General features: G+C 38.3%; 3 protein-coding genes and 1 long non-coding RNA gene across 10 annotated transcripts in view; 2 read left to right on the forward strand and 2 right to left on the reverse strand.

The window, feature by feature from the left end:
* Window positions 1–1,412: 1,412 nt before the first annotated feature.
* On the reverse strand, window positions 1,413–189,715 carry FAM168A (family with sequence similarity 168 member A). Of its 5 annotated transcripts, none has more exons than XM_074304028.1 (9): window positions 189,512–189,715; window positions 120,030–120,117; window positions 53,223–53,303; window positions 50,376–50,402; window positions 37,708–37,833; window positions 15,601–15,743; window positions 14,272–14,446; window positions 12,216–12,347; window positions 1,413–10,200 (listed from the first exon to the last, which is right to left on the reverse strand). In XM_074304028.1, the coding sequence occupies exons 2-8, from the start codon at window positions 120,097–120,099 to the stop codon at window positions 12,235–12,237; spliced, it is 735 nt and encodes a 244-aa protein (XP_074160129.1). In that variant the 5' UTR covers window positions 120,100–120,117; window positions 189,512–189,715; the 3' UTR covers window positions 1,413–10,200; window positions 12,216–12,234. The 5 variants fall into 5 exon arrangements, with proteins under 5 accessions (XP_074160129.1, XP_074160126.1, XP_074160127.1 ...); XM_074304025.1 differs by having other exon boundaries at window positions 37,777–37,833; window positions 189,512–189,704; XM_074304026.1 differs by lacking the exon at window positions 50,376–50,402 and having other exon boundaries at window positions 37,777–37,833; window positions 189,512–189,704.
* LOC141563229 (uncharacterized) lies at window positions 74,571–111,689 on the forward strand. Its single transcript, XR_012488374.1, has 5 exons — window positions 74,571–74,640; window positions 105,742–105,893; window positions 108,537–108,690; window positions 108,791–108,976; window positions 111,508–111,689. It is a non-coding gene; the product is annotated as an uncharacterized LOC141563229 (long non-coding RNA).
* Window positions 189,716–213,786: 24,071 nt separating the features above from the next.
* On the forward strand, window positions 213,787–249,984 carry PLEKHB1 (pleckstrin homology domain containing B1). Of its 2 annotated transcripts, none has more exons than XM_074304030.1 (7): window positions 213,787–213,849; window positions 230,690–230,860; window positions 231,885–232,037; window positions 233,342–233,444; window positions 238,521–238,560; window positions 246,498–246,600; window positions 247,331–249,984. In XM_074304030.1, the coding sequence occupies exons 2-7, from the start codon at window positions 230,824–230,826 to the stop codon at window positions 247,471–247,473; spliced, it is 579 nt and encodes a 192-aa protein (XP_074160131.1). In that variant the 5' UTR covers window positions 213,787–213,849; window positions 230,690–230,823; the 3' UTR covers window positions 247,474–249,984. The 2 variants fall into 2 exon arrangements, with proteins under 2 accessions (XP_074160131.1, XP_074160130.1); XM_074304029.1 differs by lacking the exon at window positions 213,787–213,849 and adding an exon at window positions 215,229–215,317.
* Window positions 249,985–276,670: 26,686 nt separating this feature from the next.
* Window positions 276,671–288,358, reverse strand: part of RAB6A (RAB6A, member RAS oncogene family) — a 79,075-nt gene continuing 67,387 nt past the window's right edge. For both annotated transcript variants that reach the window (XM_074304031.1, XM_074304032.1), the window contains exons 7-8: window positions 280,172–280,238; window positions 276,671–278,856 (exon numbers count right to left, since the gene is read on the reverse strand). In XM_074304031.1, the coding sequence (XP_074160132.1) occupies window positions 278,792–278,856; window positions 280,172–280,238 (132 nt within the window). In that variant the 3' untranslated portion in view covers window positions 276,671–278,791. The remainder of the gene's footprint in view (window positions 278,857–280,171; window positions 280,239–288,358) is intronic.

Consider the following 288,358-nt stretch of genomic DNA (forward strand, 5'->3'; position numbering starts at 1 on the left):
GGCTGTATGGCTATTTCCTGTTTCATCCAGTAAAATTTTGACATTTCTAAAATGTCATCACCAGAGGTTCAAACACTAGTCACCAGAGCAAGATTGTTTTGTTTTTTTACCTGCCACCATTCATGAAATTATCTATGGAGTTAAGAGATCTGCACTGGGGAAGGGAGGACTGATACTGAGGAAATCAGAACTTCTTAGCTAATGCACAAATATAGACATTGCTCTGCTAGTGCTGGAGTTCCATAAGGGGAGAAACAGGGACTTAAGAGAGTTTTAGCCAACGTTTGAGGAATTGAATTGAATTGAATTATATAACTGGGATGAGTAGGTAGGGTGAAGACAGGGAAATGTGCATGGTACTCATCACTCCCAAGATGTGGCACAAGCCAAATGCAGGAAAACTGTGGGTGGCAAAGCAATCCGTTGATTGGTAGAAGAACCAGTTCCTTCTTCTGTGCCCTTTGATAACCATTGTCTGCAGCCTGGAAGGGAGAGGGTTTAAGAGCAGGACAGGGAAAAGGGAAAAAAAAGGGGGGGGGAGTCTTTCTATCATTTGGATTTGTCTTCAAGAAGAGCTTTTGGATTCTAGATGTGGTTTAATTTCCAAGCCATGTGGCATTAAAGCATGGTGAACCTGGGATGAGACAAGGGTTGCTTTAGCTTTGAGATCATGGGAATCATTTCTCCGTATGAGTTACAGGTTCCTTCTCTGTAAAAGGATACTTGCCTATGAGCTGATAGGCTTTTAATGAAGTCACTTTGGCAGTGTAGAAATGACAGTACTACTCTTTCCCTGCTAATAAGCTTCTGAAAACCACTTTTCTTGGTACTTGTTTGGGGAAAAGAAGGTGGCATGTGTCAGTTGTGTGTGTATGACCGAGATCATGTGTAATGGGTGGTATGGCTCGAATGGCACAGACTGATAGTGTTAAGGACCACTAGGACTACAGAGTTAAGGAAGGGAGCAGTACGGGGCAAGGTAGCTCATTCAGTACCATTCTTTCTCTACAATCTCCATTGGTCACCCACTTCCCACACTTGTACTTATTGAAACCCACCCTCCTTTCCACGAGACCCATCAAGAAAATTGCTAAACCTGGCCACCTGGACCAATTTTTTTGGGAAACATTTTAATAGTTATTGAATGTTCTACATCTTACAGTGAGTATCATACAGTTACAAATTCTTGGCTTAAATCTGTCTGGGAGATCACTATCTGATCTTCAAAACCAAAGAAAACTGAATAACAGAAATTGAAACCCAAAAAACCAAGTCAGATTTACATTTCATACACACAAGCTGGGGCTGCAGGGCTGCCATATCCTTAAAAATTCCAGGCTGTGTTTCTAAAATACATCGAAGTCCTTGGATCAAGCATGGAAGACATTGGTCAAAAGTTTGTTTTTAATATATTTTTCTTCTTTGTATATGAGTCCCAATAAAATTTTAAAATTAGGATCCAACCTGTAGATTAAAATTAATTTAAAAAATACAAAATCATAAACCCACCCACCCCCAAAAGATTAAATATTATAGGAATGCATATTCCCTGGTATGAGCTACTGGATACTGATGAGGTCAGGAGATACAAAGGGTGTCAATGAGAAGCCATGGTTGTTAAATCCATCCTGTTCTTTTCTCAAGCCATGTGAACACTTTGTACTGGAATAAGGGCCAAGCAAGATAGAGGACTCCAGATGCCAAAGGGGCAGGAATTATTGGATCACCATGTTCAGTAGAGGAAAATATTCAAGCCAGACAGGTATGCATGATTGTAGCAACCTGAGATGGACACTTTCACTTGAACACCTAATGATGGATGATATTATCCCTTCCTTTTGGGAACACTAGGTTATAGTATTCAACTTCTCCAAACACAAGCTAAAGACACTGTTGGGAAGAACACAAGGGCCTCACCAATGTTAGCAGAGCTCCCAGGCCCGGTATTCATTATGGTCTAGAAGACTGGTACTTGCACGTGATAGACACCGCCACAATGGTTATTTTATGACCTGTACCACTTTTTTTTGCCTACCTCCCCTGTTCCCAGCCCAAACACTGGATTCATTTGCTCTCTATATTCATCTGCTTTCATCCTATAGTGGAACTCTAAAGTTACTTGGACCCAATAGCACATAGCAGAGAAAACACTTGAGAGAAACTGGGGAAGGACTACAAGAATCTAGAGTGTAAGGTTGTGGACTCAAGGAGTATCAACCTACCAAAAGAAAAATAATTTAAAGAAGCAGTAAGACAGAATGGAAAGAATCAGGAGATTTAACTTCTAGCCTGCTACTTACGTAATAGTTTTGAGCAAGTCACTGGCTCTTGGATCCAGTCCTACTTTATAAAATGGAGTTAATAAGACTTGACTACTTCTTAAGAAAATGCTTTATTAGCTGTGGCCAGAGAACTAGGAGCTGCTGATATTTCAAGAGTTTGAGGAATAAGAACTTAACAGATAAAGCAGATAAATAGGTCACTATTTCACCAGGCAGTTGGACCTACAACATTTGGATGTGTGATGGGAGTATGATGGGAGAACTCTAACCTGCCCCTATTATGTTTTTTTAAATGAGATTCCACCTTTCTGGGGATGGTGCTTGGAGTCCCTCTGCTGACCTACTCTTAGAATGCCTCCATTCCCCACTGGGAGTACTTCCCCAGGTGAAGAGGCCCAGCTTTGGCAACTCTCCTCAGAGGCAAAACAAAGCTCCAGGATGCCCCAGACCCTGGGATCTTAAAGGCCCTCTTTTCTGCAGAAGTCTTTGTATTAGAGAAGCTTCAGAGCTTTCACGGGTTCATAAGAACATAGGATTTAAGAGTCAAAAAGGACCTTAGTTGTCAGTCTAAGCAAACTTCTTGATTTACAGAAGAAACAAATTACTGTTTGGAAGGGAAAAGATTTTTCCCAAGGTCGTAAAGTCTGTGATCTCTGGTTCTAGCTATATCATGATTTATAAAGTAGAATGAAAAATAAATCTCTACACTGGGAAGTTGAAGGCTTAGGCTCAAAACTGATTCCAACCTATAGGTTGTTCCTTTCCACTGTAAAATGGGATGAGATGGTTGTCATATATGTATGTGTATATATATATATATATATATATATATATATATATATACATATATATATCACAATCTCTAAGGTCCTTTCTAGCTCTTAAAAAAAATCCTAGGAGTCTAATTATACACAAAATGTTTGAATAGATCAACAAAGCTGTAAATACTAGGATGGCCAAACACACTTTATTTTCTAACATGGCTCTGACTACTCTCCAGGTCATTTTATTTGGCCAGCTGAAAGCCTTTGGCATTTCTCGAAGCAGTGATCTCTGCATCCATACCCGTCCAGACTCTGTCCTAAAGAGGATCAACAGCTGGAAGGAACCTTAAATCAGCCACTTCAACACCCTGTATTTACAACTGAAGCAACTAAACAAAACACAGGGAAGGAAATGACTTTCCTAAGCTCACAAAGCTAGGGCTGGGATTACAACGCCCTGATCTGTGGAGTCTTGAATTCAAATTGACCAAATCTCCCTACCATCCTCCTCCAACCTTCTGGGAAATGCTGGCAAACTAAGGCTAGGCCTCGGCTGAGTTTCAGTTTAAAGACTGTGCATGGAAAAGAAAGTTTATGAGGTTATGTCTGGTCATAAAATGCAAGGAAAGACTTGGCTACACATGGTTCCTTTTCTGGGGTCCCATTTCCATGGTGATATTTGGTTCAAGGGCTCCATGACAGTCTGGGCTGGAGAGCAAAATTATTAACATATCCTCTGATGATCATCAAACTAATGCAATCAATTTTATTCTAGGCTTTCAGCATCACCTCCCTTACCTGAAGGACTATAGGTCCTTGAAGAGAAAGACCATTCATGTCTTAGCTAAACTTCTAGGTCCTCCATAACCTACCCTGGACTCCTGCTTATGGTAAGCGTTCAGTAAATGTCATGTTTGTCATGTATGATCTACTTATTACATGTCAAGGAGCAGATCAGGTATGGGGAGATCAATCTATTGATAATATTGCCATCTCTAGAATGCTTTGAGGTTTACAAAGTGCTTTCCTCACAACAACTCTGTGAGGCAGGTAGTATAAGTATTATTATCCCTGTATTACAGACATGGAAAATCAAAGGTCCAGAGAGAGGACCTGACTTGCCCATAATCACACAGTAGGATGCAAAGTCAGGTCTTCTGACTCCAAATCTAGTATTTCTCCACTACAGCAGGAGCACCAGACTATACAGGTAGGGAAATTAGCATAGGACCAGAAAAATCATTTAGTCCAACCTTCTTGTTTCACAGAGGAAGAAACCGAAGCATGCAGTTACTTGGCCCAAGTCACAGAGCTGGGATTCAAAACCAAACCTCCTCCTGTTAAATCCAGTGCTCTTGCTAAACTCAAACTCCAGTCTGCTACCTGCTGCCATTTCCTCTGTCTGCACCCTACAGCATGGCTGTGCCAGGCCCTTTAACTCACTTGTTTTTATGTTCTGTGTTTGATCCCCAAAGCAGGATCATGGCCACCAACGACATCTGCTATCTGAAAAGAGTCTCAATAGAGCGAGGAGGAATTCTGAAGTTGGAATTCCCAAGCCGAAATCAATTTCCAATCTGTCCCTGGAAAGAAATCTCATCCACGATGTCTCCATCAAGAGGTCTTCTAGCCTCTGCTGGAAGAATGGGCTTTCATGGCCCATTTGGCTGATTTTTTTTTTACTTTTGCCACACTAAAAACTGTCCCCTATAAAAGTAGGTGGGAATGAGGGGATCTTGAAGGCCCCTCTCAGCTCTGCCACTGTCCTTTCAAAGGTCCCTTCCAGCTATGCCTTCTATACTCTAAATGCTAAATATTTAACCATCTGGCTTCCATTGTGGGGCCAAACCACAAGGCAACCATTTCCTTTCTGGGTAGGGGGGAGAGAGGAGATCACAGTGGAGAAAATGAGATGAATGTCAAACCGTGAGCTCCCTACAAGAGGTCACCCTCTGCTTATCTCCTACTTCCCGGTGTCTGAATTGCTTGTGTATTAGTTTTTTCCCTATAGAACTGCAAATTTCATGAGCAGAGAGGCTGTCTTATTTCAGGATCACCAGCATCTAGCATAGGGCCTTGTAGGCCCTGGGTTCTTTACCTGCAGGGGATGCAACCAGCTTCTGTTAAACCTTCCTGCTCACTACTGCTCTGGCTTGTACTGCTGCACATACCTAATGTGGGTCAGGGAAAGGAGTTCTGTACCAATATTGGAAGACCTGGCTTTTAGTTCCAGATCAGATACAGAGTGATAGATACTGGGTGAATGTGGACTGGTGACTTCCCTCTCTGAGCCTCAAGATTGACATCCCTGAAGTTTCTCTCTCCTATTTAAACGTTCTTTGTTCTTAAGTTTTTTTAAATGCCTTTCTGGCTTAGACATTCTCTATTTTTCTTAACTGCCTTCTTTCACATTCTAGGCTTGAAGGTCCCTTCCAGCTCTGACATGCAACAACTCTATTTAAGATCCTCTGCAGCTAGCTTGACATGTTCCTGTTGTCCTTTCTCTGTCCTCTAATCAAAAGGCTTGCTTCTTGAGAAATCAGAGTATTTAGTAGGTTCTTAACCTGAAGTCCATTAACTTGTTTTTTAAGAAAAAATATTTTGATAACCGTATCCCAATATGATTGGATAATACCATGTATTTTATTTTATGCATTTAAAAACATGACCCTGAGCAAGGTCAGACTGCTCAAGGGGTCCACAACACAAATAAGATTGGGAACCATGGACCAGAAGATTGGTTTTTAAGACCTCCTTCAACTTGTAAATCTTGAATTCTAGTCAAGTTCTTCATCCTATACATTTGCCTGACAGGGTGTATAAGTTTCTTAGAGGATGTGTTTTCCGGAGATAGTGGTGGTGGTAATACATATGAAGCATTTTGATTCCTGACCTGGGAGGTAAGAGATCTGGGTTTCCAATGGTAGTTCTATCACTTACTAGCTGTGTGATGTTGAGTAAATTGATTCCTCTCTCTTGGTCTCAGTTTCCACATCTACAAAATGGGGATCATAATACTTGCACTATCTATTGTAAGGATCAAATGATCTAACATATAAAATACTAAGTAAGCATTAATACCCTACAGAAGCATGACCTACCATTATTGTTACCTCTAAACTTAAGAAGAAGATGGCCAAGCAGAGGCCCTCAAAGACATTATCTTTACCAGTGCTAGTCTCTTACCAGTGGGAGCGATCTCCCAACCCAACTTCTCCAATTCTACTAACATAGACATCAAAGTACCTACCCAGACATACTTGCACTCCTTCTTTCTCATGCTCTCCCCCCTTCCTCTCCCACTCCCCATCTCCATTCCTTTTCCTTTCTCTTGCACACTCGCTCTCCTCTCTTGCACTCACTCTTTCTCCTCCCTCTCTCTCCCCCCTCCTTCCTCTCCCTCTTCCTCCAACTCTGTCAGTAGCCAAGATCTTAATGCAAAGGTGCCAACAACTGGAACAATAAGAAATCAGTTCTTCTTGGCCAACCTTGGACTATCTTTCCTGTGGCTGTGACATCCTTGAACTCCCTTAGTGATTTCTCTGTCCTTAATCAGGCCCAGGGTTTCAGGGTCCAATGGCAAAGCTATTTCGGCTAGAGGATAAAATAGTATTTGCTAGATCCTTTTGGTATTGGTGATGAGAAGTATTCAAATCCTGACAGATAAACAAACCTAGGTTATCTCATCTTAAGCATTCTCCATCATAATCACTCTGCCAGACAACTTGGGGGCCTCTAAGTCAACACAATTTTTAGAGCTACAAGGGCAACTAGCTTTCTTTCTCCTATCAATGCTGTATGTGAAATTTCTGAAATCTCTTCATCTTCTCACTTCCCCACTCTTTGCCCACTTTGGGGAAACTCTAGAGATTGCAGCACCAGTCCTGGCTGTGACAAATTAGCTGTGTGACTTTGGACAAGTCCTTTCTCTGCTTTTGGCCTCTTCTGTGAAATGGGGATTATCACTCTTTTCTGCTTTCTTTTAGAGTCTTAGGAGGGTAAAATGAAGTAATGGAGAGAAAACACTTTGAAAATCGTGTATTAGGCTAAACATGGGAGGCATCATTTTTGATGTGTGATATCTACAAAATAGAAGAACTGGAGGAAGCCCCTCATTGTGTTGGGTGGAACCACTATGGAAAATTTACAGACACAGTTAAGAATTGTAAGGATGGATAAGAAGGCATAGAAGGGGTTATCAGCATTGATGAGATCTTAGGTCCATACAAGAATTATTTAAGGAGAGGTTAAAGATCACAAATCAGACTTATAAAACCAAAAATTGAGTGGGCATCTTGGTAAAACTACTTAGATTAACACTGTGAAAATTATTTCTTTAAAAAACAAATTGAGGCATAGCCCAAATACCAACCAGGGGGTGTGTGTGTGTGTGTGTGTGTGTGTGTGTGTGTGTGTGTGTGTGTGTGTGTGTGTTTCGTTTATGAAATTTCTTTTTTTATTTGTATTTTTAAAACCACTTTTGATACATGACCTTTCACCCCCCCCCCAAATAGCAAGAGTGAGGGGACACAAATGGACAGCCTGAATGAGCATTGTGTGAAGACACCAGAAGTATGAAAAGGACCAAAGAAAGCTTCCAGTGTGGCAGATGAGTCCTCTGTGGACATTAGAGAAGGATAGATGAGAACCTCATTAGATGGAAAAGTCTAGAAGGGTTATACTCTATATGCCATGGAAATCACTGCCACCGAAGGACCGACCAAACAATGACTAAAAATCAAGACTGGCTTTTTCTCCATCAGGTTTTGGGATGACCTTCCTTGTGAGGAGGCTCTAAGGAGAAGGGGTCCCCAGTGCCCTTCCAGCTTTGAATCTGTTCTGGTTTTGATGCCCTCCTTGAAGGGTCTGAAAACAAATCTGAGTTGGTTTAATTTTCTAAGGAAAGCCATTGTTTGAAGTATGGAATAAGATGTGCACTCCTAAAAATAAGACCTCTTGTCCATCTTTTCATTCGGTTGTTTTCTTCCCACAACAATGACCACCAAAATCCCCTCAAGTAGTAGGTGCATCAGACATTAAGTCTGTGGAACTGCTACTGAAGATTTACTGAAACCCCGTTTTAAGCAGTAAAAGCTCCTTCCAATTCAATTCCATCCAAAGGCCCAGGGCAGCACCAAGATTCCCTCCCCTGGCACCCCACATAACCCAGGAAGGGCAGTGGATGGACTGACCTTTTCCCAAGCTTTGGCCAACAGTGGAGCAGGAACCTGAGGGGTTTTCCAGGTCCTGGGATGGGTCTGGACCTCAGTCATCTCAGTGTGTCTCCCCTGCTTTGAGTACAACCCGACCAGCCTGAAGGGGCGTTTGGTCCCCCAGCACCCACAGGGTGCCGAGGTGCCACAATTCTCTAGCCCGCAGGGAGCTCTGCTCCATTCCTTCCCTTGGCCTTCAAGATGTAAGACACCATGTCCCTTCAGTGCTATTTCCAAAAGAAGCTTCCTCCTCTGCTGCGTCCTCCTCCCTCTGGTTGAGTGCCTTTATTGCTTTGTGCCCACCTGCTCCCCCGCCCTCAGGCCGGCTGCTCCTTCTCCAGGCGGCCTCACGCGCCATGTGACCTGGGAGAAGAGCAACTCCCCTCTCTGGGTCTTGGTTTCCTCATCTATAAAAGGAAGGGGATGAACAAAATGGCCCCTTCCAGCTCCATGAGTTTATGAAATGTTTATTGCTATTGCTCCATGATCCCGATTTCACCCTCTTTTCCCTACTGCCCCCACAGTTCTTTCCCTTGAAGCACCTCAAATGTTACTCAATAACTTCTTCAATGAACAAAATAGTGTTAGCAGCATCTGGGACCTGGTGCTGGGCAGCAAGGACTTGCGGTGCTCTGGCCCACTCTGCTTTGCAGAGCCTGCCCCGACACGTCAGATATGTGTCCAGACAACAAGAGGCAGGGGTACGCTCTCCATCACCTACTTGGAGAACTGATCCCACGCCCCACCAGCTCTTGCTCCTCCTCGCCCAGGGGGTCATCTCAGGGTGGTAGAGTGGTAGATTTCCTGGGCTCTCTTTGGGTGCTTGGGCCTGTCAACTTCATCTACCCCCCAGGAGACAGCTGGCCTTGGAAAGCAGACATCCTGATGCATGACTTGGGATCCCTGTGTTTCTTTTCTATCCATCTGTCCCACCTGGGACTATTGCAAGCATCAATTGCCCTCAGAGGAACTGTCTGGTTACGATACAGTGCAATCAGAAGGTCCGCCATCCAGACGGTCCAGTACTTGGGAGGTCTGGTACCCTTGAGGCCTGGTAATCAGAAGATCCAGCACCCCAAAAGCCTGACAGTCCCTCAAGTTCTGGCACAAAATACCTTAGAAGGTCTAGCACTGAGATGTCTTACAACAAAGTTGCAAAGCCTATGCTAGCTTCCAGGTGTAGCCCTTCCTTTTTCCCATCCCTTGGCCTCTGAGACCATTCCCTTCCCCTCCCCCCACCCACCCTCCCCACCCTGCTATTAAAAAAGCAGTCTGACCTTTCAGGAGGAACAGACCCAAAGCCTTCCTAAGTCCTAAAACTAACAAGTCCCATTGCTAACATTCCCACAAGTTTTGGATTCCTATCGATGGGCCGGCTTTGGATGATGGATTATGATTGGTCATGACAGCTCTCTGGAAGACGCGAGTTCCATTTGTGTCGTGGCATGGAAGAGTCAACGACTGATATCACTCCCCCCACTCCTCAAGAGAAACAGAGAAGGAAGTCAAACCAGAACGGAGACCCCGCGCCGTGCCGCGCGTTCTCGCTACAACAAACAAACGAACAAGCCCAGTCACTGGCAGAACAACTCAAAACAAAACACCAGTGGGGGCGCGCCGCCCCGAACTGAACGCTGGGGTCTAGAAATGAGAAGACTAAAGACACTGTGACCACTGGCCAGGCTCAGAGTGAGGGTCGTCATTTGGGGGGGATGGTGGGGAGTGGGCTGGCAGAAAGGGGCCAAGGGAAGAGGGAAAAGGTCAGAAAATGCAGCTTTTTCCCCAAAAAAAAGAAAAACCCCAAACACTAAAGGATGCATAAAGTGACCCTGGCACTTTTCAGTGGTGGTTGTTCTTGCAGACGGGCATGGCGCTGGTCTGGAATCATGCCAGCACCGGGTGTAAGACTTGAGTTGTTGCATACCGTGTCTGACTCCCAATCTGTGGAGACAAGAGAGAAGCAAAGGGGAATATCAGGGAGCAGGGTCATCCAGAGCAGGGGAGCTGACCCTCGAGGTTACTGGGCACAGCAGGGCCGGAATCAGAGAGTTGGCGAGGGGGGGCTGGGCAGGGACTCAGAGAATTCCAGAATGTCAGTATAGACAGGAGTTTGGACTCTCTAATTCAGCCCTTCTTAGTGAATCCAAAATTCTTCATGTTATAGACTAGGAAACTGAGAAGAATCAGCTTCTCCAAAATTATGTAAATAGCCAGTAATGGAGGCAGGATTTGAAACCAGGCCCTCTGACTCCCAAACACCCCCAAACTTCAGAAGACCTTTGGATAGCTAAGCTAAAATCCTGGCTGATTCCATGTCCCATCTGATGACTTTGGGCAGTCCAATTTCCAACTCTCTAAGTGAGAAGAATTGATGAAGTGAGAGGCAGGTGCTGTGGGCTTGAGGTTTTTTCCTGACCTGTGTGACCTTGACTTCCCCCTGTCTGGACCTTCATTTCTTCCTCTCTGCAATGAGGTCCCATCCTTCCACCTGTCTGCCACAGCTCTCTGGATCACAGACTAGGCCCTGGGGTCCAGAACTTTTCAGCTCTAGCACTTCAGTCCATGGCCTGGCTGCCAGGAGATGTTGCATCCATCACAGGGCCCTCTGCATTCTGTGGATCTCAGCCAGCTCCATTTTCCATGGGCACCCACTTCTTGCACCTGCTCCTCTATTGACCATATGCCCTTTTCCTCCGTCCCTTTCCTTCTCTTGCCAGGACCACACCTGAATCACTATTGCTCTTCAGGTAGTGTTAATCCACTCCCCCCACTCCTCCTCTCAGTAACCCTGTCACTCCCCAGACCATAACACGCCTCCCAGACCATTATTACCCTGATGTTCTATCTTCCCCTAGTAAGATCCAGAGCAATGCCTTTTCTTTCTGCATCCCTAGAGCTTGACACAGTACTTGGCAAAGAGTAAGCCCTCAATACATGCTTTTTCACTCATTCATTCTCCATCTCAACAGCTGTGGACAAAGCATTTGACTGTAAAGCACTATAGAAATTTGAGCTGTGATCACACTTTTAGTTACTACTAAAAACCTTATGTGTTTAGTACAACATTGGTGTTATATGACCCTGTTGTACTTCCTCCCCTGCTTGCCCTGCCCCTTTCAGGTATTTCAGGGAAATACCAGACTTCCCAGTCCTGAAACCTCTAATGGACCTTTAAGGGTAAATCTGGAAAAATCACTCAACTACATGGGCCACACAAGTTTAGCAGAAATCAAAGGGAAGCAGATATCAGTCCAACAAAAAGAATTACTGAATGGGTAAGAGTAGTTTTATAATGAAATCGGCTCCCTCTAGATTAAGGGAGTTCTCCATCCCTGAAAGTATCCAAGTAGAAGCTAGACTACCATTTACCAGACAGGGCACTGTCTGGATTAGATGGATTAGATGGGCAATGAGGTTCCAAGGATTTATGAGGCTTCAGCTATAAAACACAGAGGAAGCCAACTTCCCCTTATGTCTTAATTCCCATTCATCCCTGGGAAAGGCTAAGAGTCAGAAAACATGGATTCCAATCCCAATTCTGCCACTAAAATGATGAGTGGCCCTTTAGTCCCTTCACTGGACCTCCATTTCCTCCTTGTAAAATAAAAGGCTTGAACTAGATTAGCCTTAAGTTCTTTTCAAAACCTGCCATTCCATTTTTTAGGAACTCTAACATATAATAGACACTTAATAACTTATTTGTTGAATTGACCTAAATACCCTCAGTAGCTTTAACATTTTTTGTTTTAACTAATACTGAAATTCTATGGTCCTCTTAGAGGGCTCTGGAGGAAATTACCTAAAGTTTAGGACAAAATCTCTATGTTCACTCATTCTTCTACCTCTTCATCCCCTAAAAGGAGAGAATTGGCAAGAGTCAAGCAATGAGCACCCAGGCTGCAGATATAGGATCCCCCCAAATGTCACCTGGCCCTACTGAGGGTATTTCCACTCACGTGAATTGGCTGCTGAAGTTTACCAGTGTGGAGGTACATAGCTGTAAGTGGGGGTCCCTTGGGCCCGGTACGTTGGCACGGAGACGGGGTGAGCTCCAATTGCAGTATGTTGTGGTGTAGTTAACAGGGTACCTAGTAAAACAAAGAAAGGAAAACATCATTCATTGTAGCGTCCTGTCTTTGACCTTTCTTAACTGGGTAAATATGGGCAAATCACTTCACCTTTCTAAATCTCAGTTAACACATCTGTCAAATGAAGATAATAATACTAGTACTGCATAGAACCCAGGAAAGAAAGTGCTTTGCTCACAAATATCTACGACAAGACTCTGTGCATGACACTGAGACACTAAGGCATCAATGAAGAATCCCTGCCTTCAGAGGACTGGGTCACACAAGACACAAAATGTTCAGTATAATAAAATAATCTGAGGAGGGAGAGAATTTTGGGAAGGGGTAGAAGAAGGAAGAGTATTATGGAGCAAATGGCTCCTGAGCAGAACAGTATAGGAAAGGATGCTAGAAAGACGAGGAAATGAGGGAGGGCATTCCAACTATAGAGGAGAACCTCTGAGAACGTCAGGAGGTGGGAGATGGAAGACAAAGTTTTGAGAAGAGGTTGTAGCCGAGTTTGACTGATATATACAGGAGTGAAGAGTTAGGGCAATCTGAAGTAAACAAGGATGGGTTGTAGACAGGCTGTGGAGAGTTCTGAATGCCAGGGTGAGGAGTATATATTTTATCCCAGAGGTTACAGAAAACCACAAAGGTTTCTGGACAGGAGAATGACAGGATCAGGTCGTTACCTTCAGGAGATTATTTTTGGCAGCTGAGGTTTGATTAGAAAGGAGACTGGAGGCAGGGAGACCAATGAAGAGCCTATTACAGTATGCCAGATGAGAGCCGATAAAGGCTTGAACTGGGCTGACAGTTGTAGGACTAGAGAAAAAGTGGCAGGTGCTAAAAGTGTTGTGAAGGTAGACTCAGCAAGATTCGGGTACTAGACATGGGGGAGAGGGCCAGTGAAAGGAAGAAGTGTCAAGGATGACGCCAAAACTGGGAGACCAGGAGGAGCATAATGGCCTCAACAGAAATAGCCAAGTTTCTGGGGCAAGTAAAAGTTCTATTTTGTCTTTATTAATGGGAAAAACAAAAGTCGACATTACACAGTTATAATTCCATTCTGGCTATGTTGGTTTTACGTTATCAATAGGACAACCAGATGGAAAAGTCCAGCAGGCAATTGGAGATATTGCTGAGAATCCAGGAGTTAGATCAGTATTGATACATAGAACATGGGAGTCATCTCTGAAGAATAAAGTGAATTCATAGAAATGGATCAGATAACAGAGAGAAAAAGATAAAAGAAAGAGGGAAAGAATAAGGACCAGTTCTTGGAAGTCATTAATACTTAGGAAATAAAAGAACCAATTAAGGAGTCCATAAGGAACTGAGATAGAAGAGGCAAACAGGTAAGAGGAGAAAAAGGAGCAAGTAGCACCACACAGGTCAAGGAAGGAAATTAGGTGAAGAAAGATTGGTCAATACTGTTGAAAGCTAAGTCAAAAAGGAAAAGGACTGAGAAAAGGTCATTAACTTGTAATTAAGAAATCAAAGAGAACAGTTTCATTACCCAGTGAATGGCTAGTAAGGGAGCTCAGACAATTCAACTCAACAAGCATGGGATATAAAGATAAAAAGGGAATAGTCCCTCCCCTCAAATCTTGGTTCTAGCAATTGCTGTCTTTGAGATCTAGGGCAAGTACTTTCCCTTTACAATGGATCCTGGTTTAATTAACTCTAAAATGAGGAACTTACCCTAGGTGACCTCTAAGGTCCCTTCTAATTCTAAATCTTTTGACTTAGGATGTAACCTCTCTCTGGGGGAATGTAAATTTAAAATGGCCAAATGGGCAAGGTTAAAACTTAATCCAATGGAAAAATTCTAATGATAAAACTGCATCCACTTGGGCTGACTAATAATATTTTTATCATCAGAAGGAACCTTGCACATCCCTCTCTCTCACTAGCTTAGAACAACAAAAACAACACTCACCTGCTGACATGGCCATGGTGGTTCCAGCAACCATGCCCATTGCTACCCCATTGGTCCTGGGAGCGGCCACAGGTGCTGGGTAGATGGCTGATGGAATGCTGTTGGGTTGGACAACGGTGGTGTGGTGGATAACGTGGGGCTGGGCGGCATACACAGGCTGTGTGTAATAAGCTCCCTGAGGAAATAACAAATCCACATATAATAAGTTTCTTCGGGTGTCAATCTTGAAGAGAGAAAGCCTATGAAGACCACAGCTGTAAAACATGCCAGGTGGATGGTAGATAAAGCACTAGACCTAGAGTGGAGAAAACTAGACTTCAAATCCAACCTCAGACACTATCTATGCAATTCTGTTTGCCTCAGTTTCCTCATCTATAAAATAGGTGTGCTAAAAGCATCTCTCAGGATTGTGAGGATAAAATAAGATCATTTTGGTAGAGCACCCTGCAAACCTAAAGTGCGATATAAATTCTAGCTGCTATTCCTGTTCAGGAAATCTGGAATCCAGTCCTGGCTCTGGGACTTTTCACCTTGTGACACTGGGAAACTCACTTTCCTTCTCTGGCTTCCATCTCCTCTATAAATGAAGGAGTTGAACTAAGAGCTCTTTAGAGCCTCTTCACATTCTAAGTCTTAAGTTCTGACATATTCTGTTAGAGGGTCTCTTTTACTTCTGACTTTCTTATTCAAGTATTCTATTTGCTAGGGTCTTTTCCACTTCTTAAATTCCAAGTTCTAAGATCCTTTTCAATTAACCTTCTATAATCTGAGAGTCCTTCCAATTTTAACATTTTGTCTCTAAACTACACTCAATGTTCCAAGGTCTCTCCTCCAACTTGATATTCTCTTCTAAGATCTTTCTGGTATCTGAGGATATCCCTCCTTCCTATTCTAAGAGTCTAATTCTCTCCCTCCCCTTATCAGTCTCTCTCTCCCTCTCCCCCTCCTTCTCCCCCTCCTTCTCTCTCTCCTCTCTCTCTCTCTCTCTCTCTCTCTCTCTCTCTCTCTCTCTCTCTCTCTCTCTCTCTCTCTCTCTCCCCCCTCATTCTGTCTGTCTCTGTCTCTGTCTCTCTTCCTCTCTGTCTCTCTTTCTCACTCTCTCACACACACACAATGATCTATATATTTAACTTTCCCTTAAGAACTTATTTTTTTTTAAAAAGAACTTATATTTAAGAGTGCAGAGCAGGGAAAGTGATTCTTAATCTAAGGGAAGAACACTAATGAGGAGATATTTCTGAGAAGAAATGGGTCTTCACAGACCATTCACAAACCCCCACTATGGAGCTGTCTACTTGAAAGAATAATCAGCACCTGAATCTCCCGTACCTGGGCATACAGGTTCTGCTGGGGATAGGCACTTCGAATAGGGTACATAGCCGTTTGGTAAGGGTTAGGTGATGGAGAGTAGGGAGGTGGTGCATTGTTACTCTGGGTGGGTGGGACCTTGTAGGGTGTTCCTGCTGTGTATCCTGTATGGGAACAACAACAAAAAAAATTTTCACATTAGTGGACAAATAGCATTCTACCTCTTAACAGCAGCTGAACCAAGGGCATGCATGGAAACAGCAGTCGAAGCAGTTGAAGCCATGCTAGAAACAGATAAGGAGATGATACAAAGGAAAAATTCCTGGAATAGAAGGTAAGAGACCTGTTTTGAGTCCCAGTTGTGCCACAAGAGGTGTGTTCCCTCTCACCTTATGAAGTACAATGGAAAGAGCACTAGCTCTAAAGGCAGAAGCCCTGGGTTGTCTCTGACCCTCACGTGACATCTCAGGCAAGTCACAATGTTCCTGGGACTCAGTTTCTGCATCTGCAGAACTGGGGGGGAGGGGTTTGGATCGGATGGCAGTTGAGGTGCTTTCCAGTTCTATGATCACTAAAAAGCCACAGCCCTTCTCTGAGCTTCAATGTTCTCATATATAAAATAGGGATAATAACCCCAACTAATGAGACAGAACTTGGTGTAGCGGGGACAGACCCAGGATTCTTCAGAAGGGCTTGGGGATGATGCTGGTATGTAACAGTCTGGCCTTCAAAGAGGAGGGGCAGAATAAACCCATGTTACACAGAACAGCAAAGGAGAACATATGGATTGAGATTGAGTAAAGTAAGCAGAACCAGGTAAATAATATTAAAAATTACAACAATGTAAATAAAAGCACAAGAAAAAGTTTTTTTCAAATTTACAAAATTATAATAGCCAAGCATGACTCCAAAGATGAAACATACAATGGTTCCCTCTCATTTCTTTGTAGAGAAAGGAGATCATGGCCATGGCACACCACATTTATAACATAGGACTTTTAAAATATATCGCTTAATTCTGTTGAACTGTTTCCATTTTTAAAACCAAGGCATTGCCCTCTGTAAGGCGTGTTAGTGAGAAATGTAATGGGAAATGTAAGTGACATAAAGACATTGATAAAACATTTTAAAAATACTTAGAAAAACTTGAGAGTTTAAATCCCCTCTTCCCTCCCCACCAACACCTATCAGCTATGCGGAGCAGGCTGTAAAGGGGTAAAGGGGGGTTTCCTCCTCCATCAAGTTTCCTGTACTAATGAAATCACTGGCACTGGCTAAAAAAGACCACCTTAGTGCTCCCCGTGAGGCTGGGACCGGTTCTCTGCACACAGGGAGTGTTCAAAACACAGTTGCTGACTGGATGAATGAATGAGGACCAGGTGAGAAAGTGCCCTTGTGAAAGCGCTTTGAAAGAAGATCATTATTAAGGAGTAGTTGCTCCGCACCAGATTTCTGGGTCATTAAAGGTCATGAATTATAAATGCTCCGTTCTGTTACAGCTCAGAAATAAGAGAGAGGGCACAGAGACCCTGGGTGGAGAATCTGGAAATACGAGTTAAGTCCTGCCTTTGTAGATGGTCCCCCCGCCCCCCACAAGTGACCTGGAGAATGCTCCGTCTCAGCCTCTTTACAAGTTCTGAGTTTCTCACATGCCTTTTCTTTTGTAAACAGCGTCCCCTGGTGTGGGGTTTCTCCTAGGGTGAGCGAGACCCAATAGCAAGAGCCCAAGGTTGGGCAGAAGTTTGAAGCCTGGCTCTGCTGATTGGTGGAACACTTTGCACAGGACACTGCTGCTTTCTGGACCAGACTAACTGGGTACCCAAGGTCCCTTCTAGCTCCGAAGGGATCGGTAAGTGAGGCGTGAGAAGACAGACAAATCTACATGAATGAAAGCAACCCCGAAGCGGTCCATCCTTTCTTCATCTCTCTCTCACTCATGTCATTTCTGTCCTTTCTCTTCCTCTGCTCTCTCATCTCCTTCCTGCTCTGCTTTCTTTTCTTTTCTTTTCTCCTTCTTCCTTGATTTTCTCTGGACTTCCTTCATTTTTTTTCTCCTGTTCTCTCCTTTTCCCTCTCTAGCCAGGCTCCTCCTTATGCTTAACTCCTTGCCCATGTTATGAGAATTTAAAAATTTTCTTTTATTCAATTTTATTATGCCATCTTCCTGGAACATGTGGCTAACTGAAGCCTGTTTCTTGTTAATATCAATCTCACCTGTTACTTTTCCTTTCTCTGACCTCTTTTGTTACTGGCACCAACATTTACTTTCTCTTAGGTTTTTAACCTTGGTATAGTCTTTGAATTTTACTTCTATTTCACTTCCTCAAAGTCCAGAGAAAATCAAGGAAGATGAAAAGAAGAAAGCAAGAAGAGGAAAAATAGGTGAGGATGAAAAGAGTGAAAGAGGGAAGAAAGCAGAGCAGGAAGGAGATGGCACCCTTAGTGCCTTGCAAAGCAAAATTTAAACTCCTTTGCCAGGGGATGAAGGACTTGCACATTTGGTGCTGTTCTACTCTTCCACTCTTAGCCCCACTACCTTTCCCTACATAAGTCCTGTTCTTGAGTCTTCACATTTCTTCCTCTACTGTACTCTGTGTTCCTCACTTCTCAACCCCAAAGATGCCCCTTGCCCTTGTCCTTTCCTTTGATAAGCCAGATGCCTGTAAACCCATTTTAAGAAGGACACCCCCTCTCTCCAGCCAGTCACATTCACCCCTTCATTCTTTTCCAAGGTCAGCTGCTGAGTTGCTAAACTTCTCTACCATGCCCTCATGCCATCTTCCTTTCCAGCTTTTTTAAAGCTATTGTTCTTCATCAAGATCCTTGAGGAGAGAATCTTTATATCTTCCTAGGAGGCTGCTTGGCATCTGGGAGTCAGGAAAATCCAGGTTCAAGTCTTGCCTTTGACATAAATTGATACATGTGACCTTGAGAAAGTCATTTAATTATTCACAGTCAATTCTCTAAGACTATAAATTGCAAGACAGTTTTTGCTCTTCTTTGGAGGAGAGCATTTCCTTAAAATAGCAGTTTCTTATATAGAAGAAATCATAAATCCCTACCCCAAAATTCCCTTATCAAATAATATTACATATAATGGTTATTTGTGTTATGGTTTATATGTCTACCAGATCTTAAATTCCTTGAGAATAGAGACCAAATATTATCTAAATTGCAGGTAAGGGTGGGAATCTATTGAGGGGGTCATCAAGTAAAAACATCTCACTGGTTTTTATATATGCCCCTTAGGATGTGACTGAGTTCCTATAAGAGGGATTTCTAGGGTTCTTTATTCTTCTTTTTTGACTAATTCATGTATCCCAACTAAATAAGTCAGGATTACTCTTACATTTACACATATGTCTACCCTAGCTCCTAACAATGTTCAGTGCACAGCAGATGTTGAATAAAACCAGCTTCCTGTCCCAGCAATGGAAGCAACTGCTCTGACCATGTGTATTTTTAGCCTTGTGCTAAAAGGCATGCAAGACCAGAGGCACCCCTTTTCAGGGTCTGAGAGGGAGAAAAGGGAAAGAGAAAAGGAAAATTGTACTAAAAAAAATACTGACAAAGAGGAGCTTGGGCCTCCAGCTACTCCAAATAAATACTCCTTCCTTCTTCTTTTCCTTCTCCCTAGCAGCAACTATTATGGCTACATACATATGACATGAAAGCAAGTGTTTGCTTGGCCTAAGACTGTATGTTAAGTCCCTAATTACCTTTTCTGCACTTTCTCCTCAGATAACAATTTTGAGATGATAATTCATAGCCTTCTAAAGTCAGAATTCACTGAGAATCTGAGCTACCCAAGAGAAGGTGCTTCCTGCAGCTATGTCCAACTTGAAAGAGATGATCATTGCCAGAGATATGGGCTTTCAATGAATGCTTGGATAGTAAAGATGGAGGCAAAAATACAATCTACTCAGTGGTCCCATGTTTCATGTTTTTTTGGTACTAAGTTTTCAAGAGAAGTTTTTTTTTTTTAACTGCTTTTGGACTCCTGTGAATTCTTTGTCATGTTTACTATTTCATGTTTTAACTATGTTAGTATTCACCTACCAATATTTTGCATTTTAAGAATTTTTTGTATTAGTAAATTTCTAGTGATATATGTGCCATGACCTCTGTTAAAGGGACAAGTGAAAAGCATGGGACCCACCAGAAGGAAAAGGATCTCGTTCAGCTCCCCCATCTTTTACATTATGATGTTAAGCATCTCTGACCATAAGATCCCATGATTCTGTGATGTTAATATTTTAGTACTTGGTGATTCCAAGATTCTGTTACTCTATAGTTTGGAAGTTCTAACATTTTTGAGAGACTAAGCTTTTAGGTCTTCTCTTGTGTCAAGAATTCCATCCAGAATGGAGCAGGTCCTCCCCATAAGGAGGTCTATAAAATTCTTTCTGTGGATAAGGACAAATGGTGGTGGTGGTAGGGAGAGTGCAGCACAAGAATAGCCAAGGGAAAAAACAAAAGGCACCAAGGTATTGCACATATATTTTGTTTCCACATCTAACAATAACTTTTCTGATAATGTTCCCTTTTTTTCTTATTCTGAAATGAGCAAGGATCTGAACATAAATTAAAAAAAAAATCCTGCCATATAAAAGAACAACATCTGGGAATCTGAAAACAGAATCTGAACATCAGGAGGAGAAATCTTAAAGATGATACATCCAAATATTTCATCTTCTATGAAAGGAAACTGAGCTCCAGGAAGGGAATTGCTTAAGTTCATGAAGAAAATGGAATCTAAACAAACATTCCCAATTCCCAATCCAAGACTCTTTAAAGATCTCAGAGTTGGAAGATTCCTCAGAGGCCATCTATTCCAAATTCAAATAAACATCTTCTATATAACTTACTAGTAGTGGATGATAAGAAAATGAAGGTGATGATTATAGACTTTTTCAGCAACAAAGGGCATCAGGGTTAAATGATGTTTGTGCTTTGTTTCAAATAGGGACATACTATTAGAATTAAAGGAATTAGCAAAGATAGAGAAAAGAAAGATGCTAGTGTCTAGCACTTCCAAATCCATGCTTCTAAGCATACAAAGTTAATCTTCCCAAAGTATATCATCTCTGCCCCCAATCAATCAATTATTATTATTATTAATTATTATTTATTAATATTAATAGCTTTATCTTCTCTATACAAACTATCTACTCTAGACAACTGTATTTTGTCCTCCCCTAACCTTTGCTAGTACCATTCCTGCCACTCAGGATACTCACTTCTCCTCTGATCCAAATCTTACTTCTCAACCTCTAACTTGAGTATCACTTCCTTTATGAAGCTATTCAGGATTTCAATCTTTACATTTCTAAAGCAAGATGGCTGAGCATTTAGCCCTTATTTACTGTTTCTGGTTACCTATTCTTACAAATCTTACCTTCCTCTTCCTCAACTGTATGTTTCTTGAAGTTAGGAATGTATCTTATACTTTAAGAGTGCCTTGGCCCAAATACTACTCTCTTAAGTGGCCATAATTGACACCAGAAAACTATTTGATTATTGTTTTACAAAATAGTTGAATTATGGGATTATGGAAATGATTTCTGCTCTATGTCTCATAAGATTGGGGAAAAGAAATTAAAGAATGCAGTTGGAGGAGGAGTTACCCTTAAAGGAAGGACGCCACATCCTTAGAAGCCAAGGAAAAAAGAATAAAACAGTGGAGTGTGTATAATTATAAAGTGAAACTGAAAAGGATTAAACAAAACAACTTGGTAAGATCAAGCAAGAGCTTCTCTCTTCAAGAAGAGGCCTCAATGATCATTAACTGGGTATGCCCTTTTTAAAATAAACCACTAGGGTATTTTCCAGTTCTCAAATCTGATGTTTCTGTGTTCATGCAGTCTTTGTTCAAGACTAAACTAACTACCTTCAGAAGCAATCCATTCCACTTCTGGAGAAGTCTAATTGTTAGATTGAGCCAAAATCTCTTTCTTGTCATCTTTATATTACTGCTCTCAATTCTGCATTCTGGGACAAGGAAAATCAATCTAATTCCTTTTCTACAAGGCCCCCCCAAATATGTGAAGACAGATTTTCAAGGCCTATTATCATTTTAGTTGCTGTGAAGAGAGCTGATCAGGGAAGAAGAGAGAAGGACTTCATTTGTTCTAGACAATATTTCTTGATCAACATAGACACCAGTGGTACGGTAGTAAATGTCATTTTGAGGAAGAGGACCTGAATTAAAATCTTGGCTATAATGCATAATTAATTACCTAAAGCACTATATAGTCACCAAATTTCCCTGTTCTTTTTTTTTTTTTTTTTAATTGTAAAAGGAGAGTGTTGGAAAAGAAGGCCTGTGAAGACCCTTCCAACTCTATATCTATGATCCATATTAGTATTTTAGTTGCTATGTTTTTCATACTTTTATTACATATAAATGAGGCTACCTTGAGCCCCAGTGATCTTTTCAAAATGAAAATGGCATTATTTAACAATAACTCCTCCATCTTGTACTTGTGAAACTAATTTTTTGAACTTCTATGGGAATTTATATTTAAGATCATGAAATTACATCTTCTTAGATAGATTCAGTATAAATAGTCTAGCCTGTCAAGATCTTTTTGGTTCTTGAATCTTTCATTCACTGTATGACTATCCTTTTTACCTTTGTGTCTTTGCAAATCTGATGCCATCTACTTATTATCCAAGTCATCAATCAAAATATTAAGAAGCAATATACCAAACACAGATCCCCAGAGCTCTTTACTCTACTACTTTACCTACTGAAGATTACCTTTTCTAATTCCTCATTGACTTAACTGTTATTTGTTGTGTAGTTGTAGGCTTTCTGTTTTGTGCACAATGTCAAGACAGATTTTTCAAATGCTTTCATAAATTCTAGGTAAATAGTGTTTGGTAAATAGTAGAAAAGAAAAAGAATAGAAAAAATTTCTGTATTGATACTTACACCAAATCAATGAAATAATTGGTCTATTATTAATCCTCCTCTTCCCATTCTTAATAAACTTCATATATTAGTACAGAATTTTAAGATCTAAAAAGCATTTTGTATACATGATCTCATTTTTAAGAGCACAACTTCAAGGGCCAAATATGAGAAGCATTATTATTAGCACCATTTTATAAAAGAGGGACTTCAGGTTCAAAAATTTTAATGACTTGAAGATACTAGAAACTGTGAGAAGTCATGTACTAATAATGCCTTGTGGAAAAAAGAAAAGAAAAAGATGAGATTAGTTTAGCGTGACCAGTTCTTGATTGAGCTTTTATATGCCCTTTTGATCACATCTTCCTTTTCTAGATATTTAATAACCATTTCTTTAATAACACATTCTAGCATATTATCAGGAATAGTAAAACTCACTGGCATATTGATAACAGAATCCATCTATTTTCTTTTTTTATTTTATTTTATTTTTTTTTGGAAACTGGGATATTTGTTCTTCTCCAATCACATGTCACCTCTTCCATCTTATACATCTTTTTAAAGATCACTGAGAATGGCTCAGCAATAACATCAGCCAGTTCTTTTAGCACCCAGGGATAAAAATTCACTTGGGCCTGTTGAGCTGAACTCATCAAAGGCAGCTGTGTATTCATTTCCTATCTTCTTGTTTATCTTGGGCTTCAATTCCCCATTGATTATTTTTGATTCTTTCTTGCCAATCCAAAACTCAAAACAGAAGCAAGAAAAGAATTGAGCATCTCTACTTATTCATCATCTTTTACTATCATCATTTCAATTAACAATCAATCAATAAGCATTGATTAATTCAGTCACAGTGCTAAGTGCTGGGAATATCAGTACAGAGAATGAAACAATCCTTTAAAAAATACACAGTAGATGGTGCAATGGATGGAGCACCAGAACTGACGTTAGAAGGACCTGAGTTCAAATCTGGCCTCAGACACAACACTTCCTGGTTTTGTGACCCTGGGCAAGTCTCTTAATCCCAATTGCCTCAGCAAAAAAAAGAAAAGAAAATACACACACACACACACACACATACATATACATATATATATACACACATGTATATATATATATATATATGTATATATATATATATATGAAAAGTAGCTGAATAAGGTCATTTGAGGAGTAAGGGCACTAGTAGTTGGGGATATCAAAAAAAGACCATAAGAGACAGCATTTCTAGATGAAGAGTGAGTTTTATCTAAAAGAAAGAAGATTCTATGAAGCTGATATTGTGTTAAGTTGAGGAAGGAATGCACTCTAAGTATAGGAAACAACTGGAACAAAGCTATGTAATCAGAAGATGGAACATCATAAGACAGGAACAGAAAGGCAGTCAGTTTGACTAGTATGTAGAGTACAAAAAGGGAAGTAATGTCCAATAAGGCTAAAAAAAATAGGTCAAATTGCTAAAGATCTTCAAAGCTAAACAGAAGAGTTTATGTTTAAACCTAGAGGCAAGATAAGGGGGTTGGTTGAAAAGAGGAGTCACAGTCAGATCTGGGCTTTAAAAAATGACTGGCAGCTGTATTTAGGATGGATTGGAGTGGAGAAAGCCTTATTTCAGGGAGACCAATTGGGGGCTGTTGCAATAATCATGACAACCAATAATGAGAGCTTGGAATTTGCAGATCTGGAAGGACAGTGGTGCTTTTGGTGGAAATAGAGAAGTCTGGGAAATTGTAGGGTTTGGAAGGAAAGAAAAATACTTTAGTTTTGAAAATGATGACATTGAGATATCTCCAGGGTATCCAGTTTGAAATATACAAAAAGCAATTAATGATGCAGGATAGAAGCTCAAGGGGGAATAGGACTAGATATATATTATCTATCTGTTTAGCTCTCCCTCTATTTATCCATCTATCTATAAATCCTCAACATAGAGATAATAGTTAAATATATGGGTGCTGAATTTATTTGAGAGATAGAATAGTATAGTGGGCTTGGGGTCAGGACGATCTGAATTTGGATCCTGCTTCAGACACCTCTTAGCTTTTAGGCTGTGGTCAAGTAACTTAATTTCTCTGAGCTTCCATTTCCTCATCTATAAAATAGGAACAATACTAGCGCATAATTTGCAAGGTTACTATGACATTCAAATGCAGTAATTTTATATAAAGTGCACTTACAGGGACAGCTAGACAGCACAGTGGATAGAGCATTGGCTCTGAAGTCAGGAAGACATGAGTTCAAATCTAACCTCACACACCCAACGTTTACTAGCTGTGTGACCCAGAGTAAGTCATTTAACCCCAATTGCCTCAGCCAAAAAAAAAAGTATTGATAATTCTTAAAGTCCTATATGTCAACTATTACAATTCCATTAATGTCAATATTTATTTTTTCTATCATATTGCTAGCATTCTCATTGGTCACTTATTCTTAGAAAACTATGATCAAAATGTCTATTTGTTTTTGATTACTTACTTTTGCTTCCCTCTACTATACATTTTTTTCTCAATAAGCCTTTAAGTTCTCTGTACATTCACATTAGTCTCTTCAGAAAACTCTCTCTACTCTTTTTTCACCAAAAACTTCATCCTGTGCTGTTTACTCTAGAACTTTTTTTAATCTATGGGATGCAACCCATCCTTCCTTGGAAATCTGATCCTGAAAAATCTAGAGTTTATGTTAGACTTTGCCTAGCCTCCATCTCTGGTACAAATTCCAAAATGGGACAGTAATTTCCTTCAAGGTTCCTGGCATTTTAACTTTAACAACCAATTGATGAGAATCTCACTTTGAGATTGAGAATAAGGTCCATATTTTGGGTGACACTTAAATTTGGTTTATTCTGATTCAAGTTTTTTAAGGCAATAGGCACTGGTTAACCATAAAATTAAATTAAAATACTTAATAACTGAGTTTAAAAATGTAATAAGAATAAAAAGGATATTTATGATCACTATCAGAAACTGAAGGGCCCAATTAGCAGAAGCACCCAAGAAAATATTTCTAACAACCTTCTCCATTCCCAGATCAATCCTTTTATAATTTAAAGTACCAAGTGGGACTGAGCTAAGGATCTGAGGGTAGAATATGGGCTGTGGTCACACCTGCAATAACCCTAGCAGCCCCCAAGTTCTCACTTAAGAGTCCAGAATAGTAATTCTCTTTCCTTCCTGGAAGCAAGGCATTTTCATTAAGACAAGACAAAGAATTATTTGCTGCTCTACTTTTAGCCTAGAGTATTCTAGAAAATGACCAGATTAATTATTCCAGCATGGCTCTGGTCCAGACTTTGATCTCTTGGCCATAGTCCTCGTTTATTATCCTCTATCTAGGTAGTTTGTGGTATGCTACAATGTCACTTCTGTTTGGTCCTCCATTGAATTTCACTCAAATCCTCTCCAACATGTTTCTCCTTCTTTGGTTCCTGGATTCCTGTACAACATTGCTCACATTCATCCCCTTTCTACTTACAAAGATCCTTGTTCAGGCCTGGATTCCTGAGCTAACCCAATTGGCCTCTCTGGACCTTCCAATGTGTCCTCTATACAGCTACCCAATATAGATTCCTAAAGCACAGAAAAACCATGGGACAAATTACAATGGTTCCCTTCTGATTCTAGGATCAAACATGAAATAAACTACATAATGTCTTTGACAATCTGGCCCTAGCTTCTCTTTTCAGAATGATTATACACTATTCCCCTCACCCTCTCCAGCCAGAATGGCCCCATGAATACACAATTCCCTTATACATTATAGCCTATCTCTTGCTTCAATCAATTCATCAATAAAGTTAACCTCTGAGAATACAATAAGAGACAAAATAGAGTCCCTCAAAATCTAATGGAGAATATGTACAAATAAGTTATGTAGTGGAGAAAGAGGAAATAATTAAGAAGGGGATTGGGAAAGGCTTTCTGTAGAAGATAGGCTTTTAATTGAGACTTAAAGGTGGCCAGGGAAGCCATTAGGCAGAGATATGGAGGGAGAGTATTCCAGGCATGAGGAGCTTGAGGACAGCCACAGAATCCAAAACTAGGAAATGGAATATCTTATTTGTTAAAAAGCAAAAATGATCCTGGACACTCAAAGAGTATGTAGGGAGTAAGATACAAGAAGGCTAGAAAGGAAGGAGAAGGCCAGATTATGAAGCTGAACAAAGTCTTTTGTATTTAATTCTGAGGAACCAGGGAGCCACTGAAGTTTATTACTAAGAGGGTGACTTGGTCAGATGTGTTTTAGGAAAATCACTTTGGTGAATGAATGGAGGATAGATGGAAGTAAGGAAAAGTTTGAGACAGGCACACCCATCAGCAGGTGGTTGTAATAGTCCACAGAAGTCGATGAGGGTCTGACCCAGAGTCAGAGGACAGAAAGAGGGCATACTTAAGTGATATAGCAAAGATAAAATAGATGGGCCTTGGAAACAGATTGAATATAGTAGAGACAAGTGGTGGAATCCATGACAATTAAGTTTTGAGCCTAAGAGATTGGGAGGTTGGTGTTGCTCTCTGTAGTAAGAAGAAAGACGGAGGTGGGGGAAAGTAGAAACAATTTAGGAGGAAACGATTTTGGACATATTGAGTTTAAGAGGTCTACTGGGCATACAGTTTGAGATGTTTGAAAGGCAGTGGGAGATGTCTACTGCAGATCAGTAGAAAAGTTGGGGTAGAAAAGGTAGACTTGAGAATCATCAACATAAAAATGGGATTGAAATCCATGGGAGCTGCTAAACATCAAGTGAAAGAGTATAGAAGGAGAAGATGGCTCAAGACAGAACCCTGGGGGGACAATTATAGTAAGAAGGAGGATTCAGATGAGCATCCAGCAAAGGAAACTGAGAAGGAGCACTCTGGTAGGAGGAGAACCACGAGAGATTGATGCCTTGAAAATCTGGAGAGAAAAGAATATTTATGAGAAGATCATTCAATAGGTGTCTAAGACTACAGGGATCTTAGATGGACTTTTCTGTGTCTCTACTTCCCTCCCTTGATTCTAGTTTTGGCTATGGTAGGACATGTAGAATGCTTCTTCCTTCTTCCCCAAGATAGTTAAAAAAAGTTATTCCTCACCTTCTCCCTTAATCTTTTCTTCCTTAGGTTGAATAACACTCTCAACTGCAATTCTACTTTCTACGTTACAACTTCCCTTTATGATAGCTGCATCATAGACAATTCTCTCCCTCTCCTTAAGTCCCCTGGATTGGATTTACAAACTTCAGGCAGACATATTCTAACTGGCCCTGGCTAGTTCCATGCTGAGCCTAGTCGTTTCTATTTTTTGACTCTTCTGAGTTTGTAATCTTGACATTATCCTCAACTTCTCCTCTTGTGATTCCACAGATCTAAATCTTGCCATTTCTACCTCCACAACATCTCTCACAACTGACCCCTTCTCTCCACTCGCACTGCTACCCACATAGTTCAGTTTCCTAGAATTTTGCAATTGCTTCCTAACTGTTCTCCCTGTCTCAGTCTCTCTCCCTTGTCCAGGCCAGGGGGGTGTGAGATGTTTTTAGAGGACCAAACCTCTGATGTGAAGGACTACTCTGCCCTTTTCTAGGCTGCTCTTTGGTGTTCACCTTCACCCAACTCTCCCCTGGGGATCCATGTCTGCCATGTGCAGCAGCCACACCCTCATAAAGCCATCTTAGCTGGGCTAAACCAGATGGAGGATAACCAACAGACCTCAAACTCATTAGTGAGTGAGGGGGTCTACCCCAAGCATGTGAAATTCTCCCTCAGGGGAAGGGGTGGGGAGACAATGTGTTACAATAGCCAGGAAGAGGCTAAGCAGGTCTGGTGGCGCACTGAGAGCTTCAAGATGCCATCTGTGGCATCCAGGGTCCTCAGCAATCCTTCTGACTTTGATGACTCGGAAAGAGAGAGTGAGGCTGACAACTTTGTCTGATGCTGTCTTGTCTAAATTCAATTAATGCACAAAACAGGACATCATCCATCTACGGACAGCTCCGGCCCATCCGCAGAAATGCTGCCAAAGTAAGTTACCATACACTAGAGCCAATTATGTAAGTGTACTGAATAAAATCCAGACAATTCCTATTGACAACACAATCGAATATAAACTTCTCTAGTTTTTAAAGTCCTTCACATATTAGATGCATTCTGTCTTTTCCTCCTACATTTATCAATCCAGCCAAATTGGCTCTCTTTCTGCTCCTCACATATAACTCCATCTTCCATTTCTGTGTCTTTACTCTGGTCATATCACATAAATAGAACACCCTCTTTCTTACTTGCACCAAAGATCTTCTCTATTCCTTCAGACCCAGCTCAAATATTATCTTTCACATGATTCTCCCCAACTCTCAATTCCCTTCCTTTTAAATTACCTTGTATTTAATTACTTATAAAAAATTTTTGTATATACCTTATGTGTCCTTGTTTCCCCCATTAGAATGTAAAATCTCTCCAGGAGGAATTATATCTGTGTACCCCCGTGCCTAGGACAGTGCCTGGACTTCAGTAGGAACCTAATAAATATTTGATAAATTTAAGAGATGAAATTAGCAGAAATAATATTTAATAGCTATAAGTTCTCATTTCTGCTATATCTTTCCTATATGCTAATTCAAGATCTGCATGAAATGCTCATCACTCACTCCTGTTTGGAAAGGTGATCTATGGTTTGGTCTCAGCTCAGGATTTTTTTTTCTTTATTCTCACTCATCTGCTTTCTGTGATCTATCCTCCCTCCTTGAGTTGATAAGTTTCTGTATTTTTAAAAACTCTATTTAATTAATGCCATAACAAGTGTTGCAAAACCTGTCTGGCCAACAATGTATCTTCAGAAGTCTTATAAATAACCAGCCTCAAACACTGAAGAAAAATTCTGCTAAGAGTCTTACATTTACATAGCTTTAAAAAAATTCATGTAAATATGAATTGTAATCCTAACAAACTAGCAGCCTCCTTTGCTGGCACTGGCCCAACTAAATAAAAAAACTTTTTTTTTAGAAAATACAATGTACACATAAGTTGTTCAGGAAACAAAAGCCTAAATATATGTGTGTAGACATATATGAAGAATATGAAAAAAATATATGAAGATGCTATTAATTTTTCAGGGAAGAACAATTTGACACTGTAAAAAGGATACCATATTAATCTCTTTAAACATTTTTCTTAAACCATAATTGCCTTTTGCCTTTCCTAGAAACACAGTTTTCTTCCAAATCCACATACTAATTACAACTAAAAGAAACCAAGCCAAACCTATTCACAAACTATTTTGAGTGCTTTGAGTTCAGTCATCATTTCATGAAGAGGTCAGAAGTGAGATCCAAAGTATAAAGACTTTCTTTTCTACTCAGAAGCATTATATCAATGAAAATGTTGTCAATGAATGCTGCATAACAAAGTATACTAAAACATATTCAACTGTCATATAAAACAGAAGTATTACAAATCTATTATTTTTAGACACAGTCCATCAGGTAAAGATTTATCTGTATTTTTAGTGACCTATGTAACATTCATTCAAATTCATACTCAGCTTTTTACATTAATTGAATGACCTTTAAGAAAAATTCTGGAATACCACTCCCTTCAAACTCCAGGGATGGGGACAACAATACTCTAAGTTCAAAACATCCTTGTGCTTTAAATTTTTTTTCTAAATAAATTTGCAACAATAGATTTTGCTTTCTGGTTGACAAGAATAGCTTCTACCAAACCTTCAAAGTACATTCTTTTTGCTTCCCCCTTTATGTTTAGGAACATTCACAGCAAAACTTGATTTTGCCTTCAAAGTTTCTTCATATTTTTTCCTCTCCTTATAACTTCTTATTGCTGAAATAAGAATATATTAAAGATGATCAGTGTTAAAGCCATCCCTGTTAAATAATCTTCAATTTCTGGAGGACACCATTTGGAAAAAAAAGATTGTGAGTCATAATATAGCTTATTGGAGCTAAATTGGAGCAATAAAATAATCACTATGATCCTAAAAAAATCGTCCTAATCTCCAAGTTACTGAGATGAGGGATTTCTTGAAAAGAGACATTTAGGTACCTGCAAGCAGTCAAGGGCTGTGTATAATGAATGCTCAACGTCCTCCCTACAGTGTCTGAGTGAACTGCTAGAATCAAGCATTGTCTATTTAAAGTCTTCATCAGATCAGCAAGTTTCTTCCATCCTCATGAAATATTCTGTTCTTAATAAGAGTTGACATTAATGAGATAATGTACCAAATGCATTCAATGTGTTTCTATAACATTGTATGCAATTCCATTTTAAAATAAGGAATCTCATTGGTAGCTCGCTACTTAAAAGATTTGTATGATAAATTTAAAATCACTGGATTTTGGGATCGTACATTCTCCAAGTTGGAAGATATCTCATACATCTAGTCCAATCTATCTCTATAATAATATAAGATATAATATATGTATATTATATAATATTTATAGAATATATAATTCTGTAATAATAGTAAAAGAGTTCTAGAGATTAACTGGCATATGAGGATACTTTTAAGACCAGGGAAGCTCAGTATGAGGGAAAACTTCCTAATAAGCCACCTCTTCTGAATGGAATATTTTGTTTTGAAATGAAATTAATTCCCCCATCATTGGAGGTGGTTAAGCACTATGATAGACTTAGCTTTTCTCACAAATATAGTGATCCAAGACATTTCGATAGCCTTGGAATAGAAAATGTTATCTATACCCAAAGAGAGAATTGTAGAGACTGAATGCTAATTGACTCCAGGCCCATGTGTTTTATACAAACACATACACATAAATACCTTATAATATAAACATCTTATAATAAAATGAGGATAATTGTAAGGGTTAAAAAGCCTCTAGAAGTAAGGAATGCAGTTCAAGGCATGTGGGAAGACCTGAGGGATGAGAGGTTCTGAGGCGCAGGCGAGTCCTACGTGGAGGTGGGGCACAGCCCCATGAGGCACTGTTTGACTCCAGGTACTACGCCTCCCTCCTTAGTGCTCTCAAAGCCTAGCACGCCTCCCTCCTTCTTCTTGGGCCAATCCCATTATGCCAGATTCCTAGAGGACTTCCCCCTTCACCCTTATCATCAGTGGGGTATAAATACGTGCTATCTCAGAATAAAGCTCTCTTTTGCTTCACCCCTACCTAATGGTGGTCTGTCTCTATGGGATCTGGGTTGGTGCCCAAAGACAGGTAAGTGTGGCCTAGCCGTGCCGTCGACGGACGGGCATTAAGAGTAGCTCTAAGGGGAGCTACCAGGTTAGAGTAGTCCATAGGGGTGTAACAGATAATGGCCTAGATGGTATCAGGCATCACTAGTTCTCACAGTATAAGATATTTTTCTTTTCTGATAATCTATGTTCTAGAATCCTCTCCAGTTCTGACATTCTATGTTTTAAAGGCCTTTTCGGCTCTGACATATCTCTGACCCAAAATATGCCTTCCATTCATTGACCTTATAAGCATTTATTGGGGCCTGAAATAGAACAATAAAAATTAAAACTCCCTCACACTCCAAGCATTAACTTTTCCTGTAAGTTCTCTTCTGACCCTAACTCTACCTTTTATTATTATATATGATGAATCTGTTCTCCCTGCTCTTGTAGTTTTTTTGTTTTTTGTTTTTTTTTGAAGGCAATAATTGTGTCCACACTAAGCCTTCTTTTCTTCAAGGTAAATTCCTTCAAACCATGAGAACATAACCTTTCCTTAGCCAGGTAATTGGGAAAAGATGTGTGGAAGTGTGAAAGAAAGAATAGGATAGCATTTGTCTTATCTCACCCCAGTTGAGGGATACTTTTTTTTAAAGCTGAATTTTATTTTGTTTTCAAATGACCTTCTCTCCTTCCTGCCTCCTCTTCCTGGCCCCCCTCACTGAGAAAGGAAGGAAAACAAAATCTTGAGAGATGTGCCTTCTAACTGAATTTTCTACTTAAACTGAAGTCCAACTCTTTAAGGACAAAAATCATTTTTTGCAATAAATCTTTCTGACAGGTAGAGTTGCTCAAGGACATATAGCTAGTGGCAAAGTCAGCATTAGAAGTATTTTAAAACCATCACAAAAGACTGTTGTCAGAAGACCTAGGTATGAACATCAGCTCTGCAGCTCAGTAGCTAGAGGACAATGGGCAAATCGTCCCCTCTCTGAGCTTTAGTTTCCTGATTTGAAAAATGAGTATAGTCATCTTTGTATTATATCTCTCAGCAAGTTGTAAATTGTATTCTGCTGTAAAAAGGTGAGCTGTTATTACTACTAGTAGTAATGACAAAAGAATTCTAGTGCCATGACTAGTCTTTTTCTAAAAAGCATCCCCTCTCCTCATACATACATACACACACATACACACCCACACAATTTATGTGCATTATGAAGCTTTTCAGATACCAGATGTGCATATAGCAAATCTGTTTTCCAGAATGGAGATGCTGTAAGACAGCTTGTCAGAGAAGGTTGCTTGACTGTGACTGTACGCCACTCATGTTTACAATGCTTTTAAAGTTAACAAAGCACACCTTTGTCATAGAGGCTGTACAGGAATTATCTCCATTTTTACCAACAAGAACACTATAGTTTAAGAGAGAAGGATGCCAAAGATCACATAATGAAGCACAGGCAGATATATGCTAGATCCCAAGTCTTCTAGTTCCAAACCAGAGTTTGTGCCTTTGTCCAAGGATCTTTTTTTGCTCTGATTATTAAATTTGAGCACTGGTCAGTATATATAGAATACAGAGCTGAAAACACAAGTTGATGGATAGTACTTTTCTCTGCATGGATAGCAATGTCAAAAACAATCAGCACTGCAGACGCAAGCAGGTCTCAGGCCTCTCTCTGGGAGCAAACCACTCCAGGGGACATGTGTTTCTTGGGGAGTTGAGATTCTTCTCTTTTTACAAAAGATTTTTTTAAACATGTGGGATGTAACTCTTTCTAAAACAGATTCACATGTCTTTCCTTGCTTACATAAATAGGAAAAAAAAAAGCAAACAAGTACATTGTAACCTTTCCTGAGGACTCATGATCAGTACTCCAACTTTCATGACTGTGCTGGGCAGGAATAGGATGCAACAGTTGTCCCTTTGCTGAAATGGTAGCCAAAGGAGGGGCATATAGGGAGCAAGTACAGGGAGCAAGAAAAGAAAATAAAAAGGTACAAGCCTAGCCAGATGAATTAGTCAACTCAATTGAAAAGAGTAGTTTAAAAAACCTTTATCTCAAGAGTCTATAGTATTATTATTTACAATAACAGCAATAAAAATGATAATGATATCTTCTCATCAAGCCTTCAAAACAGGGAGGTGACTCATGGCTCTCAAAGCTTATTACAAGAGAAAACATAAGGATGGCTAGATACTGAGGGACAGGCCTGGCTGATATATAGCAGAAACAAGAGTCAAACCCACGCCTTTAGACAAATTTAGAGTGTAGACACATGGAAAGACTGATAGATTTGGAGTCAGAGGCTTGGGACTGAAATCCTGGCTCTACCATTTACTATCTCTATGCCCAAGAGCAAGTCACTTAATCTCCTTAAAACTCTTCAGCTGTAAAGTGATGGGGTTAGATAAGATGATCTCTAAAATCTCTTCTACTTCTAAAGCTATGATTCCATGGTTTAAGGAATGGAGGAATTGTAGTGTAGCAAGGTAGGAAGTCTTTATAGTGATGAAACCATATCCTTAAATTATAGGTAATTAATAATAATAATATTCACATTCATATAGAATTCTGAGATGTGGAGGGGATTTTCTGATGTGGCTGCAATCTGCTGGGTTTGGAGTATTTTTAAAAATATTTTTTCTTGTTGAGCCACTCCATTCCACACTATCACTACACCTTCCTGTAACAATCCTTATACTTTCCCTTCTAATCTGCTATGGTCTGGAAATACCAAATAGTCAAGCTTGTTTGCATAAAGTATAAAACAAGATCAATAAACTGACTCTGATTGAGGGGCTGAGGGACTCCTCTATGAGTGATGAGTAGTATTTTATTGTATGAACTTTCTTCTGGATCAGGATTTGAAGACCTGTGGTTTGAATATTTTTTAAAGTTCAAAATAAACAGATTTACAAAATTTTACAGTTAAAGGGGACCTTAAGAGATCATCCAGTGTAATTCCACCATTTTATGAAACATAAAGAAGCTGATTGATTTGACCAAGGTCATATAAGTAGTTAGTAGCAAGATAGTACCTTGAATCCAGATTTCCTGATTCTTATAATGCTGCCCTTTCCCACTATATTTCATCATTTTCCAGTTAAAGTAGTCACACAAATTCAGCTTCATAGATTTAGTTCCTCCTTATTAATAGCTATTATTTTGAAATTATTTAAGTGAATCAGAGGGAAGAAATTGAAACTTAGAATAAAATTTTATGAGAGTGTTGCAAGGAACCTTCAGTTTAAGCTTTCTGTTTAGCCATTTCTCTTTGAGGAATAGACTTACCAGACTCTGGAAGCCTTAACTATCCACTCAAGAGAACCAGGCTGCGTTGTCTTATTTTTGAAAGGTTACATGGATGCCTGATTCTGACCCATTATAATAGCACCCATCTATTCAAAACAATTCCAAAGGACCCGTGATGAAAAATGCTCACAATTCAGATTGAAGCATATTTTTTCACTTTATTTTTCTTGAGTTTTTGGAGGGTCTGTTTTCTTTTACAATATGGAAATATGTTTTGCATGACTTCATATGTATAATGGACATCAAATTGTTTGCCTTCACAAGGAAGGGAAAGAGAAAATTTGGAATTAAAAATTTTTACATGTAATTGGGAAATATTTAACAAAATAAACAAACAATGGCATCCATCTGCTAAATTTCTGACAGTAAAGAAATAAGATTATTATGTTATTACACAGTTGGATTCTAGGAAACTTGGCCCAATTTGTGGATCCAGACCTAGCTATGCCAAAGAAGCCTTCAATCACCTAGGAATCCTGTAGGGTTCAAACTCTGGCTCTTGAAAATTGCTCCCCAAGAGGTCAGACACAATGATTCCATTGTGGGAATAATAACAGCAACTGCTCTGATGTATAAAGTTCTCAAGGCTTATTCTTCCTACAACAATTCTATGAGGTAGATAATAAAAGTATTATCATCCTTTTATAAAGCCTAAGTCTCTGGAGAAATCCAATCCATTTCCCATTCCTGGGGGAGGGCTCAAGCTCTGAAGATAACCTTTGTCAGATAGGTAAACTCCAGTCATTTTTATGTATGTCAATACACACAGATATATGTAGGTAAGTGTACTGAGGAAGTCTGGGTCAAGAGAAAACAGATTGTGTACAAGGCGCATTTTGCCACTTTAACAAATTATTCCCATCATTTCCATTCCTAGTTGGCAAGTGGTCCTACTTCACAATTTTTTATTTTATTCAAATGGCTCTACATTAAGGCTTCTAAGAAGGATCACGGACAACTCAATTCAAAATTTAAGAATATGGAAATGAAAGATCTTGTTGACTCAAACTTCCATTTCTTAGTGGTTAGCTCTTCTCAACACAAATATTCACATCATGTCTGACAAAAAGTACCATATTCATAAATTGTGTGACATGAGTAAATCCCTTCACCTTTCAAAGTCTTGGCTTCTCAATTATAAAATGGGAATGATGATAATAATAACATACATGTGAACACCATTTTAAAGCTTACAAACTGCTTTATAAGCTCTTTTAAAAAGCAGGGACTGTTTTTATTTTGCTTTTGTACCCTTCAAAGTCTCACACAATATTTTGGATATAACAATTGCTGGATAAATACTCATGAGATTGGATTAATCAATTCTCTTAGTGTAATCTCAAAATAAGCCTGTGATGGAGAGACTATCCATGTTATTATCCCCATTTTACAGATGAAGAAACTAAGTTAATAGATTTTAAGTGACTCTCGTTCATTCAGGTAGCAGATGGCAGAAGCAGAATTCGATTCCAAATTTTAATTTAGTGGCCTATTTATTATGCCATGCTTCTTCTCATATTTGCAGCACTGACTTCACACAGGTGCTATGAAGATCAACTGACATAATGTGTGAGAAATAATTTTGTAGCTGTCAAGCTCTATAGAAATGAGTTGCTGTTGCTACTGCTATTGTTATTAACTTCAGGAAAGTCCTCCTCTTTCACCTCATCAAGTGACTCCTAGGTTTTAGAAAGTTATGCCAGCTTAGTACAAATTCCTGTAGGCCCTATGGATCCCAGAAACAGCAAAAGGTGAAGAGACTTATCTGGGCACAGTCATCAATATGAATATCCATATTCTAAGATAGAGAGAAGGTAGCTAGGTGGCATAATGGATAGAACACCAGACCTAAAGCCAGGAAGACTCATTGTATTGAGTTCAAATCCAGTCTCAGATACTTGTTTGTTATGTAACCCTGGATAAGTCACTTAGCCCTGCTTGTCTCAGTTTCCTCATCTGTAAAATGAACTAGAGAAGGAAATGGCAAACCACTTTAGAATCTTTGCCAAATGGGGTAACAAAGACCCAGATGCAACTGAAACAACTCAACAGCAAAAGATGGAGAATGACTGGCTGGGATTTGGTTTGATCGAGGAAATACACAGATGAAAAAAACAATTATTGAAGTATCTAAGTACTACAAACTACTCTTAATTCTCTAATTCCCTCTTTTTGTAAAGCACTGATCCTGGGGCTTCAAGATTATACCAATAAGCTCTGGAAGGTCTTGCAACAAAACTGGAAAGGCTTTCAGTATAGGCCCAATATGTTTATCATTTAAGCCCCAGACTTATTAAGTTTGGAGAAACTTATCACCAGAAGGCCTGAAAAGCATGGCTCTTAGCAACTCTTAAGTATCATTTACTAAAGTGTGGAAGGCTACAATTTCTATCACAGGAAGAAACATTCACAACAAGGAGACTACTGAAGTATGAAAGTATAATTAATAATAAATACTTTGATAATTATGATGATGATAAAGGTTATTTAAAAGTCAGATTGAGGGTGTTCTAGAATAATCATTTGTTCTATCTGGCTACCTCTGTTGGGCTAGGCAGGCCCCTTCCTCTTTCATTCCTCCCCATGCATCTTATCCAAGTTCTCAACCTGACTGAAGACAAGAGGATGGTCTCAGAAAGAAGCCCTTCTGTTAAGATCTAGTACCTGAGTATTCACAAACCACTCCCTTCCCCATCCCTCTGAAAAGCCCACATGGTTGGTTCTCTCCAGAGGAGGAAAAGCAAGGAGTAGGAAAGCAGTATTTACTGAAAGCCGCCGACGAAGCTTGGTAAGTTCGATTCTCGGTCCCAGTGTCCACCGGGAGGTGGAAGGTACCTTCAGTGGCACAGGACGATGAGGTCTGGGGCCAGGCCTGTTTCATCAGCAGCGTGGCTTAAGTGGAGACACAAGAAAGGAATTAGGCAGAAGCCATCATAAATCATACAGCATCCCCAGCTGGAGAATTTAATTATCTACTCCCCCCACCTCCACCCTCTGTCAAAAACATCTTGTCAACTGAGAGTCCTATCAGAATTCCTCAGGAGTAGGAATTTCCTACTTCAACAAAGAAAAGGTTGAAATACTGAGACAAAACTTACCATTATGGGGTGGACTGGTACATTTACCTAAGAAGGAAGCACATCCCTGGCTCAGATATATTCTTTATCTATCACTATCTAATACTTTGAGTCGTATCACTAATTTAATCCCCAACTAAGCTAGGTGATTTGCTGTCTAAATAAACTTTAATGACCTTCTCTACATCCTAAATGTTCTCCTCATTAACCTCTACAGAAATCTTTCTTATCCTTTGTGACTTAAGTCTACTGCTCTTCCCTCTAGGAATCTTCTTCCTTTGGTCTTTGAATCTTAACCATCCAACCAACTAGAAATTACTTGGCCCATTTTGTTTACATCTTTTTTGTTCCTTCTGTATTAAAGTTTCTTGTGTACATGTCTTTCATGATAATAATAATAATGCTTTCATATTTATACAGTTTACAAAGTATTTTCCTCACCACATCTCTGTGAGATGAGTAGTGTAATTATTATTATCCCCATTCTACAGATGAGGAACCTGAGATTTAGACAGAGAAAGTGACTTGCCCAGGGTCATATAACTAGTATCTGAATGAAAACTGAATCTCAAGCCCCTTGGCTTTAAATTCAGTGATATTCACATTACAAGCAATGTTTCCACCTTTATAATGTAAGGAAAGGGATTATGTCTTATCAGTAATCTCAGAGCCTTATGGAGAGCAGACACTTAAAACATATTGACTGAATGATTAATTGATGGATTGAAAGGTGGATATGTTGAAGGCAGCAACAAGCAACAGATCCAGGCATTTGAACATGTATTAGAACAAATCACAAGACCATAGAAAGATCATTCAGTCCAAACTATCCCATTTTACAGATAAGAGGACTGAGGCCCAGAGAAGGAAAAATGACTTGCCCAGGCCATAGTGTAGAACTCTGGTCTTCTGACTCCTAGGTCAAGACTCTTTCCACTATATTTTAATCAATAAAAAGATCTCAGGATTGTAAGAGACCTCAGGTCACCCAGTCCAATTTGTATCTGAACAAATAGAGTGGGCTCTGTCTGGGAGTGTATGGCCTTTTTCAGATCACAAGGATACTTAATAAATGATGCCCAAACAGTAGCAATGAAACTAATGACTGGAAAAGACTTCTTTTTCCAGGCTGTTCTCCTTTCAAAGTGTACTGAAAGTACATGAATCCTATGACATTTGCCATCACAAAAACATTTTCTAAGTTATATCCAATGAAGAATTATCTTATGTCATCAGATCTGCTCTGCTCTGTAGCAAGATTATATAAAATAGGTCTGTGTTCAGTTGTTTCAGCCATATCCAGGCTTTGTGACCCAATTTAGGGTATTCTTGACAAAGATACAGAGAGATTGATCATTTTTCTTTTCCAGCTTAGATGAAGAACTGAGACAAACAGGGTTACATGACTTGCCAAGATCATACAGCTAGCAAGTTCTGAGGCCAAATTTGAACTCAGGTGTTCCTGACTCCAGGGCTGTTACTCTATCCACATCATCACCTAGCTGCCCCCAAATTAAACCTACTTCATCCATCTATAAAGATTTGCCTCTGTTTCCTATGCCCCCAAATCCAGCCCATTCATCTCCCTCAATGGCTTTATCTTACAAGAACTCATATGCTCAATTTATCAACTCTAGTTTCCTTATCCTACTTAAGCCAATCTCCTCCCCTTGTATGTAACATGGGATAGTGGGGAAAAGTGGTGGGTAGTACACAGAGAATGAGTAATCTGCATGATCTTGGGCAAATCACTGCCTGAGTTCAATTTCTTTATATGGAAATGAGGGGATTGAATCAAATGTCTCCCAAGTCTCTCCTAATTCTAAATCTATGACTCTTTTAAGGAACTTGAATTAGATCTATCCTGCTCACATCAACTAGATTGAGTCCCATCACCTCTCAGCATTTTACTCCTTTGCTGAACTAGACCTAACACCACTACCTCCTCCTCCACACCCAACACTCACATTTAGCTAGTTCTAATTCATTTACAATCAAATCTAGCTGGCTCACATGAAATCACCTAGTCCCCTTTCCTTGTTAGATCCATCCCCTTACCTATAAGAAGCTACTTCTTTACTTAGAGAGATCTATTTTATTTATCTTGGCTCTTCTCCATACCAGCTTCTTCATCCACCTAAATCCAATCTACTCATCTAGCAAAGTTCACTGAAATAATTAGATTTAGTTCAGTCATCTAAATAGATTTCATCCATTTACCTAGGTGTATCTGGTAGGTCTATCTAGCTATCCGTTAATCCTCCATATTCTGCCTACCTGAATATACTATAGTCCAAAACTAAATTGCCTGAGATTCTAACTAAAGCTTTCAGAGGATATGAGAGTGGGGATAGGCAGGGAAAGCAAGGACCAGGAATTTGGGTAAGCCTAGAGGAATAAGGCAGCTAGCTACCTGAGATCACAGGGTATAGTGAGTCAAGATACCCAATTAAAAAAGAATCAAATTCAAGGAATCAGGTAAGACTGGAGAAATTAAGCACAATTTGAAGGTCCTGGAACACTAAAGACCACAGAGTAGCAGGGTCCAGAAGATGGAAATACTGAACAGAAATACTGAAGCCCAAGATGATGTACAGTAGCCCTCCTTTGATAGAGAATGATACAAAATTACATAAACATTTTTGGGCATTGACACTGGAGAAATTTGTTTTACTTGACTAATATATTTGTATACAAATAAGAGTTTTCTTTTTCTTTTCTTTTTCTTTCTTTTTTTCTTTTTTTTTTAAATGGAGGGGAAGGAAGAAGGGAGAGAAAATAAATGATTGTTAATTTTAAAAACTTTAATCTAAAAACAAACAAGTCTGCTTAAAAATTAAGTTTTGTATGTATGTATGTGTATATATATATATATATATATCTATACACACACACACACACACACACACACACACACACACACACACAAAGAATTCCAAATCTGTGGGATGGATTTAGGGCCTACTTACTTATTATTACAGAGAAATGAACAAGTGAAAGATAGGCATGGTAGCTACCACCATCAAAAACAGACTAGACAAGGATTCAAAATCCTATCTATTGATTGTTCTTCTACCTACAATTTAAGTACATTTATAGATGTAAATTGTGTACTACTATGACATTAGAGACACAGAAGTTACATCAGTAATCTTATATGATGCAATTATCTTAATATATTCATGAGTAATATCAGGATGCACTGAGGTCTTTTTTGGGCTAATAGGACTACTCTATAAAGTGATTCCAAACCAGCCTTTTGTCGACCATATTACCCTTACATTAGAGAAAGAAAAGAAATCTGAGGAGGGCAAATATATCTCAGGTGAGCAAAAGCCTTCCATACTGGTCACTGAGACTTTTATTTCTTTCTTTGTGAGGCAATCAGGGCTAAGTGACTTGCCCAGGTTCACACAGCTAGCAAGTGTCAAATGTCTGAAGCTGGATTTGAACTCAGATTCTCATGACTTCAGAGCTAGTGCTCTATCCATTGCATCATCTAGTTGCCTCTAGGGCTCTGCTTTGAAGAAGCCTTGACATCATCTCCCCTAGTCCAAATATGCGAACCACCTATGAAGTTATAATCTATACAGTCCATCAGGGATGCTAGGGCTATCTGAAGCCCCAGTGCTAGCTTAGGGCAGGGGTGAGGAATGGTTGCACACACCATAAAAGGTTAAAGATTTAAGAGGGAAGTCTAAGATGCACAAATGCTCAGCTCCAACACTCCACACAGCAACCTGGCCTTCTGATTCAATACTGAGGACTGAATCTCAACTAGAAAGAAAGATTTCTACTTCTATCTTAATCCTTTGGAGATTAGCAGTTTGAAGAAAGCCTGATATGGCTTCCATTGTGGCTCTTTGTTTACAACTGAATGGAACTGGGACCCATTTTCCCCCTAAAGAACTACCCCTTTTCTATTTCTAATATTCATTCTTTTGTCTATAATGTTGGTTCTTTACATAGTAAAATATGACAAGATCCCGAGGAGAAAGAGGTAAATGGGAGAAATTAATTTCTTAGGAACACAGATCTAAGTCATGACCATTTTTGTAGTAGGATCCCAATATTCAGGTAATGTGATTTTTTTATGTGATCCATCCAGAATCAATGGGCTCATTGAGGTGTTCCCATAGGCTCTCCTGCATGTTGTTCAAAAGTTAAGACTTCGTCAGAGTGCATGTGAAGAAAACCAAAGTTATGTTACATACTGTCACAGTACCATGACCTCTAACACAGCCTTATCTGAAGAAACAAAGGAAAAAGAGCAGAGTGCTCTTTGCAAAAGATGCTTAATTGTGGTTAATAGTAGTTAATAGGGGAAGACTTGGGAAAGTATTGTCAATGATGCATAATTCTATTTTGCTATGAAGAGGTCTCAGCTAGGTACTCTAGCTTCCCTTGTTCCGACAGATTCGCAAGTTGACCTCCATGACATTTTGAGTCAGACTAAACACCACTCCAGAAGCCTTGGACCTCTCTGTCTATAGGTAGTTTCAAAAAAAGAGAGAAGCTAATGTTGCTATTAGCAGCAGCTGATACCTTCTGGTCCTACAGGTCAATTGCTCTATCTCACTAATTATGTTAAGATATATATTGTGATTAGACTTAACTGTTCCTCACTAACATGACAATACTATGCTGGGCTAAAGTGGCTATTTTAGGATGTTTAGTATAGTGCTTGGTAAGCAATAAATGCTTTGTGCATTAATTTGAGAGAACATTAATATTTTAAAGCCTTCTATCAACTTTAGGGTAGAGAGGAAGACTGTGAACTTTTTGATAAAGGAAGAAAAATGGGGGGGAGAAGGTCATGATAACTGCCATAAGAATAGAATAGATGAGATATATTTGGACACTTCTCAAAGGAGAGGAGAAGCTGCTGAGAGATGGAAGCAAAGTGGGGTGTGGTAGTAATAGGGAGCAAGGAGCATGTCTACTCCTCGGAGATCAGTGAGACAGCATGAAAGAAGAAATATCAGATACATGACTGTAGGAGGGGAGCCAGGTCACCATAAGTACCAGAAGATTGAAGGAGAATAAGAGAAAGATGACTATGATAACATGAAAAGTGTTAACTCTTCACAAAGATGAGGAATTAAAAGGTTAAAAAACTGCTAGGGGTCATAGAGATGGCAGGCTTCTGAGGTAGAATATGACCCCAGGTCTTCCTGATTTTAAGGAGCAAGCCCACAAGGGGCTTTCACTTAGGCCTTTATGGATTGTGCATCAGTGGAACTAGAAGAGTAAGAAATGAGAGACAGTGCTATGGCAGGAGTCCAGAGCAGGCTATCTGAGAGCACGGGTTTCTTAACTCAGGGTCGGTTTATAGATTTTAAAGAGGCTGTAAATTCACATGAGGAAGAAATTGCATCCTTATTTTCACTAATCTTTGATTTCCTTTACCATCCTATGTATTTTATTTTATGTATTTAAAAAGCATGATTCTGGAAAGGAGTCCATAGGTTTCAACTGACTGCCAAAAGGATCCATGACACAAAGAAGGTTAAAAATTCCTGATCTGGGGCATGATGAACAAAATAGTCCAGGAGAGGCCAAAAATTGAAAAGTCTTGAAGCTTAAAGCTAAAGGAGAAGATAGGCCATGTAGAAAGTGCTAAAGGAAAATACTGGCATCACTAGTAGACAAGCAATGCTAGTTTACAAGCAACACTAGAGAACCTAGTCAAACATTTCTATCTAGGAATTGAAGAGCAAATGTTAGTAGTGTCTTTGACTGTAGAACATCTAATAGTAAAGCTGGGCCACAGTGACTTAGCTGAGTTTTCCAGAACACAAATTCTTCCTCTAAACTTGTTCATGAAGCTTTTGCCTTTGGCCTCAGAGCTGTCACCATTAACAATTTAAGAATCCTCACTGATTTCTAAAGGATCAAATCTCCAGACCTTCTCTAAATCACTGAATCAGAGGAAAGCAAATTAAAACAACTCTGAGGTACCACTTCACACTAATCAGAGTGTCTAATATGACAAAAAAGAAAAGTTTTAGATGTTGGAGGGGATGTGGGAAAACCGAGACACTAATGGAGTTGTTGGTGGAGTTGTAAACTGATCCAACCATTCTGGAGAGCAATTTGAAACTATACCCAAAGGACTATAATCCTGTGCATACCCTTTAATCCAGTAAACTCACTGCTAAGTCTATATCCAAAGACATCCAAAAAAGGGGGAAAGGATCCTTTTGTACAAAAATATTTGTAACAGCTTTTTTATGTGGTGGAAACTAAGAACTGGAAATCAAAGAGATGCCCATCAATTGGGGAATGGCTAAAAAGCTGTAGCATATGATTATAATGGAATATTATTGTGTTATCAGAAATAACAAGCAGGATTATTTCAGAAAAACCTGGACTTATACAAATTGACAAATTTGTAAAGGGAGCCAAACCAGGAGAATGTTGTAATTAGTAACAGCAATATTGTTTGACGAAGAACTGTGAATGACTTAGCTTTTCTCAGCAATACAATAATACAAAATAATCCCAAAGGATTCATGATGAAATATACTATCTGCCTCCAGAGAAAGAACTGATATTAAAAATACAGACTTTTTTTCACTTTTCATTTTTTTTCTTTTACTCAAGGCTTCTCGTGCAAATGGACTGATATGGAAATGTTTTGCAGAAATGCATAAGTGTAACCTATATCTGATTGCTTACCTTCTCAGGAAGAGGAGAGGGAAGGAAGGGACAGAGTTTGGAATTCAAAATTTAAATTAAAATGTTAATATGGGGGGGGAGAATATCCTGTTGACTTTGTCCTACCACTGCTATCCCAGCTATATCTACTCCCTCTTTCCCTTCTCTATTTTGCTTCCACATACTTCAGATCACAAGAGTGTATTTTCTAAAGTATATTCACAAAAGAAAATAATATATACATTTAAAAATAATACCCTGGTAATTGCCTCCTGAGAGTTGCTTTTCTTTTATCTCCAGTCCACCAAGGCCTCAAGCACCACAATCTCATGGCTGCCAGTGCCGCCACTACCTTCCATAAGGGGACTAGGCCTGAGGCAGGGGTGGCTCAGGGATCTGTGGGCTAGAGTTTACAGCAGGAATTGATGATCCTAATGATGTCTGGAGACAAAGGAATTTCTGCCTTTCCAGAGTCAGATAATTTCTTCAAATGAGTTGGGACTACCTATGGGACAGAATTTGAAGACCTAAGGTACAAGCTATCCCTGGAGTTTCCCAGTATCTCCAGAGCCTGCCAGGAGAGCCTGACATTGACAGCTCATTGAACACACATGCTGATGAACTTTGGACAATCCCACAGCTTTTAAAAAAGGGAGGGAGAGAGGGAGGGGGAAAGGAGGGGGGAGGGAGGGGGAAAGAGGGAGAGAGAAAGGAAATGGGGAGAGGGAGGGAGGAAGGAAGCCTGTTCTCTATTATCTTTTGTGCTTCCAAGATTCTTTTCACTCAAAGTTATGAGGTGACTTGTGGCTCTCATTCACAATAGAGACAACTAAAGTGTCCCATTTTCCAGCATAATTCTAGTTAATTCTCATCAGTAACTGCTGTCAACTTGACCTGATCAGATCAGTCTCTCAACTCCTTTCTACCACCTCATGTTTCTGCTCCATTCAAAGCCCCAGAGCCTGAGGCTCTCAATGACTTATTCAAAGTTACAGAATTATTAAGGCATAGAACCAGGACATGAAGTGAGGGTTCTTCTAGCTCTGTGCTCTCAAGAAAATATCCTTATTTATACAACTCTTCCAGATCAGACAAGACAAATTTGTGAGTCTATAAACATGACCGTGTTCTCATTCTAGCAGGATTTGAATAAGCTTCTATGAGGAAAAAATTCTTAAGAAAAAGATCTGTCAATGAGGTGATTCTGGCCAATTCCAATGGACCTGTGAAGGAGAGAGTCCTCTGCCTCCAGACAGAGAATTATGGGGACTGAATGTGGATTACATTATAGTATTTTTGTTGTGGTTGTTAGTTAGTGTAGTACTGATATGGGCGTGGCCCCCTTTAAGATTCCTTGTCTGATCTCCAACTTCCTTTGGGAGTGATCTTTGATTTACAAGATCTGGTCAAAACCACCCTTTTGTAAGGGGAGAGATCCTATCTGAGCCAGTTTGGCCTTGTATTCAGCCCCCACCGGATCTGAGCTGGCTTGGATTTTCTCAACCCCCAACTATCTGCTCAGGTTTTCCCAAAACAGTTTCTTCCTTACCTGAAAAGCCTGCCAAGAATTTGGCACTGCCCTAGGCTCCTTGAAGCAGATAAAAGAGCCAAGTTGGAATCATCCCTTGGCGGGAAGTTGAAAGGTGCCAGCATCACACTCTCCGTCCCCCCCCACCGCTTGTGGTGTATTTCTTCCTCTATCTAATGCCTTTTACTAAACAGACTTTAACCTTGCTTCCAAACCCTGCAATAAACCTCTTTTTATCAATCTAGGTTTTCGGGCCTGTAAATTCATTTACAGGGGACTCTCGCCGGCCACTACTAGACCTCATTTAACTTTGTATCCTTGCGCCGAATCCTAAGGGGTTGCAGGGGAGCTCCATGTGACTCCCTGTACTCCAATCCTGCCACTAGACCTCAATTAATCCTAATTTTATTGAGGTATAAACCTCATCATTAGGTATTTACACCTCATCAGTATTAGTTGCCTGTTTTTTTTGGGGGGGGTTGTTTTTATTTCTCATTTTTTTCCCTTCTGATCTGATTTTTCTTGTGCAGCATGATAAATATGAAAATGTTTAGAAGAATTGCACATGTTTAACCTATATTGGATTACTTGCTTTCTGGGGGGAGGGAGGGAGAAGATAGGGAAGGGGGAAGAAAATTTTGGAACACAAGGTTTTACAAGGTGAACGCTGAAAACTATCTTTTGCATGTATTTTAACAAATAAAAAATTTATCATTATTATTTAAAAAGAAAATTAAGATCTATCCAAAAGTAGAATGGGGAGACCATGAGTTCACTATTAATTTTCAACAAGAGATTGAATAACTATTTGTCAGAAATGGATTCCTTTTCAGGTATAAGTTGGACTAGATATTCTTCAATGACAGACCTATACAATACTCCAGATGTGGTCTGACCTAAGGAAAGAGGACCAGATTTCTGTCTTTCAAAGCTAAGATTAACGAGACTTAACTTTCTCTTCTGGAAGCAGCTGTCCCAGGAGTCTCTTTTGGGACTTGCTGGACTAAGTTTGACTATGGTAAATCTGAAGGACTGGAGAGTTTCATGCCCCTCTTTAACAGGTGCCTTGCCAAAGGGTTTATATATAACATTTTATTTTTAACCCAGGTCAAAGTTCATACATTTCTCTAAGGGATAGTCAAATGTTAACCAGTGTTAATTAAATATAGTAACTAGAAAAAGAACACTTACTGTGCTTCAGGACCCTGTGCTAGGTACAGTGGGAGACCACAGAAAAATATTATTCATGATTCCTTGCTATAAGCAGTTCACACTCTTAATTAGAAAGATAAGATGCATAGATATGAAATGGTTGGGAAATGAAACAGCTTATTTACTAATAAAAACAATGAAAATATTACTAATGTTACTACTAACTACTAAAATATTACTAATGTTCATACTACTGGGTTTCTTTAATAGAAAGCAAAATATAGTTAAAGATCAGTTAAACAAGACACCTGCATTCAAACTCTATCTCTGCAATTTCCTGGCTGGATGACTTTGGGCAAGTCATTTAACTTTTCAGTTCCCTCACCTGTAAAATGGTAATGATATCATGTTCACAATCTACATCACAGAGCTGTCATGAAAGAGATGCTTTGTAAAGAGTGATTACAATTATTTGAAAACAGCATCTAAGGGGATGTGCTCCCACTTCAGACAAACAAAAATGGCTGCCACAGACAGGAAGGCAAACTGTGTTCTCTCGCAAAGCAGAAGGGATGTCAAAGAATCAGAGACTGTAGAACATCAGAGCTGGAAGGAACCTTAAGAGACCATCAAGTCCAATATCTTCACTTTACAGAGGAGAAAAGAGACTTAGAGAAATGTCTTATCCAAGGTGACAAGTCAGCATCAGGATCAGGACTAGAAGCCAGATCTACTATTCTCTGCACCAGGCTTTTTTGCCTAAAGTCAAGAACCTGAAGCAGAAGACTTCTGGTGAGGTCCCTGCCAGCTCTAAGATCCATGATTCTATGATTTCCCTGAAGCATTGAGATCACAGGAGGGAAAAAGGACCCAGGAAGGAAGTGCTGACAGTAAAGTCCCAGAGCAGAGCAGAGCAGTGGGAGGAGTATTTAAAGAAGACAATTCTATGTGAAATTAGAATATTAGGAACAGGAGGGACCTTAGAGATCATCTAGTCTCACACCCTCATTTGATATCAGAAGAAATGGACAACCAAAAGGGGGGAAATGGTCTGTGCAAGGATTGCTCCATTCAATTTCCAACAACCTAAGCTGTTAAAAACTTTAAACTTTAGCTTAAAAGTGTAAGAAGTATTTAAGGACTTTATGAAGACTTTGTTTTAAACATTTCCCCAACTAGCTTTAGGTGGCTGTGGTGGTGGTGGTGATGGTGATGGTGATGGTCACAAAGAAAATGATGGCTCAAACTTATATAGCACTGTAGTTTTCAACACATTCATTATCCCATCTGATCTCACAACAGCCTTGGGAGAGAGGCAAAGAAAGGGACTATTATCTGAGGAAAATGAAATTTTGAGGGAAAAAAAAAATGACCTGATAAAGGTCACACAGTAAGTTGTAACTTGAACTTAGGTCTCATCGATATATATATCTATTACTGTCAAAGGAAACCAGCGTATTCTGAAAAGGCAGGATATGGCTATCTAGAGGCAACTGGCAATCTCTCAAATGAAACAAGGGGAAAGAGGTCCACTCAATTCTCATCACTCTTTATCTCCTACAAGCCTGGCCTTTTATTGAGAGGCCTACAGACAGACTGAGAGGGGAAGTATAGGAATGTTAAGATCTGTGGAAACAGCAGCTACACTTTGACGCTGCGGTAACCTGAGTTTATCTCATTTTCCCACCCCACTCCTGAGTAATTTACTCCTACTGTCACCAAGAATCTCTAATGGAAAATAACTTTCTTAGGGAAGAAGGTCAAGCACCTTCCTGTCTGTAGGCCTAGTAAACCACAAGATGTTATAGATGGAAGGAACTTCGAGTTCAGGAGGTTCAGCTGCTACCAGTGTAATTTGTGCCTAAAAAAAGTTAAAGGTCTAGTCCTTCACCTAGATAGAAATAATTAATTCATTAATAAAAATAGCATCTTCCCTTTCTATAACATTTCTTCACAACCATTCTGTTATAATCAGTACAATATCATTATCTGTATTTTACAGATGAAGAAACATAGGCCTCAGAAGGGGAAATAACCTGCATATGACTACATAAATAGAAGCACAAAAATTAGAATATATTGATATTCTGCATATAAAGCTTGGGCTCTATTATTATACCTCTATCATCATTCTAGTCAGGTGGAATGATGTCCTTCTCCAAAAATGGAGAGAACCCAATGGATGATGATTTAAAAAAAAAAAAAAAAAACATTCTGCCGAGAGACAATGAATGGGCTGTGGGTATCATGCGAAGTTGGAGTAATGTTAAAAGTTTTTGTGTACTTTAAGTCAGAAGACCTGAGTTCAAATCCCATCTCCATAACTAGCTTGCTATGTGATCTTAAGCAAAATTACTTAACCTCTTCGAGCCTGTTTCCTCATCTGTGAAATGAGTAATTTTGTAAAGATACCTCTAAGGTTCTTTCCAGCTTTATTTGATTTGTTTATTTATTTAATGTTAAGTCATTTAAACTCTCTAAACTCCTGTTTCTTTACCTATAAAATGGGAACAATATTATATGATATGATATGATCAAGCTGCTGTGAGCATCAAAAGAAATAATGTTTATAAAGAACTTTGGAAAGGTCGGTCATTATTACTGTGTCACTTGACATTATAACTGAGGACAGGTTGTAGATTGGGAAGCTCCTTCTGGTTTGCAATCCCTTAATTCTCACTTGGTAATATTGTTTTAATAATGCTCTAATCCATAATTCTTCATCATTAGATGTATCTGCAATTAATTGATTCCATACTTCCATCCAGGTTTGTTTTCCCCTCTGTGAAATAAAGGGGCTAGACTAGATGATCTCTACAGGCCCTTCTAGTCCTAAGGTTCTAGGGACATCCCAGCATGGTTAGGGGCCCTCTGGGGGGGTTATCTGAGGGATCCCCTTGCCCAGCTCTGTGGCTTCTGGGGGTAGAGTAGGGAAAGGAAAGGCAGAGGGGCTACTGACATAATGAGAAAATACATTCATAGGCTATAATACAGATGAGGAAAAATAGTTATCCTACCATAAGCTGAATGCAGGAACTGAAACTCTGTTGGACAAAAATGTTAGTTGAAATTACCGCTAAGAATTTGTGCAATGATGTATATACCTCATCTTATGTAAACAGACTCTTCTAGAAACAGCAGCTTAGCTCAGTATGCAATTTCCCCAGAGGGCTCAGGCAACTGCGAAGGCTAAAAAATGATTCTCTGAAGCAAGAGGATGAACTGCCAGCAATAAGAGCCTAAATTTATCTATTCAACTGTTTTGTTTGTTCAAATCCACAGCTCAGTTAGGAAAGGACCTTCAATATGCAGTCAGGTTGGTCTGTATCTGGACCATGGACAGTCATAGGATTTAGAAAGGGAAGGAACTTTAGAACAAGAAGTGTTAGAACCCAGAACACAAACCATCAGAGCTAGAAAGGACCTTAGAATACAGAATGCCACTACAGAAATGGTCCTTAATCTAATTCCTTTATTTTTCCAATGAAGAAATTGGGGCCCAAAGACAAGAATCAACTGGCCAAAGGTCACAAAGCAAATGAGTTCTCAAACTTGTCTGGCTTTTCCCACATCACGTCCCTTTGACTTAATACAGGCCAAAAGACTTTATTCATGTCTCATGTATTCTATTTGCACTTTTGCTTCTAATTTAGGCCTCTAACCCAAAAATACCCCATCCCACCTCAAGAGGAAGGACCATGTTTTCAGAAGACCAAGGATCTTTTGTCCCAACAATGTCAGTGACCTTGGACACATCAGTTTACCTCACTGGGACTCAATTTTCTCCTCTGTAAAATGAAGGGATTAGATTAGATAGTCTCTGAGGTTGATTTTGATTCTGATGTTTTATGATTTTAATTGTTTTGCCTCTTACTGATCAGACAGTAAAGAAATGGGAGCAAGGTGAGAAAGTAGGTTTTCAAGATAAACCAACGAACATAAGGTTATCTATATTCTCTGCCAATGACATACTAGTATCTACAATATCTGACTGAAAATAGCTTTCATTTAAGCATCTCAATTGATCTTTTGGAAATGTAAAATAATAGAATTTCAATTCTAGAACCAGTTTTCCCCAAAGGCTCATTTCCCCTCAAGCTCTGATTTGAACATTTTATAGACCCTGTAAAAGACTCAGATCTAGGTTCAGTCTAATGGAGAACTTTAAGGACTATTCCCTCAGGCACTAGATCATCTCTTCATGCTCAGAAACAGGAAGTGCTACAAATTAGGACTTGATTTACTATTTTGTTGATCATCTAGAATGGTGTTAATATTGTCCAATTAAACTTAACAGTGTGTCACACATAGTCGAGAGGCTTTCCCTCTGCCTAGGAGATTGTTAACATTTACAGTTCACTTCTGATCTCATGTCACCTATAAAGAGTTTGATTTGTCGCTTCTGAGATGATCCTAAAGGAGGGAGCTATGGTGTAATATAAAAGGCTCTGTAGTAGAACTCGGAAGATCTGGATTTCAGTCCTAACTCTACAGACTCATTGTATGACTTTAAAGAAATTCCTTCTGCTTTTGAGCCTCAATGTCCTCATTTATAAAAGAAGAGAGAGGTAAGAATCAGGGATTGGACTTACATGGTCTCTAAAGCCCCTCCCTGCTCTGACAACCTATGTCCTCGACTATAACATGGTCATCCAATATTTACACTATTTTCTTAAAACACTTATTTTGAAGGAAAAGTTCTTGAACTTCTATAGTAAAAGAAATTATTATTCTCTGTGCAAAGGCTCTTCTAGGTCTGACAATCTGTGTTCTAAGACCCTTCCCAACTCTAATGGCATTCAGTGTTCTCAAACCCTTTCCAGTTCTGCAGAATGACATCACTACAACCAAAATAATTTATATATTTCTTTGGCACTTTAAAGTTAACATAGTGCTTAATGCAAAGCAAACACATAAGTACAGGTATTATTAGACCTGTTTTACACATGAAGAAATTGAGGCTCCCAAAGGAAGGGGAAATTAAGGAGAATTAAATGATTTTCCCATTGTTACATATTATAAATTTCTGAAGTGTATTTCAACCTCCAAATTCTGTAGTGTGTGCCCCAACATTCTATGCTTTCAAGTCCTTTCCAGCTCTGGCCTTAGGTATAAAGGCACTTGCTCTATTTGATTCAAAAAAGTATTATGTGGAAAGCACTTTGCAAACCTTCACATGCCATAGAAATGTCAATTATTTTTATTTTTTTTTCTAGCTTTAACATTTCATCAGTCTATGGTTTCAGGACGCTTGTAGATTTACCATTCAATGACTAATTGAGATAATGAATAGGAAAATGCTGTGAAAAATAGAAAATGGTGCACACATCTAAGATGCATGTTTCTTGGTGAGCTGTGTCCCATTTTCAGTCTTTCCATTTGCTTCTCTTTGTGACAAATGACTGAGCCAAAGCAGTGGTTTGAAAGCTTGATATATTTAGACTCTTTGATGGCAAGTCTCCAACATATAAACACCTGTCAACATGTTCAATGACTGTATCTATTTCTCAACTAAGATCTAAGAGGAAAAAAAGAAGGCAAAGAACTGGTTTTATCCTTTGGGATGAAGGCTAGGGCCAGGGCCAGGATTTTTTTGGAAAAATGGTTATCTATACAAAGGAGTGTACCCTTCTTCCCATATCTGTCTTGTCTGCATTCCTCCAACTCTTGCCCCCCCTCCCCTAGACTCAAGGTCTAGCTCATACCCTCTCAGATACATTCAGTGCTAGGGACCTGGGTAGGCCGAGCCCTGAGCATCCAAGTATAGAAAATAATTTTTATTTATCAAGCTGAATAGCATGATTACTGGGGCTTTATACCCCATTATCCTATCCCCACAAGTCAACCCTTTGTCTCCTCCTTACCTGGAGCATAGCTTGGGCTATTGGTTGGATACAAGCTTGGGTTGTAGGTTGGGGCAGCTGTTGGGTAACCAGTAGGGTAACCTGAAAAGAGAAAACAGATATTACTGAGATAAACAGAAAAGGGTTTTGTGGTATATCCAACACCTACCTTTATCGATCTATCAGATGCTAAGTGAACCTTCCAGGTTCAAGCACCCAGATCCAATTTAATTATAGTAAAATCAAATTCTGATGAAAATTTCCCCATGACAAAAAATGACACATTTTTTGTTTGCATTACTTTTTCCTTATAAAAACAGAATGAGAGGTGCTTCTAATCTACATATCAACTCTAGTAAGCAGCATGTAAAGTCATAAATAAGCAACAGTGGAGGGGAAAGAAATGCAGGGGCCATTTAGTACAAATAATTCTGACCAAAACAGAAGTGCTGTAGGTGAGCCGACCCAAGTTTAACATTAAAATTCAAAATGAGAACCCTGATTCACAGAACATATGAAAAACCATTAAACATGGGTAAAGAATATGTCTCTACTTTGAAGAGGAAACATACAGATAATTTATTGGGTATCAACTAGCAAGATATCCTATTGCTAATATCTGATCCAGGTCCTGGTTTTGTGGGAAGAATTCAAGGAAGACGACCCAAAGAAGTGCTACCAGTTGGGAAACAGTCTTAGTTGTCTTGAGTCTCAGTCTGACTTCAGTCCCCAATGTTCAATTATAGTGATAATAGCTACAAGAAAAATGAGTGAGAGAAACAGAAAAGGGATCAGATTAACAGGTGAACTCTTCTTATTAAGATTTAGTTCCTATATGTGCAGCATGGGATCAGAAATACTGGTGGGAAAGCACTGGTGCCTTAAACACAGAAGGCACTTAATAAATGTTTAGCTGTATTGAGCTATGAAGTTTCAAAAGGATCAGATGAGCCTTAAGTCTTTTGCTATGGAAGCTATGGGAGTAACAAAAAGAAAGGAACATGTTGTGTTATGGGAAAGGGAGGGGTTTGGGGGAGGGTGGAATAGTTGTATTAGAGAGAAATACTTGTTTGTCCAAGGACTGCCAGGAGCTGACTTGAAGGAAACTGAGGCTACACACCCTAGCTCTCTGTAAAAATGCAGCTGCAGAGAGAGACTCTTTGTTACATCATAGCTCCATATCAACAATGACCAACTAAGATTTGATAGTAAGAAAACTTGGATTAAATTCATATCTCTGGCTCTTATCAGCTATGTGACTGTGAAGGAGTCATCTTAGCCTTCTCATTCAAAACAGATTTTACAATGTTCCACAGAGCTATCAGGATGAAAGCACTTAACACACTAAAAAACAACAAAAATTAACCATCCGAGCTATTGTGAAAAAGACAACTTTCTACTCACCTACCTGACTTCAAACTAGAAGGGTCCATAATGGGTGACAGAAGTTGAGGATTTGTGATTTGATTTAATTACTTAACACAACATAATTCTTGTGTATTATTGTTGAGAAATGTGGAAGATACTTCAAGAAGATTACTGACAGGGCTTTGTTCCTTAAATATCAGAAATCCCTCTGTTCCTGTCCAAATGGTAGGTGACTGCCGGCCTTGAATCTCCCACCTGATGGAATGTTAAAGCTAGAAGAAGCCTTAGAAAAAAAGAAAAATAACTGACACTTCTAGGGCAACTGTGAATTTCAGATCAGGAGAATAAAATACAATGGATATTATTACTATTGTTCATTTTGCATTCCAAGAGGATCATAGGGATCTGATATCTTGAAGTGAGGCAAAAGCTGACAAAGTCATCAGCCTGACTCTTAGAGAATCTTCAAAACCCAGTGGCAAGACAAAATCAAAACTAATGGCCTAGAATGCAGTGGGTAACCTGGGTGTCTTCATTCTTAGAGTGCTCTACATGAGCACTGAGAACTAGGCGTTCCACATAGTGCCTGCTTTAGTGGCTTTCATGGCAGAATTGTTCTCATCCACCCCTTCTACCAGGGAATGTCTTTACTTTCTTGGGGTACTTAATTTATTGATGGCTCTGAGGCCCACTGATTATGCTCAATATAGTTTAACCCACTTGCCAAAACAGTTTTACCAAAGTGCACATGCTACAGTTTGTTGAAATCACAGATGAGAGTTGAATAGTGGACACCAAAGGTGGATGAACAGCCTGAAAAACACTTAGAAAGCCCTCACACCAGAGGGGTGTTTCCACAGCACCCCATACACATACTTCACATTGCCTCAGGAATATTCCCTCATCTTTCTGTGCCTTCCTCATTAAAAGTGTTCTGCTCTGATTAGAAGTCAAGAACAGATGGATTCAACTGGGCCAAGGAAATGGCATCAGCAGGTAAGGTCAAAGTATATGGCTTTGAGGAAAAAGCTGGACATTATTTGTGATTATAAAAAGCTTACTCTCAAAGGAAAAAAAAGCTTGCTCTTTAGAGAGCTTTTCCATATATACGTGGGCAGAGACAGTAAAGACCTATACATTCTTACATATATGTCTTACTTGACATTCCTGGACCTTTTTTCCATGGACTGTCCTCTAGCCCCTATTTTCCATCATTATTTATTTGTACATATTATGACTTATTAAGCAGAAATCTGCTCGAAGACAGGGTACTATCATGTTTCAACTTTGTCTCCTCGATGTTGAGAATGGACTTTTTATAATAAAGGTATTTAATGTTTGTTGAAATTCTTATTATGAATGGATTTCACCAATTTCTTTCCATTGCAAAGAGTTCTCTAAGGAAATTCATTATACATTTTATATTTTCTCTAAGAAGAGACAGGACATTACAAAAGTAAGTTTCTAAGTAAATTCGCTAAAAACATTGAAATGCCTTCAGCTCATATTGTCCAATAGGTTCACACTGCTTAGAGTTTCTAATGTTTCCTAAAAGAAATTACTGAAGAGATTCTCTATTTCTGGGCTGATGATTAATAAGGCAGCTCTTATTCAAAGCAAACTCAGACTTCCATTCTTACAATATATTAATATGTACAACTTGCTGATACATAAATTAAAAGGAGCTAATAAATCATAATCTCTGATTGTGAAGGGCTGAAAGGAAAGGACAGAGATAACACTATGACATTCTTTAAAACAAGGGCTTTAGTCTCTAACATTTAAGAGGAAATTGATGCTATGTAGCACAGTGGGTAGAGCACTGCATCTGGAGTTTTGAGGACCTATGTTCAAATCCCACCTCAGAAACTTACTAGCTTTGTGATCCTGGGTATGTCACTTAAATCTCTGTCTGCCTCAGTTTTTCTCATTTAATTTCTCATTTTAAGATGAGAATAATATTACCTACTTCCCAGGGTTGTTGTAAGGTTCAAATAAGATGATATGCACTATGTAAAGTTTACTGTTAATACTATTATTTATTGCTATATATACTCTCCTCTGATTCATCTTCAAATTCAAACCTTATCCCCGGTGGTAATTTCTTTCCTTTTTCCTTTTCCTTTTCCTCCTCCCTCCCTCCTTCTCTCTCTCTCTCTCTCTCTCTCTCTCTCTCTCTCTCTCTCTCTCTCTCTCTCTCTCTCTCTCTCTCTCTCTCTTTTTTTTTTTTTTTTTGCTGTACATAAAGAATCGGACTTTGAAATAATGTACAATTAGCCTGTGAAGGAAATCCAAAATGCAGGTGGACAAAAATAGAGGGATTGGGAATTCTATGTAGTGGTTCATAGTCGTCTCTTAGAGTTCTTTCGCTGGGTGTAGCTGGTTCAGTTCATTATTGCTCTATTGGAACTGATTTGGTTCATTTCATTGTTGAAAATGGCCACATCCATCAGAATTGGTCATCATACAGCATTGTTGTTGAATGATTTCCTGGTCCTGCTCACTTCACTCAGCATCAGTTCATGTAAGTGTCTCCAGGCCTTTCTGAAATCATCCTCTTGGTCATTTCTTACAGAACAATAATATTCCATAACATTCACATATCATAACTTATTCAGCCATTCTCCACTTGATGAGCATCCACTTAGTTTCCAGTTTCTGGCCACTACAAAAAGGGCTGCCACAAACATTCTTGCTCATGTGGGTCCCTTTCCCTGCTTTAAAATCTCTTTGGGATATAAGCCCACTAGTAGCACTGCTGGATCAAAGAATATGCACAGTTTGATAACTTTTTGAGCATAGTTCCAAATCACTTTCCAGAATGGCTGGATGTATTCACAATTCCACAAACAATGTATCAGTGTCCCAGTTTTCCCACATCCTCTCCAACATTCTGAATTATCTTTCCCTGTCATTCTAGCCAATCTGACAGGTGTGTAATGGTATCTCAGAGTTGTCTTAATTTGCATTTCTCTGATTAATAATGACTTGGCGCATCTTTTCATATGACTAGAAATAGTTTCAATTTCTTTATCCGAGAATTATCTGTTCATATCCTTTGACCATTTATCAATTGGAGATTGGCTTGATTTCTTATATATTAGAGTAAATTCTCTATATATTTTGGAAATGAGGCCTTTATCTGAACCTTTGAATGTAAAAATGTTTTCCCAATTTATTATTTCCCTTTTTTTTATTTAGAATTTTTTTCCCACAGTATATATGCACGAGTAAATTTTTTTTAATAATATTATCCCTTGTATTCATTTTTCCAAATTATCCCCCCCTCCCTTCACTCCTTCCCCCCGATGACAGGCAATCCCATACATTTTACATGTGTTACAATATAACCTAGATACAATATATGTGTGTAAATACCATTTTCTTGTTGCACATTAAGTATTAGATTCCGAAGGGTAGACAGACAGTAGTGCTAACAATTTACATTCACTTCCCAGTGTTCCTTCTCTGGGTGTAGTTATTTCTGTCCATCATTGATCAATTGGAAGTGAATTAGCTCTTCTCTATGTTGAAGATATCCACTTCCATCAGAATACCTCTTCATACAGCATTGAAGTGTATAGTGATCTTCTGGTTCTGCTCATTTCACTCAGCATCAGTTGATGTAAGTCTCTCCAAGCCTCTCTATTCCTCCTGTTGGTCATTTCTTACAGAGCAATAATATTCCATAACCTTCATATACCATAATTTACCCAACCATTCTCCAATTGATGAGCATCCATTCAACTTCCAGTTTCTAGCTACAACAAAAAGAGCTGCCACAAACATTTTGGCACATACAGGTCCCTTTCCCTTCTTTAGTATTTCTTTGGGATATAAGCCCAATAGCAGCAATGCTGGGTCAAAGGGTATGCCCAGTTTGATAACTTTTTGGGCATAGTTCCAAATTGCTCTCCAGAATGGCTGGATTCTTTCACAACTCCACCAACAATGTATCAGTGTCCCAGTTTTCCCACATCCCCTCCAACATTCATCACTATTTGTTCCTGTCATCTAATCTTGTTTGCATTAGTATTGTTTGTACAGAAACTTTTTAGTTTGATGTAATCAAAATCTTCTATTTTGTGATCAATAATGATCTCTAGTTCTCCTCTGGTCATACATTCCTTCCTCCTCCACAGGTCTGAGAGGTAGACTATTCTCGGTTTCTCTAATCTATTTATTATCTCATTCTTTATGCCTAAGTCATGGACCCATTTTGATCTTATCTTGGTATATGGTGTTAAGTGTGGATCCATATCTAATTTCTGCCATACTAATTTCCAGTTTTCCCAACAGTTTTTTCCAAATAATGAATTTTTATCCCTAATGTTGGTATCTTTGGGTTTGTCAAAGATTAGATTGTTATAGATGTACTCTTTTTTGTCCTTTGTATCTAATCTGTTCCTCTGATATACCGGTCTATTTCTTAGCCAGTACTAAATGGTTTTGGTGACTGCTGCTATATAATATAGCTTTAGATCAGGTACACTTAGACCACCTTCCTCTGAGTTTTTTTTTCATTAGTTCCCTTGCAATTCCTGACCTTTTATTCTTCCTATTGTTTCCCTTCTAATATTATCTGCATTAGTTTTGTTTGTACAAAAACTTTGCAATTTGCTATAATCAAAGTTTTCTACTTTGTGATCAATAATGATTTCTAGAAGAACCTTTATTTTTAAGACCTTAACATAGCATTTTCAGATAAGCAAAGAATCTCAGTATCCAGAGTTCAATGGCTATCTAGGTCAGCTCATACTTGAACAAAACATTCTATCCTTCAACATATTTTACCAAGTTTTGCTTTGGAAAAATTAGGAAATCTGTTGTACTTTTGGAGTCCTCTAATGATTAGAAAGTTTCTCCCTTTTTTTGCTTCCCTAATTTGCATATAACATTCTCTTCTCCCTCCTCCACCTTGTTTTGTTTTTATTATTTTTAAAAATTAGAATATTTGTTCTTCCCCAATTTAACAATAGTTCTCTCATTTTTCTCTCCTGGCTCAGCCCTGACTCACTAACTTCTTTTATCTTCACACCAATATTGCTCTTGTTTTGAAGATGCTGTGACACTTACCTGTGGGCTCACCTCTGATTGATAAGTTTCTTCAGGAAATAAATATTTCATGAAGAACCCAGGTCACTCATGCCTATTTCTTTTCAAGCTCAAGTATGAACTGACCTAGATAGCCACTGAATTCTGTTTCAACCTGAGATTCTATGCTTATCTGATATTAAATATTAAATTATTAAAATTATTCCTGGGGATTGGTAAAAGAGGAAAAAAATATTGAATAAAATGTCACCTTAAAAAACACAATGGCCACATGGTAAAAGAGGTACAAAACTTCTCTAATAAAAAGTGCATATTGGTCAAATGGAAAAAGAGGTATAAGTCTCACTGAAGAAAATAGTTTCTCTATGCCCAAAAGGCTATAAAATTGTGCATACTTTTGATACAGCCGTATCACTACCATGTCTGTATTCCAAAGAGATAATAAAAAAGGAAAAAGGACCCACATGTGCAAAAAATGTTTACAACAGTTCTTTTTGTGGTTGAATTGAAAATTGAGTGGATGCCAATCAATTAGGGAATGGCTGAATAGGTTATGGTATATAAATATATATTATGTTCTATAAGAAAGGATAAACAGGCTGATTTCAAAAAAATCCTAGAAAGACTTACACGAACTGATGCTGAGTGAAGTGAGCAGAACCAGGAGAACACTGTATACAGTTAACAGCAAGATTATATGAAAATCAACTGTGATGGATTTAGTTATTTTCAGCAATTTAGTGATCTAAGACAATTACAACAGACTTGGGATAGGAAATGCCAGCCACATCCAGAGAAACAACTATGGAGATTGAATGTGGGATGGAAGCATACTATTTTCATTTTTTTTCCTTGTGGTTTTTTTTTTGTTCTGATTTTTCTTTCACAACGACTAATATGAAAATATGTTTAAAATGATTATGCATATGTAACCTATATCAGATTGCTTGCTGTTTTGATGGAGTGGAGATAAGAGAGGGAAGGAAGAAAAAAAATGAAATTCTAAATCTTATAAAAATGAATGCTGAAAACTATCTTTACATGTAATTGGAAAAATAAAATACTATTGAAAATTTTTTTTTATAAAATTATTACTGAGGAGTCAGAAAGGTATAGCTTTTGGGGCATAATTCTAAATTGCTTCTCAGAATAGCTAGACTAGTTCACATTCCATCAGCAGTGTATAAATGTACTGTTTCCCCACAGCCCTTCCAGCATATCAATTTTGTCAACATGGTAGGCATGAGGTTTTCCTCAATTTTCTCACATGAACATATTTTCTTAATGTATAGTGTTATCTCTTATTAACTCTCCTGTTAATTTTTAATAAGCTATATAACACACTTTCAGGATTATATTCCAGTCATGGTTTTCATCCTACCAAGTTTTAATAATACCTATCAGATTAAATTTATTTCCTTGTATTAGATCTCTAGTTCATTTTGTGTAGCATAATTATACATTGCTTATATATCTGAAGCTATGGATTTTATTACTGGCTTTTTATTCTGAGTTAGCTTTATATGCTTTTGGGCATCTCAAGACCTATTCTTTCTACATCTTAGCTGCTACCTATGGTTCCCAGGTTGGTGGCTATACACAAACAGTTTTGATTCAATTCACTATACACCAGAGACATCCTCTCCAGGGTTTTTAAGGTATACTACATCCCTGACCGAGTACCTATTATTGTTATATTTTAATACATGTTCCAGAAATCCACATTCCATTCTCAAGTACCATCTTCTTAACCAGATGTTCAATTCCCAAGTCTGTATAGCACTGATTTGAAAAAAAAACAAAAACAAAAACAAAAACACCTGTGCTTCTATGGTCTTCAGCAACTTGCCCAGGATTTCATAATATCTGACAATACTTATGTTATTAGTTTAATAAACTTATTAAGTAATATTGTGCCTAATAGCTATATGTACTAGTATCCTCTCTTAGAGTGTAAGCTGTGAAGACAGGGTCATACTTATATAAATTTTGTATCACTTCTAATGCCAAAGACAATGTTTTCAGTAGGTGATTAATGTTTATTGAATGAATAAATAATATGGAAAGCAGAGCAGTGCTGGATTTGGAGTTAGAGGATCTAGGTTTGAATCCATGCTCAATCAATCAGTCAACAATTTTAAGTGGCTACCACATGCTGGGTACCTTGCTAGACACAAAGTACAAAATGGTCCCTATTAAGATTGCATTGCCATAGGGAAGACAACAATTACATTCAGATACATTGGGTAGCGTCGGGAAGCAAGCTGGGACTTTTCTGGGAAAGGCAGTCACCTCACTGAGGTATAGCTATGAAGTGCTCAGTCCTCAACTGCTCCATGATCTCCTGTGGTATTCTTGAAAAGTCACTGGGCTTTGGAAGCTTAGGGCTCTCACTGTCACACCAACTTCTTGAATGACCTTGGGGAATGGGAATTCCTGTGACCTCAGAAAGAAGGGACTTTTACCAAGGTGACACCTTTCGAGCAGTGGAGGAGCTATCTAACCCAACTGATCCTTGGACTCTTTCTTCAACATTTCTAACAAACTGTCACCCAGGACTAGTGGCTGAGCTGGAGCAGGCTATCTGGAGTTGAGGGCAACCTCCTCATTTCCACATTCCTACTTTAGTCCACCATGCTAAAATCCTAGGGTTAAACTACAGAAATGAAGATTTCAAAGAATCCCAAGTGCTGTGGACTGATACAGAGTAAAGTGCCCAGAGCCAGAAGAACAATCTACATCAGTGTTTCTACAATCTATAAGGAAGAACAATGTTGAAACATCAAACTACAATGAATAAAACAGAACAAAACAAAATGAACCATGTCTCCAGAGGACATAAGATGAAGCACTTTACCTACCTCTAACAGAAAGCTTTTGGAAACAAGGTGCATATATTTTTGGACAGAACAATGTATGGATTCCTTCTGAAACTCTGACCATTATAATTTTTTAAATGCCCAGAAAAGAACAGAAAGAAGTTCATAAGCACAGACAAGCAGAAAAGCTTTGAAATTAAAATCTAGATTTTATTATATATTTTAAAAACAAGCAGTATGATGTAAATTTTCTTGGCTTCATACAGAATCTATTTTTTGCATTCTGCTATGTGTATGGAAATACTCTTTATTGAGTTTAATCTTGGAAAAATATTTTTAAAAAACCAATATATATGTACATATATACAGCATAAATATAAAGTTATAGAGACATACATATGTATGTATATATGCAAAGTAAAATTCAAGATAGTTGGAAAGGAAAGGCAGTAGTGGAGAGATAGAAAGTTGGGATCAGAAATAGTATCCTGCAGAAGGTAATGCCTGAGCTGCATATTAAAGAAGAGATGGAAGTTATAAGGCATAGGTGGGAGGAAGTATATTTCAGACATGGGAGTTGATCAGTGCAAAAGTATGGAAATGGGAAATGGAAAGTTGTGGATAGAACAGAGGTCAGTTTGCTTGAAGTACAATGTGTGGGAGAAAGAATAATGTCCAAAGGAGCTGCAAAGATAGATTAGGGCCAGCTAACCAGAGGCATTTGTATTTTATGCCAGAGGCAAAACATACTTTAGCATTAAAAAAAAAATTACTTTGGCAACAGTATATAAAATAGATTAAAGTGGGAAGAGATTTGAGATAAGGAGATCAATTAGGAGAATATTGCAAGAATCAAGATGAAAGATAATGAGAACCTGAATTAAGATGTAATTGTGTACTATTAGATAAGAAGTGAAAGGCAAGAACAGCTGTGAAGAAGAAAAAGTAAGATTTGGCAACTGATTATATATACTTTTGAAGGAAACAGAGGAATAAGAAATAATGCTGGTATTAGGAAACTGAGATATTAGAAAAATAAAAGTATCTTTCACAGATATAGGGAAATTTGGAAGATAGGAGAGTCTAAGGAGAAAGATACTGAGATCAGTGTTAGGCAAGTTAATGATGTGTGTGGGGCATCTAGTTTGAAATGTTCAATAGCCAATTAGTGAATTAGAACTTATGAATATCTAAATCTTAGAGTCATCTGCATGGAAACAATAGTTAAACTCATGGAAATTTAGAAGGAGAAGAGAAGAGGGCTCAGAACCTTGTATAACACGCCCAGTTAGGAGGTATGAAAAATGATGAGCCAGCAAAGAAAACTGAAAAAGAGCCATCCAGAGATTTGTTGGTGAAAAGTACTGATGAAAAATCCAAAGAGGAAGGAGTATCCAGGAGTAGAGGGTGATCAAATGCAGCAGACAGTTTAATAAGGATTAGCACTGAGAGAAGATCATAAGATTAGACAATTAAGGGATTCCTGATAATATAGAAAAGAAACATATTAGATGAATAATTGAAGTTGAAAGTTAGATTACAAAAGAGTAGAGAAGAATGAGAGGAAAGGAAGTGGAGGAAGTAAGTATGAATAATGTATTTATCTACTGTTTTTACACAGAAAACCTATGTAACCTTAGGCAAATTATTTAAGCTCTGGACCAATTTTTATATATGTGAAATTAAGAGAATGAAATGTGTGACCTCTAAGGCCCCTTTAAAAGGTATGGCCTTATTATTCCAAAATCTTATGAATTACATTAGGAGAAATATGGGTGTCATAGGAAAGTAGATAGCATAAGTAAAAGTTCCAGACTTTTATCACAATGAAATTGGCTGCCTCATGAGAAAGAATGGTCCCCCCATCATTGGAGATATTAAAGCAAATGCTGCTCTGTCAAGGAAGGTGGAGAGAAGATTCCTGTATTAGGAAAAACTATGTTCTCTTATTTTGTTTGAATTTGGTAATAATAATGATAAGAAAAACTGACATTTATATAGAGCTTTTCAAGTAAGACTCTCAAAAGCCCCATCAGGCAAATACTATGAGTATTATTGTCTCAAGGAAATCAAATCTTAGAGAAGTTGAGTGACTTATTTATCATGATCCCTACCAGGACAGTTCAGGGCCATTACAATGCATTTTTGGAAACATTTTGGGAAGAAGCACCACATACATTTCCTCTGCATGCTGCAGAGCCTACAGTACTCTCTTTTGCCACTAGATGGTACCTCTGCAACAGTAAGGTGATATTTTAAGGGTATTCACATGGGGGCTATAAGTTAACATGAGAGATGTGCAGCTTCCATTTAACAGCATTACAATTTTACTTTCTATCAATATACTCGTGTAAAAACCTTATTCAGAAGTTCATAAAATCTGCTCATCACAATTATCCTGTTCTTCACAGATGAATAGTCCTATTTTTGTAGATAAACAAGTGGGGTTAGAGAAGTCACACAATACTGTAAGTTGCAGAACTGGGACCTGAAGCCAAGTATGGCTCTTCCCCTTTCCATGTGCCAGGCTTATTTAAACTGACAAAGAAAGGACTAAAATTAATGAATGGCAGTAAGTGAAAACTAACAATAATTGTGGAATGATTAGATTGGTCAAATACTAAAAGTTCATGAATAAATATGATGAACTTGGATATTCAGTAGGCAAAGTAATGATATGGAAAATATTTTATACAAGATATTTATGTTAAACACTGTGTGGAATACTTCATAGAATGGAAGACATATATATTGGCTGTTTTAATCAACTGCTTTTTCTCTCTTCTTTATCCTTTGCTCACTGGATAAAGTAAGGGACATATTTAGAAAAGAAGCTGATGTAAAAACAAAAGATATCGGCTAGAAAAAAAAAGATTAAATACCGGACTCAGTGACTAGATGGCTGGAAAATGAGGAAAGCATCTCACTTCTTACTACAGGCTTTAGATAAGAGAAAGGCAGGACATGTTCAGCAACCCTGTTCAATATTCACTGATATTTTTCAACCAGGACAGCTAATTGATACAATGAAGAAGACTCATTTTCCTGAGTTTAAATCTATCCTCAGACACTTTCTAGCCGTGTGACCTTGGGCAAATCACTTAACCCTCAGATTCCATATCAGCAAAATGAGCAGGAGAAAAAAGTGGCAAACCACTCCTATATCTTTGCCAAGAAACAGTCAGAGTCTGACATGACTGAAAGACAACTGAACAACAATTTTACCATCAAAAGTCAATTGTAAAAGTCAAAGATTAATTCCTCAAATTCCTCAAAAGCTTCTTTGGGATCCTCAAAAGCTCAAATACTTGGACTTTTACAGTGTACTTTTTCTTACTATAAATTTCCATAAATTGTTCTAAATCCCAATAAAATTTAATAAACCATCAAAGAAATGTGAGACTGAAGTTGTGGTTGCTTAATCTGTAACAAAATAACCAGTTCACATAGAACCCTACTTAACAAATGAGAAGGGACCTAAGAACAATGAGAAGAGACCTTTAGAATGCAGGGCAGAATGCCAGCAGTAGGAGGGGCATCTACCTTTTCACCAACAAGAAGGAGCTGTTCACAAACCCTGGAGGCAAACCAGGCACTGTAGGCTGGCTCTAATTGATATGAAGCCTGTTCTTATTCTAGGGCAAAATGTTCCTTTCTGCAACTGGACCCCATTGCTCCAACTTCTGCTTTCTTGGCCCAAGTTTCTACATAAGTCTTTCAAATCCTTAAAGACAGCCTTCACATTCACCCTTTCTAATCTTTGTCTTCTCCTATTATCTTTTTTTCAGACTAAAAATTTTCAGCTTTCTTTCTCCCATATTCCCTTCTCTTGAGCTTAACTGGACTTTTTTTTGATGCCCTGGATATTTCTTACTTGGATATCTCTTACCTCTGCTTTCATGCTTGCTATTAACTCTGTCTGGAATTCTCTTTCCTTAGAGCTATCTCATTGTGATGAAATTTTTACTCCAGAGTCCAACTCAAATTCCATTTTCTCCTCCTGGAAGCTTTTCTTGCCCTTATCAGTCAGAAATGCCCCTTCCTCCACTAATATCTCACTCAGCATGTCTGTACCCCTTTTCCCACCTTATCTTGAGCCTTTTTATAGGGCAGTAAATAGAGTGCTGGACTTAAGTCTCATCTTCATGAATTCAAATTTGTATGACCCTGAGCAAATCACTTTTTATCTTTTTTGCTTCAGTTTCCTCATTTATTAAATGAGCAGGAGAAAGAAATGGCAAAAAGCTCAATATCTTTGTTAAGAAAGTCCCAAATAGGGTCAAAAGAATCAAACATAAACTGAAACAGCTCACAATATTTCTAAATATCTTACTGCTCAATTTCTCCTCCATATTATTCATCTTCATGTCTTTCCTAGTGATCTAAATAGAGGGTCCCAGAACAGAATAGGCACTTAATAAATGTTTGCTGAGTTGTGTCTATTAAAACCAAAGGGAGGTGAATTAAAATTAATTCTGACATATCAAAGGCCAATTTGGTGGAAGGGATAGTTAAAGGTGTATGGTATAGGGGGAAAGATATTGGACCTGGAGTCAGATGATCTCAACTAGAGGTTTAGCGCTGCTACTTTTAAGCTGTGTGGCCTTGGGACTGGCTCTTCTAAAGGAACCACTGAAATATGCTGAGTAGAAGGATGCAGGAACAGGGCAATATAGTAGCACTGAAACCAAGGAAAGGAAAGAAAGAATTTCAGGAATATGGAAGTAATTAATAAGAGTGTCAAATGCAGAGAGAGGTGTGAGAGAAGGATTAAGAAAAGACTCAGCAGGAAGTTATTGGTGATCTTGAGGGTAGTAATACTACAGTAGGGAGGACTTAATTCCTGAATCACAGGACATTACCTAGATTGAGGTTGAATCCATGGAGCAAGGCCACACTTTCTCTCATATTAGATTGAGAACCAATTTCATGTTTTAGATCTACTTCGTTCCTTCCTCTGCCCTAACCTTCCACTTCTTTTTTCCCATTCCCATTCCATTTATCTACCTGATCCACCCTGCACTAAACCCTCTCAATGCATTCATGCTACATTCCCAGAATAAATGTAAAACTCTGTAGTTGCAGATCAGCTTACTGATACTGAGTTACAAATATTTATCACCTATCTGTCACCCCCTACATAACAGAAGCCATTTACATGCTGCTTATTTCTTCTCTCAAGCAGCTTACCCCCCAAATTCCAAGTGTTGGGTAGCACCAAGCTAACCTATGCAATATCTTTCCCTAGAGTTTGTAATGGAGAAATGACCCAAGACCTCTTCATGAGCACCATCTTTTTCTCCCCTTTAAAGATGTTGTTCCTTTCTCTGATTTTCATTATTCACAGTTCAATTAGTTCTACCTAAAGCATTCTCTTTCTCACATTTATACAAAAAAATCTTAACTCCCTCTGTTGGTGGAAGGGATAGTTAAAGGTGTATGGTTCTTCTTCTCTGTTTTCCAACTTGTGTCCAGCATATCAGCACCATCCATAATAGAGCTACGTCAAGAGAAAGTAATACATTCTCTCAAATCCTTCGAAGTGTTCAGAAATCTTACAAAGCTTTACCTTCTTATTGTCCTCTAATTATAATCTGATTTTCTGCAAGCAGTAGCATTTAAGAGAAAATTATTTTCTCTCGAATAAAAAAATAAAATATTTTTAGTTAATTTTATAGGAAAGTAGCATAGACTAGGGAAAAGGCCTCTTTTCAGGATTCAGAAATGGTTTCTGAAGCTGGTTCTGAAATTTAGCATCAGTGTAAATGGTATGGAGTAAATGGTATGTAAAGGGTTTTCAGTTCTGTCATTTTATGTTTCAAAGGTCTAGTCTGATGGTCTGTTTGGTTTTAACACTTAATATTCAATGTCTTAATAGTTTGTCTCTTTCAGATAAAATATTCCATGTCATATTCTATTATATATGTTCCAAGAAAACATATGTATGTTCTCTTCCTTTTCTGACATTATTATTTCATGCTATTATGTTTATACTCTAATATTGCATGTTCAAAATCTGTTGCTGTATTCCAAAATGAAATCTAATTACATTCTAAGATGCCTTTTGCTCTGATAATCTTTAAGTCTATATGCTGCAATCAAATTGCTTAGTACTATTTTTTCAGCTCATGGCAATATTTCAACTAAACTACATGTTCAAAAGAGGAGACTCAGAAAAGTCTTGAAATCTACCTTCCTCCACTGTGCTATATTAGAAGTTTTTGGAGAATCTTGTGGCCCTGTCCTTTATGGTTCTTAAAGGCAATCCATTTAGTTTTTTCAGACTTTAACAACCTGACCAGACTTTGAAATGGGAAGCTCATAAAACTTGCATATCTATAAAGGGATATGCCCAAGGTCCTTGGCAAGCAGTGGTAGTGCCAATATGAGAGTCTAAGTCAAAGTGCATTAACAAGGCCCGACCAAAGGTCCATTTAACAAGATTCTAAACCCAACTCCAAGTAATTATATTACTTCTAAAGAGAAAGATTTTGATGACGAACCAAGGACCATAAGAGATAGCCACCATTGATCTGATAGTGCATGAATAAATAAATTGAAACTGAAAAGAGGATATCATTTGCTAAAGATAACACACATAGTAAGTCTCAGAGCTGGGACTCAAAACCAGGTTTTCTGATTAAATCAAGTGCACAGAATATGTAATAAACATTTATAAGTTTGAAAACTCCTTAAAAGCAGGTAGCATCTTGTCTCAACTTTACATCTCTTGCAGTTTTCTGCACAACAGGCACTTAATATATTTTGGGAAGAATGGATTGTGCAGAGCATTACTGGAGCTTTCTATTATACCTTTGTGAGAGCTTTTGCTAATGGGGGGGGGGGGGGAGAGAAGAACTCTCCATGGTGCTGAGCTCGGTGTTTTCTACCCCAAATAGTCTTGTTCTAATGCTGCTTCTAATATGTTCTAATATACTGTGTCCTAATTAGTCCTAAAGTACATAGTTCAAAGAAAGATTAGTGGGATAAGAAGGATAAGGAAAGGCTTCCTGAAGGAGACAAGATTTGCTTTTGGTCCTTAGGGACAGATAGGCTTTGAAAAGGAAAGCAAAAGACAGGGTATACCCTGTCTTCTAAACTGTAGGGTTGTGTAAACTTTGTAAACAAAGGTATGAAAGCAAAAATGATTCTATGATGTGGTATTAAATGGATGGTGAGGTCTTACAAAATAAGTTAGAAGTCAAAGGGGATCAGCTAACAACCAAGACTCAGAAATGAACAGAATCACAGAATACAGAATGCCAGATCTGGAAGGAGCCTTAAAACAAAGATGTAATGTTACAAAGGATGTGACAAAAATGTAATATTAAAACCTCAAGGGACCTTAGAAACCATCAAATCTAGCACTCTCATTTAAGAGATGAGGAAACAAATTAAATGGCTCGCCCAAAGTCTACAAAATAAAGAAATATTCATACTTTGCCTTACCCTCCATTTTTTCTATTTATTCAAAATGTCTGTGATATTTTAAATGTTTTATGCCGAAACTCTTCATAGAGTCAAACACAAAATCAAATGTTGATCCAGAGAACTTGCACAAACAATAAAGCAGGTTCAGGGCATTCTTGGAATAGGCCTCAAAATGTAGTCTACAAAATTGCAAGTGCCTTTATGTGACTATGCTCAGGAGCAGAAAACATGCTCCAATTAATCATAATCTCTCCAAAGGGAGGAAGATGGCATAAAATTGAAAATTATTATTTTCTCAGCTTTTATACCTGTGAGCCTTTTCTTCATCAGGTTAAATATCCTGAATCCTTTCAAGTGTTTTTAGTTCCCTCCCTTTCCAATCAACTTTTTTTGAAAACAATATAGTTTGTCCAAATCCTCTGTTATAATAGGATTACAGAGCTGAGTACCATTCTCTAAATATGGTCTGACAAGAAAACAAACAAAATGGGACTGTTAGTTTCTTCATTTTTATCATCAAAGACTAGGATTTCTCCAACCATTCTGGAGAGCAATTTGGAACTATGCTCAAAAAGTTATCAAATTATACATACCCTTTGACCTAGTAGTGTTCCTACTGGGTTTATATCCCTGAGATCTTAAAGAAGGGAAATGAACTCATGTACAAAAATGTTTGTGGCAGCCCTTTTTGTGTGGCCAGAAACTGGAAATTGAATGGATGCCCATAAATTGGAGAATGGTTGGGTAAATTATGGTATATGAATGTTATGGAATATTATTGTTCTGTAAGAAATGACCAGCAGGATGAATACAGAGAAGCTTGGAGAGACTTATATGAACTGATGCTGAGTGAAATGAGCAGAACCAGGAGATCATTATATATGGCAACAAGAAGACTATATGATGATCAATTCTGATGGACGTGGCTCTTTTCAACAATGAGATGATTCAAATTAGTTCCAATTGTTCAGTGATGAAGAGAGCCATCTACACTCAGAGAGAGGACTGTGGGAACAGAATGTGGAACACAATATTGCATTTTCACTCTTTCTGTTCTTGTTTTCTTGCATTTTTTATTTTCTTTCTCAGGTTTTTTTTACTTCTTGATCTGATTTTTCTTGTGCAGCAAAATAATTACATAAGTATGTATACATATATTGGATTTAACATATATTTAAAAATATTTATCATGTATTAAATTATCTTCCTTCTAGGGGAGACAGTGGGGGGAAGGAGAGGAAAATTAGGAACACAAGGTTTTGCAAGGGTCATTGTGGAAAAATTACCTATGTATATGTTCTGTAAACAAAAAGTTATAATAAATTTTTTTAAAAAGGACTAGGATTTCATTAACTCTTTTTTGATAGCTACATCACACTGTGGGCTTGTGTTCAACTATGAGCCCAAGGTCCTCTTCACATGAACTGTTATATAGTCACAAATATTCCCCTACTTGTCATTTTACAAATAAGAAACTGTCATAAATTTGTACTCTGATGTGTTCCTAAGTCTTATAAGTAATCCTTGGTTCTTAAAAATCCATATTAACAGAGAAGAGCCCTAGTAAGTTTTATTATGCTGGAAAGCTTTGAATGTGATCCCAGCAATAGGTCAAGTATTATTCCCAAAGACCAACTCAGTTAAGTCCAGAGAAGTGTGTCATTAGCACACCAGCAGGGTAGTGATTAATTAAAAAAAAAAAAAGAAAAGAAAAAAGAAAATTATAAAATGGTCCTCTTTTTACAGTGACGTGGCAGAGTAAAAAATATTAAGAGTAATGCATTATAAATAATAAAATTTTAGTTTATAAACTTTAACTTAGCTACTGCTACTCTAAAAAAAGTAATTTAATCATCAATAAATTGACAGAGTAGAAAAGGAATGAATTGTGTCAATCTTGATATTCTCATCATAAATGAAACCACAAGAAAAAAGATATAGCTACATTGTAAGATGATTCAGTTCTTCTACATGAAGTGAATTGGCCAAGATGATTTTATCAACAAAAAAACATTATTTCATGGGATGTTGCAATTGCAATATTCATAATAAGTGTTTGAAAAAGACAACATGAAAATAATGCAGTTCACATATTAGTATCTGATGCAGAAAATGAAGAGGTAGAGAAATTCTACTAGGTACTTTATGCTATACGGTTAAGTCATTTCATTCATGTCCAACTCTTCATAACCCCATCTGGGTTTTTCTTGGCAAAGATATTGGAATGGTTTACCATTTCCTTCTCCAGCTTAGGGTAAAGTGATTTACCTAGGATCATACAACTTAATAAGCCTCTAAGACCAGATTTGAACTCAAGAAAATGAGATTTCCAGACTCCAGGACTGGTATTCTATTCACTGACCTATCTGCTTATTCATACATCAAAATTATTCATGAGTCCTTGAAAGTTAACAATCCAAGTAACTTTGTGAGATCATAAATAACATGAGTTATATTTTGATGATACATATAGGGGGTATAAAATAAGGAGTGCATTCTATCAAAGATGTTTGCCACTGCCATGAAGATGATCCTATGGATGATAAGACTCTCCAGATGATCCTCTTTGAAGATGACAAAGGTGTCATCCTTGATACATAGTTGTGTCAAATTCTGGAGCATGCTGAACCCCTTGTAAGAAATGGGTAACTACCCAAAAAGTTTAGCCTAAGTAGCTACAAAAGAAAAACCAAGTGGATGAATGTCTATTAATCAGATTGTTATATACAGTTATATAGATGATCAATAGAGTTTGTCCATCAGCATATATACATGTGTATATGTGTTTCTATATATGAAATACATATGGACAAGAAATAAATAGGAGAAAAAATGGATTAAGTTGCCTTTAGAAAATTTTTACAGTCCTTTAATGACTCCAAACTTCTCTCAGAAATAAGACATTATCTTTTTAAATATCAATACTCTTATGGTGGTGTATGGCTGTTGAGTCACAGAATGCTATCATTTCCAAATAGAAGTACACACCAGGTGTAAGAACAAACTCCAATTATATAAACAATAACAAAGTTCAGTAAGAACTTTGGGTGGTCTACCTGTGACAAAATTACAGGAAGATACAAACAAGAGTTGCTTAGGACAGGCAGACATGGATGGATTGTGAGATACATCATTAGAGGGAACAAAAAGACTCAAATGAAAATTTTAAATGAGGAAACCAACATCCAGAGATAAGGAGTGGTTTGCCCAAAGTCAAAAATTGAGATGTGACAGTGAGGATCACAATCCAAAGCTTCCATAACAACTAGCATTTATGTGATGCTTTAAGGCAGTACTATTATCATCACTATTTTTAAAAATAAGGAAAGAGAGGCAAATAATAATTAATGGGCTTTATATTTATATAGGCTAGGGCTACCTAGCTAGTAAGTATTTGGGATTAAATTTAAACTCTTGTCCTCCCTGACTCCAGCTTCAGAGCTCCATTTACTGCTTCACCCAACAATACCTCAAGTATCAAAAAAGTGGTTAAAGAACCACAGTGACAAGAAGCTCCCAAAGCATTGTGGGACAGTTGGTTGTTAGGAATTTCTTCCTTATATCCTGACTCCTAGCTAGTCTAGTATTTCTTTTATCAGACTCTTACCATTCAAAAGTTTATGTGCTGAGTGACTCATCAAAAAACAAAAAAAGATGGACTGATGATCAGCTTCTAACAAAGCCCTCAAGTCTCTGCTAGTGATCTTTTCTGTTAGCTAAAGAATTCTTTGCTGTCTTAGACAGACCTTTAATATCCTTTCCTTAAGTCTGTGACTGGTCATAAACTCAGTCTTTTTGGGTCAGTTGGTACTTCTCCATTTTTAAGAAAGAAGCTGCACAAGGTGGCTCACTGCTAGAGGCGACAATTCTCTATTGCCTTACTCTGTTTCTGGGTAGTTGTTACCATGAAGCCAAGAATAATGAGCTTACTCAGTGAAGAAAACTAATGTATACAGTTGATATCTTTCCATTTGTTCTTAATATTTTTTCTATATACTCCCAGTGGCCATAGACAAAAATGTATGTCTCTTTCTGCATCTTGAGTTCATCAACTTTCTGTCTGGTGGTAGATGACATGTTTACCAGTCCTCTGGAGCTGTGGTTGGTCACTGCACTGATCACAGTGCTTAAACTTTTCTTAATTATTTTTCCTTATATTGTTATTATGTAAACTGTTCTCTAGGTTCTGTTTACTATATTTTATATTAAATTGCTTAGCAGTTTTCCCAAGTTTGTCTAAAGTTATCTCTAACTATTTCTCATATATCTATTACATTATTTGTTCAATCTTCAATGGACAACATAGTCACTTATTTAATCATAGGATATTGGGGAAGGCAGGGTCAAATCGTAGCACTTTCATTTGCTCTTATTGCAATTGAGAAGAACTCTGGTTTATTGTTAATATCCTTAATTCAGGTTGCCAGATGTACCCCAAACTTTCTAAGGATAGAAGCAAACACTGGGATCAACAAAATCTCTAAAGTCACGTTCAATTCTGGAACCTAGGAATCTAAAATTCTGTAGTTCTATGATTTGGTCACTCTAAAGTTATCGAAATATGTTTAATCTAAATCCTATGGCTTTAGGGTTTTAGTATTCTAGAACTGGAATGTTCTACAATTGAATTACATAATAGATGGATCTGTTAAGATTCTTACAAGGTGCTAAGTCATTGGAATGGATATAATTATCTAATTTAGCATGGTTCGGTATGATTGATCTGACCCTACAAGGAGATGTTACGGGCCAGAACTTGAAACAAGGTACTGAGTGGAACTGAGGAGACAATAATTAAATCTAATTTGGCATTAATTTAATCCTACAGCAAATAATGGTTTCCTAGTGATGAAATGATTTGTGTGCAGCATATAAGCAAGAAGTTCTCAGGGCCAGAGATGACTTTGGGAGATTCAGAGTCAAGATTCAATCCCACTTCCACCTTTGGGCTGGTTGGAGACATTGGGAAGATGAGAGGCTGAAGCTGGCATTGACAAAGGATTAGCAGCAAGAGCTCTTGGGTACCAAGGAGAGAGGAAGGCCTTCAGAAAACTAGCCAAGCCCCAAGTGAAGAAGATAAGATTTTGGAAGAGACAATAAAGGATTTGGATTTTAACTCCTGGCTGCATTATTGAACTGAACTGAAATGATGGCTGCCTCCAGAAGCTCCCTAGGAAACCTGCTCCAAGAGAATGATTATATTTTAAGAGAAGAGAACATCACATCGATCTATTCAATAAGGTTTTAATTATAGGTTAAGTCATCACCTATGAATTTAAGTGACATCCTATACAATAATTACAACTTCCATTATGTGATAGACATAAACTAGATTAATGAAATTCATACATTCTTGTAAAATTTTTAAATGCATATTTACAACACACAAGTTCAAACAACAAAAAACTTCAGTAGTGTTGTTACCTTTGTCTGAAATGATTATCACTCTCCTCTCTCCATCCTTGAAGATTGAACTTCAAGGTTCATCCTCTTCCCTGACTACTTAAGTCCAAAGTAATGTACATTCTTCTAAAGACCCCAAATCTCTTAAGTATGTACTGAATTTAGCAGTGCCTTGCTTGCCTTTCACTTTGTTTATTATGCTACTTTTTTTCATATAGATTGCATGTGTTTGGAGATCACTACAGTATATAGTGTAAGCCCTAATATCTGTTAGACTGTTCTTTAGCTTTCTCAACAGTTTTTAATCAAATAGTGAGTCCTTATCATAGAAGTTGGAATAATTGAGTTTACTGAATAACATAATACTACATATTAATTTGCTTTTATATGTCATGCATCAAATCTGGTTTATCAATGAACTTTTCTATTTTTTTCACCAGTATCCAAAGGTTTTATTGATTGTGACTTTGCAGTTGTGTGGAACTATTACTGTTCATTGTGATTGCCCCCCCCCCGGTTATTTCCAATGAGAGACATAAGCAGTTATTCCTCCAGATGAATTTTGTTTTAATTTTTTCTCTAAACTCTCTAATTCTCTAAAGTAATCATTTGATAGTTTAGTATAAAACTGAAAAAGTATATTAATTTTAGTTGCATTGTCATTTTTATTATATTGACCAAACTAACCACAAGCAATTATTCTCTCTCCACTTAAGCTCTAACTTGATTTCTGTAAAGATTAGGTCCCTGGTAAAGATTAGTCCCTGGTAAGTGAATAGTTTATTTCTTCTGTAGTTGTTATCATATTTTCAATCAGCAAAAATTTCTTTTCATTCCTTCCTATCCTAACTGCCCCAAACTGAGAAGGAAAAACAAAATCCCTGTTATAAACATGTATAGCTAAACAAAACAAGCTTCTACAGTAGCCATGTCCAAAAAGACAAATATACATTATCTGAATGTACATATACATATAGACATATGTGTGTCTGTGTGTGTATGTATGTATACACATATTTCTCATTCTTCATTCACTCTGAGCCTCTCACCTGCCTATAAAAAGGGTTAAAATATATTTCACCATCAGTTCTTTGGAATACTAGTTGGTTAGTACACTGATCAGAGTTCCTAATTCTTTCAAAGTTGTTTATCTTTATAATATTTTTGGTCACTGTTTAAATGTTCTTGTGCTTATGCCCACTTTACCCTGCATCAGTTCATATAAGTCTTTCTATGTTTCTCTAAAACTATCCTCTTCATCATTTCTTATGCTACAAGAATATTTCATTCCCATAACCCTTTTAAATCATTCTCCGATTGAAGAACAGACTCTCACATTCCCATTCTTTGCCACTTCAAAAATAGCTATAAAAAATTTTTATACATCCTTGGATAGCATTTGCTTTCCTTAGGACTAATGCTTAAGGTAATTAAGCCACTCTCTAAATCCTCCTTCCTTTTCTTCTTTATCTCCTTCCCTGTTGAATGAAATGTTTTTCTGTGAACATAAATATATGTATTCTTCCTTCCTTTGATCAGTTCATAGGAAAGTGAAGTTTTAGTCAGTCATTCCCCCTACTCCCTTCTCCTCCCTGTTTGTACAGAAATTTATTTATCCACCCCAAATATATATGATGTATTCCCTAATCTTTTTTTCACCTTTCCAACTATATTCTTTTTCTCTTCTCTTTTGATCTTTTTAGATATAATAAAATCACTCCCAAATCTTCTCTCTAATTAGGCTATATGACCCTTTATGATAGGGTTCAGAAAGGACACACATTATCATTTTGCCACATTTGAATGTAAGCAGTTTATCCTTGTTTAGTCCCTTATGATCATTCATTTGTGTTTAGCTTTTATGTTTCTCAACTCCCCTGTTTGAAATTTCTGGGCAGCTTTTCATCAGGAATGCTTGAAACCCCCTTATTTCATTAAAATCCACTGGGATTATATTCATATTTCTTGGGTTAGTGCTGGGCTGTAAGTCTATATCCTTTGCCTTCTAGAATATAGTATTCCAAGTTCTCTACACATTGCATTGACAGCTGCTCAATTGTGTGTAATCCTGACTGCAGCTCCTCAGTACTTGAATTCTTTCTTTGTAGCATTTTTGTTTTGACTTGGAAACTTTAGATTTTGGTTCTAATATTCAAGGGAGACTGTTTTTTTGATGGGGTAGCCTTCAAGAAGGAAACTGGAGATTCTTCATATTTCCATTTTGTCTTCTGTTTTTAAGAGATATAGGCAGTTTTCTTATGTTATTGCTTGGCCTTACGGGTGGGGATGGGCGTCATGGCATTCATCATCATAATGATTCTTAATTTATTTTTTGTCTTCCATCTGCTTTTTAAGTCAACTGTTCTGTTATGAGATGCCTTACGTTTTTCTACTTTTAGTCTTTTGTCTTTGTTTTAACATTTCTTGTTGCCTCATGTAGTCACTGATTCTATTGTGTTTATTCTAATTTTCAGAAAATTTGTTGTTTGGGCAAGGTTTTATATCTCTTATGCCAAGCTATTATTTTCCCCCTTCTAAGTCATTCCCCCATAGCTCTCATTTCTTTTTTATTTTCCTCCTTAACATTCTCACTTCATTTATGTTTTTAATTAATTTTTAAAAATTCTTGTTTTACAATACTGTATGAGGATATATTCTGATGGAAGTGGAAATCTTCAACATAAAGAAAAACCAACTCACTTCCAGTTGATCAATGATGGACAGAGGTAGCTACACCCAGAGAAGGAACACTGGGAAGTGAATGTAAATTGTTAGCACTAATATCTGTCTGCCCAGATTACATGTACCTTCGGAATCTAATGCTTATTGTGCAACAAGAAAATAGTATTTACACACATGTATTGTATCTAGGTTATATTGTAACACATGTAAAATGTATGGGATTGCCTGTCATCGGGGGAGGGAGTGAAGGGAGGGGGGGATAATTTGGAAAAATGAATACAAGGGATAATATTATAAATATAGATATATAATAATGAAAAAATTCTTGTTTTACCTCTTCCAGGAATTATGGGTGAATTTGTAGCTAAGCTGTGTTTTTCTGTTTATGTTGTAAAATCATTCTTTTCTTCTGTTTTTGTATCTTGAGCACATTGTGATTTTTTTCCCTGAATTTACTCCAATAAGATCCAATTTGGTTCATTTTCTAAAATGGAAGTGGTTGTTGTTTTTTTTGGGGGGAGGAGAATTTAGCTGTATTTCTTTCTCATACTCTATTATGTTAGTTCTGCTTCTATCTATAATTATTTTCAATGAAATTTCTCTAAGTTTTCCAGTTGTTTTTTATTTTACTCTCTAGGATGCTCTATGTAGAGCACCATATCATATATCTGCAAAAGCTGAAAAATAATTCTTCTTTTCCTCTTTTTATTCTCTCAACTTTTTTTTCTTGTCTTACTTATACAGCTATCATTTTTTATAATTATGTTAAATAATACTGGTAATAACAGATAGAAATTTATTGCCTCTAAATTTATTGGAAAAAAATCTCTAAATTATTTCCCTTATAATTAATGCTATCTCTTGGTTTTTGATATATTCTCTTTTGCACATTAAGGAAAGATCCAATTATTCTTAAGTTTTGTAGTGCTTTTAACAGAAATGTCTTGTATTTTACATTTTCTACATTTATTGATATAATTAAATGATTTTTCCTGTTATTAATATTGGCTATTATGTTTATAACTGAACTAATACTGAATCACCCCTGAATTCCTGGTAAAAATTCTATTGAATCACAATGGACTAACTGCTTGATTTTCCCAATTGAGTTTAACACATTTGTACTATAAACTCTCTATATGTGAAGTAAACACTCTTTTGTTTAGTTCATATTAAAGTAAGACTGATACGTTGGAAAGGAAAAGAAAAGTTGAAAGGAAGAGAAGTGTAGAGTAGAACAGAAACAGATAACATTATTTACTTTTCTTCTTGGATTTCTTGACTACTCCTCAATCTGGTGCTCACTTTTTAAGGTATGTACTATAGTAGCCATATGAGAGCTTGTCTACTCTGTTTAATCTAACTATGTAGCACAAGTAGATAAGAGTACTTGTGCTAACCTCTTTGCTAATAGTTTATTTAATTTTTTTTTTGCCAGTATTTATTAGGAATATTGATCTATAATGTCTCTCTGGTTTAAGTAGCAAGACCATATTTGTATCACAAAAGGAATGTGACAATATCCTTTGTTTTCCTATTTTTGCAAATTTTACATTTACACAATACCAGAGTTAATTATTCTCTGAATGTTTGATAGAATTTCCCACATAATCTTGGCATTTTTTCATCCTTAAAAGTTCTTTATGATATGTTCAATTTCTCTTATTTCTTGCTCTGTTAATTTGGGTATTTCATATGTTTGTAGATATCTATTTTATTTAAATTGTCGTTTCTGTAGGCATTTAATTGGGCAAAACAATTTCTAATAATTTCCTTTATTTTTATTTGCTGTGATTTCTCCTTTTTAACTTTCATTACTAGAATTTGGTTTACTCTCTTTAAAAAAAAATCAGACTTGATAATTAATCAATTTTATTGGCTATCTATGCAATGGGTTATTTTCTTTTTTGATTTCTCTTTTTTTAATTTTATTTAGAATTTTTTTCCACAGTATATATGCATGAGTAATTTTTTTAATAATATTATCCCTTGTATTCATTTTTCCAAATTATCCCCTCCCTACCTCCACTCCCTCCCCCCAGTGACAGGCAATCCCATACATTTTACATGTGTTACAATATAACCTAGATACAATATATGTGTGTAAATACCATTTTATTGTTGCACATTAAGTATTAGATTCCGAAGGTATAAGTAACCTGGGTAGATAGACAGTAGTGCTAACAATTTACATTCACTTCCCAGTGTTCCTTCTCTGGGTGTAGTTATTTCTGTCCATCATTGATCAACTGGAAGTGAGTTGGATCTTCTCTATGTTGAAGATTTCCACTTCCATCAGAATACATCTTCATACAGTATTGTTGTTGAAGTGTATAGTAATCTTCTGGTCCTGCTCATTTCACTCAGCATCAGTTGATTTAAGTCTCTCCAAGCCTTTCTGTATTCCTCCTGCTGGTCATTTCTTACAGAGCAATAATATTCCATAACCTTCATATACCATAATTTACCCAACCATTCTCCAACATCCATTCAACTTCCAGTTTCTAGCTACAACAAAAAGAGCTGCCACAAACATTTTGGCACATACAGGTCCCTTTCCCTTCTTTAGTATTTCTTTGGAATATAAGCCCAATAGCAGCAATGCTGGGTGAAAGGGTATGCACAGTTTGACAATTTTTTGGGCATAGTTCCAAATTGCTCTCCAGAATGGCTAGATTCTTTCACAACTCCACCAGCAATGTATCAGTGTCCCAGTTTTCCCACATCCCCTCCAACATTCATCATTATTTGTTCCTGTCATCTAATCTTGTTTGCATTAGTATTGTTTGTACAGAAACTTTTTAGTTTGATGTAATCAAAATCTTCTATTTTGTGATCAATAATGATCTCTAGTTCTCCTCTGGTCATACATTCCTTCCTCCTCCACAGGTCTGAGAGGTAGACTATTCTCGGTTTCTCTAATCTATTTATTATCTCATTCTTTATGCCTAAGTCATGGACCCATTTTGATCTTATCTTGGTATATGGTGTTAAGTGTGGGTCCATATCTAATTTCTGCCATACTAATTTCCAGTTTTCCCAACAGTTTTTTTCCAAATAATGAATTTTTATCCCTAATGTTGGTATCTTTGGGTTTGTCAAAGATTAGACTGCTATAGATGTATCCTTTTTTGTCCTTTGTATCTAATCTGTTCCACTGATCTACCGGTCTATTTCTTAGCCAGTACCAAATGGTTTTGGTGACTGCTGCTATATAATATAGCTTTAGATCAGGTACACTTAGACCACCTTCCTCTGACTTTTTTTTCATTAGTTCCCTTGCAATTCTCGACCTTTTATTCTTCTATATGAATTTTGTTGTTATTTTTTCTAGGTCATTAAAATAGTTTCTTGGGAGCCTGATTGGTATAGCACTAAATAAATAGATTTGTTTCGGGAGTATTGTCATCTTAATTATATTCGCTCGGCCTATCCAAGAGCACTGAATGTCTTTCCAATTATTTAAATCTGACTTCATTTTTGCGGCAAGTGTTTTTTAATTTTGCTCATATAATTCCTAACTTTTCTTTGGTAGATAGATTCCCAAATACTTTATACTCTCAAAATTTGTTTGGAATGGAATTTCTCTTTGTATCTCTTGCTGTTGCATTTTGTTGGTGATATATAAGAATGCTGAGGATTTATGTAGATTTATTTTGTATCCTGCCACTTTGCTAAAATTTTGAATTATTTCTAATAGCTTTTTAGCAGAGTCTTTGGGGTTCTCTAAGTATACCATCATGTCATCTGCAAAGAGTGATAGTTTGATTTCCTCATTTCCTACTCTAATTCCTTGAATCTCTTTCTCGGCTCTTATTGCCGAGGCTAGCATTTCTAGTACTATATTGAATAGTAATGGTGATAGTGGGCAACCTTCTTTCACTCCTGATCTTACTTGGAAAGGTTGCAGTTTATTTCTATTGCATATTATGCTTACTGATGGTCTTAAATATATGCTCCTGATTATTCTAAGGAATAGTCCATTTATTCCTATACTCTCAAGAGTTTTTAGTAGGAATGGATGTTGGATTTTGTCAAATGCTTTTTCTGCATCTATTGAGATGATCATATGGTTTTTATTAATTTGATTATTAATATGGTCAATTATACTAATAGTTTTCCTAATATTAAACCAGCCCTGCATTCCTGGTATAAATCCTACTTGGTCATAGTGTATTATCCTGGGGATGATTTTCTGAAGTCTTTTTGCTAATATCTTATTTAAAATTTTAGCATCAATATTCATTAAGGAAATTGGTCTATAATTTTCTTTCTCAGTTTTCGATCGACCTGGTTTAGGTATCAGTACCATGTCTGTGTCATAAAAAGAGTTTGGTAGGACTCCTTCATCCCCTATTTTTTCAAATAGTTTATATAGCATTGGGGCTAATTGTTCTTTAAATGTTTGGTAGAATTCACATGTAAATCCATCTGGTCCTGGGGATTTTTTCCTGGGGAGTTGATTAATAGCTTGTTCTATTTCTTTTTCTGAAATGGGACTATTTAAGCAATTTATCTCCTCTGTTAATCTAGGAAGCCTATATTTTTGGAGGAAGTCATCCATTTCACTTAAGTTATCAAATTTATTGGCATAAAGTTGGGCAAAGTAACTCCTTATTATTTCTCTAATTTCCTCTTCATTGGTGGAAAGATCCCCCTTTTCATTTATAAGACTAACAATTTGATTTTCCTCTTTCTTTTTTCTGATCAGATTTACCAAAGGTTTATCTATTTTATTGGCTTTTTCATAAAACCAACTCTTGGTTTTATTTATTAATTCAATAGTTTTTTTACTTTCAATATTATTGATTTCTCCTTTTAATTTTTGTATTTCAAGTTAGATTTTTGGTTGGGGGTTTTTAATTTGGTCTTTTTCTAACTTTTTAAAAGTTGCAGGCCCAATTCGTTAATCTTCTCTTTCTCTATTTTCTTCAAATAAGCCTCTAAAGATATAAAGTTTCCCCTTATTACCGCTTTAGCTGTATCCCACAGATTTTGGTATGATGTCTCATCATTGTCATTATCTTGGGTGAAATTGTTAATTGTTTCTATAATTTGCTCTTTCACCCAGTCATTCTTTAAGATGAGATTATTCAGTTTCCAATTACTTTTTGGTCTATTTACCCCTAACTTCTTACTGAATGTAGCTTTTATTGCATTGTGATCTGAGAAGAAGGCATTTATTATTTCTGCCTTCCTACATTTAATTTTGAGATCTTTATGCCCTAATATATGGTCAATTTTTGTATAGGATCCATGAACTGCTGAGAAGAAAGTATATTCCTTTCTATTGCCATTCAGTTTTCTCCAAAGGTCTATCATACCTAGTTTTTCTAATGTTCTATTTACTTTTTTAATTTCTTTCTTATTTGTTTTGTGGTTTGATTTGTCTAAATCTGAGAGTGTAAGGTTGAGATCTCCCACTATTATAGTTTTGCTGTCTATTTCTTCTTGCAACTCTCTTAACTTTTCCTTTAGAAAGTTAGATGCTATACCACTTGGTGCATATATATTTAGTATTGATAAGGCTTCATTATTTATGCTACCTTTCAGCAGGATATAGTTTCCTTCCTTATCTCTTTGATCAACTTCTGCTTTTGCTTGATCTGAGATAAGGATAGCTACCCCTGCTTTTTTGGCTTTACCTGAAGCATAATAGGTTCTGCTCCAACCTTTTACCTTTACTCTATATGTATCTCCCTGCTTTAAGTGTGTTTCCTGTAAACAACATATTGTAGGGTTCTGATTTTTGATCCAGTCTGCTATCCATCTCCGTTTGATGGGAGCGTTCATCCCATTCACATTTACAGTTAAAATTACTAATTCTGTATTTCCTGCCATCATATTATCTCCAGATTATGCTTTTTCCCTTGACCCCCCTGATCCCCCTCCCCGATATTTAATTTATAGACCCCACTTGTGACACACAGCCCTCCCTTTTTTTAGTATCCCTCCCCCCTCCCTCCAAGTCCCTTCCCTTATTCTCCTTTTCCTTTTCCCTTTTCCTCTCCCCCCTTTTAATGAGGTGAGAGAGAATTCTCTGAAAAACAAATATGACAATTATTTACTCTTTGAGCCTCTTCTGATGAGAGTAAGATTTACACAATGATTCTCCCCCTCTCTAAATTCCCTCGGATATGGTGTATTTTCTATGCCTCTTCCTGGGATGTAGTTTCCCTCTTTTTATCACTCCTTCCCCCTTTTCTGAAACGACCTCCTTCCCTTTACTACACCCCCCTTTTCTTCTTTTATATCAGTAAAATCAAATTATCCATGCATACTTTCTATATACCCACAATAGAGATATAGTTCTCGAGGGTTCTGTGTACCTTTTTCTATTTCTCTTCAGTCTTGTGGATGTAGATCAAATTTTTTGTTTAAGTCTGGTTTTTTTCTTAGAAACATATTTTTTAGTATCCCTCCCCCCTCCCTCCAAGTCCCTTCCCTTATTCTCCTTTTTCTTTTCCCTTTTCCTCTCCCCCCCTTTTAATGAGGTGAGAGAGAATTCTCTGAAAAACAAATATGACAATTATTTACTCTTTGAGCCTCTTCTGATGAGAGTAAGATTTACACAATGATTCTCCCCCTCTCTAAATTCCCTCGGATATGGTGTATTTTCTATGCCTCTTCCTGGGATGTAGTTTCCCTCTTTTTATCACTCCTTCCCCTTTTTCTGAAACGACCTCCTTCCCTTTACTACACCCCCCTTTTCTTCTTTTATATCAGTAAAATCAAATTATCCATGCATACTTTCTATATACCCACAATAGAGATATAGTTCTCGAGGGTTCTGTGTACCTTTTTCTATTTCTCTTCAGTCTTGTGGATGTAGATCAAATTTTTTGTTTAAGTCTGGTTTTTTTCTTAGAAACATATGGAATTCCTCTATTTCATTGAATGACCATCTTCTTCCATGGAAAAAAATGCTAAACTTAACTGGGTAGTTCATTTTTGGTTGCAGTCCTTATCTTTTGCCTTTCGGAATATCAGGTTCCAGACCCTTTGATCTTTTAATGTGGAGGCAGCCAGATCTTGAGTGACCCTTATTGTGGCACCTTGGTATTTAAATTGTTTTTTTCTAGCTGCTTGCAGGATTTTCTCCTTTGTGTGGTAATTCTGCAGCTTAGCCACAATATTGCGTGGTGTTCTTTTTAGGGTCTATTTCAGAAGGAGTTCGATGAATTCTTTCCACATCTACTTTCCTGTTTCTATTTATCTACTTTCCTGTTTCTATTATCTCTGGACAGTTCTCTTTGATAATTTCCTGTAAAATAGAATCTAGGCTCTTTTTCTGGTCATAGTTTTCGGGAAGTCCAATGATCCGCAGATTATCTCTCCTAGATCTATTTTCCAGGTCTATAGATTTTCCCAGTAAGTATTTGATGTTATTCTCCAGCTTTTCATTTTTTTTGTTTTGTTTGACTGATTCTTGGGTTCTCTGTGAATCATTCATTTCTATTTGTTCCATCCTGACTTTTAAGGAGTTATTTTCTTCTTTCACAGTTTTTAGTTCTTTTTGTATATGCCCAATTTCATTTTTTAATGAATTATTTTGCTCTATTGAATTTTTTTCCATTTCCCTAATTTTTTTTGAGAATTATTTTGTTTTTCCAATTCAGAAATCCTATTTTCTTGAGACTTTATCTTCTCCAATTCAGAAATCCTACTTTCTTGAGATTTTTTAACCTTTTCTAATTCACAAATTTTGTTTCCCTGCATCTCCTGTGAATTCTTTATTTTTTCCAACTCCAATTTCAGGATGTTGTTATTCTCTATCATAGCTTCCCTTTCCTTTCCCCATTTTTCTTCAAACTCTCTTAACTTTTTAATAGTCTCTTCATGGAGAGAGTTATGTGATGGGGGGCAGGAATCGTTCCCCTTTAGGTTGTTATCTGCTGACTCTCTGCTGTTAACTTCCTCGGGGTTGGATACCCGCTCTTTCTCTGTGTAGAAGGAATCTATAGTTTTTCTTGGCTTTTTATTCATACTTAAAAAAATCTTTTGGGGTCTGTCCCTGGGGTAGGAAATTATTTATTTCTTTACCAGCTTCCTCCCAGACTGGATGGATGTAGCGGCCCCTGCGCCTGAGCTAAGAGAGAGCTCTGGGAGAGAGTTCCCCACCCCCTCCCTGGAAGTACCTCAGAGGTGATTAGCAGGGCAGTGCTTTGAGGGTGCTGTGTGTCCTAGCGACTTCCCTGAGGTTTAAGGCTGAACAGTAAAGGAAACACAAGGCCCAGCCTATGCGTCCCGGTGGGGCGTGGATGTCTGCAGCAGGTGACATGAAAAGCCCCTGCGCTCAAACTGGAAGTGTCTGCCAGAAACCGCGGTCCCTAGTTCAAAGGTTCCGCTTCTCTGGGACGTCCGGGGCTGAGTTCCACAGCCTCCAGCTGAGCCAGGCAGTGTGTGTTACCTTGGGCTGTGTCCGCCTGCTTTTCAATCTCTTAACTACCCCCAGGTGAGGCCCTGGACAGCCTAAGTCGGCCACACCCACAGTGCCGAGATCTGCTGAGTCACTTCCGGATTGGGGTGGTTCTAGTATCTGGCTTATATTTTAAAGTGGGCTTGATTTCTCTTCTGAACTGCTGTTTTATAAGCAGAGAAGAGCTAACAGCCTGTGTCAGATTCTTCTATCTCAGTGGCTTCTCTGATCCCAGATTTCTCCCCAGTGCGATCGGCGCAGTGTGCCAGCACCCAGCTGTCTGTGCTGGCCTCTCTTCTTCCTCCCCTGGGAACTGACCTTTTCTGTTGAAACTCCAGATTCTCTTCAGCTGGTAAGTCGTGCTTCCAGTCCTTGTGGATTCTATCAGTCCAGCGCTATTTCTGAGGCTGATTTAACTAATTGGTAATGAGGGAAGAAGGGAGCTCACAAAATCACATGTATCTTCTCCGCCATCTTGGCTCCGCCCTCGCAATGGGTTATTTTCAATATCCATAATCTCTTCTTTGCTTTCTCAGAATATCTATTTTGGTATTTATTCACAGCTTTTTTTAAGTGTTAGTTTTCTAGTTATTAGTTTTCTAGTTATTTTACTTGTACACCCAATTCACTGAACTGGTCCTTTTGATTAATGAGCTTTAGAAATTTAAACTTCTCCCTCAGGACTATTTTGGATATATCTCAAAGGATCTGACATGTAGTCTTATTTTTATCATTTTCTTTAATGAAATTTTCCATTGCTTCTTTGATTTGTTCTTTAACCCCAAAATTCTTTAGGATTAAGTTAATTTTAATCTTTTCTTCAAAGATCCCTTCTTGAAGACAATTTTTATGAGTTGTGATTAGTAAAGGATTTGTTTAATTTTTCTGCATTTTTTGGTGAGGTTTTAAATGTCCTAGTACAGAATCAGTTTTGGTAAAATAGCATATACATATACACACATATTTAAATTTCCTAAAATTTATTCAGATGCTTAAGTTCTTTGTTTATATTTTGATTAGCTATAGTTAATAAGTCTGAGAGTAGTACACTGAGGTGCCCTAATAGTATAATTCTACTATTTCTGCCAGTTATTCAATGAATTTTTTCTTTAAGTACTTAGTTTACTATGCCATTTGGTCCATATAGAATAAATATTGATATTATCTAAGATGCCTTTATATGTGATATAGTTTCCCCATATATTTCTTTATTTTTATCATTGTCTTGAGTGAGATTATGATCATTATTTTTGCTTTTTATAGTTCACCTGAAGTATAATAGATTTTGCTCTAGCTCCCAGATTTTAATTATATGTGAATCTTTGCCTTTCAAGTGTATTTCTTATAAGGAACAGACTGATGGAGATTTTATTTTCTAATCCATTATGTTACCATTTTCCGTTTTGTTGCTAAGTCCATTCTATTCATGTTCACAGTTATGATAGCCACTTGTGCATTTCCTTTAATTCTATTCTTTTATATTTTTCATCTCTCCTTCAAACATACTGTTTAATATTAATGCTCAGTTGAGGAAACAGAGGCAAATAGAAGTTAAGTGACTTGCCCATTTTCATACAGCTAGTTAAATGTCTGAGCTAGCATTTGAACCCACATTTTTCTTGACTCTAAACCTAGTACTCTATCCACTGTCACCAAGCTGCATCTGTCTTCACTGTACTTTGTTGTATATCCAAACTGAGAGAAATCTAACCCCTTTACATATCTATCTACCTAAGTGCTGAAATCATAGAATAACAGAACCATAAACTAAACTTTAAGAAGCAAAATCTTACAGAATCTTAGAATCATAATATGTAGGATTACACAATCTCAGAATGAGAAGGAATCTCAGATATAATCTATTGGTATCACTTGTCCCCAAGCAAATTATCCAAAGTTTGACAAGAGAACAAAGTTGACAAAGAAAGTAACAAGGTTCTGAAGGCTCTCTGGTCATTCCAGACATATGCCTCAGCTTTCCTTCTTGGATACCTCAAATGTACATATTCTGAGTACTCTTCATTAGGAAATCAGCAACCACCATGACTTGTTTCTTCCTTCTCTGGCCCATCCTGAGTGGTCTCTCCTCTGGAGGCTCCTTTGGGGCCTCATGATCATCTCTGTCATATAAGAAGCCACTTCTTCCTTGGAAGAGTTCAGGTGTCAGATCTCAGTTCATATCCTACTTCTGACTCTTACTTTTGGGGTATATTACTTAGCCTTTTTGCTTATAACATGAGAAGATCGGACCTTAGGAAGTCCTTTCCAGCTCTAGACCTTAAGCCCTGTGATCCTCAGGCCTAGGTACGCTTTCTTCAGAGTTCCAGACCAATTACAGGATCCCATTGGAACACCAGTCCTCTTTTTCTGTTCCTTTTCCTTTTGTCCTCCTAACAATTTGGGATTTCCCTCTAAGCCTATTCAGATTCTTTTTCTTTTGTTTTTTCTTTGAAGTACTTTTTCCCATTCTTTCAAATTGTTAATCTTGATAAGCTAAAAAAATAGAAGAGTGGTCCTCCAGCCCTTCCCCCAATAGAAAACAATCTGCCTGAAACTAGGCATTGACCCACACCTAACACCACATACCAAGATATGGTCGAAATGGGTCCAAGATTTAGACATAAAGAGTGATGTTATAAGCAAACATAGAAGATACACAGAAGAACATAGGATTTGTTACTTCTCAGATCTGTAGAGAGGGAAGGAATCTGTGACCAAAGAAGAACTAGAACTCATTACTGAACACCAAATAGATAATTTTGATTATATTAAGTTGAAAAGTTTTTGTATCAACAAAACTAATGCAGACAAGATTAGAAGGGAAGCTATAAATTGGGAAAACATTTTTATATTTAAGGGTTTTGATAAAGGCCTCATTTCTAAAATATATAGAGAACTGACTCAAATTTATAAGAATTCAAGCCATTCTCCAATTGATAAATGGTCAAAGGACATGAACTGACAATTTTCAGATGAAGAAATTAAAACCATTTCTAGTCATATGAAAAAATACTCTAAATCACTATTGATTAGAGAAATGCAAATTTAGATAACTCTGAGATACCATTACACACCTCTCAGACTGGCTAAAATGACAGGAAAAGATAATGATGAATGTTAGAGGAGATATGAGAAAACAGGGACACTGAAACACTGTTGATGGAGTTGCGAATGTATCCAGCCATTCTGCGAACAATCTGGAACTATGCCCAAAATGTTATCAAACTGTGCATACTCTTTGATCCAGCAGTGCTACTACTAAGCTTATATCCCAGAGATCTTAAAGAAGGGAAAGGGACCCACATGTGCAAAAATGTTTGTGGCAGCCCTTTTTGTAGTTGCAAGAAACTGGAAATTGAGTGGATGACCATCAATTGGAGAATGGCTGAATAAGTTATGGTTTTTGAATGTTTTGGAATATTACTGTTCTGTAAGAAATGACCAGCAGGATGAATACAGAGAGGTTTGGAGAGACTTACATGAATTGCTGCTAAGTGAAATGAGCAGAACCAGGAGATCACTGTACATGGCAACAATAAGATTATATGATGATCAATTCTGATGGACATGGCTCTTTCTGACAATGAAATAATTCAGAACAGTTCCAATGATCTTGTGATGGTGAGAGCCATCTACACCCAGAGAGAGGACTGTGGGAATTGAGTGTGGATCACAACATATCATTTTCACTCTTTCTGTTGTGTTTGCTTGCATTTTGTTTTCTTTCTCAGCTTTTTTTTTTCCTTCTTGATCTGATTTTTCTTGTGAGGCAAAATAATTACATAAATATGTATACATATATTGGATTTAACATATTTAACATGTATTGGATTACCTGCCACCTAGGGGAGGGGGAAGAAGGGAAAAATTTAGAACACAAAGTTTTGTAAGGGTCAGTATTGAAAAATTATCCATGCATATGTTCTATAAATAAAAAGCTTTAATTAAAAAAAAAAGGAAAAAGAAGAAAACTATCTGCCTTATTATTCTCATAGAACTTTCACTTGGTATCATTAGAAACACAAATATTGGTCACTCTCCAATGATCACTGAAAAATTCTCCTTGTTCTCCAAATTTGCTAGAACTGATAGCCTCAGTTGCCTGTCATCTCTGCTATTAATTCTTGTAGCTAAACACCGTACACAAGTGTAATGTTCTGTTGTCTCCAGAAACTGCCGATCTCTCTCTGGTCTAGAGGAGAGACTTCTCCCTCCAGAGAGCCGCCCCAGGTCTGGTCCAGACAAGACTCTCTATCTCTGGAGTGCCGCTCTCTTTTATCCTCCCAGAGAATGGGCGTGGGATAATGCAAGGGCTTCTGGGAAGAAATACTTCAACCAATGAACTTGATCATCCTAAGCATGCAAGCTCTTCCCCAGGAGTTCACAAGTAAAACTCCCCTAAAGGCTGGAAATAGAGAATTGTTAAGTACCGACTTAGCACTTAGTAAGAACCTAACACACAAGCACCTGTTTACTCCATATGTTATTTATATTTGAATCCCTATTGTTAGGAATGAATGCAAACAGGAGCCCTCAACTGTTTTCTGGAAGAAGGTCTTCCAAGAAGAGATGTAGTTTTTGGACCCTATCCTAGATCTGCATCTCTTTTTACTCCTTACACTAATCAGAATTCAGAAATTATTTAATCCCACCTCATCTCTTTATTCTCATTTCCCTCTTGCTTCTTACTTACTACAACAGAATTCCTTAAAGGGGCCCCTCAAAAGTAATATAGTTTAACCTATCATCAGGGTTAGTAATGGCTAAAAAGGAGATTATTCAGTCTGTACTTGGACTTGTGATGAAAAACTGTCAACTTTCTAAAGCTGCCTACTGAACTATAGCCTAGTTTGGATTGTTAGTTCTTATAGTAAATTGAAATCTACCTCCTGTAACAACTCTTTTTCCTATACTTGGTCCAAAGGTTGGTTTTCCGAACTTGAAACTGGATAATATTCTAAGTTGTAAAATGTGTAGTTGGCAAACCTAGATGTCTGGGGGACAAGCTGGATCCTACACTGTGATACACTTCTAATGAAAAATTTGATCTTGAAATGGAAGGAAAAGAGAGAACAATTTGGAAAATTACAAAGGCTGCAAAGGTGATTAGACTTTGGGGGATTGTTGAGGGCAAATTTTAATTGCTTTTAGAACATCTCCACATTATAATCTTCTTTCTTTATTGTTACTCAAATTAAGTATAAAAGTAGGTAAAAAGATGATTTGATTAACATGCAAATCAGAAATGACTTTCACAGGAAAACTAGGGATTGATCTTAATATGTCTGTCTTTGGAGAATTGTAAGTACAAAGAGCAATAAAAAAATGCTTGGCATTTCCCTAACTCCTTATAGAAAGGCATCAAGGAAATGTTCTTAGCTGAGATAGCCACATTTAATTGTAGGAAGCCAAACTGAGAAATTCACATTTGAAAATGACGCTCATACTACTACTGTCTATCTACCCAGGTTACTTATACCTTCGGAAGCTAATAATTAATGTGCAACAAGAAAATGGTATTTACACACATATATTGTATCTAGGTTATATTGTAACACATGTAAAATGTATGGGATTACCTGCCATCGGGGGGAGGGAGTGGAGGGAGGGAGGGGATAATTTGGAAAAATGAATAAAAATTTAAAAAAATGACGCTCATTCTTCAAAGACACAAGATGGGGTAAGTATAACTAAATAGAAGTTCATCTGGAACATCCCTGGGGATTTTAGTGACCTGAAAGCTTGATGAGTCAACAATGGTAATCAAAAAAGTAAGATGATCATCTAATAGAGAAAGAAATCCTGATCTTCCTGCCTTGTTATTTTTTGCAACTTCTATCGCCCATATAAATTTTCACTCTCAACTCTGTCATTTGCACATTTGATTAGCATACCATCAATGTCTGTATCCAAGTCACCAATAAAAATCTTAAACACCCAGTGTCAAGCAGAGATTCCTGGTGCTTCACTAGCAACTCGCTGCTGTTTTGACACTGAAGATCAGCAATATATTGTGGTCAGTTCTGGGCACCATCTTTTAGGAAGGACAATGATAAAGTGAAAATCAATCTGAAGAAGATGGCCAGAATGCCAAATACCTTGAGAAAATGGTATCTGAGAAGTGCTAAGAGAATATTTAGAAGATTGTAATAGTCATCCTCAAGCACAGATGTGAAACATGGATTAGATCCCTCTAGCCTGGTTGCAGAAAGTAGAACAGAGAGCTGAAGAGAAGCAGGGTTGTTATTCTTGTTCAGATGTTTCAGTCATGCCTGGAGTCTTTTTCATTCCATGTACAATTTACTTGACAAATATACAGTGGTTTGCCATTTCCTTCTCCAGCTTATTTCACAGATGAGGAAATTGAGGCAAATAGCTTATCCAAGGTCCTGCAGTATCTGAGGTCAGATTTGAACTCATAAAAATGAGTCTTCCTGACTCCAGACCTAGCACTCTATCCATTTCCTTGCTATAAGGAAAATTTTCCCAAGATAGGATGCATTCTTAGATAAAACAGGCTCCCTTGGAAGTTAAAATTGTCCTACTTCACTGATAGTCTTTAAGCAAAAGATGGATGACCACTGTTGCCTGTTCTGTAGTTAAATTTCCAGTTTTGGTATGGGCCATGTCCTGGTTTCAATACCAACTTGGTGCCCTTGTGCTTTCTCACTAACTCAGTGAACCACAATTTCTTTCTTAGGAAAAAGTGAGTAGAGCACTGGAACTGGAACCAGGAAGAAATTTAACATTTAATTTAATGGAATGTTAAAAAAAAAAAATCCATTGACTGGATCTATGCCCAAAAAGTTATCAAACTGTGCATACCCTTTGATCCAGCAGTGCTACTACTGGGCTTATATCCCAAAGAAATACTAAAGAGGGGAAAGGGACCTGTGTGTGCCAAAATGTTTGTAGCAGCCCTTTTTGTTGTAGCTAGAAACTGGAAGATGAATGGATGTCCATCAGTTGGAGAATGGTTGGGTAAATTATGGTATATGAAGGTTATGGAATATTATTGTTCTGTAAGAAATGACCAACAGGAGGAATACAGAGAGGCTTGGAGAGACTTACATCAACTGATGCTGAGTGAAATGAGCAGGACCAGAAGATTACTATACACTTCAACAACAATACTGTATGAAGATGTATTCTGATGGAAGTGGAAATCTTCAACATAGAGAAGATCCAACTCACTTCCAGCTGATCAATGATGGACAGAAAGAACTACACCCAGAGAAGGAACACTGGAAATTGAATGTAAAATATTAGCACTACTGTCTATAGTTGCTTATAGGTTACTTATACCTTCAGAATCCAATACTTAACATGCAACAAGAAAATTAGATTTACACACATATATTATATCTAGGTTATACTGTAACACATGTAAAATGTATGGGATTGCCTGTCATCTAGGGAAGGGAGTAGAGGGATGGAGGGAGGGGAAAATCTGGGGAAATGAACACAAGGGATAATGTTATAAAAAAAATTACTCATGCATATATACTGTCAAAAAATGTATAATTATAAAATTAATAAATTTTTAAAAATCCATTGAGAAGAAATGTTTGATTGATATTCATTCCACTTATCTTTATCTTTATAAACACCAGTTAATTAAAAAAATAATCTACTAACTTTCTAAGCTGAAGACACTAAGAAATGAATTAATATTTATGTTAAAAGGCTTTTTATTTTTAGTGTGGAGAAAGCATTTCACATCTTCTTACACAAGATAATCATCCAAAATTGAATTACTCATTTTCTACCAAAACCAAAACCTACATTTCCTTACACTGTCTCAAATTCTGTTGAGACACCCCTTCATTATTCATCACCCTCTTCTCTTTGGTACTCTCTGGCTTTTGGGGGTGCCACTGTTTCCTTCTGAATCACCTCTGTGGTATCCTCATCCAAGTCACATCCGATAACCTCAGGTGTCCCACAAAGTTCTTTCCCAGAGGCTTCTTTTCTTCTACCTCCAAACTACTTCTCTTGATCAGCTTCCATAGATTTAATTACTCTCTCTATGGTGATGATCCTCATATTTATCTTGTCCCAAGCTCTCTTCTTCCATCTCTAACTGCCTTTCAGATATTTTAAACTTAATAGAGCCAAAACTTAACATTATTTTATCTATATTATTATCCCTAAAGTTTCTTCCCCTCAACTTCTCCATTTCTATCTAGGGCAATACCATCTGCCCAGTCTCCCAGATTTATGACCTAATTGACATTGTCAACTATCCCCACATTATCCAATTTGCTACCAAGGCCTATCCCACCTTTGGAATTTCTTTTAAATATGTCCCTTCTCTCTTCTGACACTGACACTACTCTGATGCAGGCCATTTCACCCTAGGCTACTGCAACAGCCTGCTGGGGAATCTGCCTGCTTCAAATGTCTGTCACTATAGTCTATTCTCCTTTCAGCCACCAAAATATTTTTCCTAAAGCATGGATTCAACCATGTCACTCCCCTACTTGATAAATTTCAGGGACTCCCTATTGTCTCCAGGATCAAATACAAAATCTGACATTAACAGCCTTTTATAACCTAGCTGTGTTCAAAGCTCTTCATAATTTAGCCTCCTCTGCCTTTCCAGTTTTCTTACATCTTAATCTCTATCACATGCTTTTCGATCCAGTGACATTAACTGCTCTCCTGGATGTTTCACAAACAAGACACTCCATTTCTGGGCTTTCACTTTAACTTTCCATTCTGACTCCTGACCTCTTGGGCCTCATTTAAATCTCAACCCAAGTCCCATTTTCTAAAGGAAATCTTTTCCAAACCCTCTTAATTTCTAATACCTTTTCTCTTTTAATTACTTCCTATCTACTCTGTGTATAGCTTATCTGTATTCATTTGTTTAATGTCTCTCTCTATAGACAGTGAGCTCTTTGAAGGTTTAAACTGCTTTTTCACTTTTTATATCCTCAGGGTTTAGCACAGTACTTGTCCATGTAATGAGTGCTTAATAAATGTTTGTTCAATTTTCTGATAATTACCTTTGAATCTTTCTCTTACCCAACCCATCCAAGTTGTTTTGATTCTGTGGTTATTAATATATATATATTCCATCTATTCCTCTATATCCCACCCATTCACAGCTATCACTCTATAGTTGAAATTATCACTATTGCCTAGCCAACTGTAATATAGTCTTCTAATTGAAGGACTACAAATTATAGTTTCCCCCTTCCAACCTAGTCTTCACATGACTGTGAATATTATTTTTCCAATTTACCACATTTCTCTTTTCAAAGCATTGTATATTTTACCAGACAACTAAATGTTATAGAGAATAAACAAATCAGGGTTCCACCTGTTTGCAGATTACACACACCATGAATACACACTCATGATTTGAGTTCTAGCAATGTGACTCTGGGCAAGTCACTTAACCTCAATCTGCTTCAATTTCATCATCTGTAAAATGGAAGTAATTATACCTACTACCTAAAAATATTGTGAAAATCAGATGAGATGATATTTGTAAAGTTTGCAAACCTTAAAGTACTATTTAATCTTGATTTGATCAGCCAATGAGTTAGCTATTCCTTCTATTTTCATGTCAACAAAAAACTTTTAAATATATCAACTATATTTTCACATTCAAATCATTAATAGAAGAGAGAGAACCAATCTTGGGATCAAGAAAAATGGGGTTTAAATTGTGCTTCTCACACACACACACACAATGGCAGCTAGGTAGCACTAGGGAAAAAAATGGTAAACTCAAAGAAAATGAGTTCAAACTCAGACACTGCTTTTATGGTTCTGGGAAATTTCTAGTGATTCCATTAAACTTTATATGATCACAAGTATCAAGGGAATTGATTATTTAAACATGCAAAATTTGCCCACATCTATTAAATTATAGGTATGAATCACTAAACAAGACAGATGAAGAGGGGAAATCCTGTAGCTACCACTAGAAATAACACTTCAAGTTGCCATTGATCCATTAATCATCAGTCCTTGGACTCTATCGTCAAATAAGTTACAAATCCATCTTTGTTTTCATAAATCTCTCCATCTGATCTACTATGTCAGAATAAAATGGCATTTGTCAAACATCTTGCTGAAATCATGATAATTTGGGTCTATATTATTACTTTGATCTATAGTAACCCTATAAAAGATTATTTCAAAACTTGCCTTCATGAAATCATATTAGCCACTAACAACGACTGCTAAACATTTACAAAACCCCTCATAGTCTATTCTGGAATTTTAACATTCATCCCAGCTTTCATGCATGGATTTGTCATTCATATGTACACTTAAACTATTGATAAATTACTAACATATAGAGGCCCCAAACCGCAACAGGTTGGATGATATGATGTACCATATAACAGTACCAGCAGAATAGCCATTATTGCATATTGAAATCCACAGTAGACACATGGAGGAATTACTTGGTATATTAATATTTACTCATTTGAAATTCTACCATGCCACATTTGCCAAACACATGGTTTTTCATTTTCTTTGAAGCCAGCAGTCTTTACTATAAAAACTCATAGACAGACTGAGGAAAAGTTGTCTTCTTTCTATCTTTGATTTATTCAGTGAAAATGTGAAAAACACTTTGATGGTAGCTTCCTGATTCGGCATCTCAATCACATCTAAATCTATGAATCACTGAAAATAGGATATGGCTTTGTCCGTGAATCACCAATTCAACAACATTAACCTGTATTTCATAAATTTTGTCAGATATTTTGCCAAAGTAGCAGAGGCTCTCTATAAAAAAGATAAATTGTTTTAGCCTTAAAAAATACCTGGCACAAAGAATGTTTGTGACACCCCTTTTCATACTGGCAAGAAACTGGAAACTGAGTAGATGCCCATCAGTTGGAGATTGGATGAATAATAAGTTATGGTATGTGAATGTTATGGGATATTATTGTTCTGTAAGAAACAACCAACAAGATGATTTCAGAGAGGCCTGGAGAGACTCACATGAACTGACGCTGAGTGAAACGAGCAGAACCAGGATTTCATTGTACACAGAAATGGCAAGCCTATATGATGATCAATTCTGATGAACCTGAATCTTTCTAAGAATGAGATGATTCAGATCAGTTCCAATGATCTTGTTATGGTGAGAGCTATCTACACACACAGAGAGGACTGTGGGAACTGAGTGTGGAATACAACATTACATTGTCACTTCTTTTATTGTAGCTTGCTTGAATTTTATTTTCTTTCTCATTTTTTTCCTTTTTGATCTGATTTTTCTTGTGCAGCAAGATAATTATATAAATACATATGATTATGTTGAATTTACATATATTTTTACCATGTTTAACATATATTGGACTATTCGCCATGTAGGGGAAGGGGTGAGGGGAAAGGAGGGAAACTGGAACACAAGGTTTTACAAGGGTCAGTGGTGAAAAATTATCTTTGCATATGTTTTGAAGATAAAAAGCTTCAATTAAAAATATGTGTGTGTGTGTGTGTGTGTGTGTGTGTGTGTGTGTGTGTGTGTGTGTGTGTAATGTAGAGGGCTAGAACTCTGAAAAGTATACTTTAAACAAGGATACTTACAACAAGGTGTTAACTCAGCATAATTGATGAGATGATGGTTCTCTAGTTTACATATGCTTAGTACTTAGTATGGTGATGTAATGTTTCTCTAGTTCACACATATTCAGTATGCTGTAATGATATAATTGTAATAGGATATTTAAGGGCTGAGAGAACGGGAACAGAGTCAGTCAGAGTGAACAGACTGTGAAGGAGACAATAAAGACTTTAGACTCTATGCTTGTCCATCCTCCTGGTGACTATCCTGCTGAGACCAAGGCCTGTCCGGAGGACCTCCAGAAAGCTAGCCTGGACATTACAATGTGGCACAAGATAAGTTTCCCCAGGGTCCCGTATATCTGAAGACACAAAGAGAACAAATAAACAAACAATGCTGTCCTACATAGTTCCCTATTCATAATGAAGAAAGGCCAGAACCAAAATCATTATATACATGTATATATGTCTGTGTATACATGGTATCACCTCCCCGATGTCATGGTCCTTCTTCAAGAATGAAGGACAAACAACAGCAACAACAAAGTTCAAGATCTCCCATTTTATTCAGGCCCATCTCCAGTTACCCTGATTTGTATCTTGTCACAAGACCCAGATGGATCCAGAAGGGATAGTGAAGCAGGTGACCTTCCCCAGCCCTCCCTCATTTAAATCCAATTTACTTGAATGGCATAGGATCACCTCTCTGATGTCATGTCCTCCTTGAGAATGAAGGACAAACAACATGTAGATATATACTATATATGCATAGATATGCACACATATCATATATGTGTATATATGTATGTACATGTACACGCACATAGAAACAGCCTGAATCAAGTGGTTTTGGTTTTCTCCTAAAAACAAAAATTCTATTTTTCTAAACACACATTTGACCATATTACTCCCCAATTCAAAATTTTTCAATAGCTAACCACTGATGTCTATGAGTTAAGGTACAAATGCAACCTGGTATTTGAGACCTATTGCCACCTGGTTTCACCCTCTGTTCTAGCTTTCATCTTCATTTCTTCCCTTCACACATGCCATAGTGCAGCTATACTGGCTATTGGCTATTTTGGACCTCAGTTTGACCTGTCATGCAGGTGCCTTAACCTCTTTTGAGTTTCAGATTCTTCTTCTAAATTATCAAGGGACTGGATGAGATTTTGAATTTTAAGGTCCTTTCTAGCTCTAGATTCTATGATGATCCTAAGTAGGAAGAAATCATTTCTGTCTAGAAGGATTCCTGGAGTACATATACTCTTCTTAAGACAAAGTAACAAGTATTTATTAAGCATTTATATGTGCCAGGTACATAACTAAGCACAAAAGATACAAATATAGCAAAAACAAAGATAGTCCCTGCCCTCAAGGAACTTATATTTTAATGGGGAAGACAAAATACAAAAAGGAGCTAAAAAAAGAGTGAGTAAAGAAAACATACCGTGTCTAGATCTGGAAAATAAGAAGAAAAGTCAAAGAAGGTAAAAAAAAGTAAGTTGGCCTGGATCTCTCCCCAAGTCACCAATAGGGAAAAGGGACAGGTAAAGGGATATTCCAGGGTAAAGAAATTCAAGGTACAGAGGGTAAAATGGCAGGAGAGATATGGTAGCAAAGTCTGAAAAGTCATAAGCAAAGCTGGGAATGGAATTAAAATTAGCCTGATTTATTAATAACCCTTTTCAAATGCTTTAAATTTCAATATCAGGGGCAGATAGGTGGCGCAGTGGATAGAGCACCAGCCTTGAATTCAAGAGGACCCGAGTTCAAATATGACCTCAGACACTTAACACTTCCTAGCTGTGTGACCCTGGGCAAGTCACTTAACCCCAACCTCAGGGGAAAAAAATAAAAAAATTAATAAATTTCAAATAAAAATCAAATTTGGAACTAATAGATTTCCTCCATTTGAACACTAACCAATGCACAGGGATCTTGGTTTTCTAGCCTTTTGATTTAGTTAAAAGTTGAAGTGAATTATTAGTTTAAAGATCTCATCTAAAGTGCTGAATAATTAAATCTGATATTTCATGTTTTAGTATAATGTTCTCTTCTCTAAAGTGTAATCATTTTCTGGGAGCAGGTTTCTTGGAGAGCTTCTAGAGGCAGCCTTAGTTTCAGTTCAGTTTCAGTAATCCCAAATGTAGCCAGGGAATTAAAGTCCAGATTCTTTATTTTTTTCCTTCCTGGGCCTGGTTAGCTTTCTTAGAGGCTTCTCTCTCTCCTTGGTTCCAAGAGCTCTCTCCAAATGTGCTAGCCAGCACAAAAGTGGAAGTTGGAATGAAATCTTGATTCCGCCTCCAAGAGTGGGCTTGTGGGAGCTCCTCCTTATATATGCTCTCTTAAAGGTGAGAACACTGATATGTACTAACTACATAATCACTTAGCACCTTGTTTCAAGTTATGGCCCATAACATTTTAATATACATCTTTTTATGATAATTATGTATTATGACTATCTAGATAATAACAGATTTTTCTCTGCTCTCAGTACTTATTTGACAGTTTTACAAGGTTTGGATACAATAGTATTACATTAACATCTCAAAATCCAGGAAAAGTATTCTCTGAAAAACATAATTCACAGGATTATAGAATGATAGAATCATGGAGTTTCAGAATCAAAAGTGCTTTAAAAGTCATATGATAAAAAGAAACTGGAAGATGAATGGATATCCATCAGTTGGAGAATGATTGGGTAAATTGTGGTATATGAAGGTTATGGAATATTATTGCTCTGTAAGAAATGACCAGCAGGAGGAATACAGAGAGGCCTGGAGAGACTTAAATCAACTGATGCTGAGTGAAATGAGCAGAACCAGAAGATCACTGTACACTTCAACAACAATACTGTATGAGGATGTATTCTGATGGAAGTGGAAATCTTCAACATAAAGAAGATCCAACTCACTTCCAGTTGATCAATGATGGACAGAGGTAGCTACACCCAGAGAAGAAACACTGGGAAGTGAATGTAAATTGTTAGCACTAATATCTGTCTGCCCAGGTTACATGTACCTTCGGAATCTAAAGTTTATTGTGCAATAAGAAAATGGTATTTACACACATGTATTGTACCTAGACTATATTGTAACACATGTAAAATGTATGGGATTGCCTGTCATCGGGGGGAGGGAATAGAGGGAGGGGGGGATAATTTGGAAAAATGAATACAAGGGATAATATTATAAATATATATATATAATAAAAAATTTAAAAAAAAATCATATGATAAAATAACTTCAAAAGTGGTTCATCCAAGCTTTCATTTGAACATCCCCAATAACAGGTAAATGATTACTTTTAGTAGAAGTCATTCCATACTATGGTTGGTCTAACTATTTGAAAGTTTGTTCCTGTTATTAAGCTGAAATCTATTTTCACTCATCCTAATTCAATCTTCTTAAAACTGCCAACCCTTCTTATATTAGAAAAAAGCAATCATAGTCTAACTTCTTAAGGAAAAACATAATCAATTCCTTCAATTCTCTCTTCCCAATGTTCCACCTGATAAGCCCTCTTCTGAACAACATTCCATTTTGTCATTGCCCTTCCTAAAGTGTAATCACATATTAACACCATATGAGATGTGGCTTCTTTAGGATTTTTATAATAGGAGAAAACGGGGGGGGGGGGGTTGCCTTTAAAATAGGGGGAGGGGCAGCTAGGTGGTGCAGTAGATAGAGCACCAACACACCTAAATCTGGTCTCAGACACTTAACATTTCCTAGCTGTGTGACCCTGGGCAAGTCACTTAACCTTAATTGCCTTAAGAAAAAAAGAAAAAAAATGGGGGGGGGAATCAAATCTCTGGAAGATAAGGAGAGAATGACTCAAGAAAAATTTAAGGAAGAGAAAATGAAGGAATTGGAAAACACAGTATGAGCGCAGTCCAAATCAGTGTAATTTACCTTGCAAGGTTCAGAGGCTCAAAAAATGCCTAAATTGGAAGGATCTTTAATATCAGCAACCCATTACTGAAGAAGAGGATAAAGGAAAATGACAATGTCTAAAAGAGTGAAATGCAACAGATAGAAAAGAAATCTATAGAAAGCCTGACTTGAGGCCTAATTATAAAAGGTCTTATGGATGAAACTGCAAAGACACTGAACATAAAACAGAATTGTTGACATTTTTATAGCAATTGATCCATATTATTAATGATAGTGAAACAACAACACTTAGACTGATTGGGTTTCTTAATGGGGTTTAGGGGATCCGGTAAATAGGTGTTTTTTTTTAATTAATTATATATATCTATATATTAACAACTGCATTTCAATATACGTAACTGTATATAAATTGTAATCTTATATATTTTATGTATTCAAAAGCATTCTGAGAAGAGGACCATAAGTTTTACCTAACTGCCAAAGGTGTACATGACAAAAAAGATTTTTAAAACCACCTTCTTATTACATACTTCAGTCTTGTACTGTTAAGTAAGAAATGAGAAGATAAAGATAGGAAAAGAAACAAATCTGACCAAATACAATGGGAAAAAAAAATCTGTGCTGAAAGTGATGTAATTGTAAAAACATAAAAATTTATTTTCAAGATATTTCAAAGACAAGGTAATTTTGAAAGAAAGGAAAAGATCATGGTTGTATTATTGTCAAAAGAAGATAATTGAAGAAGAGATATCAGTAACTATTGATCAATATTGCTACTTTGCCATCTCTGTAAAATCTTTTATAACAATAATCTCCTAGGTGGCACAGTGGTTAGAGTGCTGGGACTGGGATTAGGAAGACTTCTCTTCCTTAGTCCAAATCTAGCCTCAGACACTTACTAGCTGTGTGATCCTGGGCAAGTCACTTAACTCTGTTTGCCTCAAGTTTCCTCACCTTTCAAATGAGCTAGAGAAGGAAATAGCAAAGCACTTGAGTATCTTTACCAAGAAAATCTCAAATGGAGTGACAAAAATTCAGATATATCAGTAAAATTACTGAAAAACAAACAATATGCTATAAAAATGTGAAAAACAAACATGGTTTGTAGATAATTCTTTATAGCAGACTACATCTTTAATCACATAATTAATTTAAAGATATAGAAAATAGAAGATCTCTATGTTTATCGTTTGTTGATTATCAAAAAAAAAAGATAAAAAGAAAAATTTAGCTCTCAAGCAAATTGAAGCTTTAAAGGCTCTTCTCATATAACATCCCTTGTTAGATGCAACTACATAGATGCAATAATAAATTATTAAGTGCAGCAAAAAGTCTAAGATATCTATTATTAGCTATACTTCTATATCGATCTATAGATAGATAAATAGATAGATGCAGATACACACCAATGTGCATTCTCTTTACATAAGTAGCTATCACGGTGCTAGGAATAGAATGCTGGGCCTGGAATCAGGAAGACCTGAATTCACATATGGTTTCAGACACAGCTGCATGACTGCGGCAAGTCATTTAATCTCCATTGTCTTCATTTTCTCTCAATGTAAAACGGGGGAAATAACAGCAGCACCCATTTCCCAGGGTCCTTGTGAGGATCAAATAAGATCTTTATAAAGCACTTAGCACTGCACCCCACACAGACATACTTATTCCTTCTCTACCCTCTGCCCAATTTATTAAAATTGTTTTAACTCCTTTATAGAGAATGTCCTACACAAATCTTTTCAGATCTATACCGTTATTCTACCTCAATTACACAGAGGAATAGTAACATGCTTGATCTTATTTTTTAACCCTTAAATGTTCTATTCTTTAATCAAAAACTTCCTTTATATGCTCATAACCTATCTCTCTCTCTCCTCCATTCCTCTATTCTTCCATGTCTTTGTTTCTCTCCCTCTCTTTCCTTCCATTCCTTCATCCTTTTGTGTCCCTCTCCCTCTCCCTTCCTCCCCCTCCCCCTCCCCCTCCCTCTCCCCCTCCCTCCCTCTCCCTCTCCCTCCCTCTCCCCCTCCCTCCCTCTCCCCCTCCCTCCCTCCCTCTCCCTCTCCCTCCCTCTCCCCCTCCCTCCCTCTCCCCCTCCCTCCCTCCCTCTCTCTCTCTCTCTCTCTCTCTCTCTCTCTCTCTCTCTCTCTCTCTCTCTCTCTTTCCTTATCTCCCTCTTTCAATGGCTTCTAAACCTATTGCTCACTTTTATCATGATCTCTATTCCCTCTATCCCTCAATACTTTCACAAGGCTACTATCCTAACTGATTTTACTTTCCTTCTAATCTTGACTCTATACTTATACTTAACCCATTCGATGACACATTGCCCTCCTCACCTTTGTCCTCTACCACTTATACTTTGCCAAACCTTGACTTTGGATAAAAGGATGCCCCCATCTGCTTTTTTTTTTTTTTTTTTTGCTTTTATTTCTATGCTACTGAACAGAACTGGAAGAATTCACATAAATATGCTAACTGGGTCCACTACAAATTAATGTTATTTAATCTCAACAAGCCCCTCATTACCACGAGGCAATTCTTTTACTCTTTATCACATTTCCCCCAAGCAGCTGTTCTAAACCTTATCTTCTCTTCCCAGCCTCCCATATCACCCCCTCCCCCTCAGAAGACCATGTTTTCTCTCATACCTTCCTGAGAAAATAAGGCATTCACTATGAATTCCTTTTTCTCTCTTGTTTAACAACTTAAGACTTAAGAACATTCTCTCCTTGCTCCAGACTCTGATGAATAGGTATTCTCTCACCAAATCCAACTCCTCTATTTATATGTGCCCTTGATTCCATCCCCTAATGTTTCCCTTAGCAGCTTGACCCCCAAATCATTCCTGCCCTCTTATTTTCAATCTCTTCCTATCTTTCAGCTCCTTCTCAAACTGCCTACATGTCCAAGTTTCTACCATCTTCAAAAAAAGTTTTATTTCACCCTAACCTTCAAAGTATCATCCTATACCTATATATCTCCTCCCTTTTGCCTCAATTTCATTCCAATATCAAACCTGAACTGAAAGATTGCTAGTGTTCAAGTTTCCTCAGAAAGAACCTCAGCATCCTCATCTGTAAATTGAGAATATAATTTCTCTGTTGTGAGACTCAAATGAAATATGATGCTATAACGCCATTACCTTCATGATGTTAGATGGTGGTAAATTATCTCAGAAGATGCAAAATGAAAGGTACAATAATGGAGAAGCACATGGGGAATATCAAAATAGTAATATGAAGGTATACAAATTTCAAATGAGTAACAGTGTCCAATCCTGATTTTCAAAGACTGATAATAAAATATACCTTTGACCCTTTAGCAAAGAATGAGATAGATACAGAATAAGATCAGCATTCTGACAAGGAAGGGATTTTCCTTGTGGTAGCGAGAAGGGAGGGAGGACATTTACTAGGTAATGATAGAAATGGGGTAAAAGCATCAAAAACATTTTTAAATGTATAGAGGAAAATAGAAAAATACATAAAGGGACACAACAATTCTGTTAGTAACTTTTAAATATATACATAAATATATATATATATTTTTTTAAATATATACTTTTTAAAATATACATTAAGCTTCACAATTTGTAATATGCTCGTCATTTAGATTCTTCTTTGTAAAATGAAGTATCTGTGTCCATTGGTGATACTTAAGATTACAATAAAAAGGGAAAAAATATAGAAAAAAAAGTTAATATCCTCCAAAAAACCCTAAACAAACCATAATAAGTATAAATACCAAAGATGATATGCGCATGAAAAGTGATATTAAAAAAAAAGAAAAGACAGCATCCAGGATATGCCTAACAAAAGAAGGAGATAGTCTGGTCATATGGTGGTAGTCAATCATAGCAATAGGAGCTGGGAGGGATCTTAAGTTCTATCATCCACTGTAATTTTCTCATTTTACAGATAATGTAATGGAGGCTGAAGAATCGGAAGTAACTTACTCAAAATCACAGAGGTAAGAAAGATACCAAGTGCACGGAACAAGCAAGGGATGCAGAAAATACTAAAAGAGCCAAAAAAGGAAGACTTCCAGCCCACTGGGCAGATCCTCTATGGTAAGTCATAGAATGGCACTGATGCAAATTATACAAGACGAAAAAGCATGGCTGGGTTTCAATATGTGTAGAGTTCCCACAGTGAAAAAATTATAAATCCATCCAAGTATCGAGTAAAATGTAAGTAGTTGAGGATTGGAGGTTTGTAGTCTAGGTTTACTTTAGAGATTTCCTGAAGGTCACTTCTAGTCTGTCAAATGTTTATAGGCTTCAAAATGGATTATGTAATAAAAAGATAGGATTTGAACTTCGTGGCCCAAGGCAGCTCAGAATTAAGTCACTTACATCGGCTCTGTTTCGTTGCCAACTACAGCTGCAGGAGCCAGCCTTTCCCTGGAATGCTAATGATGCCCCAGTTCCCAGGGACAAGGCACTGAAGTGACAAGGATAATGCGCTTTTTGCCTTCCTTAAACACAGAGACTAGCAAGCATACAAGCAGTGAGATAGAACTCCTGTTGGAATGATGCTAAAGAACTCAATCAGGCATCAACTCCTGTCAAGTTTATTTTTGAAATGCTCCTACCTTCTCCCCCAATTCTTTCCTTTTGCAGCCATCACATTCATACTTCATCACCACGAACTATATACCCGAGTGCTCCACGTGTATCTCACACACAATACATATCACACTAAACATCTTTCCCCTTAAAGCTGCTGCCCTTTCCTTCTATTCTCTCAGGTCTAGATTCTTCAGGGTTCTCTCTGACATATGAGTCTCCCACGTCTGCCATATCTGATCGGCCGCAACTTCAATCCTTTTTCCCAACTGTCTTCTCCATATCAACTACCTGGTCCTTTTGCCAGGGAGTTTAGGTGCTGCTGAATAGAGAGCACTGGGTCTGAAGTCAGAAGACCTGAATTCAAATTCAGCTTTAAACATTTAATGGCTATAAGAATTTGGGGAAATCATTTAAATCAATAGTACAAACAACTAGAAACATGGACCATTAAATCTTGCAAGCCACATAATGACTTAGAAAATTACACATGAGTATGTTTTATTGTATTTTTATTTGTTTCGTTAAATATTTTCCAATACATTTATGCACTCTGGCACATTGAGCACTTCAGGCAGGTATACGTTGCACACCTCTGACAAACTGTCTATCTCAGCTTGACAGAATTAGGAAAATTTGGAAGATATGAAAAAGAAAGATAATGAATTTATGTCTCCAGAATATTCCATTTTAAGTATCCAACAGGCAGCTGATAATATGGAGCTGAAGCTCAGAGGAGAGACTGCAGATATGGTAGTCATCTATATAAAGATGTTAAATCTATGGGAGCTGATGAAGTTACCAAAAGAATAAATATAAAGAGAGAAGAGGGCCCAGGAGAGAATGTCCACAATTAGGGGGCATGATATGGCTGATAAGCTAGTCAAGGGGATGAGAAGTTTAACACATAAGAGGTGAGTTAAGAGAAAGCTGTTTAAAAACCCAAGAGGGGGATGAAGCAACTCTTGCTCTACTTCTGTCCTCAGAGGATTGTTGTAAAAAAAAAAAAAAAAAAAAAAAAAAAAAAACACTTTGTAAACTGAAAAAAAATCTACATTATGAGATCTCATCATAATATTCCTAAATCACAGAATGTCAGATTTGCAAGGGACCTCCAAAGGCAGCAGAAATTCCCTCAATATCATCCCTAATAAGCAGTCATTCATGCTCTGTTGTCTGGCAAGTGGCAACCCACTACTTTCCAAAAGCAGCCCATTATACCTTTAAACAGTTTCAAATTTGGGGAAATTTGTAAGGAGCCTTTAAATGGGCTGCACCACAGCGCATCATTGAGACCCGGAAGTAATATCTGTGGATATTAGGACTGCCCTTGGGCAGGATCCTGGCCATATTGAGATAGCTTCGTAATGGGTGACTCTCTTGCTGATTGGCTGTGTGTGTGACCTCACAGGCCCTATGTAAGCTCACTGCAGGCAGCAGGCGGTCTCTTTAACCTGGCGTTCTTCACCCTGGCTTCCCAGCCTGGGTGGCCAAGCCAAGATGGATAGCCAAAAGAGGTAAGGGTTTTGGTAGTGAACACGTGGGTCTTCTGACCAGGTGTTCACTCGGGAACCAACAAGTCAGGGCATCAGTTAGGGCATTATGTGAGTAGGTATAATAAAGGCTTTTAAGATTACACGTGGCTGTTCTTGAGTGCGCTACCGGTTATTAAGCTATAGATTCAAGAGATTGTGACCAGAGACCTTTGAAGGCCTCAGAGGAGGCGAGCCGGGTAGAGTTCACACTGCAAAGCACAGTGGTCAAAGGTACTCTGGTGGGTCTAGGACAGACTAGTAATTGTAACTGCCAGGAGAGCACGTTACAGAAATTTATCCTTATATTGGTATAAAATCAATTTTCTCCCACCATCCCTAGCTTTATCTTCTGAAGCCATGTAAAAGAAGTCTAATTCTTCATATATTTGAAGATAAAAATAATGTCCCACACTTCATCTTTTCTCCATTTATATATTCCTAGTTTCTTCAACTAATTTATATATATGTATGCATATATGTATGTGTGCATACACATTTGTATGTATTGTATTATATTTGTACATATGCACATTCATTTGTTCATTTGATGGTATTCCCACTTCTTAGCTAACTCTCTGAATGTGTTTCAATTTGTCAACAACCTTCCTAGAATGTGGAAGCTATCTTAGTCCCTATACTCATCCTTCAATAAGAGGGAAGACAACAGCCATTCTACCTTTTCATCAAGATTGAAACTTCCTTAGTTACCTTACTCTTGACTTCCTATGACAATCCCTGGGATTCCAGTATGAAACATACAGGAGGTAATGCTCTTGGCAATGTCAAAATACAAGTTTCTCCTTAGAATCTGTTTTGTTTATCTATGATTATTTGTTACCAGTTTTCTTCTTTTTTTCCCCTCAGAGAAGAAGATAAGAAATATGGAAAAAGGGAAGAGATATGGTTAATTCAAAATTTTTTTTTAATTAAGTTAAAACAAACAAATCCAGATGACAGGCAACAAAGTGCACATCTTGGACAAAGAAGAAAAAATATAACTTTGTGGATTCAATAGAACCAAGAGCTATTGATTTTCAGCTGTCTATCCAGGTGAGAAAATCCATAAAGAAAACCTGATCTGAACACTTAAATTCAAGTGCTTTCCATCAGCCAAGCAATTTTCAAGTACTCACATCTTAGATCTCAAATAGGAGAGATCATTTGAAGTATACTATTTTTGCTGGCCATTTGAGTTTCCCCAAAATGAGTGAATACTGACATCTGAAGTATGACATCAAGTTTTCTAGAGCAGCAAAGAAGCCTGAATACCCTCATCCTGCTGCCTAACATTAACTTCTTAAGCAAAATTGGCTGTGTCAAGTATCTCCACTCATTAGATATCACTAGCTGGTAGAGCTGCAAAATTATTAACTGTAACCACTCAACCACTCACTGACACTGATGGCTCCCTCTACCTCTACATTTTTGGGAACCTTTGTAATGATTCCTAGCATCTTATAAGCATAAATCCCCAAGCTGAACACTGCCACAGATTAAAATCTGTAAGCACATAAAGAAAACAAGAAATAAAGCTAAAATGGAATTAATTTTAAAAACCTGAATAGGGGAACAGAAAGGAATCAGTATGTAAACTGAGCTAGCTGCTGGTACTTAATCAACTTCATTCAACAAATATTTAATAATATACAATGTGCATAGCATTAGGGACTCAAAGACAAAAAATAAACCAGCAATAAGTCACATTGCTAAATGATTTAAGGTTTGTAAAGTGCTTTTTTCACACCACACTATTAGATAGACATTAAAATAATAGAATTCTCATTTTATAGATGCAGTGAGAGATATTACGTGACTTGGCTAAGATCACAAAGCTCTTATGGGCCAGGATTGAGGTCACAGGGTCAAAAATCGTGTGTCCCTTTATGTTAGTGGCTACAACTTCAGGAAGACTCGAAGAGTAAAGGTCAGAAAAGCCAAAGCAGAAACATCTGAGGGATAAACTAACTCATGGAAAGAAAGAAGAGTAAAACTATATACAGTTTTACCAAAGGAAGATTAAGGATGGCTAAAGGGAAAGGGATGCAGATGGAAGTTATATTTCTGGATATAAGAATTAAGTAGGATTGAACTCCTGACCTGAAAGTGATTGTGGACAATGAAGTTGGTGTTGTCTATTCTCTCTATTCTTCTTCAAAGTATGAGAGTCTTTAAACTCTCATAAGTGTTTAGAAACACTTCTTCCAAAAAGACTTCAATAAGCTATCCTTGCTAGAAGTGATTTATACATAATTCTGGCCAAATTATTCCTTTGCTCAAAAAATTTGGCGCATTTATATCTAGATCTTATCTCTCTTTACTAGTCCTAAGCTTCTGGAGTGTAAAGGGCTGGTTTCATCTTTATGTCTCCATGTAGCACTGAGCAAAGAAGATAACTTTTCATTGAATAAATAAATTGATAATCTATCACAGGAGAAATATGACACAATCATTTTCAAAACATTTTCACAATAGTGATCTCAATGGTGCCTCATACCAACCCTATTTGGAGAAATACAGAAAAGAAAAAGGAAGAAAAGGCAAAAATTATTAGTCCCATTTTACAGATGGGGAAACTGAGGCTGAATAGTGGGAAGCAATTTGCCAAAGATCTCAGAAGGAAGCAGAATCCAGGTCCTTCATTCCTAGCTAATTGGAATTCTGAGGGAAAAAGGTCATTGGTTGAAGTATTTCCCCAACCCCCGTTGAGTTCTCACTACAATCTCTGCTAGGATAAAAGAGGAGGGCAGGAGGGCAAGGAGTTAGTCGAGTCTGAGACAGAGTTGGAACAGCAGGCTGGAAGGATAACCTAGAGAAAACAGGACTTTTACATTTTGACGCCCACAACGTGGGGCAAGACTTTTGCTTATCCTGACAAGAACTGATTCTGAGTCCTCCTTTGAAGGAGCTAGCCCAGACCTTGACAGCTAGTGCTGGAAAAGTCTTACAAGACTTGAATCTTGTAAGAAAGTAGAAGGAAAGTGGGAGACTTCAATCTTTTCTCAGACACTAGGGATCTGGCCCTAACTAAGTCATTTAACCAAATCTCAATCTCTCATTCATAAAATGGGGATAATAATAGCACCTACTTCACAAGGTTGCTGTGATCACACAAGACAATTTACACAAAGCACTTTACATGTTTACTAACATGCTTTATGGATATGAGTTCTTACTACAATGCTTCTTAATAATATGCACTCTCTGTCTACTGGGCTAGTTACACTGTCAAAAAACAAACAAGGTTAACTTCTCTCCTTAAGGTTAGCAACCATTAATCTAGTGGTGAGTGATCAGGACAGTGAAAGAAGGACCTCAGGATGCCAAAATTAATTAAAGACTCATAAGCCAAGTTCAGTGGCCACTCAGCAGGAGGTTATAGAAGGTATTCTAATTTATATATGTTGGGCAACAAAGCCAGGTCCTTCTAACTCTGGGATTGTGCCTTTCAGTTAGAACAATTCTTCCTTCTAATTCTTCCTCACTATTCCTTTTATTGTTGCGGCCTAGAATTTTACTCCAGTGTCTTGACTTCAAATATAATACTTGTTTTCATAAGTCTTTATTTTGTTTTTTCTCTCCAGGACATTGTTGGTAAGAACACCATCTCCTGACAAGGGTATCATCCCACTTCTGCCTGAGCACATCCGCCAATGACATTACTCTGTAGGCCATCTCAATGTTAGGAAGCCTTAATTCATCCCTCCTTCTCCCCATTTAGAGCTAAATTCCCCCAGCTGCATAAAGAATAGTTCTTTTGCCTGTGTGTGGACAGTGATACCTTCTAGTGAGAGAGTTTTCTTCTATTTCTTCACACTTTGTCTTGTATCATGATAACAAGCCCTCTAGGGGACAGTGTAAGCTGCCTCTCAATACTCAATATTCAAGTGACTTGAGTGAGTTCATTTATTCTGGAGCTTCTTTCCACAAGGCATACTCCGACACAACTCACTCCTTCATTATATGTGACCTTTCTTCTTGTCCTTCCAAAATTTCCCACAGAGGATCCACCCAGTATGCTGGAAGCCTTCCTTATTGTCTCTACCTGTTATCCCTCGATGACATCCTTTACTCCTGTGCTTCAGAGTTGCCTGCCTGTGATGTGATGCTGTCTGATTACACTCACAAGGTACCTCTCCAGGCTCTCTGTGTGATGTTCATTTTTAATTCTTCTGAGGCAGCTGTACTAAAGCATGTTAGTCATGAAAAGAAGAGCCTTTTTGCAAAGCTTTTTTACTAACTGAAAAATTTTTATGAAAGTAAATGCCTTTCTTTTCCTATCAGCAATTGGATTAAATGCAGCTACTTAGCATATCTAAAACTCTTTAATGTCATAAACTAGACAAAAACTACTGCTAATTAGCCTCAGTGCCAGCCTGTATGTCAAATTAATAGATGGTCTTAAGTAATTTCACTAAAGCTCTTTTAGGATAATATTTGATTCTGGAAGTTCTGTGGACAGCTATTGTGAAAGTCTGAGGCCTATTTCTATTCATTCTAATAGAACCTCAGTGACCAGAAAGGAATTGGCAGTGACCATTTGATACTGCTTCTCCTTCCTCTCTCAGGTTCCCCATAGTCTTTGTATTTTGTAACATCTCTCAAGTCTAACTTCAGGCTTGATAGATTTCTATCACTACTGCCATAAACCTTTTTAAATACTGGGATCAGTCAGCAGCAAGCCAGAAGTAAGGTCCTGAGCTTACTTAGGCCCTGTGAAAATGATCAGTTTTCAAAGCTTTGTTATTTTGCTAAGGGCTAAAATCTGTCTAGTAGGTCCACTGTCTTCTAAAAAAAAAAAAGTCTAAATTTATCTGTTTAAGACAACAGCTCCCACTTGCACATGATTTTAAATTTACCAACTTTTGTAGGGATTATGACTTCCATTTTACACAAAAGGAAACTGAGGCTTAGAAATGCAAAGTGGCTTGCCCACAGTCACAGATTTTAAGTGTTGGAGCCATCATTCAAACCCAGATCCCCTGCTCTTCAAGTTTATGAGTCTATAACACTTTGATTCTCTTCTCTCTAAAGAATGTGCAGAGGAATGTCTTCCAGATGATCAAGAATTTCAAAATCATGAGACATAAGCACTGTGTGAAGGACATAGCATGTTAAAAAAAAAAAAAAAAAAAAAGACATGGTGGAAACCTGAGGGTTTGGTTTTGTTTTTTTAATTCGAATGTACTATTTATTTGGTCTAATTTGTTAGAAAATTATTTAGCTATTCTAGTGACCAGAGCTGCTTATAAGTTAAGACAGCTGTCTTCAGATATTTCAAGAGCTGTAATGCGGCAGAAAGATGAAACTTAATCTGTTTGGTTCCAAAGGGCAGAACAAGTACAATAAGGAAAGTGACTGTGAGGTGAATGAAGTTCAGTGTGAGGGAAAATTTTATTATCAAGTCAGTTCATATAAAAATGAGTAAAGCAATGAATACTTGAGGTCTTCGATAGAGAGAGATTGGACCACTTATTAGGATTCTGTAGAGTAGATTCTAAGTCAATTATGAATTGGACCAGACAGTCTCTAAGTCCTTATGAAAGTTTAAGATTCTAGGATCTCTATAACATAAGCTGGAAATGTGGCTATTGGACATCAGGCAATCAATAAACATTTATTAAGCATCTACTGTGTGCCAGGCACTCTGCTAAATTCTGGCAATTTACAAACAAAAAACAGTCCCTGCTCTTAAGAAGCTGAAAGTCTTAAGGGAAAGCACAAATAAGTTAAACATAGGATAAACTAGAAATAGTCAACAAAGGGAAGGAACTAACATTAAGAGAGATTGGCAAAGGTTTCCTGCAGAGAGTGGGATTTTAGCTGGAACTTGAAGGAAGTTAGGAAGCAGAGATGAGGAGGAAGCAAATTCCAGGAATGGGGGGCAACTAGTGAAAGAGACAGAAAATAATGTAGGTTAAAAACAAAGCAGGACTTGAAGTTGGAAGATAAAGGCTTCAAGTCTGAGTCATTTTACCTCTGATGAGCACTGGTCTGGAACTTCAGAGACAAATAATTTAGCCTAAACTCTGTTTCTATGCTGCCATGTGCTCCATGTCAATATTCTAATCTACAAAATAAGGGTTTGGACTAGATCATCATTTCTTTGTAGGCTCTAAGTCTATGAGTCTATCAAATGGGGGATTATTCCTTACATTGTTTAGTACTTCAGTTTCTAAAGTAAACATAACAAGCCAAGGAGAAAGGTATTACAGATGAAGAAACTGAGCCTCAGAGAAGTGTAGAAATTTAGCCAGTTAGCAATACTTGCATATCTGTCTACTTGACTACCTGTTTGAGATTTGCTGCAAAGATTAAATGAGATAAGAAATATCTTGAAGCAGAAGTCTGTAAAATGAAAGCTACTACTAGTAATAATTCATAGGAAGCCTTGTTCTCTTATAAATGGATATTCTGGTCCTGCTATTTAATTGTCCCTGCTTGTTAGAGCTGTTAAAGGGGCTTAGAGGTTTCCACAGAAGATAAAATGTGTCTAGCAGATGCTAAAAGTAATAGGCCTTTTACAAAGTATGATTAAAGTAACAAAATGGATGCCATAATAAGGCTTAATTTATGGGAGTCTAAGGTCAGAGGCAAGGATACATCTGGATTAGTCACCAAAGAATCAAGGATAGACCTGCCATTCAGTTAGCAAAGAATAGTGGAGATGAAATGATCTTAAGGCCATAGCAAGAAAGGTGAAGGAAGGACTGATGATGGTATGCCAACAGGTAAACCTCCTGACCTAGCACTCAGGCCACACCAGGCTTTCACTATTCATTTTAATTCAGTTAGGAAACACCTGGGTTGTCCCTTGAGGGCTGTTCCTAACGCTAATGAAGACAGGTATTACAGAAAGGGGCAGTGTACCTACTGTGTCGAACTGATTGGTTTCCCCCTTCTGATGCTACTGGCAGGGAGGTGCCAACTGGCAAGTTAACTAGAGCATGGAAGAGTCTAATGTGGAAGGTTCCAAGCATAGAAAATTCCTTAAAAGGTAGGAAGAACAGGCAAGAGGAAGGACAAAGAGAGCCTGACAATGTATGACCCAAAAAAAGAAAAAGAAGTCTCTTCTGGCCTTTAGAATCAATAGATACACCTCATGATTAATTGATAGGGTCCCTTCAAATCCCATCTACCACAAGTAGCCTTCATAAATTTCCCTATTTAGAAGTGATCTTTTAAATTGAACTCTCATTTATAATTTCTACTATAAACTTCTGTATGCTCAGAGGTAATGATAGAATGAAAGACAAAACATTACATGACTTCATGGAATTTATAATTAATAGCCATGATATGACAAAATTACAAATAAGTCTGAGATAAGGGGGAATGTTATAAGAAAAAAGGTCTAGATGCATAACCTGGTATTTGTCCCACTGTTATGACCCTGCTTTCTTATAACCCTGCACTCTTTTACAAAGTTATATGTGTCTATCTTTTCTGTGTATCAGTCTATAAGCTTTTTGTGTACAAGGTCTGATTTTTATTCATTTATGTATCTACTTCTAACATATGCACAATATACCTAATAATAAATCCTTTCCTGAATTGAAATGATGCCTGAGTTATGACAAGGTAAATAGAGAATATGGGTTGGTCTCCCATAAATCTCAACTGAGGAAAACCAAGATAGAATTACTCTACAAGATAGCTTGAACTTGGTAAAAGGGCTAGAAATAGAAGAAAAGAAAAAAATCTCTGCCACCTAGATCATTTACTGATATTACAGGCTCAGAAAAGAGGTGTTTGTTTTTTTTTTCTCTCTCCTATCAATCCAAAGATTTGTCTTTAAAAGTTTGGAACATAAAATGTCAGACCTAGATGGTCCCTTGAAAATATAACAGACAATGTTAAAACATTAAACACAAAATATCAGAGAGCTAGAAGGGGAACTTTACACCCAGAAAAGAAAAAAAGAATTTTTCAAGGTCACACAGCAAAGCATGGGGGGGAGACTTCTGGGAGGAGACAGGGCATTCCCATGACTTACTAGTATTAGTACCTCATATGAGCACTCAGTTAAAAACTATTTTTCCCAACAAAGATCTGCAAAAAAATGAAATTTGCTGTCTCAGTAAGTAATGAGTTTCCTATTTCTCAAAATGCTTAAGCAGAAGCTAAATGATTCTCTGTGAGAAGGCTGTAAAAGGTTTTTTTTATATTGGGAGGAAAGTTGAACTAGCCACTTTCTGAGGGCCTTTTCAGCTCCACAATTTAATTAATTTCTCTGTATATTTTTAATCAATCAACAAGCACTTATTACTATTTGTCTGGAACTAAGGAGAGGGAGGGAGGGAGGGAGAAAGAGAAGGAGGGGGAAGGGAAAAAGGGAAAGAACGAGCTTACCTTATATTAAAGAATACATATATATATATATAAATACATGAATGATAAATACTAGGTAATATGGGAAAGGGGACACTAGAAATTGGGGAGATTACAGGTAGAAGGTAGCATTTAAGCTGAATTTTGAAGGAAACAAAAGATCCTAATAGGCAAAGGTAAGGGGGGAGTACATGCCTATGCAAAGGCAGAGAGCATCCAATGCGCCAAAGCAAGTAAGCTGTTAAAGTTAGATTGTAAGAAAGTGTCAGGTTATGAAAAGCTTTAAATGTCAAACAGGATTTTATATTTGATCCTGGAGATAAAGAGAAGCTACTGGAATTTATTTGATGGTTAGAGGTGTGACATGATCATATGTGTATTTTAGGAAAATCCCTTTGGTAACTGGCTGAAGGAGGGACTGGAATGGGAAGAGGTAGAATGATTAAAAACTAAATAATTTGTTTGTAGAAAGTATAGAAATTTATTTTGTTTGGTGTTTTATTTTCCCCCAGTTGAATGTAAAATGTAAAAACAATTTTTAACATCCATTTTAAAAACTCTGAGCTCCAGATTCTCTTCCTTCCACATTCCCTACTCTCTCTCCGTTGAGAAGGCACATGTGAAGTTACACAAAACATTTCTGTAAAAGTAACATAGTATAAGAAAACATAAGACAAAAAAATCTTCAGAAAAATAAAGTATGCTTTAATCTTCATTCCTTTCTCTGGGGATGAATAACATTTTTCACCATCAGTCTTTCAGAGTTTTCTTGGATCTAACCCATTCATAGCTGATCCATCTCACAATATTGCTGTTATTTTGAACATAGTACATTTCATTTAGTATCAGTCTGTGTAAGTCTTTTCATGTTTTTCTGAGAGCATCTTGCTCATCATTTCTTAAATTATGATAGTATTCCATCATAATCATATAGCACAATTTGTTCATCCATTTCCCATTTGAGGGACATCCCATCAACTTCCAATTCTTTGCCCCCAGAAAAGAGTTGTTATAAATATTCTTATACATTTAAGTCCTTTTCCTTTCTTTTTAATCTCTTTTGAGATGCAGTTCTAGTACTGGTGTTGATAGATCCAAGAGTAAAACACAAAAATCTTACAGTGACCTAAAGAAAATTCAAATTATTTTTCTGCCATAGCTAAATAATTACTACCTATACTCAAAATATAAACCAGTCTAGGAAAGAAGGTAAAATGAACATAACAAAAAAACTTCAATACAAATACAAAAAAGAAAAAAGACCTAAAGACTCAAAAAGAAATCACATTCTATGTCAAGAATTTGAAGGACAAAAGAACATGAAAGAAGAGAAAATAGCAAGAAGGGTCACTCAACAGGTAAAGTGCTCTTCCCTGAAAAGAGAGCTACACTTCTGAAGAGAAAGCAACTGAGTTCCAAAAAGGATGATGTGGATCACCATCCATGAGGTGAGAGACCATCCAATAAGGAAAAGAGGAAAATAAATAGCCAGGGTGAGTGGCAATTCCTGACTAAGATAGTGAGCCAAGAAATTATTAATAGCTCTGTTCTTGGAGGGGAAAGAGCTCCAACAGATGTCAAGAAAATTCACAAATAGACAACATAAAAAACAAAAATTCTGGCTTCCAGATGTTGCAGGGATATTCTATAAATATACTAAAATATATCAAAATGAAGCTGCCTTCCCACAGAGGCCCACGGCATTCATCTCTGGGCAGAGGGGTACAATGTCTTTTATGATTAGCAATAAAAGATCTCTTTTTACAGCATGGCAGAGTAAACAGCGTGCTGGGACTAGGCTTAAGAAACCTGGGGTTCAAATCCTGACTTTTGTCTTTATTGCTATGGGACCATGATCAAGTCACTTAATTTCATTGAGCCTTACTTTCTTATCTATAAAACAGAGATAATATCCATAGTACTTACCTGACTGTAAAGGGCTGACTTTTAAAAGGTGTGCTTGAATCAGACAACAGAGCACTTAAGGCTAATTACCTATTCCACAATGACTCTATTAGCACATGTTTGGGAAAATGGCCCTTCTCACTGTTCAGTGCTGGCTCAATATTTGGTGTATATAAATAATGGCAGAAAGGATTAGAGGGTGGGGTGAAACAAGCCAGACTTCACTTTGCTGCAGGAATAAGAGGAGAAAGATTGGTGGTGAGCCTCATGGCAGTTTGTCTGTCTCCTTCACTTCTCCCCCTAAAGACCAAAGGCTTACTTATCCTGACTCTGGCTGATGCTGAGGCCTCCAGGGAGATAGTCTGGACTTTACACCTGACAAGGTTTATGAGGCTCAAATGAGACAATACATATAAAATATTTTGGAAACTTCAAAGTGGTATGTGAATGTCAGATATGAATACTTTAATAAATCTGAAGCATCATATTCCATCCAAATGGAAAGAATGACTTTCCTTCAGCAGAGCTGAAAGAATGGGCTTAGCCCCTCTATGTTTCTCAGTGATCATTTCAAAGTTCCTATATGGCTCCCAACAGATCCTAATATTAAATTACTAGTTAAAGGTAAGCCAGAAATAGATAAGATATACTTCACACAAAATAATAACAGTATCATTTAGCTAAGTGAACAAAATAAAGCTCAAAAATAAAGCCTTCACAGTTCATTCATGCTCTGCTAGGGTTTGACTCCATGAAGAGTCTAGGAGGGTAATGGCTACCTCGGCAACCTCTAGAAATAGAAAGGTAGGATGAAAGAAAGACATTGTACTTGCACGTTAAAAAACAAGGAAAGTTTTATTCATAGGAAGGTAGAAACTTTTCCTCAGGGTTCAATCCGCGGAACCACACAGAAGACCCACAAAAAGAGATCAGGTCCTAGATCTACTCAATTAAAGCAGAGGTAGGAGGAACAGGAGGGAAATCAAACAGTCAGTGCCTACTCTGTGGAAAACACCAGGGATGCAAAAAAAAAAAAAAAAAAGAGGCTGAAAACCGTCCTTGCCATTAAGAAGCTCACAGGTAATGGAGAGTGAAGGTGAGATTGGACTGGACAAATATGTAAACAAATATGTACAAATACACTATACCACAGGACAAGTAAACAATTAACAGAAAGAACGCATTACAATTCTGAGGGATTGGGAAGGGCTTCCCAAGGAAGAGGGGCTTTTAGATAAAACTTAGATTAAAAAAAAAAAAACTTTAGATAAAGAAGCTGGGAAACCTGGAGGGCAGAAAGGAGAAGACAGAGCATTCCAAGCACTGGGAACAACCAGAGAAAATGCCCAGAGTCTAGAGATGGAGGGTCTTGTTCACAGAACAGTCAGAGGGCCAATGTTCCTGGATTGAAGAGTACAAGGCAGGTGGTAAGGGAGATGAGTTACAAATCACTTTGAATGCCAAATGGAGCACTTTAGTAATTGGAGGTTGGAGGTTTCAATTTAGAAAACTCACATAAGTGGCTGAATGGACTAGGGAGAAATTTAAGGCAAGCAGACCAGCAGGCTACTGCAAATAATAGAGGTGTGAAATAACATGGGATGATGGCAGAGTCAGAGAACAGAAGGGGCCAAATTTGAAAGATCAATTTGGATGAGATAAGGTGAGAGATAGTGAGGAGTCAAGAATGATGCCCACATTGCAAGCTGGGGGGACTATACCTTCCACAGCAATAATGAGTTTAGTTTTAGACATAGTGAACTGAAGACATCTCCTGAGCATACAGCACAAGATTTCTAAAACACAGTTGGATAAGTAGGATTAAAGGATAGAATTCTTGAGCTTATTACATCTGCTCAAGAACACTTACCTGTGTAGGCCATGGTCTTGGGGTTGCCATAGGGAGCCCCAGGCTGGACAGGGCTGTAAACAGGGTTCATTGTGGAAGACTGAAGACCCTAAAGGGAAAAGAAAGAAACCAGGTTGGGTATTTTGATCAAATGTCTTAACAACAATCACAATCATTTCAATGAGCACACATGTACAGTTTATAAAATCTTTTCATACTCACTCTTTTATTAGAATGTCAACAATTCATGTTTCAATACTTTTTTAAATCTTAAAAATGTTTTCTTCCCAACAAAAGCTGTAACATAGGTGGTAGTATGAGACAAAGAATGAAGAAAAGTAAGGCTTAGAAAAAGTTATTTATCCAAAATCATACAACCTGAATCAGAACTTCAGACTCAAAGCCATGTCTTCTAACTCACCAAACAATAAAAGCTGTATCAAAAGTGGTAATCATGGCTTAACAGTTTGCTAGACTTTGGGGGCACCCTATATTTCTAGTGTATTCAAAGTTTATAAAGTATTCTCCTCATAAAAAAAACCCTAGGAAATAAAGTCTGTTAAATAGGATTATAAGATTTAGAGCTGAAATGGGATCCAAGAAATCATCTAAAATAGTCCATTTTGGTTAAAGGATATGAACAGACAATTCTCAGATGAAGAAATTGAAATTATTTCTAGCCATATGAAAAGATGCTCCAAATCATTATTAATGAGAGAAATGCAAATTAAGACGACTCTGAGATACCACTGCACACCTGTCAGATTGGCCAGAATGACAGGGAAAGATAATGCAGAATGTTGGAGGGGATGTGGGAAAACAGGGACACTGATACATTGTTGGTGGAATTGTGAATAAATCCAGCCATTCTGGAGAGCGATTGGGAACTATGCTCAAAAAGTTATCAGACTGTGCATACCCTTTGACCCAGCAGTGTTACTACTGGGCTTATATCCCAAAGAGATCTTAAAGCAGGGAAAGGGACCTGTATGTGCAAGAATGTTTGTGGCACCCCTTTTTGTAGTGGCCAGAAACTGGAAAATGAATGGATGCCCATCAGTTGGAGAATGGCTGAATAAACTGTGGTATATGAATGTTATGGAATATTATTGTTCTGTAAGAAACGACCAGCAGGATGAATGCAGAGAGGTTTGGAGAGACCTTCATGAACTGATGCTAAGTGAAATAAGCAGGACCAAGAGATCATTATATACTTCAACAACAATACTCTATGATGATCAATTCTGATGGACATGGCTCTCTCCAACAATGAGATGAACCAAATCAGCCCCAATAGAGCAGTAATGAACTGAACCAGCTACACCCAGGGAAAGAATTCTGGGAGATGACTATGAACCACTACATAGAATTCCCAATCCCTCTATTTTTGTCTGCCTGCATTTTGGATTTCCTTCACAGGCTAAATGTACACTATTTCAAAGTCCGATTCTTTTTATATAGCAAAATAACTGTTTGACCGTGTATACATATGTTGTATTTAACTTATACTTTAACATATTTAACATGTATTGGTCAACCTGCCATCTGGGGGAAGGGGTGGGAGGAAGGAGGGGAAAAGTTGGAATAAAAGATTTGGCAATTGTCAATGCTGTAAAATTACCCATGTATATATCTTGTAAATAAAAAGCTATAATAAAAATAAAATAAAATAAAATAAAACAGTCCATTTTACAAATAAGAGAGGTGAGATGCTGAGTCTCATCCAAAGTCAGAAAGCAGTTAGCAACAAGGACAGCATCTGAACCCAGTCTTCTGAATTCCCACCCAATCAGCAATTTGTCCACTAAACTATGCTGCCTATTTTCTGACACTGCAGCTCCCTTTTTGAGGTCTTATCTTAATTGATGATATAACTGTATTGTGCCCTGTTATTTATTATTTAAGACAAGAATAAATGCAAACTAGAGTATTTATAACCTGAGAGATGACAATTTGATCACATACATTATCATCCAAGTCTCAAAACCTTTAAGATATCCATGACTAAGCTTCTATAAAAGAGCCATGATAAAGACCATAAAACATTTATTAAGTCCTTACTATAAAAAAATATATAATAAAAAAAAGTCCTTACTATGAAAACCATCAGTCTTGAAGTCAGGAGAACTATTTATATTGCCCACCTCATGTGTTTGTTCTAAGGAACAGTATCTGGTAAACTTCCAAGAACTATAGAAATGAATGCTAATGTTCTCAACTGATATATGAAGAATTAGGGCCCAGGGAGGAGAAAGGACATGACCAAATGAAACAACCAAGTTCTCGATCCCATCATGTTGACCTTCCTCTCACATAGGGCTCTTCTCTAAGATCTGACTTTATACCTGATGATGAATCATGCCCATTATTTATTACTTAAGGTTAAAAGAACTACAAGGAAGAGTTTTTTTAAACTAGATTTAACTATTTGATCCCATACCTATTCATCTAATTTTAGTAATTCTTTGGTTAATTTCTCTGCAGTCTGCATTATAACTATGGCCTCCAATAAATCTACCTAGTAGCTAGAGATAATCTTTTCTGTTTCCTTCTTATCCACCTCCATGGCTCCCACCCAAGTACAGATCTCAAAGCTTCCTGCCTTAATAATTATAACAATTTAAAAAAAAATAACTAATGGTCTTTCCTCCTCTATTGGTCCTGTACATGGGCCTGGAATTATCTCCCTTCAGCCCATCTCCTGATGGCTCATACAAAAAAGGACAAACTCCTCATATTTAATATTTGAGGCCTATTATTTGGCCTAGCCTCTTTCTTTCCAGCTTTAACTCTTCCACAATATTCTATATAATAACTAAATAACTTGGTATCTAGCAACACTTTGCTCACATTAATCTTTTTGCCTAGAATACTCTCCAGCCCACATGACCCTATTTCAATCATTCAATGAATGCCTATACTGTGCCGATTAATCAATAAATATTTCTTATTTATTTGTTATGTATTTATTAAGGATTTTTTTATTATATAAATGAGGCAGCAAGAGAATACAAATAAATACAAAGTAGTTGAATACTAATGGCACACACTAGGGTGGAATCAAAAAAAGCTTCATACATAAAGAAGAGAGGAATTCTGGGAGGCCAAGATAAAGAAGGAATTCATTCCAAGCAGAGAGGCTGGGCAAATACAGAACTGGGAAGAGTGTCATAGGTTAGTAATAGAAAGCAAATCAGTTTGGATGGACTGCAGTGTGTATGTGCAGGAGGGGTTACAACGTACAGTGAACCTATAAAGATATGCTTGAGCACAAACCACATAGAAGTTTGCAGAACAAAGGAAGGAAAAAATGTAATAAAGATAATAAAAAGGACAAAACCCCTTCCAAAGGGGAGGAACAAGGTGATGGCAAAAGCAGAATTCTTTTCCCTTAGAAAACTGCTAGATTATGAAGACCTGTAGGGTCCCAGATGCACAAGCAAATTTTCCAACCTCACAGACTGGCAAATGCCCATCTTGACTCCCAAGGACACACAACAGTAGGCACCAAAGAAATGTTTGTTCCAAGGATAGGCTGCTGGATCAGACTGTAAAGAGCTGCTGAGGAGGGATAGAGATCCTGCTTTTTAAAAAAAAAACAAAAGGCAAATTATAGAACAAAGAGTATGTGTAGTACAAAGTACAGTGGATCAGGAGTCAGGAGATATGGGGTAAATTTTGTGAAACTGAGCAAATTCCTTTCTCTTCTTTGAGCCGTCAGATAATATCTAAGGTCCATTCTAATACAGACATTCTATGTCCTCGGATCATTTCTAGAGAAGACATTCTCTGCTTTTCAGGTTCTACCAGCCCTAACCCATGTTCTCAAGGTCCCTCCAGCATTCTAATATTTTAAGCATCTACCTCTATGAATAAGAATGTTCAATTGTCTCCACTAGGGGGAGTTTACGCAAAGGTCGTTAGATTCCCACCAGTTGAGCTAATCAGACCCTCTAGTTCACAACCAAAGGCCCTTTAAGGGGTCATTGATTCTCTGTGTTGACCATTTAATGGCAAATAATTAAGTGCAGTCAAAAGCCTCTTCTTCATGTTCCTTAGAGGAAATACAGGAAAGTGTAAATTAGTTTGGTTAGTCAAATATTCCTTAAATTGTCTTAATGAAAACTCATTTTCAATCCCTCTTACAGTACACATATTATAAAAAACATTTACCTAAAACCCCAAAGTATCCAGTAACGCACACACATACTTTGAAAGAGAATGACTGTGGATTTTGGAGATGGAAAAGACCTTTTAAAATCTTATTAAAATGTCTCTCATTTTACCAAGGAGAAAACTAAGGGTGAAAAAGAGTGAGAGATGATTTGAATTCCAGATCAGGTCTTCTGATCCCCAATCCTGTTCTATTTTCACTCTACTATGATGCTTTCTTATAAATATAATAAATTCTGATATTATAAATATTATACAAATATGCAATATTACATAACATTTTATGTAGTTACATGCAATATACTTATATAATATATAAATATTATAAATTCCTGTAAGTATTATTTTTACCTGATACAGCATTTAGACTACTAGACTTTGCATTAGAAAGGATGGGATTCTCCAAGTGATAAATGGTCAAAGGATATGAACAGACAATTCTCAGAAGAAATTGAAACTGTTTCTAGCCATATGAAAAGATGCTACAAGTCATTATTAATCAGAGAAATGCAAATTAAGACAACTCTGAGATACCACTACACACCTGTCAGATTGGCCAGAATGACCAAGATAATACGTAATGTTGGAGGGGATGTGGGAAAACAGGGACACTGATACATTGTTGGTGGAATTGTGAATACATCCAGCCATTCTGGAGAGTGATTTGGAATGATGCTCAAAAAGTTAGAGTGCCAATTCCTGACTAAGATAGTGAGCCAAGAAATTATTAATAGCTCTGTTTTTGGAGGGGAAAGAGCTCCAACAGATGTCAAGAAAATTCACAAATAGACAACATAAAACTTTTTGCTGTTCATCAAATTCTGAATAAAAAGTAATGTTTAAAAAAAAAAAAAGAATCCGTAGGAATTCAAAAGTGTAAGAATGAACAAGGCAGAGAGGACAATATGAACAAAAACTTGGAGGAACCAAAGCAGAGGCCATATATTGTAGGGGCAGGAAACTGCCCATTTTTTTGTGGAGGATTATATCCACAGAGAGGAGTCCCATGAGGTAAGGTAGGATGATGACAGGTTGTGGAGGCCTTGGAATACTAGCCAGAGGAGTCCAAGCTTTCCTCTGTGGATACCAGTGACAGTTTCAGCACAGGAATATACCATGACTAGTTTGATGCATAAGAACAATTATTTGGGCATCAATTTAAAAGTGAGAATAGAGGAAGAACCTGCAATGGGAAACAAACAAAAAAAAAAAAAACCAAAAAACTAAAGATGTGGGCAGGTGATAACGACAGCCTGACATGGAAGTGGGGAGGCATAAAGAAAAGAATTCACGAGACTTGATAAGTAACTGAGTATGAAAGATGGGGGATTCTTTTTTCACAACATGACTAATGTGGAATTATGTTTAACATAACTGCACAAGTATAACCTATATCAGATTGCTTGCCATCTTTGGGAGGGCCGAAGGGAGGGAGGGAAAAAAATTGGAACTCAAATCTTATTTTAAAAAATGAATGTTGAAAATTATACATGTAATTGGAAGAAAAAAAAATTTTAAATAGTAAAAGAAGGCTAATGAAGAAGGAAAGAAAAAGAAACATATAAAACGTTGTATATTTTGAATATACTACATACACATGCTGTCTTTTTCATTAGAACATGAGCTTGTTGATAGTAGAGACTTCTGTGTCTGCAACCTCAGCATCTGGCAGGTACAAGTGGCACAAGTAAGGTCTTAATAGATGGCTGTTGGATGACTACAAAATACTAAGGTCCAGAGAATAGAAATTTAGTAATGGAATTAAGCTAGTCCCTGGACTATTAAGGCAATAAACATATAGTTCTTTGAGCCCTTGATCTGTACAGAATACTGTTGAGGTGGGGGTGAAAGGATGCATTGAAAAGGGTGCCTCGGAGCCAGGTCTCTTTTCCTTACAATCAAACTTTCAGGCCTCCAGATTGTCCCTGCCTTCTTTGTCCCTGGGAAGGAGGAATTAGCCAAATCTGGCAGAGCTTACTTGTTTCTTGTTGTATGCTGGAGGATACTCTGGGCCCAGAGCTTGGGCACTGATCTAAGAAGGACTTCATAGTGATGGGGGGGAAAAAAGGCAGAGGAAGAAAGGGGGTCAGGGGTGGGGGTAGACAGGGAGCAAGTAAAATCGGTGCCTGGCAGGCACAATAATTGAGAAGGCTTTCTAGATGCATTGGACTAGAGAGAGGACAGGACAATTTAAGGAGAAGGCTCAGGACCCCTCAGGAATTGCCTGTAGAATATGAAGCTTAATGGCACACACAGCAGGAAATCAAAGCAGCAGGATGGGGATGGATGCTAGAATGACCCTCTCCTTTCCTCTATACCTCCCCTCTTCTCTGGCTGAAGTCTGCTTTCAGCTGTTATGTAATAAATCTCACTAAGAACAAACGGAAAAACAAAATCTTCAACTCAGAAATTAAACAAGAAAGTACTTGGAAAGGTTCATCGATTTTTTTCACTGACAAAATGGAACCGGGAGGGAAGTCCTAAGAAGCTCTTGCTTATTATATCAAGTGCTTAACTCAGTATGACCTTCTGCCTCTGACCTCAAACAGCATTTTAATTGCACCTCTCTAATGTATTTATGTGTTTGTTGTTGTTTGTCCCAAATATGACACTGGAAAAAGAAGCTGGCTAGTCAAAAAGAGAGTCAATAGAAACAGCTAAGTGCTGCCCAGCTCCCGATGCGTTTTTGCCCAGCCCTCCATTCACTGGGTAGTTCCTCTAGAAGGGAGTTGAACAGGGTGAGAAAGATGTGGCCAAGGGCTGGGTAGGTAGAGGGAGCATGCACAATGGCAAGATCACAAACACAGAATGAAAAATTAGTTATCTGTATTAGCATCTTCTCAAAGCCCACTGGACTGTGAGCTAGGGGAGGGGGTCGATCTTATCTAAACTTTAAATATAGTCCAGTCCCAATGTAGGACTGTAATAAATAGGTAGTAGATAAATAAAGCCAGTCTGTTCCCTGGATTTCCCAGCTCCATTTCCACTCCATTCTTTCTGTACAGAGTCAGATTCACCTTCCTATAGCAGTTTCTGAAAATATGACTCCCTCACTCCCAAACCTGCTATTGCTCCCCAATACATAGGAGGAAAAAATTCAGCCTCCTCCACGGCCAGGTCTCACCTCCTTCTCTCGGTCATTTGACAAGAAATATGGTGTGGTGAAATAAATGCTGAACTTGACTCAGGAAAGAATTAGGTTTGACTTCTACTGCTTACAAGTCCTATGACTATGAGTGAAGTCTCTTGACTTCTCTGATATTCAGTTTCTTAATCTATAAAACAAGGATACCACCTATAGTACTGGTTCAGGACAGAGATGACCTTCTATATACAAAATTAATATTCTTATAACAAAGCTCTGACCAAATCACACTCTGTTCAAAAATTTCTTAGATCTGCCCCTGCTATTGAAAGCCCTCTACAACCTGGGCTTCCCTCACACATTTCCATTCTTATTTAACATTCCTGCCCTTTGCATATTTTCCATTCCAATTAAACCCACTCTCCCATCACATCATCCCCTCTCTTACCTCTACACCTCACCTCTAACACCTGTGAGTGCTAGAATATACAAAGTCCTCCCAACTGGTATTCAGAAGCACCAACTTTTTCAAAGCACAGCTTAGATGCCATCTCTTAGGCGACTTTTCCTGGTCCCCACACCCAGCCCCTTTAAGTTTTGGTAGTGCTTGTACTTTCCAAAATTATTGTTAATGTGCTTTCTATTTATTTATTCACACTATATCTTCCTGATGAAATGTGAGCTCCCCCAGGGTAGGGGCTGTATTGTTTTTGTTTCTCTATTCCTGAAACCTTTTGGTTAAGCATTTAGTAAATGTTTGATGAATTGAATAACATATTTTGGAGGACTGAGGCCTACTGTGGGCTGGTAATATGGGGTTCTGTGAGAACTGGTTCTGTATTAGTTGAACCCCCAGAAAAAGGATGGCAGAAGATGAAAATTGGCTTCCAAACCCTCCGAGACCCATCTTTACCCACCAGCTGAGGGAGTATGTGCCTGGGCAGGAAAGAGACATCATGGAGATGCATATGCAATCTGCAGGCAATGTACTGAGAGCAGGCATTTATCAATACAAACAAGGTAGAAACACCAGGAAGAAATGCATTATACATCAAGAAAAAATAAATTATACATCAAAAAATAGAGGCAAAACCTCCAGCCAGGCTTTTGTGTCATACACGCCGTGGGATGCTGCTAGCAACAGTGAAGGACAGCCTACTGAACCAAACTCCACATGCTGGCTCCCATCTCCATGTGCCTTCTCACAGGCTGGCTATCGCCCATGCCTTAAACAGACTCACTAGCTTCTGCCAGCGGGAAGGAGTACTGCCTTCTTTCAGAGCTCAACTCAAGAACCACCTCTTGGGAGAACCTTTTCCTCTTTCTCCCAATTGTTCATTCTCTCTACTTCCTCATCATATCTACTTGTCTATGATATGCTGTGCTCTACCCCTCCCCCTAAATAATTTTCTTGAGGACAAGAGTGGTTTTAGATGTGGGTCTGTATATCCAAGACCTAGCACAGTGCCTGGCATGTTAATAAATGTTTGAAAATTGGATTTTGATTCTGCTTTCAAATCTAATCCCAGCTACTGTCAAGTAGCTCAGTACTACTCAATGACTAGTGAGTGTGAATTGCTTGACAAATATTTAGTGGGTTAGTCTGACAAATGTTCTTTGAGAATAGGGACTGGGTCTTCTTTTTTTTTTTTAAATCCTCTCAGACTAGAGCATAAAGCAGAATACACATATGGTACTCAAATATACATCCTGAATTATCTTTAAATGGTGGGCCACCAACTCAACATGAGTCAGCAGTGTGATGTGACAGGCAAGAGAGCTCTCCCAGTCATAGCAACATTAGGAGAAGCTCGGGTTCTAGGCCCAAGGAGGTAATCTGCAGTTTTCTCTGGAATACTGGAAGGGCTCTCCCCAGAGGGGCTCCTAATCATACCACATGTATAATACTCCACTGACACCTTTGAGGAAGGACATCCATAAGCTGAGATCGGTCAAAGGAGGGCAACCAAGAAGATGAACAGGCTTAAGTTCAAGCTCTAGGAGCATCTGTTGAAAGAAGTGGGACTTCATTAGGAGGGACTTGATAAGGGCCAGACTACCTTGAAAGCGTTCTTTGTCATTCATTTAAATGTTTATAATGCTGTGATTCTACACAGCAAGGAATACTGGGACATGAGTCTAATCTGCGAGTGACTAAGCTAGATGGACACAAAAGTGGAATATCGGAGCTCAGAAAGTAATGCCCCTGATTTAAGCAAAGAGTTAGCAGGGATAGGAAAGATATTAGGGGAAGGGGAGGCGTGGCACAACAGGGTATATGTATGTATATATCTATATATGTATATATAAATATACCCTTGATTAACTCTAGCCTGCTTGGAGGAAGCAGGAAAGATGAAAGGGGGAAAAAAAGAGTACAGCAAAAAATGTGTGCAGCAGAGAACAAAAAAACAACCTACAAGGAAGTAAAGATGAACACTCATGAATACTATTATATATCCTTTCTTGAACTGGTAATTTGTTGTTATATATTCTGAATCCTCCCTGATGCTCTGCTGGGCATATGACAATGTTCTGTTTTGTTTTATTTTTCCCTTTTTTTCTTATTCTGGTTTTTTTTTTTTAAATAAATAAATATATAAATTAATTACATTAAAAAAAATTTTAAGCAAGTCCATTTTTTAAAATGAGGTCAGCCTTCCAGGAATGCAGGGCTGGTTTAATATTAGGAAAACTATTAATATAATTGACCATATTAATAATCAAATTAATAAGAACCATATGATCATCTCAATAGATGCAGAAAAAGCATTTGACAAAATCCAACATCCATTCCTACTAAAAACTCTTGAGAGTATAGGAATAAATGGACTATTCCTTAGAATAATCAGGAGCATATATTTAAGACCTTCAGTAAGCATAATATGCAATAGAAATAAACTGCAACCTTTCCCAGTAAAATCAGGAGTGAAACAAGGTTGCCCACTATCACCATTACTATTCAATATAGTACTAGAAACGCTAGCCTCGGCAATAAGAGCCGAGAAAAAGATTCAAGGAATTAGAGTAGGAAATGAGGAAATTAAACTATCACTTTTTGCAGATGACATGATGGTATACTTAGAGAACCCCAAAGACTCTGCTAAAAAGCTACTAGAAATAATTCAAAATTTCAGCAAAGTGGCAGGATACAAAATAAATCCACATAAATCCTCGGCATTTTTATATATCACTAACAAAATGCAACAGCAAGAGATACAAAGAGAAATTCCATTCCAAACAAATGTTGAGAGTATAAAGTATTTGGGAATCCATCTACCAAAGAAAAGTCAGGAATTATATGAGAAAAATTACAAAACACTTGCCACAAAAATAAAATCAGATTTAAATAATTGGAAAGACATTCAGTGCTTTTGGATAGGCCGAGCGAATATAATAAAGATGACAATACTCCCCAAACTAATCTATTTATTTAGTGCTATACTAATCAGACTCCCAAGAAACTATTTCAATGACCTAGAAAAAATAACAACAAAATTCATATGGAAGAATAAAAGGTCGAGAATTGCAAGGGAACTAATGAAAAAAAACTCAGAGGAAGGTGGTCTAAGTGTACCTGATCTAAAGCTATATTATATAGCAGCAGTCACCAAAACCATTTGGTATTGGCTAAGAAATAGACCGGTAGATCAGTGGAACAGATTAGATACAAAGGACAAAAAAGGATACATATATAGCAACCTAATCTTTGACAAACCCAAAGATACCAACATTAGGGATAAAAATTCATTATTCGGAAAAAACTGTTGGGAAAACTGGAAATTAGTATGGCAGAAATTAGATATGGATCCACACTTAACACCATACACCAAGATAAGATCAAAATGGGTCCATGATTTAGGCATAAAGAGGGAGATAATAAATAGATTAGAGGAACAGAGGATAATCTACCTCTCAGACTTGTGGAGGAGGAAGGAATTTATGACCAGAGGAGAACTAGAGATCATTATTGATCACAAAATAGAAGATTTTGATTACATCAAACTAAAAAGTTTCTGTACAAATAATACTAAGGCAAACAAGATTAGAAGGGAAGTAACAAATTGGGAAAATATTTTTAAAAACAAAGGTTCTGACAAAGGTCTCATTTCCAAAATATATAGAGAACTGACCCTAATTTATAAGAAACCGAACCATTCTCCAATTGATAAATGGTCAAAGGATATGAACAGACAATTCTCAGAGGAAGAAATTGAAACTATATCCACTCACATGAAAGAGTGTTCCAAATCACTACTGATCAGAGAAATGCAAATTTAAGACCACTCTGAGATACCACTACACACCTGTCAGATTGGCTAAGATGACAGGAACAAATAACGATGAATGTTGGAGGGGCTGTGGGGAAACTGGGACACTAATACATTACTGGTGGAGTTGCGAAAGAATCCAGCCATTCTGGAGAGCAATCTGGAATTATGCCCAAAAAGTTATCAAACTATGCATACCCTTTGACCCAGCAGCGCTACTACTGGGATTATATCCCAAAGAAATACTAAAGAGCGGAAAGAGACATATATGTGCCAAAATGTTTGTGGCAGCTCTTTTTGTTGTAGCTAGAAACTGGAAGATGAATGGATGTCCATCAGTTGGAGAATGGTTGGGTAAATTGTGGTATATGAAGGTTATGGAATATTATTGCTTTGTAAGAAATGACCAGCAGGAGGAATACAGAGAGGCCTGGAGAGACTTAAATCAACTGATGCTGAGTGAAATGAGCAGAACCAGAAGATCACTGTACACTTCAACAACAATACTGTATGAGGATGTATTCTGATGGAAGTGGAAATCTTCAACATAAAGAAAAACCAACTCACTTCCAGTTGATCAATGATGGACAGAGGTAGCTACACCCAGAGAAGAAACACTGGGAAGTGAATGTAAATTGTTAGCACTAATATCTGTCTGCCCAGGTTACATGTACCTTCGTATTCTAATGTTTATTGTGCAATAAGAAAATGGTATTTACACACATGTATTGTACCTAGACTATATTGTAACACATGTAAAATGTATGGGATTGCCTGTCATCAGGGGGAGGGAATAGAGGGAGGAGGGGATAATTTGGAAAAATGAATACAAGGGATAATATTATAAAAAATATATATATAATAAAAAATTAAAAAAAAAATGAGGTCAGCCTTGGTAGAGGATATAGCCTCAAAAAAAAAAAATTAATGCCAGCCCCATCCCTCACTAAAGGTCTTCCAGCAAGCCCAGACAATAACTTGGGTCACCACTACTCATGTACAGATTGAAGTAAATTACCTCTGTGATCCTCTCCAACTCTGAGACTCCATGCCTCTGGAAGAGACTTAGGAACACAGAACATAAAATATCACAATTAGAAGGGACCTTACAACACAAAATGTCAGAACTAGATGGTCCCTGGAAACAAAGAACAAAAAGATTAGACCCAGAAGGGACTTCTGTCCTCTACCCACTTCTATATTTTCTTGTGGACATAATAAAAGACTTGAAGTCAGAAAGATCTGGCTATAAATCCTGCCTCTGACATTTCATGTGCCCATGGATCAGCAAAACCTCTCTGAGCCTGTCTCCTTATCTAAAAAATGGAAGTGAGAATGCCCATAGTATTTAAATCACAGTGTTGTTATGAGCCTTAACTGAAACATATCTGTATATTTGCAAACATATGTACCTAGAAAGTACTACATAACTTTAAAGCAGCATATGTTAGCTTTTATCCTTATCATTATTCTTATCTAATTCACTCCCAGTTTCAATCTAACCTCTAAGTCAGGTACCTCTCTAGTCAAAGCCCACCCATTCCCAAACAGCCCAGTTCTATAGACAGTACACTGTTCTGTTCTCCTGAGTTTGAAATTTTGGAATCACCTTTCTACTCTTCCCTTTCTCTAACTCCACACATTCCATCAAATGCCAATTCCTACTGATTCTACATGAATAATACCATTGGTGCCTGACACCTCTCCATTTGGAATTCCACCACACAGCTCAGGCCCTTTTTTTCTCTTGCCTAGCTTACTATAATAGTCTCCTAACTTGCCTCCTGACCACCAATCCTTTCCTCTCCAAAGTTCGAACAACTGGCAATTTGATCTTCTTGATAGATAGGTCTGAATCTCTCATTCCCCTGCTCCAAGCCTTTAGTGTCTCTATACTGCATAAAGGGGGAAATACAAAGTCCTTAAAGACCTTCTAGAACATAACTCACACAACGTCCCCACATTTATTTCACATCATTCCTTCAGGCTATAATCCAGCAAAACTATACCACATTGTTCCTCAATGTCAACACTCCCTTCTCAAACTTTCCTACAGCACTGTCTAAACCTTTCTTTGCCCTTGTACACCCTACCTTATACCATGCTTATGAATGTGCATGTCATAAAGCCCATATTGGACTGAAAGTTCTGTATTTTTTTTCTTTGTATTCTCTGCATCAAGCATAAAGTCCTATCCATGACATAATTTTAATAAATGTTTCATAATAAATCTTTAAGAGAACAGTTCAGTTCAGGGTAGGAGGAACTTTGGTTTACCTACCACAGCAGCAAGGTAAGAAACCTCTCTACAAATAGCTTCTCTCACAACCAGGGGATGCCTTAAATAAAACACCTGTCATGGACTCAGGAAAACTTAAGTTCAAATCAGACTCAGATATTTAGTAACTATGCAAGTATGGGCAAGTTACTTAACTTCTTTGTCTCAACTTTCTAATTTGTAAAATAGGAATAATAATAGTATGTGCTTCTTAGTGTTGTTGTGAGGAGAAAATTAAGCATCTATAAAACATTTTATAAACCTTAAAGTGTTATATAAATACTAGTTTCAGTTATTATTATCATTGTCACTGAAAGTTCACTCCTTACTTCTGAGACCACTGAGTAATAACTCTGTTAAGAATTTCCTCTTTATGTTCAATTAAATTTTGCCTCTCTATGACTTTCCCTTATTGCCCCTAGTTCTGCAGAGCATAACTAATCCTTCAAAACTTGAACACAGCTCTCTGCTGTTTTCTTTTGTTCAGGCCAACCAACCCCCTTTCCAAGGGTCTGTAGACCTTTCACCACCATGCTGGCTTATTCCCTCTTGAACTCTAGCTTGTCAACATCTCTCCTAAGTAAACAAACCTGGTGCCTCCAGTGAACTGTGCAAGGCTGTGTTCAGAGAGGGCTGCTCTGAATGCCTTTTTGCCCATACAATTCCAAGGAGCTCCATCTTTCCCTGTTGCTGGCTTTCTGCCAAACATCTTCAATACAGGTGGGGAAGCAGCTGGCAGCTCTCAGTAGCAGGAAGGCAGTTCTTTCCCCCTCCTTCTTGCCAGAATTTTAAGCCCCAAGTCTTGCTGCCCTGCAGGGTTGTCTTCTTCCAACATATGCTTTCCAAAGAAATGGCCATTTCTGGCCCACCAGGAAAGCAGTTTTCTTCTGGAGCAGCTAGCTAGTTTGGAGTTTGTTCATTCTACCTCTAAGTTTGTTTGCCTACTCTGCAGGAGAGAAAGCGGAAAGGGAAAAACGTGAACGCTGAGAAGGACAGAGGAAAGAAATTATAGAGTATACCAAAAATACCAAAAGGGAAGAAAATATGCCAATAAACACTATTTCACTATCTGTTAGACAAATTCTTTCAAGTTCATCTATTGTAAAATGAGTTCTACAAGGTGCTATAAACAGAAGATCATTTTCAACTTTCTTTTTTCTATTTTGTAACTCCCATATATTGTTCTTAAATTCTGTTCTCTGAACTCAAGCACACAAACACACAAAATTTGTTTCCCATGTAAGTCTTTGAAATACCTGAAAACAGACATCACATCCTCACTAAATCTTTGAAAACAACAACAACAATAATAATTTAGGGCTAGCTAGATAATGCAGTGGCTACAGAACCAGCCCTGAAGTCAGGAGGACCTGAGTTCAAATCTGACTTTAGACACTTAACACTTCCTAGCTGTGTGACCCAGGCAAGTCATTTAATCCCAAATGCCTCAGGAAAAAAAAATTTAAACATCCCTAGTTCCTTTAAATAACCATCATATGGAAAGAACAAGAGTATCTTCACCACCCTGGTTGCTCCATTTTTCAGATTAAAGTAACAATCTTCCTCAAGTGTTGTAGCCAGAACATCCTGCATTGGTCTAATCAAGGCAGAGTACCACAAGACTAGCACCACTTTCATTGTGGGAATTATATTATGGAAAGTCAAGATCTCATTAATTATTTTATCAGTGACTTATTTGAAGGTATGGATGGCACACTTATCAAATTTTCAGACTGCAAACTTGGATGGATGACTAATTAAAATTTGGCAAGTTAAAATTTGTAATTAAAAAAATCTTGGCAAGCTAGAATATTGAACTGAATCTGAGATGATGCCAATAAGAATAAATACAAAGTCTTACACTTGGGTCCAAAAATTGACTTCACAAATACAAAATGGGAAAGATATGTTTATTCAATAATTTATCTGGTTTAAAAAAAAAAAAAAAAAAGATCTGGAGGTTTTGTGGAATTCCAAACTCAGTGAGTCAACAGTAGCCTATGGAGACCACAGAAGTATCTGCCATGTGCAAAATTCTGTGCTTTAAGATTAAGAAAGGGATAGCTTTCTCTAAAGAAGGGATAAAAAGATGATGATAGTAGCTCTCCACTCTTCCCTGGTTAGATTCTACCATGGCTATGTTCAGATGGGGCACCATACTTCACCAAGGGCACTGATAAAGCAGAAGACTGCCAGAGGAAAGTAATCAGGATGATGCCTTAAATTCATATTACATAAGGATCTATTTGAAGAAGCTAGAAATATTTAATTCATAGAAAAGACTCAGGGAAGGAAGGCATGATTTGATTCTTTTTTTTTTTCAGTTGTGTCTGATTCTTTGGGAGCCCATTTGAGGTTTTCTTGGCAAAGACAATGAAGTATTTTGTCATTTCATTCTCCAGTTTATTTTACAGATAAGGAAACGGAGGCAAATAGGGTTAAGTGATTTGCCCAGGATTACACAGTTAATAAGCAAGTGTCTGAGGGCAGATTTGTACCCAGAAAGATAAGTCCTCCTGAATTCAGGCCCAGAGGTTTATCCACTATATTCTCTAGCTGTCCCTCTGGAGGGCATGATAGTTGTGTTAAAATATCTGTCATGTGGAAGAAGGATAGACTTGTTTTGTTTAGGTCCAAAAGCAATAGAAGTGGGTGGAAGTCATAGTGAGACAAATTTAAGCTTTACATCAGGAGAAAAACTTGCTAAAAACTAGAGCTGTTCATAAATAAAATTTAATCACTTCAGGAAGTAGTGAACTCCTGGGAGGTCTTCAAGCAGTAGGTGGATGACCACAAGTCAAATATGATGATAAGGTCCCTATAAAGTATAAAATTCTGTGATTCTCTGGATCTTGTACCAATGAAATTGTTGTTGTCATCATTGTTTTTAATCTCAGTGTAAGATTTTATATTTAAAGCCAGGTGGTACAGTAGAGTAACAGACCTTAAATCAGAAAGGCTCATTTTCCTGATTTTTAATCTGAGCTCAGACATTTACTAGTTGGAAGACCTGGACAAGTCACTCAACTGCCTCAGTTTCCTCTATTGTAAAATGAGATGGAGAAGAAAATGATAAAACACTTCAGTGTCTCTGCCAAGAAAACTTCAAATGGGGTTGTGAAGAGTTGAATATGACTGAAATGATTGAACAATAACAAATTTTATATTATTAGGATTTACTTTACTAGAATTTTAGTTTAATTTTTTTTTGGATCCTCATCCTGTCATCTAAATAACTACCTGAGAAAATCACTGTCCTGGTCTCCATTTCCTCTTCTATTAAACAAGATTGGACTTAGATCAAAGATTCTTAACTTTTTTTGGTGTCATGGCCTCCCTTTTGGCAGTCAGTCTGATAAAGCTTATTGGATCCCTTTTCAGAATAATGTTTTTAATACACAAAATAAAATATATAGGATTATAAAAGGAATCAATTATATTGAAATAAAGTTGTAACTTTTTCCCATCCCAGTTTAGGGATCCCTTGAAATGTATCCATCAAAAATCAAAATAATAATAAAATAAAATAAAAATAAAAAATATTGATAAATGTTGGAGGGGATGTTGGATGGCTAGGACACTGATACACTGTTGGTGGAACTATAAAAGGATCCAACCATTCTGGAGAGCAATCTGGAATTATGCCCAAAAAGTTATCAAACTGTGCATATCCTTTGATCCAGCAGTGCTACTACTGGGCTTATATCCCAAAGAGATACTACAGAAGGGAAAGGGACCTGTATGTGCCAGAATGTTTGTGGCAGCCCTTTTTGTGGTGGCTAGAAGCTGGAAGATGAATGGATGCCCATCAGTTGGAGAATGGTTGGGTAAATTGTGATATATGAAGGTTATGGAATATTATTGTTCTATAAGAAATGATGAGCAAGATGAATACAGAGAAACTTGGAAAAAAACTAACATGAACTGATGCTGAGTGAAATGAGCATAACCAGGAGATCACTATACACTTCAACAACAATACTGTATGAGGATGTATTCTAATGGACGTGGATATCTTCAACAAAGAGAAGATCTAATTCAGTTCCAATTAATCAATGATGGACAGAATCAGCTACACCCAGAGAAGGAACACTGGGAAATGAGTGTGAACTGTTTGCTTTTTTGTTCTCCTTCCCAGGTTATTTTTACCTTCTGAATCCAATTCTTCCTGTGCAACAAGAAATTCGGTTCTGCACACATATATTGTATCTAGGATATACTATAACATATTTAACATGTATGAGACTGCCTGCCATCTAGGGGAGGTGGAGGGAGGGGAAAGGAAAAGTTGGAACAGAAGTGAGTGCAAGGAATAACGTTGTAAAAATTTACCCAGGCATATGTTCTGTCAATAAAAAGTTATCAAAAAAAAAAAATTCATGGACTCCAGATACTAGGATACTATCTTCTAGAATGTCAGCAGAAATTTAAATCAAACTCTGTCACCTATATTTATAGATTTGAAATCACTTCAGTTTCTTAAAAAACAGGATATTTTGGCATTTCCAGTCCTGCAGTAGTTCTCTTATTCTCCATAACCTTCTGAACATCACATCTGCCAGTTCTTTCAGAACCCAAGGATGTAGTTCATCCAAACCTGGAGACTTTAATTCATCAAGGGCAGCAAGATATTATCTCATGATGCTCTCCCTATTTATCATAGCTGTCAATTCTTTATTAGCTATTTCTGTTCTGCACTTTCTAATCCAAAAAAAGAATGCTCCTTGACAGAGCAAAATAAGGAAAAAGAAGAGATAAAGATCCACTTTCTCTCCACAGCCTGTAACTTATCTCAGCCAGTTGGGGCCCAGTCCTATCCTATCCTTTCCTTCTTTTTTTCTACTACACAACTTAAAAAAGCCATTTCTTACTGTCACTCCTAGATTTCCTCATTAGGCTCAATAATTCAGAGTGTTTAGCACTTCTAATACTATTACCCCAGGATCCTGCTACAACTCTGTATATATATCTTTTGTTATCTCTGCTACTTGTCTTTTCTTTATAACCCCATTTGGGTTTTATTTGCAAAGATATTGGAATGATTTGCCATTTCCTTCTCCAGCTCATTTTACATCAGAAGAAATGGAGGTAAACAGGGTTAAGTGACTTACCTAAGGTCACACAAATAATAAGTGTCTGAGTCCAGATTTGAATGCTTGAAGAGGAATGTTCCTGATTCAGGTCCAGATCTCTATTAAACCAACTAGCTGTCCTCTGTTGTTTATACACTTTTAAAAATTTTTATGGACTAAGTTCCGTGTGCATCTACATCAGTCTCTTTTTTACAATCCTCCATTTTTTCAAAATTTATTGTTTGTTTTTTTTTTGGTTATATACATACATTCATTTTTAATCCATATTTCTTTATTTATCATGTTGGGAGAAAAAATCAAAACAAAAGGGAAAAAACACGAGAAGAAAAAGAAAAAACAATGAACATAGTATGTATTGATTTACATTCTGTCTCCATAGTTCTCTCTCTGGATGCAGATGTATTTTCTATCCAAAATTTATTGGGATAGCTTTAGATCACTGAACTGCTAAGAAAAACCAAATCTTTTATATTTGATCATCACACAATCTTGCTGTTACTGTGTACAATGTATTCCTGGTTTGCTTGCTTCACTTAGCATCACATAATGTAAATATTTTCATAATTTTCTAAAATCAACTTGTTCATCATTTTTATAGGACACTAATATTCCAGTACTTTCATATACCCTAAGTTATTCAGCCATTCCCCAATTAATGGGCATCCACTCAATTGCCAATTCTTTGTCACTACAAAAAGAACTGCTACAAACATTTTTGCACATGTGGGTCCTTTTCTAATCCTCCATTTTTTTCCTCATTGGAATTTCTGCTTTTTTTTTTTTTTAAATATATATAATTTCATTTTTGAAAGCTATCCAACCATTCTGAGCTGACATTTCCTCTTGAATTTCAGGTTATAAGTCTCTAGCTATCCTTTCTCCAAACACTTTAAAATCTACTTTATTGAAGTCCAGGAGGCATAAATCCAGCCTCTATCCTGGCTTGTATCTCCTAGAGACAGCTAGTGGTTAGGGAAGGAGATGGAACCCTGGGCCTGGGGTGAAATCCAGCCTCAAATACTTACTAGCTGTGTGACCTTGGGCAAATCACTTACTTTCTGTTTGTTAATAATAGCATCTACTTCACAGAACTGTTGTCAGTATTTGTTTAAAAAAAAAAAAATGCTTAGCACAGTACCAGGCACAGTAGGCGCAATATAAATACTAATTTTCCCCCCCAATTCTCTCTCACAAATTCTAAGATAAAGCGGTTATTTACACCAAGGTTCCCAATTTCCATGCTAAAAAGTCTCTTTTTAAAAAATCAGAATCAGTTACAAAAGTTTCTTTTGTTGATTATTCCAGACTGAAATCATTACAGGGGCATGTCAATAAGAGGTTGGTCCCAATTCCCTATTTGTTTATTGGAAACAGATTTCCTTTCCTCAAAGAATCAGTGAAAAGTTATTTTAAACAATTCTCTCAGTAATTTCTAAATTCTGATAGTTCTCTTTCCATCAACAAAGATCCGTTATTTGCTTATGAGACAGTTTCATAAAGTACTAGAGCTGAAATCATGTCACTTGTTAATTAATCTTCTGAAAATGACTTTCTATGTAATTTCGATGAGTCCTCAAACAACAAATTCAGGGTCCAATATCTGGACCATGTTAAAGACATTTCAGTCTGCTAGTACTTACATGCCTGAGTTTATATTGTCCTTTGAAAACCCAGAATCATCAACATTTATTTTGCTGAATTTGAAAAAAAAATGTTATTAATTTATAAGCATTTACTAAGTAAATTATTATTGATGTTATTATTATTATTATTATGTAGCAGACACTATTAAGCATGGGGACACATAGAAATATAAGGCAGCCCCTGCCCTCCAAGAGCTCACAATGTAAGGGAAGAGTAAACAAATATATACAAACAAGATATAAGTGAGATAAATGGAAAATAATTTGTATATTGAAGGCACTAGAATTGAGAGATTGGTTTGAATGTAAAAATTTTTCAATTTTACAAAACACTTTCACAATTATGTTGAGGATTATTGACACAAATGACTAATCTCATTTTACAGAGACACAAACTGAAGTCCCCAGCAGCAAAATGACTTGCTCAAAATCACATAGTAAATGAGTCAGGACTAGTAAAGTACCAGCCCAGAGCTCTTGCAGAATGGAAGGAGGTTTCACACAGACACTCCAAGATTAGACATTCACGTTACTCTGAAGAATAAGAGGGGAAAATAATGAAAAGATCTTGAATTTGATCCTCCCAGAAACATGGTAACAAACGGAAAGAGAACTTGATATGGAATTGAAGGGGCCTCTTTTGTGAACTGGCACTTTTGTGAACCTTGAGCTTGGTAGGCCTATGTTGTATTATCTGTAAAATAAAGGAATAGTTGAAATAGATGTTTCTAATATCTTCCAAACAGCATGATTTTCCCATCCTTGAGACATAGATAGGACAGATGCTATCATAACCATTTCACAGATGAGGAAACTGAGGGGCAGGAGATTAAATTCTAGGTCTACAGTTAGCCTTGCTAACAGATGTCTTTTCCTTAAATGATCGGTGGAAAGTTCTTGGCTTTGTAAGTAATTTTTAAATTCAAACAGTCTCAGGTAGGTACCAAAATTCCAATTTAGAAGCAGCATAAACAAATTTATTCACACAGCTGGTACATTAAGCAAATATAGGAATACTTCCAAGACAAAGGAACATGTGGTTTTGAAGCCTTCCCACTAATTAATCTCTTAAGAATCTCTGGGCATGGAAAGCACAGCAGCCATTCACCTATCTCATTAAAGGTTCATTTAGGAGATGAGATCATTTAGAAGTGTTTCCTTGCTTTCTCAAGCCAAGTCAAAATATTTTTCTGAAGTCTTGGTAATGTAACATGGAGGGTGAGCCCATCTGGAAAACAGACCCCTGAGTTCAAGAAAATATGCTATCATTTTAACAATCTAGAAAAGATAATATAACTACTCATCCATACTGACAACTTCATACCATACTGTAAGTAATGAATGTTAAGAGGAATCATTCCATTTCATGCTAAAACAGAAATAGAACTGGGAGAGGAGAAATTACCAAGATTTAGACTTATTAAGGAAGGGCTTTTCAATGATAAGAAGTATGTAAAAGTGGAAGGGGGTGCTGAATAGGCACAGTTGCTTTAGTGTAGAGGGTTTAAGAAGATGTTGAATAAGATGTTGCCAAGGCTACACTAGCATTTATGTAATCTTTTAAGGTCTACAAACCACTTTACAAAAAATTATTATATTTTGCCTTCATAACAACCCTCCTAGTACCATTTTACAAATGTGGAATCAAAGGCAAACAAAGGCTTATCACGGACATAGAACTACTAAGTATCTGAATATGATGTCTTCCTGACTCCAGGTCCAGTATTTATCTATTATGCTACCTAGATAGCATAAAGGGTATCCTTGAACCAGAAAGAAATTTTGGAGAGTAACCAAGGTTGCCTTCCAACTCTAAGATTCTAGAATTCTCAAAATCTAGGATTCAAAGACTCAAGAATTTATGAGTATTTTAGGAAGCAGTATTAGATATCGAAGGTCAGCAATTTGATTTGTGTTCAGAAGATATGATTCTGAGTATCATCCCTGCCACTTTTTAACTTTGTGAATCCAGATAAGTATCTTCCCTTCATTTGTTAAATGGGAATATTTAAAAAAAAGGGGGGGAGAAAAAGGGGGGAGAAAAGGGGGAGGGAAGGAAGAGAGGGAAAAAAGGTGGGAGGGAGGAAGGAAGGGAGGGAGGGAAACAAAGAGGGACAACCTATGGACAAAGAAGCAAAAAACATTCTGAAGCTCTTAAAAATAACCATTAAATGACTCCATGGATTAACAGAGATTATTGGTTCATTGTACCGTGTTGATAGCAAGACATTAAAGTGCACTTCAGCCAAGACTAATAATATCTATAATCAGAATACTTTCTGCCCCAAAGTTTTCCCAGATACCATCTCATCTGACATCAACCATCCCTCTGATTGAAGAAAAAAATCAATATCAGAACTCCTATTTTTTCCAGAACTCCACTCTTCAAAAGCAAGGATTGGGATCACATTAAGAAGCAATGGTGGACCCGGGCCCATCAACAAGATTTTCTGACCCAGAGTTCCTACATCAGACTGACATGACTATCACTATAGTGCTATCACTATAAACTTCAAAGGGTAGCAATATTGTTTGGATTTGTACTCAGGAGCAACTCTGGGATTTCCCCAGCAGTGTCAGCAAGGTCGAGTCACCTGACTACTGTAGGTCTCAGTTTCCTCCCCTATAAAACTAAGATGACAAAGCTCACTATGCTTGTCTTGCAGGGTTGTTGGGAAGAGCAAATGAAGCACCGGCTAAAGTTAATTTGCAAGCCTTAAAGAAGTTAATTAAATCCCACCATTTATTTATGTTATTTCTACCAACGCATGAACTGGAGCAATGGAACTAGCTGACTTTGAAGTCAGACGTCTCAGGCTTCAGTACTGGCTCTGTTCTTTACCAGCTGGGTAAAATCACTTCCCTTCTCCCGAATTCAGTTTCCCTAATCTAAGAAATGAAGCAATTGAATTAGATAATCTGTAAAGTCTCTTCCAGCCCTACCTCATAAGAACCATCACTAGAGAGCCAGACTGAGCCACGTTAAAAAAAAAAAAAAAAAAGTCATTTTCTTTCTCTGATATAAGGGCCACTCACTCCCACAAGGCAATCCTCCTATCTTAAATGCCCATAACTTTTTTTCATACACATCAAACATTTAGAATAGCCTTTAGAATCAAGAATCCCAGAGCTATAAAGCTTGATGAGACTTTAGAGGCTATTTATATTTAGTTCAACCTTTGGCCCAATATGTAAATTCCCTTCATAGCCCCCTGACAGGTGGTCATTCAATCTCTATACTTGGACTTCCCAGACAGGGATCTGATTACCTTATCAGGCAGCCCATTCCACCACGGGTCAGTTCAAGTGGTTGTCCTGCTTAGACAGAGTTGCAGATTCAGTTCAATAACATCCCATTTGTCTTATGGTCCATCTTTGAGACTATCCTATAGAATCATAGTATGATAGAAGATGGAACTAGAAAGGACCTCCAAGATCAAATTAACCCTTATTTTTCAATGAAGAAACTCTGACCCAGAGAGAGGACATGCTTAGGTCAAGGCCAAAGTGGCAAGTAGGAGAAGCTGGTTTTAAATCCCAATCTCATTTGAATTCACTGCTATTGCCATTAACTACACTGTGTTGCCTCCTTTAGCTTCTTGGGCCCAAGAAGAGTCCTTCAGATTAGCATGCTCCCTTTAAAAAACTAAGATTAAGAATATTCCAAGGTTTCTCTGTGCTATTTTACTGTTTTAAAATGTATATAAAAGGGCCCTAGAAGATCCAAGTTGTTATTGGTTATTTTTTTCAGTTCATAAAAGTAGCCAAGGACATTCTATCCAGTTGAATTATTACCACCACTGAGTTCTGTGAAGGATCCTAAGGCATAAAACAAAAAAAAATATTTATAAATTTTATTTATAATGGAAAACAGCCAAGCCAGGCAGCGTTTACACTACACCAAGCAGAGCAAAGGAATGTTTCAAAGGATAAAGAATTAAGGGGAAAGACAGATTAAAGATCCCTGACCTTAAATTTAATATAGTTTCTTACATGACATTAAATAAGTCCCTTCCAACCTTTCAGATGTCAGTTTCCTCTTTAATAAAATAAGGGAATTGAACTTAAAGGTTTCTAAGGGCAAAGGCAACCCCACTCATTCACTCTAAGATTTATGCTCTACCTCCTAAGGCACCTCACTTATTTACATTCCATATCTTAAGGTCCCTTCCAGCTCTGAAATTCTAGAATTATAAAGAAAAAAAATGTAATTTTACATCATTGACAAATACCTAAAGAAGCAAAGGGTTAAAATAGGAGCCAAAGGGAGAATGACATCTGTAGAGACCCAACCATCCAGATTTTGACAACATTTTATAGAATTATCCCATTTCATAGAATTTTATAACTGAAAGGGAACAGTTATAAAAGAAGATTGAGTCTCCAAGAAGTGGAGTGACTTCCTGAAGATTGCAAAGCACAGCACTGGCAGGTATGAGTTTTTAGAGCAAGTCACCTAACTATGAATGCCAGTGCTCTGGGCACCCTGCCCTGATACTACTCCCTGAATATACTAAGATTGGGACTTCTTAGAAATCTGGGATGATATAAACTCATTCTTTTTCATCTCTGACTCAGTTTCCCTGGATTCCTTCAAGTGCCAGCTAAAGATCCACCTTTTTTCCAGAAGCCTTTCCTCAGGGCAGCTAGATGGCACAGTGCAGAGAGTACTGACCCTGAGTTCAAATGTAGCCTCAGAAACTTAACACTTACTAGCTGGGTAAGTCACTTAGCCCCAATGGCCCCACCCTCAAAAAAAGTTAAAAAAAAAATTAAACACCTGCATTGTGTAAAGTATGATAAAAAATAGCTTTGTATATAAACATATGTACATGTAATAATAGCCATTATCCAATCAAAGATTATAAACAAGTGGTCCCTCAAAAGAATTGCAAAACATGAACAACCATATGGAAGAATGTTCCAAATCACAAATAATAAAAGAAATGCACATCAAAACATTCCTAAAGTTTAATATCACATCCTAAAAACTGGCAAAGATGATAAAAGAGAATAATAATCAATGTTAGAGAAGTTTTAGGAATATAAACAAACTGGTACATTGTTGGTAGAGTTGTGAAATGGTGCAACCATTTTGGAAAGCAATTTGGAATTATTCAAGTAAAGTGACAAAAATATCCATACCTTTTGATCCAGAGATTCCATTCCTGGGTTTATATCTCAAGAAGGCAATTGATAAAAAGTTGCCATATATAATAAAATATTTACAACAATATTTTTCATGCTACAAAAAAATTGGAAACAAAACTAAATGCCCATGGACCAGAGGATGGCAAAACAAACTGTGGTACACAAATGTAATGGGAAAGGGAAGTACATATCTTTTGTTATGTGCCAAGTGCTTTACAAATATTACATTATTTTATGCTAAAGTGCTAAATTTATATGCTAAGTGCTTTACAAATATTACATTATTTGATCTTCACAAAAACGCTTCAAGATAGATGCTGTTATTATCCTCATTTTTACAATTGAGGTAAACAAGGTTAAATGATTTGCCCAGCATGATACAGCTACTAAGTATCGGAAGCTGGATTTGAACTAAAGTCTTCCCAATTACAATAGTGCTCTACCCACTACATCACATACCAGCTATAATGGAATGTTATTGTGCTGTAAGAAATGACAGATATATATTGAATACAGAGAAGCATAGAAAAATCTCCATGAATTGATGCAGAGTGAAATCAGGAAAACCAAGAAAATAATATTCACAGTAACTACAATAATGTAAATATAAAGAAAGTGAAAAAGTGAAAGTTGCAGAATTATTAAAAACAAAAGTTAAACATGGCTTAAAAGAAGAACTATAAGAAGACACTCCCAAACAATCCCTATGTGGAGGTGAAAGGTCTACAGGTCTTCCACTGTATATGTTTTTGAACTTTTTCAATATATTCATTATGCTAATTTTCTTCTCTTTCTTTTTTGTTCTTTAAATAAAAATACTATTTGTTATGTGGGAGGGCTTTCTAGGAGGGATAGGGGAAAGAATAATAGAAAGAACTATGATGATGTAAAAAACAAAGCACATGAATAAAAACTTTTTCTTAAAAGTCTTTCCCAGTCCTTCTTAATTTTAGTGCTTTCCCTCTGCAATTTACTTTGCATTCACTTTGTTTGTATGTAGTTTTGATGTGGAATCTCCCCCATTAGACTTAAAGCTCCTGAAGAACAAGGGCTGGTTTGTTTTTTTGTTTCTTTGTTTGTTTGTTTGTTTGTACTTTTCGGAATTTTTATCACTTAGCACTGTACTTGGTGCCTTGGAATTGCTTAATAAACTCTAGCTATAAAAATCAGAATTTGCCAAGAAAGATAGGTATGCACTTTGGAAGGTAAGAGCTCAAGATATCATTTTGAGCATCTCAGATATCTAGAATCACAGTGATCCATAGTGTTTGCAACACAAGTTGATGATGCAAGTTTTCCCATAAGATTACTTTGAGATTCCCTATCACTATAGAAGCCTTTATTATGAAGAAGCTCTTAAATGAGTCTGTGAGCATAATTAGCAATATATTATTTGCTGGATTCTTATACAATAAATAAAAAAGAGTCATAAAATGTTCACATCATCAGTCAAGTTAAGAAGCATTTATTAAGTGCCTACTATTTACCATGTACTGTGATAAACACTGAACATACAAAGAAAGGCAAAATACAAAACCAAAAGTACCTCCTTTCAAAGAACTCAGTCTAATGAAGGAGACAGCATGGCAATAAATATATGTACAAAAAAAGAGATATAACATTGGAAATAATTAACAGAGGAAAGCCACTGAGATTGAGTATCACTTATAGCAGACTTTATCTAAAACTTGAAGGAAGCCAGAATGGCAAGGTGAAGAGGAACATCATTCCATGTATGGAGGGTCAGCAAGTGAAAATGCTCAGACTCAACAGGAGGGAAAAGCAAAAGGGTATCATTACTGAATCACAGTATATAGAAAGAATGAAGTATAAGGAAGACTACAAAGGGTAGAAAGAGCCCCCCAAAAAAGCAACCAAAAGGGAAAACAAAAAGAATTCTCCAAAGGAAAAAGCATCCAAAAGGCTTAAGGAACAGTAGTTCTAAAGGGGTCAGGGAGATCCCAAAGGCAAGCTAAAGCAGCCCTAGACCACCAAAGTGCCATTCTTTCCCTGCCAGGTTCAGCATAAGAAATAAGAGGAGGGGCAGCTAGGTGGCGCAGTCGATAGAGCACCAGCCCTGAAGTCAGGAAGACCCGAGTTCAAATATGATCTCAGACACTTAACACTTCCTAGCTGTGTGACTCTGGGTAAGTCACTTAACCTCAGCCTCAATCAATGAATAGATAGATAGATAGATAGATAGATAGATAGATAGATAGATAGATAGATAGATAGATAGATAAATGAATGAATAAATAAAATAAGAGGATTTCTAGAATTATAGCCTGAAAGAATAAGCTAGGTGACTGTGAGCAAAGCACTTCATTCTCTAGGGCTTTCCTCATATATAAACCATTGTTTTTATAAGTCATTATTAACCAGCACTGAAAGCTATATACTACCCATTGCCCTATGCATTACAGGTAAAAACAGGGTCTCTACCCTCAATAAGTTTACATTTTAATGGAGAAAATATTATGCAAAGAATCATGTATACACAAGGCATGTACAATGCCAATGGCAATTCATCTCAGAAATTAATTTCTCAGCTATAATCTTAGTGCAGAAATCTTTAATATCATTTCCTTTTAGAAATTATTATGGTCCTTGAGTGCAGGATGGAACCAAACTTCAGTCAAAAAAAATCCATTGTGGCCAAAATTCAAAAAACCTTCAGTTGTAGTCATATTAAATTCTGACTATCCCAAGATTAAAAACAAAGAGTTCCAACTAAGAGGAATACTTTCAAAATGCTCTAGGGTCATATCATGTGCACAGATCAGTATAATATATTATTTCTGAGATGAGATCTAATATATTATAAGAAATGAGCTTTGTTCAATCCCGATAGACTTGACAGAAAATGCCATCTGCATCCAGAAAAAAGAACTAAAAAAACTATATGTAAATCAACACATGCTATGTTCATTTCTTTTTCTGTTGGATTTTTTTTTAATGTCTCCCATGGTTTTTCTCTTTTGCTCTGATTTTTCTCTCCCCACATGATTCATAAGGCAATGTATATTAAAAATAAATTTACTAGAAAAGAAAAGGAAATGAGTTTTATAAAGCATAGTACATATGAGAAATGTGAGCTACTGTTGTTATTATTATTGTTGTTAGGCACATACCTCCACAAAAGTCCTTTTTCTGATGCCAGATCAGTACAGATATAAATTATATTAACTCACATTTCTGTCACAAATTCTGAAATATCCAATGAAATTGGAAAGGCTTTAAATAGAGGCAAGCAACTGTGTATCTATCATTTGAAAGCCTGCTTAAGTACAGAAAGGCTTATCACCCAAAGATCAGACAACAGGTGATAATTTAGTATTTTTGGCTATAACCAACATACAGACAAGAATGTGATCTATGTATGTTAAAGAAGTACCCATGCAAATGAAATCATGGATGTGAAAGTATAAAACCTTCCTACACCCACAAGAAATGAAGTTCCATTCTCCACTTCAACAGAAGTTTTTAGCTATAAGAAGAACAATAGCTAACTGCTAGTGTCTACTATGTGTCAGGAATAACACTTAGGATATTACAATTCTATTTTGTTTGTTCCTCACAACAATCTTCAGAGGCAGATACAATTATTATCCTCATTTTGCAGATGAGGAAATTGAGGCAAATAGAGGTTAAGTGACTTGCCCAGGGTCACACAGCTTGTGTCTGAGACTAAATTTAACTCAGCTCTTCTAGGCCCACTGTTCCATACACAGTGCCACCTTGGTGCCACTTATACAGCAAATTCTGATTACAGAGCATTTTGAAATTCACTGATATCATCATTTACTTCTTATTTGCATTATAACAGTGCAGTGAGTTAGACAGATGAACAACTCCATTTTACATAAAAGGAAAAAAAGTGCAGAGGAAGGGAAATGACTGCCCCAAGATCACAAGATGGTTACATGGCAGAGCTAGAAAAGCTAGAGAATTATTAAGAACCTCAAGAATTCTAGGCTCACACTTGTCTGGAGAAAATTTGGGTTTAAATAAGCAAAGTCTCTCTGCCAGTGTCTCAGAGACCTATTGGTTTCATCCTGGTGTGGGGCTCACTCCAGGGCCCAGCCCACTCCTCCTCGCCTGGCTCCCTTCCCACTGTCCTCCATTATCCCACACCCTGATGGTCTCAAGCCAGCAGCCCCAACCCTCCTTTCATGCTGCAGCTGGTCGCCTATATGGGGCTTCATTACACTGGAAGCTGATGCTGAATTACACTTATGGAAGGGTTATCTGGAGATGAATTAATCATGGGAGTTGCTCTAAGTTGGGAATGCAAAGACAGCATCTGTGTGTCGGGAAACAGATGGCATTCAGAGGACGCCAGCTTCAGCTCGTGTCTCTTTTTCCTAAGGCAAGCAGGTTTGGGTCAGCAGGTAGGCTGGCCCTGGAGCGCCTGCAAATATTTGGCAGTCAGCCAGAAGAGGAAGAAGGGAATTCAGACACAGAGTATTGTGATAACAAATGAATAATCTAGCAACAGCTGCAATTACCTGCTTCCCAAGCCCTTAATTTTTTACCAACTCATCAACTTTTATTCTTTGCAAAGATACATTTCTCAGCACAAACATGGAGCTCTCCAAGCCTAATACCAGGCACTCAATAAGTTCAGTACTTCCATTTCTGGAATCACATTGTTAAGAACTAAATCCCAACTACCAGTTGTGTGGACAACACTGCCCTTTCCACCTGTTTTAGTTTTCTCTTCTAGAAAATTGGGAGGATAATGATAGATGGTCATTCAGCTTCTGATTAAGTATCTCTAGTGACCTAAGGTAACCTGCTCTCTGGGGAGAGAGCTCTGACTCTTGGAATATTCTTTAAACTGAACTAAAATGTGTCTGCCTTTATTTCCACTTATCATTCTTTGTATTGCCTTCTAGGGTGCCAGAGAGTAAGAATCTTTGTTTTTGATCTAAGTAGAAAGAAAAGAGCTCTGAAACAAAGAATCAGAAGACCCAACTAGAGGAGTCTCCCTAATGCCTATGAGGAGATGTAGGTTCCTAGATGAGTCATTTCCCCATCTGAAAGATGAGCAAGTAGACTGAGATCAGGGCTCATGAATAACATGATATCCTTTCATTTTGCTGTAATTATGACCCATCCAACAGGATTCTAGTACTCCTGGAGCTGGCATTACTATGATACCAAATTGGTGATTGTGCCATGTGCTTGCTCAACAGTAATCAACAATGAATTCAAGTACTTCCATGAAAGGCTATTATTTCTACTCCAGGACCTGACCATGGATCTCTAGTTTCTGTGGCTGTTTTATCCCCTAGTTAGTCATTAAATGCAAATGAAAGCTATCAATTAGGGAATGACAAAACAAATTCTAGAAAATGAATGGAATGAAATGCTATTTTATCATAATTTGTAAAATATGACAAATTATGTTCAAAAATAAATTATGAAAAGGATAAATTGCAGAGGAAACCGGAAAGTTTTAAATGCAGTGATGCTGAGTAAAGTGAGAAGAACTAGAACAATTTATTCAATAATAACATTGCAAATGTTAAATTTGCATATTTGAATCTTTGAAAGACTTAAGAATGCTGATAGATGCAATGACCAATGACAATTCCAAAGAGCTCCTGATGAAACATATTATCCCACTATCTGACAATTGTTATAGATTCAAAATGCAGAATTATGATACATATTTTTTGAACACTTGAATGTTTTTTCCTGACTCTGTATTTTTGTTACAAGGGTTTTATTTTTATTTTTTTTTTCCAATGGGGGAATCTGAAAATTCCTTTATGGAAATTTGTTGGTTAGAAAGTAATAAAATGTTTTTTAAAAGGTGGATGAAAAATTCAAAAATTCAAACAGGCTCTATTAACATACTGTAGAAATACAAAAAAAAATTATTATAGCCTAACTGGTTTGTAGACTAGTACAGGAGGTTGTAGAAAAGACAGGGAGTTGCTTAGCAGTCTAGAAAAGAAAAAAGGCCATTTCAAATAGCAAAGGAAAGGTAAGATGCAGTAGGAAGCTAGACTAGTCACATCAGCCAGGTCTGCCTGTCTTCCCAACAATGTGATTAGTGCCAAGAAAATATAAAGAATACAGTAGAAAGAACATTCATTTTGGACCAAAGATTTGCATTAAAATCTTAGCTCTGCTATTTAATTCCAGTATCGTCTTGGGCAAATAATTAAACCTCTCTGAGCCTGTTTCCTCATCAGTTAAATAAGGGAGTTCAACTATTGCAGAATTTCAATTGGTAACACAAACCTCAGGGGGTTTTCAAAGAACAGTTCTTTGTTCTACAACATGCCCAACAAATAAGCATTTAAGTCTTTGCTTAGACAACTCTAGGCAAAAGGAATACAGTGATTCTCAGAGGCAGCACATTCTACTCTTCTGGCCAGCCCTAATTAGGAGGGACTTCATCCTTATCTCAAGCCTAAATTTGATTTGTTAGCCAATTCACCCACCTCTTCTAGTACTGTCCTCTTAAGATCCAAAAGGAATAAATTTAATCCCTCACCAAATCTTTTAAGTGTGTAAACCACTATATTGTACCCCTTCAGTTTTCTGTATTTTAGGGAAAAGTCCAGGACAGATATGACAAATAAACACATAAATGTAATACAAAATAGAATACAAGGGATCAGAATAGAAACTAAGATAACTTCATGTAAGAAAATGTGACTAGGGTCACTTTGAGGGAAGAAGGAGAAACCAGAAAAAATCTCACAGAAATAGAAACAGTAGAACTGGGTTTTGAGGAAGAGGTTTTCCAAAGGTGAAGTTAAGGTCTGGAGAAAGTTCATTCAATGCATGTTCCAGTTTGGCTGGAACAAACCATAGATGTAATGTTAAGAAAAGGAAGGATGTGTGAAGGTAGAAGAAATAGGACTTAACTTACTGGACATGAGGGAAATGAAAATTAAAGATGACAGATTTCAAATGTAAGCAAAACTCCACCTTCTATGGGAAGCCTTCTCAAACTCTTCTTAATTCTAGTGCCTTCCTTCAGATAATGATTTCCTATTTATTTGGTATACAGCTTGCTTTGTTTATATTTGTTTGAATTACTGTCTCTCCCATTAGACAGCAAGCTTGTTGAGGGCAAGGACTGTCTTTTGCCTCTTTTTGTATCTCTAATGCTGACACAGTGGTTGGTACACAGTGGACACTTAAAAAATGTCCCCCTCATTCCCTCTCCTAGACCACAGCCATAGCGTTCTAACTTGTCTCTCTGCTTCAAGTCTCTTCCCTCTTCAATATATCCTCCTCTCTGCTGCCACAGTAACCTTCCTAAAACACAGATCTGAGGATGTCACTCTCCTTCTGCCTTGTTCAATTAGTTCCAGTGAATCTCTATTTCCTCTACAATCAAACAGAAAAAAATTTTTTAATCATTTAAAGCTTCTTTGTAACCTGGATCCTTCCTACCTTTCCCATCTTCATACTTTATTACACCTCCACACACTCCTGATCTACCTACATTTGCTGCTCCTTACATAGGGCACTCTATGTCTTTTCTGCACACCTATGCACTGGTTATCACCATTCCTAGAATGCTCTGCCTCCTTGTTTCTCTGGCTTCTTTTAATAATCAGCACAAAACCCACTTGCTTTAGGAGGCTTTTCTCAGGCTCCCCCCCCCCTTCCCTCAAGCTGTTTCTTGATCTTTCTCTTTCTGATTATTCTCTATAGAACTCCTATATGCCTAATAAGAATGATATGTAACTGCCAGCACTGGTTTTTGTCTTTCTTTGTAACACCAGCACTTAACACATTGCCTGACACATAGTAAGCCTTTAATAAATGTTGCTGGCTGACATTCTAATTGATTATTTTTGTTCATGCCTCTCTACAACTTGTCTTTATCTAATTCTTTAAATAGCCTAAGTTATCACAGAATTTAGAGCTATGAAGAACCTCAGAGATCATTTAATCAATCCCTTCATTTTACAAAGGAGGAAAATGTAGCCCAAGATTTTCATTAATTTGCTCTAGGCAACACAGTAACAGAAACACCATTCCAACTCAGGTTCCCTGTTTCCAAATGATGTTGTTACACTACACAGACAGCATAACACCTCAAGGAAAGAAAGGGAAGCTCTCCAGACTTGAAAATGAAATAAAGCTGATACTTCCTAGCTGGACAACTGTATCCAAGTAAGTCACTTAATCTTTTCCACATCTTAAAAAGAAGTGATTAAAGATACTCATAGGATTGTTGTGGAGGAAAGCTTTGAAAAACATAAGATACCATACAAATGCAAGTTATTTTTTAAAGAATACAGCATACCACAGAGTTTTTCCTATAGCAGCAAAGATGAGAAACAGCTATCCCTGTATTTGGCTGTTCAACAGTTTAATGGGGAAAGCATACAAGTGTTTGAAGTCATCAGACTTGGACTGGGATTCCCATTCCCAAACTTACTACCTAAGTGACATTAGGCAAGTCACTTCTGAATCCTGAGATTCAGTTCTCTCCTCTGGAAAATTGGACAAAAGAATCTTGAAAACTCCTCCTCTCTCCTCCTTTCCCCACCCCCCCAACTCTGACCTTCTATGTCTTAAATCCATCCTAGAGCTGACATTTATATTCTCAGATTCATTCAGATACAATTTTTTGAGTTCTAGCAAATGAAAAGAAACAAAAACAATTCACTCTTGTGAGTCTTGTACTAATGAACAAGTCCACAGCAATGTCTACAGAATTTAGTCTCAATTAAGGAAAGACCAGTTGGTGGGAACCAAGAGAAAGGAGGAATTAAAGAGGAAACTAAAAACATGGAAGGAAGTTTAAAATAGCATTACAAAGACCTGAATGTGAAAGTACATTAAAAATAACTAACAAGCAGCTGGCACAAAAAGATTAAGCCTCACTGACTGATTAATAAGCATCAAGGCCATGTGCTAATAACAGTCAAAATAATATGCTCAACAAAATAAAATACAGAAAGAAGAAAGATCAGTGGTCTGGGACTTAAGGAAATGGAAGAGTCCAATTCAACATTTATTAAGTGCCAACTCCAACTGTGAGTTAAGCTTATCAAAAAAAAAAAAAATAGGAAAAATAAATGGATTTGATCATACTATATTTTATTCATCATGGGATGTTTGTGTGTCTGTGTGTGTGTGTGTGTGTGTGTGTGTGTGTGTGTGTGTGTCTATGTCTGTGTCTGTGCCTGTGGGTAATACGAGAAGAGGTTTGCAAAAAAGACAAGCTGGGTGAAAGATTTAAGGCCCTCCAAATAGGACTTCCCTTCCCAGGACAGTAGTATTTGAATTAAAGAGAAACAATTAATGAAGAAGAAATAGAAATCCTGGAGGAAGAGGAAAGAGACCAAGAGGAAGCCACATGGGAAAAAAGAACAGGACACAATATCTAGGAAGTCCTAGGATGGGGACAATGTGAGGCTGAGCCAGAGTAGAAATAAGGTTTGCCTTGTGGGTAGACAAGCTGATGGCTAAAAGGAGATGAGGCTTGGGAAGAACACAGTCTCCTAGAGCTGCAGCCAAAGAAGAAAGACAGCCAAGGACTGACTCTAAGTACCAGAGCTGAAAGAAGCCAAAATGGGGCACTGTTCCCCTCTAGGGAAGAATCTGGATATAAAGTGGAATTCCTCTCCAGGGTTTGATGAGGAAAAGAAGGAGTATGCATTCATTTAGAAAATGTTTCTATAACATTCATTTCATTTACTTTATTGCTACAGTTTTATGCCTCAACAGAATCTGTGCTGAATGCGATATGAATATCTAAACCCAAGGGGACTGTAGAAGTTTCCCTGTTCCACACTGGGGGGGTTGAGCCTCAATTGAGGCATACTTAATTATAAAATATTTTACAATAGACTTGGTAATCAAGAAGCACTCCAGAGAAGAATGGAAATTAACTCTGCATGCCCCATATGCTGTTCAATCCAATACCGTAACATTTTTTGGACTTCTACCCTTAGAAAAAGGCCTCCAACATTCTTCCTAACAGTTATTCAGTTCCTATACCCTTCAGCCTCTCCAAGACATCCTTCATAGACTGCCTCAAGAATCTTCATCACACCCAGATCTAAAGGTTTCAAGGGAGCCTTACTGTCTCTTGGGTAAAAATCACCCTTGTTAGTCTATTATTCAAAGCCTTCCACAATCTTTTAAGAGCCCTCCCTTCCATAGTCATATTTCAAACAATCTGGGCAGCATGACTTAGAAACTAGATTATTGGATTTGGAGTCAAAAAAGCTAGATACAAATCCTGCCTCAAACAGTAACTGCCTGTTTGATCCTCAGCTTCAACTTTCTCTTTCATGAAATGATTTCAGTAGTCCAGCTCTCAGTCTTTATCCCATGATTCGAACCATGCCCAGTACTTTCTCTAGTTCCCTGCCTTTGCTTATTCCCTAGACCTAGAATGTCTTCTCTAGCAATCTACTCAATTCATGCCCATCTCATAGCATCTCAAATACTAGAAAGCCTTGAAAACATCTCCATCTGTCCTCCTAGAAAAGATCTGAGGCCTCATACAGAACTTTCTGTCTTATCTCCCCACAAGAATGCAGACTAAAAGTGGGCAGGAATCATGTTGTTACTAAGCCTTGTACTTTCTCCAATGTGTTGCCCAATGATGTGTGCACAAAGAGCACTCAGCAAATGTGTCAGTATTGTCAAACTCAAACAGTAACAGGGCTACTAAAGTGCCCATAAGGATTCCTGCTTACCATATATTGACTTAGAAAATGAGACATTAACATTATCTATGTTCTATTATATTTTTATTTTAAAAAATAGTGTTGAAAAGGATCCTAGAAGTCATTTAATCCAGAAGTTTCAAACATGAGGAAACACTCTCATACTATTTTCTGGTCTTCCTTGTTGATTTTTTAGTTGGCCTCTGGAAGTACAAATGTCTATACATGAAATGGCATCTGTGTTAAATAGAAGGTGAATTGGATCTTCAACCTTCTCCAAAAGACAATAAAACTGGCCCAAGAGGAAAGAAGGGCAAGCCTACACAGTGCCACAAAGCTCAAATCAATATCATGATTTTGAGAGTGAGTATTCAATTAAAAGAATTCCACTGCTTCACCAGGTTTCTGAGGCGTGCAGTGAAGCAAAAGTATGAAGGAGGAGCTCTTAATTATAGAGGAAGCCTCCTCCAAGTCAGTGGCAGGTGCATAGGGCTCCAGCTGAGTCCCAGAGAGTTGACAGCAACATTTAATTCCTTTTGGTTTTTTCCAAAAACACTTAAGTTTGCATGCAATTAACTCAAAAGTGGGTTAGGAAGATTGGTAGCCATTTTTCAAGGTTTAGTACCCTTTTTCCCTGGAAGATCCACCACTTGGGTTTTAAAGAATTAACAGAAAAACCAGATGGTTTAAGCTCCCAGTAAGCAAGTTATATTGTGATCAGAAATGATAATAGTTGGACCAATTTGCAGTTTTTACTAGCTAGTTTTTGCTCTGCCTGGAATGTTAACATGTCCCTTTTTCATTTTAATATGTTTTTTAAATAAGATTTCTTTTAAAGATGCCATTCTCATTAAGGAATGAATTTCCTACTATTTCCCTTAGTTGCCACAGGATGTGTGCAAAGTTTCTGTCTATTCTTTTAATCAATAAAACATAATTAAAGTGAGATAGGAAGCCTTTATTTATTTTCTGAGCTATAAATGATGGTAGTATATTAACACCAAGGTAGCTTAATAGGCCAATTAAAAGACTTTTTTTTTTTTCAAAATCCTTTTGAAGTATTCCTTCTCAAATGGTAGCTTATTTGCTATTCAAAGTCTGACCTAGAACTTTCTAGTAGGCTATTGAAAAAAATGTCCTCTGTAAACTAAGGCTACAGATGAGACCAATTAATATTAGGCCCTTAAACCAAAGGATTTGAATTCTAAAGGCTACATAGTTGGTTGCTTTAGAGAAAGGGAGAATGGAATTTTGGACCTGGCTCTACCACTTATTAGATTGATAACAAATCACTTTTCTCTTCTGAGAATCAGTTTTCTCAGCTGTTAAATGGAAATAATCAGTATATAATGTCTCCCAGTTGTGTGATCCCAAAGGCAAGTAACTTAACTTTTCAGTGTCCCAGGCAACTCAAAAAAACATTTTGCATGGAAGGTGCTGAACTGCATCTGAGGAGGGAGTTTTCTCCTTGAAAGTTTTTTGCATTCATGAAATTTTAAAAATCTAGACAAAAAACAAAAACTGTGCACTACTGACTTTACTCAGTTGTTGTGAAGTGTCATTGTTTTGGTTTTTCAGGTTTTTTGCAAAGCAGGTGGGGTCAAGGTCACACAGCTAGTAAGTATAAAGTACCAGAGGAGAAATTTGAATTCAGATCTTTCTGGCTCTAGCTGTTCCATGAAGTGCTTTTTAAAGAAACAAATATTTTTTTTTAATTCCAATGTTAATTCTGTACAATGTTCTTTTGGTTCTACTGTACTTCACTTTTGCATAAGTTCATGTAAGTTTTCCCAGATTTTTCTAAAACCATCCCTCTCATCATTTAATAGTATTCTATCACAATCATATACTACAACCTGTTCAGCCATTCCCCAATTCATAAGCATCCACTCAATTCCTAATTCTTTACCACCATAAAAAGAGCTGCTATAAATATTTTTGTACATATGGGTCTTTTCCATTTTTATGATCTCTTTGGGATACAGACCTGGTAGTCTACATTGCTGAGTCAAAGAGTAGCCATAATTTTATAGTTTTTTGAGTATTTTTCTCCAAATTATTGGCCAGTTGTGAATTGGTCCAAAACTACATTCATGTCCCTATTTTTTCACATTCCTTCTAGCATTAATTGTTTTCCTTTTCTGTCACATTAGCCAATCTGGTAAGTGTGAGGTGGTACCTCACAGTTTTTTAATTTGCATTTCTCTAATTAGTGATTTAGAGTATGTTTTCATGATTCATTATTATTATTAATTTATTTATTTCATGATAGCTTTGGTGTCTTCTGTAAACAGCCTATTTCTAATATTTGACCATGTAGAATACTGGGGAGTGGCTGTTATTTTTACAAATTTGGCTCAGTTATCTGTAATTGAGAAATGAGCAGTAATCAGAGAAAGTTGCTGTAAAAATGTTTTCCCAGTTTCCTGAAGAAGGTGCTTTTTTAATCTCAAAATGCTAAAGGAATTGGATTTATTATTACTAATAGCTAACATTTATATAACATTTACTATGTGCCAGGTACTTAGCTAAGCACTTTTATAATTATTATTTCATGTGATACAACAACCCTGACAGATGGCTCTATTATATTATTGCTACTTTGCAGATGAGGAAACTGAGGGAGAAAATAGTTAAATTATTTGGATCACACAACTAGAAGTGTCTGAGGCCATATCTGAAACATTCTGTCCACTGAGCAATCTTGCTGCCTTAAGCTCAGTACAGAAATGTAAGAACAGTAATTTTAGATATAAAGCTTACAAGATAGTGGCACACTTATTCTAAGTCACCAACTGAAGAAGGAAAGGGGAGAAGAGGAGAGAGGAGAGAGGAGAGAGGAGAGAGGAGAGAGGAGAGAGGAGAGAGGAGAGAGGAGAGAAGAGAGGAGGAGAGGAGGAGAGGAGGAGAGGAGGAGAGGAGGAGAGGAGGAGAGGAGGAGAGAGGAGAGAGAAGGAGAGGAGGAGAGAGGAGAGGAGGAGAGAGGAGAGAGGAGAGAGGAGAGAGGAGAGAGGAGAGAGGAGAGAGGAGGGGAGAGGAGAGGAGAGGAGAAGAGAGGAGAGGAGAGGAGAGGAGAGGAGAGGAGAGGAGAGGAGAGGAGAGGAGAGGAGAGAGAACACTTTTCCAAATAGCCACCTAAAGGTTATAAATAATAACATACATTTCCATACACAGAAGAATTTATGGGCTTAAAATTCAATACACAAAACTATTTTAAGTAATAACCTCTTCTTCCTCAAAGTTGTTACAGAACTCTGCCTAAGCTTCCTGCTTGCACTTGTCCCATTTTCCCCTATGTCACAGTTATTCATGTTCTGCTTTGGTGCCTATTAGAATGGAAAATTCTTGAGAGAAGAGTCAGTATCATCCCTATCTCGGTGCCCCAATATCTCTCTTGCACAGAGGAACACCGACTGAATATTAAAGTTTGACTAGTTTGCTGCATTTTTGTGTTTTTATAACAGCCACCATTTGCACTTAAAACATTTTACATTTGCTAAATACAAAATAAAAAGACAAATGGGGGCAATAACAAATGACAGGGACAATGGTCATGTAGCCAGAGTTCTGGACTTATAGTCAGGAAAATGAGTCTGAATCCCGCACCAGAGACTTACTAGCTATGTGACCTCTCTGACAAAAGATAATTTTCTAATTAGTAGTAGTCTGAGGACTTTTAAAAAATATTCTTTTTTATTGTTTATTTTAAATTTTATTAATAGCTTTTTATTTTCAAAATACATGCAAAGGTAGTTTTCAACATTCATACTTAAAAAACCTTGTGTCCCAAATTTTTCTCCCTCCCTTCTCCCCAGTCCTCTCTCTTAGACAGCGAGAAATCCAATATGTGTTAAATATGTGTAATTCTTCTATACATATTTCCACTTTTATCATATTGCACAAGAAAAATCAGACCAAATGGGAAAAAAATGAGAAAAAAAAAAGCAAGCAAACAACAATTTTTTTAAAAAGTAAAAATACTATGTGATCCACATTCAGTCCCCATAATCTTCTTTCTGGCAGAATATGGCTCTATCACAATCTATTAGAATTGACCTGAATCATACCTCATTATTGGAAAGAGCCACATTCATTAAAGTTGACTTATCACATAATCTTGTTGCTATGTACAATATTCTCTCGGTTCTACTCACTTCACTTAGCTTTAGTTAATGCTAAATCTCTTCAGGTTTCTCTGAAATCATTCTGCTGATGGTTTCTTATAGAACAATAATATTCCATAACATTCATATACAATAACTTATTCTGCCATTCTGCCATTCCCCAATTGATGGGCTTCTACTCAGTTTCCAGTTCCTTGTCACTACAAAGGAGGCTTCTACACACATGTGGGTCCTTTGGGATACAGACCCAGTAAAGACACTGCTGGATGAAAAAGTTTGCACAGTTTGATAGTCCTTTGGGCATATCTGCAAATTGTTCCCCAGAATGGTTGGATCAAATAACAACTACACCAGCAATTTATTAGTGGAGGACGTTTTTTTTTTAATTTAGCCACCTGTAGCTCTGGTTTCTTCCTTTGAAAACTGCTAGTACATATCCTTTGACAACTGATCAACTGGGGAGTAGTCCAGGTTCTTATAAATATGAATTAAGTCTTACATATTTAAGAAATTAAGACTTTTATCAGAAAATTTTTCTGCAAAATTGTCTTTTTTCCTTTCTCGTTTTAATCATGTTATATTTGTTCAAAAACTTAAATTTTATGTAACAAAACTATCCATTTTATCTTCTCTCCTCTCTATCCCTCATCTGGTCATGAACACTTTCTCTTATTTACAGTTGTGAACAGGAATTTCACCCTTGCTCCTCTAACTTGTTGATGATATATCTATCCATTTATACCAAAGATATATATGCATTTGGAATTCATTACAATATATGATACAAAATGCTGGTCTATACCTAAATTGTGCCAGATTGCTAGCTAGATTTCTTAGCAATTTTTTGTCAGATTTTGAGTGCTTACCCAGAAGCTGGGTCTAAGTGTATCAAATGGTAAGATATTATGTTAATTTCTTCTGTGTATTGTATACCAAATTTATTCATCTGTTTAACCTCTTTATTTTTTAAACAAGTATCAAACAATTTTTTAATATTCCCTCATTTTATTTTTTCTCCTTCATTTCCATTTTGTGCTCAGTTCAGTTTCTATCTGCAACATCTATCCAAGAGTCTTGTATTAATAAAATGGATATTTAAGAGTTTCATTCAATTACTTATCATTGTCTGGGGAAAAGGTATTCTTCATTCACTTGATTATTCTCATACAGCCAACCTGAACAATACATAATTCCCTTTTCTCAGGTGGAAAGGTATAATTGTTCTTATTAAGAGAAAAACATGGTACAGCTTTTCACTACATTCCTTCAGAAATATTGAAATGAAATAGATGACTGGCTCTATTAACAACTACTTCCTGGGTGACTGAAATAAATGTTGATTTTGGTTCATCTAGCCTTTTCATCAATTATATCCAAATTTGTTTTTGGCACATTCCTCTGAAGTTAAAAAAAAATTTAAGCATGCAATCCATTATTTGTAATTTACTTATCTAAAAATCATATACATATGTGATTCATGGTCATTCATTTCTGAGTGAATATAATAATATAGTTCATATTTATTCATTATTATATGAATGACAACATACATTATAAGAGAACACCAAAAATCTAAATTAAAATAAAAATATAAATAAAATAAAACAAATTTAAAAACATAAGAAGAGATAAAGATGAAATATTTATTACTACAGCCAATTAGGAGTCACTGGAGTTTAGTTAGCAGAGAAATGACAGGATCTGACCTGCACTTTAGGAGAATTTTTAAGCAGCTGTGTTAAGGACAGAATGGAAAAAGGAGAGAATTGAAGGAGGAAGATTGAAGGAAGAAGGAGGAAAGGCTACTGAAGTAATCCAGGTAAGGGGATGGGACTAGAATTAAGAGGATAATGTAAGCAGGAAAAAAAAAAGAAAAAAAAAAGATACTGTGAAAGAAAAAAATGACAAGCCTTGGATATGTGGAGTGAAAGAAGTGAAAAATCCAGGATGAAATTAGGAACCTTTGGCTACAGTAATCCTCTTCAGAGTATTAAGTTTATCACAACTAAGGCAGCCATGATAAAAAGAGAGGCAGAAAACTGAGAAACAATTGTTACAGTCAATGTTTTTGATAAAGGCCTCATTTCTCAAATATATAGAAAACTGAAACAAATTTATAAGAATACAATGTATTGTCCAATTGATAAAATGGTCAAAAGTATGAACAGGCAGTTTTCAGATGAAGAAATTAAAGCTATCTATAGTGATATGAAAAAAAAAGTTCTAAATCATTGTCAATTAGAAAAATGCATATTAAAACAATTCTGAGATACTACCTCACACCTATTAAATTAGCTAAGATGACAGAAAAGAAAAAATGATAAATGCTGGAGAAGATGTAGGGAAACTGGGACAGAAATGCATTGTTGGTGGAGTTGTGAACTGATTCAACCATCTTGAAGAGCAATTTGGAACTATGCCAAAAGAGATCATAAAAAAAGAGAAAAGGATCCATATGTACAAAATTATTTGTAGCAGCTCTTTTTGTGGTGGCAAAGAATTAGAAACTGACAGGATGCCCATCAATTGAACAAGTTGTGATAAATGAATTTAATAGAATATCACTGTGCTATTGGAAAAGATAAGCAGGCAGATTTCAGAAAAAAACCTGGAAAGTCTTACACGAACTGATGCTGAGTGAAGTGAGCAGAATCAAGAGAACAACTGTGTATAGTAAAAATAATATTGTGCAATGACCAACCATGATTAATTTAGCTTTTCTCAGCCATAAAATGAACCAGGACAACTTCAAAACATTCATGATGGAAAATACTAACCACATCCAGAGAAAGAATTAATGGAGTCTGAATACAGATAGACGCAAACTGTTTTTTTTTCTTCTTTCTTGTGGTTTTCCCTTTTTGTCCTGATTCTTCTTTCAAAACATAATTAATGCTGAAATATGTTTAACATAATTTTTGCTGGAGAGAAAGAAAGAAGGAGGCAGAAAAATTTGGAACTCAGAATCTTATAAAAATAATATTGAAAAAATTTACATGTAAGTGAAGAATACAAAGTACTATTAAGTGCAAGCAAAAAAAAAGTGATGTTTGGAAGAAAATGTAGTTGGTTTTTGTTTGTTTTTTGAGGAAATAATTTATCATGCATTTCTATTCATCTCATTCTGGCCTACTTAAAGCAAAAAGATGGGCAGGGTTCTTATGCATCAGTGACTAACCACAAAGCAGATGAACACCTGCCACGGCCATGAAGGCAAGGGCCTGGTATGGGTAGAGGAACTTGCCCAGTGGTATCTGCACAGCAACTACTATAATTACTGCCCCAAGGATGTTGTCAATCTCAGAAGTGGAAAGAGAGGAGAACTGGGGGATTACATAGCATAGGGTGGGGGACTGAGTAGGAGAATGTTGGGGGAAAGAGTAGGTAGAGTTAGGTGAAGACATTCATGGTTATCACGGGAAGTAAGAAATATCTATACGGACAAAATGTCATCTCTCTAATGTTATGATGCTGAGAACACATCTATGGGATCTATGCTACATTCTGGGAAAACAAAGAAAAAATATGAAAAAAAAAAAAAAAAAGACCCTACCCAGAAGGCTGTCTAAGTTTCCTGGACTTCTCCTGCTCTTTCTACTACACTGTATTTCTGTCTCACAAAATATTCTCATGCTTTCCCAAGAAGACAAAGTAGATATAAAAACAAGATACAAAATCTATTTGTATTCTTCCCATATACAAAGTGTGCCACAGATGCAAATTGGACTTATAAAAATCGTCTTCTCATTTCAGAGACATGTCTATCACATATACTTTAAAATAAAATTGTCATCCAACTGAATCAAAACTTGTTTTAGTACACACATTCCTAGAAAGTGTGAATTTAAGACTTCAAAATTAGCATCTTCAAAAAGTAGGTTACTCCATATGCCCACCATACCTCCAACTGATTCTCAAAATACTTGCTCAGAGGAAGGTGTTCTGCTGTTAGAACAATCAAATATAAGGTTTGCGTTTAAATTCTCTTCTACAACAGCTATTCCACTCAAAAGCCCAAAAAGGAGAGAGAAATGCCAGACACAAAGCAGTAATTTGTAGCACTAAAAAATAAATGGTCATTATCTTTCTAGAGGAATTAGCCAAATGAAGCCAGTGCCAAGATCTTCTGCCAGAGATTTCTTCAAATGCATAAAACCCTAAGACAAATTCACTGCAACATTCATAGGCATCAATAACTGACTGAGCTGGAAATTTCAACTGATCTATTTGGGAAATATATCATCGGTATGACTGAGAAGTAAACAAAACCATTTAGAAAGGAAGAAAGAAGATTGCCTACAATTGTGCATGCAGAAGTCTTCCTCCTAGCACAGTAGTAGTAGTGACCACAGCACATCTAAAAGACCAGAAAAGAGGCTCCATTACAATATGACATAGTGGAAAGATCTGGAATCAGAAAAACTGATCCCTCCTCCCCATTTTCTAGAGCAGAAAACTGATGCATAGAGAGAGGATAGGACAGAGCCAAGATTTAACCTCAGGCACACTGTGGCTCCAAATCCAAAACGTACTGAATCCCTCCTATATATCATTCTGTCTAAATACGTAAGTCTCAAGACTGCCACTAAATCTCATGGTTCATATCTGAAGTCAGACTGTTTAATATTCAATCAGTCCCAGAAAGTTCCTTCTATGACAGCTTTTAGTGCTGCCAACTTTGGAGAATGACACAAAGCAATCATTACAGAAAGAAACCTTAGAATATATAAATGTTAGCTATTATAATTAGCCATGGTCACATAGGTAGTGAGAAAGCTTGAGGGTCTTCCCTTCCTGGATTTATTTTTTTTATTCGACTAGGTAAAAGAAGCCATTCTCTGCTTCATTTCTTATCTAACCTTAATCACCAAGTGGGCATTGCCTCAGTCTAACTGACACCTGTTAAAAACATTAGTTTAAAAAGGTCCTGTTTCACACAACATTCAGAGCTATCGCTAGTCATCCTCACCTCTATCTTACCACTAGACTTAGATGCCCAGGAGGAGAAAGTGAGGCTGGTAACTTTGTATAGCCCTTCTTCACTTAAGTCCCATTCACTTGCATGTCATAGTCATTCCTTGAGAACAAAAGTCAAACAATCTTAGAATATAGGGCACAATAATAAAGAACAGCCTTAAAATCAAATGACCTGGATTGGAATCTTATCTGACACTAAGATATTTGACTTTGAGAAAATCACTTAGTCTGTATAAGCTTCAGTTTCTTCTACTATAAAATGGAATAATATTTATACTAACTCAGAGATGTTCAAAATGTGCTCTTAGTAAATCTTACAACATTATAGCGATGAGTTATTATAATAATACAACATTAGAACTAAAAAACCTTTAAAAAATGGAATGTCAGACTTGAAAGAGGCTTTGGGTTATTAACTATATATTATTAGGCCTGGGATCTGAGAACTGAGAAGAACAGGGAAGCCAGTCTAGCTAAAGCAACAGAGTATTCAGTAGGAGATATGGGAGCAGCTTGTGTCAATAACACCACCACCACCTTAACAACCATCTCCCCTCAGACCTCAATAGGGACAGCCCAGGATCCTAAACTCGAGGCTTGGGAATAGCAGTGCTTCCCAAGCCACCTGAACTGCTTCCAGTTCAGTCCCCGCAGCCATTACTGAGGGGAGAAATCATTGTGAAGAAGAGGTCCACCTTTCTCATTGTCACAAACAACTGCTGCCCAAGTACTGGCAGACACCTGGCAGTGCAGCACCCCCAAACCTTTGAGAGTCCTGCTTCTAGCCCAGCCCTCACACCATCACTTGAGAAAGCAATTGGTGTGACAAAGAAACCGACCAACCAAAAAACTACCACCATCACTTCATCCCCAACCCCCAAAAGACAAATCAGCCTATCCCCAACTTACCAGTGCTTTACACATGAATAAATACTTTATTCATTTAATACATAATGCTAGTGCTTTATGGGGACATAAATGGTAATTTAATCTAACCCCTTTGTTTTTTTAGTAATGATAAAGGAAATAAAATGTTTACTTCAAGGTCATATAGGAAATTCAGTAGTAGTATAAGACCTTGAATTGAAAACTGAAGATTCCTATCACAGAACTCATTGTTCCTTAGACAGTCAGCTCCTCTAGGGAAAGGATTCCATCAATTTAACCAGTTTGGCTTGCGAACTAGCATAAAGACAAGTGGAGGGTAAAGGGAGCTGTTTTTAATGGATGCTTCTATTATTAGTAATTGTTATAATAGCTTATATTTGTATTGTTTTACCCTCATGAAATCTTTCACACCCTTTATCTCAGAGGTCTCAGTTAAGTAGAAGGAGTCCTTGGTGGCAGGAAAACAGTCAAATTCCTGCTCAAGACAAGTGACTGTGGTTAAGTCAGAGATTGTTCTGTTTGCTTCAGATTCCTCAACTGTAAAATGGGAATAAGAGCACCTACTTTGTTATGAGGATCAAATGAGTTAATATTTGTAAAGCATATAACACAATTCCTGGCACAGAACAGTGCCCTTCCTTTTCCCCTTTCTCTGAGTCTTCTCCTTTAAAATTTCCTCCTTTTAACACCTAATATTATGTGCATCAACTATTTCATTGTGGTGCTGTTAAGTATCCTATCTAACCTTAAGGTATTCTATAAATGTAAATTATGATGTAAATTATCCTTATAAAAGAGCTTGTATACTAAACTAGTGTTGTCCTTGGTTGTATATCTTAAAACCTAGCAAGAAAGATCAAGGGTTTACTTGCTGTTGTTTTTCTGATCTCATTAAGTTTAGTGTCTACAACCATTAATCTGGAAGAAATGTTAAGAGTCAATATCTGTCTTTATCCATTTTTCACCTTTTTTATCTTCTGTCAGTCCACTTTATAGATACATATATTTTGGGGGATTTGTACTATTATTATCATCCTCATTTTACAGATGAAGAAACAGAAGTTCAAAAAGGTTCAAATGATTCATTGTAGGTCATACAGATAGTAGGTGGTAAGTTACCACATAGTTCCTAGTTGATATTATCAAAAGTGTTCATTATGTAAACTAAGTCCCTAAAAAGTTTATAGTTGGCATGTCATCTATCTTGGGTAATAGATTACAAAATTCTCTTAGTGCTTGGTTAAAAAGAGATGGGTCAAGAAAGAATCCTGAGATGTACACAGCTGGACCAAACCCTAAGCAAAGTGTGCTAGGGATTTAGAGGGACTCCACGGGAGACATCTAGGGATGGAGTCAAGAGAGTCCTATCATTGGAGGTCCCCCAAACCTGAGCTGGATTCTCACCTTCATCATTTACAAGACTCATGACCACTGGCAGTTCTTTCCTCTTGTAAACTTGTATCCTCATCTGCAAAACAAGGAAAATACAAAGGATCTTCTCTGCCTAATATGTTTGCTATAAGGAAAGTCCCTTGTAGGACCAAAGTCCTCCATAAATCTGAGCTGTTTTTCTTCTCATGTCAATACCTCAGGGGGAACCTTCAGTGACTAAGACAGTAATGCCTCCATTACATAGTAGATGAGCCTTTGAGTGTTGATTTGGCCAAAAAATCATGACTTTATGGCAAACCTGGTAGTGAATTTCTCCTAATTTATCTAGACTACTCGAATGATGTGCCTTAATAATAAATAATAATAATAATACTTAACATTTATACAGTACTATAAAGCAAAGTGTTTTACATATTTAATATAGGCAAACCTTGGACTATGCAATAAAGCTACAACAAAGCAAATATCACAGTAAAGAGAATCTTTTGGTTTCCCAGTGCACATAAAAGTTATGTTTACAGTATATAATAGTCTACCAAGTGTGTAATAGTATTATGTATAAAAATGTATTTTATTGCTACAAATATTATTCTCTAAACCTTCAGCAACCTTGTGCTAGTGGAGGGTCTTACCTCAATGATGATGGCTACTGACTAAAACTGGTGGTTGCTGAAGGTTGGAGAGGTTATGCAATTTTGTAAAATAAGAAAACAAGTTTGCCACATCAACTGACTCAGCTTTTCACTTGAATATTTAGAGGTTGCTGCACAGTTATTAGCCTAATTTTAATATTGTTGTGTCTCAGGGAACAAAAAAGACCCACAAGAGAGATGGGGAACTTTGAGTAGGTAGAATCATCAGAACAAACAAAGCATTTAGTGATTAACTTTGCTCTTATGTGGGCATATACAAGGAATAACCTCCTGCCCACTTCCAAACAAATGCAATAGTAGCATCAATTATCAGTGATCATAAATTACCATATCATATATAATAATGATGAAAAGGTCTGAAATATTACAATAATTATCCAAATATGATATACAGACATGATGTGAGCATGTGGTTTTGGAAAAATTGTGTTCAGCCATCTTTTAGTTATGTCTGAATCTTCATAACTTCATTTGGGATTTTCTTGGCAATACTAGAGTAGTTTGCCATTTTCTTCTCTAAGTCATTTTACAGATGAAGAAATTGAGGAAGAGTTAAATGACTTGCCCAGAGTTACATAGCTTCTGAGGCTGATTTGAACTCAGTAAGATAAGTCTTCCTGACTCCAGAACTGAAACAGTTGCCACAAACCTTCAATTTGTTTAAAAATACATATATATATATATATATATATATATATATATATATATATATATATATATATATATATATATGAAGCAAAATAGTAAAGTGCAATAAAATGAGATATTTCTATATTTCACTTAATCTAACTCAAAAGAAAACAAAACTCTGTGATAACATTATCTTCATTTTACAGCTAGAGAAACTGAATTGGCAGAAGTTAAGTGACTTGCTTGTCATCATACAGTGTCTGGGAAGTCTTCCAGACTTCCAAGCAAAGAACACCACCTCCCTGCTTAGTTGCTCACTCATTCACTGGGCCCTAAAGAACTGGACACAATAGGAGTATAGTCATGAATTTAAAGTCAGAGAACCTGGACTCAAAGCTCAACTCTGCCCTTTTCTACCTGTGTGAAATCTGGACATGTCACTTTATTTCTCTAAGCCTCATTTCCTCAATATGGAAAAAAAAAAAAAAAAAAAAGGGAGCTGGACTGTGTGGCATCTTTTAACTCTAAATTGCTATGTTCAGAGACTTCCCAGCCAGGTTCTCCTACCTTCAAGATTGGAGGGTCACCCTCAAACCAAGATGAGAGCCATGGGAGACTTTAGTGGAAATATGAAACATCCTATATGACACCTGCAAACTGAGCATTCTGGCTATATCTAATGTACAGCAACATATTTGGCCAAATGAACAATTCCAACATACAAATGTAAACAAACATCATTATTCAAATTTGTACAAATCCAACATCAGAGCAACTAACAATTTTTCCTATTCCTAAAGTAATAATATCTCCCTATGAGATGGGAAGCATATATATGATTCATCCTCCTAAAAGAAAGAAAAATGAGACTCAGAGATATTAAATGCTTTAACCAAGGTCACACAGCTAAGAATTATCAGAAACAGAATTCTAATCTTCTAAGTTTAAAGCTAGTTTTGTTTTCACAATGTCATTCAATTTCTAAGAAGATGTTTCTCCTATCTGGATCCCAACAACCCCAAATATATTTCTCCCAATTAACATCCTTCCAACATTAAAGGATCAGCTAATCCTACTTTCTCAGATCTCAACCTGCAATTTCTTTGTACTTCTGTTATCCATTTATATACTCATCTATATCTTAACTATCTATATACTTATCTTTTCCCCATAGGCCAATAAGTTCTTCCAGGCAGGCATCAGGTCCTATTAAAGCTTAGCACAATGCCTCCAACACTTAGCACAGCCCCTGGCACATGGTAATCACCTCATAATAAGTGCTTGCTCACTAGACTTATCAATATCTCCCTCAGAGCCCAAAGCTAAGTCTTACACAAAGCAGATGCCTAATACATATTTGTTTTATTCACAGAATATCAGATTTGTAAGGGAGCTCAGAAAACATACCTGCTGCATTGAGCTAACCTACAGAATTCACTGAAGACCAGAAGGAAAGGGATCTCCCTATCTTCTAAAGAGTTCACTCCATTTACAATTGAATGGAATGTTTTTATATCATGTAGACACAGACTTTTGGTAGACTAAAAAGATTTTCTAAATGGCAACAAAACAGAAATGAAACTATTCTTCCTTGAATTCCATAGCAGTTATCATTACAAGCAGAATTTTCTCTCCAGATGATCCACTAGCTACCTAGAAACCACCTGCCAGATCCAAACTACAGAAAATTGGCTCTGCACCAGGCTAATTACCCAACCATTCCAAGTAGTTTATACTAGCACAAGCTGAGAGAAAAAGGCTGTCAGCCAGAACGTGAAAGAAATTAAACACACCAGGAGAGCCTAGGCTCCAAATACCATTGGGCATCTATTTCTATGAGAATAACGGCACAATTTAGGAAGCTCAGCAAAGTATACCATTATTAAAACAAACATCCCATTGAAGCTACGGTTATCTGTAAATAGCTACATTGTTTCCACTGTCACTGGTCCCATCTCCACTGTAAGGAGGTCTGTGGAGGAGCCTTTCTAAGAAAATACAGTTCAGATTTCTGTAATCAGATTTCCTTTGTGCTGCATTTGTGAGTAGGTGGATGAGGAGAGGGAGAAGGGAGGGTAAAAGCTAGAAAGAATCCATGTTCCAAAGAAGCAAAATGACTATCTCAATTTTCTATTCTGTTTTTAATCCTCCTCCTAAACTTTGAGCCTAAGAGAGCAGGAATTTTTGTTGGCTGGTCATTTCAATACTGTTCTACTTTTTGTGACCCCATTTGGGGTTTACCTGACAAAGATACTGACATTTCCTTCTTCAGCTCTTTTTATAAATGAAGAAGGCAAAGAGGGTTAAGTGACTTGCTCAAGATTACACAGCAAGTAAATATTTGAGTATGGATATAAGCCTTCCTGACTCTAGGCCCAGCACTCTATTCATTTCCCACCTCTAGGACAGGATTTGTCAAACCTGAACTGTATCTCACCCAGTATTTAGCTACTCTGCAATCAGTAAGCATTTAGTTTGCTAAACTGAATTAATCAAAGAATTTTAGAAATACAAGGGATCTTAAAGCCCATCTAATCCAATCCTCTCACTTTGCAGACAAAAAAAAAAAAAAATGAAATCCAGTAAAGGGACTTCAAACACAGGCCCATATTCTATCTATTCTGGCTTATATTACCTATAGAGTTTGTTTAGTGAAATGTGTTTCCTTAGGGAATGAACAAGATTATGACTCTGCTTAAATTTGTTCAATCTTTATAACATCTAGGGAAGTATGGAATCCCATAAATCTATCTTCTTTTTAACTTTTAAGGCCAAAGAAGAATGTATAAGATTGCAATATGTAAAAATTATTTCTCTGTCAGTCTGATGCAATTTTTTCTATACGAAGCCTTATCAGACTATTCATGATTGCTCAGCCTGAATCCATGATTGAGCATAATAATAAAACTTAGGTTTTTGCTTCCATAATTTCTACATCATGCTAAATATTTATTTGGCAGCAGTTACTCACTGCATGAACACAAAGAGGAGATATTTCTCTCATAACAAAGATAAAAGTCAGATTTCTAAGATCTATAAGAAGTTGATTCAAATTTATCAGCATAAGAGTCATTGCCCAATTGATATAAATGGTCAAAGGATATAAAGAAGCAGTTCTCAAGAGAAAAAAGGCATGCTATCAACAACCACATATTAAAAAATTGCTCCAAAATCTCTAATAATTATAGAATGTGACTATATAGAATATAGTAATTATAGAATAGTGATTATAGACTCACTAATAATTATAGAAATGCAAATTAAAGTAATTCAGAGACATCAAAGATGATAAAAGAAAATGACAGTTGTTGGAAAGGCTATGGTAGAGCAAGTAGTGTTGGTAGAGCTATAAATTGGTCAAATTATTCTGGAAAACAATTTATAACTACATCCAAAAAGTCATATCCGTACATTTTGATTTGGAAGTACCACTAGGCTACTACTATCTTATACCTCTAAGGAGATCACAGAAAGAATGGATTGGTACATATAAAAATATTTATTGTAGTTCTTTTTGTGGTAAACAAAGAACTGGAAATAAAGGGGATACACAGGAAATGATTGAACAAATTATGGCATATGAATATAATAGCTATAAGAAGGAAATAACAATAAAACACTTAAAATTTATAATCAATGAATGACCAAATCTGATTCTGAATGCCTGATAATGAATCATACCATTGAAATGCCATGAAATGATAGATGGGAAAGAGGTACAGAATGATCATAGTTTTCAGACCTGGCCAATGTGTTAATAAGTTTTACATTAACTACACTTATTTGTTTGCTTTTATGTTAAGGGGAAGATTTCAGGGGAAAGAGAAGGTTAGTAAGAGTATTACTAAAAAGAAAAAAAAGTATCAATGAATCATTAAAAAATAATTAGGAGATCAAAAGAAAGTTCAGAAGGGAACACAAACAAGTAGGGCAGGTCTGTCTTACTATGTTAAAATTTAAATACACACATACAAAAAAAAATTTTCCTAAGTTGTACATAATGGAGAGTCAGAATTTCACATTTAGCCTTTTTTCTGTTGCTCTTTGTATCAGAAAATATTAATGTTGTTTATTTAGATTCACAATAATAAGAAATTTTATTAGTAAGATAAGGAATTGAACTAGATGATTTCTAAGATCTCTTCTGATTCAAATAATCTATGAATGTATTTTTTTTAAATCCCAGTTTTCATATTATCCAGAGCACCCTACTACAAGATGTGATTCTCTTCAAAGTAAACACATTTCTAAGCCACTGATGCAAAAGAGAAAAACAGCTTAGTGGAAGAGGATTGAGAATATGGGAGTAAGAAAGACTAACTGATCAAACTTAGCTCCTAATATAGACTAGGTAGCCCTAAGAAAGTGAATTCATCTTCCAGCACCTCAGACACTAATTCTAAAAAGTATAGAACAGCTGCTCATGTATATTGATAGGATTTCCTCACTGGGAGCTCCCAAAACCAATAAAGCTGAGATTCAGATCCATTTTCCAAAAGCATAGGTCAAGAGTAACAATGCCAAAAAGAGAGGGGAAGAAAAGATTAAAAGACCTAAATCCTCCCTTCCTTTTCCATATCACAAGGTATGACAGGATGAGGTGAACAAGAAGGAATCTCTACTTCCTAGCCATGAAACAATTGAACCCATGGGGATACCAAGTCCTTTTCCTAGCTAGTTTTCTACAGCTCAGAACTGCTGCCAAGGGGTTTAGACAACCTGGATCAGTCGGTAAATTACTTCACATCAGATGTAAAGTTTCAGATACAGTAATCTTCCAAGCCAAGTACAGAATTTCACAAGTGAACCATAAAGGGACCTGGTTCACGCCTGCCCATCCAGAATGTTTTCCCAGAAACATTTGGTCCTCTAATTCAGTATCTATGGTACATTAGACTAAATGGATTGTAGTCATCCCTTTCTTCATAGAGTTATAAAGATTAATAGAACAAACCCATTAGAAGAAGAAAGTTTAAGATACTTAAGAAAATAAACTGTTTTCAAACACCCTCAAGCACTTGAGAAGCACCAATTTATATACAATTGATATGCTAATTACAAGTCTTTCCTAGCCATTCATTAAAACAAATTCCCTAAAGGCTTCTATGAAGTAATACTCTATTAGCTTTCTTTGATCTACTGGTATGTCTCAATTCAGTTTATAAAACATTTATTAAGTGCAGACTCTTCAAGGGCCTCTGTATCTAAAATACAACTGAACTTCTTTATAAATATTCTGTAGTTCAAACTGGTCAAATTTCTCATTAGGAAAAACTAAGATTATTGCTTAATTTCACAGGATTTAGAGCTAGAAGAACCCTTAAAGTAGGAATTCTTAACCTGGGGTCTGTGAATTTATTTTGATATTTTGGTAACTGCATTTTAATATAATTGATTTTATTTCATGCAGTTAAAATGTAATTCTGAAAAATGGTTCATAAATTTTACCAAACTGCCTCCAAAAGAGTCAATGACACAAAAAAGCTTATGAACTCCTACCTCAGAGAGAAATCAACTAATAACAATTCCTCATTTTATAATTGTGAGGCATACCAAAGTTATGAAAGAAGGTGTAGAAAACTACCTTTCAAGGAATTTACATCTTAGGGAGCAAACAACATATCCAGGAAAATATTAATTTTTCTAAAGGGGAAAGGAGGGGGGAATGCCTCCCTCAGGGAAAGAAAAGTCCTAGAAAGCCAAATTTCCCCATTAATTTGAGCTTTAATTCCTTAGGCAATAAAATTTTGTTACTGCTGTTTTAATAATTTTGAATAAAAATCTTCCTCAAATATTATTTCTGAATATTCCTGTGAAAGCAAATGAATTAAGTAACCTATCTCAGACTCATTTTCTAATCAATAAATTGGAAATAATCCCTTTGCCTAAAGAAAAGGCTCTTAACATTTTGTGTATTGTGTGGCCCCACTTGGGTAGCCCAATGAAGCCTTGGGACTCCTCAGCATCCTGTTTGGTTGCCTACATTCATCATTGAAGGAAATGCTTGATTTCAACTAGATATGAGTGAAATTAAAGATACAATTTCTTCCGATCCAAATTCACAGAACATCTGAAATAAAGAGCCTCAAGAAATGCAGATTAAGAAGTCCTGGCCTCAAGGTAGTTGTAAGAAACAAGAATGATAACCTCAAGAGACTTGTAAACCTTAAAAATGCTCTGAAGTCTAACGTGTTGTATAATAACACTATCATCAACAACAATAACATAAAAAGTGACTTATTAATAAAACACATATAACTCTTAGGATTAGGCCTCTAAACTTCTCCCTGGACTGCCCAGTGGAATCTGGGTGCTTTCTTCATGGGTATACACTAGGAAAAGTCATCAAGCAGCATGAGGTAATGGGAATCAAGCTGAATTTGGAGGAAGATCTCTCTGTTCCAAACTTGTGGCTCAAACCTTCAGTTTCTTCATATATAAAATGAGGATAATACCTCACGGGATTGTTTTAAGCAAAGCATCTTATTTGACTTTTTTTTTTTTTTTTAAATAACATTACTAAGCTGTTAGAAAGGATACCATTGATATAATTTACCTAGGTTTTACATTTGACAAACATAGGCAAATGTGAGCTAAACAATAAAGTTATTATGAATTCAGAAGTAGTTGAATGGCTAGAACCAAAGATTAGTCATAAATGGCTCACTATCAACTTGGAAGTTCTCCAGGTAAGTGTCCTGATATCTACTGCCTGGTCCTGTGCTGTTTCATATTTTTATCAATGGCTTTGATAAAAGCACAGATTCCCCACTTATCCAATTTGTAAATCATACAGATCTGGGAGGAAAAGCTATCACACAGAAAGAAGGGCTTCAAAAAAGTCCCTGATTGGCTAGAGTAGTAGGATTAATTTAACACAACTTTATACTTTATACTTTATTGAGGGCAAGGGTAAAGCTACTGTGGTTTTTATCTTTGCATTCCAAATCCCTGGCACACAGTCTCAAATATAATAGGTGCCTAGTAAATGCTTATTGAAAAACAACTAAAATGTTCACATTTTTTGACCCAGAGATTCCACTACTAAATATACAAGGTTAAAGATAAACAGTAAATCCCCTTATACCAAAATATTTATAACAGCACTTTTTGTGGTAACAAAATACTGGAAACAAAGCAGATACCCTTGGATTAGGGAATGGCTAACCAAACTGTGGTATATGAGCATAATTAAATATTACTGTGCTGTAAGAATATAATAAAGAAAAAGAAGCAAGGAAAGACTTACAAGAACTGAAGCAGAGTGAAATAAGCAAAGCCAAAAAAACAATATACATAATAACTACAACAATGTAAACAGGAAAAACCACCACCACAAAAATAATCAAAAATAACTGTTTCATAAGCAAGCAGGGCTTCAAAAAAGAGATATGAGAAGGCACCATTCTTTTGAAAAAGGTACAAGCCTACAGGCATGGAATTTTGCATGAAGTGTCAGATTTTTTTCAATGTATTGATTGGTTTTAATTGTTTTTTCACATCTTCTTCCTTCTTCCTTTAAAACAGATATATAGGATGTTTTTTTGGGATAGGGGAGGAGGATAGATACAGAAGAAAATTCAAGCCGACATTTAATTGAAATAATAATGCGAAATTTAATAAGGATAAAGGTGAAGTGCTGGATTTTGGTTTTAAAAAATCAATTTCACAAGTACAAGAAGAAAGTTACATTGGCTAAAAGATAGTTCACTAAAAAAAAGAACTAAAGGATCTTAATGGTCAGCAAGTGCACTATGAGTCAGCTGTGAGAAAAGGTGGTCAAGAAAGTTAACATCCATATTATATTTGTCAACATATACTTTTCAGGAATAAGGGGGGGGGGTAATGTTCTCTGCCCTGGTCAAACCACACATGGATTTCCATATTCAATTGGGGGTGCCATATTTTAGGAAGGATATTGATGGCAAAAAGTTTATAAACGTATGCCACATGAAGCCTCGATTAAGGAGCTTAGGAATGATTTGCCTGAACATGTCTTAAAGGGGACATGATAACTAGCTTCAATTACTAGAAGAGCTGAAACATGAAAGAGGAATTAAATATTGTTCAGTTCCAAAAGGCAGAACTAAGATAAATATATAGAAAATAAAGAGATACATTTAGGCATAATATCAAGGAAAAAACTTACCAAAAATTAGAGCTATGTTGAAGTGGAATGGGCTATCTCAGTAAATAGCAAGTTCCTCTCATTAAAAGTTCTTCCAACAAAGTCTATTTGTGTTGTAGCTAGAACTGTGGCCACTGAGATCCTTTCTAACTCTGAAATTCTCTGAAATACAAGTTACTGTTATTATACATCTTATTCCCCCCCCCTCCCAGTAAAGTGTATTTCCCACAGGACCTACAACTCAGTAGATACTCAAATGTTTGTTGAATGAATAAATGAACATATCATAGAAGGTTCTAAGGAAAATGGTCAGAAAGGCCAAGCCAGGAGAGCAACATAATTTGAATGAAGTTAATAACTATCTATATACTATGGATGAAATGTGCTGTTAACTCAGTTGAGTGATGCTACAACCTGAGAAGTAAATACTAAATGTCCTTTGGAAAGATGGCACCAATACAATTAAAGTGTTTCTCTAAATGTCAGCAGGAAAGAGTCAACCTAAAATGTAATTAGCTTAAAATAACCTATAAACTTGGACTATTGGCCTTACATTGACTTGCGGAGGCTAAATTGCTTACCATGATCCCCAGATCAAAAATCATCTTCACAAAACATCTTCAGAGACAACAGACCAAATTGAATTCAACAAGCAATTTATTAAACATCTATTCTACATGATACCTTACTGAGGGTAGGATTAGAGATAAAAGGCTTAGATAATTGGCATAGCCTATACCTGTGCTGACAGCCTAATGATAGGAATATTGACATACATGATTAACATGGCAAGAGCATCAGAGACTGAGATAAGGCAAAGGGCTCCTTGGGGTTCATGGACAGATCATTCATTGCTGACAAGGATAAGGGAAGATACCACTTAAGAAACATCTGAGTTAGACTCTAAAGGGAGGGTGAGAATTCAACAAGCACAGAGAACAAAGTCACTGAAAGAAAGAGGGGACATGGACAAGTTAGGTGAGTTCAATTTAGCAATAAGGCAGAGTACAAGAAAAAAAAACAGTTCAAAATAAGATAGTCAAGATAGAGTGACACAAGACTGTCGAGGACTTCCAATGAATATCATCAAGTTTACCTGGTAAAGAAGCTTATAAATAACTGGAAAAATTACTATAGAATTTTAGGCAAAACAATAAAATTATCAGATATACACATAAGGAAAATAAATCTGGCAGTCTCTATGGCATGGATTGAAAGAGAACAGGCTAACCTGATAGAAAGCTCCTGCAATATCTGCCAACATGGATATAAAAACTTGCCAGTTTCTACATACAAAAAAAAAAAAAGAGCTGGACTCTCTACTATAGCATTCACCATCAATGTAGCAAATCTCCCTTGGACAGTAAAGATCATCACTCTGTTCATAGGCATGTTTTCTAATTGTAGTGGAATTAGCAAACCAGAGACATGAACAGCATATTCTTTCAATTGGATTCTGAAACTGGAAATGACAATGTTTGTGTCCTGATCTGTAAGGCTCAAATAAAAAGAAAAATATTTATACGCATACACATGTCCCAAAAAAGATACTTTGAAGCTATAAACTGTTAAAATCATAGAATGTCAGAATGGAAAAGAGTCCCAGAAATCATCTAAACCAACCTCCTTATTTTTCAAATGGGTAAACAGAAGCCAAAAGTAGGGATGGGACTCACCCAGAAGACAAAGTTAGGTCTGGCAGAACCAGAACCTGAACCCAGGGCTTCTGATATGAAGTTTAACACTCTCCCCATTTTCTATATTAGATGGTCAAAGTAACAAATCCCAGATCATTGAGTCATTATGAATATGTTAATACATAATTCGAGGGGAAGTCAGCAATAAGCATTTATTAAGCACTTCCTATATGTCAGGCACTATACTAAGCAATAGAGATACAAAGAAAGGTAAAAGGCAGTCCCTGATCTCAAGAACATCAAAGTCTAATCAGGAAAACAACTTGTAAACAAATAGGTAGACAATATTTAATCAAAATTTCAATTGGATGGTAGATGTGGATGTAGTGAATTTCAAAGGAGCAGAGGTTATTAAGTGATGGTTGTAGAGAGCATGAGCTTAGAAACAGCAATGGGAAGCAGGGAGCATTCTAATTTCCCCATATGAACCACTCACTGAGTCATGGGTTATGAATTAAAGTGCAAACACTGATGCAAAGAGTAGACAGAGAGGCTGTGTCATCAGGAGCCCAAGTCTAAATGAGAACTAGAAGAGGGAAAAAGAGGGAAAGAAAAAGATATAAGATGAAACCAAGTTTATTGCCTATGGAGCAAGCATTCCAGAGAGCACAAGTGGAAGGGAAAGCAGTATCCCATAATGGAAAGAGAGCTGGCTATGATCTGACAATAACCTCAGTTCAAGTTCTATCTCTGACAAACTGCCTGGGTGACTCTGGACAAATCATTTAACCTCTCAGTACTCCCAGGCTCTTTAAGCATAGCTGCAGATCTTTACTAATAGTGTTTCCTTAATAGAAGTTCCTCATATCAATGAAATCACAAGTCTAGAACAAAAAATTAATAAGAATTAGATCTCTAAGGTTTAGCTCTCTTAAGTAGTTATCTCAGCGAATTCATCCTTAAAATATCTGGGAAGAAGTCCCAGTCAAACAACAAATAATAATGTATTCTTGGGTACCTTGGCAAAAAGCAAACTATAAATTTGTACTCATCCTCTGTGGCTCCGATTCCCTTACATTCTATCCCTTCCTATTTGTCCCTATAACCTCTACTATAGTAAATTCTCAACTGACTGGCCTGAATTACAAGATTCTCAAATACTAGTCTCCTGGCCCCCAGATTCTTTATGCCCATTCTATTTCCACATATCGAGAAACATGTTCCTTCAAACCCAAGTTTGATTATGTGTCTCTCCTGCTCATTCACTCTGTGTGGCTTATTAGCCACATAGTAAACTCTTTATTCTGGCCTTCAAGATCCTCCATACTCTAATTGCAACCCTACTTTTCTAGTTTCAGCTCAAATCATCCTTCTATATGCACTCTATCTACATTTCATATACACCTCAAGGACTGATTGTGATCCCTCAAACATTTTCTATGTTATTCTACCTTCACACCTTAAGTTCCCCAAGCCTGTGATCCTCCCCACATGTCTGTCTATAAAATGACAGAAGGTGAACTAGGTGATCTCTAAAGTCTTTCCAAGCCCTCAATCTATATCAAATTATGCCTACCAGTTTACATCACACATGCTTGAAGATGCCATTCAAATGCCAAACCCCTTACACGAAGTTTTCCCTGTTTCTCCAATTGGCAATGAGTTGCTCCTTATTCAACCTAATTCAACAAACATCTAATAAGAACCTGCTTGAATATATATATATATATATATACATATATATATATATATATGTGTGTGTGTGTGTGTATATATATATATACACACACACACACACACACACACACACACACACACACACACACACACATATCTTGTACACATAAATCCCCCATGCACACGAAGCTGGGAATATGAAGACTAATATAAAGATGACCGCTGTCCTTAAAGAGCCTATACCATAATACCTGGGATGATATGCTGTGAATGCTTAGAAGTATAGGTAAGATCATCTGAGAAGAGAAAGTGCTGTAACAACTAGAGAATCAAGGAAGCCTTTCCCTGAGGAAGTGGGGCTTAAGAAGGAAGACAGGAATTCTGAAAATGCAGAGATACTGAGAAGTTGTCCACAAAGGGGCCTAAAACTTCCAGAGAGCAGAAAGGGAGTCGACATGTGGACAATTGGTTTGTGTATCCAAAAAAGCAAATTATTCTTGACTGTTTAGAGAGCACTTTGTTTAAATCAGGATGTTGTGAAGAGAATGAATTAAATCTAAGCAAGAGAGAGACCAGCTTAGACTAGAAGGCATAGGGGGTGACAAAAGTGTCCATAATATTCAGTTTTGGATTTCCTTCCTTTGTATGACATGTGGAGGTGGCCACAAAGGCATGTGCCAGAACTCATAATACACACCAGAGTTGGAAAGCAAAATATGAGAAATCAATGGTCACATCTAGTCTGAATTGTACCAACTGGCTAGACTTCTAGCTTGCTATCCTTACAGAAGGGGATCTGCACTGGCAGAGGCAATGACATACCTAATGTCTCTAACAGACTCTCAATTCTCCAAGATTAGTATTCACATATTCTCTAAAGCTGAATATACTGCTTTGCATATACTGGACCCATAATAAATGTTTGCTGAATAAACAGATTCAATTAATAGCATATATGTGATACTTTATATAAAATTATTTGGTATGGTTATATTACATCCTTTAAAGGCCAAGACTGTTCAGAGCAAACAACCCCTAAAAAAGTCTTGAAACCATGATTACAATCATTTCACTTATAAGAATACAATATTAATTATCAAAGCATTTAATATATTACCAAAATCTTTAGAATACTTCTAAACATAAGTGAAAGCCTCCATTGTATTCTCATTAAACTTGGAAGAAAAACAGACTTGATTAAATGACTGTCCTTAATCTGCCATTTATTAACTGTGTGATCCTAAACAATCACTTGACCCTCACTAAGCTTCAGTTTCTTCATTTGTACATTAAACATACACTATTACTTTTAAGGACCAGCAAATGAGCTACCTTCTACAAGAAGATTTCTCTGCTTTCTAACCCTTCCCCAACAAGCAATTTCTTCCTCCTGAAATATTTGTGGTGCACATTGTCTAGATTTCTCCTTTCGCCCTTATTAAATGTTAGGTTATAATTACAATTTCCCCCAACTTAAAAAAAATCACAAACTACTTTAAATTAGGAATGACAATATCTTTTTATCTCCTGACCCAGTGCAGGTTTTTGTAAACAGTAGTTAACTAACAGTTGTTGAATTGAAAAGAAAGCAAGGCTATAGCAATGAGATTTTTAAAAAGAAGAAATTAAGGGAATCAATATAGAAAAAGAGTAAACAAGAATTATCACTTTTTGTAAATGGCAATATGCTTTGCTAAGAGAACAATATTCAATCAAAAATTAATTGAAACAATACCTTCAGTAAAATAGCAGGCTATAAAATAAATGCACAAAAATCAAGATAAATGATGAAGTACTCTTCCCACCCTTTAACAAAGAGGCAATAGACTAGAGCAGTGGAGTCAAGCTCAAATAGAAATAGAGGTCATTGGGGCAGCTAGATGGCACAGTGGATAGAGCACTGGCCCTAAAGTCAGGAAGACCTGAATTCAAATTTGATCTCAGACACTTAGTACTTCCTTGCTATATGACCTGGGCAAGTCACTTAATAACCCCAACTGCCTCAGCTAAAAAAAAAAAGAAGAAGAAGAAGAAGAAACAGAACTCTGAAATAGGAGTCATTGATGTTGTACATAGGAATCCTTAGGAACCACTATTAACTTAGCTTTAAAAGGGAATATTAAAAAAAATTAATTATAAACCTATGTACCCAATATAGGTACATTTGAGATTCCTCAAAGACCAGCCTGCCAACCAGGATTAAGGCAATGTTTTTGTGAAAGTATTTTGTAAAAACAGGAAGATTGTTTTTAATATATAAAATACAATCAGTTTAGCAATTACCACTGATAAGCTGTGCTAAATATTTCACAGAGCAAATTTTCTCTGAAAGCCTTTCAGTATCTTTTCCCTCTCCTCCTTCCCTCTAGCCTCAAAAGAAAAAGTGTCCCCCATTCCTTGCCTATGCCATTGCCTCCAGCATAGCTCTTTTAAATCCATCCTTTACTACCTACTTCCCAAAGTTTTGTTCTAGAAGGCAATCCCATCTCTCATCTGCCCACAAACATGTTCAGGTCTTCCCAATCCTAGAAAATAATGGTAAAAATCTTTCTTTTGACCCTTCTTATATTATCCAACATCATTTCCCATTCTCCCTTTCAAGGCCAAACTTCTCAAAAACTTGAATGGTGATGGAAAAGGGAGAAATTTCAGAGTTTCTGTCACTGACACCATCACCTGTTCTCATATTATGCTGGAAAAGCTGGTGATACCTTTGACTCTTTCTCTTTCCATTCATTTCCCACAATCCAAAAAAAAACTGCAAAATGCTGTTGGAACTCTCTCCACATTATATCTCCTATCTGGCTCCTTTCTTTCTATGCCCATTTTCACCATTATATCTTTCTTGTGTAATATGGTCTGTAGGACAAAAACAGCTCATATTTAAACATTGTCTTAAAGGTTTACAAAATACTTTTCTCACAAAAATCTCATGAGTTGGTAGGCTCATATAATAGCCTCTCCATTTTACAAATAATAAAATTGAGGTGAAGAAATGTTTTATGACTTGCCCTATGGTCACATAGTTGCAATAAGAGAGGGAATTTGAACTCAGGTCTCTCCCAATAGCTACACTCAGTATGCATTCAACTGATGAAAAATACTGAATATTGAAGGAACAAGGGTAGGAGAAAACAACTCTGTGTAACCTTGGATCAAGTCCAAAACCTGATTTACCCATGGAGGGTATTCCATCCCAAGCTCTGACCCCCAGCACATACGTAAAAGCACTTGGCACAGCCCTTCCAGGCAGTTCCTTTCCCATCTGAGAGATGAGATCAGACCTTTCTGGGCTTTGGTTTCTTCCTATATAAAATGAAGGCTTTGAACTGTTCCTTCTGGCTCTACAGTTCTGGTATTCTAAGGCTCTATGAAAAAGGAAAAATGGAAGAGCTATCAGGAAATCCCCATTTACTAAGTGGGGATCCAATAGCATAAAACAGGTCAAGCTGAGCACCAAGTTGTGTTTGCCTTGTTAGCAGCCCCTTTCTCCTCAGCACATGGGAAGATCAGACCCATGCAGAGGCATTACAAAACCAAGAAATAGCACAAAGTGCCCTCACTCCAGGAGAGATCTTCATTTACATTTTCCTCCTTGCTGAGGTCTTTTACTCATAGCTGAGAGGGTTGCTATGTTCCAAAAACACCTTAGCCTGCTGTCATGGTTCTCAAGAAGGTATTTCCAATATGTTTCCCTCAGGTAGGACCCAAAACGAGGACCCTATTTATGAGCTCCTGACACTCTACCTTCCCATGATGGAGAATGGGGGGACACTGGGAGCAACTAGGCAGCTCAGTGTATAGAGCTTTGGGTCTGGAGTCAGGAAGACTGAGTTCAAATTCAGGCTCAGAAGATGTGCAGAAGATTAGATGTGCAAAACCCTAGACAAATCACTTAAACTCTTTCTGCCCCAGTTTCTTCATCTGTAAAATGGGCACAATAATGGCACCTACCTTGCAGGGCTGTGGTGTGGTTCAAATGAGATATTTAAAAATACTTAGCACAGTACTTAATACTCAGAAGACAATAAATACTTGCTTCCTTTCTTCCCTCCTTGGCCCTTTATTTCCTCTATGAAATGAAGGGTTTGCCTTCAGCTGATCTTCTATAGGCCCTTCTACTGGCTCAAATATTTCTAAATGTTACTTGGCTTTACAATGTGCTATAGGTCTTTTCAACAGATTTGTCTTCTTAAATGTTGGGTTTATTGGCTGGATGGATGTGGAAAGTACTAGAGGATGCCAGGTAACAAGGGAGAAAAAGTCTAAGAAGATCAACTGGTCCCAAACTATCCACAAAGCAGATGTAATTAAGAATGGGCTATATTGGCTTTCATATATATGTGCACAATTAAAATGGATTGAAAACTGTTAGTATATCAGTGATACACTTTTAAACTTGTAATGTATATGGCATGATGTATTTTTATCTTACAGAATAAGTCAACTATATATTTTTCTCATGATAAATAGCTGTATGAAATTGTTTCTTGAATATTTTTCTTCTCTCAATATCCTACCAGGATTTTTTTTTTCCTGTCCTGTATAATTGTACCTAATGTTGGCAAAAAAAATTAATTTAAAAAAAAAATTTTGAAATATTTTTGGAATTTGTGGGAACAGATTCAGAGGATCAGCATTTACAAATAAAGTGTTATTTGCCAACACAATTTCCCAGCAGAATGTACACACTTTGAGAACAGGGACTTCTCATTTGGTGATTTTATCCTCAGAAACACCTAGTGCTTAAACATAACAGGATCATAATATTAACTGCTGGATTAGACTGGGATTGATTTTAAAGGCTAGCATGATAATGCTGAAATAGTCCTTATGACATCATTTGGCCCAAAGCCTTCATTTTTAAAGAGGAAAACTGACCCAGGGAAAAGAAATGACATGCCTAAAGTCAGAGTCAGTAGCAAAATCTGAAGAAGCAAAGTTGACAAGCACATTGTAACCTTTAAAGTTCTAGACAAATGTAACTTGTTAGTACCATTTTCAGAAGTACATACTAATGTTTTGGGTAAAGATGTCATCTATATAGTTTTATGTGCATATCTGCATATCCCAGAAGTTATCTACTTTGGAAAAATACCCAAGTCCTCCCCTACTGATGCATGCAATTATGAAGGCTGCTAAATCTCTCTAATGAGTTATTATTTTGAATTCTAAAAACTAAAGGTTCAGACAATGCACCATTTTACCACTAAATGAGAAAACAAAAAATAATTTTGTACCCTAAAACAAAATCATCTTCAGAATTACTTGTCAGTTATATACTCATTGAATTACCAGTAATTGTTTAAAGTTGATTTATTATTGTTTATCATTAGAGAAAGGTTGAACATAATAATTAATATTTAACTGGTCTTCTCTGCCTCCAGTGTCTCCCTAATTCATCTAAGCCCAGAGCTGCCAGATGAAATTTTTCTTTTGCATAGACTGGATCACATACTTTCTCTACTCAAAACTCATACCCTCCCTAGTAATTACCAAATAAAGTTCAAATAAATCAGCCTGGCCTTGAGGGGTCTCAAAATTTGACTACAGTCTATTTCCCCATTGCTTCTCCAACCCAATCTACATTCAGTCCTGTCTCTGGTACATATCACACAATTTCCCACTTCCACACATTTGCTCAGGCTATTACCCATATTTAGGAGGTTCCCAGCTGGCCCTGCGTGTCTGCTGACTTATCTCTACCCATCAGAAAGACCTAAATTTAAATCCAGCCTCAAACATTTACTAGCTCTATGACAATGAGCAAATCATGTGACCTCTTCTCAGCTTCAATCTCTTTCACTATAAAATGGGAATATTAAGAAGACCAACTTCGCTCAGCTCTAAAAATAAAATAAAATAATATGCAAGGTGCTTTGCAAACTTTATAAATATTATATAAATATTAGCTAGCCTTTCTATATCTCTCCAGTGAGAGATAATCTTTTCTTCCTCAGAATAGTAAAGTGTAAAAAATCATAACTTCTAAGGCAAATGTCAGGTGTTCATTTTCTATGTGTTCATTTTCTACCTCTTAATGCTTACTGCGGGTATGACCTTAGAAAAGTCATGCAGTTTCTCAGGCTTCAATGTCCTTATCTGTAAGATAAGTGTTGCATTAGATGGTCTGAAGTCCCTCTTCCAACTTTAGAGCTATCATCCTCAAAATCTCTTATTCTATTCTTTGTGAATTATCATCTTATCTTGTATCATATCTTATTCTACTCTTTATTATCAAATAATTAAGGAACATTCATTCCCTTAGCTTATTCCCCCTACTAGATTAAAAACTTGAGGACAGGGAGTGTGGTTCTGTGGGGGGAAAAAAACCCACAAGTTTTTAAATTAGAAGATTCAAAAGTTCAAGTCTGCCTCCAACACTTAAAAGTTTTATGATTTCGAGTAAGTCATTTAACCTTGATAACTCTCAATTCTATAGCCCTGATGCATGTGTATATATACATATAATATGCATGCATATATAGACACAGAATTATATAACTAGGACAATGATCATAGCAACCATATTTCTCAGGGGTAGCATGAAGCAAGCATTTCAATGGAAAAGGAAGTTATCATTCTGTCTCCCAAAACACCAAACGTAGGGCTCTACAAGTACAAGGTGCTTAATAAATAACTGCTAACAATGAGCACATTTTGATTCAAATGGTAAAACCCTTTGTCACTTTGTTCATTTCTGAACGTATACAATAAAAATGCAAACCTTCACGATATTGCTTATTTATACATTCAAAACTGTAAATGTGAAGTCAAATGGTTTGATGGCTACACTCCAGAGCTGAGCACTTGAGCAAGAATAAAAACGATTTTGATTCCAGGGTGCTTATTTCCTTTTCTTTACACCCCTTACCATTTTTCCCCTCCATTTGAGCTCTAATCAACAACCACTTCACATTTAACATTTCACGAAATAAAGCAATTCAAGCAATCAAGTCCAGAGCAATGTTTTCCTTCATATGCATCTCTTCTTTCACTCACATGCTTCCAATGCCCTCTCTTTTCCTCCATCATTGCTTCTCAGTCAGGAAAAACCTGCCACTAAGCTTCAAAATCCCATCCTAGACTCAAGTAGAAATGAAGCCTTCGTTCCTTAGGCTTCTTATGGGACTGAGCCCCAAAATACTGGTTAACCAGCTTGTTCATGTCTGATCATGTGAATCTCTTTGGGAGAAAATTCAATCTATAGAAATACAGAATCATTATCTTATAGTTTACAAAGCAAAGGAGAAAGGGGAGAATCAAAAGGAAATGCATCAGTAGAACCTTCTTTCTATGATGAATATTTATTACATTTCTGTATTTCACATCTTCTCTCTGTTTACATAAAGCAGCCAGGCTGGGTTCATCTCTGTATTAGTGTGAGATATAATGATGGACTTAATTGCCCTGAAAACTGAGACACCAATAAATGGAGTCTTCAAGCAATCAATTTGAAGGAAAAAAAAAAAAAAGGCCCGAGCCTTTTATGCAGACAAGCAAGATTCCTGTACTCAGAAATAAAGCCAGCTTCACAGTTTTCAGCCTTGTCCATAGATCAGCCAAAGAAGGTTCATATCGATGACCTCGATATCTATCATCCAATCTGTCTATTAGAATTCTCATCTCCAAGGCTGGTTGTTTTTTTTTTAAGAAGGGGGGGGGGGAGGCAGCCGTTATCACACAGAATAAAACCCACACACTACATCCCCTCTTCATGTTCCCACCACTAACTAGTCTCGGTAGCACTGGCTTTGTTAACTTTCCCGTTCCAGTCTGAAGGAATCTCACAAGAGAACCTCTAATTTCACCCTCGGTGTGTATCAAGATACAGAGACTCAATTACCGAACTTGAATAAAATCCAAAAAAATGACAGAAACCTGACACTAAATAGCTTAACTCTTCTGAAAGGACCTTTTCCTGACCATTTCAAGGTGTCCTCGGTAAATGCCCTCTAACAAACCGGCTCAAGTGTTCCGGCCCCCGGCCCGCTCTGGACGTGCTCCTGATGCCCACTGGCAGGAATTCCGATGTCTCCTCTCCGGGGGGCGGGCTGGGGAGAGGGGCAGCTCGTGCCTCCCTTCCTTCTACCCCCATTCCTGGATGTCCCCTAACCCCCCACTCTAATTTAGCCTTAGACCTACCCCATCTGCTCGGATGGTCCATACCCCAACTTGCTCACACATAAATCTGGGGGCTTCCGGCTGCTTCTGCAACACCCACTCACCAGTCTCCCTGAGCTCCTTTCTGGGTCATGCTCTCTCTCTGATCCCTTTTCTAAACCCGGCGGTCACCGCAACGAAAGCTATTTCCTGAACGTCCTTCCCGTACCTGGCGCCCCAGGTGCCTTCTCCCCTAGTCTCCCCTCCCTGACGCCCCTCCCGGACCCCCCTCCTCCAGACGAGCGCCGCTCTTTCCCCGCACGGCTCTCCCCGTCCTCCTGGAGTTCTCTGACCCCTTCTCCCGGGTCCCCGAATTTCCTTCCCCTCCCGTTCTCCCTTCCCAGCTTGTTCCCCCCCACTTCTGTCTCTCCCTTCGCGCTCCCCAGGCCCTCCCGCAGGTGCCCCCTCTTTCGAATTCCCCACTCCCTTCTCCCTTCGCCCCGTCTCTGCCTCTCAGCTCCCCCGCCTTCTTCCTGCCAGTTCTCCACCATTCCTCATTGCCCCCAACCCTGCGTGACTCCCGGCCCCCCCAACCCTCTCCCCCCTCCAAGCACTCCCTTCATCCTCAGCCGTCTCGCGGCTCTCCTCCCCAGCCTCCCCCCGCCCCCGCATCCCCTCCTCCTGTCTGGCTCCTCTCCTCCCGCTAACTCCTCATTCTCTGCCCAGCTCCATCACCGCCTCCTCGTCTCCCCCCCACACTCCTCCATCCCCGAGCTCGCAGGCGGCCGCGGCACCTTCCCTCCCCCCGCGCCTCCCGCTGGGCCGGGGAGGGGGCTGCGGCCCCGGGAGGGGGGGGGCGGAGAGGCTGGCGCGGGGGCGCTTGGGGGCTCGCGGATGGCGCAGGCCGGGCCGGGATGGCGGAGAGCGCGTCCTCACCAGAGGGTAGCAGCGGGAGAAGGCGGCGGCGATGCCCTGCTCTCCCCCGGCGGCGGCGGCGGCGGCGTGCCCGGTCCCTCGGCCGGTGTCCGTGGCGGCTGCGCGCTGCGGGGCCTGGGCGCGGGGCTCGGGCTCGGCTCCGGCTCTCACACACCAGACCGTCCGCAGCGGCAGCACCAGCGGCAGCGGCAGCAGCAGCACCAGCGGAGTCCGACGGGTGGGGGAGGGGCACACGGGGGAGGGAGGAGGCGGGGGCGGGGGCGGGGGCGGGGGAGGACCCGGCGCGCCGCCGCCACACGTCCCTCCTCTCGGTTCCTGATTGGGGCGGGGGCGGAGGATGAGAAGGAGGGACTCCAATGTCCAGCATGCTCCATAACCGCGCCGGAGCCTACAACTCCCAATATGCCCCGGACTCCGAGCTTCGGTGCCTCATCTTTACTCCCTTCTCCCTGCTCCAAAGGTGTGCGTCGCGCGCCACCTCCAGACCCACTGCTGCCACCACGGTCTCAGACTCCAGAAACTACACTTCCAAGACCGCGACTGCCACCTTTCCTTTCCTTGCTCACATTACCCGAACTACAGATTTCCGAAGGGGGGAAGGGACTGTGAAGAGCGTCCAGCCCAAGTGCACACTGGGAATTGTAGTCCAGTATCTCAGGCGCGGTTATACCTCCATGTTGAAAAAAAATTAAAATTCAGAGTTAAAAAAAAAAAAAAAGAAGGAAGGAAGGAAAAATGCCGCAGTCTCCCTCCATTGACTTCATTTTATATTAGCCGAGCAGCAGATAGTATGCTCAGCGACAGAGAGTGGGCACGAGGAAATGATGCCCATACATTCTGCCCTCCGACCAAGTCATCCACTCAACCCTCCTCGTCTCCGTGACCTATCCCCAAGGTCATTGTCGTGGCCGGGAGAACAAGATGTACTGGCTGACAAGGTTCTCCCTTGGGGGCCCAGAACAGCTTAAAAATAAACAAATCCTTGAATGGTTGCCATGAAAACCCTTCCGAGGTTGGCATTTCAACCCTACTGGGAACCTTGAAGTCGTGTTCTCATGCCCTCAGAATTAATAAAGCTTATTCCAATCTCCCTCTCAGCGCAGAGATGAAATCAACTCAGAATAGATGTACGTTTCAAACATTCGATTTCAATGGTTAGATAATAGTTCCTGTGAACAGATCTGGGGGACATGATGGATTGTAAACTCAGTACGCGTAACACTTGGAAATGCCAGCTGAAAAAAAGTAGCCTGCACACTGAGACGTGAGAAGGGATTAGGGAGGTCACATCTCCCTTTCAGATGCATCGTCCAGACCACAATTGGAATGCGGTCTTCCAGCTGGAAACTGTCTAGAGGACAGGTTAGCGGTACAGAGGAGAGGACTGAAACTGTCTAGAGGGTAGGTTAGCGGTACAGAGGAAAGGACTGAAACTGTCTAGAGGACAGGTTAAGTGGTACAGAGGAGAGGACTGAAACTGTCTAGAGGACAGGTTAGCGGTACAGAGGAAAGGACTGAAACTGGCTAGAGGACAGATTAGCGGTATAGAGGAGAGGACTGGAGGCTGTGCTACAATTGCTTCAACTGAGGGAACTAGGGCTTCTGCCCTGAGAAAAGACCTGGGGAGACTGAGAGTTTCCCTAACTAGATCCATCAATGGGTTGATGCTTTCAGACTTATTCTAGGTACCTGGGAGAATGTTTTTTAAGCAACATTCTGGACTTTACAGGGGGAGCATCATGTTCTCCAGGCCATGGCAATGACTTTGGAGCTAAGTCACAGAGAATCACTCTTTTCTTCAAATTACCACATAAGTACCACTTTTTGCATGAAGTTTTTCCTGGTTCCTTCTTGTTTTCTCCCTTTCAAACAACATTGTATTTAACTACTATGTCTCTTTAGTCCAGTGACACTGACTTTCTAGCTGTACCATGAACAAGATGCTCCATTTCTTGGGTTCAGACATTTCCTCTAGCTGTCCCTCATATCTGGAATGTTCTCTCTCTTCATATCCACTTATTGCCTTCCCTGGCTTCCTTTAAGTCTCAACTAAAATCACATCTGCAGAAAAATCTTTGCCCAATCCCTCTAAATTTTAGTGCCTTCCTCCTAGAAAATGTTTCCTATTTGTTCAGTATATAGTTTGTTTGTACATATTTGTTTGCTGGTTGCCTCTTAATGAGACTGTGAGTTTCTTGAGCACAAGAACTTTCTTTTGCCTTTCATTGTCTCAAGTGCTTATCTATAGTGGCACACAGCAGGCTTTTAATAAATGCTTATTCATCGACTGATCTTCTTACTGGTTTTTTTTTTGGGGGGGGTGTTTGTTTGTTTGTTTTTACTGAGGCAATTGACTTGCCCAGGGTCACACAGCTAGGAAGTGTTAAGTGTCTGAGACTAGATTTGAACTCAGGTCTTCCTGACTTCAAGGCGCCACTGCACCACCTAGTTGCCCCCCTCTCACTAGTTATTTTACCTTTCTCCCTTTAGAATGTAAATTCCTTATTATTGTTTTCTATGAATTTATATTTCTCAGAATCTATCATAGTGCCAGGTATATCGTAAGTGCTTAATAAATGTTTTGTAATTGATTGACTGACTTGCTCACTATCTTCAAGTATTTGAAGAGCTGTTACATGAAAGAGGGGTTAGACTCTTGTCTAACCAAAGCACAGAATTAAGAAACAGATCTGTTTGTTTCAAGGGAGAGCATGACAATTAGAGCTGTCCAAAAGTGTGATGGGTAACCTTCAGAGATAGAATTAGTTTCTAAGTGGAAGCTGAATGACACTTAGCTATTTTGTAGAAGCTATTGGTGAATGGAGTGCTGGCTATAAATCCTTCCCTCTAGCTATGCCCCCAGAGTAGTTGGTGCTGGATTTGTTGTTGTTCAGTCATTTTTCAGTTATGTCTTTGTGACTCCATTTAGAGTTTTTGGTCAAAAACACTGGAATGTTTTGCCATTTCTTTCTCCAGCTCATTTTGCGGATAAGGAAGCTAAGGCAAAAAGGATTAAGGGACTTGTCCAGGATGGCACAACTATTAGGTACCTAAGAGACCAGTGCTCTATCCACTGTGCCACCTAGATGCTCCTAGTAGGTGCCAGATTCCCTTTCCTTAAATATTTGGGGAAGCAATCCCAATAAATCTAAATACACAAACACACACACACACACACACACACACACACACACACACACACACACACACACACGACAGCTTCCGGTACTTACAAAAGGACTACTTCTTAGGAAGACTATCAGGGTTTCTCAAGTCTCCCAAACTACTACACACCCCAGGTGCTGGGAAAGAGTGTACACCAAACTATGATATATCTAGAGTAATTGAGGAGAGCAATTCATAAGATATACAGGAAAGAGGCCCATCTTGACTTGGAAATGTGTTCAGACCTCAGCTGGGAGATGGTGGAACCAATTGTTGCATAGAGATGTGATTAAATATTACCAAACCATAAAAAACATCAAATATAAAGAATTCAGAAAAAAACTGTAAAGCATATGAACTGATACAGAAACAAGCAGAACAAGGAAATTAATTTACACAGTGGCCACAATAACGTAAAGGAAACAACTCTGAAAGACTTCCAAATTTTAATCCACACAATGAGCAATCATAACTTCTGAAAATTATCATCCTCCTCTTGGGCAGAGAGGTGATAGAATAAAGGTGCAGAATGTAAGATAGGTTTTCAGATATGCCATTCTGTTGATTTGTCTTATTTGACTACATATTTGGGAAAAGGGAGGACTTCTATTGGTGAGGAGAATGCCTGAGTTAGTAAAAAGTGATAGAGATTCTCCCAAAAAAAGGCACCACTTTTAAAAGAAAAGTGTACGGGGAAAAATTCAGAAGGGGATAAAAATGAGACAATTTTGTTAATATATCTTATTTAAATTTACATAAAAAACAAACTGTACAACAACAGATGCCCATCATTTCATATAAGTCCTTATTTATGTTGTCTGTATATTGGAATGCTCAAGTTAATTGGTGATTAGTAAGCTTATACCAGGGAATAAGGAATAGAAACTGACCATGTGATTTCAGAAATATAGGAAATTCATGAATGAAAATTCCTTTAACAGTGTAACTTCTCTGCAACTTTGTTGGTTTTTGTTGTTAATATTTTAATTTATTCAATTAAATTCTGGATTTAATTTAATTAATTTATTTCTGGATTTAAAAAACTTTAAATAAAATGGGTATTTTCAAATTCATAATATAACAAAAGAAGAGGATTGTATATGAAATGTTAGATCTCTTGCTTCTCTTTATAATGTAATATAATAATACATTTAATATATTAATCATCAAAACTGTCCTACTTGTGATTCTGGCCTTCTTTCCATTTTTTCTGTTCATTCTTTTAAAGATGTTTCAATGATCCTGAATTGATATATGCCCAAACAATATGAAAAGATGATTTTCAGAGAAGAAATCTAAGCTATCAATAGTCATATGTAAAAAGTGATCCAAATTACAAATAATCAAAGAATGTTAATTAAAACAACTCTAGGGTGCCACCTCACATTCATTAGACTGGCAAAAAAAAAAACAAAAGACAAATGTTGGAGAGGATGTGGGAAAACAGGTACTTTAATGGTGAAGCTGTGAAGTGATCCAACTGTTCTGGAAAACAATTTGGAATTATAAGCCAAAAAATATTAAATTGTGTATACCCTTTGACCAGAAATACCACTGCTAGCTTTAGACCCCAACAAAATCTTTTTTAAAAAGAGAGGAAAAACTATCCCATGCACAAAAATATTTATAGCAACTTTTTCTATGGTAGCAAAAAAATAGAAACTGAGAGGTTGCTTATCAATTAGAAAATCTTTGAACAAGTTATGGTGAGTAGTATGGAACACTATTTTATCATAAGAAATGATAAACAGGATTGTTTCAGAAAAGCATGGGAAGACTTGGATAAACTGATGCAAAATGAAGTAAGTAAAACAAGGAGTACAACTTGTATGATAATATTATTGTAAAGATAATCAACTTTGAAAGATTTAGTAGCTCTGATGAAATTCTAATTCATAATGAAATATGCTATCCACCTCCAGGTAGAGAGAGAGCTGATGAATTCAGAAGGTATATTGAAGCAAATTTTTGTTTCTTTCTTTCTTCCTTCATTTCTTTCCATTTTTATTTTTTTGGTCTGGAGGGGAGATATGACTGAGGGAATTTGTTTTGCATGACTATACATATTTTTAATGGGTTTAGATTTTCTTGCCTTCTCAGATTTCCTTCTGCATACTGCACCAAGAGACAGTACCTATAACTAGTGAAAAGAGTACAGCTACTATACAAACCATAGTCATCATGAGAACAAGAATCTCATTGTGTGGATATGGATGATTCCCAAGCCATATCTACACAGTCCTAGAAGATGCTTAACTTCCTGAATATCCTAGAAGATGTTCAGGAAGCTAGAAGCATAGGTGCATGTGCACCCAAGGAGACAGATTTGAGGTTCTAGCTCCAGGACAACAGGATTCTAAGTAATATATATAGCAATTAAGATCATGTTCCACAAAGGGCTAGAGACAGAGCTTATGAACACAGGAGCTGGGTATGCACAAGACCTTTCTCCTCAAAGTGCAGCCCCAAGCTTTATGAGCAGGTAGCATCTGACTTTAAGGCAGTTACATTGCATAGGTCCCTACTAAAGATAATGCCAGAAACCAAAAGCTACAGGATCGAATATTCCAAACTTCAGTACCTTTAGGGTAGCTTTGCTGGAGAATGTCTGGAGACAGGCAGAGGTATATTAAATGCACCAAAATAGTTGTGGAGTTGGCAGGTACTGAGCCCCTTATAATAACTCTTTATAATGGACAGCATCTTCTTCTGTTTGCTCATATTTTCAGCCTTAGTTACTGTGACAAGATGAGTCTCTGTCTCCTGATATCCTTTTAGATGGAGTGGTCAGCCTTACTTGTTAGTTTCTCCCTATGTCGATGCAAAAACCACTGGAAGATTTTAAGCTTTCTTGGATCTCCAAGATTCAGAGCACTGGATCTTTAGAATTCACTATGGAATCTTAGGACAGAATATTAGGGATTTCAAAGCCTCTGGGCCAAGGTGCAACCTGAGATCTGCCATGCTTGCACTATTCACTAATGGTCCTGGCTCCTGAAATCCAGGCTTGGGGATTTCTCATGGGAGCCCCCTGCTCTCCCCGCAGATACAGAGCCTTTGGGGCTACAGATATTTCTGTATCTTCCCCCAAGGAGATTACAGTCTAATACTCTCCACATGGAGAGTTTTTAGGCTTCTAGGATAGTTTTGATGATATATAATAGAACTGCCTTGAGGAGACTTTGGAGCATGTGTAGACATTCTGTAATTGGTTTTGCTTGGCTAATCATATACTTAGGAGTATCTGGATTATGAGATGCTTGCCTGCATTGGTGCTGACTTTCTGCTGTGCTGCCTTTCTTGTTGTGCAGGCTTCTGTCTGACTTTTTGTGCCATTCTGAGGTGAATAAGGTGGTTTCCCATTGGATTTCTTGGTCATTATTTCATCAATACTTCATGCTATTTCTAGGTTTTAACTATACCAGAGTTTACTACCTCCTCCTCAGGATTCTAGGAGTACCCTGAAAAGTCAAGGGTATCTCCTCTCTGTTGTTCTTCTGACCTTTTGAATCTCATAATATCAGTCTCCAATCCTTTCAATTAAAACAGAAAAGTAAAAATACACCTCCATAGAGAGGAGCATTGTGTCCCACCAGATGCAATCAGCAAAGAAGTCAAACAAGGAACCCTAGAAGAGAACTCAGTCCAGGAGAATGTCTGATACTTTGGTCAGATGTCTTTTGAAGGTATCCCCAGTTCTGTATGTAGCCAATGAAAAAGCCTTTTCCTAAGTATATGATTAGCCAAGCAAAACCAATTACAGAATGTCTACACATGCTCCAAAGTCTCCTCAAGGCAGTTCTATTATATATCATCAAAACTATCCTAGAAGCCTAAAAACTCTCCATGTGGAGAGTATTAGACTGTAATCTCCTTGGGGGAAGCTTTTATCACAGTTTCTGGCACATAGTAGGTACCTAATAAAGTTAACTGATTGATTGAAAGAATACTATCAGAAGTATCTGTATATGTGCCAGTCCTGCCCCCCATTAGACATTCTTTTACAGTTTGTCACTGCAATCCATGAATCTCAATTATGAAAAAATCTCTCAGAGAATATAGAACCTTTTCTTCTTTCAACTAAACTGACAAATCCATCTCTAAATCACTGTAATGGCCCATTACTATTTGCCTCTTCTCTCTCCCTGAATTTGGTACCACATCAAAGGAGGCGCTGTACTCTTTGAACAAAAACAGTATTTCAGTAGCTCAAAAGAACTATTAGGTGACTCAGATTTGGAGAAATCTCCATCCCAAATATTTATATGGATTATTTGTGTCCAATTTGTGGTAGAGTCTTCATATTGGTTTGATCAGCCATGGTGAGATACAGTGTACATTGACCCCGACATCTTGATATCATTTTGTTCTCTTCCAATATAAAGGACAACCAAAGTTACCTCCAACTCAGATCAACATTTTCTACTGAGTTCAGGGATTCAGAAAGAAACCTTCACTTTCTACCTCTCAATATCTCTCCACCCTCCCTATTTCCCCCAGGGTAGCTAGACAGAAGTAGTATTCAAATTACCTTAAGCTGTTTCCCAAAATAGCTAGAATGGAGGGTGAGGTACCAGTCCCTCTCCACACACTGGGGAGGGAGAGAGTTGTCCCTGCTGCACAACTGTAGAATGAGAAGAGTTATAGAATCCTAGAATCTCAGAACTGGAAGGGATACCAGGCAACCCCTACAAGATGCTCCAAATTCTCTCTGCAGTGTTGCTAAGGTCATCCAGCCTCCTCTAGAACATCTCCGGTGACAGGAAGCTTCTGGAAGCAAATATTTTTCTTCTTGGAAGAACTTTCAATGTTAGGAAGTTCTGTTTGTCTGGGATTTCATTTGCCCTAGTTCTATTCCTTATAGGAGCAAAAGAAGTTTAATCATTCTTCTACATGACAGTTCTTTGAATATGCGAAGACAAAAATCATATCCTCCTTTAATCTTCTCTTTTCCAGTTTAGATATTCCTGGTTCTTCCAACTGATCACCCTATGGCATGGCCTACTGTCCTTGGCAATTTGAGACAGATTCTCAGTGTCACTATCGTTCCTAAAATATGGCACCTATATCATAATAATAGCTCACCTTTCTATGGTGCTTAAGATTTACAAAGGACTTTCCTCACAACAATTCAAATAACATTATATCTATTTTGCAGAAAAAGCAGCTAAGGCCCAAAGAAGTTAAGTGATTTGCTCAGGATCACATAGCTAGAAAGTAAAATGAGAAGCTTATGGTCTCTTCCAAAACTCTAAATCCATTATCTAAAGTGTCACAAATAAGACTCATATCTAATTTATCCTCTATGAATATCTCTTTTTTGAATATAGTTATTTGCCTGTTGTCTCCCCTCTCTCCCCCCTGACCTGTGTTAGAGTTTTCTGAACTCATATTGGTCTGATCAACCAGTTAGACACAATGTCTAACCCATGTCCTTGAAAGCAGAGGGAGGGAGGAAAGATTTTTGGTGTTTAGTCTTTTTTTGTCTTTCTTTGTAACCCCAAGGCTTAGAACACATCCTGGAACATAGTAGGTTCTTATGAACTTGATCTAACTTGGCCCAATGTTGCCTGCTTCCAGATCCAGCTCTCTTCCCATGCTGCCTTTACAATCCCTGTCTCAGAGCTATTCATATCTATAAATGTGGAATAAAAATCTTTGAAGCATTAGAAGGAGGTAATGTGGTGTATTGTAGTGAAAATCACTTGATTAAAACGGCTTGAGTTTGCATCACAAATTCAAGCCATGAACATAAGCAAGTGATAACATATCTGAGTCAAAGTTTGTTTTGAGGTTCCAGGGGTTTTTTAGTAACCAGCATAACTTCCTGCCCCATAACCTCCCAGCTGTGTGTGTGTGTGTGTGTGTGTGTGTGTGTGTCTGTGTATGTGAGAATTAAATCTCACTTAGTTCAATAATCTTCATTTTACAAAGGAAGAAACTAAAACTGAGAAAGGGAAAAGAGGTTTCCCAATTCATCTAGCAAGTTAGTGGTAGGAACTTGAATCCAGAGGCAAAAATGCTACCCTGTCCTAGCCACCAACATCTCTTCCAGCAAAAATAATGGAACTTGGTATAGTCGTTAAACTTGGATTAACCACATATTTGTTAAATGCCTACTATGGGCAGGGACACACTAACCTTGGTATTGGTACTGAGGACATGGAGATGGAAAACAACAGTTTATGCCTTTTAAGGAGCTTTCATTCTGGATGGGGAGGGAGGAGGTGAAGGGAGCGGAAGTAGGGAATCCAAAGAGGTTTCTTAGAGGTTAGAAAGTTATAATGTGAAATAGGAAAAGAACAATTCCAGGAAGAATGCTTTAAAAAAATTGAGGAAGGAGAGAAAATGTAAAGGGGAGTACATGGATAAGAAAAGACATGTAGGGTCAGATCTCAGGCTGGATCTGGTTTTTCAAAAAATGATTCAGTCTAGGCTGAGGTCAGGACTCATTAAGGAAACATGTTCAAAATTTTAGTCTTGTGTATCAGGATCTGGACTCAGTCTGGATTTTTAACTCAGTCTGGGTCTGGTTTTCAGAGTTAAGTCTAAGACTGAAATCAGGATTCAATTGGAGATAAGGCTCTTTCTGCATCCAATATAAAGGTTCCACCTGAGGTTTGAGTTCAGTTTGTTGGTCAGGTCAGGGTTCAAGGCTGAGATCAGGACTTAAAATGGGGTCAGAGGTGCAGTTTAGACTGTTGTCGGAATCAGGTTTCAGGGAGAAGACTGGGGAAGGGGGTCAGGTTGGTGTCAGGGGTCTATACTTAGTCTGCTAGAGAAGAACCAGGGAATGAGTGTGAACCAATTTCCCATGGGCTTTGATCTTCATTTGAAAGAACTCTGCTGGGGAGGGCCCCACAGGAAGGGCTCAAAATCAGAAATGAGACTCACTGTTCAAGAAAAAGAAAACTCAATCCTCAGTGGAGGTAGGTGCTATTTGTTCCCTGAGAAATGATGATGGGAATATGCAGGTAATGTCAGATGAGATGTCATCTAATTGAGATCAGAGGAAGAAAAAATGAGTAATCATTGCTGATGACTCCTTGATGTACTTTTGTACAAGGGCAGTTAGATGTTGGTCTGATAAAAATAAAAAGTTCTGCTGAATTCCCAAAGTATATATCCAGGAAAGGACAGAGAATGGCCCCAAACTTGCCATATGATACCACATTTACTCCCATGGATTATCTTGGACAAAAGCAATGTTGCTCTTGTAGAGGAGACAGATTATGAATTTGGAGAAAACATCTCCAGGAAAAAAGAAATTAACCTTGGAAGTAAAAATATAAATAAATAAAAATAAAAACAAAGGTATAGGTTTGTATAAATAGAGATCTTCAAGCTGGTGAGGACAGAATGAACTTTACTGATTTCTATCTTGAAGGAGACTTCCACTATCCTAGAGATCTCTTGCCCCACAAGGATATTATCTACAGAAAAAAAAAATCCCCAGTGAAACAAATCTAATCTTTGGCAACTTCTGGGATCCCAAGGTTAACACATTCTTCTCCAAATTATCCGATATCTTATCATTACTCACCCTCCCAAATAAAGAAAGTGGCTAAGCAGTGTTAACTGATAAAGGGTTCCTTTAGTTGCCTTTTGTGTCACCCTAAGACTATATAAAACTCAATATATGTGTGGAAGATAACACATTTCCTTTGTTCACCACCTGTTGATGATAATTAAACTTTTTATCTTCTGGTCTAACCTTAAGTTATTGTTGTTGTTGTTTAGTCATTTCAGTCAAGTCCTATTCTTTGTGACTCTATTTCAGGTTTTCTTGACAAAGATACTGAAATGGTTGTCATTTCCTTCTCAATTTCACCTTATAGATGATGACACAGAAGCAAAAAAGATTAGGTGACTTAATACCTGTGTGACCTACTAAGTGTCTAAGGCTGGATTTCAACTGTCTTCCTGACTCCATCCAGATTCTATCCTCATCACTACCTAGCTATCCCCCAGACTTATTGATTTCTAGTCAATAAGAAACAAGGTAGGAAGAATTACTCTCCAAGAAGAGCTTAGGACGTCTGGGTTGAGAAATTCCCTAAAATATTCCTTTGGTAGTCTGATAAAGCATTGAGTAAATAAATTGATTTAAATAATATCGTTATTTTTACTGATTCAACCTATACATGAACAATTAATGTTTCTCCAGTTATTTAGATCTATCTTTATTTCTAAGTGTATTACAACTGGATTTTCCTGGATATATCTTGGATGATACATCAACAAATACCTCATAGGTTCTGTAGTTATTTTGAATTGAGCTTCTCTTTCTAGTTCTTCCTGCTAAGTTTTATTGGTAATACAAGAATGTTGATAATTTATGTCATTTTATTTTATTTTATACATTGTAACTTGGCTAAATTTGTTAGTCATTTCAATTATCTTGGGTTAACTCTTTAAGATTTTCTAAGCAAATTTACAAAATTCTAAGTTTTAACTGCATTACAGTGATCTCTCAATTGCCAAATCTGATGGGGGTTTTGTGTCATCTTTCTCTACCTATCCTGCATTTAACATTATTCACCATGCTTTTTTCTTGGATATACTCACTCTCTGAGTTTTTGTGACACTGACATCTCCTGTTTCTCCCCCTTCTTTTCTAATTGTTTCTTCTCAGTCTTCATAACTAGTCCATTTTCCAGATTCATTCTTCCTAACTGTGAGTTAAGGTTTTATTTTAGGCCCCTTCTCTTCTTAATTCCTACTAATAACTGCTATGCAGATGACTCTCAAATTTAACCATAAACTTGCCCTTGCATTTCAGTTCCCCATTACCAGTTATCAGACATTTCAAAACAGATGTATCATGTCAAACTCAACATGTCCAAACATTTTTCCCACCTTCCTTAATTCAATCAAAGGTACCCCACTCCTTCTAGTCTCCCAGATTTGTAATCTTGGTCTTATGCTCAATTCCTCATTTACTCTCACCCCACGTATCCAGTCATTGCCCAATATTGCCATTTCTGTGTCCACAACATGTCTCACATCTGACCCTTATTTCTGCTCATAGATATCATCTTAATTTATTCCCTCATCACTTCTTGCCTAAATTATGGCAAAGACCTCTGAATCAGTCTCATGCTCATTCTATAACATCCTCTGCATCTTGACACTGCAGCCAGGCATTTTCTCTAGATATAGATTTAATCTTGTCACTTCTTTAATCAATCACTTCCAGTGACTTTCTACTACCACCAAGATCAAAGACAAACTCTTCTGTTTAAATTGGCCCTAACCTATCTTTCTACCTTTATTAGACAATACTTACCCTCACTCTGTGATCCCACCAAACTAGTTCTTATTCTCTCTATCTGTTTGTCTCTGTCTCTTTTTCTTTCTCTCCCTTTCTCTTTCTCCCTCTTTCTCTCCTTTCCTTTCTCTCTCCTTTTTTCTCTTTCCTTCCTTCTCTCTTCCCTTCTCTCTTCTATCCCCCTTCTCTCCCCCTTCTTCTGTCTCTCTCCTCTCTTTCTTCTTTTCCCTCATATATGATATTTCATCTCCCAGTTCTGATTTATTGTATTGTCTATCTTCCATACTTCCATACTCTTCTTTACCTCAATCTCATAGAGTCTTTCTTTTACTATAAGATACACTTCATGCATCATTTCCTACATGAAATTTCCTGGTCATCCTTCCAACTGCTGTTGCCCTCTTTCCCAAACTACCTTGCGTTTAACTAATATTCTCTTTAGATTTTTTTTCTTCATATGCTTCTCTATGTATCTATCATACATGATGAAGTAGTCTTATTCCTAACTAAGACTAACCCCTTGTTAGTCTTAACAACTTGTCCAAATGATCCCATTCCATGCAGATTCCTCTAATAGATCAACTATCTGTCATCCCCACTCTTTAACTTATTTTTAGCCCCTCCCTCTCTACCGGCTCCTTTCTTACTACATACAAATATATCTATGTGTCTCCTAGCATGAAAAAAAATCTTTACTTCACCTTTCCATCCTTGCTAACCATAGTCTTATCTCTTCTATCTTTGTAGCCAAACTCTTCAAAAAAGACCATCTATAATAGATATCTCCATGCTCTTCCACTCTCCTCCCTTTACTCCCTACAATCTAGTTTTTCCTCCTTATAATTCTATTGTAACTGTTTTCTCCAAGGTTGTGAATGATCTTTTAGTTGCCAAGTCCAATGGTCTCTTCTCAAGCCTTATTCTTCTTGACTTCTCCACAGCTTTTAATGCTATTGATCCTTCTTTCCTCCCCTCAGGACACTACTCCCTCCTGGTTTTCCTTTATCTATCTGACCACTGTCTCCTTTGCAGGTTCCATCTCTGGTTCAGGTCCTCTAATTATAAGTGTCCATTAAAAAGATTTTCTGGTATTAGACAACAATTAAAGCAAATTTATGTGAGATCAAAAGGTATGCATCATACAATAAACAACAAATCCCAATACACTGCATCAACTTGAATAGTAGGATATACTCAGGGAATTCAATTAATTGTTAAGCCCAAAAAATAGGGCTAGTGACAAGATGACAGACAGTAACCCAGAAATCCTAAGTACTTTTTGTTGGAATTAGAGCCTAGAGAGGTATTAACATATATTAATTGAATTTGTATTCTTTGTATTTGTAGTTATTCATTTCCTAAATCTACCTTTCTTCTCTGAAACCTTTACTTTTGATAGGAAGTAATCAATCAATCAATCAATCACTATTTGTTAAGCACAAATTATTATTCTTAACTAGTGAATTAATTAATCAACCAATGAATAAGTATTATTTACTTTGTGCCAGCATTGTGCTAGGTGCTTGGGAACATAGCCCTTGCTCTCAAGGAAACTGCAAGAAGATGGCATCTGAGAATATTATCTAGATAGCTCCTGGCTCAGAACAGAACACACTTAACAAAGGCAGATAAGAATTAATTTTTGTGGAGATTGGTATATCTAAACAAAAAGACTTTACCCTAAAAAGGAGAGAAAGTGTGGAAGCTTCCCCTATATATAATGAGACCCAAAAGTCTTAATATAGTTTTAAACTATTAAAATTATTAAAGCTTAAATTGAATTAAGATTTTGAAACCACCCTGTTCGTCTACCAACTTAGATACCATTGCAAGTAAGATTATAAGAAAATTAGCAGTAAAAGATCGAGAAATATACAGGACTCTAAATTCAAGAAGGGGACCAGCTACAGAATCTACAACCTCAGTAATCTGTACATAAATGCTCAAGGGGGTGGATGATAAGTAAGGTGAACTAGAGCTGTTAATGCAAAGAGGCATATTTGACTTATTAGGTATCACTGAGAGCTGGAGGGATGGCAGATATGATGGGAATATAATACTGGAAGCCTATATAGAAAAGTGCTGTTGTTGTTTGTTATTGTTATTGTTATTGTAAATTGTGTCTAATTCCATATGACCCCATTTGGATTTTCCAGCAAGAATACTGGATTAGCTTACCATGTTCTTCTCCAATTTATTTTACAGATGAGAAAACTGAGGCAAACAATCACTTAACAAGTAACTTGCCTAGAGTTACACAGCCTCAAATCTGAGACCAGATTTGCACTAAGGTCTTTCTGACTTGGTTCTTTATTCACTGCTCCATCTAGCTTCCCTATACAAAACTAATTTTATGTAAAATTGGTGGGGACCTTGTGAGAAGAGAGTAGGAGACAAATGAGAAATATTGTGGAGGTAGAATCAACAGGATTAGGTACATGGGATGAGGGATAATGAAGAATTGAAAATGACACTGAGATTGTGAACTTTAATTACCGGAAAGATGGTGCTGTCTTTCGTAGAAATGGATATAACGAAGGTTATTCCCCAAGAAGCATTTGTGAGAATGGTCCTGGAGGTCATCCCATGTGAGCTTTAGCTGATATATTTCCATAACAGCTATATTATATTATATATGTGTATATATAACAGACTAGAAAGGAAGAAAGAATAAAACCCCTCCAAGGAGAGGTTTGAGTATTTTTGATAAGCTCAGTAGATGGGAAGAAAAAGAAAAACTTAAGAGCAAGGTCCACTGAGTCAATGGCTCTTCTTCCGCAGTGACTCACATCTCAAAGTTTCAAGTTCTCTTAGCATTCAGCCACACATTCCCCAGGAGTCTCTCAAGGAGCTCTGCCACATAATCCATGGGAGGGCCCTTCCTGGCCCACAGAATACCTGGGCTCCTTTGTTGCATCCAAAATGAAATGGTGGAAGGGTCTTTACAGGGAACTGCCAGAAGCAAAGGTCCTATGTTCTTAGGGACAGCTACTGAAGATGTAAGAGAATCTGAGCAGGGAGAAGGAAAGACTTCCCATGGTACTTACTTAGCAGAGTAGCTATTGAGTTATAACTACCTTGAGAGGCTAACATCTGGTGCAGAATCCAGAGGTTGGGAGCTCGCAGAAGGAGGGAAAGGATAGGATGCTGGAGCATTAGGTTAGGGGCCATTGTGGTGAAGATAAGCCCCCAGATTGTGTGTAAGATGTGGCCCTCTTCCTGACCACCAACTGATCACACACACCAGTAGAGTCATGCCATGGTCCACTATTAGCCTATTTGAAGACCTCTGAGACAGACCATCAAAAGGAAGAAATAAATGAAGTTTGGAAAATAAAGCATAAGCTTACATGATATTGTGGGGGGGGAGGTCAGTTGGTCAGCTATCTTTTGGATCTGTATGCCAAAAGCAAGGTATATTTTTTTCCTAAGGCAATTGGGGTTAAGTGACTTGCCCAGGGTCACACAGCCAGGAAGTGTTAAGTGTCTGAGGTCAGATTTAAACTCAGGTCCTCCTGACTTCAGAGTTAGTGCTCTATCCACTGCACCACCTAGCTGCCCCCTTTTTTTCCTTTTTTTAAAACTTTTTTTTTGCTTGCCTTTATGATTATTTTAACCTTAAAAAAAAGGTTGAGGAACCTACAAGGGCAACTGATACTCACCAATAAGGAATATTTGGCTGCTAGGATATAAATGATAGGGAACTTGGATGAGAATGGTAAGACTATGACACTTTGTTTCTTAGAATGTATGATGCAGAAGGAGAAGAAAGCAGGATAAAATCCATGTACCTTAAATTTTGGCCAAGAAGATTTTAAAAGATACAAAGAAGGATTACGGAAGATCCTAAGGACTAACTATCTAGAGGGGAAGTCAGGCCAGAAAGGGAAAAAGCCCTCTAGAACAGTTGTTGTTCAGTCATTTTTTGAGTCATGTCTGACCTTTGTGATCCCATTTAGAGTTTTCTTGGCAGAGATGCTGGAAAGTGGTTTTCCATTTCCTTTTCCAACTCATTTTGCAAGTGAGAAAACTGAGGCAAACATGATTAAGTGAGATGCCCAGGATCACACAGCCAGTAAGTGTCTAAGGCCAGATTGGAACTCAGGAAAATGAGTCTTCCTGACTTAAGTCCCTGCCCTCTGTCTAGCTGCCCCTTTAGAGCAATATATGCTTAATAAATGTTAATTGAATGATTGAAAAAAATTCTGAAGACATAAAAAGAAAGTATTCCAAAGACATGGAAAAGGGGAGTTGTCTAAACAGACCAACATCTATTATACTGAGGATTTATTAAGCAATTCCAATTTTTTAGAGACATGCACAAAAAATGGAAGCAAAGGAAGATAACAAAAAATACAAAAGTGAGGCCCTGCCCTCTATAAATAATAAAACTCAGATTTATATAAAGCTGGCAAAAAAAAAAAGCCAAGGACAACACAAGTGTGTTGAGTTATTTTGGGAAAGAGGAAGATCACAGAAGGAAAGTACCTTTTATCAGGGTGATGACAACTGATAATGAAGAAAGGACAATGTTGTATTTGCTGGGAGATTGATCTTTAAAATGGAAATGATGGAACAAAATGGTTAATGAAGAATTAATATCCAAGATAGGTAAGAAGATAGGAAGAGAAAAAATGACCGAACTGCCCTTGATCAATTCAGGTCATCAGGTCCAGATGATTTACAAGCCTGGCTAATGTGAGTGCTGAGTCCCTGATAGGAATCTTTGAAAGATCTTCATCAGAAAAAAATGTTGAGAACAAGAGAAGGGAAGAGAACAAACATTTCCTATTGTAGTGGGCACAATGCTAAGTGACTTACAAATATCCCATTTGATGGTCACAATAATCTTAGAGATAAGGCACTATTATTACCCCCATTTTACAGATGAGGAAACTGTGGAAGGACTGATTAAGGGACTTGCCTGAGATGGAAGTTAAGTGTCTGAAGCTAGATTTGAAACCAGATCTTCCTGACTCCAGGCCCAGCTCCCCAGCCACTGCTAGACTTTCCTCAGAATGGCAAATATTTTCCCTATTTTCAAAAATTGGACAATGGAATGACAGAATAATAGAAGCCACACAATAAGTTTACTGATTTTTTTAAAAGGGAAGAGACTGAAATCTGAAAAGTACAGGCCAGAGATTTTCCCTTCAAATTCTGGGCAAAATTCTCAATTATTAAAAGACTGGTAGATCCTTGGAAACTGAGTGGATGACCATCAATTGGAGAATGGCTGAATAAGTTATGGTTTTTGAATGTTTTGGAATATTATTGTTCTGTAAGAAATGACCAGCAGGATGAATACAGAGAGGCCTGGAGAGACTTACATGAACGGATTCTAAGTGAAGTGAGTAGAACCAAGAAAACACTATACACAGTAACAGCAACTATGATAGATTTAGCTCTTCTCAGCAATGCAGTGATCTAAGACAATTCCAGTACACTTGGAGTGGAGATGCCGTCCACATTCAGAGAGAAAACTATGGAGACTTAATGTGGATTGACTATTTTCATCCCTTTTTTATTTGCTTTTTCTTTCTCATGGTTTTTCCTTTTTGTTCTGATTTTTCTTTTACAACATGACTAACATAGAGATGTGTTTTAAATGATTTTGCACATATAATCTATATCAGATTGCTTACTATCTTGGGGAGAGGGGAGAGAAGAAAAAGAGGGAGGAAAAAATCTGGAACTCAAAATCTTAGAGAAATGAATGTTGAAAATTATCCACACATGTAACTGGAAAAATAAAATATTTTTGAGGGAAGAAAGACTGACTAGTAAATATTTAGAAAGGGAAGCAGTGATGACAGAAAAGCCAACATGGCTTCGGCAAAAATGGGTCATGCCAGATAAATCTGATTGACTTTTCTGACAGAGTTGATTATTGATTATTGACCTAAGACAAGATTTTCTTGGTACTGCTATTAATCTACTGACTGAGATTTTAATAAAGTGTTTGATGATGTCATTCATTTTCTTTTAGTGAGCAAGACATAGGTTAGACAAGAGTACAACTAGGTAGATTCAGAACTGACTGGTTTAATGTCAACTTGGCGGTAGATTTCTGGTAGAGTATCTAAGGGATCTGTAGTTGGCCCTATGCCTTTTCACAGTTTTTTTTTCAGTGACTTAATAAATACATAAATGGCATGCCCAGCAAATTCTGGGGGTAAGATAATTGGGGTTAAATGAATTGCCCATTGTCATAAAGCTAGGTAAGTGTCAAATGTCTGAGGCTGGATTTGAACTCAGATCCTCCTGACTACAGACCTGATATCTATCCACTGTGCCACCTAGCTACCCCCATGCCCATCACATCTGCAGATGACAAAAAGCAAGAAGAGATAGCTAATTTTTTTATGAAAGATCCTATATCTTAACAAATGCTCTTTAAATGTAAATTAATTGGATATTGACAATTTAGAATGTAGAACCAACTAATGAGATTAAATTTAATATATAATGTACCATAAATTTAATTTATAAATGTAAAATCTTATGCTTAAATCCAAAAACTAAGACCAAGATGAAAGAAACAGGGTTAAATATTCTAATTGGGAGTGCCGACTTGGAGTCAAGAAGACTTGAATTCAAATCTAGCCCCAGAGATTTCTTAACCGTGCGAACTTGGGCTAATCATTTAATATCTTTTTTGTCTGTTTTCTCAACCATAAAATGGCGATGATAATAATAGCACCTCCCTCCCAAATGTGTTATAATGATTAAATGATACATTTATAAAACATTTGGTTCCTGGCACGGGTGTAGGTGTTCAATAAATGCTTTTTTCCTTACTCACCTCGAGAAATGGAACAACAAAGACTGACTGGCCACTTAAGGAGAAGATGAGTGAGCACTCTCAGCACTTTACCACCCCGCTGTCTCTGGAGAGTTCCTGCTACTTTGGAATAATGCTGATTGTTAGGAAGTTCTTCCTTAACATCAAGCCTAATTATGACCGTTGGCAGCTTCCAACCATTGCTCTAGTTCTGGCCAATGGATCAAACAAAATGACTTGAAAGCCTTTTTCACATGATAGCTAAGAGAAGACGAGGATTCTTGTTCAGGGCCAGGTTTTCCTCGATGGCCTTTGTTACTATCCAACTCTAAACGTCTGTTTCTCTGATTCTAAGCTGTGTGCTGGTAGGAGAATAAACATTTTTTTAATCTGGAGTGGGGTGTGGGGAGGACGGACTGGAGCTCCTCACATCATCCCCTGAGGGAAGTGCTTACTCTGCCACCAAGCTGAATTTCTGTCCTCTGCACCTCCTCCATCATCACCCAAGATGTGGCTTGAGTGGCAGTGAGGAGCCCAAGATGTGTAGCTAGGAGCCAGGGATGTGCAATGCTACCAATGTCCACAAGAGGACAGAAGGTTCTCTTATTTTTTCTCTTATTTTTCTGTTGAACCTCTAGGGAAAAAGAGAGCTGAGTTCTTTTTTCAGTGTAGAGACCAGAATCTACCTGCTCTTCTTGTGCAAATTCACCTCTACTTTGCCGCAGGTTCCCAGCATGATGACTCCAGAGGCAGGAACATTACTTCATAGACTCCCTCACCCCCTGAGATAAATGTTTGTGGAAAGGATGAATACCTATTGCTAAAGGCTCAGTGAAATACTACCCACTTTTCACTCAGACCTGGCCCTTCCCCTTCCTTCATCCCCGATATCCTTCATCTCTGATCTCCACAACACTTACTACATGATTCAACATTTAATTATCTTCAGTAGGATCATAGAGTCACATGCTTAAAGCTAGAAAGTGCCTTAAAGTCATCTAGTTCAACTCTCTCATTTTACAGATGGAGAAACTGAAGCTGGAAGAGGTCAAATGCCTTCTCAATCAATCCAATACCAAAGACCTTCCACAGTTCCTACTTTCAACCTTGAAGAGATAATCTACTGATGAATAGAGTGAACCCTCCAAGCTGGCCGACCTGGTAGAGCACATTAAATATGCCTTACCCATCTTTGACCAGTGAGGGTCAGGGAGAGGAAAGAGAAGAAGCATTTATTAAGTGCCTACAATGTGCCAGTCACTGTGCTAAATGCTTTCCAGTTATCTCATATGACCCTGACAATAACAAGTGACTTGCTGATTAAGTGTCTGAAGCTGGATTTGAATTCAAGTCTTCCTGACTCCAAGCCCAGCTGTCTGTCCATCCATTCCTGCCTTGAATTCCTTACAGGACTAGGGACTCACAAGATCTGGTCGGCCATGCTGGCAAGCACTTCTCTCACTCACAAATTCAGGTCATTCTTATTGTGAATGGGGTGTCAACTTACCTCCCCGTGGCTCAACTCCGAATCATGGGCTGCTTAGCAAGAAACTCCTTTCCCTGGCTACCATTCTCAACTACCTCATTTCCATCCATTTCAGCCCCACCCTCTATCCTACCCTTCCACTTCATCTGTTCTAGAAAACTGCCTTTATATTAGACCTGTGTGCTCCTCTTAGAAATAATTTTGTAAATATTTTGTATTTATTTATATACATGCTGTTCCTCCCATCCCTAGAATGTACGCTTTTCTCATCTTTGTCTCTTAAAAATGTATTCTTTCCTTCAAAGCTTAATTTAAATATCACTTCCATACATGAGGCTTTTCTTAGTCTGCCCCCCAAATGCTAGTGCCTTTTTTACCACCAAATTACCAATGTTTATTTTACATAAATATAAATATATATTGATATAAATTAATAAATATATAATGATTAAATGTTTTTTTTATATAAATTAATAAATATATAAATAAAAATTTATATAAACATGTGTATAATTATTTGGAGGCATGTTGTCTTGCTTATTAAAATATAAACCCCTTAAGGTAAGCTCTTTTATTTTTGTCTTTACCACTCCAGATTCTAGCATAGTGAAGACCTGGCACATAGTAGTAGGCTATTAATAAATGCTTGTTAAATTGAATTGAATTGTCTGAGGTGTCACAGAAGCAAGTAGCAGAGCCAGGATTTGAATCCCACACTGTTGTTTCATGCATATGTAATACAGAACTTTCCAATGACAGCCCAGTCCCAGGAGCATACTCAAAAGAACCACGTGGATGTTTGGTGAGTCTGCTTCTGTACAAACCCAGGTACTCTGTGACTTTTTCCTGCCTAAATACTTCATGGTGAACTAGGGCCTTTTTGGGTTATCTGCTGAGCCAGAACCAGAATATGTTCAAATAGAGAAACTAATATTCTTTTCTTTCCTGATAGAAAAAGAAGAATGAACTATTATGGACGTAAGATAAGGAAGGTCCTTAAGCTCTCTCTCACCTGGAGATGTCATGATGCCATGAATACAGGACACATCTGGTTTCAATCTGTTATTTATTTTTTCCTGCTCTTTGGTGGAAGAGTTTTGGAGGTGGCTATGACCCTGTTAGCTCTGAAAGTTTGAAAGAGTGAGTTACTTGAAGTCCAGTAATTCAGGTGATGCAGCAGCTATAACTTGTCCTTTGTTTTCAAAGAAGACCAATGACATCACAGGGTGATGTTTTTATTTGTACATGAACTGGATTTAAGCAAGGCAAAATTATGCAAAGTCATCAATCTCACTCTTCCAGAGTCATTGACAAGGCAAATGGCAAGACAAAAGTCAGAATGACTGGTAATGCCCCCCTCAAAAAAATGAATGATCTTGGCATCTCTGATGTCTGACTCAAGTTCTAAGCATTCCTCAGCACCTACTTCTACTGCCTTCATGGCCATTGGAGCAAATTGTTCTCATCCACCCTTTCCTCCAGAGGTTAGACATCCCCCTGACTCATCAGTGAGTTTGAAGTCTGTCAGTTAGTTTCAATCCGGTTTAGCCCAACTGCCAAAAAGGCTTTAGTGAGATGTGACAGCTTCCCACCTATAATTTCTTGGAGCCACAGGTGAGAGTTGAGTGACTGGTTGGACACAAAATTTGGATGAGAAAGAAGGAAGGAAGGAAGGAAGGAAGGAAGGAAGGAAGGAAGGAAGGAAGGAAGGAAGGAAGGAAGGAAGGAAGGAAGGAAGGAAGGAAGGAAGGAAGGAAGGAAGGAAGGAAGGAAGGAAGGGAGGGAGGGAGGGAGGGAGGGAGGGAGGGAGGGAGGGAGGGAGGGAGGAAGGGAGGGAGGAAAGAAGGAAGGAAGGAAGAAAGAAAGAAAGAAAGAAAGAAAGAAAGAAAGAAAGAAAGAAAGAAAGAAAGAAAGAAAGAAAGAAAGAAAGAAAGAAAGAAAGAAAGAAAGAAAGAAAGAAAGAAAGAAAGAAAGAAAGAAAGAAAGAAAGAAAGAAAGAAAGAAAGAAAGAAAGAAAGGAGGGAGAGAGGGAGGAATAAGGGAAAGAAGGAAAGAAGGAAGAAAAAAAAAGAAAATGAAAGTTTTTGTCCCAAGAAGCTTCTGTCCCATCATGTGAAATAGTATGTACACATATAGATGTGTGTATATATATACATATATATGTGTATATATAATTATATAGATACATATTTATATAATTATCTTGCTGCACAAGAAAAATCAGATCAAACAGGAAAAAATGAGAAAAACAAAATGCAAGCAAACAACAAAAAGAATTAAATGCTATGTTGTGATCCACACTCAGTCCCCACAGTCCTCTCATTGGGTGTAGATGGCTCTCTTCATCACAAGATCATTGGAAGTGGCCTCAGTCATCTGTTGAAAAGAACCACACCCATCAGAATTGATCATTGCATAATCTTATTGTTGAAGTATATAGTGGTCTCCTGGTCCTGCTCATTTTACTCAGCATTAGTTCATGTCAGTCTCTCCAAGCCTCTCTGTATTCCTCCTGCTGGTCATTTCTTTCAGAACAACAATATTCCATACTATTCATATACCACAATTTACCCAACCATTCTCCAATTGATGGGCATCCACTCAGTTTCCAGTTTCTGGCCACTACAAAGAGGGCTGCCACAAACATTCTTGGGTCCCTTTCCCTTCTTTAATATTTCCTTGGGATATAAGCCCAGTAGTAGCACTGCTGGATCAAAGGGGATGCACAGTTTGATACTTTTTGAGCATAGTTCCCAATTGCTCAGGGAGAGACTCTGTAACTGTTGATTGGTATTGAGGAGATACCAGAACAGAGCCTTGAGCAGAGGGCAGGAAAAGCGCTTTAATCCTAATGGGTATCCTTAGAATCCTAAGAGGAAAATTAGCTAGCTAATTCCTGGGCTCTTAATTTCCCCTTATGAGCAAGAGACAGGATAGAGAGCAAATCCATCTTTAGGGATATCTGGCTTAAAATTATGATTCTGCTACTACTTCTCTCTCAGCCCTAGATTCCATTTAATTTCTAAAAATAAATCAGACTAGATAAGCTTGAAGATCTTTCCAGTTCTGATATTCTATATTTCAAGGCGCCTTCCAACTAATTCTGTGTTAAGACCTCTCCCACCTCTAACATTCGGTGTTCGGGAGGTCCTGTGCGGCTGACATTTTCTGTCCTATAATCTAAGACTGCCTCCACCTCTCTCATTCTGTTTTATGTTCTAACTCCCCTCATGGACATTTTTAGGAGTCTAAATGCCCCTCACCCCTCCTGCTCTTAGCAGAAATGGGGTGGTCTTTGCAAGGGAATCCTGGATTCTGGATTCAGTGAATCCTGGAGGTGAATCCTGGGAGAGGAGCTCTGGAGTTGCTAACAGGACTGTGGTTCTGAGATGGATCCCAGTTTAGCTAAGGGTGATTTATCAGTTCTGTCCCCCTCCCTTTCTCCCTCTGTCCTCACTTCCCCTCCTCCTTCCCCTCCCTCCCTCTGCTTTGCACTGTTTCTGACCTCCTAATCCCTGCACTTGACTGCCTAAGGAGCTCAGAAAGAAACTGGAAATAGATTCTAACCAGAGGCCTTTCTGACTGACATGCTCTTCTGTCTGCTCAAATCTGAGGCTCTCTCCATAACAAGGGTAAGAAACTGAGATACGCGAAGGGAAGAAGCCGCTGGCTTGATGCCAGGAAGAAACTCCTTAGCCACTTCAGGGTTACCCCAGAGGACTTGTCTTGGGAAACAGTTCCTTCTCAGGCTTCTCAGCTTGAGGGGTTCTTGTTCCGCCGTGAGTCGGGCTGGATGACTTCCGATGTCGTCTCCGTCTCCTGGTGACAAGCATGCAGCCGGTCTGAATCAGGGACCAGAGTGACCGCTGCAAACACTGAGTCGGGGTCCTCCAGCCCCCGTGCTCACCCGGCTGTGAGGAATTCTAATGGGAGAAGGATCCAGGCCCGCCCTCTGGCTGGACATTCACCTTAGAGATAAGGAGGTAGCGCACACCTGGAGGGAGGACTCCTCTACCTTCTTGGTCTGGCGGACTCACTATAAAGTGAGATGCTTGGGCTGGAGGGTCTCCATGATTTCCTCCTGCTCGGACACCCTTTGTTTTCTGTTCAAAGGTCTCAGGGATTCTCCAACTGCGGCCCTCGGGCCAGATGCGGCCCTCCGGTCATGGCAAATGGGCTGAGGGGCGGAGACAGAGTGTGAGACTCCACAGTCTGAGGGACAGTGAGCTGGCCCCCCGTTTAAAAGTTTGTGGAGCACTGAGCCCTGGTCTGTGCTCTAACCATTGCGCCGTTTAGCTCCAGTGTTCCGAGTCTCTTCTCTGTTTGGTTTGGTCTCTAACATTCTGTGACTTTTGCCAAACTGTGTAGCCTGGAGAGGAAGTGCTCCGGGAGCCCGGCTTGGGTCGGACGGTCAGAAAGGATTTCCTAAGAGGAGGCCCTGAAGGCTCTGCCGCTCTGAGGAGGCCGGGAGGGATTTGTGGGACCGAACATTAGGGCTAGAAAGTGCCTGAAACAGCGTCCGAGCTGGGACGCGGCTCAGCCGGGAAGGACCCTCCTTTTCCAGACAGGGAAAGGAAAGACAAGATCCGGGAAGGAGAGGGGCTTTTCTCTAGGTAGTGATTCCAAAACTCGATCCTTCTCCACTACTTTTAAATCGCGCTGCTACTTTTGGGGAGGAAAACCAAGCTTGAGAATATGCCTATCTCCGGGGTGCTTACAACTTACGTTTAACGAGTGGGGAAAGTTACGCGGAATTGCAGAAGTCGCAGTTGTCCCGCAGGCCGGGGAGGGGCAGCGGGCGGGGGGGCATTCACTGTGCGCGAGCCCCCTGAGAGCTGCAGTCTCCTCGGGGGCGGTGCGCTCATCGCTCCCCGGGGACACGGACTACATGGCCCAGAAGGCCGCGCGTCCCCTCCCGGGGAAGGGGAGAGAGTGCATGGAGGCGGGGCCCAGGGCGAGGCTTGCGGCTGGCCCCGGGGGAGTAGCGGAGCCCGGAGAGGGGGAGAGCTGCCTCGGGCACTTGGCGCGCAGGCGCAGGCGCTGCACCTGACAGCATCGGATAGCCGCGGCGGAGAGAGCAGCATCAGCGTCGGCCAACAGGTGGGACTTGGCGGAGTTGGCGGCGGGAGGGACAGGGGGCGGCTGGGGGGCGGCATCGGGAGCGGGCTCTACCTGCCTGCGCAGGGGTGCCAAGGCAAGTGAGGCTCTGTTAGGGCTGCGACAGCCGGGAGTCTAACTTCGGTCCGGAATAACCCCCCCAAAGTTAGGGGCAGAAGCGTGCATCCCGGCAGCAGTCGCTACGGACTGTGTGTGATCTCGGGGCGGTCCGTGCTTCCTCCGAGCCTCCGTTCCCCCGTGGCGGAGGAAGCGGTCTGCCAGCCTCCTCCCCGAGCGGGGAGCCGGCCAGAGTTTCCCTGTCGCGGGCCTGGAGCTCTCTGGGGTAACCAAAGCCCCCCCGGCAGCTGCTGCTCCGCGGCTTGGCCTCAGGCTCTCCCGAGCCTCGCGCGCTCCCGATTCTCTGGTCGGACGGCGGTGGTCTCCGCAGACAAGTTCGGGGAGAAGCCTCGTTAGGCAGAGGGAGGGAGATCCGCGCTCGGGCTCCCTCCCTGCCCCTATTTCTCTGCCGGTCTAGAGAAGCCACTTAGCCCGGGCCCGGTTTTCCGCAGAATGAGGGGTGGGCTTGTGCCTAGTCTGTCTGGAAACATCCCGAGTCGTTCCGAGGTTCTAGACCCGGCAAAGACTCCCCAGCGTCTCTTGCCTTTCGGTCCCTGCCCGGGGTCAGTAAAACGCTGCTATCCCGCTCCTCCTTGGGCTGCCGGCCGGCCGCCGCCTCTGAAGGAGCTCGGGGAATCTTTGCTTGTAATGACTGCGTCGGAACCGGGAGTGCCGTCTGAGCCGCCCTGCTTTTAAGGATGAGCCCAGCCCCTTCACCCTCTCCCAGGGTTTCCTCATGAGCAAGTTCTTTACGGACTAAATTTCACTCCATCCCCGGGAAAATGGGGCGGTCTCTGAAGACTGGACGGTCCCCCATCTCATTTCTGCCTCAGACCCAGGTCTGCGCCGACGTCCTCTTTGTGCCCCTCCTCCCTTTCCTGAAATCTTTGGGGGGCTCTGGCGAGAGATTTCAGGATTCTCCCAGCCACCTGTTCAGCATCATACACTTATACCTCCTTGTCACTGGGGAAATTGGTCCTTGTTTGCCCTCTTGATCTCTTATTGGGATTCGTGGAAGTTGGAGGTTAGGGAGGGTAACTTGTTATGAAGAGGGTGCGGTTTTGGCTGGTGGGTGGGATCCTTAAGCACCCCACACCCCCACGTCAAGATCTTTCTCTCTCCTCACCTCTCCACAGAAAAGGACCGGGGGAGACCGCTACTGTCTCTGTTTCTTTAAGAATGATTATTCTATGGGGGGGGGTGGTGGTGGAAATGGTTTCAGTGAAAGAGGGAGACTGGCACACGGAATAGAGGCAGGTTCAAGCCTCCCTTCTTGGATGCCTGAAAGATCAAGTCCTCTGTTTCTTGACCAATACTTTGCTATTGGAGAGAGGATTCTTGCTCCAGTGCAGGTGAGATTAGATTCCCTCCAAGCCCCTTCATCTTGCTGATCCTGAGGTTTGAACAACCAGAGCTCCTGCAGCAGTAGAAGTGACTCCTTTCCTACATCAAGGTCTCCGAGCAGAGTTTGGATGAGCCTCCGTCTAGAAGTCCGTGCAGAGAGGCCGTCTGTTCTGGGGGAAGTGGTGTGAAGTGCTCCAGCTCTAACAATCCCTTTTATTTGTGATTCTGGGGTCATTTAATGGCTACTAGGCTGGTCCAGGGGCAGATTATCCATAGGCTTTTTTATATGCATATTCTCCTTCAGAATGGGGGAGCTTCCGCCAATGCGGATGGAAATCCATTTCTAGATTCTAGGGAAGGGCTTCCTTTAAAAACAAGTTTACAGATCCTGCTTGGAGAAAGGAGATACAATCCCCTTTTCACAAGGCATCCATCCCTGGCTGCATTTTTTTTTTTTAACTCATTTGTTTTCTCACTTTAAACCACCTTCCGAAGTAGGAAGGACAGAACTATAAGAACAAGAAGATTGGGGCCGTTATTTGGCACCTACATGTAGACATTAAACATTAGGTGGACTCTGGTGATGATTGATTGTCTAGCCAATATAGTGGGGTATTCTAGTGTTATCTACATAGGACTGGGCTTAGAGTCAGGAAAACCTGTGTTTTCTTCTCATCTCTATGGGACCCACAACTACGGGATTTAGGACTAATCTTTTAATCTTTATATGCCTCAGGCAACTCCCTTAAAATTCTTAACCTGGCAAACTAATTAGAAAATTTTTTGATAATTGAATTTCAATAGAATTGGTTTCCTTGTAGCTACTATGCATTTTATTTTATCCACTTTAAAGCATCATTTTGAAAGGGCTCCATAGGCTTCTCCAGCCCCTGATTTCTGTACTATGTGAATCCCCAGGGAATAAATGACTGGCTGGGGAAGTTAGGGAAGACTTCTTGTAGGAGAAGGCATTCAGGTTGGACTTTAAAGGATGAGTAGGAACTCAGCCCATGAAAAAGAGGGAAGCCATTCCAAACAGTAGCGAAGGTGTTCAAGTCAAAGTTCTCAGACTTAGAGCTTGTTTTTGGAATTGGTCTGTTTTGTCTAGAGAGGATATATTAAATTGTAGAGGGCCTTGAATGCCACGCAAGAGGTTTACCTGCCTTATAAGGGATAGTGATTGTGCCACGGAAGGGAGTATAGAAGTGATGTGGCTGACTCTATGCATGAGGAAATTTAGCCTGCCATCATATTAAGGATACATGTTCTTGTATCAGACAGGTATTTATCTTTCTCCCACAACTCCTGAATAGACGAAGAGTTTTATAAATAGCTGTCCAATGTTGATTTTGTTATCTCAGCCCCTTGTTGTTAGTGCCGTGGAAAGAGCTCCGGACATGGAGCTAGGAAGACCTGAGTTTGAATACAGCCATTATTTGCTTCATGATGCTAGACAAGTTACTTCATTTCTGTGTGCCTCAGTTTTCTCAACTATAAAATAGGGATCACAATAGCAACTACTTCCCAGGGTTGCAATGGTAAAATTTTAACTTGACCCCCATTAAAGGACCCCAGAATCACAAATAAAAGGGACTGTTAGTGCTGGAGCACTTAACACAATTTCCCACCCAGAGGAGATAGCCTCTCTACACAGACTTTTGACAGAGGCGTGTCCAAACTGTACTTGAAAACTTGATGATAGGAAAGCTCTGAAGACAGTCAGTTCTGTTGCTGGGATGGTTCAGGTTGTTCAAATTCTAGCAACATCAAGATAAAAGGGAGCTTAAGAGACATCTGGGCTCACCTGTGCTTGAGCAAGAATCCCCTCTACAAATCATCAAATGAGAAGTTTGTTAAGTACCTAGTCCAGTGCTTGGGACATATTAGGGCATTTAATAAATGTTTTCTTCCTTCCTTGTCCCTCTCCTGATTATCTTCCCCAACTGGATACTGAAATCCCTTTTTGGGAGTTCTTTTTTTATTAAAGTTTTTTTTTATTTTCAAAACATATGCATGGATAATTTTTCAACATTGACCCTTGAAAAACCTTGTGCTCCAAATTTCCCCCCCTTACCTCCATCCCCTCCCTTAGATGGCAAATAATCCAATATTCCAATATATGTTAAACATGTTAACAAATATAATTAAATCCAATATACATATACATATTTATACAATTATCTTGTTGCAAGAGAAAATCAGATCAAAAAGGAAAAAAATGAGAAAGAAAACAAAATGCAAGCAAACAACAACAGAGAGAGTAAGAATGCTATGTTGTGATCCACACTTAGTTCCTATAGTCCTCTCTCTGGATGTAGATGGCTCTCTTCATCACCAGATCATTGGAACTGGCCTTAGTCATCTCACTGTTGAAGAGGGCCACATCCATCAGATTGATCATCATATAGTCTTGTTGTTGAAATATATAATGATCTCCTGGCTCTGCTCATTTCACTCAGCATCAGTTCATGTAAGTCTCTCCAGGCTTTTCTGAAATCATCCTGTTGATCATTTCTTACAGAACAATAATATTCCATAATATTCATATACCACAATTTATTCAGCCAATCTCCAATTGATGGGCATTCACATAGTTTCCAGTTTCTGGCTACCACAAAGAGGGCTGCCACAAACATTCTTGTACATGTGGGTCCCTTTCCCTTGCTTAAAATCTCTTTGGGATATAAGCCCAGTAGTAACACTGCTGGATCAAAGGGTATGCATGGTTTGATAATTTTTTGAGCATAATTCCAGATTGCTCTCCAGAATGGTTGGATCCATTCACAACTCCACCAACAATGTATCAGTGTCCCAGTTTTCCCACATCCGCTCCAACATTCGTCACTATCTTTTCTTGCCATTTTAGCCAATCTGACAGGTGTGTAGTGGTATCTCAGAATTGTCTTAGTTTGCATTTCTTTGACCAATAGTGGGTCCAGGTCAGCCTCCAGGATTGAGGAAGGAGCAAGCATGGTCTGATCTTCCAGCTGCTTTTAGCATTTACCACAGTTCTTCCCCTCCCCCCTTTTCAGAACCTAGAAGGACATATTACTTCCCAGTGATCCTGAGGCCTTCCACCAAGTTAAATCAAAAGAGTCTGCTGTGGGGGAGGCAGGAGGGGAAGGAGACTAGGGGCTTGCCATAAAGGAGCTCCCAATCTTCCTGGGGAGACAAGGCTCCCCCATTTGGAACATCCATCCCAGGGAAACCAGGTTAAGTCTGTATGAGACAACCTTCCCCCATCCGCAGCCTCAGAGCTGGCCGGCAACTAGGAAAACAAAAATTCAATTCATTTCAACAATTCAACTTGCTAACGCCTACTTAAATGCTTGCTGAGAGTGGCTGGGGTTACTGGAAAGATTCTGGAGGGAGAATGAGAAGGCCAGGATTGTCATTTTGCCTTTTCTACTCATCAGTTCTTGGACTTTAGGTAAACAAAGCCTCAGTTTCCACTTAAAAATATATATTTGTGTTTAGAAGAATTGCACATGATTCACCTCTACTTGATTGCTTGCAGTCTGGAAGGGGAAAGAGGGAGAGCAGGAGAAAAACTTGGAACACAAGGATCTCTCTCCTGATCTGTCACTCATCTTCAGCCACCTCCTGGACTTTTCCAACCAGGTGCGCCTTAAGCATTTCAGACTCCATGTGTCCCCACCCTCAAACTGTCTTCCTCTGGATTTCCCTCTATCTGTTGAAGGCACCAGTTTGCAAACTTAGTCTTAACAACTCACTTTTACTCACCCCACACCCAATCAGGTACCAATTCTGTCATTCTGCCTCCACAACATTTTCCCCATCTACCCCCTTCTGTCCACTCACAACCTGGCAAACCGGTATCATCTATTTCTTTATTTTCTCAAAAGTATTTTATTTTTCCAAGAAAGCTCATTTTCAACATTCATTTTTGTAAGATTTTGTTCCAAATTTTTCTTTCTCCCTTACCTCCCTCCTCCCTAAGCAATCTGATATAGGTTAAATATACATCACCTCTTTCTTGCAAGAGCTTTCTAATTGGTCTCCCTGCTTCACAGGGGGGTAGGTGATTTTTCCTAAAGCTCAGGTCTGACCATTCTACTCCTTTACTCTATAAACTCCAGTGGCTCCCTATTACCCACAGAGTCAGATAGAAGCTTTTCTGTTTGGTGCATTAAGCCCTTTCCAACTTAGCTTGCTTTCACCCTTCTAGCCGTAATTACACATTACTTCCTGGCCTTCACACTACCATCCACTGAAACCCTCCCCTTCCTCACACCCCCTTTGTGCAGGTGTCCCCACTGCCTTAAACATGCTCCCTTGCCATGTTCCCCTTACCTCTCAGAATCTTTTTCAGGGCTCAGCTCTGAGCTGTCACCTTCTGTACAAGGACTTTCTTCATGCCTCAGTTTCTCGTGTATCCCTTCCAAAAGGAACTTGGACATGTGCCCCCTGGCTGGACTTCAGTCCCCCTCCAGGACAGTCAGGGAGGATTTGGACTTTGTCTCTGCTCCTCCCTCACCCCCAGCACCTAATGAAGTGCTCTGCAAGTAGTGCATTTAATATATGCTTTTTGACTGACTGATAACCAGGCTCCCAGGTAAGCCACTGTGCCCTGCCTCTCATTATTATTAGTAATACCATGATTAGGGGCAGCTAGGCGGCGCAGTGGATAGAGCACCAGACCTGAATTCAGGAAGACCCGAGTTCAAATTTGATCTCAGACACTTAACACTTCCTAGCTGTCTGACCCTGGGCAAGTCACTTAATCCCAGGCTCAGAAAAAAGGAAAAACAACAACAACAACAAAAAAGTAATACCATGATTATATACTAATCATGTTAGAATCCCAAGATGAGAACAAATATATTATTAATATGTAATATCAATACCAATATAACAAATATATTAATAGAAAATATAATATTAAATTTAATGTTATAATATTAATACTACTACTAGTAGTAATAATATGATTACCAGCATATAAACATATTATTACTAATATAAGATCTTACTCAGAGTAAAGCGATTTTTAAAAATAACCAACATTAAACATTAAATATAGAAGAACAAAGATAGGATATAGATGCATTCCATTTTACAGTGGAGGAAACCAAAACAGACAAATATTAAATGATTTGCCCTTGTAAATCCCTGTGGGTCAAATTTGAAATGAGGCTTCCTAACACCAAGCTCAGCCCATTATCCACTACACAACTTAGTTACCTTTTTTCTTTTTTTTTAAATTAAAGCTTTTCATTTTCAAAATATATGCATAAATAATTTTGAACATTCAATCTTGCAAACCTCCAAATATTTTTCTCCCTCCTTTCCCTAAATGCCAAGCAATCCAATATATGTTAAATATGTGCAATTCTTCTATACATATTTCCACAATTATCATGCTGCACAAGAAAAATCAGATCAAAAAGGAAAAAAATGAGAAAGAAAACAAAATGCAAGGAAACAAAAAAATGAAAATACTATGTTGTGATCCCCAAGGTCCTCTCTCTTTCCATCACCAGCTTTTTTCAAAGATGAAGAAGACAGTCCATGACCTGAAGAAGCTCCTAGTTTAGTAGGTAACTGTGATGTAAGATACAATAGTCACAGGAGGAATCAAACAGAGGAGCTGGAGATGTTCGTGAAAATGTCAGTTTTTAGCTGGTGGGGATGGGGAAGTCACAGAAAGCTTCACAGAGAAAGTGGTACCAAAGTCATGTCCTGAGCAAGGAAAGCAGATTTCATCTGGACAACAGGTCTATTCTCGGTCTGGGAGAGGCTGACCAAGTGCGTGGAAGCAGGAAACGAAAGCAAGGAACTCAAGTTGTCTGGAATATGGCCGGAGCCTGTGATGAGGGTGAATTTTGTATTGTATCTTCTGGGCCCAAGGTATCAAACTCATGACCTACAAAAGTCTCCAGTGTCGCAGGAACCACATTAAAATGTAATTGGGGAAGTTTTAACAAAATAAATAAATACAAAAATAAATAAAAACACAATACAACCTAGATAATGTTAATTTATGGTTTTCTAAATTAGTATGAGACCAATAGGAATTGATTTCTATTTGAGTTTAACTTCACTGTTTCAGCGATAGGAAGCCATGGGAAATGCTTTGGAGGGCATTAATCAGGAATAAGCTTCTTTTCAGTTCTGAGAGTATATCATTCTAAAGTACTGATTGAATTGAATGTGTGTAGGGGTTGTAGCCTAAAGGTTGAATGTGGTAATTACCTTTGTTTTATTATTCATTATTTATTTATTTATTTATTTATTTATTATTCAGTTATATCTTCTAGTTCTGGTGGCTCTGTTTTTGTTAATAACTATAGTATATAATAGGCCATAAGTGCATCAGAGAGGTTCAAATTACTTGTAGGAATTCTGAGGATATAATTTCTAAACAGGGGAATTGGGGAGGACTACCTGGAAGGAGGTTTTAAAGGATGACATGAATAAAGGCATATAGGCAGAAAAGCAAATAACTTGTATGTGGAATGGTAGAGTCCAGCTTGAGTAAAGTAAAAAATATTTAGAGGGAATAGGTGGGAGATAAAACTGGAAAGATTAGGGGCTGCTGGAAAGTGGGGTGTCTGGACTGCCAGGATCAAGAATTTGGCTTTTATTTAGCAGCCATGGGGAACTGGTGAGGGAAGTTATCCTGAGCCTCATTGACCGATGGTTTCCCAAGCACCAGCTCCTCTTTGATTTCCCTTTGCTTTGCTCCTTCACTACTTTCCAAGTTTTGTGATTTCTGAGGTTCCCAAGTCTTTTTTGGCAGCTCCCAGGGCCCAGAGCTCTTTCAGACCCAGAATCTCCTTCCCTGCTTTCCCTCTTCTGTTACTCTTTTCTTACCATCCTGGGGTCCCTCTTTCCCTTGTCTCTGCAGTTTCCAACACAATGTAGTATTTTCACTTTTTGTTGTTGTTTGCATTCCATTCTACTTGTTTCTACTGTTTTCTGTATTCAACAATGCATTTTCAGAGGTTTATTTATTAAAAAAGAAAATGAAATACAGATCCAGGAATAAGCACCAGGAGAATGAAAGAAGGGAAAGGGAAGGAAATAATCATTTATGAAACACTCACTATGTGTCAGGTCATTGTGATGAGTGTTTTTACAAATATTTTCTCATTTCAGCTTTCCAACAACTATGTGGGATGAGTGATATAAGTATCCCTATTTTATAGTTAGGGAAACTGAGGCAAGCAGAGTCGAAGTACTCAGCACCTAGCTAAGAATTGTCTGAGGCCAAATTTGGAATCAGGTTTTCCTGACTCAAGACCCAAAGCTCTATTCCCTACAACATCAGTTGCCTATAGAGTTTTAAATTAATTAAAAATGAATGATGTCAATGTGCAAATAAAAGAAAACTAACTAGTCCCAAACACGTATGTAGCTCTAAACTTCTCCAGGGATTTGATCCAGTGAGAGTTTTCCTGGCACACCCTGGTTCATTCTGGGATGAAACATTCTGCTTCATTCTGGTCCCAGGCCAAAGATCACCGATTTGCTCCCAGAATATCCCCAGGTGGGTCTGAAGCTTTGATTACCTGGAATTATTTACCTGGTGAAATAATGTCCTGACTATCCCTCCCTCAGAACAAAGGAAATAAAAACATCAATGGGACAAGATTCCCATCACCTCAAAAATCAGAATAATTCTACCTAATACCTGTAGTTTACAAAAGGTGTTCTGAACTTTTGAAAGCTATTGGAGAGGGTGTGGGGAGAGGGAAGGAACAAACACATTCAGGATCAAAGTTACCTCTCGCTTTCTGAATATTATCAATACCTAGCACATTAGCAGGTGACTGCCCTGGAATTAGGGCTCACCTTTGGCTTGTCATTGTTGAGATGTTAGTCATGTCCCAGTCTTCGTGACCCCCTCTGGAGTTTTCTTGGCAGAGATATTGGAGTGGTTTGCCATTTCTTTCTCTAGTCCATTTTATAGATGAGAAAACCAAGGCAAACAGGCTTGAGTAACTTGCCTAGAGTCACACATCTAGTAATTTGATTTGAATTCATGAAAATGAGATCTGGACTCTGTCCGATGCTGCATCTGCCTAGCGACTGCTGCTCTTTAGGGCTAACAGCTCTGACCGTTCGGAGCCTGGTTACTGGCCCTGAACCCTCCAACATCTGCCCGTGTCCTGTCCTGACTGATGTCTACGGACTCCCACTGTGATACCTGTTGGATCCCCTATGGGCCAGCATATTCCTTGCCTGAACCCTTCCTGGCTGGCCCCCTAGTTACTACTAAGAGTAGTTATTTTATTCACTTATGCAATAATTCACAGGATATTCATTATAAAACATAATAGCAGTTCTCAGATCAGTTTCAACTTTCCAACTCAAACCTTCCAACTCCCAAATTCTGTGATTCTTTGAACATGTTACTGATCTCAAGGGAAGGATAACGGCTTTTTTTTTTTTTTCTGAGGAAATTGGGATTGCCTCCTACATCTCAACCTGGTATCCCAGACTAGAAACCCACATCCAGTCTGTAGTCACCAAACTCCCTCACCTTCCCATCACATATAAAGCGGAGCATTATCTCTTAGAAGGCTCCTAAAGCATCTGGAGAAGCTCTTAGATAATCTGGTTTAACTCCCCATTTTACAGATGAGGAAATTCAGTCCCAGAAGTCATTACTTTCTCAGGCTCACACACTGAGTTAGTTTTAGGGCTGCAAATGGATGAATTATGTTCTTTTTTACCCCCCCCCCAATTCTAATCTATTCTTCATTGCAGCCTCAGTAATCTTCTTCATTCACAGCTTTGTCCATATTACTCTCATTTACCGGGAAGACATCAGTGGCTTCCTACTGTGTATAAAATACAAAGTCCTGATCCTAGCATTTTAGGTCCTCCATTTTCTGCCTTAGGCCTACCTTTTTTTTTATCTTATAATAGTATTTTATTTTTTCAAATACATGCAAAGATAGTTTTCAACATACATCTTTGCAAAACTTTGTGTTCCAAATTTTTCTTCCCTTTCTCCCCTTTCCCTCACCCCAGGACAGCAAGGAATCTGATAAGAGTTAAACATGTGAAATTCTTCTAAACATATTTCATATTCAACTTGCTGAGCAAGAAAAGCAGATCAAAAAGGGAAAAAAACATGAGAAAGAAAAAAAAAAAACAAGGAAGCCAACAACAACAACAAAAAAGGTGAAAATACTATGCTTTGATCCACATAAAATCTCCATAGTTCTCTGTCTGCATGAGGAAGGCACTTTCCATCACAAGTCTTAGAATTCAGGCCAACTTTTCTAACCTGATCTAGAGGTGGTATGGAAGAGTAAATACAATACTGAAAGTCTGGGTTCAAATCCCATCTCTTATGTACTAGCTGTGGAACTACGGGCAGCTCATGACCAGTAATTATACTAGCCTAACAGGGCTGTCGTAATGTTTAAATGAAATAATATATATGTTAATCATTCTGTAAAGCTTGGAAATGTCGACCATTATTATTATTATGTGCTAGTCAAGTGATCCAGGCAACTCTCTAAGACTAAGCTACAGATGAACTGGTGATGTGTGCCATTAAAGGAAATTCCATACCAGGCCTTCCCAGTGCCAGTGAGATGATGGGTCTGGACAAAAACAAAAGCTGTCAGGGAAGGCAGGTAGTGCAGTGGATAGAGCACTCGCCCTGAAGTCAGGAGGACCTGAGTTCAAATCTGCCTCAGAACTTAACAATTCCTGGCTGTTGACCCTGGGCAAGTCACTTAATCCCAATTGCCTCAGCAAAAAAAAAAAAAAAAAAAAAAAAGAAGAAGAAAAAAAAAACCCAGCCATTCTTCACTTAAGATCAATAGCATGTTCAAAGAATCACAGAATTTGGAAGTTGGAAGGTTTGAGTTGGAAAGTTGAAAGTGGTCTGAGAACTGCTACTATTTTTTATAATGAAGGTTCTGTTAATTATTGCATAAGTGAATAAAATAACTATTCTTTGTAATTTTATATTGAAAATGGGTTCTCATAATTATTTCCAATAACATTTAATATTACCTATAATTATTTATCAGTTAATAATTATAGTTATTATATATCATATATGCACTTTATAAATAATAATATTTTATTAATAATTATACTAATAGAAAGATGATTCAGTGGCTACAGCATTGGATCTAATGTCAGCAAGAAATTGTGTGCAAATCTGTCCTCAGACAATAGCTGCACAGTCCTGGACAAATCAATTAATCTCTCTCAGGCTCGGTTCTCTTATTTGCTTTTTATTAAGATTTTATTTTTTTCCCAATTATGTGTAAAAATGATTTTTAGAATTTATTGGGTTTTTTTATGTTTTGAGTTCCAAATTCTCTCTCTCCCTCTCTCTTTCTCTCTCCCTCTCTCTTTCTCTCTCTTTCTCTCTCTTTCTCTCTCTCTCTCTCTCTCTCTCTCTCTCTCTCTCTCTCTCTCTCTCTCTCTCTCTCTCTCTCTCTCTCTCTCTCTCTCTCTCTCTCTCTCTCTCTCTCTTTTTCCTCCCCTCCCATTCCTGAAATGGTAATTTAAATTTGGTTATACGTATACAATTATGTAAAGAATTTCCAAATAAGCCATTCCTGTAGAAGAAAACTCACACTGAAAAAAGAAAAGAATGATGGAAAGATAAAGACAGAGAGACAGAGATAGAAGAAAGGAAGGAAAGAAAGAAAGCAAAGATATAGAAAAAATAATATGCTTCAGTCTGTATTCAGGCACCATCGGTTCTTTCTCTGGAGGAGGTTAGCATTTTTTCATCATGAATTCTTTGATGTTGTCTTGGATCATTGTTTGCTGAGACAAGCTAAGTCATCATGTAATTGTTCATCACACTATTATTGCTGATACTGTGTACAGTGTTCCCTCAGGTCTGTTCATTTTACTTTGCATCGGTTTTATGTAAGTCTTTTCAGGTTCTTCTGACAACAGCCTGTTCACTATTTCTTATATAGCACAATAGTATTCCATTATAATCATACATCACAACATATTCAGCCATTCTCCAATTGATGGGCATTTTCTTCATTTCCAATTTTTTGCCCTCTACAAAAAGAGCTACTATAAATATTTTTGTACAAATAGGCCCCTTCTTCCCTTTCCCTTTTTTTAAAAAAATCTCTTTGAGATCCAGATCTAGTAATGGTATTTCTGGAGCAAAGTGTATATACAGTTTAAGAGCCTTTTGTGTATAGTTCCAAATTGTACTCCAGAATGGTTAGATCAGTTCACAACTACCAACAGTGCATTAGTATCCCAGTTTTGTCATATATCCTCCAACATTTTCCTTTTCTGTTACATTAGCCAATCTGATGGGTGTGAGGTGATACCTCAGAATTGTTTTAATTTGCATTTCTCTAATCAATAGTGATTTATGGTATTTTCATGTGGCTATAAATATATTGTATTTCTTTGTCTGAAAAATGCCTATTCATATTCTTTGACTATCAATTGGGGAATGACTTCTTAAAAATTTTGACTCAGTTCTTTATATATTTTAGAGATAAGGCCTTTATCAGAGATGGTTGCTGTAATTTTTTTTTTTGCATTTTTCTGCTTCTGATTTTGATTGCATTGATTTTGTTTGTTTAAAAAAATTTAATTTAATATAATAAAAATGATCCATTTTTACATTTTGTAATGTTCTTTATATCTCATTTGATCCTAAATTCTTCCTTCTCTGTAGATCTAACAGGGTAAACCATTTCATCCTTTCCTAATTTGCTTGGAGGAAAGAAAAATGAATGGTATCATTCTTTGTATCTAGTTTCCATTTTTGACCCTATCTTAGCATACAGTGTGAGATGTTGGTCTAAGTTTCTTCCAGAATGTTTTCCAGTTTTCTCAGTAGTTTTTGTCAAATAATGAGTTTTTTGTCTCAGAGTCTGAGGCCTTTGGAGTTATCAAACACTAGGTTTACTATGATCATTCACTACTGTGTCTTGTGTAACTAATTTATTCTACTGATCCACTATTCTATTTCCTGGCCAGTACCAGATTGTTTTAAATAATTAGTACTTTATAATACAGTTTGAGATCTGGGGACAGCTAGGCCACGTTCTTTCACATTTTTTATTGATTCCTTTTATATTCTTGACCTTTTGTTCTTTCAGATGAATTTTGTTGGTTTATTTAGTTTTATAAAATAATTTTTGATAGTTTACTTGGTTTGACACAAAATAAGTAAATTAATTTAGGTAGGATTATCATTTTATCATGTTGACTTGACCTACTTGTGAGCACATAATATTTTTTCCATTTATTGAGATGACTTTATTTGTGTTTTGTAAATGTGTTTGTATAGTAGCTAGGTTTTGTCTTGGTTAGATTCTCAAGTATTTTATATTTTCTTACAATTATTTTTAATGAGATTTCTCAATCTCTTGCTGCTGAATTTTGTTAATATAACTCAATTGAAGATGATTTATGCGGATTTAATTTTATATTAATTTTATAAAAGTTGTTAATTATTTCAACTGGTTTTTAAATTGATTCTATAGGATTTTCTACATGTAGCCTTATATCATTTGCAAAGAGTGATTTTGTTCTTCATAGCCTATTCTAATTCTTTCCATTTCTTTTTCTTCTCTTATTGCCATGCTTGTGTTTGCAATACAATATTGGATAATAGTGGTAATGATGGACATCCTTGCTTCACTCTTGATCTTATTGGGAAGGCTTCTATCTTATCCCCATTACAGATAATGCTTGCTAAAGATTTTAAATAAATATTACTTATTTTAAGAAAAGCTCCATTTATTCTCCTTTCGTGTGTTCTAATAGGAATGAGTGTTATACTTTGTCAAAGGCTTTTTTCTATATCTATTGAGATAATCATATGACTTGTGTTGGTTTTGTATTAATGTGATCAATTATGCTGATAGTTTTATGAATATTGAACCAGTTATGCATATTTTGATAAATTCCACCTGGTCATAGTATAAGATCCTTGTGATATATTTATGTAATTTCCTTGCTAGTATTTTATTTAGAAGTTTTGCATCAATATTCATCATGAAAATTAGCCCCTACTTTTATTTCTGTTTTATCCTTTCTGGTTTAGGTATGGGCACTATATTCATGTTACAAAAAGCATTTGGTTAGGAGTCCTTTGCCTGTTTTTTCAAATAATTTATATAGTAATGAGATTAAATTTCCTTAAGTGTAAAGGAAGGATGTTAATAGCACCTACCTCAAAGGGTTGTTGTGAGAATCAAATAAGTTAATATTTCTAAAGTATTTTGTAAACCTTAAAGTGCTATATAAATACTAGCTCTTATTATTATTTTGTTTTTTTCATAGGGATTTCTATAGAAAATGTTTTTGGACAAGTTATTATCATGCTCTTCTTTTCTATTTAGTATACTGTGGACTATTGCAAAGTTAAAGCAAAAGTGATTCAGTGGAAGGAGGACCAGCTCTGGGATCAGAGGACATGAGTTCAAAACCTGTCTGTGTGACCTTAGGCAAGGCCATAACCTCCCTGGAAACCTATAATTTCCCCAAAAATGTAAGATGAGAGAGTTGGTCTATATAGCTTCTAAAGCCCCTTCTCGCTGTAGATCCATGAGCCTGTGAAGTGCTTTGGGTAATTAAATAAAAGTATTAGGATATGAACTCATCCCCTGTAGGCTCACTGAAAACATACTCAACAAAGCTCCAGGAGGGGAAAGAGATAAGCATTTATTAAGCATCTGCTACGTGCCAAGTACTGCGCTAAGCACTTTACAAATACTATCCCATCTGACCTTCCCACCAACCCTGTTGTTATTCTTAGTTTCACAGTTGAGGAGGTATGTCTGGAGGGCCCAGGGATCTAGGGTAGGGAGTCTTAACCTGGCATCTGTGAACTTGTTTGTTTTAAAATTATTTTGTTAAATATATTTAAAGATGATTGACTTTCTTAATAATCCTGTGTCTTTTCTATTCATTTTAAAGCATTCATCTGATAAGGGATCTCCAGGGGTTCGTGACTTCCAGATTCCAAGAGTTAAGCACTCCCGGACTAGAGGTACCTTGTCTCCTGTGGTCTGCCAGGTCCCGGCCCAAATCTGGAAGGTCCCTTTGAAGAGATGGCCCTTGTGAAGGCCGGATGGCTCTGGAGGCAGAGTGAGTGATGGAGCGCCTGCTCCCCACCTGGGCGAGAGGTCCCGGGGGGGGGGGGGTGTCCGGGGAGGTTGAGGTCTCTGGGGTTTGAGGTCTTTGAGCTCATCTCATCCAGCCTCACATTTTATAAATGGGAATATTGAAGTTCAAAGGAACTTGATCACACAGTCAGCAAACCTTGGAGTTGGCTTTTGAACCCAGGTCTCCTGAATCACCTGCCAGCTTTCTTTCCACCGCCTCTTATAAGTGCATACAGCCCTTTGTGAATCAGAAGCACTTGGATTTGAGGGCCAAGCCCTTTCCTAAGTGTAAAATGAGGCAGCCCCTCCAGCTCCAGTAGTTAAAGAGTTGTAAAGAATTGTAGCAATTCACTTGTTGGGCACTTTATTAATGGTGGCAGTCACTACTAATTTCCTTTACTAATGATGCTTAGAGGTCTACAAAATGGTTTTAAATGTGATCCCTCTCTCATTGTACCTCTGGGCAAAGATTTTTCCCTTCTTTCTGGGCTTTGGTTTCCCCCTCTATAAAATCGGAATGTTATTTTTTTTTGCTCTAACAGGCCTTGGATTTTGTTCTGTTGTAAAAAGGATAATTAGAATCCCTAACCAGGCTCTCAATCATTACATGGTTGTTGTGAGATTCAAATGAAGTAAAAGATGGGACCCTCTCACTGTCTGCAGACCTGCTTTCCATGATAGCATGGAAAGAATGTTCAATCCAACAAAGGGAGACACGCAGGAGCTGTGTAACCCTGAGCAATTCATTTTACCCAGCCTCAGTTTTCTCATCTGTAAAATGAGAATAATAATAGCACCTGCTTCCCAGGGTTATTAAGGTATTGAATGAGATAATTAACTTGAATGACTTTGCAAACTTCATGTATGCATGTGAGCTCCTGTCATTATTTTTCTGAGAAAAGGGGGAGAGAAGCCTAATGGGACCTGGGGAAAAGGCAGTCTTAGTCAGAGAGGGGCTTCCCTCCAGCGCTGAGGGAGCTAATCGGTGGGTGGCCCTTTCTCTGCAGGCTCCATCCTTCGACGGTGGAAGAGGAACTGGTTCGCCTTGTGGCTGGATGGCACCCTGGGCTACTACAAGGATGATAGCCTAGAAGAGGAAGAGGATCGAGTGCTAATCCGATTCAACTGCCGGGAAGTAAAGATCGGACAGGAGTGCCCAGGTGAGGGACTGGACTTTTTGTTCAACTTTCCTTTTGATAGATCCATCTGCCCAGCCCAGGAGGGGCATGGGGTGGGACCCTCATAATCCAGGGGCAGTTGGCAGGGAGCTGTCCAATGTACAGCCTGAACAGCTCACGAAACTTCTCCCCGTCTTCTCAGCAGGCAAGAGTTCCTTCATGGGTAAGCAGGGGTGGTCTATCCTGGGATGGGGGGCAGCCTGGAGCCTGGCAGCCCCAGTGGAGCCCTGTCCTTAGACTGTGACCCTAGACCCAAGCACTTGTAACAATTCCTGGGAAACCTCCTACCATTAGTTTATTGTGGATAAAGTCAGAACTTTGGCTAATGTCAAGAAAAGGGGAACGGCACCTGGCAAAAGTTTGGGGATTAGGGTTCTTCTAGAGTCTCTAATAGAAAAGACAATCACCGACTTGCTTGGTAAACCCTCTTTTGTGCAATAGGAATACAATTCACCTATGGCATTAAGTGATAGACCTGGAGAACAGAACACCTGAGTTCAAATCCTGCCTCAGACACTCACCAATTGTGTGGCTCTGGGCAAGTCACCTAATCTAAGTCTGCCTCAGTTTCCACAGTTTCTGTAAAATTGAGATAATAATAGCAATTAACTCCCAGGGTTGCTGTGAGGATAAAATGAAATAATATTTGTGAAGTGCTTTGCAAACTTTAAAGCATCATATAAATAAATTGATTATAATACTATTATTATATTCTGAAATCCCAGCACTTTGCCTGTTATTAAAATGGGAAAGTCAGAGAAAGATACCTGAGTTATAACTCTCTGGTGATCTTAATTAAGCCAATCAGTCTCCACTTCTTTGCCTCTCAGTTTTGCCAGTTGCCCAATGAAGATCATAAAACCTACTTAATCTTCTTCACAGAAGTCATCATGAAGAATAAATGTATGGGAAAGATAGCATCCTAGAATAACCAGGCTAACAGGGATGAGAAAGACCATCTAGTCCATTTTATAGAGGAAGAGACAGGCCCAGAGAGAGGAAAAAAAACATACCTTTCATGGAGGGAGTTGGTGGCAGAGCCAGGACTATGTCTTAGATCTCTTAATTCCAATCCAGATCTTGTCCTTCTTCACCATTTGGATTATGGAGTGATCTTTGTATGTAAATTTGGGAAACCTTTAAACAAGTGATTTTGACTTACAGCAGTTTTTGGCTTGAGTCAGAGTAGTCAGGAGTCCTGGGATGAGAACATTCAAGGGGCCTTTGGGGCTGACCATGTTGGGCAGGGCCTCTCTGACCTCCTCCCTGTGTTCCCCAATATTCAGAGGTACAGCTCCCTGAGGGCCGGAACCGGGACTCCCTCCTGATGGTGTACCTGAGGGATGGCCCCCGCCTGACGCTCTGTGCGGAGACTAAGGATGAAGCTTTGTGAGTGGCACCTGGGCATGGGCAGGGGTGGGCCCTGGGGAAGAAGGCCTCTGGTCTTTCCTAGAGGGTGGATACAGGAGAGTCAGCACTGGGCTGGCGAAAGACCACCCAACTTAGTGTATAAAATAAATAGAGCATTCACCAAACACTTACCATGGGCCAAGATACAAGTGCAAACCAATAAGAGAGTACATGTAAGTGAGCCAGAAAGATGGGGAGGAGGATGGTTAACATTGGGAAAGGGAAGTAGCAGGTTAGGAGAAAGAGTGAGGAGGGGGCTTCAGGCTGGGGTGAGCTTAGACAGAGTCCTTCCTAAAATGATGGCGGCAAGACCTGAATTCAGACACTTACTAGCTGTATGACCCTGGATGTCATTTAACTCTGCTTGCCTCAGTTTCCTCATGTATGAAATGGGGATAATAATAATATCTCCCTCTCAGGGTTGTTGTGAGAATCTAATGAGATCACTGTGCACTGAGCACAGTTCCTGGCACATAGTAGGTGCTTTATAAACACTGTCATCCTCATCACCACTCCTCATCACCACCACCATCATCATCACCATCATTATCATCATCATCATCATCATGATCCTGGGAAAGGAATCACCAATCAGGAGAGTAGGGCCTCAGAACAGGTGTTTCTCAGAGTCAAATGTTACAAGAAAGGGGGAACCATGGCATTTAATTTGCAAACATGATTCAGTAGAAGAAGAAATGGCTCTGGGTACAAAGGACCCAGGTTCAAATCCTGCTTCTGATACTACTTCTGTGACATAGAAAAAGTCTCCCTCCCCTTTGACATTATGTTGTGAAAAACAAAACAAAACAAACAACAAAAAATTTCCCTTTAAAGATAAACCAAAGAAAACACATTATGTCTCATATGTCTTATGCTTCATTTTGTAAAGCATTTTGCATATGTAGTTATTTCTAAACATCTGATTCATTGAAGAATTTCTTTTCTAATTCATTAATGCAAATTTAAGTAGGCTGAAGTAACCCAATAAAGTACCATTATGTTCTAGTAATAAGAAAGTAGAGAGACAGAGACAGATAGTGACAGAGAGAGAGAGACAAAGAAAGAGAGAAAGGGACAGAGACAGAGAAAGAGCACAAAGAGAGAGACAGAGAAAGAAAGAAAAAGAAAGAGAGAGAGAAGAGAGAAAGAAAGGAAGAAAGAAAGAAAGAAAGAAAGGAAGGAAGGAAGGAAGAAAGAAAGAAAGAAAGAAAGAAAGAAAGAAAGAAAGAAAGAAAGAAAGAAAGAAAGAAAGAAAGAAAGAAAGAAAGAAAGAAAGAAAGAAAGAAAGAAAGAAAGAAAGAAAGAAAGAAAAAGAAAGAAAGAAAGAAAGAAAAAGAAAGAAAGAAAGAGAGAGAGAAAGAGTTTCCTCTCCTTTGGGGCCTGAGCTTATCTATAATATAAAGAGATTGGAGCTTGATTCTAAAGAAGAATTCTTTGCTTTTCTGAGACTAAGGGTATGGAGTACTGCATAGAATGCCAGGTTTTTTCTGGCTTGTTTTTTTCCTCTTTAATTCTTTTCTTATTTGGGATGGTGCTCTGAAAGAGGAGGGGGAAGGGACACATTGGCCAACGTCAAAGATGTAATAAGGTATTTGAAAAAATGAAGGGGTTTAACTAGAGAGTCTCTTGCATTCGTACAGCCCTAAGCCTTATGACCCATCATTTGTATCAGTGCAGGGAAAAGCATAATACCCATAAAACAGAATTGAATTAGCCCAAAGGAAATGAGAGATGCACAAATTTAGAGAATCCACCCCAAATGTTGCTAGGGACTATTTGTGTCTGACCTGTGCAGAGCACTCTGAGCTGGCGAGGTCAGCCACAGTCGGACACACTGTAACTCGACTCTAATGTAATGAGGTCATTTTGTCCCTCTTGGAGAATGAAGGACAACAACCAATTAGTGGGTCCAGTCAAGCTGATTTTAGTTTTCCCCTTCTATTGGCTAGCAGTTTATGAGAGAACCCATCCTCTCCTTCCCTGCACTCTCACATCCTTTTATATCTGGGTCAAACATTGTTTGAAGATGGGTTTATTCCTGTAGTTCTGAAAGCAGGATTTCCCAGTCTAAAGGAGAAGACATGGTCCCTGGCCTCTGGGTCTGAAGGAAACAATACAGTTTTTGCCCTTAGAGAGCCCCTTGTTGGGAAATGAGGGAGACATGTGACACCCTGCCCCTGACTTTCACCATTAAAATTGGAGAGGATTAATCAAAGAAGGCTTCCCAGAGGAGGCGAGAACTGGATTTAGAAGGGAGGTGGTAGAAGGACGAGGTGCAGGCTCTCTGGGGGAGAGTCTTAGCTGCGAGTGAGGAGGTTGTCTTGGCTGCAGAGCCTGCTTTGGGGACAGCCCAGCCAAGAACCGTCCATGGGGATTGTTGCAGGCTGTGTTGATGTAGATCTTCTTGGGGGAGGAGGGCTCCCAGAGGATGGCCCCGGAAGAGGAGGCCTGTTTGTTCCCCCAGCCCCTCAGTGGAGAGGCTGAGTCAAGCAGCCAGCTCCCTGGCTCAGCCCCAGGCTAGGCCCTAGGGCTCAGGGTGACAGAAGCCTTGGGCTGGCAGGGTTGGGGAAGGGCAGCAGGCTCACCCGAGCAGTGCCACACATATGTAACCTTTCATCCAAAAAATTCAACAACATAATTTATGCAATTTAACAACTATTCATCAAATGCTGCTTTTGTATAAGCCTTGTCCCTAGCACCAGTTATACATAAGCAAAATATATTGTTGTTCAGTCATTTTTTCAGTTGCGGTCAACTTTTTGTGACCCCATTTGGGATTTTCTTGTCAGAGATTCTTTCTCCGACATTTCCTTCTCCAGCTCATTTTACAGATGAGGAAACTGAGGCAGAGTGAAGTGAGTTGCTCAGTCACACAGCTGGTAAGTGTCTGAGGTCAGATTTGAACTTACAAAGATCAATCTCCCTGATTCCAGGTACTCTATCCCCCTAGTTGCCCCATGTAAGCCTTGGACAGTTTATAGTCCAGTGGAGGAATAGGGCATAGAGGTGGGTCTGTGTCTAAGAAGAGTATGACAGGGGTAAAAGACAAATTTCGAGAAAATGTTCCAGGAAAATGTGAGGAGGGCAAGATCAGCATCGGCAAGAAGGGCTTCAAAGAAGGAGCACCTAGGAGTTCAACAGGCAAAGGAGGAGGGAGCACATTCCAGGAGTATGGCAAGCACAAAAGGGAAAGGAGAGGAGATGGAGGAACAAGGAAGGTGCAAATCTGGATATGATCTGGAATATGGTGTGAAAAATCTAATGAATGGATCACATGATACTGACATTATTTAACTCCAAGGTCAAAGTTAGAAGGGATTTTGTATGATTCCATTTGCATCTGACTCTTCACAATCCCATTTTGGGTTTTTGGTTTTTTTGTTTTGTTTTGTTTTGTTTTGGCAAAGATACTGTGATGGTTTGCCATTTCCTTCTCCAGTTCATTTTACAGATGAGAAACTGGCCACAAGGGTTAAATGATTTGCTCAGTCACCTAGCTAGTAAATGCCTGAGACTTGAACTCAGGAACCCCAGAACCAGGGCTTCATCCATTGTGCTCCCTACAAGGAATTTAAGAATCATCCAATTCAGCCCCTTCTTTTTTACAGAAGAGGAAACTGAGGTTCAGAGGAGGAAACTCACACTGCCTTGTGAGTTTAGGAGTGGACAAAGGTCCCAAAGATAGTCAGTGACCCAGCTCTTGGAACCTCAAGTCCATCATTCTTTCATCTTCCCAAACTTCCTTTCACATAGTATGTTTCATGCTCACTCGCTGAATGTGCCACAGGTGAATAGGTGGGCAGTCCCAGGAGGTGCTTTGGTGGATTTCAGCCCTCGGCTCTTTGTGTGTTCCTCTCTGTGAGACCAGGGCACTCGGACAGCATTCTGAGGAGTCAGATAGGGCCAAAAATGCTGTCTTAGTTTCTCATCTATATTGTGGGGAGAGCTAAGGCCCAGAGATTGAACTACTTGGGTGACAGGCGCAGAGGCCGGAGAACAGAGCTTCCTTGTTCCAGCTACTGCCCCCACCAGGAGCTGGGCCCCAAGTCCCACAAGAGACAAAGACTCATCTGTTTTGGGCCCAGCCCTACCCTCCGTCCCGTGGGGCGCCTTCTGGAGCTGCCCTTCTGAAGTTTCCTCTGGAAGTTTCCAAGAGAGCTGAAGCCGGAGAGCTTCCTGAGTACTCCTCCAATGGCTGTGGGGGTGAAGAGCCCGAACCCTGGGGCTGAACGGGAAACAAGACCCCTTTAGAACAGCTCAAAAAGCCAGTGGTGTGGCGTAGTCCATAGGAACCAGGAAGACCTGGACTCAGGGTTCCTGACACATACTGACAGCCGACAAGTGACTTAACCTTTCTAAGAGTAAAGGATACAGAGGAGGTAACAATCTGCGTTGGTGAAGGGGCTTTCCTCATGAGGAGCTCCTGATCAATGGGATCACAGGTCCAGTCTCTATCACGAGCACATACTGGTGTCTGTCAGGCTCACCAGTTCTGAGGGTCAGAAACGGGTCCCAGAGAAGACCTTGAGTGAGAGGAGGAAAGGGATTGGGCAGCAGGGCCTGAGAGAACATCATGAGCCTAGAACTGGAGTTCTTAACCTGTGGTCCTCTGACCTTTTAAATTATATTTTAATGATTCACTGAGCAGACTGACTGCCAAAGAGATCTATGACCAAAGAGGCTAAGAGCTCCTGGCCTGCAGTCTCCATGGAAGATCAGAGGCGTTTCTATCTCCTCATACAGGGGTTCTTGAGAAGGGTCTCAGGCTGGGTCTCTTTAAAGAGAGGGTTCATGACTCAGTGAGGGGTGGTGGGAGGTGTCAACAAGGGCCCAGATCCGTCCTTAGTTACTAGTTTTGTGATTCTGGGTAAATACTTAACTCTGCCTCAGTTCCCTCAAATCTAAAATAGGGATAATTACATTGTCCACCTGACAGGGTCGTTGTGAAGATCAAATGGCATAAGGCAGGACTAAGGGAAGCCCTAAGACCAAGAGAACATTGCCTTTTCTTTGTCTTGGTCCTGGTCCTCACACTGATCCCTCTTTTCCTTGCAGAGCATGGAAGGCCGCCCTTCTAGAAGCAAACTCCACCCCGGTAAGCTCCCCTTCTCCTTTGGGGTCAGATCTGCAAGCAGTACTCTAGTTCTCCCTCCGTTCCTCTTTCTTCCTCCCTCTTTTTCCTTCTTCCTCTCCCTACTCTTTCTTCCCCTGTCCTTTTTCTTCCTGTCCCCCTCTGCCCATGGAGCTTCCCCCTCTCATGGGGCAGATTATTTATCCTGAGCCAAAGCCTGCTGCCCTGTGATATCTGCCTTCTGGGGCCGAGCGACAAGTCTAGCCCTGTGCCCAAGCACGGCCAACAAAAAACAAGATGGGGTTTTGTGAGGGACAATGGAGAGAGAGAGAATTCCAGTACAGAGAAGTCGTGGCTCAGGCCTACTGCCATTCATTAGCTGTAGGCTTGGGCAGATGCTTTACCTTATGTGGGCTCCAGTTTGTTCCTCTGTTAAATAGGGAGGGGGCTGAATCATGGACGAGCCTTTCTAGTTCTGGCTTTCTCTGAGTTGCCGTGAGACCGTGTTAGTCACATTTAGAGAGCTCCTCCTGGCTGAAAACGGCCACCCTCCGTAGGGGGTTCCTGCCTTGGAGCTTTGGGGTGGGACCAAGGATGGCAGCTTGGCTTCACAGGGGGTGTCTCCGATCCTGACAGAGAAGAAGGCAGGCCCGCAGGAGTCGCCGAGTGTGGGCAGGGCATTCACAGTAGCCAGGGTTGGGCGGAAGGACCAGGGGATGGCTGAGATGGGATCCCAGCTCCGAACAGGATTGATGTCTGCCTCCTTTGCCCTAAAGCAGACACAGGGAGAGAACTCTACACTGGGTTCTTTGTGTCTCGACTTTAGCTCACTTACCTCTGAGCCTCAGCCACATGGTATGAGGAGGGATGGGAGGGTTTCTAGTTTGTAAGATGAATTAGGAGGTTGGGGAAGGGGAGGACTTCAGGGAGCCCTCTGACCTCCCACCCCAGCCTCCCTTCTCCTGTTTCCTCTGGTGGAAGGAGGCCCCGGGGGCAGTAGGTACTGTCCCCCTGTGGAGGTGGCGGGCTCGGCCTCGGGGCAGGTGCGTGGTCCGCGAGTGGCACGCCAATGTAGGGTGGCCCTTCTCTTGGGCAAGGAGACGCTGGGTAAGTGACCTGTCTGGGGGCGGTGGTGGGAGAGGGACATTTAGGTTTGGAGAAATTGTCTGCTTTATCAAACACCCATCCCGCCCCGCCCCAACATACTGCCTAGTCCTCATGTGATCCTCAGAACCCTCCAAGTAATTCCTTTGTCTCTATGCCCAACAGTCCTAGTGTCTGCTCCCTTCTGGAGAAGTGGTTATTCAGCCAGTTCTGAATCCACGTAACTTTAATTCCCTGAACCCACATGCTTCAGTCCTTTCCATAAGAGACCCTCAAGGACTTCATCAATGTCTTGCTGAAATACAGGTATCACTTGGATCTGAGACATTCGTTCCTTTGATTTACCAATCCAGGTGTTGGTGAATCAAAAAAGGAAATGAGAGTAGTTTAGTCTAAATAGTTTTTATGAACGTTGCTGGCTCGTAGTGACCCCTGTCCTCGCTGCACCTGCTGCTGTCCCCTAGAGCTACCCCCAGTGCCTCCGGAGGCCGCGCACTGAGCCCTCTGTCACGGGAAGGCTCTGGTCGGGGCAATGCAGTAAAGATGCGGAGGCTGCACAGGTTGGACTGACAGCTTACCACAAAGCCCCGCACGAAGTAGCCCCAAATAATGTTTATTGGTTTGACTAGGACCTTCCAAGTTGGAGATTTTCTAGAAATTGCTATGACAAACAAAAGAGTGAATGTGACTTTTCCCTGCATGAGTTTACAAATCTGAGAGTCCCAAATGAGAAGGGGCACCCTTACTGTCCCCAGCCCCTGACTTAGTGTGCCCTTTTCCTCGAGGCTCATCGGCCTGAAAAGGCCCTTCCGGCGCCGACACTTGTAGGATCTCCGAAATGCTCGGTGGCCTTCCAGAGCGTCACCGATCCTTTCTGGCCTCGGGTTTAGATTTCCAAGCAGATAGCGCCCGCGGCGGGCAGCGTCTCACGGAGGCGCCCGGCGTGACGCTCGTGTACTGGCACGTACAGATGCGTGTCGCAGATACGTGCCTGAGCATACACGGGAAGCGGCTCGGAGTGAGGGCTTTTGGGGAAAGTCCCGACAGGGCCGCGAGGGACGTGGGAAACGGGAAGGGCCCTGGTTCTTCTAAGGGGCCGCGGAGTCAGCGCCGCAGAGGGAACTCTGGCTTCGGAGACAGCCGGGCAGCCAGAGAGCCCGAGTGCTTGGGGCGCCTTGTGGGAAAGAAGGGAAGGGAAGCTCAGCTCCTCGGGGAGCCTCGAGGAGGGGGATCCGGAGCTGAGGGGTGGGAGGGCGCACTGAGCCACGTCTGACGTCTGCGGGCGTGGAAGTGCGGGGTGCTCTTCTAGCGTTGCTCGAGGACTAGGTGACTTGAGGCTGGTCTTCATGGCGCCCTGGAGGTGCTTCTTCAAGCACCGGGCCCGTCACTCGTGGGCTGAAGGGAGGTGTGGCAGGTGAAAGAGCAGGGGCTCAGAGCCAGCCCGGGCACGGAGTCTGGAAGGGGCGGTGCCCCCAGCCTCCGGATGGGAAGGGGCGGGGACTCCGGTCGGGACCCGGGAGAGAGCCGGAGGCAGGGGGAGAACCTTCAGAACTGGAAGGGATCTAATCCTCGGAGTCACTAAATCTGTTTCCGTGGATCCATTTGTAAAATGGGAATAATAATGATTCCATCTGCTCCCAGATTAGTTGTGAGGATCAAATGAGTCACCATATGTGCAAACCTTACAGCACCCCGTAAATACTGGCCTTTGTTATCAGTATTATAATCCTATCTGACCCAGAATCCGAACTACGACGAGGGGCGAGTCCAGCCCACGGGCGGCAGCTGGGTGTGTGGAGAGCCTCCCTGCTGTATCTGATAGTGCTAGTGAATGATAATCGTGAACACGCGGAGACGCGCTTTGGGGGGTTCGGGGCTTTCCGTACGTCATCTCAGCTGAGCGTCAGGACAGCTCCGGGGAGTAAGCGAGCCCGGGGAGTGTGAGCCCTCTTTACAGATGGGGAAACTGAGGCGCCGAGAAGCTGCCAGGAAAAGTCTAAGCTGGGACCAGGCTCTTCTTCCCCGAGCAGTGGGTGGTGCAGCGGGCAGAGCACTGGACTCGAGTCATCTCAGACTCCGCCTAGCTGGGTGACCCTGGGCACTCCGCTCTGTTTTTTCTCTCATCGGTAAAAAGCCATAGAAAGCGACGGCAAGCATCGCGGCTGGTGGATGAGACACTAGAAAAGGTGGGAAACCCCCCTCAGATACCCCACGCCCGGTCTTCTGTGTCCGGGCCCGCGGGGATCGGGAGGGGGCGGGCGGTCTGCCCCGGTGTTCCTGCATTAGGGAGCGCCCGCTGCGTGTCCAGCGCGCTCACCCAGCGGGCTCCGTCCCTAAATCAGCCCGTGCTGTCAGACAGAGTTGCGCTTATGTCCGGGGCACCTGTGAAAAGGGGGCGCGGAAGAAGGCTGCAGGGAAGTGAGTCCCCTGGGAACGAGCTTCTCGGGCACCTCATTTGCATAGCCTCTCCTGATTGGCTGCAGCCGAGGCAGCTCTTGCTTGCCGCAGAGTGCCCAGCAGGGAGAGGAGGAGTCCAAAACAGAGCATGCGCAGTGGAGCACAGGGGTTACCTCACACCTGCGGACTAGTTAGTGTGTGCGTTCTCCACCTTCCCGAGTCCCGCCCCTCCCACCGAAAGCTGCTGGTCGCTTGCGCTAGGAGGCCCTTTCTCTCTCCTCTCACCCCTTCCCCCCCCCGCCCGTACTCTGTGTGCGGGAAGCGCTCCTTATTTATTTATTTATTTATTTGTGCGAGTGCGGACTGCACGTCACCCTGCCCCCAGCAGGAGGCACGCGTTAGAAGGGCGCGAGGGCCGGACACGTGGTCCGCATTTCATAGATGTCCTGTAGGAAACATAAGATAAACATGGCCTTTATGTAGCGCTCTGAGATTTGCAAAGCGCCTCGCACGTATCTCGTGTCGTCCTCTCAGCGCCAGAAGGTAAGTGCGGTTATAATGCAGCACCGCCCGTGATGGCAGGCAAAAAAAAATGTGCTTTCAGTGAAATTTCTTACGCACCAGAAACCCTAAAATAGGATTTTTCTTTCGAGATTCGTTGTTGCAAATCGTGATTTAAAGAAAATCTGCAAAACTCACGCAACGTATGTAGCCGAAATTTCCCGTAATAATAATAACTGGCATTCATATAGCCCGTTAAGGTTTCTAAAGCATTAATAAGTATTATCTGATTAGACCCTTACAACCACCCTGGGAGTCCCATTTTACAGATGGGGGAGGCTGAGGCAGACAGAAGTCACGTGGTTTAAGACGGGTCCGACGGCGGGGCGGCCTGATTGAGGGGCCGGCGCTCCGTGCGCGACGGCGCCACCTAGTGCCTCTGGCTGGCCTGTTGTAGGCGGTTTCTGGTCACCTGGCTGGGGGACTCTTCCTTCCTGGGGAAAAGAGCATTGGCTTTGGAGCTCTCCGCCCATTATCCGTGTGACCTCGAAGTCACTCCCCTCTCTAGAGGTTCATCCTTCTCTTTTGTAAAAAAAGAGATCAGACCAAATTGCCTGCTTGTTTTGTTTTTCAAATTAAATATTTTAGTCATATTAAAAGAAAAAACCAGCATCCTTCCCTTGGAACTCTGACGAGATCTACTCCATCCCAGCATCCGTAACTCTCAAAACTTCTCCAGCAGTAGTTGTCTTGCCCTCTTCCTCTTGCTTATGAACTAACGGAACTATTCTCTTCCCATCATCACGGTGCCCTGACCTTTTCCTCATTGCCCAGTGTATCATTTATTAAGTGCCTACTACGTACGAGGTTCTGTACAAGTTCTTGTGCTAAAGCTAAATACCGAAGATAGATTAAAAAAGATACCACGTCTGCCCTCAGGAGCTTGCATTCTGAGTATAGTTATGTTACTTGCTGTGTTTAAGGCCTTACGTTTCAGAAGACACAGACACTAGGACCCAGAAATCCCAGAAATCATAGAGATTAACTGGGGTGGGGAAACAGGAAGTCTGTCCCCGGAGCACTGGACTCAGAGGGAACTTAGTGCATCCTTCAGTGCTTAGGTAGTAAAATAATTAAGATAGAAAGCCATGAGATAATGAGTTGTAATAAACTCTTCCCTTTGTCTCTTCTACTGTGTTCCTCCTCAAAGCTGCATGGTGGCCATCCTACAAAGCAGCTCGTGCCAGTGATCCGGGCTCCCTGTCTCTTCCTAACAGAGATTTCTTCTCCCCACTTCCCCTTCGTGGGCTGAGGGCATATTTTGTGCCTGTTGTTGCAGGCATAAAAATTCCTAGTTACAGCTCTGAGAAGATCCAGTTTCTGTACCCAGGGAGCTCCCAGTTTAGTGGTGGATACAGATGTAACTCATAATAATAGATGACATTTATCTATAGCTTAAGTATTTGCAAATTATTTTACATTCATTATTTTTTTGGACCTCAACAATCTTGGGAGGTAAGTATTCTGGGAATACTCTCCTTTTTGTATAAGAGGAAGGTTGCACAACCAGTATTAGGGAAAGGATTTTAATCCAAGTCTTCCTAACTCCACATACAACGTTCTACACATAGGCTACAGAATTTGTCTAAACACACACACACACACACACACACACACACACACACACACGGGATTGGAGACTGAGAAGAGAGAAAGCCCTTCTGAGTATAGGTAGTAGACAAAGGTTCTTGGAAAGGAAGCCTCCAGAAGTGGACTTTAGAGAACAGGGAAGGAGAACCAGGAAAAAGGCACATGAAGAAGGATGAGAGGCCAAAATGAACCAGCTATGTTATGGGAAACAACAGTAACATTGGAAAAAGATTTGAGCCACTTGCACCTGAAGGGGCATTTTCTTATTGGGAAGAAACAGAGACTCCAATATAATGGCATGAGATGAGAGATTGATGTAAATGCGACTAGAGAGTTTGAAGTCAAATTGTGGAGGATCTTGAAGGACAGGCCTAAGAGTGTTGGAGATTATCTTATGGGTTGGGGGAGCTCCTATATTTTTAATATCCCCAAACTCCAAAGTCCAGGGTTGTGTGTGTTTGAGTGTAGATGAGGGGGCCACAGAATATGGGTAATTATTAAATCCCATGAAGGACCATGAAAATCTGGTGCTGGCTTTGATTTCAGCCTGCGGTCATCCTACATTAGGTTGGACTGTCAGCTCTGATGGATGGAGAGAGGGATAAATGACAGTAGGATAGCCTCAAATCTAGGAACCCCGTCTATGACAAATGGGCCCATTGGATTGGTATCCTCTTCATTGTCTCTCTGACTCTAGTTGTGGCTGTAGGACTGTATGTATCAGTTTTTGTGTCCAACAGCCTCTTTCTGTCTCTGTATCCTCTTGCTCCTCTTTTATAGAAGCTATCTCCCATGCTTGGGATACACTCCCTTGTCATGTTCACCTTTTGGAAGATAACACTTTTATTCAAGATGACACTTCGGTCTCATTTCCTAAATGATATTTTTCCTGATCCCTTTAGAAGTTAGAGGTATATCCCTCCTTAAATCACCATGTATTGCTGTGTGTGTGTGTGTGTGTGTGTGTGTGTGTGTGTGTGTGTGTGTGTATAATCTGTTTACATGGTATATCCCTCAATACAATGTTAATTCCTTGAGGGAAGGAACAGTGCCTTGCATATAGTAGGTGCTTAATAAATTCTTGTTTAATTGAATTAGCTCTTAGCTATGTACCTTCTCCAGCATCAAGGGCAAGGGTTCACCTACAATAGACAACCAGTAAGTATTTGTTGAGTTAAATTGACTTCTATTTTCTGGGTTTCTATATTTCTGTCTCTCTGCTAATCTTTGTTCCCTCTAGCACCCTTTCTGCTCTGTTTTCACACCAGTATTTTGCCCATATGTGCATGTCTGGGGTTAAAGAAAAGCCTCACCATTCCCATGTCCTTTCTTTGGCCTTTTTAGCCCTGTTCCTCCCATTAAAGGGATGAGTCCGATTTCAATATTCTTTCAATTCCCCCAGAGAATTGAGTTGACTCTCCCTTAATGGCTCCCTAATGGCTTAAAGTCAATTCTCTGATCTTCAGCTTCCTCCTCTTTAAATTGAGAGCAATCACTTTTGTACTGCCTCTTTCATAGAGCTGTGTGCCCCTTTTTTATGTGTGTGGAGGGACAAGAGAGACACTAGATAAGAGAAGCTTAGGAGCTACTCATAAAAGGTAGAATCACAAAGATGGATTTCAGGACCATGGAGAGAGGGGAAGGCCTACTGGCTTTCTCCTGGGGGGCATATAGAAAAAAAAAACAACGGTTTTTTTTCCCGTTTTGTCCTTGGCATTTCCCTGGTCATGTTCTTGTATAGTTGCTATGGGAGATACAGGAGGAAAAAAACTCGCCCCAGGAAGTGCCTAGTCTGTTTGTGGGGCTCACATTCCAAAACCGGCCTAATTGGGAAAGAAGGGCTGTTTTCTGAAGGACTGTTTCAAGACCAGGAGTTTCTTCTCCATCGCTCCTATCAGAGCTGTTTCTTAGGGAGGCAGTACATGGGCTCAAAGACACAGCACGAACTTTAGCTGTGGCTGCCCCGGGTTCATTATGTGACTTCTCTTCCCTTCCCCTTTCTCCACTATAAAATAGACAAAGTGATCTTTCCCCTGAGTTGTCCCCTTGAAAGGTGCAGCCATTTAGCAGGAAGGGCTGAGAAACAAGACAAATAGTGCTTTGGGGTGTGAAATGAGCCTTAGAAGGCAGAATGAGGACTTTGGACCAGGGAGAAGAAAACCAGGTTCAAGGCTGGAGTCAAGATGAGGTATGAGCCAGAGGCAGATTACACTTAGGTCTGATGATGGAAATTGGGAGAGTTTGAAGACCCTGAGGGCTGGGATAGAAATTTCTGCCTCCCCACTTTTGAACTTTGATTCTGTCCCCAGGTCCGCATCTATGACCCTTATGATGACTATTACCAGATGGTGCCGCCCAATGCCCACGATGCCACCTACATCCGCACTGGCTACTACGGCCCCCCCTATGGAGGTATGGACCCTTTCCTAGACCCTGGACCCTAGGAGAGGAGGGAGTTTTCCGAGGCCTTGGGATGTGGAAGCCTAATGGGTAATAGGCCCCATTAGTTGTTTGCCAGGGTCAGGGGGTGGATTGGAGAGGGAAAAGTCTTTGGAAAAGCCCAAAGTTGAATAACCTACCTTCAGAGCTAAGGTTATTCATTACCATTTGATGTACTCAACCCTCCAGAGTTTTGGGGTTGAGCTAGTTTTTTTTTTCTGGGGTTCCTTGAAGCTCTGAGATTCTGGGATTTTATGTGTCCTAATCCCTACCTTAAGACCTGGTCCCAATTCTACCCTTAGCCCTCCCTTTCTCCTTCCTAATTCCTCTTCTTCTTCCTCAGGGTGTTAAGATTGGCTGCAAACAGGCATTCTTCCCTCTGGGGCCCCTAACCCTCCTCATTTCCCTTTATCCCATAATGTTCCTGCAAGAATCTCTCCCAGTCTTTCCTTTTTACTCCAGGATACAGTTGTGCTCTCAGGTATCTTCTCCCCACTGACGGAGAGACAGATAATGCAGCCCTATTTATATTTTCTTTCAAAGGTACAGACAGTGAGTTCAAAGGAGCTGGGTATATGTGGCCAGGGAGAGCTTCCCAGAGGGGTCAAATTTAGAATGGGCTTTGAAGACCAGGCAGGGCATAACTCCCTCAGCGCCTTCTTAAATGTACAGTTCCCTTTCCCCTCTGTTTTCTTCTCCACAGCTCCAGGAGTGACCCATGTCATCCTGCGTGACTCACCCTACTATGGCCGAGATACTGGGGGCGAGCTAGCTATGGGCATGTTGGCTGGAGCTGCCACAGGTGCCGCCCTGGGTTCCCTCATGTGGATGCCCTGCTGGTTCTGAATCCACATACCCAGGAGCACCTGACGATTCTCTCCACCATTGGACAGAGATCCTGACCCTGGCTCTCATTAGGTGCCTATCTATCTATGGCACAAACTTCTCTTTGATGGTCCTGTCCTGATCTCCCCAGAATCCTAAGGACTGGGTTTGCTCCCTCAGCCTTTGCTCTGGTCAAGCTCTGGTATCTATAGTCTCTCTAATGTCTATGCCCTTCTGTGCCCCAATTACTAGAATAGATATAAGGTTTCTTGACCCTCACAGTGTCCCACAGTGATTCCCCCATCCGCAGCTGGGTCTAGAAGTCTGAATGGTTATTTTCACCCTTTCCCATCAGAAACACACACACACACACACACACACACACACACACACACACACACACCCCATTCAGGGAATTAAACCAGAAACTTCTTTCACTCCTGCACACCAAACACATTTACAGATTTTCACAGATTATTCTTACAGATATTCCAGCATACATACCCGTCAGACACAGAAGCACAGAGGTCCTTCTCTTCTTTCCCCTAAAAACACAGTTCAGTAGAGAAAGATTGAGACCCACAAAACATCCTCATTCCAACATTAGCCTCCTTCCCATACTCACTCCTCTACCCCTGCCCCTGCCAGCCAGGTGAAAGTCTGCTTCTAACAGCACTCATGGTGGACAGGGGAATTAAGGAATGGCCTTGGTGGAGTGGAGCTACTTCCCAAAGTTTGAATAATGAGAGGCAGGAGGCTGAGTTTCATTTGCCAGGCAAGGAAGCTGGGAAGTAACAGAAGAATTGTTAGCCTGTCACATGGGAGGTTAAGTACAGAGATCCAGGGCTGTATATAGGGAGCTCCTCTTTCTACCCCAAGATGTGAAGAGGAGAAACATACCTTGGACTCCTTTGGAAGCTGAGCTACTTACTTCTTAGCCATCAGGGCCCTAGTAACCTAGTCCTGGGTATCCAAGGGTCAGGAGAGATCTGCCTAGATCTTATCATTCCCCAAAAATCTCTAGATAAGTTAAAGGAATGTTGCTGTTTATTCTAAAGAAAAAAAAAGTCCTGCTTGCCAGTACAAATATTGAGAGCTATCCCGTGGAGGAGGGGTCAGTCATCTAGTGTACATTAAGCCCCTACTGTGTGCCAGGCACAGTGCTTAGTACTTGGGTTAGACATTTCTATTTGACAGGACCAATGGATGGAAGACAGAGAGCCACATTAAGATAAGGAAGAATTTACTAACAGATCTGTCTCACAATAGAAAAGGCTTCTTGGGAGGGAGTGAACTGCCTGTCAGTAGAGGTGTTCCAGGGTAGGCTGGATGACTCCTGACCTGGGAGACTTGTGAAAGGGACTTCTGCCCTAGAAGGAAAGCTGGACTAGACACAATCTCTGAAGGCCCTTCTAGCTTAGTAAGAACTGCAGACAACATGCTTCTGGGAAAATGTCTTACCAGTCTTGAGATGAGAAGAACATAAGTTTAGGAGGGCCAGCTCCCAAAAAATCTTCTCTGCCTTTGGAAGGATCCTAGACCAATAATTAGACACATACCCTTCCCCACTTCAAAAATACAGAACCAAAGAAAAAAACTTGAAACAGCCGCATAATCATTTCACTCTTATTTTCCCTTGGCACATACAGATTGACCTGAGATTGGGAGTACTGTGTCTGAGCAGGGGCCTCCAAATCCAAGCCAGGCCACCAGCCTAATTTCTCCCGATTGTCCTTTATCCTACTGAAGCAACATAGGCCCAGCACAAAAACTGTGATGGGAGAGAAAACCCAGCCAGCCTTTAAAGGAAGCAGGAGGGCTGAACGCAAAAAGGCCTCTGTCCTACCCCTGCCCCCCTCCATTCTCCCTCTCCCCACCCACCTTCCACCCTCCTGTCTGCCTGTCCTTTGCACCTACAATTCCACCATTGGAGGTTTTCTCCTTCGAATTAATCACTGCCTTTACTTAATTCCTCTTTAAATACAAATTCCTCCCCAAATGAGTCTTATATGCTCCAAGCTCTCAGAAGTCAGAATTAGTAAGGATGCCTAGAGGAACTAGAGCTTCCAGGGGAGAAAGAACACAGAGAGAGGGAGCAGAGGGCATCGGATACAAATCTCACTGACTTCACAGTTTGACCAGTGGAATAAAGCATGCAAAAGACCCCAGCTTGGGAAACGGGAGGCCTTCAGCTCTAGTTTCAGCTTTGAACTTCCTTTCCTTTTTGAGCACGAGCAAGTTTTGCTTCCTCTCTTGGCCTTAATTTCTCCATATGTAAAAGTAGAGGATTGAGCTGGAAGGTCCGTAGGAGCTTCAGAATTCTGTGAGGACGGGCCGAGGGTTTCCCCCAGTTCTGATCACTTTTCCGTTCCCCCAATGATAGTGGCTCCCTGCCTGGGCATCCCCATTCTGGAACATCTTAGGTTTTTGCTAAGTGGTGATGGCAACTGTATAGATTCTAATGTTCTATCCTGTGTAGACAGGAAGCCAGAAGCTCCAGGATTCTACTAATAAAACCAGCTGTGATACTGCTCCCGGTTGTCCTGGATTTATTTGTGAGAAATGCCTTCTTTGGGCCTGCCTCCCCAAAACCTTCCCTTGATGTTCAAGCCCATGGCTTTCATGGCACAACTAATTCAGGAAGGAGCCGCTGTGGCACATCAGAACCAATCAGGCTGTGAAGGGCTGTGGGAATGCTGGGGAGAGAAAAGGCAAGGCTCCAGTTCTAGTGAGATCACTGTTCTATTCTTTGGGTCTCAGTTGGGCAAGCAGGAATTTTTAAATTTTAGGGAGTTATAGACACTTTTGGTAGTCTGGTGAAGTCTATGGCCCCCTTCTTAGAACAAGATTTTAAACTGCATTAAATAGAATACGTAGGTTTGCAAAAGAAACCAGTTAGGTTGAAATATGGTCATCAAAACACTGAAAGTTCCATGTTGAGTCTCCTTGAAAGCTATCCACAGATACCCTGGAGATCCATATTCCCCTAATTAAGAACCCCTGCATCCATCATCTCTAAGATCTCTCTCCAAGACCGGCTGTGTTTTATGTCCCAGAGTTCTTTCCAGTCCTAGTAATAATAATAGCTCACATGCTGGCTAGGGGAGGGGAGGGGTGAAGAGAGGGAGAAAAATTTGGAACAAACAAGGATGAGTGTTGAAAACTATCTTTGCATGTATCTTGAGAATCAAAAAACTATTATTTTAAAAATAGCTCACATTTTCCCTTTTTAAAACATTATTTTTAATATTCTATTTTTAAAATTTTGATTTAAAAATCAAAAGATTCTATCTCTTCCTCCAACCCACTAAAAGGAAAACAATGATATCAATCATGCTCCAAAAAAGCCGGGAAAAAAAAGAGGGTGGATTGCACTGCAGTTTACACTCAGAGTTAGTTTCTCTCTGGAGGTGGACGGCATTTTTTCCATCCGGAGTCCTTGTCCTGAATCACGTATAGATCACAGCAGCCCAGCGGATCATCATTACTTTGTACTTGGTGATCTCGCAGTTCTTCCCACTTCACTCTCACGAGGCCGGTTTCTCAGCAGCCTCACCTGGCGTTATTCCGGAAGCAGGCAGCAGGTGGCGGTGTGCTCCCGGGCCAACCCGCTGCTAGGACCCTGCTTCCAGTCGGCATGGGCCGGGTATGTCTGCAGCCAGAGACCAGCCTCTCTTAGTGTCCGCACACTGGCCTTGCCGCCCTGCCCCAGGGCCGGGGAGGGAGCGAGTGCGCACCCGCGGGAAGCCAAGGACCGCTCGGGGCGCCCCGATCTGTCCTGGACACGCGTCGCGGTCTGGGCTCTAGCCGGAATCCGGGGTCTCCTTAGGTCCGGGAGCACGTTTGATCCCTTTAAAACATGGATCATTTCAGAATCCCAGCTCCAAGCGAGACTTGACTTGTATATAAAGAACAGATTTCCCGAAGGGCTTCTCTTCCAAGCGGCCATCCAGCCTCTTAAGGAACTTCAGGGACAGAGCTCACGACCCTTCCAGACAACCGGCTCCATTACGAAAAGTCCAATTATTCATGGATTCAGCTGAAAGCTTGTCTGCCGGGTCCTGGGGCCATACTGAACAAGTGCGGCCCAAATTCCCCAAGAGAACGCTTCAAACCCGCTTCTCACGTACCGTTGGGTCTTCTCCTGTCCCAACTGCGGGCCGCCAGTCCTTCAGGCACTCCAAATCAAATTTCTTAAACTGCAAGTTGTGACCCCATTCAGGGATGTGGGAAGAGTGAAATTAGGATTTATTTCCAGCAAGTGTTTGCGTTGTATTATTTTATATTTCTATATTCTCAAATGGAAAGGGGTTGCAAGTGGAAAAAATTATGAAGGTCTGATCTAAGATGCAGATTCCCCGGAAAAGGAAACAGGGCTCCCAGGAGCGCAGAAACAAGTGGGTCCCTTGTGGGGAGATCCATTCTCACAGGAAGGTTCTGTGTTTCCAGCAAGTTTGGCGCCAGGAGTAGTTTAACTGCCCCGAGGATGTCCAGAACCACTCCCTGAGAAGTCCCCTTTGAAGGGAACCAATATCAAGTTACCAGAGATACTTAGTTTCTCCCTGGGCATTTAAATCAGGAGCTCTGAGGATGTCAACATAAAAATGAGGATCTGGCCCCATCTGCTGCACTAAGATGACTGTGTACCTGCTTGACCAGCTTTCAGACCCTGGACAGTGACTTCTCCAGCATAGGATTATAGGTCCTTAGAGAGAATTTAGTCTATCGTTTTAGGTGAGAAATCTGATGCCCAGAAAGATTGTCATATTTCACAACCCACAAGTAACAGATAGCAGAGCCAAAGGCTGAAACCCAGGTCCTGAGGACACTCTTCATTGTAGTACCATACCTCATCTTTGCTTTTCTGAGCTAATGAGCAGCACTCTGCTTTCCAACCCTCCATCATCTGCAGACCAAGGAGGATTCCAAATAATTGTTTCCACTTTCTGTGGTCAAATCAATACTCTTTTGGCCACCTATTCTATCCAGGTAACAAACTGGAATGGGGCTCTGGAGGTACTACATAATGTATCAATAAGAATAACACAAATTTGTATAGTGTTTTTTCCTGGATTAATTTATGTATTTCATTTTTTAAAAGTAATTAAAAAATTTTTTTTGAACTCCATATTTTCTTTCTTCCTCCAGGCCCTCCCCACTCATTGAATAAGCAAGCAATATAATGCCCATTATATACATGAAGTTATGCAAAATATATTTTCTTATCAGCCTTGTTAAAACACACACACACGAACACAAAATAAGAATGTGAAAATCAATATGCTTCAATCTGTACTCAGAGTTCATTAGTTCTCCCTCAAGGGGTTGATAATATTTTCCACCATGAGCCCTTTGGAATTGTCTTAGATCATTTTATTCATGAGAGTAGCTAAGTCTTTTACTATTGATCATTATTAAAATATTGCTATTACAATGTACGATGTTCTGCTTTTGTTAATTTTGCATCCGTTCATATAAGTTTTCCCAGGTTTTTCTGAACTCGCCCTTCTTGTCATTTCCTATAGCACAATACTATTCCATCACAATCATTTCATAGGTTTTAAAATTTACTGTTTTTTTCATGACAATCCTAAGAAGAATATATTTAAAGGATTACAGGTAAAATAACTGGAGATTTGCTCCAGGCCACTAACTAGTAAGAATTAGGATGATAATTTAAACCTAGGTCTCTCATAATCCCAAATGCAACATTCTTCCCATTATACCCACTCATTTATTCAATAAGCATTTATTAAGTGCTTAATTATTGTATATGTCATATATTTCCAGTTGCTGGGGATATGAAGGCAAAAACAAGATAATTCTTGCCCTCAAGGTGTTACATTTTTGTGCAATTTTTGGTAACATTTTGTGCTTCCATAGAAAGCATGTGTTATAAATGTGCATATTTACAACAAAATTTCTCTTTGCCTGGGCTTTTCTCCTTTTTCCTGTGTGGATCCATGTCTCCTATCCCTTCTAGAACATCTACATCTGAATACCTCACTAGTTTCTCAAACTCATTGTGTTCACCTATTCCCTGCTTCTCCTTATTTTTCAAAAATATTTAAATTTCTTATTATTCTGCCTTGACAAATATCACAAATATTTTCACAAAATGAAAGAGGCAGCTAAGTGATGAAGTGAGAGTTAGTTAGACCTTATTTTAGGACAATCTGAGTTTAAATTTAACCTCAAACCTTTACCAGCTATATGATGCATTAGGCAAGTCATTTAACATCTTCAGTTTCCCCATCTATAAAATACAAATAATAATAGTATCTACCTTCCAGAATTATTGTGAGAATAAAATGAATTAACAATGCATTTATTTGTATATCTTAAAGAGCTACATAAACATTCCTATTATTATTTAAAAAGAACATTGCATGTGAAACTTTGATTATCATTTTAACTATCTTCTTTTTTAAAAGTTGTAAAAGCTATTCTACTTTTGTTTCCCTCTAAACTTTCTTCTTATCTCTTCTGTGCATTTTTAAAATGCTTCATTGACATTCTTTTCTTTTTTCCCTTTCCTTTTACATTAATATTATTAATCTTTTCTCCCACTTCCCCTCAATTAAAAACAGAAAACCAAAACCAAAAATCTCTCTTATAATAGATTAGTATAGTCATTCAAAACAAGTCCACATTTTGGTCATATCTAAAAAATGTCTCATTCTGTGTCTTTATTCTCTCATCTCAAACAATGGATAACATACTTCATTCTCTGGAATTGTGATTGGTTAGTGCATTGATCAAGGTTCTTAAGTCTTTTTTTAATTAAAGCTTTTTATTTACAAAACATATGCATGGGTAATATTTCAACATTGACCCTTGCAAAAGCCTTCTGTTCCAAATTATCCCTCCTTCCCCTGTCCCCCTCCCCTAGTCCAATACATGTTAAATATGTTAAATCCAATATATGTATACATATTTATACAGTTATTTATACTGCACAAGAAAAATCAGATCAAAAAAGAAAAATTAGAAAGAAATCAAAATGCAAGTAAACAACAATAAAAAAGGTGAAATACTATGTTGTGATCCACACTCAGTTCCCATGGTTTTCTCTCTATGTGTAGATGGCACTCTTAAGCACAAGACCATTGGAACTGGCCTGAATCACCTCACTGATGAAAAGAGCCACGTCTGTCAGAAGTGATCATTGTATAATCTTCTTGTTGCCATGTAAAATGTTCTCTTGGTTCTGCTCACTTCACTTAGCATCAGTTCATCTAAAACTCCAGACTTCTCTGAAATCATCTTCCAGATTATTTCTCATAGAACAATAATATTCCATAACATTCATATATCATAACTTATTCAACCTCTCCAATCAATGGACATCCTCTCAGTTTCCAGTTTCTTGTCACTACAAAAAGGGCTGCCACATTTTTACACACATGGGTCCTTTCTTTTTTTTATGTTCTCTTTGGGATACAGGCCCAATAGAGACACTGCTGGATCAAAGGGTATTATGTTAATGATTCTCAAATATATGCATTATGCCTCAGACTCTCCAATCTCATGTAACCGTAGTCTCAAAGTTTCTCCTTATATTGATAGTGTACAGTGCAGGAGGGGTGTGGTAGAATAGGCAAATTAAAGAAAATCAGTTCTTATCCACCCTTACTGAGTGTTCTTCAGGACTACCAGCTTCCAGGTACTCTGGGCACTTCTGGGCACAGCTTCCTTCTAGCTTTGAGAAGGAAGATGGAAACCCTATTTCAGATTGCTAAAGGAAAAGACTCTAGGAAGAAATGAGAGGAGCCAGCAGTCTTTCTCACATCCCTACCTACAATTTGCTACACTAGAGACTTAGGGGACTATCCCTTTGATGAGATCAAGCACTCTTTTCTTGGTGGAGCTGGGTTGCCTTGATTCCAAAGGGAGAGCTCCTTCACTCAGTATTGTCTGCTATATATTGTCCTAAGTACACCCTTTCTGATTTCTATTTTACTACTGATTGGAATAAATGTGTTTTCTTTGATAATTGCTATTTTCTATGTGTGTTCTTTGTGGAACTGATAATTTGGTAGCAAAGTAGTCAAGCCTTGGATATAAAGGCTGAGATCCTCCTATTTCTCAATAACAGAACAATTTGCTCTAATCATATCCCTTAAATAAATATGAATTAAGGAAGTAGATAGTCCAATATCCCCTTTCCTCTGGCCTCAGCTACCTGCTCCTCTCCTGGCAAGAACTGAGTCCTCCCTCAGAAAAGAGTGGAGAAAGAAGAGGCTAGAGATGTCTATTCTGTCTCCCTTTAAGCCATTCAATGACACCCCCCCAGGCTATGTGTGGGAGACAATTCCTTGCCTCACTACATGTAGTCTATCAACATTTACATCTCTAACCATCTCTCATATATCTCAAAGTGGATGACCAATAGGCAGCTCAATATATTCAAAACTGAACTTACCATCTTTTCCCAAAACTGGACTCCTACCACATACACATCTTCCCTCTTACTAAAGAGAACAAGACCATCGTCCTGCTCTCATGTCCAAAACTTATGTGCACTTTTTCTCACACCTCCATAGCCTAAATGTTGCCAAGGCCTGTCAGTGTCACTTTTGGAACATCTCATATAGATACAGACAAGTATATGTATATATGTATGTACAAAAATACATATATGTATCTATAGAAGATCATATATATTTGTAGCTATTAGAGATATTGCAAAGTGAAATGTATGTATGTGTGTATGCATGTGCGCATCTACACATATACACACACACACACATCCTTCCCCATGACAGTGTCATGTATATGTATAGATATACCTATAAGTATCTATAGAACAAAATCATTTGTATCTCTATAGATAGTTGTAACTATAAAAGATATAGCAAGACAAAATGTATGTATATATGTATGTGTGTGCATGTGTACATTTACATATAGGTACACACATATATATGTGTGTATATATGTATACACACACACACACACACACACACACACACACACACACACACACACATATATATATCCTTCTTTCCTCTGACATTGCTACCACTCCAGTGCAGACCCACATCACCTCATACGTAGATTACTAGAATACTCTGCAGGTGGGTCAGCTCACCTCGGGTCTCTTCCCACTCTGATCCATCCTTTAGTTCAGCCATTAAAGTGATTTCCCTAAAATGCAGGTCTGGTCATGTCATTCCCCTACTCAATAAACTCCAGTAGCTCCTTATTCTCTCCAAGATCAAACACAGCATGCTGGCTTGGCATTCAAAGCCCTTCATAGCCTAGCCCCCATCTATGTTTCTAGTCTTCTTACACTGTACTCCCCAGTTTGTCCTCTGATCCAGTGATACTGGCCTCCTGGCTGTTCTACAACAAGACTGACTCTCTCTCTCTCTCTCTCTCTCTCTCTCTCTCTCTCTGAGCTCTGGACAATTTTTCAGGCTGTCCCTCATGCCTAGAATGCTCTCCCTCTTTCCTTATTTCTGCCTCCTGGCTTCCCTGGCTTTCTTTAAGTCCCAAGTAAAATTCCATCTTCTACAGGAAGCCTTTCCTAGTCTCTCTTAAATTTAGTACATTCCTATTTACCCTGCACATAGCTGTTCACGTTTATTTGTTTGTTGTCTCCTCCATTAGATGGTGAGCTCCTTAAGGGAATGGACTGTTTTTTGCCTCTTTGTGTTCCCAGCACTTAGCACAGTATCCGGTACATAGTAAGTGCTTAATAAATATGGATTAATTGACGCCTCCCTTTCTATTCCCATTGTTACCATTCTAGTAGCACAAACCCATGCATTAAAACATGCTGAGAATGTTCAAGGACCTTACTAGCTACTGCTCAAATAACTGGCATAGGATGGAGACATGGGCAGCTGGGTAGCACAATGGATAAAGTGCAATCTCTAAAATCAAGAAGACACAACGTCCTTGAGTTCAAATCTGACCTCAGACACTTACTAGCTGTGTGACCTTGGATAAGTCACTTCACCCTGTTTGCCTCAGTTTTCTCATCTGTAAAATGAGCTGGAGAAGGAAATAGTCAGTCATTCCAGTATTTTTGCCAGATGGGATTGTAGAGAAGTGTACTGAATGACCACAAAAGGAAAGACAGACAGATAAAAGTGAAGTTTATTCACTTAAGTGTGACACAGTATCAGTAAATACTGAAAAACCCAAATGGGGTTGTGGAGAAGTGTACACATCTAAAATGACTGAACAAGAAAAAGAGAGAAATACTTTTTGTTGTTTGCTTGCATTTTGTTTTCTTTCTCATTTTTTTTCCTTTTTGATCTGAATTTTCTTGTGCAGCAAGATAATTGTATAAGTATGCATACATATATTGGATTTAACATATATTTTTTATTAAAGTTTTTTATTTTTCAAAATATATGATAGATAATTCTGCAACATTAGTCCTTGCAAAACCTTGTGTAGCAGTTCTCCCCCCCCCTTCTCCCACTCCCTTTCCCTAGATGGCAAGTAGTCCAATATATGTTAAACATGAGAGAAATATATTAACGTTTATTTTAACATATTTAACATATATTGGACTACCTGCCATTCAGGTGAGAAAATGGAGGGAAAATTTGGGATACAAGGTTGCTTGCAAGGGTCAGTGCTGAAAAATTATCCATGTATATGTTTGGGAAATGAATCTAAAAAACATACTACAGGTTGCTTAAATTGTTACAAAGGAAAGAATGTCTTCTTGTTGTCATTGCCATTTATACCAGCCCAAATGTAACTGTATCTTCTTTATCAGTCAGTCAGTCAATAGGCCTTTGTTAGAGGTTTTATCAGATAGGGATAAAGAAAAGGGGGTAAGAAGATGGTACAGTGAATAGTGTACCAGCCCTGAAGTCAGGAGAACCTAAGTTCAAATCTGGCCTCAGACTCAACACTTCCTAGCTGTGTGACCCTGGACAAGTCACTTAACCCTAATTCCCTCACCAAAAAAAAAAAAAAAAAAAAAAAAAAAAAAAAAAAAAAAAAAGTAATAATAATAATAATAATAATAATGTTTTCTGAGTTTTCCTTCCTAAAGGTAATGAGAAAGACATTTTGCTGAGACATCATATAACAAAAACAAAAACAAAAAAAGCAAATACATAAGAAAATGGAATTGGTTATGTCAACTCATAACATTACTTTTAGCCCTTAAAAATCTTCCTTCAGAATTTGTGACCAAAGAAGAACTAGAGATCATCATTAATCACAAAATAGATCATTGTGATTATATTAAGTGAAAAAGTTTTTTGTACAACAAAACTAATGCAGATAAGATTAGAAAGGAGTAATAAACTGAAAAACATTTGTACATTCAAAAGTTCTGATAAAGGCCTCATTTCTAAAATATATAGAGATTAACTCAAATTAATAAGAATTCAAGCAATTCTCCAATTGATAAATGGTCAAAGGATAACAACAGACAATTTTCAGATGAAGAATTGAAACCATTTCTAGTCATATGAAAAGATGCTCTAAATCACTACTGATCAGATAAATGCAAATTAAGACAACTTTGAGATACCACTGCACACTTCTCAGATTGGCAAAGATGACAGGAAAAGATAATGATGAATATTGGAGATGTGGGAAAACTGGGACACTGATGCATTGTTGGTGGAGTTGTGAAAGACTCCAACCATTCTGGAGAGCAATCTGGAATTATGCCCAAAAAGTTATCAAACTATGCATACCCTTTGACCCAGCAGTGCTACTACTGGGCTTATATCCCAAAGAGATCTTAAAGGAGGGAAAGGGACCCGTATGTGCAAAAATGTTTGTGGCAGAAACTGGAAAGTAAGTGGATGCCCATCAATTAGAGGATGGCTGAATAAGTTATGGTTAATGAGTATCATGGAATATTATTGTTCTATAAAAAATGACCAGCAGGATGATTTTATAGAGGCCCAGAGAGACCTACCTGAACTGATACTGAGTGAAATGAGCAGAACCAGGAGATCATTATACACAGCAATAACAAGATTATATGCTGATCAATTCTGATGGATGTAGCTCTCTTCAACAATGAGATGGTTCAGAACAATTCCAATTGTTCAGTGATGAAAAAAGCCACCTAAATCCAGAGAGGGGACTGTGGGAAATGGACATGGTTCACAATATAGCATTCTTACTCCTTTTGTTGTTGTTTGCTTGCATCTTATTTTGCTGCTTTTTTTTTTTTTTACTTGTAACTAAATTCAGAGCCTTCCTGTAATTATAGATCCACAGAAAAGCTCAGAAGAGGCCATAAACAGGATGATTTGATTTTTCTTGTGCAGCACAATAATTGTATAAATATATGCACATACATTAGATTTAAACACTACTTGCCATCTAGGAGAGGGTGTGGGGGAAGGGAGGTAAAATTGGAACATAAGGTTTTGCAAAGGCTAATGTTGAAGAATTGTCCATGCATATGTTTTGAAAAATAAAAAGCTTTAATAAAAAAATAAAAATTTTTTAAAATTAAAAATCTTCCTTCATCATTCTCTTATTATAACTCACTTGATTTTATAGTAATAGCCTTCTTCAAAAAAATCTTCCTTGCCTTTGTTTTTCTACCTTTCCAATCTAATTCTCATTCCACTACCAGAATGATCTTCCCATTGGTCTTATCATAAGATCATCAAAATAGAATTGGAAGGGACCTCAGAGTTAATTAGTTCATACAAACCACCCACATACATATACTATACATACAAAACACAAACTTTTTTATTTAACCAATGAGAAACAGAGTTAAACAATTTCTCAAGTTCATACAAGTGACATTCGAACTTAGATCCCAAGGATCATAGATTTAGAACTGAAACGAAACTTAGAAGCCATCAAGTTTAGGCCATTCACCTGAAAACTGAGGCACAGAGAGAGAAATTTGCCCAAGATTACACAATAAATGTCTGAGGTGGGATTTAAATGCAAATGTTTCTGATTCCCAGTACAACACTCTACTCACTAAGCCACTTGGCTGCCCCAGGAACTAATGTTCTTTCACTGTGTCACATTATCTGCTTGGAAAGCTTCCATGCATCTCAGTGCCTACTGAACAGACCCTAAATTCCTAAGTCCTGTATTCCAAGTCCTTTTAAAGTTCCCCCACAATAACAACATTTTGCCTTTCTTTTTATTCGTATATATATTATCGTGAAGTAATAATCATCAATAAGCATTTCTACATGCAAATGCAAATACATAAGCAAATGAGACTGTGATATCCGATTTTTTATGTGTTTGTTAAATGTAATGAAGTAGTAACAGAATCATCCTGTTTATGGCCTCTTCTGAGCTTTTCTGTGGATCTATAATTACAGGAAGGCTCTGAATTTAGTTACAAGTGTTAATAAATAAGGTGTTGAACTAACTTGTCAAAGCTGCAACTAGCAGTCTTTAGGAGGAATAAGTGTTTCCTCTCAGAGAGTCAAGAGAAAAGTAACTCATCCCTCAGAGGAATGGATTGAAATAGCAAGGGTTCCTGGAAGCTTTGAAAAGAGGGTTTCTACTGGAAACTGAGTGGATGCCCATCAATTGGAGAATGGCTGAATAAATTGTGGTATATGTATATTATGGAATATTATTGTTCTGTAAGAAATGACCAGCAGGATGATTTCAGAAAGGCCTGGAGAGACTTATATGAACTGATGCTGAGTGAAATGAGCAGGACCAGGAGATCATTATACACTTCAACAACAATATTATATGATGATCAATTCTAATGGACCAGGCCCTCTTCAACAATGAGATGAACCAAATCAGTTCCAATAGAGCAGTAATGAATTGAACCAGCTACACCCAGCGAAAGAACTCTGGGAGTTGACTATGAACCACTAGATAGAATTCCCAATTCCCATATTTTTGTCCGGTTGCATTTTTGATTTCCTTCACAGGCTAATTGTATACTATTTCAAAGTCTGATTCTTTTTGAAAAGCAAAATAACTGTTTGTATATGTATACATATATTGTATTTAATTTATACCAACCTGCCATCTGAGGGAGGGGATGGGGGGAAGGAGGGGAAAAGGTTTTGCAATTGTCAATGCTTAAAAATTACCCATCCATACATATATCTTGTAAATAAAAAGCTATAATAATAAAAAAGCAGACAAAAAAGAAAAGAAAAGAAAAGAGGCTTTCTAGACCAGTAGAAAATACCACATCCAGCAAAGAACAGAATCACACAGTTCAGAGAGACCCGATACAGGGAGATTTTAGGGAGGAAGTGACTTCCACCAAGCCTAACCCTTCAAGGAGCAGAACCTCCAGCAATCTAGAGTCAAGCTAAGGAGAGGACCCAGAGTTAGGACTCTGCAAACAGAAAAAGTCACTCAGTCATCACAGTCAGTCACTCAACAAGTTTTTATTGTGCACTTACCATGTGTCACACATTGTGCTAAACTAGAAACACAAAGGCTAAACACAGTCCTAGCTCATTTGATGAGACAGCACAAAAGTCACCTGTGAAAATATATAGAATAAATGGAAGCTAATCAGTACACTAGCATGGGGTTAGGGAGTCAAGAAAAGCTTCATGTGGAAGATGGGATTTCAATTGGGACTCAGAGAAGGCAGGAGGCAGGAGGATGAAGGAGATTATCCCCCAGTGTTGCCAGCCCACTTGCTGTTCTTCACAGTCTCTTTGCCTTTGACCATCTGTTCCCCATGCTTTGAATACTGTCACTCTTCACCTTTGACTCTTAGAATCTTTGACTTCCTTTAAGAAGGGCCACCCTCTTTGCTGCCCAGTGCTCTTTTCATTATAACTAGGATGTCTCGCCAAAAATAATAGTCTGTTCATTCATCCCTCCATTCATTCCATACACAGTCGCTAAGCACCCACTGTGTTCTGAATTTAGGACTGGAAAAGGTGCACAATTTAAAAGCTCTCTCTCCTCATGGAGCTCACAATTTAATAAAGCAAAAATAGCCCTTCCTCTTATTTGAATAAGATAACATGAACATAGCTATTAAGATATTATATATCTTATATATTATATATATTTAATACAGAGCGAACAATGTTAGAAGAGGAGGTACTAGTAAGTGGGGATCAGAAATAGCATCCTAGAGAAGATGACCTTCATTCTACCATGGCATATATTTTACCATGAATTTAAAAATCATCAATCAGCATTTCTAAATGAAAATAAAAAAGAGGATTAGATAAACAAATGTGAGTTTTTGTGATATCTGATTTTGTATGTGTCTATTAAATGTAGCAAAGTGAGGTAATTGGAATTAAGTGACTTGTCTAGGGTCACACAATGTTAAGTGTCAAGATGAATTTGAACTCATCTTCCTGACTCCACAACCAGTGCTCCATAACTACACATTTAACTGACCTTCAAGCTGAGTCTTAAAGGAAGCCAAGGGTTCTAAGAATCAGAGGTGAAGGGCAAGAACATTCAAAGCATGGGGAACAGATGGTGCAAAGGCAAAAAGACAGAAGACAGAGCATGATATGTGAAGAACAGAAAATGAGCCATTATGACTGGACTGTAGAGCTGGGAACATGGAATTGGGTAAAAAAACAGGAAGGGGCCAAGTTGTGAAACATTCTAAGTGACCAACAGAAGTTTTAAATTTGCTCTAAAGGCAATAGGAAGCCACTAAAGGATACCGAGTAGGAGGGGGAGTAAAATGCTTAAAACTACACATTAGGAAAATCATTTTGATAGCTAAATCAAAGATGAAGAGATGAAAGATAAAGAGTCAAGGCAAAGAGAGCATTTAGGAGACTATCATAGTGAGAAGAGATAAAGGGATATGTATCAGGGAAATTGTGGAGGCAGAAATCATCATCAAGATTTGGCAAATGACTACAGATGGTAGAGTTAGGAGTAATACTGGTGTTAATTTGGGTGACCTGAAAGATACTGATACCAATGAAGAGGAAAAGGGAAAAGATAATGAGTTTTGTTTTGGATAAGCTGGGTTTTAATGTGCCTTCAGCACACCTATTTTGAAATATCCAACAGGATAGTGACAATGTAAAGATGAAGCTCAGAAATCAATATTGGCTGTATAGTCCTGGGAATTATTCTTATAGAGAGGATAATCAAAACTATAAGCAGTTCTGAGAATGTCAAGGAAGATATTAGACAGAGAAAAGAGAAAAGAGCCTAGGACACCTACTTGTAGCAGATGTGACCTGAACAAAGATCTTGTGAAGGAGATAAATCAGACAAGAGAAAAATCAAAAGAACAGTGTCATAAAAATCCAGAGACCACCATTGAGGAGGTGCCTCACTATCCCAAATGGATGAGCAAAGAGAAAAGGCCATTAGATTTGGTACCTTAAAAGATCATTTTTATTTTTATGAAGCTTTTTATTTTAAAAAATATTCAAGGATAATTTTTTACCATTGACCCTTGCAAAACCTCGTGTTCCAATTTCCCCCCTTCTAGATAGTAAGTAATCCAATATATGTTAAACATGGTAAAAAAAAAAATGTAAATCCAATATAGGCAAATGTATTGATAGTTATCTTGCTGCACAAGAAGAAACAGATCAAAAAGGAAAAAAAATGAGAAAAAATAAAATTCAAGCAAACAATAACAAAAGAAGTGAAAATGCTATGTTGTGGGCACACAGTTCTCTTTAGTACAAATGGCTCTCATCATCACAAGATCATTGGAACTGGCCTGAATCATCTCATGGTTGAGAAGAACTACATCCATCAGAATTGATCATCATATAATCTTGGTTTTGCCATGTATAATGATTCTGCTCACTTCACTCAGCATCAGTTGATGTCTTTCCAAGACTCTCTATATTCATCCTGTTGGTCATTTATTACAGAACAATAATATTCCATAACATGCATATGCCACAATTTACCCAACCATTCTCCAATTGATGGGCATCCATTCAATTTCCAGTTTCTAGCCACTACAAAAAGGGCTGCCACAAACATTCTTGCACATACAGGTCCCTTTCCTTTCTTTAAGATCTCTTTGAGATATAAGCCCAGTAGAAACATTGCTGGATCAAAGGGTATGCAGTTTGATAATTTTTTGAGTATAGTTCCAAATTGCTCTCCAGAATGGCTGGATTCTTTCACAACTCCACCAACAATGCATCAGTGTCCCAGTTTTCCCACATCCCCTCCAACATTTGTCATTATCTTCTCCTATCATCTTAGCCAATCTGAGAGGTGCATAATGGTACCTCAGAGTTGTCTTAAGTTGCATTTCTCTGATCAATAGTGATTTAGAGCACCTTCTCATTTCTTCCTCTGAAAATTGTCTGTTTACATCCTTTGACCATTTATCAATTGGAGAATGGCTTGAATGCTCATAAATTTGAGTCAGTTTCTATATATTTTAGAAATGAGGCCTTTATCAGAACCCTTAAATGTAAAAATGTATTGCCAATTTATTGCTTTCTAAAAGATTTTTAAAGAGAGCAATTTCAATTGAATAAGGCTAAAGCTATGCTACAAAAGGGTAGGGAAGTGACTAATTGATGGCAACTTCACATCCTCCAGCTCTCTGTCTGTCAGTCCTGAGAAGGACCAGAGAGCTATAGATGCTCTTCCTGAGCCCTCTCTCCTCATATCTATACTTGTTATTGCATAGACTTACTGCTTGCCAGGCCTGTTTATATGCTTCCCCTCCTCAAAACATCCTCTGAGCTCTATTTTCCTGAAGTATTTCATTTCCTGAAGTATATATTCCTTTAGTATTTCAGGACTTCTCTATTGTATGTACTCTTTCATAAGAGAGCTATTGCCCACTCACTTCTACCTTCTTCTTGGCTTTCTCATTTCTTTCTAAATCAGAGATCCTAGATCCTGATCAAAATCCTTAGCGCTGGAGGAATATCCTGCTTATTTCCTCTCTTCATCCTTCATTAATTAGCCAAACCTGTCCAGACCCAACAGAACCCAAAGAGGTGTGGAGAGAAGCACATGGTCCCTGTGTACATAAACTTCCAGACTTTCTGCTTTCTCAGCACCAGAGATTCTCACACATCTTACATATACATTGGCCCTTCAGGAATTACTCTGTGTGTTAAAAGCAAAGGAAGATGATCTAAGCTCAATTCGAGTCATTAAAACCCAAGAAGATGCAATTGAGCTATTAAAATGGAAAATAAATAGGTTAGTGGTTTTCCCTCCCCCTAAGGCAGTTGCTAATGGCTATATTCAGACAGTAAAAGGCCACTAGGCTATCAGACAGGTATTTATTGCATTTGAGTCATGAGTTATTTTTCAGTTATTGCCAATGCATTGACTAGGAGGAGATATATATCATGTGCCAAGACTGGAAGGAATTCACCAAAGTAAGGTCCTTGGGAAAGATATTCTAGAGAAAGAGACTGTTTGCAAGGAATAGTAGAGATAGTCATTCAAAAGTGTTTTCAATGCCACTTGCCCCATAAGGCTTTTCATGAGTTCCCAGTTATTAGCTCTCCCTACTCCTTCTTGAAATTACTTTGAAAATATTTTATGTTAACTCCTCGATGTCCTTTCTGTTGCTGTTTTCAACTCTAAGTAGACGGTGAGCTTTTTGATTATAGGGACTGCTCCTTTCCCCCTTTGTATCCTGAGTTCCTGGCAGAGTGAATAATAATAAATGTTTAATGTTTAAATTGAAGTGAACTCAATCCAACTTCTTCACTTTTTTATTGATTAGAAAACTGAGGTCCAGAAAGCTAATAAGCTACCATAGTCAATGGCAGAACTTGACAAAGGTAAAGTTCTCAGTGTATTCCTTTTGCTTCCAAATGCTCAATGTTACTTCGAAGGGTTTTTCAAGAAAATAGATCTCTCCTACAGTCACAATGGAAGATGGAAAATAATAACAGATCTCATTTATATGCTATTTACAATACCATCTGTGGCTCCTCATTGTCTATAGCACTTTAGCATTTAAGACTCTCCACTATTAGATTCCAGCCTTAACTGGGGCTTTATCTTTATATCACACTCTTCCCTTTCACACACACTGATGTTTCTTGTCAAGTCAATAAACATTTATTAAATGGTTACTATGTGCCAGAATACTTATGTGCTAAAAACAATGGATACAAGGAAAGGCAAAAAGAGTTCCTGCTTTCAGGGAGCTCACAATTTAATGGGGAAAACAAAATGAAAACAACTTTGTAGAAATAAGATATATTTAGGATAGAATGGAGATAGTGTCAGAAGAAAGACACTACCCTTAAAATTTGATGGAAAACTTTTTTCAGAAGGAAGGATTTTAGTTGAGACTTGATAGAAGTGAAAAGGTGGAAGTGAAGAGAGAAAAAATTCCAAGTATGAGGAACAGTCAGTAAAAATGCATGGAGTTAAAAGCTGGAGTCTCTTGTATGAGGGAGAACCATGCCATGGAGTTGATTGTCTTAAGGATAGGTGAGAAGAGAGGGGAAAAAATAGAAGCAGCAGCAACATTAGGAGGAACTATTCAAATTTATATGTGTTGATTTTTAAAATTTTTTGCTTAATAGTATTTTTTCCCAATTACATTTAAAGATAGTTTTCAACATTCACTTTTGTAAGATTTGAGTTTCACTATGCCCAAAGGGCTATCAAAATGTGCATACTCTTTAACTACTGGGCTTATATCCCAAAGAGATCATAAAGGAGGGAAAAGAGATCCACATGTGCAAAAATGTTTGTGGCAGCCCTTTTTGTAGTGGCAAGAAACTGGAAACTGAGTGGAGGCCCATCAGCTGGAGAATGGCTGAATAAATTATGGTATATTAATGTTATGGAATATTATTGTTCTGTAAGAAATTATCAGCAGGAGGATTTCAGAGAGGCCAGGAGAGACTTACATGAACTGATGCTGAGTGAAATGAGCAGAACCAGGAAACCATTGTACACATCAACAAGACGACTGTAAGATGATCAATTTTGATGGACATGGCTCTCTTCAACAATGAGATGATTCAGGCCAGTTCCAATGATCTTGTGATTCAAGAGTCATCTACATTCAGAGAGAGGACTATGGGAACTGAGGTGGATCACAACATAACATTGCTTCCTTCCTTTTGTTTTCTTTCTCATTTTTCCGCTTTTTGAACTGATTTTTCTTGTGTAGCATGATAACTGCATACATATGTATACATAAATGGATTTAACATATTTTAACGTGTTTAAGATATATTGGATATATCTTTCAAGAAAGCATATACAATAGATTATATTCATGAGTATCCATTTTTTCTTTACTTCCTGTAGATTAATTTTTTTTTTTTTGTTCTCTGCTGGGCACTTTCAACTTTATACTTTATATACTTTCAACTTTATGTGGCTTACTGGCCAGGGAGAGGGTGGAGGGAAGGGGGATAAAATTTGGAACACAAGGGTTTTGCAAGGGTCAATGTTGACCATGACACATGCATTGAATTATCCATGCATGTATTTTGAAAATAAAATGTTTTAATATTAAAATAAGTAAATAAAAGATTTGAGTTCCAAATTTTTTTCTCCTTTCTTACCTCCTCCTTCCTCAAGACAGAAATCAATCTGATATATTATACATGTACAATCATTTTAAACATATCTCCATATTAGTCATGCTGTAAAAATAAAATAAAATGAAATAAAGACAAAAGTGAAAAAAACATGAAAAAAAAGTGAAAATAGTATGCTTTGATCTGCATCAATCTCCATGGCTCTTCTCTAGATTGTGGATGGCATTTTCTATTCAAAACTATTGGAAGAAACATGTAGATTTTAAGATTTAGGATATAAAAGGTAGAAGTATTCTGGAAGTAGTTGAAGATACGATCTGGATATAATAAAGAAGGCAAGGACTAGAGATAAGATTTGAGAACTACATGGATAAAGTCAATAACTGAAGCCCTGAGTGAATGAAATTGGTAAAGGAGAAAAAAGGGAAAGGCAAAAACAAAACAAACAGGAAACAGCTGAACAATACGAAGAGAAAAAGGAGATAGGAAAGTAGACAAAGAAACAGCAGTGGCAGAGGTAAAAGAAGGCTATATCTGAAGGGTCAAAGAAAAGCAAAAAAGAGAAAAAAAGAAGAGGGCATTGATTTGATAATTAGGAGGTTGTTGTTGATCTGAGATTGTTAAAAAATTAATTTTAAAAATTCACATATAATTGGGAAATATCTAATTAAATGAAAATATATTAAAATTTATGTTTAAATGCATGCATTTGGCACATACAAGTTTTATACTAAGTTTAATAGAAAAGGAGAAAATATGAGAAATTGGAAGACTAATGGAGGGCAGCTGAGGGAGAGGGATGAGAGGGGAGAGAGGGAGAGAGGGAGAGAGGGAAGAGGGAGAGGAGAGAGAGAGAGAGGAGAGAGGAGAGAGAGGAGAAGAAGAGAGAGAGAAAGGAGAGAGAGAGAGAGAGAGAGAGAGAGAGAGAGAGAGAGAGAGAAGAGGGAGGGAAGAGGGAGGGAGGGAGAGGAGAGAGAGGAGAGAGGATGAGAGGAGAGGGAGAGAGGGAGAGAGAGAGAGAGGAGAGAGAGAGAGAGAGAGAGAGAAGAGGAGAGAGGAGAGAGAGAGAGAGAGAGAGAGAGAGGGAGAGAGGGAGAGGGAAAGAGGGAGAGAGAAAGGAAGAGAGAGAAAAAGAGAGAGAAAGGGGAGAGGGAGAGGGAGAGGAGAGGGAGAGGGAAGAGGGAGAGGGAGAGAAGCAGATCTTGGGAACAAAATATTTGAAACAGTATTTGTAGAAAATGAAAAAATTAGTTGATAAAAAGTAGGATTATTGAGCAGTGGCAAAGGTCTAGAATTTATACTACAAACTTGCAAAAGGTGAAACAACTGACTTTTGCATTTTTCTCTACAGATTGAAGCAGAGAAATCAGAAAGTAAGGATTGTCAAGGAATGACAATACCAAGTCAAGACAGGCAAAAGGGGTAGAAGTAGGAAAGGAAGGAACTGGAAAGTGAGACACTAGTATAGCATTCCATCACAGTTGGATGTAAAAGCAAGCAAAGCCAGAATGTGTGTGTGGCAGGGGGAAAGGGCAGAAGGTTGACTAGGAGAATATGGAGGGCAAATAAGGGTGTTCAGCAGGTTTTCATGAGAAGAGGTAAGATAGAAGATAGTGAACAAAATGAAGTTTCAAATTTTTGGAACTTGAAGACAACTCAATTTTAAGAGTAGGTAATTGTACGTGAAAATGAGTGATAAGCTGATAAATAAAATATGCAGAATCAGAAGTACATTTTATATAATAAAATACTGTGAAAACAAACAACTTTTGAGTATTGTAAGAAATACAATCAATACAACTATTTAGGTTGATTATTCTTAAGTCCAAAGGTCCAATGATGAAACAGGCTGTTATAGAGACATGAGAGAGTTTGACTACAGAATGTGATCTATACAGTTTGTAGACACTTATTTTGTTTTGCTTAACTATGAAAACTTTTTACAAGAATTTTTTTTAATGGAGTTATTGCAAGAGACAGAAGAAAACAGTTTGTTTTTGTTTTTAAGAGGTGGGAAGTGCTATAGCTAGGAAATGTAGTACATATGCATTATCATGGTTACCTTTGAGAACTAAGAACAACAAGAAGCTTTAATCACTTTGGATTTAAACACCAGCCCCCTTTAAATCTGGAACCTCCTTTTCCTCTCCATAAGAAAGTAAGTTCTCTGAAGACAAACTTGGTTTTGTTGTTATAATTTTATCCTAAGGGTCTAGCACTGGGCCTTGAAGATAGCAAGGTCTTAATTGTTAGTTTAAATGAGAACAAAGCCAATAATTATGCACTAAATTTACAAAAGTTTCTATGGATCAAAGCTTCTTAAACTATGGGTCCCAACCCTATATAGAGTGCATAAGTGAACATGAGGATCACGAAAAATTTACCTACAGTAAAAGGTATTCTAAATGGGCAATGAGAAGAAATTCACTATTAAACATGTAATAAAATCAAGGTGTTTCTGGCAGCCCTTGCCAGTGTTGTATGCCTTGGTTCTGCCCTATGCATGCTGTCATACCATGCAATTAAGCACACATTGCTAGAAACACCTTAGCTCAGATTTGAGACTATTGTGTTATGAATTGCAGTGTTTTTACTGAACACTACAAAGTTCTGGCTGCACAGAGCATGAAACTAGTTGAACATGGCTTCCAATACCAAGCATGCAACATACTGCAATAAACCAAAAGAATATTCAAAACTTTAAAAATTTTCAAATAAACACTATTTTGAGAAATTTGTTACTGCTAACAAAAAATATTTACTTGCATCTTACAGAACTTATTTAACTGCAAAAACTAAAAAGCCCTATGCAATAGAAGATATCTTATTACCTGCTGCTATTAAAATCTCAGAAATAGTTCATGGGAAAAAAGTATGGGGATGAAATTTGTAAAATTCCCTTATGAAATGATAGTTTTCAAAAGAATTTTTGAAATTAGTAATGATCACTTCCAGCCATTTATTACCAGACTTAAGGGCATCCCAAAATTTGCAATTCAGTTATATGAAACAACTGATATGATATTATGAAAGAAATGTACATGAGAAATTATTGTTTTTTCACCTTTGGAAGGGCACATGAAAGGGAAAAATATGTATCTTATAGTTGAATTTTTCAGAAATGACTATAGTAGAAAAACTGGATCAGAATCTGTACAGATACAGCAATGATGGCCAAGAATGCTGGATTTCAAGCAAAAATTAAAGCTGGTGGCAATGAATATATTAATTTTAATCACTACATTATCCAAGGCACTTGTAGCCAAAAATAAATAAAAAACAAAAATCACCAGTTAGATATTAGAATCATTAATTTAAGTAAAAGCCATGCCCTTAACAGTTATTTGCTTTCAAATCTTTGCAAAGACATGACCTCTGGTTATAAAAGCTTAATTACTACATGCAGAGGTAAAATGGCTCTTAAGAGGGCAAAGCTTAAATGCATTATTGAAATATGAAAGTGAAACTGCTATATTTTTGACTGAGCAGAAATCAGATTTTATATTTTTTCTCACAATGACTTGTGACGTTCAAAATGGTTATTTGCTGGGTACTTTTAAAAAATTCAATGATTTAAGCATGGTGATTTAAGGGAAAAAACATAACATTTATGTTAAAGATAAAATCAAAAGTTTTCCTAAAAAAGTTTATAAAATATTTCTTTAGAAATCATCTACAGATAATTTTATAATTGAAAATAACCTCTCCAAAGATTTAATTGTAAGAGTTATAGTTGATCACATGAAGTGCCTGAAGACAGTTTCAGAAGCACATCCCTTCAAATTTTAATTTCAAAAAACTAAGTTGGGGGCCCCATGCCAGTAAAGCAGGAATGAGCAAAGGGACTAGTGGTGGCTTCCAGACTTCTCAGAGAAGAGACACCAAAGAGGAGTTGGAAGGTCAGCAGAAAAGATTTGTTTGGCAACAGAGTGGGAGTCCAGCATATAATCCCAGCATGCCCTAGCCTCGGATAGCACAGTAGGACTCTGTTTCTTTATTACACTTAGATCTTACAGCTACAATAAGGTCCTTGTGATCAGATTTCTAGAAGGATCTCTGAAATAGCTGTACAAAATTCCTGAAGTCTGGAAGAGTGCATTTTCCACCCTTACTTTAACAAAGTATTAAAAGCCAAAAAGGCTGGGAAAGTGAAAAGACAACAGAAAAAATTTTTGACCATAGAAAGTTACTCTGATGACAAGGAATATCTGCAAAGATAACAAAGTCAAAGCTCTAACATCCAAAGCTTCCAGGAAAAATAAAAATTGGTCTCAGGATATGAAAGAACTCCAAAGGGATTTTGAAAATCAAGAGAGAGGAAAAATTAGGAAAAGAATTAAGAGTAGTGAAAAAGAAAATACAAAAAGTTAATAAGGAAAATGTCTCAAAAAAGCAAAATAAGCCAAATAAGAAAGGAGACACAAAAGCTTACTGAGGAAAAGAATTGCTTAAAAATTAGAATTAAGCAAATCAAAGTTAATGACTTTATGAGAAATCAAGATGCAATAAAGCAAAATCAAATGAAAAAGGGGAAAAAAGAAAAATGGGGGGGGGGGATGTTAAATATCTCATTGGAAAAACAAGTGACCTGGAAAATAGATCCAGGAGAGATAATTTCAAAATTATTTGTCTGCTTGAAAGTCCTGTTCAAAAAAAGGGCCCAGACATTATCTTGCAAGAAACTATCAAGGAAAAGTGTTCTGATATTCTAGAATCAGAAAGTAAAATAGAAACAAAGAATCCACCAATCACCTCTTGAAAGAGATCCCAAGATGAAAACTCCCAAAATTATAGCTAAATTCCAGAACGCCCAGATCAAAAGGAATATATTGCAAGCATTCAGAAAGAAACAATTCAAATATAGGAGTCATAATCAGGATAACACAAGATTTAGCAGTTTCTACATTAAAGGACTGGAGGACTAGGAATATGATATTCTGGAGAGCAATTGAGTATAATCTTTCAGGGGAAAAGATGGAAAATCAATAAAAGAGAGAATTCATGATGAAAAGACCAGAGCTGAATGGAAAATAAGATTTTCAAATACAAGACTCTGAACAACATAAGAAAATGAATAATCAAGATATCATAAGAGATGTAATAAGATTTATCTGTTTACATTTCTACATGGAAGAATGATACTTGTCACTCTTAGAACTTTCTCATTTTTATGGCACTTGGGAGTATAGACAGAAGGCACAAGTGTGAATTGAATATGAATGGAAAATATCTAAAAATATAAAATTAAGGGATGAGAGAAGAATGTATTTGGACAAAGAGAAAAGGAGGAGTGGAATGGTGTAAATTATCGGCCATAAAAGAGGCAAGAAAAAGCTTTTACAGTGGAAGGGAAGAAACGGAGAGTAAATCTCTCATCAAAATTGGCTCAAAGAGGAAAAAATGTATACATTCAGTGTGGATATAAAAATCTACTTTACCCTGCAGGAAAATAAGAAGGGAACAGAATATAGGGAGAAGGGAGGATAATAAAAGGACCTATAAGGGGAAGAACAGTCAATAGCAAAACACTTTTCAGGAGGGACAAGGTAAAAGAAGAGAGAATAAAGGAGAGAAATAGCAATAATAATTGTAAAAAAGAATGTTGGTGCAAGTTTCTCTGACAAGGTCTCATTTCTCAAAAAAAGGAAACAGTCAAATTTATGAAATGAGCCATTCTCCAATTGATAAATTATCAAAAGATATGATCCAAAGGCTATCTATCCTTTGACTTAACAATACTATTTAGCATGAATACCAAAAGAGACTTTTTTTTTTTTTTTTTTTTTTTTTTTTTTTAAAGGAAAAGGACCTTTGTGTACAAAAAGTATAGTAGCTTTCTTTGTAGGGCAAAAAATTGTAAATCAAGAGGATGCCCATCAATTGGGGAATAGCTGAATAAAATTGTGGTATTTGTTTGTAATGGAATATATAATGCTCTCAGAAAAAAAACAACTTGGAAAGTCTTCCATGAACTCAAACAAAGTGAAATGCAGTGTATACAAAGTAATAGCAATGTTCTGGGATGCCTAGCTGTAAATGACTTTGCTATCTATTCTCAGCAGTATAATGATCCATGAGTACTCCGAATACTTACATGATGAAAAAACCCTACCTATGCCCAGAGAAGGAACTGATTATGTCTGAATAGATTGAATTATACTTTCTCACTCTCAATTTTTTTTTTCATTAGGATGGGAGAACTATGTTTTCTTTCACAGAATGATTTTTATGGAAATGTTTTGCATATCTTCACATGCAGTTTCTTGATTGTGAGTGGGAATAAGGGAGAGAACCTAGAACTCAAAAATTTTAAAACATAAAAAAATTTTAAAATGAAACCAGGAAAAATATTTAAATAAAAAACTAAGTTGGGTGCATGAACTGTACTTCATTGAGATAAAAACATCAGTCGTGTCATTAAATGTCCAAGAACTTGCCAAGTGACAACTGTTTAAAACGAGTTTCCTAAAAAAGTCATTAAATTAATTTTGGGTTAAAAGGACAGAATTTCCAACAATTTCTGAATTGGTTCTAAATGCCATCTTGTACTATATACAGTATACTCAGCATTGATGATTATATATGCTCAAAAAATCAAATTATCAATCAATTCTAAAAACATTGCAGTAGCAAATATTTTGCCAAGATTTAATTCTGCATAAAAATAGACAAGCCCATCCATCTCATTAGTATGCAAATTTATTTTCATCTTTAATAACAAAATTAAATGTATACCAAAAATTATTTTTAAATTAATTTATCATCAGTGAATATTTAATTTGTATATCTATTTTATATACCTGAGATTATGTAAAAATTTGGGGGGGCAAAAGGCGCAGAGTGGAAATTTTAATAAGCCTTGTCCTAGATGACAGCAACAAGGTTGGGAAGGAAGTGTTATGAAACGTGACCCAAAGTAATAAAAGTCTTAAAAATAAAAATAATTTATGGATAGTGGAGAATATAACTTGTTTTCTGGTTCTGAGAATCAAAGGGAAGATGGCCTTCAGCAGAGTGGGTTGCAAAGAATGTAGTGTCCCCAAATTTCTTTCTGAAATAACAGTAGATGAAAAGAATATTGGTTGAACTTTTCAATGTTAAAGTTACAGACTCCAAATAAGCTCCCCTTAGAAAATTTGGGAATGTGTATTATCTCCCAATAACTTTGCTATGCTCCTTGATTCAAGTGAAGCCTTGTGAAATCTGGGCAGGGGACAGATGAAGAGTTGCTGAAGGATGTCCTACCTTCTTTTCAAGGCACAGTAGTGTCGACCTAGCTCTAGACCCCATAAAGCCATATGCAGAGGGTATCACAAGTCCTCCTACTTCTGAAGTATAGGGGAAGTGAGTGTTCCTATAGTTCCCATAGGCCTTCTTCCCTCTGATGTAAAGGGCACTTTGGTCCAGAAGTGTTTTTTTGAACCGTAACAGAGCTATCTTCTGACCCATAATAGGAAAATTAAGAGGACTGAAACCTTTCTAAGATTGTCACCTGCAGAAGACTGAAAATGAAAGAATTACAATGAGACAGGGATAGGGGCCAGCTGATGCAGATGTTTGTTGAGAATGGTTAGAGCTGCCAGAAATAGGCATCGCTGTGTAAAAGGGTCTTTGTTCATTTGTGTCCAACTCTGTGACCCCATCTACTGTTCTATCAAGCTGCAAAAAATAAACAAGGAAGGTTTTTTCCTGCTGGGTATTGTAACCTTCCATTAGCCCATAAAGAGGCCCTGCTCCCATCACTTTTAAACTGTTCACAAGGGCAGAAAGGAATTAATGGAAAGTTTATATAAGTAACAAATAGTACCTATTAGCTGGCTAGGAAACCTTGTATAGTGGAAAACAAGGCTCCCTAAAACCAGAATGCTTGGGTCTAGTCCAAAATCTGCCACAAAGAACTTGGTGTTCATCAAGTTTCACTCTGGACTTCAGTTCCCTATCTTGTAAAAATGAAGATGTTAGGCCACATAATCCCTGAGGCCTATTCCATTAAAAAAAAAAAAAAAAAAAAAAAAAACCTAGACATACATTTTAAAACGTGTGAGCTCGTTTCACTTACAAAAACTAGAAGTGATAGAAAAGAATGCCATTATTTAGATGGATTCTCACTCCGCTCATGGGATGACGGAGCTCTTCTCACAACTCGGGAGACTATTTTGAGAGCTGCTGCCCAAACAATCTCCTTGCCAAACTGTTTAAAAGCCTTTCTGCACTTAGCAAGGTTGGTCCTTGGCAGAAAGACATAAGTCCTTCACTACATCTACAACCTTTCCAGTGTGGTAGGATCTGTCAAAGTCATCACCTCCATAACAAAAAGAGAACATTAATGCAAGAACGTCAATGACCATATTATTACTTATATTTATATAATATTTTATAATTCTCACAAGTGCTATTCCCCTTAACTTGTTAAAGTAGGCAACATTAGTATGAGTCTCTCCATTTTATAGAAGAGGCAACTAAGTCTGTCTCAAGTGAACTTTCAGTATTATACTCCAAAGAATCTGGATCTCTCCTAATTTTTATTGTTAAAACCAGGTCAGCAGATTACACTGAGCATAGGACCCCAAGTTTAGAACAGTTTACAAGGGACTGAAACAAAGAGGGAATTTTGGCATTTTTCTTTTGTATTATTCTCATTTTGCTGGCAGCAAATAACGTGGTTTTTAAAAAAAATCTGCAACACAAAAAAAAAAAAAAAAAAAAAAAAAATATATATATATATATATATATATATATATATATATATATATATATATATACTTCTATTTCAGAATCCCTACATCAGAACCCTTAAAAAGGATTGATTCATGTCATATTTAATTGATATTTATTTCAGGACGTGCCATGTCAAAAAAAAACAAACAAACAAACAAAAAAAACAAACCCAAAAAAACAAAACAACAACAACAAAAAAAACAACAAACTTGCTTTTAACAACAATATTGCATTATAAAAGCACTTTCCACCCCAATTTGCTTTTTTTTGTTTTGTTTTGTTTTAAACATAAGCTATTGGTATGAAGACTTAATGCTAGTCCTGAAACCCCAATTGATGGACTCTTCCATTTAGTTTCATAATCCAAGGGCTTGAGACATACTTTCTGGTGACAACGAAGGTCTGGGAAGGAAAGGAAATGAGTGGAATTATCCCAGTTTGTTAGTTTTGAAGGGTAAAGGACAAAGGGGGATGATAGTTCATTGAAATTTCACCTTTATTATATTACGTTAAGTAATGTTTACAACAGATTCTGGAATGGCTATCCTGCACTATAACTCCGCAATTCTTTCTGCAAACAATGTATTTACAAATGTGTTTATAGACTTACACAGCAATCTCACAATAACTAGTAAAGGATAAAAGGGTGCACTCCTAGTGTATTGTTTGCAGTGTTTTTTCCAGGGTGGGGTGAGGGACAAATGATGGTTTGAGGGTAGGGAGGCGCTACATATTGCCACACTGACCAAGTTCTAGACAGATTCCTTGACATAACAGCCAAAAAGATAGGAAGTAATTTTTTTTTAAAGGAACAAAGGCAAAGAAATAAATATCATCAAAGGAAAAAAATGTTAATTGTATAATTGTTGTAGCTTAGTTAAATACAAAACTAAATTCCTGGTTAATTAACCAAACTATACAGATCTAATGGAAAAAACCAAACCGACTTGGAAGACCCAACATAAAAAGGCCAGAAATTAATGGCATAAGCCTGCATAATCTTGCATTTCACTTCTCTCTCCTTGTCCATAAAGGCTTTGAGGGCTTACAAATAAATTGCTACCCTCTCCAATTTGACTTCAAATGTCCTGAGCAAAGTATGTGCTATTCTTCTGAGGGTTTTTATCTTTTTGTCCACAATCTTTTCTGCCAGTTATAATAGAGCCAAATCTGAAATCCTTCCACTCTTTCTTTGGGGAGTTATATTTACACAGTGCCTTGTCTGTACTTCATTAAAGACAGAGAAACAAAGGGAAAAGATCTGTTGCTTTTTAAGTTTCTCAATAATGTAATACCTCCCATACTTCACAAGTCTTAAAATCTTGATGGGGGAGTATCCATAAGGTCTTTCCAATTTTACCATGAGGAGTAGGTACAATTATTTTTTAAAAATGCAACATGGATGGGAACACCTAGTTGTTTGCTGCTTGCAATGTTTGAGTAAGCACATATGAAGGGAATCATTTTTCCTGGTCAGAGAGACTGTCAGTCACTATCAAGCTGACCCATTAAAAAGAATCATTCTCTAAGCCTATCCCCATCAGAACACTGTCCTTTTCATAATGCCAGTTGGCTTTGTCTCAAGGGAATTCCATGAGTGAGCTAGAAGAAGGTTAATGTTATCAATCTTTGCCCAAGAACAGGGGCTTGGGTTATCCCTAATGCTGAAGGCTGACTCAGATACACCAAATCTGCCTGCCTTGACTGCTAATGGGCTACTTCTAATTTGCTTTGTGAGGCAGAAAAAAGGCAGGAGCAGGGTGATTTAGGGTGATAGTGGGGGAGAGAGGATAAAGATCAGGTAGAGAGGTGAGTGCTATTCTGAACATATTGCTCCTTAACCAAGTCAAACTCAGACCTTTGAGATTTCCATAATTTCAAAGTGCACTATCATAACATATTTAAAAAAAGGAACAAATGTTAAGAAAATGTACCTAGTTTTTAAAGTTATCACTGGAATATGCTGGAATATTTTGGCTTTTTAATATAAATAATGAAGACACTGACATATTGTGTATGTTTGTGTGTGTGCGTGCGCGCACGTGTGCGCTTGTGAAGCTAATAGATCATCTCCACGAGACAGCCAGCAATGATGAATTGCAATACGTTATTACTGAAGGGGGAAGGTTCAAGCCAATATTCACACTGCAGTCAATGAAGAATAAAGGGGCAAAAGCAGTGAGATTCTGGGGAAGGATTCAAGAAGCCACATGGTATTAGCAGGAACAGCCTCCTTCATTAACTGGTGGCTCCTGAGGCTTTTCCAGTTTTATGTCAATCACTGAAAGAAAAACAAGTTAAGGAACAACAAATAGGAAGGTAGCATTCTACACCTGTAGCGATAAAGCCACATCCTACCCTCATAGCTAACCAGGTGGCAGCTGGGATGGAAGGCGGAGATCAAAAACAAAGTTCTTTCCCGGAACCTAAAAGGACCTAGATAGACATTCCTCATCTTGGACCTGCTCAAACATCTTTAAGCATAAGTCACATACAAGAAAGACTGCCTAGTGCAGTGAGGGTAGCTATATGAAGGGTTTTCACTTCTATAGCACTTTACAAGTTCTATAAAGCTTACAAGTAATTTGTGGGAGAAGGTGATGGAAATGTTACCATCACTCTCACTGCATAGAAACAAAAGCTTATCGCTAAGGTCAAGGGGTATGCTCAAAGTCAAACAACAGCCCCATCCCTCTGGATCTTCCAGTCCATCCTTCTTTTAAATAGCCTAGGATATTATTATAACTTTAAGACAGTAATCCCTGCCTTCAAAGAACTAACAATTTAGTTGGGGTATTTTTTTTTTTAAAAGGTAAAAATATTATATTCACTCTCCATAATTCTCTCTCTGGATGCAGATAGCTCTTTCCATAGTTGGGGTATTTCTTTACATGTACATAAGCAAACACAAATGCCTAATGGAAGTACAAAGTGACAAAAGAACAGATTAAGGAGGACACATGGAATTTAAAACACTAAGGTTAGTACGGTGAAGGAGTCTAGCTACAAGGCAATGCCCTAAGAGAACCCTCTTCTTGAGATGTAAATATGTTAGCTCAGTATAGTTCAGAATTTGTCACACAGCTGTGTCTGCCTAGTAGGTATCTCTATAATTATAAACTGTCCGTTTAAATACATGTCTAGAAGCATGGGCTGGTTAGAAACAGCTTTGGCACAAGTGCCACAGAGAGCCAGAGGGATGGACACATGGATACACACACACACACACACACACACACACACACACACACACACACACACCATCCCTTTAACTAACCAGGCTTATACCCTTATGGAATAAATGCCATTAAAATCTTATCCTGTCTCTGATAGCAGAGAATAAAAGGAAACTTGTTCCATTATTCTATGCCAGCAGGATACAAGAAGCTGAAAGGGAAGAAGGAATAGAGAAAGGACTGCACAGGTCCTGCTGGAGTCACACAGGGCAGGAGCCGTGTGCCGGGGGAATTTGCCAGGGTTAAGCAGAGTTCGGGGCCTCCCAGGAAAGGTGGTGCCACATACCCTCCCTCCCCCAACAATGTTGAAGTTAAAAATAAAACTCTCTAAAGTCATAGCGATGGGAACATGAAGGATACTGTCTTCTCTGCTTTTATCCTGTGTGCTCTCCATCCCAGGCAAGGCTGCTGCCACACGTCGGAAAAGCTGGGAAGGGAGAAAAGGGAACAAAGTTTTAAATGACAAAGTATTTACAAAACACCATCAGCACAAACCAAGACAGAAACTTAGCCTCTATCTGGAAACACTCTTTATTAAAAAGCATGAGTTTAGTATTCTTTCTCTTCTGTCTCTGTCTCTGCGTAGATAGTTATTTTCTCGAAATCCATCATTCCCAGCACTCATCGGGTGGATATAGATTCCTGCTGGATTCCTTTAGAGCCTCCGTTCTTAAACTATGGTTCATAATCCCATATGGAGGTCTTACAACTAAATGTAGGGGTTGCTAAATCATGATTTATTATCAGTAAATGTTTGCTTTGTATATCTCTATTATTTATCTATATATGTGGGATCATGTAAAAACTCCTTGAGTAGAAAGAGTTTGTGAATGGAGAAAATTTAAGAAGCCCTGCTTTAGAGCAGTGGTGTCAAAATAAAAAAATAAAAAGAAACCCAGATTCCCCTAGTTATTGTACTCTCCTTTCCCACCAAATTCTTTATATTTTGTGTACTGTATGTATAAAATGGTCTCCTGAAAAAATTAGCTCATGCTTTAATTTCTATATCTATAAAATGAAAGAATTGGACTAGATAATCTTAAGGTCCTTTCTAATTTACAATGATCTTTAGTGCAAAGTGTACCCCATTTTTGTCATTTTATCCCTACTGCACACCTGTCACATAGTAGTAGCCAATTAATAAGTGCTTGCTGATGTCTACTTTTTCAAAGAAACTTGTTTAAGAGTTACTATAAATACTTTTTCTGCCTCCTACCTCACCTCATTCTGTGAATTTTGATTACATGAACTTATTGCCTGATCCTGTATAAATTCCAATTTACTCATCATCTTTCATTTCCAATCATGTTCTTGCACTTAGTCCACTAATTGTCCCTAAATACTTGTAAGAATCACTAATGGCAGGGTTGTGACACTAACTTTCTCTACAGCACAATTCATTGCACACATTTCCCAATAAATATTGGTAGTGATTAGAAAGTTTCCTTCCAGAAAGACAAGCATATAAGCTTTTAAAAAACCTGAATTGGTACTGATTTTAACAATCACCCCTCCAAAGGTATTTGTGACACTTAAATTCTCAGCTATTTGTAGAAAGAGATGATATTACTTGTTAATTACTATTTCGAAGGTTAGTGCCTCATAGATAAGATTATACTTTATAGTTAACTGATCAAATCTACAAATCTATGGCAACCTTCAGGTTAAAAAAAAAAAGTTTAATTGAAGGTCTTAGTTACAAAATAATTAAGAGGTTTAGAAGCTAGATTCAAATAAATGTTCCATATCTTCAAAAAGCAGGAGGAGGAGAATTAGACTGACTTATTTGGCTTAACCTCAGAAGAGGAGCCATTGTTTCCTGAAAGGTGATGAAATACAGATTATAGCTAAAGGTAAGGAGACTTCTTAAAAATTAGAGCTATTCAACCTACAACAGTGTACAATAAGTTCTGTATCACTGAGAGTCTGTGTCTGGGTGAAAGTGGGATTGATGGGATTGGGAATTCATGCTTTATTTATGTAATCTTGAAGGTGATATCAAACTTGCAAGTGACTTGCCCAGGGTCACAAAGCTAGTACATGTCTGAGGCAGGATTTGAACTTAGATCCTCTTGATTCTAAGTCTAGCTCTCCAACCAATATGCCATCTAGCTTAGATGCCTCTAGATAAAAACTAAGTATTGCCTTGTTCCCTCTTACCTAGTCAAATCACCTTAGGAACAAAGGCAAACTTCACTGGCCTACATATGCCACGGCCATTTCTACATGAAGTTTTCCTATTAATGGTGCCAGTGCTTTAATATATTGCAAAAAGATCTTGGTGAACTATTTTTGTCACTCTAGAGAATGTGGCAAATTAGTGTTGGAGGCTATGAATTTGCAGAGTCTGTTATACTGCCTCAGAAACTCCACGATGAAAAATCCTTATGAATTTCTGGGTTCATAGAAGGTCTTTTGGAAGAAAATTCTGGCAGAATTTAGGCTGTTTGCTTTGATAATATAAAGAATTTATATCTGTAGTACTTGCCTGCTTTTAACAAGATGGTTAAAACTAAATCATCATTAAAACTAAACCAAAAATTATGATTATACCTCCTGGCTACCATTCAGTTTAGAAAACTACTAAACTGAATGGTAGCCAGGAGGTATAATCATAATTTTCCTTATGTTTCCTGAAAGTTTAAGCTAAAACTAGTGTTTCCTTCCCTGGAAGGAAATATAATGGAGGGCCAGCATGCATTTATTTGTAATTATTGTCACTAAAAAGAAAAAAAATGAAATTTCATTTTGTTTGTTAGATTTTAAAGTCAATTATAACTATTCCCATTTTTGTGTCACTTTACAAAGTTTACAAAATGCTTTTAAAAATAACTTAGGGGGAGTAGAGTCATGATGGCAGAGTAAAGGCAGGGATTTGTCCAAATCCTCCCCCAAATCCTTGCAAATACATTTAAATAATTACTTTAAATTTTCGAGCATCAGAACCATAAAAAGACAAAATAACATACCCCAAAATGGGTACAGAAATCTGTCTTACCCTACAGGAAAGTGGCAGAGGAAGGAGATTAAAAAAAGGGGAAAGTGACAATACAGAGAACACATTGGGGTAATCAGAAATGAAACACTCTGAGGGACAGGGCTGAAAGGAGAAAGGGGAGAAACACAGTTAGAAATAGCAATTTTACTTGATTAAGGTCTCATTTCTCAAATGGATAAGGAATTGAGTCAAATTTATAAAAAATAAGAGCCATTCCCCAACTGATAAATGATCAAAAAATATGAATCATACCCAAAAGACTATAAAATAATGTTTATTCTTTAACCTATCAATAACACTATCAGGCATGAATCCCATGGAAAAGATTTTAAAAAAAAAGAAAAGGACCTATATGTACAAAAATATTTATAGCAGCTGATATGTAATATGTAATGGGATACAATAACAATCTTGTGGGATGATCAGCTGTGGATGATTTTGCTGTTCTCAGTAATACAATGATCTAAAAACTACTTTAAATGATGAAAAATGCTATCCATACCCAGAAAAAGAACTGATTGTATACACATTGAATCTTTGTTACCAATCACACCATGACTTTTATGCATAACTTCTTTTGTGCCTTCTCAATGAGGGAAAAGAAGGAGGAAAGGAGAGAATCTGGAACTCAAAGTTTTAAAAACAAATGTAAAAAATTGGTTTATATATAATTAGAGAAAATAAAACAAAACAAAAAATTTGAGAGAGGGAATATGAGGATCAAACCAATTCAGAGAACCAAAGAATCTACTTTTAAGAATAAGAGACCATTTATTAACTAGGTCTATAATTTCTCTAGTACAGGCAACTTCCACTGAGGCAGCTCCCTTTAAAACTGCAGATCAGCAATGAGCACTTTATAATTTCAGTTACCAAGGAGAGACTGAGAGGTTAAATGGTTGATTTGCAAAAGCTCAAACCCCATAAGCATTAAGAGACAGAATATAAACCCAGGCTAGCTTTCTATTCATTATCCCTACATAGCTGTTTATACAGCTTTAAAGTTTACAAAATTCTTTGCCAACATTGTCTCATTTAAGCCACACTTCTTTGAAAGAGTTATGCTAAATGGTAACATTTCTACAGCCTGTGCCTCCAAAGAATCTCTGATCAGCACCAGACCTGGATCTGAATTGTAATGATAGGCACAAAGTGACAGAATGCTGATTGACTGATCTTGGAAATTAGTGGTTCCAGAACTTATTAAATTGTGAGTCTTCTTGATTTAACTTGCCCTTTTTTTGTTTAAAAATATTTATGAGAGTAGCTAGATAGTGCAGTGAATAGAGCACCAGCCTTGAAGTCAGGAGAAACCGAATTCAAATCTGGCCTCAGACATGTAACACTTCCTAGTTGTGTGACCCTGGGCAAGTCATTTAACCTCAATTGCCTCAGCAAAAGGGGGTGGAATATATATATATATATATATATATATATAAATATATATATATATATATAATTTATGTTTACATGAAATGGACTTTTAAATTTTTAAAAATAACATGTTTTATAGCAATAATTCACACAAACAAAAGCTCTTGGGAGAAGAGATCCTCAAAATACTTAAAAGAGTGAAAAAGGTCTTCAGTAATTTTTAAGAGTGTCAAGATGTGCCTCCCCCGCCTTATGATTTTAAAGAGAAAACAAGGAAGGTCTTCAGTTCACTGGGAAGACATTTGCAAACTTATCCTAGTTAATAAAAAAAAGTTATACAAGATACAGATATATGATTTCCACTGCAAGAGGGGGAATACTCTTGTTAGTGAGATCACAGATTCAGATGAACATCTGAATGTGAAGAATCCAATCAATCATTAATAGTTTCTCACCAGAAACCTCAATGTACCCTTTCTTCTCATTTTAATCCATCAAGAAGTATTTATTAAGGATCTACTGTGGGCTAGGCACAGTGCTAGGACACAAGGACAAAGAAAGAAAGTGAAACAAAAAATGAAAAAAATTACCTTATTTCAACTTTTTAAAAATTGGGAACTTAATAGACACAAATAAATATTTCCATATATTCCACAGAACTAAAGGAAAGGGCTTATGGAAAAAACTGAATTTGCTTTTTAAAAGAGTATGCAACAAATTCATCACAAAAAGGCTACCCTGATAGTCACTGACTTCAACATGCCATTTCAGTCTATGTAATTACTTTCCATAAATTTCTCCAAAATAATCTTTCTACTGTGCTATATGTTTCTTCCATTTCTTTTAGGTAGCACTAAGAAACTCCCTAACACCAGAGTGGCCTGACAATCAATGAATCCCTATCATTTCTTTCTATTTCCCTTCATATATATCTTCTGAATTTATACTAAGATTAGATTTAGCTAACTGATTCCGTTTCTCCATTTGATCACATTATGAATATCAACAGTTAATGTTAATTAGCAGACTAAAAACTTGTAGATTTTTATTATTTGCTGCTCCTTTAAAAAAATACTCCTGTATCACAAGACTTTAACAATCAGAAAGGCCCTTTTCTATTTTTAACCACTTCATGAATTGCTGTGGTTCCCCACATATACTCCAAAAGAGCCACTGAAGGGCAGCCTTGAGTTGACACATTAAGTCACATCAAAGTAAACAATGGGACCTTTCCAGCTTCAAAGAACTTGCTTGAATATATTCTACTGGTCATTTCTATGCAAAAATGCTAAGGGAGTGTGCTAGCTGAGTCAATTAAAAACAGAACAAAAGAAAAAAAGTTACTGAACAGATGAACTATAGCAGAAATTTCTGCCTAAAAAAAATTGTTGGATTTTCTTTGTTGAACATTATGGCTGGGCATGACAACGAAAATGAAAAACTTAAGAGGAAATAATCTATTGCTAAAATTCAAATCCTACTATCATACCAATGGGAATGGAAACCAAATTTAACTAAGTCCTCATATTTATAAAGCATATTTTGTCATCTTTACAAAATACTTGCCTCACTACAATCTTTTGAAATGGATGTCTACATGCTTTTCCTCTATTTCTTCACCTCCCACTCCTTAATGTCTTGAAATCTGGTTTTTAACCTCATCACTCAAATGAAATTCTCTCTACACAGTTTCCAATGCTCTCTTTGGTGCTAAGCCCGATGGTCTTTTTCACCTTTACGTCTCTGGTTTTTACTACATCCTACTGCTGCATTGCTCTCAGAAGATTTCTAGGACACTGCTTTTCCCCAGTTTTCCTCCGATAGTTCCCACTGTTCCCTTTGATGGATCCCCCTTTTCTGCTTCTGTAAGATGGGTGTCCTCTAAGAGGAGGCCTAATTCTTCCTCTCTTTCTCTGCCATTTCTTTTGGTGAGCTTATCAACTCCCATAGGTTTAATTATTCCTAAAATGGCCCCAATCCTACAAAGTCAATCTTAATTTCTCTCCTGAATTTTATTGACATGTTACTAACTACCTGAAGCTCTCACTGAGACTTATATCCCAAAGAGATCTTTAACAACTCCTTACTAAAAACATGTTTTTTTAAAATATTTTGATCATAATATCTCACTATAATTGATTTCCTTTGTAATGCTATTTTATGTATTTAAAAACATTCTAGAAAGTGTCCAGTGCCAAAGGGGTTCGTGACACACAAAATAGTTTAAAAAAAAAAAAAAAATTTGTTTTCCAAAGGAAAGTCAGGAACTATTTGAGCAAAACTACAAAACACTTTTCACACAAATAAAGTCAGATCTAAACAACTGGAAAAATATTAAGTGCTCTTGGATAATAAAGATAACAATACTCCCTAAACTAATCTATTTATTTAATGCTATACCAGACTCCCAAAAAACCATTTTAATGACCTAGAAAAAGTAACAACAAAATTCATATGGAAAAATGTCAAGAATTTCAAGGGAATGAATGAAAAAAGAAAAAAAATCAAATGAAGATGGCCTAGCTGTATCTGATCTAAAACTTATTATAAAGCAGCAGTCACCAAAACCATTTGGTATTGGGTAAGAAATTGATTAGTTGATGAGTGGTATGAATAAGTTAGGTTCACAGGACAAAATAGTCAATAACTATAGCAATCTAATGTTTGACAAACCCAAAGATCCCAACTTTTGGGATAAGAATTCACTACTTGACAAAAACTGCTGGGAAAATTGGAAATTAGTATTGCAGAAACTAGGCATTGACACACATTTAACACTGTAAACCAAGATAAGATCAAAATGGGTTCATGATCTAGGCATAAAGAATGAGATTATAAATAAATTAGAAGAACATAGGATAGTTTAATCTCTCAGACCTGTGAAGGAGGAAGGAATTTGTCTCCAAAGAAGAACTAGAGATCATTATTAATCACAAAATAGGAAATTTTGATAATATCAAGTTAAAAAGCTTTTGTACAAACAAAATTAATGTAGACAAGATTAGAAGGGAAGCAATAAACTGGGAAAACATTTTTTTACATTCAAAGCTTCTGATAAAGGCCTCATTTCTAAAATATATAGAGAACTGACTCTAATTTATAAGAAATCAAGCCATTCTCCAGTTGATAAATGATCAAACTATATGAATAGACAATTTTCAAATGATGAAATTGAAACTATTTCGGGTCATATGAAATCATTGCTCCAAATCATTATTGATCAGAGAAATGCAAATTAAGACAACTCTGAGGTACCACTACACACCTGTCAGATTGGCTAAGATGACAGGAAAAGATAATGAGGAATGTTGGAGGGGATGTGGGAAAACTGGGACACTGATTCATTGTTGGTGGAGTTGTGAACGGATCCAACCAATCTGGAGAGCAATTTGGAACTATGCTCAAAAAGTTATCAAACTGTACATACCCTTTGACCCAGCAGTATTACAGTGGATGCCCATCAATTGGAGAATGGCTGAATAAATTGTGGTATATGAATGTTATGGAATTTGTTCTGTAAGAAATGACCAACAAGATGAATACAGAGAGGCTTGGAAAGACTTACATGAACTGATGCTAAATGAAATGAGCAGAGCCAGATTATTCTGCACTTCAACAACAAGAGTATCCAAATCAGTTCCAATTGAATAGTAATGAACAGAATCAGCTACACCCAGAAGGAGAACTATGGGAAATGAGTGTGGATCACAATATATCATTTACACTTGTTGTTGGCTTACATTTTTGTTTTTTCTCCTCAGGTTATTTTTATCTTCTTTCTAAATCCAATCTTTCTTGTGCAACAAGAAACTATAAATATGTATACATATATTGTATTTAACATATACTTTGACATGTTTAATATGTATGGGACTGCCTACCATCTAGGGGAGGGAGTGGAGGGAAGAAGGGGAAAAGTTGAAACAGAAGTTTTTGCAAGGGTCAATGTTGAAAAATTACCACATGCATATGTTTTGTCAATAAAAAGCTATAAAAAAACAAACAAAAAACCCCCACACATTTGCTTTTAAGATGAAATACAAGGGGCAAATAGGTGGCACAGTGGATAGAGCAATAGCCCTGAAGTCAGGAGGATCTGAGTTCAAATCTGGTTTCAGCCACTTAACACTTCCTATCTAACTGACCCTGAGCAAGTCACTTAACCTCAACTGCCT

Source organism: Sminthopsis crassicaudata, chromosome 3 (assembly GCF_048593235.1).
Source record: "Sminthopsis crassicaudata isolate SCR6 chromosome 3, ASM4859323v1, whole genome shotgun sequence".
NCBI lineage: Eukaryota > Metazoa > Chordata > Mammalia > Dasyuromorphia > Dasyuridae > Sminthopsis > Sminthopsis crassicaudata.

What these genes read in the sequence shown, in the direction of transcription:
- PLEKHB1 (XM_074304030.1), top strand. Translation starts at nt 230,824, where the DNA reads ATGGCCCTTGTGAAGGCCGGATGGCTCTGGAGGCAGA. An exon ending in GATCGGACAGGAGTGCCCAG is followed by an intron (nt 232,038 to 233,341) that starts GTGAGGGACTGG and finishes CCCAATATTCAG; the next exon opens with AGGTACAGCTCCCTGAGGGC. An exon ending in TAGAAGCAAACTCCACCCCG is followed by an intron (nt 238,561 to 246,497) that starts GTAAGCTCCCCT and finishes TTCTGTCCCCAG; the next exon opens with GTCCGCATCTATGACCCTTA.
- FAM168A (XM_074304028.1), bottom strand. Translation starts at nt 120,099, where the DNA reads ATGAACCCTGTTTACAGCCCTGTCCAGCCTGGGGCTCCCTATGGCAAC. An exon ending in TAGCCCAAGCTATGCTCCAG is followed by an intron (nt 50,403 to 53,222) that starts GTAAGGAGGAGA and finishes TTTGTCCAACAG; the next exon opens with AGTTTCAGTTCCTGCATTCA. An exon ending in AGCTTCGTCGGCGGCTTTCA is followed by an intron (nt 15,744 to 37,707) that starts GTAAATACTGCT and finishes GTTCCCATACAG; the next exon opens with GATACACAGCAGGAACACCC.